Below are 256653 nucleotides of genomic sequence, written 5' to 3' on the forward strand. Positions count from 1 at the left end.
CCCTCCTCAGAATGTAGTCTCCAGGTTTTCTCATGCCCATTGCCAGATCCTCACCGTCACACCTCTTCCTAGTTCTTGTTTAATCGTGTCCCGTTCAGGTCTGGTTGTTCATCATTTTTTCTTTGATCAATTTTTGTTGTTTGGTTTTCCAGCTGAGCTGAGTTTTTCTGTAACAGTTTTTTGGAATAAATACAGTTTTACTTTCAGCCTGCATTTTAGGTCATCCTTCTCCACGCCACAACCATTATTTTGATACCGCATGTCTTTGAGACATGCTTGTGGTTTAACCAACTGATTAGTTTCATCTGGTTTCATAGATGAATACAGCTGAGTATCATCAGCATAGCGATGGAAATTTATGCCATGCTACCTGATAAGACTAATTATTACTGACAGATTATTTCTGAGTAAATGTTCACAAAGTTGACTTGCAACAATTTTTTTTTCAATCAATTTAGATATAAATGGGAGATTGGAAATAGGTCTATAATTACTTTACAGTTCTGGGTCAAGAGTAGGCTTTTTAAGCCAAGGTTTAATTACAGAAACCTTAAAAGTCTGCGGTACATAGCCTGTCAACAAAGATGTATTGATCAAAACCAATATGGAACTGTTGATCAAGGTGGAAATTTCCTTGAACAGTCTGGTTGGGATTTGGTCTAAAACACATGTTTATGGTGTAGTTGAAGCTATTGTTATTGTCAGCTCAAAGAGCTCAACTGGACACAAACAGTCTGAATACCAATCAGGTTCTAAAGACACTCCTAAAGATACTGTACCTGATGATACATCAGTGACATTGGTGGGAAGGATTCCATGAATTTTCTCACCGATCAATCTTACTGGTGAATAAGCTCATGAAGTCAATACTACTGAGAGTTAAAGGAATACATGGATCAACAGTGCCCAGACTCTTTGTCAGTCTGGCTACAGTGCTGAAAAGAAACCCGGGATTGTTGCAAATGGTTTTCCGATATGTTACTAAACTATCTTTTCTGACTAATTAAGATTCTTCTAAATTAATGCCATTTTCTATCCAGCTTTCTTGCAATCTGCTTTAAAGCACACATGTGATTTAAACTAAGGAGCCAGACACTTCTGACCGACTGCAACATTATCCAAAGTTGTACACATTGAAGCAGTAGCACTGTTAAGTCCCGCACTTGTTTATACTAATGAAAGAAAGGCACAAAAAGACAGAACTAAAGGTTACAAAAATGTTGACAGATAAGCCCAAGTGATGTTAGATCATGCTCTGCGGACAGAAGAAACTGAATTATAGCTACTGGGAATGCAGTTTGTTTAAAAGCATAAAAATGAAGCCTGTAATGAAAATAGATTAAAACATGCTTTAGGGCTTATTTGCTGCTTTTTCTAATGGATGCATTGCATCAAAGGAATGATGAAATTAGAAGATCACCAAACATTTAAGAGGAACCTAAAGAGTGGCTCTATGTGGAAACTTTATCTTTTTGTTATTATAGTTTTTTTAAGGTATCCTGATTATTGAAAATTATTTTAACAGGCCAGTAATTACTGGCCAAAACTATAGCTTTAGGCTAAAAGTAACATGACCCAGAGTAAACAAGACCAAAACTGAAATGCCGTAAACAGCACTTTAACAATCCCAATCTGCTACACTCAGACTGTATAGTTCTTTCATGTTGCAATAGCTTACCTCATTAGAATGCAATCCCATTGCTATTCATCTTTGTCCCTATGCTTACACTATAAATGTAAGTAGAATGAGGCCATCTCACATAAACAAGCAGCAATCTCTGACAAGAAACTCTGATTCTATTCACAATGCTGTGAATAGAGAACGAGAACAAAAAAAAGCCTCCAAAAACTTTTTTGTTTCCTTAACAAGGAAAAAAAAAGTCTAAAAAGATCATGGAAAACACAGTGAATCATGAAAACAATTGTTACTTGGAGGCTACTGAGAGATACAGCTTGAAATTTGTTGCAAACTGAGAAAAAAAAAAACATGACAACAGCCGACAGTCAACTCAACTGAGCACAACTGCAGTAACGTTCATATTCAAACAAACATGGAGAAAGCAAATTGAAAACTGGATAGAATTTGATGAGCTGTTACTTTAAGACAGTCAGCCTCCCTGAAGCTCTCTTCGTTAATTATTCCAGCTCCACAATAGGTGGATTTCTCTGAGCTGCAATCTGGAAAAAAAAAGAAAATATTAATTACATTTTTTATAAGCTGCAGTCTGGAGGGAACTTTACTTCCTCTACACGGAGCAGATGTTTTCGTAATTAAAGGCCCAATATCAAACACCAGACTAATCTGGAGTGTTAAGTGGGACCAGAGTGACAGAGTGTCATTTGTATTACTTATCACACTTATTAGCACGATGAGAAAGAAAAAAAAAATCTACAAAACATCTCAACTCCTCCGAAAATGGTGATTTAAATTGTTTGCTGAGGTTTGGCTTAAGATACACTTTATTTATCAGCTAATGTGAAATAAAAATTCATTATGATACATGTGCTTTGTTTGAATAATGGGCTTTTAATTCAGAGGATAGAGCAGCAAGCAAATAGGTTTTGAAAGCTAGTTAGTGTAGCATGTGAAAGGAATTGGGGAAATTTCTCTCTATCCCAAGGCAGTGTACAACAGCTTTATAAGAATAAATATACCACTCGAAATGCTTTCTATTAAAAAGAGGCTCTGTATTTTATCATTCCTTAGAATCTTTTCTGGATGTAAATTAGATTTATTTCATTACATATACTATCCACAAATACAAACTCAACACAACACCGGTCCTCTCCTCACTCTTGTTGCTACACTGAGCGCTATGTGTCGTTCTCTGAGCGTTAACATTACATTTTCTGCGTGTTTCTGAGAAAGATGTGGGTCTCAAAGTACAATTATTTGATAACGTTGATATATGAAAAAATATTTAAACACAGTTATTAAGAGTACACATGCATTACTATGATCGGAAAGCATTGTTTACTAGCATCTGCTGCTAACTTACAGCTACACTGCTAAACTATTTTCCTGTTGGATCAATGGAGTAACTTTATCTTCATTATGTTTGCGTTTACTGCATTAAATTGCACACGAGATGCCCTGGTTTTTGGTGGCAAAGTCTCCACCCCAAAAACTAGACTGATAAAAAGAGGGGTCAAAACAGGGCTGAGACAGACAGAAACTATGCTTAAACCAACATCTCAATAAGAGCTCAGAAAATTGTGTGAAATTGTTAAAGGTAAATTTCAAATTTCTCTCAGATGAGCCGAAAAGCCTTCCACAAAGGTACGTCCTCACTTATGGCTCATTCGGCAAGCCTCCTCTCTCCTCAGTCCTTTCACCTTCTGTTGCATTTTAAATGGAAGAAAAATTCCCTCAACAATATGTCGCTGTGAACTATCACTGGGCCACAGACAGGGGGATGGTGGAGGGAGGAGGTGAAGAGGTATGAATCAGAAAAATTAGATGAGCCTTTGCTTGAATACGCTGCACCCATATCGGGGGGAAGCGTGGGATTAAGTGTTTTGCCCAATCACACTGACATGTGGAGAGGCTGGAAATCAAACCACCTACTGATGGACAACTAAACCCTCAGACAGTATTTCATTCTCTTTGACAGATACATAACATCCAAGTTGTCATAGCAGGAACATCTTGGAAGGTATCTGTAATGTAATATCACTTTTTTGTTATGGAGTAGGCTGCTTTTTTTTTTATAAATCATGAGTTTACTGCAGACTATGTGACAGTTAAACACCATCATCAGAAAGAACAGCCACTGTATATCGGATGAAGCTGATACATGTTAAACGATGTGATAATGTGTCTGATGCTGTCAGCAAGACACAGATGCAGCATTTCTAAGAATGGCACTTCATCCTGTTACCTTTGTTCAGCAGAACTGAAATTTTGCTATTGGCCCTGCTGAAAAACCATCGTAATCAAAGCTGTGGAAAGATATCAGACTGTTGATTGAAGCAACAAAGACTTGATAACCTGACATAAGGCAGTTGCATGTAAAGTCTGCAAACAATCTCTGTCTGCTCAAAATTAGGTTTAGAGGATGGGGTGGGGGGGTGTTTGTTTTGTAAACAGCACTGCAGTAATGTGACGGATGTGATGACAAAGAAGAAGAAGAGCCTCATTATCGGCCAACTGCTACAGAGCAGCAGAGTGTGCAAGCTGTTATAAAGATCAGGATGGATTTAGTCACAGACTTGAAATCAAAGGGCAGCAGCTAATCATCTGTTTACACCGTACAGCTCCAGAGGTACAGAGGGAAGGAAAGCAGGGTCAGAGCAGGTGGCAGTGTCAGAGGGAGAAAGGAACCAGTGAGATTTTTTGGTACACACATTCATTCAGCTGCTAGGCTGCCATCAGGCAGGAGGCAGCGAGAGGCAGAGCACACCTTGGAGAGGTCGCTGGTCCATCACAGAGACAAACAACCAGGCTCAGTCAGGCTCACAGCTGGGGTCAACTTGGAATCACCAATCAGCCTAACATGCACGTCTCTGGATGGTGGGAGGAGGCCAGACTGCCCAGAGAGAACTCTCACCTACACGGGGAGAACATGAAACTCCACACAGGAAGGGCCCTGCTGAGATTCTAAAATGGACCTTCTTTCTGTGAGACGATAGTAACCACCTCACTGCCGTGCAGTCTGACACTGATAGGTTGAAAGCTGAAGTTGGACTAAATTTCTCACAAAAAATTTCTCAATGTCTACTTAAACACGTTGAATAAATATTGAAAAAATTCTGTCTGTTCACTAGATGAAGCTGCTAAATGCCATTCCTTGTAGATACAGCATATACTCATTTCACAGCAAAAACGATATTTGCACATTGCAACGGCATGTCAATTTGTTATCTGACATATATATATATATATATTCAACTGCCCCCATTTCAATGTCCAGGAAGCATCTTGTTGGCAGCACACAGTCTGCATAGTTCCATATTTATAACATTTCATATGAACCATTGAATGTGTTTAAGTGACATCTTCATATGGACCACATTTTATCCACCAGGGATATAGTTTGGAAAAATATCTTCATATTAAACAGCAAATCCTTTTCAACTTAAAGTGATGGTGTGTTTTTAACACACCGACGTTACAATCGTCTTTATGGTCAACAGAAAAGGGGTGAAAAAGGTCCTAATAGGTCCAGACAGCAAATCTAGCAAAAAAATGTGTGTTGAAATCCCTGCTTGAGGTTCTCTGGGATTTTAGCATGATTTATAAATCTTTATTGTTGTTTGGGTGACCTATAAATTTTCTTAGGCAAAAGGTGACTGAAGATTTGTGGAAATTCATGGCTACATAAGGGTTGTGACAAGATGCAACGTTAAAAACAGGGAAACAGAGATGATGGTATAAAAAGGAGGGAGGGAGGTATAAAAAGAGTTGGGCTGGGATAGAAGGAAGAGAAAAGGAAATAAAATGTAAGAAGGGAGCAGCAACAGGAGCAAAAGAGAAAGAGAGAAACAAGAAGCAACAGAAGGAATGTGGTGATAGTGTCCAGACAGAAAAGTAATGGTATCGGGAATGAAAAGAAGGGAGAGAAAAATTAAGGAAGGGAATGAGGGAGGATGTAATGGGAGAAATCTGTTCACTTCATCCATTCCCCTTTCTTCATCCAGTAATTTAGAATGAACTAAAGGAAGGAAAGGGTTTAGAAGAGCAAGATGAAAGGAACAGAGGCATAATTGAAACCCACGAGTTGTTCACTGATACGGATCATCTATAACTATGCTGGAAGAATATCCGAACTCTAGGGGTCAGGAGAGCAACTGTGTGAGAATTTTGAAAAATGTGCCCCTGTAGGTAAAGCTCATGTGGGGAAAAAAACAACGTCTACGTAACATGCTGTGTTTATGTGAAGCCAAACCAGCAACATGGCGTTCATGAAGGTGATGGTTTTATTGAAAGAAAAAGGATTTCAGCCCCAAACATGTAAGTTTTGTCAAACTAACCAACCAAGACGTAACAAGTGTTTTAAGAAAGTGTTGAAGTGTTTTGAACTCAACGTAACTCACACGGTTGTCATATTGGGGTTGAACATGCATCTGGAACTCATGACTGATTGAACTCTCTGTGCGTACCTGTGACATCCAAACCACTCTCCTGCCTCCTTTTGAGGATTTTGTGGCTTTTTAAAGACTGAAGAATGATGTGTGCTCAGATGTGACAATATTCATATTAGACATACTTCTGCCGCTTGTAGGGGCGTTAATTTACATGATGCTATCATGGATCTCCTTGATGGAGGAAAGATTATGAAGTGAAACAAGGAGCGGGAGGATTGAAGAAGAAAAGAAGAGTTAAGAAATTGCATATATAAGAAAGTACATGATAAAACAGAGGAAAATAGGTAGGAAGGCAAGGAATAAAAATAACTAAAATAAAAAGAAGAGGCGACCCAAAATCCCTATTTAACAATTCTTTATCTCAACTCCTTCCCCTAGTCCAACTCATTTTTGTTATATATAGGGAGGTGCATAGGTGTCCCTCTTTTTTTGGGATCAAGGAGTGGTGGTCATCTAGCCATGAAAATGGCCCCTGATTGAAGGGCTAGATGGGATTAGGACTGGGCCAAAGCAGGTAAAAGGAAGTGATGTGAAAGAAAGATAAATTACAAATTGAGAGATGGGATGATGGAGTAGGAGATGGATTAATGGATGAGAAACAGCAAAGAGAAGCAAAAAAAAGAGTGCTGTCAAGAAAAAAATGTAATATTTGGAAAGACAGGAGCAGGGAAAAGAGAACGATGTGGAAAGAGGTGGGGGGTTGTCGGGTGAGGAGGGGATTTATAGGAGGGGAAGACACTTGTGAAGGAGGTGAAAAGTAACGAGAAAAAATTAGGACAGTGAGGGGAGACGGGTGAGACGGAGAGAAGAACAAGACAAAACAGGTGAGAAAAGAGGAAAGGAAGGAGAAAAGACAGACAGAACCTGAGAAAACATAGGAGAAGAAATGGGAGAAAGAGGAGGTGAAAGGAGAGCTGAGAAGTGAAAAAAACAGAACAGGAGTGAGAAGAGGGCGAAAGAGAGGAACAAAAGGAGACATGGAGTGAGCGAGAGGGAGGATGAGGTGTCAGAGAGATTAAAGGGAGAGAAAGAATAAAAGAGTGATGGAGGATGTCTGGTGATGAATAATTGCTGGTGAGAGCGCTGCAGCTCAGCGACGCTCTGCTTCTCCTGCCGCTGCGTTGCTGGAGGGCTCAGAAACATCAAGTGCAGCATTAAAAATAGCAGCAATCATTTGAAACCAGGCCCGAGGAGGCATGTATTTACAAATAATTATTCTCATCATTTGTTTCATCCCACTTGGAGCAGCGGACGTGTGGAGTGTGTCGCAATATGACAATCCAACACGGGAAGAACTTGGGCTTTCTTCTAATTCCCACAGAGACACTATGACACCTGCTGAGAGGACTGACATGAAACCATCATCTCCTCAGGATGTTTTCGAATGATTCGTGACCTCTGACTTTTTACAAAGTTCTGCTCCACTGACATTTTTCTCTTGATATAAACAATACCCAGAGATTAGATATTCACGGTTTCGACCTCAGTCTCCTCTGCTTCTAAGTGACTAAATATCTCCTTCTACACCAAATTTCACACCGATGTGCTCAGAATTTTGTATAAGTGGAAACAAAGACAAATTACAAATGATAATTTAGCGCTGCCCTGGAGTCAAGGCTGCAACCTTTCTGTTCCAACCTTTTATATTGTTCCGAAATGGATGCCCATCATCTTAGAATACTCCATGAATTATAATCTGGTGTTACAATTTGGATTAACTAGATCAAAATTTTCAGGCTTTTGTTCTGGGGAGCATGCACCCATCTTTAGACTCATAAGCCGCCATCCAGCACCGTCTTTGTGTCAAACATCAACAAGTCGCTCGGGTACTTCCATACGCTTTGAAAGTACTTGGGTAAAGTGAGGAAAATGTCAGTATTAGGCATTCGAATGCAGAATGAAAATGATTTCATTGTGGAAAGCTTTGCCAACATTTTCTCTGTTGCCATGGTGATGCATTATACCAGCTCAGAAAACCCAGCACGTCCAAATGTGATGCTTTGAGGTAAAAATCAGTTCAACGAAGCATCAAACTAAGCATCAGTTTCTAACAAGTTGGGAATGAGAATAGGTTTGAACATCACTTGATTAGGAAGTATTTGGTCATAAACCAGCGAAATGAACCGTTTGAATTTGTATATTGTGGAATTTGGAATCGATTTATGTATACCCATTAAATATATTATTACAATGAATTGAACTCTTATTGGCTTGAATTGGATAGTCTTTTAAGTGCCTTGAGATGGCATTTGTTGTAATTTGGCAGTATATAGATAAAATTAAACAGGTGAAATGGAGAAATTAAAGAGCAGCACAACAGTGGAAGGGACTTTCACAGTGACCTGGAGGAAAAAAAAACTGCGGTGGACATCTACAAGAGAAAAGAAATGGGAGTATCTCTGATTCTATATCGTGGGGAAGACATTCAACTTGCACTATAGTTGAGACCAGAAACAGCCAGTGAGCTGTCATTTTTATCTTTGCCAAGCCATAAAATTCTCAAGTGTTTCCATGCTCTTGAGTGCACATTGGGTCCATTCATCTCTTCTTATTCACATCTTGTAAATGCAAATCCAAAACTACAATGGAAACCCTGCTACTCGTCTCATTGAGTGTAACATTGTGAATATTCTGAAATGCCACCCCTCTGGCACAGGCAGATTCAAAAGAGCACCATGAGGTTTGAAATGAATGTAGTTACAAGAAAAACAGCAATGGGTGGATTTTCACATTTATTAATAGACAAATTGTTCTGTCATTCTTTTATGTACATCAGTAATTACAAGGTCGGTAAGCCATTATCCTCAAGTTTTACATGTAGTTTTCATCAGCTTCTAGTAATGCTTGTTCATCTTACACTGCTGTCTTACATACAAAATATGCTATTTACTGTAGTCACATTTTAAAAGCCTGGAGAGGTTTGCCATAAATGATTTTTAAAATCATCCAGTCATTCACAATACTTTCTCATTATTTACAAAAAAACAGCAATTGCTAAATTATACATATGAACAAACTACTTCCTCAATATATATAATGCCGCTATACAAATAGACAGAAAGAAAGGACAGAGTAATGCCAGGCTTTACAGTGACCTTATTCTGATGCTTTAACCTGTGTATCGAAGCCTTTTAAATACACAATAATGTTGCCAGTGTTTGACAAAATAATCTACTTGTACAGTGAAAATTAGGGACATTTCCAGAACTAATCACAATTTAGAAACAAGTATAAGCTGTACATTTAAGTTAATACAGAGATTAGCGAGCTAAAATAAGGCCAATGTAAAGTGTTACCCAGTAAAGTTTGAGGCTTGGAAAGCGGGGCGAGATACATTAGAGGAAGCTGCCCATCTCTTCGAATCCAAACAAACACGTACACAGGGAAGTGATGGTGTACGGGGCTCCTGCACATTTCCCTTTGCAAACTTCCACACACACTCGGAGATGTTTTGAGCCACTCAGGGACACTTTACACTCAGGCAGCTCCAAATGGTGGCGAGAGGTAATCATCTGGAAAATGTGAACTTTAAGACCCAGGAATCCTGCAATGCAACGTCAGTACCGTGCGCACAGTAAAGTTCACGTTCACCGAAAGGGCTGCGTTAGCCTGTGAGGGGGGGGGGGGGGGGGGGGGGGTCAAAACATTACACCTTAGTGTGTCCAAGGTTTATATTGTGCTCTTAAGTTTTGATTTGTCACATCTACGGCCTCTTTGTTACCATAGGGAGAGTAGGGCACAAAAGCAACTAAAATTGATATTTCAGGTGCATTATTACATTAGAATGGGTTTTTATACCCTTTCAATTTCTTAAGACTGCTTACTCAATATATAGTTTTCAAAAAAGCTGGGGATACCCACATCAAGCCAGCCTCAAAGCATCGGACACCTTTCTCTCTGTTCTGGCAGAATTGTCACAACACGTGATCACAAGGTTGGAGCTCCTGTGGATGTGGGATCTGTGTGACATTCCTCCATGCAACATTCAAAACCAAACCATCTGCAAAACACGGTGGTCTGTTCCCACATTTTGTTGTTTAAAGCAATGTGCATTTTTATTTGAACAGCTAACAAAGCTCAGCTAACTCGACAAGCGCATGCGGTATGTTGGAGCTGCCGTCCTGCTCGTGGAAATCTTTCCAAGTCAAGCCCCATCAGAAAGCGTTCTGTTTGTATTAGAAGCTGTGGAGGTTTTTTTATTTTATCAGCATGCCGTTTCACTTTTCTGCCAACATCTTCATATTTTGCATGTCAGTAATGGGCCAGTAAATGGAAGATGTCCGACTGACTTGGATCTGACACCGAAGTTGGGGTCAAACGGCTCATATGCAAGGAATGTGTAAATAGGCCAAATTCATACTCTTAATTGAGCAACACACAGAAGAAACTCATATGCACCAATGTTGCATGAAACAAAATTTACTAAGAACAAGATACATATGACAATGTTGTGGTTTAGAATCTGATCATGCTGACCAAACCTACCATATCCCCGACTAACAGGTGCAACAGGACACTCAATCACAGCCTGTCCACGCCCACATGGTGCTGAAAAGACGTTTAATCAGCAAAGAATAAATGAAAACGCCGGCGTGGGTGGAGCAGAGGTGAAATGTCCTGGATAAATGTTGAAACTGCAATATTTCTTCGACATTTTCCTAATCGCTCTCGCTGCTTTGAGACTTCGGTAGGAAACCGGTGAGAGGCTGCTGACAGACGGTCTGAGTCAAGCAGTGCTTACAAATATTTGTATTCAATATTTAATTTTTATGGGGAAAATAACATTTAGGTGATATGAGGTGTGCAAAACTAATTTCATCATGTTTATGAAAATGCTAAATAATCTTGGTGTAGACATCAGCAGACCCTGGATCTGATCTGAAGCACAACCAACTCACGGATGGAGGACGTCTGATCGATTCTCACTCCAGCTTCAACATGACAAAGCAGTGGTTTTATGTTCTGAGCCCACGGCTGTGTTGACCACAGCAGCGGCCCGTCACCCACAGCCTGAGGGGAAGCGATGATCGCTCTCACAAACTGCCCCACTGTCCTCCAGTTAACCGACTTACCCTGGCTGTGAGGATTTTTTCTTTTACATTCATTTACGAGTGAAAAGAATAAAATAAAACAAAAAGAATGAAACATACATACCAATCATCCCAAACAGAAATGTGTGAAAAAAGTCTCAGTAAAATGAGATGTTTGTTTGTTTTTTAAAGTAATATTTGCACAACTAAAAATGGAGTGTGGTCTGAACTTGAATCCGTGATTACTGGGACACTGCAGTGAAGCCTACATGACCAGCGAGGTTTTCTGTTGAATGGAATCAGATGACACTGTAAAATGGCTGGCTGATCTCAGAGTTTGTTGGGGTGAAAGTGCTGTTTAAGCTGCAGAGGACAGAGGTAGAACACATACAGCTGAGGCAGCACATCGCCCATCGGATGGTCAGTGGGACTGTGCACGCCTCCGCTTTCTAGCCTCCCACTCATCTCCATCCGCTCAGGGTCGGATTATTTGCTTTAGGTTTTACTAAAGTCTCTTTTAGGCTCAGTGTCATGAATGAAGCTTCGTAAGTTTGACATCAAGTTTGGTTGCTTTGATGACGGAATCTAACTTAAGTCAGTGGAAGTGGTAACTTTTGCATCACTTTCCCAAAGTCACAGAGCCCAGTTGGAGCTGAATCCATGTGTCACATTTTACTACCAAGTAAGATTTTTGTTGGTTATCTGATAAAGAGTGAAAGCATAAAAATAAAAGGACTCCTGCACCCCTGAGAATGAGCGACGGGAGGATCTTAAAAACTAAACAAAACACTTCAGTGTTTCCCCGTCGCTCTGCTTTCAGACTTAGGACACCAGTCTTAAGTGAAATGTGACTTTTCTGACTGACTTGACTTATTTTTCATCATCACAGTTCTGCAGGAGCAACATAATTAAATAATAATACCTAAACCATACATGATCAATAAAAGAAAGTTCGTAACTGTAGGAGAAAGGAAGTATTGCCAGGCAAACAAAGTGCTTTGAGTCCTCAGCACAAGCCTGAACAGAGTTGGCTTCTCAACGTCATTGAGTTGCGAGCGCATGCAGCACTCTATAATTACAGAATGTCAACTTTGTTCATGCTTTCTGCTCCGACCTTTTCCCAGTGCTAAAAGTGTGCCCTTTAACCAGACGGTGAGCAGTTCTAGTTTGCTGAGCACATGTGAGAGCTTGGAACTAAATGCGACGAGCTCTTTAGAGCAGAATGCAACTTATTAATATGTTCTATAACAGCACTTCTCAGAGGGCAGGAAATTAATAACCTCGTCAGGCAGAGGGACAGATGACGTATTCTGGATTATTTTTCTGTCTTCAGTCAAAGCCCTGCAGCAGGTGTTGTCATAACCAACTTACTATGCAAAGATGACCGGAATGTGGACTAATTCAGGACTGCTGTTGTGAGTGCTGAGAAAGAAAAGATGAAACGGAGATCTGACGCCCCAATTCCTTCCCAAACAGATAATTACCGAGACATTTCAAAGCAACAGTGTTGAGCTAACTTGCAGACTGAGTTTTCTTTTTTTGGTGTAGTGTTTTTCTTGTTTTCTTCAGTGTTTTCCCTCATCGTCCCTGTTGACAAAATAAAATGATGCTTCTTTCAAGCCGGAGCAGAGTTTCCAGATAAGGGCACAGAGCAGCTCGAGGAGACATAAAATAAAGAACGAGGGGGACAACTTCACACAAAAATTAAGAAGGCCCAGAAACCAGACAAGAATAATTATCTTAAAACATGATTTCTTTTTCGTTTTCCTGCAGAATCAACATCAAAAGTGGAATTTAACAAAGGTGCTAAAAAGGACGTCGAGGCTGCTCACTGACACTCCTCTGCCTGGTTGGCCCGCTACCATTTAAAAGGTTGGTGGTAGCAGCTCCACTGCAGCTGCACCGGTCTGAACACACACAGCACTGCTAACGTGGCAGCCGTGGGTAACTCAGAGATCGATCCCAACTACAATGTATTTGGGAACAAATGATCAGTAATTAGAGGTTAGGGATTTCTTAGGCACCAATTACGTCGCCGACCGGATTTTCCCAGATCAGTCTATTCATGTTGGTCAATCAGAGCCAGACCATCTATAAGAAGCCTGTTTAACGTGAGTTTGAGGCACCGCGCTGCCAAAGGGACAATGAGTAGAGGATTTTTTTCTGTGTGAGAGCCCAGTATGGACGCCTGTGTGCACGCAGCTGGTGGCTTTCTTTGTGACAGAAGGAGAAATTAGCTGGAAAAGTTTCAATTGCTCGTGCAATCCAGCGAATCGGTGTTGATGAAGTGTTGCTGTGGTCTAGGTTTATACTCCACTGCAGCGCCACAGAAGCTGGGAAGGTGGATGGCTCGGCAGCCAGATGGCCCCAGATACGGGTGGAAAAAAAGCTCCAGACAGCCCACACAGAAGGCAGCGGCAGAAGATGCAGAGGCCGATTAGAAATGTCAGACTCCTTAGACGGGCTTTGGCTGCACGGGCGACCTCCACCAGTGGATCCTCATTAAAAGGAAGAATGAACATGCTGCTAGCTCGCTCAAAGGCCAAACTCTACACGAGTCTGGTGAGCAGCCCTCAGCACGAACATGACAGTGGTGACAATGGGCTACAAATGAGTACAAGGGCCTGGAAAGTTGCATTTTGGAAGTGTGTGTGTGCAGTGGAGCATGTCCAGTTTGTTCTTTCCTTCAAAAAAAAAAAACAACAACATACAAAACAAAGAACAACAATAACTTAAATTAAACGTCAACACAGAGGGTTGCAAAGTCTCTGGATGTTTCAAAATCTGTGTGAAACGGATCTTTTCTAGCAGCAAGCCGTGGCCGCCTCGACTCCCAACGAGGCGATGTCGACAAAAGTGAAGTGTGTTCTGAGGGAGAAGGGAGGAGTCAGCGTCTCCTCTGTTCCTCCCTCCCTCCCTCCCTCCCCCGTCTCTGTCCAGATCAGTTCCAGGGGAACCAAAGTTCCTGTAGGAGGAGGTGGAGGCTGCTGAGGCTCCAGTCAGCCAGGCAACTCAGCCCCTCACCAAAACATTCCAGTCTCATGTCCCAGCATGCACCTCTCCCTGCCAGAATAGAGCTGGCAGAAGTCTTTTAAGGAGGGGCAAAGCGGGGGATCTCATTGGGTGCTGGGGTGGTAGAGGAGGGTAGCTCAGATACAGGTGGATGGTTGTGCAGTGGGCTGCTGTTTACGGTTCCTCAGACCTCCAGACTTCTCCTTGTAGCCAACACACATCTGCTGAGAGACATCGACCAGCGCGCTGGCCACCGCCAGACCTACACACACACACACGTACAGATACATGTAATTATCTAATATTTATTCATTTCAACAAAAAGCCTTAACATCAATCACTAGGGCTGAAAAGCAGAAAAAAGGGTGAAAATTGGCATAAATGTAACAGATCTAAGAGATAGTGACCCATCTTTACACTCAGGCTGCTGATACCATTTAGTCCTGATGCAGTCAAAAACATTTAGTCACAGTGGGAAAAGCTCTTCCTGATCAACACCGACTCCCAGTAACATTAAATAATGTAATACTGATGAGTTTTCTTACAGTAACATATCAAAATCTGAGCTGCTACAACGGCCGATGAGCTTATAGGAAGAACTAACTACTCAGTATATACACAGAGAGATGCCAGTCACTGACCATCACATAGTGTGCAGCCAAACAGGACTGTTGATTTTTTTACACTGTAAATCCCAGACAACCAGCAGTGGCGCCAAAATCTGATATAGAAAAGCAGGTAACATTCCAAAATATTTTCAAGTGGTCAACTGGTTTCACAATATAAATGATAAATTCCTCATTACTGTTAAATATACTATACGCGTAAGAGGCATCTTGTATAAAATAACAGATTCACAACTTTGTTTTTCCTTGCAATGTAACCTCACAAGACAAAAACAAGATGGTGGTGGTTAATTAATGTGCTCAATGTGATGTGAATGAGTAGGGATTAGTGACTGAACGAATTACATTAATGTTAGCAACAGATGCAAAGGTCCAGTATAACATTCATCTAAATATGAGGCATTAGCTGCACTCTGTGAGGCTGCTGATGTGAGTAAAGCACACAGATGCCCAACCTCACAACCTCGCACACAGGTGATGGCACCCCAGAGTCTCAGTGCAGGTAATCGTCAACTTAAACCACAGCTCATAAAACATTTACAGGTACTCTCTGAGCCATGAAATTCCCATAAAATCTATTTATTGCCAATAACTGATGGATTTAACCCCATCAAATACACATAGCTAAGGGCAAAATCTGAATTCACATCCTCTGGAATCATACAGTGTTCTGTGTAGCTGGCACAGAAGACTGTACGATGGTGCAAATCCCGCAAACGAGGCTCAGATATAAATGAAATGAATCCTCTCGATGGTTCGAAGAGTTAGAGGAGCAGCCATATTGGAACAAGCTAAAGTGAAAACAGATGTGCTGGGAGGCTGTGGCGCTGACAACAGAAGGCAGCTCGAGACTCTGAAACGGTCCCAGCCGGATGGAAAACGAGTTAAAAGTGTGATAACAGGAGATCCCCAAGGGTACGAGAAGATGGTGAAACACTGCTAACATGGTCTCGACAAATTCTGCCCGGGGGAGCGCTCTGCGGAGAGTCCCAGCACTGCTGTTATGACAAAAGGACTTTATGGTAATTAATAAAGGCCTCAGGCACCCCGGCGGTCTGGGGACTGTGGGAGGCAAAGAGGCTCCACAACATGGACGGGGGGAGAAAAGTCTTGATGAACATGAAGGCAAGTTGAGTTTTTGTTTTAGTCCTTGAAAGAGACAGTGGAAGAAACACAAAAATTTATAAGAAGAAGGTAACTAAAGCCGTCTTGTATTCCTATTCTATAAAGAAAAGAAATAAAGTTTAAATAAAGAGAATGAGAATGTAAAGAGCTGAGGCTGGAAGAACAGAAAGGAAATCATTCTTTGTGAAGGTTTGCACAAAAAAAGTGAAGAGGAAGAAGAAAGCAGCCCAGAGTAGATGCAGGAACATACAGTACATTATACTTTAAACATAGACCTCGCAGACGCACAGGAGAAGGGAAACGAGAGAGAAACCGAGAAGACAATTTGTGCATGAGAATAGCCTTAGGACAGAAACAGAGAGATGATGAAGGACACGAGCAGGTGGCAGCCTTCAGTCTGCAGTCTTAGGACAGAACCAGAGAGATGATGAAGGACACGAGCAGGTGGCAGCCTTCAGTCTGCAGTCTTAGGACAGAAACAGAGAGATGATGAAGGACACGAGCAGGTGGCAGCCTTCAGTCTGCAGTCTTAGGACAGAAACAGAGAGATGATGAAGGACATGAGCAGGTGGCAGCCTTCAGTCTGCAGTCTTAAGACAGAACCAGAGAGATGATGAAGGACACGAGCAGGTGGCAGCCTTCAGTCTGCAGTCTTAAGACAGAACCAGAGAGATGATGAAGGACACGAGCAGGTGGCAGCCTTCAGTCTGCAGTCTTAGGACAGAAACAGAGAGATGATGAAGGACACGAGCAGGTGGCAGCCTTCAGTCTGCAGTCTTAAGACAGAAACAGAGAGATGATGAAGGACACGAGCAGGCGGCAGCCTTCAGTCTGCAGTCTTAGGACAGAACCAGAGAGATGATGAAGGACACGAGCAGGTGGCAGCCTTCAGTCTGCAGTCTTAGGACAGAACCAGAGAGATGATGAAGGACACGAGCAGGCGGCAGCCTTCAGTCTGCAGTCTTAGGACAGAAACAGAGAGATGATGAAGGACACGAGCAGGTGGCAGCCTTCAGTCTGCAGTCTTAAGACAGAAACAGAGAGATGATGAAGGACACGAGCAGGTGGCAGCCTTCAGTCTGCAGTCTTAGGACAGAACCAGAGAGATGATGAAGGACACGAGCAGGTGGCAGCCTTCAGTCTGCAGTCTTAGGACAGAAACAGAGAGATGATGAAGGACACGAGCAGGTGGCAGCCTTCAGTCTGCAGTCTTAGGACAGAAACAGAGAGATGATGAAGGACACGAGCAGGTGGCAGCCTTCAGTCTGCAGTCTTAGGACAGAACCAGAGAGATGATGAAGGACACGAGCAGGTGGCAGCCTTCAGTCTGCAGTCTTAGGACAGAACCAGAGAGATGATGAAGGACATGAGCAGGCGGCAGCCTTCAGTCTGCAGTCTTAGGACAGAAACAGAGAGATGATGAAGGACACGAGCAGGTGGCAGCCTTCAGTCTGCAGTCTTAAGACAGAAACAGAGAGATGATGAAGGACACGAGCAGGTGGCAGCCTTCAGTCTGCAGTCTTAGGACAGAACCAGAGAGATGATGAAGGACACGAGCAGGTGGCAGCCTTCAGTCTGCAGTCTTAGGACAGAACCAGAGAGATGATGAAGGACACGAGCAGGTGGCAGCCTTCAGTCTGGAGTCTTAGGACAGAAACAGAGAGATGATGAAGGACACGAGCAGGCGGCAGCCTTCAGTCTGCAGTCTTAGGACAGAACCAGAGAGATGATGAAGGACACGAGCAGGTGGCAGCCTTCAGTCTGCAGTCTTAAGACAGAAACAGAGAGATGATGAAGGACATGAGCAGGTGGCAGCCTTCAGTCTGCAGTCTTAGGACAGAACCAGAAAGATGATGAAGGACACGATTAGGTGGCAGCCTTCAGTCTGCAGTCTTAGGACAGAAACAGAGAGATGATGAAGGACACGAGCAGGTGGCAGCCTTCAGTCTGCAGTCTTAAGACAGAACCAGAGAGATGATGAAGGACACGAGCAGGTGGCAGCCTTCAGTCTGCAGTCTTAAGACAGAAACAGAGAGATGATGAAGGACACGAGCAGACGGCAGCCTTCAGTCTGCAGTCTTAAGATAGAACCAGAGAGATGATGAAGGACACGAGCAGGTGGCAGCCTTCAGTCTGCAGTCTTAGGACAGAAACAGAGAGATGATGAAGGACACGAGCAGGTGGCAGCCTTCAGTCTGCAGTCTTAGGACAGAAACAGAGAGATGATGAAGGACACGAGCAGGTGGCAGCCTTCAGTCTGCAGTCTTTGGACAGAAACAGAGAGATGATGAAGGACACGAGCAGGTGGCAGCCTTCAGTCTGCAGTCTTAAGACAGAACCAGAGAGATGATGAAGGACACGAGCAGGCGGCAGCCTTCAGTCTGCAGTCTTAAGACAGAACCAGAGAGATGATGAAGGACACGAGCAGGCGCATTACTCATAGTTTTAATTCAACAGAAGTAGTAGCTGTTCTAACCAGAACGAAAACTCAGAGCAGCTGCAGTAGAAATCCATAAGAGGAAAATGGAGAGAACTCTTCATCAGAAAAAGACTTTCATCTCTGGATATAGCTGCCATATTATTCATATCTGGGAAGACGCCACTCGTGCGGGCGTGCAGTGTATCGGCTCAGAATGGAAACTAGTTAAACTATTTAAGTGTGCATTGGGCCAAAAGACAATGACTGGGCCCCACTTCACTCAACTGCAGCATCAAACTTGACTGAACTATGTGGAATGTGTCCTCACATCCGCACTTATGATTTCACAAACCATAAAACAGTTTTTTTCTCGAACAGAATGCACACGTTTGAAAATTCTGAACTTGAACTGTAATGTGACGGAGACTCTTTCCGACATCTTCTTGAGATTCTTGTTGAATGCAATCTCGGACCACAGGTGTTGGATGAATGCTCTTCATTGGCACCCTGTTCAACTCAGAATAGAATTTTAAATTCTTCTGCACACATAAAAAGCTATTAATGACTAATGACTAATGTTAGATATTTTCCAAACAGAGCACTTTGCTCTCAGGCTGCAGGTTTCCTTGTTGTTCCCAGAGTTTCTAAAAGTAGAATGGGAGGCAGAGCCTTCAGTTATCAGGCCCCTCTCTGTGGAACCAGCTGCCAGTAAACCCTCTCTACCTTTAAGATTAGGCTTAAAAGTTTCCTTTTTGATAAAGCTTATAGTTACACGCAGCTGGTCAAGGCAGATGGACTGCTGCAGTAAACTCCCTGATGCTGAGGAGTGACACTACCCAACCAAGAGGAAAAAAAGAAATCAGATCTGAGTATGCAGCTTTTGAATTGAAGTTATCTTTAAAACATTTATGCACGTCGGCTGCATTAACTTGCACCATCTTACAGTGTTTCTCCTGCGCCAAAACTAACATTTCCAAACCAAAGTCAGATTAGTAGAAACATGAGTCTGGATCATTGGGAGGTCAATGAGAGAGCGCACGAACAAAAAGGAAGTGAACCAAGTTAGAAGAAAGCAAAAGGCTTAAAACGGTCATGGTCCAACAAAACTAAACAGAACACAGAACAGAGGAAAGAAGTCAAATCAAAGAAAGATGGTGTAAAAGAAAAAAAAAGAAGACTTCAGCTGCTGCTTCTTACCGGACTGTCCTGGAGGAGGGATGCCGCCGGAACCCCTGGGTAACCGAACAAAGATGGAGAGCACAGCGGCTTTGTTGCCAAAGCAAGGCTCAAGGGCAATGGGTTTAGGGACAGACTGTAGAAAGACAGAAGGAGGGGGAGAAAAAGTATTACACATCACAAGCCTACCAAATCCTGGTGAACACATGCCTTTTTCAGAAGCGTGAATCAAAGAGGATTTGCAGTTACTGCTCTCGTTTGTGTCAGCGACATGCACGGCAAAATCAAAACTTTTTATTCTCTGCTGAGATACACATACTAATCTGCAGTCTCAAATTGGACCCCACATAAAATCCACCACTGTACACATTTTCATGACAACCCTGCATGTGTGCAGCAACTGGATATCAAGTGGAGAGGCTGGGAGAGGAGATTTGTGTCAGCGGTGCCCTCTTGCCGCCACAGGCTGTCTGACACACCCGACTCTCTGATACCAATATTCTCCTGTTTATCAGCAACTCATCCATATCTGGAGAGGACTTTCCACCCGTAAACACTGTCCGGATCTGCTGCTGCTCGCCTCGTACAATATTCATGGCTTCACCTTGACAGTGGATGTGGATAAAGAGAATACTGCCGTTGTGCCCGCATACAGATCGCTTCCTACATCTCTGTAGCTCTGCATTTTGAATTCCAAAGTTGGACAAGAAAATGGGCCATGACATGGTTTCACACACTGCTGACACTGCCTCTCAGAGCACTCACACACACGTACACCCCGGCAAACACACGAGTTCAGCCCCTTCCTGTGTTAGTCTTTATGCTCTGAAGAGCTGAGTTTATAATACACACAGCTTTCACACACACACACACACCCAATGGTACGGACACACTCTTTAAACATAAAATTCATCATAGCTCATCTCTTTCATGGAAACACGCACACAGAATACACATGGGTAGTGATGATATTCAGGATCTGACCCATTTTACACATTTATTCTCTGCTCTGTCTCTGAGGCATGCTTCTCATACCAGCAGGACATGCAGACTGTCATACAGGTAGCTGGGGAGGTGACATGAAGAACTGAACGCCTCAAGGTGTGTGCACACGTGTGTGTTGATTCAGTACAGCTGATGTAACAGAGGGAATGCTTTGTGTTCGTTTAAGCCTCTACATACGAGTAGCTGGATGTTTACACTGTCAATGCTTTAGGTTATTTATGTGTGTGTGCGCTGCATCTGCGTTCCGGTACGACTGGACAGAGAAGAGCATTTCATTCTGCTTAATCTGAACATGTACGCTGAACATGTGCTGATGGACACTATCATTTCAGACATTAGCCCTAACATCAGGTTCCACACAAGTCGTGTGGAATTTGACTGGGTTCTTAATCTCATCATTGCTATGTTAGCAAAACAACTAGCAGCTAACCACAGCTGTTCCAACCAGGGGAAACACTGAGCAAACTGCACAAAGCAGGTCAGCCTCTACAGGCAACGGCTCGACCCATCAAAACCCCAAGGAGGAGGTTAAAACTATTGTAAATATTTCAAAAACATGAAAAACAGCTTACAAGTGAAACAGAGACGTTGAAACTGCACAGTTTAACACCTTTATGCAAACGGCACTTTGTGTATGACTTTTCTCAAACTATTTCTGTTTAGGAAGAAATCTGCAGCACGCCCGCAGCACTGGTTTATACCAGTGACCTCGATTCACACGTGTCGGGCGTAAACGGTCTTGCTCCTCATTCACTTAAAACAGAGAGACTTGTTGCACTGCTGAATTGAAACCTGGATTAGTTGTTTCCTTTGCTGGTGTAGCAAACAGCAGCAGAGGTGCCAACCAATCCAACCGCCTGACTAATTGTGCGTTTCATCTTATTACTGTTTTTGGCTACAATTTTAAGCATCAGGCTTAAAATAGGCACCATCGAGCGTTCGTGTAATCCTGCCTTAACGGTGCAGTGATAATGTCACAATTTGCTGGCACATAGATCGATGCAGCAAGAATAATTGCAGCTTAGCTGCAGGGAAGTAGGCAAAAACTTTCACAGGCCTCCGTCAGTCAAAGTAAAATCTGTACAAGCCAGGATCTATCTCTATAACCTTGAAAAGCACAAGCATCCCATTTAATTGTGTTTTTTTTAAATCATAAAATAATATCTAGCGATGTGCCATCCAACAAGTCTAACTCCAGCCCTGACAGACACTGCAGAGCTGCGAGGCAACGATGTGAAGACTCACGGACACAGAGGGTAAAACAACTTAATAAACGACAGTCTGATACAAAAGTGGTGCAGTATGAGTATGATCTATACACAGCATTTGCTAAAACCGCTATGGCGTTTTTGATGCTTATTTAGATGTGACAATTTGCTCTTCTGCTCAGGAAAGCTTCTGATTTTTCGGAGCACACTGACCGCCGTCGGCTGCACGTAAGAACCGCCTCTCATGAATACTTCATATACAGTATCTCCACATAATAAAAACTGAAATATCCCATTTTCCTTGGGATTCATTAATCCCATTGAGATTGATCGCAGCACTTTCTCAAAAAGGAAAAAGAAGAAAAATGATCGCTCTACAATTCTATGTTAAGTTTTAGGTTCTTTCCACTTATGTCCATGAGTCAACAGCGTATGTCCAACTCTTTTCATGGAAACTGTTGAAAATTCTTGTTCTGACTCAAGTTAAATGCCTTAAAAAATGTTTTCAGCTCAGGAGAAATTAAAGACCTGCTAAATCAGAGCATTGATCGATAGGTTTATGGAATGTGGTGAAAAGAACGAACAGATAGAAATATTCAAAACCTGTATAAAACAAAAGAGAAGTGTCATATGAATTCAGCTGTCAAAGAGAATTTTCTCCTTTTTGTTTCCTCTCACCAGAAAAACAAAAAAAAGCTGACATCTGCAGGATGTAGAAATGCCCCACAGGCCTTATTTTCCCGGATAATAGGAGTCGTTACAGATTATTTGTGTCCATCCTGCATGTGTATAATTGCAACAGGATTTTTCTTTGCAGCCGAGAATGTTTGCAATCTCTCATCTTCGACCAAAAAAAGGTTATTAGGAGGTTGTGTTTGTTTGAGTTTGAAGCAATTTTCAGCTGTGTTGATCTAGCACTCACACATTCAGCCTTACAGCCCCTCAAGGAACTGACGGGGGGAATAGTTCAGATGCAGACAAATGGGCTCCTGGTGGGATGTGCTCGCCTGCTGGAGACGCAGTCACACCAACAGCAGCAGCACCAACAGGCAGAAAATACGCTTGGCTACTAAAACCGAGTGCTGCTTCTCATTTCTGATGAATTGAAATTTTTACTATAAATCATCGTAACAATGCTCCGATTTTGAGAAATGAGCCTGACTAATGTAAACAAATAAGTTAAATTAAAGAGGCAGGACACAGCTCTGTTTATTTTCTCTCAAACGTCAACTCCCTCCATGCACATATAATGTCAAGTTTATTTAAAGAGGCAACAACGAAGACAAGTTTGGGCTTCACAATCCACACAGCATACGACACGGTTTATCCTGTGGACCTTTGACTCAGACGGGGAAAAACTGAGAAGCGCCTCATCAAAGAGAAAACAGAACTCTGCTTCCATTTAATGTTTTCCATTAAAGAAAAACATTTTCTTTCATTCCTACCTTTCGTCCTTCCTAGAATGGCTCTTTGTGTGTTTTGGAGGCATCTCTGTGGCATTTTCAACATCAAATTAAAAAGAACTGTTCACAGGATTTAATTATACATGAAAAGTCTAAAACATTAACATTTAAACTAACTAGATGATAGCTTTTATCTTTTTGTATCTTTGCATGTAAATGAAGGGTTTCGTCATTTAATAATTTTACAAAGTTTGAATCTTTGTGGAAAACATGTTTATCTCAGGGTTTTAGTAATAATACTACAGATCAACATCCATCCATGACGTTGTTGAACCAGCGTCAATTGGTCACGCTGTGCCCAAATCGATCGGAGAGCTTGGTCGGGAATCGTTCCTACCACCAGGTCTTGGTGAAAAAAATAACATTGCCTTCCTGATCCTCACATTGTGTTCTTGTCAGACCTCCAAGCTTTCCCATTCGATCTGCCAGCGAGCTCACACTTTCCATTACGATCTATGAAAGAAATGGTTAAAACTTCCTCCTTCTTTTCTCTCCTGATCTGCACCTTAACATCTCCTCTTTAACTTATCTGGATTTTGAATGAATCCAGGTGTTACATAGGTGTTGGAAAGCTCAATAAACTACTCCTACATGACAACAACAACCTAATGGCATCATTACACATCATAACAGATGTAAAAAAAAATAAAAATCCCTGAAGCACAGCATCCACACCAGCATAGAAAAGAGTTTAAAAATTCACGAGGCACAGTGCAGTATGTCTAAAGCTACAGCAGCATTATCAAATGAATCTCATTAGTGAATTAAAACATCCATTTAGATGGAAAAAAAAATAACTCAGTAATGCATAGAATCAACTTTGCAAATATCTTTTTGAAACAGAAAATGTCAGCGTCTGAATGTGAATGGTGGGGAAATGCTTAATCTGATTCCAGGAGCAAATAGGATGAAGCCTTAAAGACATTTCTCTATATGACATATAGCCTGGGTTTAGACACTTATGTTGGCTATTTTTGCACAAAATAAAGTTGGAAAGTCAGACTTTTTAAAGGCGCCTAAGTGCTCAGTTTGCACACACAAACAAAGGTTTGTTTGAAATGAGAGGCTTAAAAACTTCGGCCAATAAACGTGACTTTAGTAAGAGATGCAACAGGGTGGCAACCTGTGCAACTGTTAACACTGCAGCCCAAAATCTGTTGGCACTGACACCGACAGTGTCCGCAACATGTTTTACGAGGGACTGAAGAAAATATCCAAAACGAGATTGGATACAAGAATGAACTTAAATGCCCACGTACTGTATTTATAATGTGTTGTTGTCGTGCTTTTGCACAGATTACAAGATAGAAGCTTGTCAAAATGTCAAACTTCAGACTGGATACTCTAATTAGGCAAGTTTTTTTACTTAATATGTAGCCAGTTACATTGCCAACAATACTGTGCATCCCAATCAAAAGGCTTCTATCCAACTCTTGAGGCACTTCAGGGAAGGACTTTAAAAACTCTTCATCAGTGTGGGGAGAACCTGACAAAAAGTATATTATTTTTCACTTGATTTCAGTAAAAAAAAAAAAAGAAATAAAGAAATAAATCCCTCATGGCAAAAACCTTAATATCCCTCACAGCCAAGTGTGATAAATGAGTGATGACTCGGTAACAAGATAAGACAACCAAACACTCACTACAAACATCATTTCATCCCATTTTCAAAATCATGGTGCAAGAACGGCATTTATATTCAGCTGATGTGGAGTGCGAGAGGAACAGGAATAAAAATACTGACAACTGTTCCAACACAGCATTAAGTGGTGCAGTGTCACACTTGGCTAATTTGGCTCTTCCATCCCTTGACATGAGAAAAAATGAAACTATTATTTTGGCCTTGCCAGAAGCAGGCAGCTAGGGTTGCTTTGCTGCCGTCCACAGGTCTGTTTTTGCCTTGGGCAAAATGTATTCCTCATCCAATGTCTTTACAATAGAAAAATGAGGCATCTGCATGATAATCTGAACACCTTTGTACCCTGTGTAAAAAGAAATAGAACAAAATAAAAAAGGGAACAGAAAGGAAGCTTTTCATTTCAAAGCTCTGGCCTGTGGTAAGACTTGTCTGCCAAGTTCAATTTCCACTGCAGCACCTGCAAGCTGCTCTTAGGATGTCTCTTGTTTATATGCTCCCATCTCATTTTCAAGCACCAGCGTCTCCTATTCAAATTGGAGAGGGAAAAGTACGACGAATACATTTGGTATTGGAGGAGACTTGAAGTCAGACTGAGGTGGACTGTGACATAGGGATCATATCATTCTGATTCCAGCAGACCTGATTCCAGCAGTTTCATTATCTATTGCGACAGCAGCATCATCCAGTGTACAAGCTCAATTTCAAACCAAAGGTTTGTGAAAGGTGCTTCATTTTACTTTTGTTCAAAAGACAAAAACAGCACCCCCTTAAAATAACACACATAAATTCATCTTCAACAGAAATGTCTCTTTATTGTGTCCTTCACAGAAATTAAGAGAGTGGAATCAAAACAAGACACCCTGAAAATTCAATTATCCTTCCTTTTAAATTCTCTGTGCGTGCAACTTTTTCTTTTTTTTTTTGTCTTTTCCTGTGGTCTTCTTCAGAGGCTGTGTGTTAATAACATTCTCCGGCAGATGCCTCCGTTTTACAGCCCCTCCCAGTTCAACCCCCCCCCCCCCCCCCCCTCTCCTCCACCTGTACCACTCTGGAGACTTATCTAGACTGGCCAGGCAGAGCAGCAAAACGTTTTGTTAAATTACCTCCAGTAATTAGCCCAGCACGTAGGATCGCTGCTGAGCCCACGCACGTTTGCACGCGCTGATGCGGGCATACAAAGCGGTTGCAGGCTGCTCCGCTTTCATCCGCTGCCTTCATCTGTACTTAAAGCAGCAGCCAGGATGTGCCGCCAGGCCTGACCAGGTACAACTATGATCAGTTATTATTCAGTTAGCTTCTCTCTAGAAAGAAAATATCTGTCAGACAGTGACAATAACTACAAGATATTTTACGCAAAGAATGCAGAAGACGAAGATGAATAGTTCTCAATCTTAGCGCAGAGCTCAGATTGTTCATTAGGTGCATCTACAGTAGTGCCTGCTGGATGCCAGTTCTGCTACACCCGACCTCCAACCTAATTAAAGCTGTTCATAGGTAAACAGCTAATTTCAGGGATAAGTATGCCACCTTTAAAAAGGATATTGAACTTCTGCTGAAATGGATACGTTCATGTCTTTCATTTTTTTCAACCTGCTGCTTCGCTGCGGACTGTATGAGAAAAGGTTCAAGACGATGTGCTGCTTCTCACTTTCTCTGAGGGAGATCATCAAACGTGAGGTTACAAGTTACTTGAATGGGGATTTTTTTTTTGTCCACTGAAGCTGAGGTTGTAACGTCGAGGAAATGCTCGAAATGACCCGAGCAGACAGTCTTAGTCTTAATAAGCTGATTTTCAGACACCATTTCTGATGCTTTTAGTCATCTCGCAAAAAAACCCCAGAAAAATATGGAATTGTGAGCAGTTTTTTGGGTGAATTTGGCTCAATTAATATACACAAATATGAGCTTTATGCACCAAGGTACATTTGACTCTGTAAGAGTTTAACATGCAAGAATGATTCAAACATGCATTTTCAAAAAGTTAAAGATGCTATAAAGATGCTTTTGGTACAATTTAAAACTCGTAACGTGTTACATGAAAAAGGCGTGTCAGGAAACAGCCCAAACTAGCCACCTTTCATTAAAATACCATAAAGACAAGTTTCCGTTTCTTTTTTGTCTTCTTAGTTCAAACAAACATATTTACTATCAATACATCTGGAAAAATAATTGAGCATTCCTCTGGTGTTTTGGCCTACGTCCTGCATGCTTGTTATGCCAGCCATTTAAAATGCTAAAAGTTATGGAACAGCTGGTAGAATAAAAACAAATCAAATTCAAATACCAACAGTTTAATAGAATACTTTAGGTTCAGGTGCTGACGGTGTACCAAAATCATGTTAGATAAAACTGAACCATCTCTGCTCCTCCACTTCCTTCCCACACATGGCCCAATTTTCTGTCCTCCCAGGGTATCTATGAATAAAAGCGGCACAAAAGTAATCATCTGCTTGTGATGCCGGTGCCGCAGGCCCCATTTAGCTGGAGCCAAGTGACTATATCTCATCGACGGAGCAAGTTTGGACTTCCCTTTGAGACTATAAACAACTTTAATGATTTTCAGCTCACTGTGTGGTGCCTGGCCTCTTATAAACTCCAATTGCAAGTCTTAATAGACTACTGTAGCATCCTGATAAAACAGCATGGAAACAAGGGGAAGAACCTGTGCCGAGCTGCTCAATCTGAGCTGGCAGGAGATAGGACAGTCTGCACTCAGAGTCTGAGCAGGTGAAGGCACACAGAGCTGAGGAGGAAGATCTAAATTGGATCTCTGCTCCTGCCCTGATGGAGAGGAGGAGAACAGGCCGAGAAGAATGGAAGAAAAGAAGACTGGAGCCAGGAGAAGAAAAGGCAATGCAAAGATGGAGGAGGCGAAGGTGGCGTGATTCAACGGCAAACTGCATCTTTTCTTACGATGACACAGAATAACGTGTGCGCACACGCCAACACCCACACGAAAAGAGCAGAAGTACACAGAATACACACACACACACACACACACACAACAGAACCAACAGACACGACCAACAAAAAAAATCCCCAATAGTTTATAAGATCGGTAAAGGGATTAGAGGAGGGGGTTAGACAGGAGACATGTAACAGTTAAAATGAAGGGAGGGGAAAAAAGGATGGAAACAAATGAGTAAAACAAAGAAAAAAGTGAACAACAAAAATGTAGAAGAAAGTCAAGGGAACATTTACTGAACACACAAAAAATTATGTACTTAGGAAAAAAACATGATAAACTAAAAATCCCATGAGAACAGAGGCTGGGAAAAGAGAGAGGGAAGAAGAACTCAACAAAGGGGCCGACATGATGAGAAGGAAACAAAACAGAGCTGTAAAACTGAGAAAAGAAGAAAGTCACGGAGAAGGGCAGAGTAGAGGACAAATGTAAGAAATGAAATAACCAACTCTAAGCTTTGTTGTTGTTGTTCTGCTGCATTATTGTGAGAAATCACAGAGAAACCAAAGGAGTGAGTGATATTCCTATAAGTCTGTTTGTGGTACAAAGTTGTGGCCGTGACATGAGATGACTTTGAATATGGGAAGGAAAAAAAAACGTCTTTAAACTGACACATTCTTCACAAGAACTCTTGAATAACTGAAGTTTCAGGGTGGGTCGTGATTGGTGGTAACAAATCAGTCTCTGAACAAATCTGAAATACGGTCACAATCTCCAGTTCCATCAGAAGGAGATTGGACAGACAACTGAAAAGAAGTCTGGTTCAATGAAAACCCAGACAGACAGAAAAGATTAAAACAGGACATGAACAAAGAGAAAAAGGAGAGAGGAAAACTAAATGGTTAACACGAGAAAACAAGATGAGAGAAAAGTCCAGAAGGAAAATAGAAAAGTCCAAAAAGACAGTAAAATATGACAAAGTGCGAACAACTCGGAGGGGAGGAAAAAAGAACACGACAGAAGCTGAAAAACAATGACAGAAAGAGAAAAAAAGAGAGATGAAGGATGATGGAATATTCACTGTAGAGAGAACAGACATGAAAAGGCAGCTTCTGTTCAAGCAAGGATCTGACTCACTGCTGATCTTCCCTGCAGCCTTTGCTCGGAGTAACCTTGTGCTCGTGAGCCGAGTCCCTGGAGATGCATGGACCCTGTCAGAGTCTGGGTCCCGGAGCCACGCTGCTGAAACAGCCCTATAATTCTGCACTATATCTGCATTCATAGGCCATTCATCACAAAGAGCACAGTCACAGTTACACCTGCATGCGGCCCACTGAATGCTCAACTGTAATTCCTTTAACTGCACGGCTCCCTCTTTTAAATGCTTTCTCCGGCTGCCTCGACGCTGCATATATGCATCTTAATCCGCTCCAACCTACTTCAACTTGGCTGCTACGACAAACGCTCCCCATAGTAAAGTCATCTCAGCCACCAGCCCAGACTCCGTTTGACCTTTTTTTTTAAAGTCTTAAGTCTCCTAAAAAAAAAACCTAAGTGCTTCCTGTCAGCTTTTGATAAATTTACCTGATCTCTTTACGCTGTTATTTTCCTAAGGCTGATGCTCTGGTAATACTTATTTTGCATGTCAAAGAAGGGAATACGGACATTGTTAACATTTTAATCTGGATTTTTTCCTCTGCAAATCTCACAAACGGTACACGACTCCCTCAACTATGACTGGTACAGCGCCAACCTCACGGCTAAGCAGCATGTGTGACGTCTTTACAAGGAAATGCAGGTTCTGAACTGCACTGTAGAGATGCCAGACTTCAGATATAACATGATAGATTCACTCTCAGGAGGGACCTGGTCATCATGAAAGTGAAGGAAGTGGCTTGGTGAAGTCCATCTATTCAGGGTTCAACCTGCATATGTCAGACAGAAACCGTCACAGACACACAGAAAAGCATTACTGTGTGGACACTGAATGTTGCTGCCGAGTGTGGCTGCTTTTGTGACTGTATCATTTGCAACTTGTTGGGAAGTTGGGTCATCAACAACAAACAGTCAAACAGCAGCAGAAAGACACCGAGTTGACTATTTTTGCCAGCATCTTGTAATATGCTGCTAAATGCAAATGTAGAAAAATCCTTAGCTTCACCCTGCAAGCCGACAGGATAGTTTGTGAAGCTCTGAATTTTTCAGACCCTCACTTTTCCACTACTGTTCCAATGTGGAAAGGTTTTAATATATTGCCAGCAGCTTGTTTAGCTCATGACCTCCATTCCAGCATATAAAAAAACCCTCCATATGTACATGCTCAAAAAGAACTGTCGCATCTGTCACAACTTCTCTATTAGTCATTCAAAAACACAGATGGTTGGATTTTCCAAAGCAACGCTGATAAGATCTGTAAGAACTATCATGACCTCATCTTTGTCCTGTATTATACATTTTCATGCCAGCAAACGAGCAATGTCTCAACACTGGAGTGAAACTTTTATTCTAGCTGTAAGTTTAGTCTTAAACTTCCCGACATGATGTTCGTGTCCACATGTATTAATTCTGGTGTTAACTGCATTCATCCCCATTAAAATTCACATGTTGCATGCCACTTGGTTCAAACTCTTACGTGCGTGTTACTCTTTTTGAGGCATACTGACGCATTTACACTCGGACACGCTTTACCTTACGCACATTCCTGTAACTGCCTCAGAGCGTCTGGGGCTCCCATCCCTGCACCACACTGTTTAACGTTACATTTCTGTGTTTTGTTTCTGTCCTGTTCACATTTGCTTAATGACGAGCACGAGCCACTTGCTGTACATTTAGCAATCCAGATCAAGAAATTAGCTCTCAACTGGCCCATAATCTTGCATAATGACATGCATGTAATGAAAAAAGCTGATTCTATTAATAAAGGGAGAAAAAGGTGAGAGACAATTACCATGCAACCCATATGAAACGCACTGATATCCCGATTTCTCTCGGTACAAAATATTGTTGGTAACACGTGGGATCATGTGACATTTCAGTGCAGATGTGTACCATAAAGTGCTTTCAAAGTCTTAAGGCTTACATAGAGCTGATGACTAGAGGAATATATCACTTACGCCTGACTGTTATCAAACTGCAGCCAGCCACAAGACTAAGTTTCCACTTGAGGGAAGATGAGCAACACTGGCAGTGATGGATGGGATTTGCTGCCTGTCGTCCTGTCAACCCAGACAAAAGGTACAGCTCTCTTGAGTTTAGCTGCGATTTCTTCAGGAGAAGGTTGGACTCACCTTGACGTTTCCTCCTATCAGGTCAGGCGGCTCCTCGTCCGTCTCCAAGGCCACGTTGATGGTGGCAAAAGGCCGGCTGGCCATCTGCTGCATCTCCCTCAACAGTTGCTGGGGAAAACAAAAGGAGACGAGCATGAAGGTCAGTGATCGGTAAATAAAGACTGAATACTGTCTATTCTCTTGTCAACCGCGCATCTTGACGCCACTGGCTTTCATCTACAGTTACGAAGTAGAATATGAGACCACGGTGCCTCTTAAGAGGGCGTTTCTGTTGGAGGAGTGTTTAATTACCTGATTAAACAAAAATGTTGGAGGGCAGGTTAATCATCCTCTAACAACTTGCAATATATCTCCAGCGGGATCATTTAGCATCCAACCAATCAATTCCACTGTAAATATAAAAGTCAATAAGTGAAGCTTGGAGTGTCAAAAGTATTCATTATCCAGAAAGGTACATAAACGGTTTACAAAAGTTATATGTGCTGATATCACTGGTTCACTGCAAGGCACAATTAAGAATGGCTTAAAACCATTTTACACGTAAAAAGTATTCACCCTTCACAACTTAGTCAGCATGTCATGTTCCATCTGTGACTCTATCCTGGGCGTGTCCACACTCGACTGTACTGCCTAATATACAGGCTACGTATTCATCTGCTGCAGATGAAGTGGAGCCCGCCGGTCGTCCACCTGTAGCCCTGAAACTGTGAGCCGATGGGCTTTTTTTGACCTCTCACTTGTAAAACAATATTTCCTTTTCGACCTCAGCAACCCCTCTTTGCTCCAAACGACACAGAGAAGATGGTCTGTGTTACCTTTTCTGTTCATCACTTTTTGTTCAGGTTGGGATTCCAGAACTAAGACCATCAAATGAAACTGATTTTCCTTTCTCTGCTACATTCGGTAAATTGTGCTGCTTCTTTGCCGTGGCTTTCATCATCATGGCCTTTGAAATGGGTTGGAAACAAACCCTGTTTTTATATGTCAATATGTTTCCATATGGATTCCATATGGAGTGTCCTCATGTCTTTCAAGACTGCATAAAACCTCTAAAATATTAAAGTAATAGGTACAAGCGCTTTCAAACTTTACTTGAGTAATTGTACTTCATCTTTTTCTACCACTGCACAGCAGAGGTACCCTTTCATTTTGCTCTGATTTATCACATGGACCTTGGCCAAAGGAAGAGGAGGAGGGAAGTGATTATGGATGGAGGGGGAGGGGGGGGAAGGAAGGGAAGCAAAAGAATGAGAGTGGACAAGGGAAGGAGGAGAAATTTGAGTCAGATGAGCTGGGCCAGAAGAAGATGGGGACTGTAATGATGGGAAAGACACTGTGTGTGAGCAGCGGAGAGTAGGAGTCAACAAGAAAAATACATGAGAGGAAAAGAGCTGCCAAAGGGAAAATGGCAAATAAAGGGCAGTGCTGTAATTCGACTTGAAAGTGTGCAGAAAGCAGAGATCACACGCAATGTTTGTGTGGCAGGAGGGCACTGGTCCCTCAGTCAACTCCGCTACGCCTTTCAATAAATCCCCCGTTAGGCTGTCACATGTGGTCACTGACACGGTAGCACGTTCTCCTAAATGCGATGCCTAATAATGATATCCTTAACAGGGGTTACAGATGTAGCTTGAGGCAAAGTTTTCCTCCCTGTGAACTAAAGTCTGAAGAAGATAAAAAAAAAAAAAAAGGGGGGGGGGGGGGGGGGCATACTAAATATCACAGATTCTGTTTGTAGAGCAAATCATCTCATTAAATTCTTGCATGTGTGCCTGTATCGAAATGTCTCAACACTCCTCTCTGTTGAAACAGCTGAGCCTCTTTTTTTCTTTGAGTCACAACTTTTCCAAAGGAACTGATAAATATTTATTGATAACACTGACGCTGTGGTCGCCCGTCAGTCAGAAATGGAAGCAAACAACTACCACCATCTCTGCAGTCCACTACATGTGAGACATCTTATGTCTTCTCGTCACAGTTTGGTTGACAGCCAGCAGAGATGAAGACAGCATGGTTCCCCGGTTTCCAACTGAGAAATTATGTAAGACGTAATCCCTCAGAAAACACAACCTTGTCATTTTTCCTCCTCACTTTCCAACTCAATCACAGTCGAGTGAGCTTTTATACATGGGAACTGGGATCCCAATATGTGGCATCAGGTGTTAAAAAGGTTAAATATCAAAATAAAAAAAAGAGTGGAGAGCAGATGCATGGTGAAAATGCACATAAGTGACCAAAGAAGCATCTATGTTTTCTATATCCCCACATGGCATATGCTGCATTAGTGCCCTACGGCCGATGTACTGTACTGTCACTTGGTGACCCAAAATATGCAGCTGTATTACTCACATAAGCAGCTGATGAGAAGAAGAGCAGTTACCTCGATCCTGCCCTTATAAATCACTCATTTTCACTTTTTAAGGCAAATCACCGTTTCTGCGTCCGCTTGGCTGTGAATGTGATGTAAAACTAATCATTCTCACCAGTCAGCAGGGTGCGCCAGGTCTCTCTGCAGCTGACTGCACGTGGCTCAAATATCTGTAACCACATGGACTGAGAACGCCTGCTATGGAAGCACCTAACCTTCCATTCACAATACCATGAGCAGAAGAACATGGGGGGTCATCCACACCTTTCCAATAAACTGTGCACTTCTTACATGCACCTTTGGCACAACTGAACACATTTTAGCCTGCAGAGGACTGAAAAAGCATCAGATCAGATTGCTTGTGTTTTGTGACCAACAAAATGACCATTCAAACCTCATTAAGCGAACAGAAACACTTTTATGCTTTTTTGACCCCGCTGCCATAAAAGGCTCCGTCATTGAATTTCTTTCATTATTTTTTCTAACAAGTTCTTAAGCAATTTTTCAAATTAATAAAGCATTTAACGGCTTAATGAAAGCCCTGATGAAACAGAATTGAAAGCCACTTACTGCGAGGGAAATACAATATTGGAGAGAGTTCACATCAAACAGAAAGACAAACAAACCAAATCCGGCACGATGAGCACAACTACAAGCAGAAGCTATAAATAGGAACAGCGGGATGCGTAATATTAGAACAATAATGCCCATAAAGTATGAATGAATTCAGCCACAATGGGAGAGGAGCCTCATTACCGTAAACACAAATAAAAGCAGGCTGGAGAAAATGTCTTGTCTGAGTGGTGACTGCAGAGGAGTGTGTAGCACTTCCACATCTCCCACTGATGTCAGATTGGGTTAGTCTTTGATTCATATTTCAATCTATTACACAGTACCCTAAATCATATTAAACGCTAATCCAAATCTGTTGCTTTCTGCCCAAGCAAAACTAAACGCAGTCTCTGAGCCAGATAATGAACTTAAGTCAAACTCATAACAAACTCAAAGAAGCTCTGTCTTGTGGCAGAATTAACCTCGGTCATACTGATGAAGCAGGCAGAAGCATCACAGTCTGGATCTGTGGTAAACAGCATGCAGAGGAGGTAGGAATCTGCATGCAGACAACATCTTTTTTCATAAGCACAGCTCCTTGAACAGCACAAAGCAGCAGAATTGATTTACTGGATAAAGAGCAGATGGAGCAGCATCTGAATGTTGTGGTAAACACATTTTATAGATTCAGTCTGCCTCCTTCGGCCCTCTGTAAACAGCTTGGTCTCTTGTCTAACATCCAGGTAACCTGTGTTTAAACTGCGACATTTGGCTGAAATCAGACTGATCATAACTAAGCTTTATGACTGCACAGCAGGGAACTGTCCACAATGGATGGGCTTGTGCAGCTGAACAATAATCCAGTAAAATCCAATAGTTTCAGCGTGACTGAGAGTGGTGGTATGGATAAAATGTCTTATTTAAGGACAGAGTTCTATGAGTTTTCTGTCTTACTTTCAATTCTCTGAGCTTCATCCGAATCACATTTACAATGCAAAGAGAAAAATATCAGCATGGAGTGCAAATCTAAGATCGTCTTTGTAAGCTGCAGATGTATCATTTTGGTGAGGCTGAGTGTGCTTTCAAACTCTGTTCCTTTGTTCTAACAGTCCACAATCTAAAATCAGTTTTCCCACAACTGCTGTGGTCACAACTCTTTTGGTCCTTGGCGCTTCTCTCCAACCTTTGGACCGCCACCTTCAGGTTTAAGGAGGCAGCAGAATTTGAGGAGTAACCATCCTGGATGGACTCCTACTGAGCATATTGTACATTTCCCACAAATCTCATTACGCCGTGCTGTGAGTAGGCAGCTGCAGTACAGCAAACACTCAGCACTCCAAAGATAACCAGACGCCAGAGGAGTTACAGTGCAAGACGCCTACATCTTAAATTGGCTCTTAGTTTTCCGCAGGGTAGTTGGTGCATGTGTCTGTGAGCGTGTGTGTAAGAGAATGCAAGCAATATTTGACTAAAGCAGAGCGAGCTGTATATATAAAGTTTGTAAGATACGTGCACAGACACAAACAGGCGCATGCAGTCATTCATCAAGCACAAGCCAACACATCCCATCGCACGTGGAAAAACCTGCAGTCATTTCAAACTGGCTTCACACCTCATTTCAATGATATTGATTCAACTTTCATGCTAAAATGTTCTCACACACTCAAGTTTAATTAGTTCGGCCTAAATTTGCATTCATAATGATTAAAGTTTACGGCCATCTGGTAACGGTACGCCTGAGCCCAACATTCGCTCCAGTTGTAGTCTCCTTATGAGGAGATACCAGGCTCTTCAGCTGCTAAAAACTCCAGTGTTCACCTTCTAAGTAGATTTTTTTTCTTGCTCGGTGCTGGTTGGTAGCACACAGTGAGTTACAGGAGCTTTTCCCTGATAACAGCTGCCTGCTATGGTCGGAAACGACGCTAATGAGAGCTGGGAGATGAAAGCAAAAGAGTTGCAAGCTTAAAAACGTCAGCAGCAGATTGAAAGAAACTGAAATGTCTTCAGGAAAATGCTGCAGACTCACATGGTTACGATTGTATCTGATCATGATGAGCAGGCAAACATGGTCACCTTATAGTGTGAAAACACTGTCGTCTGTAGGCTGATCAATGATGTTGACAGTCATTTACTGCGGCTTTAAAGCAAATCAGTGGATTCACTCGTGCTTGTATTCGCTGGCTCGCACACACACGCACGCACACACACAAACGCACGCACACACACACACACACACACACACACACACACACACACACGCACGCACACACACACTTGAACAATGTGAGGGAAGTGTGTTTGAACATTGTCACTGTGCCAAAAAGATTGAGTGCGTCAGCAGAGCATGCACAGCGAAGAGGGAGAGTGGGAAAGAAAAGAAAAAAGAACACGCAGGAGAGAAAGACTAAAGAGAGATAAGGAAGTTAGAGAGGGACAAATGATGTGAACATGGAGAAGAGGAGAAAAAACAAGGTCGGGAAAGCCAAGAGAAAGAAATGAAAGAGTGAGCGACAAAGGCGTTCAAAGCGTTCACCCCAAGCTGGGAACAGGGGATTGAGTCAAATCGCCTGGGTGCAGTGAACACACACACACACACACACACACACGCAGATAAACACAAACACACACCTCATGTGTCCTGTTACTGATGCACGTGGACAGACACGAGCAGTACCCGCGCTGCACGTCTCAGCACACTAAATCAAGCAGTTTATTTATTGATGCGTCGGTTCAAAAATGCTGTCGGTGGGAGAGCTCTCAATCATTCTTCAGAAGCACAGAAGGAAAACTGCAGAGTGAGAAGCACGAGGGGAGAGAGGGAATAAGGATGAACGTGTAGAAAGTGGTTATTTTGGGAGGAGGGGGGGCAGTTCTTTGTCTGTGAAGCAATATTAGCTTCTTGCTGCTTGTTCATCTTGCCATCTCTCCGTGAGGCAGCGAGGTGTGTGTGTGAGGGGGGGGGGGTGTTGTAGAGGTTTCATGCTGTGACTACTGACACAGGAGGAGACTTTGAATCCTTCCCCCCTGCTTCCCTCCATCTTTGTCTCTCCTCACTGATGGCCTCCTGCTGAGCATGCTCCCCTCTGTCCATCTCATCTATACTCGTGTTCTAAGTTCTTTTCTTCTGTACATACCATATGCACCGCTTCATGCACAACACTAATGAACACTCCATCAAAGCAGACAGAGAATGCTTAACAAAGACACTTCACCGAGATGAAATAAAATATTAAGTTACGGTGGTCAGAAACTGTAGCAACTGTCAAATCAATCAATTTACTGAAATTTGCTGAAAAACCGTTCAATCAAAGCAACACAGAATGCACAGAGGGTCTGTTTGAAGCAGCTCATTTAAACTCCATTTAAAATGGATCTGCTGGAATGGAGGATGGAATCTGAGTGAGAATGAACAACCCAGCTACAACAAAAACACAGGTTAGTGTGTGTAAAAGGAGGCCGAATTTTAATTCTGACAACCAAGACTCTTGATGTGTGAAGGTTACTGGCAGCCTCTCCTGTTATTTTTACTATATTTACAGCTTCGCAACACCAGTCAAACACAAGCCTGTTTCTCTTCTGTTTGTTGGTCATGTCTAACATGAACAAAAAGCTAAATCAGTTAAGCAAGCTGCACTGCTTGCTCCACCACGACTTTTCACCACAAGATTACACACACAAAAAAAACCTCACCTGTAATCACCATGCTTTAAATATCGCTGATCACTGTGTTTCAGCTCAGTACATAAACTACAATATGCTAACATTTACTGTGAGGATGTGCAGGCTGAATGCAAACCTGTAAGATTTCTTTATGTGGCAACTGAAGCAGATGGAAGTGACAACAAAGAGCCGTAGGACGTTAAAGAGTTATGTAAGTGCAAGAGCTGCAAGAAGTTGATTTATCTGTAACGGTAAAGTCTATACATTTAAGAATTTGCACTCAAAACAGCTGCAGATCAGATGACTCAGCTTCACTCAGACCTGCACAAAAGAGCTTTCATACATATGTAAGAGTCCTAATCACAAACACGACGTACAGGCAGAAAGAGACGCTAACAATACAGTAAACTGAGAAGTTGCAAAAGTTAAAGAGTGGATTAAGATAGAGAAGATGCTCCTGCAGGAAGAAGAAATGGATGAAAAGAAAGAAAGAAAAGAAAAGGAAGGAAAAGGAAAAAAAACAACTTGACACGAGATGAAACAGAATCAGAAAGTACAAGAGTTAAGCTTTGGCACCGATACGAGGCTCGTCAGAGGCTGGATGGATGGGTGGGAGCTGCTGAATGTTACAAGATCAAATGGGGTCACCCACAGTGCAAAGGGGTTGGGATGCCAAGAAAGCCTGTAAACTGTGAGCAATAACACATTGGCACTGATGCAAACTAATGATATGCACCCGCTCTGCAGAATTCAGATTAGCAGGCTTTAGATGTGTTTCGGGAACAAAAGGACATGTCCACACAAACTAAACTCTCACAAATACAGTTTTCAGTTTATCCAAGCAGGGTTTCACATAAACACAACAAAGTCACCAACATGTCCTGACTGCAGATTATGACACGATGAACCAAGGCAAGAGAACACGTAGCGGGAAAAAAATAGTTTTTGTGTGTACCGAGGCATCAACTCTGTCCTTCCTTCAAAGCTCTGGGAGTCCCCTGTAGATTCACCAGAGCATTGTTTTAAATTTGATGAGAGATGCTTTCCATCTCCTCCTCTCCTGAGGTCAACGTTTGCTGCACCACCGCACAGAACAAAAGGCCTTCTTCTGAGGTGATCAATCCTCCAGTGAGGGGTAAGGAGGGGGGAGCTCAGATGATGAGTGAGTAAAGAAGAGCAGCAGGCAGTACTGAAGGTCACTTACACAAGAAGCTGATAATACTCCGAAAGACATACATAGAATAGAATATCTTTATTTGTCATTGTCATGCCGTACAACGAAATTTAGGTGCCATCCTTTAGTCGAAGCCAAATGAAATAATAAATGAGACTCTAGAGTTTAAAGAGAAGCCCTTGTTAGTAGTGGCCTCGTTGGACAGCTACCTCTGTAACACTGTCAGGAGACGAGCTTTGTGCTAATCTCATAGCTTTCAGGCTACTTTAAAATATTAACAACTAACTAAGTGCTCCAGATTGACCCTGTACCAGAAAGATGGGTGCATCGGGGTCAGAGGAGAGGTGGATGGATGAAGAGCTGCTCACATCAAGCCTTCAAGCCAACTGTACCATCCTGTGGAGGGGGGGGCAGCCTTATGATCCACAGTCATAAAACATTCATTTTAAGGGGCTCGGATACATAAACTATTGTTCTAGAACTACCGTTCTGATTCGTGGTTCCATGACGGAGAAACAAAGCAGCAGCCTCCTTCTCCACCTGCAACAATCTTTTAAAGATTCATCTCTTCCAAGAAGTTCACCTCCCCTCAACATCTTCAACACAACTAACTCGCGCTTACTTTGCATTTCTTTACCTGCTCGTACTCTGTCCTTTAAATAGATTTACCACAAAATGCTCATTAACTTAGTGTTTCTTATTTGTTGTTCTTCTTGCGTAAGTCACTTTGGTTCATCAGCTAAATTACAACATTTTAATTACATGTAAAATGTTGGTTTCTCTTCTTCCTTTTTCTTCTTTTTATCTTAAAAACACACTCAACCCGACTCCAGCAGTGGTGGGAGGACTGGAGATTTTCGTTGCTTTTGTATTATTAATTGTTTTAACTTTCAGCAGGTCTAACTTTTACTTCAACACTTCTTTCTTAACAGTTTACAGATCTGATTGCACATGAAAAATGAGTCTGTTCGGGGTCCTAATTACCAAAGTGAAGCTGCTGTTTAAGATGCGTCTCTAACAGAGAGTGGAACACACCACACATCTTTTAATTCTAACACCCAATGCATCTTGTGTTAAAAACACCAGAAATAAACAATGCAGGTTTCAAACTTGTGATCTGAAACCAGCCGTCACCAGTTTCACAGGCTGTTTCAGACATTTTAAAACTTGTTTCAGTGAGGAGCTTATGAACCGAATTACATACTGTATATCCTATTAGCATTGGTTTCAAGGGGACTTTTAGTGCTCCAATCATCTGAGTGCTTGCACAAAATTACATTAGTTTTGCAGCTCTCAGTGTTATAAAGATAAGATTTTCACTTATTGTATACCAGGAAATGATAGCGTATTCACTGGTAATTAACTATAATTAGCACATATTACTAACACAGCTTTGACCCATTTTAAAAGGAGAATACTGACACTTATTTATGCCACTAAGAAAGCAGAGCCAGAGAACATGGGCACTCAACCACGAACCACTGATGCTTGCGGTGAAATTTGCTGTCTGGGTCACTGGCAGTATGCGAGACAAAAGAACAGAGTAAATAAGTATGAGGAATGATGGCATGAGGGCAGGGGGGCTGAACAGTCAAAGCGCCAGCCGAGGTCACCTTGAGCAATCCACCTCCCACCTCCATCTGGGAGAGACAACCATAGAAGGAGGAGACGCTTCCTCTTTCTTAATTGCACTCTGTAGAGAAGCAGACGGAGCGAGGGCTCTCCCTCGCTGAACTTGTTTGGTGTGGATATGCAACCACCGGATTGGTGGGAGGGGAGACGAGCAAACATCCCCGACAGCTGAGACAAACAACGGGCCCGTCAAAGCCGCAGCTGAAATGAGCTTTCACTCTAAAGAGGCGGAGGGTGACGTCCCGCCTTCTTTGTCTCGATTAGTCTGTTTTTGTTACATATAAAGACCAAGAAAAAAAGAAAAAAAACGCTTCTCATTTCTTCCGTTTGTAGTCAACTGTGAGGACACAATCAGAACAGAATAAGCTATTAAATAAAAAATAAGATCAATCATCTACATGCATCTGTTTCCTCCTAGCTCGTGTTTCTGTCTCAGAGGGAGGTTGAAGGGGTGCACACCAACAAGCAGAAAAACACATAATTAAGCCATAATTAACTATCAAAAAGTAGGTGAAGTGCTAGGGAACATCTAAAGTGATGCATTTCTGCATCACAAACCCAATATATTCCACCTTCCCAGCAAACAATATAACAATGACCATGGCCTCAAAAGTCTGCCTTCAAGGGCACAATTATTCTTACTGAGAGCAGGCACAGTTGAATCCCCTTTCAAGGGCAAACTGTGGCAACGCTGATCCACCTCGGTGTTCAAATTACATAGAAAAGAAGCTGACAATAGGTGAAGTGTAACATGTTTCTCGATTATTACAAGGAGACCTTTCACATTAGTATTTTAGTCACAAGGCTGATGCAGTTTCAGTATGACTGAATTCCAGACCCCCGCCTGCCCCAAACCGCTTGATGTTACCCTTACGTTTTTGGAAAGGTAAGCTGCCTCTTTTTCTCATCTTTTCTTATGGAATTTCAGTTTTCGTGGTAATCTAGTCCTTCAGGCATACAGTCAAGTAGTAGGACAAAGGGGGGGGGGGGCATGGAATGGGCCTAAGTGATCTCTCACAGGCAGAATTGTTTCATCTTTCTTTATGTTCCATACTTGACCTGAAAAGAAAACTCTAATGCCTATGAAGAAACAAAACAAATGAAGCTCTTTCTAGTGGCATGAGACGATCACAAGAACGACAAAAAGCCATATAGGTCGTACCCTTAAAGCAATCCCCTCAGCTTCTTTTTGACAGGCCTCATCTAATTTTACATAAGGAACCTTTAAGCTGCACAGACCTCCCTTACACTAACAGGAAGACATCGAAATGAGCAAAAATAAAAAAGAAGTTGCCGGATTCAGTCTGAAAGTACAAGTGTAATCTACTTCAACACTTCTACAATCCCTTAAACAATGTCACTGCCTGAGCCAACAGGATAATGTGGGTGAGGAAGATAATTCAGTCAGGGGGGATGTGATGGACAGACACTGTAAAGATATTTCAGAATGTGACAACCCACAGTATTAAAAAATGAATCTTGCTATCAAAGGTCCCTTAGAACTGCAAGATGAAAAACTTCTTTTTTTAATTCTACCTTCTGGTACATTTGTGAGTCACTGTGCTATTGTTCCATTTTTACTTGGTGTCTGGCTCATGATTAAAACGGTGTTGCTTATTAAAAATTACCGGATGTCCCCTGGCTGTGTTGCTCCTAAGCTAATAATATTTAGCTGGATCAAACTGCAGTTATGCTGAAACCAAGTAAGCTTGCCAGCCTGCCAGAAGAGGGGGAGCTTGGGAGCAAATTCTGTTCACAGATTTCAGATTCAGCATTAAAACTAACTTTGATATAGTCAGTCATCCCTGCATTCTATGCTGGAAGTTTCTGAAAAGACAACAGCCTTCAAAGTGAACAACCTTTCATCCCCAGTGTTTCTTTGCTGTGAATGAAATGTATGAAAAAACTGAGGCAGCATGGGAGATGTCGTCCACTCGGCCGATTCTGCTACGTTAGCTCGATGTGTGTTTCTTTACACAAGGACCCAATGAGGTGCAACTGATATGTACAAAGCGTTTAAGATACAGAGCCTACGTTACACTGAACTGCTTCTATATTGCAACCTTAAAGAAAATAATTTGAGCTCCACCTGTTTGAGAAAAATACAAGAAGAAACCTGGAGGTGAACCAGTAGGAGTATCATTTACAGTCTTGGTTTGAAATGCTGCTTCTATTATCAGACATATGCAGTTATTCTCTTATTGCAGCTTAGCTGCTTCCAACTTTGATAAAACATCTGAGGACAAACACTGCATACTGAGTGTTTCTGCCATCCTGTACAAAGTGTTCATCTTATTTCTGACTCATTTTAGCCACAGAATTTACCTTTTGACATGAAAGAAATTTGAATTTCCTCCTCACGGGTTTGCAGAATTAAGTAATTAAGAATTAAGTTTACAATGCTGCTCATTCGTCTAATCTTGAATACAGGAGCTAAACATTCTGTGGATTGAGTTGAGATTCTGTATTAAAGCACTACTGGGAGGAGGCATCCAGACGCTCGCTCACTTGACTGCGTTGTAAAACACTCCCTGAAAGACAGAGTGAAGAGACTCGACAGCGACGGGGCACTCCCTTGATTCTAAAAGTATAATATAAACAGAGCATCACTGCGAAGTGCTCTGTGAAGGGGCAACAGCTGCCCTGTAAAGGTGGATGGATTATTTTTTTCTTTCGTCCCTGGTCATGTGTGAACTTCCTTCACATCCAGCCATCTGCTTCTGGGACTGGTGTGCACAGGCTGCATGCAGTCGCACCGGTGAGAGGATCTTCTGTATCATTACAGATGATTTTGGGATCTAATGAGTTGTAGAGCCAATGTGCAACTTGATATCTTCATGGTATTCTAAGTCTCTGCTTATTTAGAGCGTACTTCTCTCCCACTCCCACTGCTGAACCATCTGCTGAGGACTTGATTTAACGCAGCAAATGTAGAAAGTCTGAGCGTGCGCACTCGTTTTTAAAAAACAGAACAACTGTATGACTGCTTATGATGATTTAATTTACAAACTTCTTGATAACATTGCGCAATACGGTGTTAACTGTTGATGTTACTGTTTTGATGTCAATGATTTGATCAAATCAAAAAGCTCCAGGAAATGCAAGATCAGCTGTGTGACTGACAGGGCAGCTCAGGTTTGCTCTTATATCCCAACTGCCCCACATGTTGGTTCTGTCAGATACGACTGGGGAACGCTAACGAGTAATGCTATAAGTTATCTATCACGCAAGACTGAAGCTCACGTGCCGTGTTCAATACTTTGAATTTTGTCAACTGTTGAGCACCAATTTTTTTAATAATTTGGTGCATCTCTTTTTTTTATTTTATATCTGGCTTTCAAGTAAACATTTAAGTGCTTCTGGCTAAAAACTCATTTATTTGAATACTAGAGTTTTTGGTGATGTACTTGACAAAGGTTTAAAGCAGAAAGCAGAGTTTCTGAAACGCTGGTCAAGGAGGTGCATCACCTTCCCTCTCTGGAACTCTCAAATCTGAGAGGAGCCCACGACAGCGGGCAGGATTTATTTCAGTTGAGGAAGGAGAGCCTGGTCATTGTTCAGTCTTTTGTGAGACATAAGCTGGCTAACCAGGCAGAAGTGTACTTGATTGCATGTAATGGAGCAGTGAACTGCAGCCGACTTCTCTCTTTAACCACTGTCTGAAGAAAGTATAATTCAGGGATTGTCAGGTAAAGTAACATTGTCTGGGGAGAGGTCCATGGAAACGGAGCATTACCAGTGGAGCCAAATTATGATGTGGCAAAAAAAACCACATAATATACCAAAAATAAAAGATGAAACAAGCTAACTGTAGTCTTGAAATAAGGCAACACTGAAGAACAATTAGTTCCTTTTAGTGTCTTAATTCTACAACTGTTAATTTGTCTTTTTTTTCACAGCCTTGTGGACTACTAAAAACTAAATGTGTTGCATCTGTCAAATATATTTCACAAAATGTTTTAATTAGTTTTAGGTCTCATTTACAGCTTATTCTAGCAGAGGTAATATATAATATAAGAGGGCAGAAGTATTTTTGGACACACCCTTTCTTGTTAGAAATATAAATGATATCAATAACAATATCAAATTCAATGCAAATTCCATTTCATATAGTTTGGACTTGGAAAATATAAATGTAAATAATAAGGTCAGAATAATCATTTGCCTAATATTTATGCTGGTAGTGTAGAATGAGTTTCATTGCAGCATTCATTTAGCATTTGTTACCATGTGTAGGGCTGGGTTCATGTCCTCTTCTCAGCATATAGTCCATCTATCTTTAGATTGGAAAACAGAACCTTAGCAGAGAGCTGCTGATATTTCATCACTTTTTTGTCCTATTGGTGCTTACGTTCAGTAAACACGACTTCAAAATCAAAACTAAGGCACATTCTGGGTGAATCATCACCCTTATGAAGAGTGGGTGGAGTTCAGCACATGCTTATACTACGGAGCAGGAGCAGCCAGGCGTGCTGAAAGCTGCAGACAGGGGCAGTGACGGCACAGGTCAGAGGTCACGCAGCGCTCTCCAGCAATCGGGGAAGGACTGGATGGTGGCAGGCAGGAGAGGAGGGGGCGGGATGAGATGAGAGGGCTTGGAGACACGGTCACCCGCAGAAAATAATGCGGGTCAGCAATTTGCAGTGGCTAAGGGCATGGTCACAAGGACACAGCTATGGAGCCATTTAACAACTTTATTGCCAGCTTTGATTCATTCCCACCGTGGGCAAGTGATGGCAAGAAAAGGTCATAGAGGAGGTTTGTGATCATCAAGCCACTAAATGTCTTTCATCATGTCAGCTGGGGTATCATTTATCCAGTTGGACTGGTAAGAATCAGCTCTAAGAACTGTAAAATATTACATTCACACCATCTTAACTGTAACGTGACAATGATTTCTCACATCTGACTGTACAGACAAGTGTTAATGGCTTGTTTACACGACTGCCGTTTCATTATGGCAACTATACGAATTCTGTTCTGCTCCTAATGACAGCTCCACATCTGGTATGTTACTCTAAAAGGTTGCAAGAAATATAGTGACCCGAGCTTTTTAATACCAATGATAAAACTGAAGCTAATGAAACATAGAACAAGAAAGTCTGTGAAGCTTGCCAATATTATTGTGTGCCAAGATGAATAAATGACTTAATTAGTTCATTTAAGAATATGTAGAGAGAAGCAAAAACAAAGAGTTAGAAGTGACGACTTATGGGGAGATTTCTACTTTCTAGAGTAGAAGAAAAATGTCTGAAAAGAATAATGGTAGCAGGAAGACTCTTTAGATGCTTAATGACCTAATTTAAACTGAGACTACCTTCCCCATGTAACACACAAAAGGTTTCAACCTTGGGAAATAAAAAGTGATCACAGCACAGTTACTGGGGGGAAAAAAACAGACACACTCATCGACTGAATGAGTGAACCGTCACTTGCTCACTTTTTGTCTGGTTTATGGCAAATTAACACGCAAACTAATGGTGTCACTCATACACACTGACCAGCAATCCCAGTTATTGACCGTCCACCATCAATATCAAAACAGGCTGCAATTAAAGTACAGCTGACAATCTTTATTACATGTAACAGTATCCATTATCAACCAGGATATAATTCTAATAATAGAGTTCATCACTGTCCATTCAATACTGGTCTTAAACTTCATTTAAAAGAATGTGTCTTTTTTTAGTGACTGTCTTCCTAAGTCCTTCCTATTTAAGTTGCTCTGGCAGACTTCCCACTCCTCATGTAGGACTCCTTGCTAGAAAGGTCAAGATGAAATAAGGAACAGAGTGTATTCTGAAAAAGTTTGTGAATAAGCGAGTTGGTGTGTGGAAAGACCAGCCGCGTTCAACCTCTCTTGATGACAAACCCGCATTTGGTGTGTTCACAGGCTAATTCACAGGTTAATATGCTCAAATAAAGCAAGTGACGGGCCTTACGTCAGAGAGCACAGCCATTTCACGGCAGCCTTTCTTGTTAAGCTCTTAGATCTTTCCTCTGATCTTCTTCCATTCTTCAGAAACTCAGATGTGTGGATGGTGCATGTTCCCTCACAGAATCATCAAAGGGAGAAGTGAAACGTAGGCCTACCTTTCTGGCAGGAGAATGTGTGTGTGTGTGTATGTACAGAAGATTTTTTTTTTTTTTTTTTTCAGGGATTCTTCTTCAGCACATCACTTTATTACCTCCCTGCAACTTTTGCTAGATAATGTTTGATTAGGGGAAAAAGCAAAGTTCAGTTTACACATCACAGGCCACTGTGCGGCTTTTTACTTACATTATGGTACAATAGTGTTTTAACAGGGAACAGAGCCTTGATGCTGCTGTTGCCTTTCATATTTACAGTGAAGGGAAGGCAGGGGTAGTGAGAGGGAGGCAGGGAGGGCAGCTTAATGGGGTAATAAATATGTGAAGTGTCAAGAGACATCCATGCATTTTCTCTCCCTCGTCCCTAATGTGAAGAATCTATAACACAGTTAATCATGCGGGCCCCATCAACAATCATCAGGGACATTATTACATTCTGTATTTCTGTCAATACCTCAGGGTGCAATACACGACTAATATATGTCACGTTATGTGTGAGTTATTTTTTGTGTTAGAGCTACAATGGATGTTGGATACATTAACATTCTGTCATTGTGAGGATATTTTCGTGAAATAACAGTGAGACGGGAGGGTCATCGGGGGAATGCCAGTTTGGGATGCCAGTGAGAAAGAAAAAGAGGAACACAGACCTGTTCCAAGGGGCGCCTTTAAGAAGCTGTACATATGACTCAACTCTTACAGGTACAGCATTGAAAATTCTGTCTTTTAAAAGCACATTCCTGCCTGAAATCTCTTCTACAGTCATATTAAATGAGACATATTGTCCCAAAGGCAAAGAAAGTAGATGTTAAAGTGCTACTATTGTTACAGTATTTTGCATCATGATGTAGAACCTCCATCCCCACCCTAAACACACACACACACACACACACACACACACACACACACATACACACACCAGTTGCTTCAGTTGGATCGCTGCTTTAATTAGCTTGGCTGCTCAAGTCAATTCAGAAAATGTGCCTTTATTGTGTGTGTGTGTTACAGGCGTCTGTGAGCTGTGCCTGAAACCCGTTCGTGTTCCTGCGACTGTTGGCTGCTGATAAGAGGAAACTCCGCCGCTCATTTTCAGACCTCGTCTCTCTGAAGGTAAACATAATGGAAATACTAACAGATCATATAAAAGTCAGTTCTCTCCACTCTAACCAATGGCCACCTGCTGTACAACAATTTTACCCCAGGAATAATGAACTTGCACCGACAGCGCTCGGCTCAAGCTGCCGAGGGGCTTATCCTGAGTAAAAGGCCAGAGTTTCCTACAGCATGAAATGGCTGCTGTGGTTGGGTCTGTCAAAAGCCATCTGGCAGCTCCAGCTTCCTTCAAAGGAACTGTCACATCTCAAAGGAAGGCTTTGATTAAGACTCGGGCGGTACAGAGAGGTGCGCGCACACATGTATGCCACCAGATGCACAGCAAACATGCATATGAGAAGAAAGACTGCATAAAAAGGGCTACGAAGACGTTAATAGGTCTTTGGTGTTAGCCTACATCTGCACAGAGAAAAATTAAACATTGTCATGAACTTCTTTATATTCAGGAGTTGAAATTTACATGTGAAAACCTGACAAATGTGGGTGAAAAAAAAGGATGAGTCAGTTGGTGGGTTTTATGATGCTCAAAAGGTATTCTTAATGGATGAAAATCCTAATAAACCGTGGACTTCAGCGTTACCACACTGTCAGTTACATAGCTGCTGGCTCCAGGCGGCTAATCGTGATGGTCCATGTTGACCGCTGAACAGCTTTGTGGCAGGATTTTTGCTGTTCAACAATTTGCACTGGACTAATTGGACTGCTGCACCAAAAAGGGGTGACACGCGGGCCATGTGGTGAACGAGTGGACAACTGCAACAGCTGTGAAGGAGGTCTGCTGCCTGCTCATAGCTGAGAAGAAAGGCTGTTCATCAAATCAACCGGAGGTGGAAGATGAGCCTTCTGGGTATGTAAGCAGTCTCTTGGGTTTAATCTTATCAGGGGAAAAAAAAAAAACAGCTAAAGGAGAAAAGACGAGTTTTGTTAATAATAATAATAATAATAATAAACCAATCAAGATATGCAAATACAGTCAGAGGCTCAAACTCTTTTAGAGCTTACAGTAACATCCAGGGCGTTAACTAGCAGTTATCCAGAGAAACTTGCAAAATCAGATCAGAAAACAAATCTCTTGAACTCCTTCTTAATAAGATGAGAAGCAGCCACTTATGAGAAGTACAGGACTCTGGGCCAAAGTGTAAATTCCTGTAACCCTGCAATGACCACATAGCACCGTTTCCTACTGAACAGGGGCCTGAGTGAGACGAATAAGGGCAGGAGTACATGCAAATCTGTGTCACTGTACATCTGACGCAAGCATCGTGCAACATGGAGGAATCAAAGATGAATGTGAGAAAGACGCCTGGAGGGACAGAGCTGGAAAGGAAGCAACAGTCTTGGGAGGCAAATGGCTGCAACAAAGACAGCCGACCTCACGGAAAAACATGATTAGCTTTCTCAGTTGGCATCGGTTATGTGTCGTGTGTTTACAGACTACATGCGCATACGTAGAGTCAAGTCTGCTACGCTGCTGTATGAGGTTCCTACATGGTTACAGATACAAATTCAAACCTACAGATAATATTCTTGACTGGAGAGGAAATTTGAGAGCTTTAAGGCCTCAAATGATAATTCATATCCTGACACTACATGGAGATTAAGTGGCAAATGTGAGTTAGAGGATGAGCATCTCCACACAGAAAGTGCATTTGTATTCAGTTAGATGCAGTAAAACAATGCCGCGCCTGCTAATATGGGGTAATTATGCAGCAGTGAAATGACAGCAACATTTTATGTACAGCTATAATTTTTTTTATGTGCAGACAAAAAAGAACAAACATCTTTCCCTCTGTTTTCGGAGTGGGTGTGGAGAGGTGGACAAAATCTACCTGTTAAGGACTCAAAGCCCTAATTCAACTCAACATCTGTGACAGTGGGTGCTTGTTATGCAACTAATGTTTTCAAAGATGGACTATGAAGCCAGCTGCCACCTGTTGTGTCACCGCTACATTTGCAATTCTGAATGGCAGAAATGACTCTCTTAATTAACTGGCTTGTCTCCGGCTCAGGACTCTGCACAGAAAGTACCCATTGTAGCGAGGAGATGCATGAGTCAGGGCACAGTCCTAATGTGCTGCAACACCTCTGCAGTTCTAAGGCTGTACACAGCGTGATCACAGTCTTGGCTTTGAAAAACGTGTTTCTAACATCACCTCGTTGAAAGCTGCAGTGTGTCGGTTCTGTCTGAGAAATTACTTTTAATGATTAAACCCAGATTAATCTTTAATCTGGTATTATCTGTATGTAAAACGATACGTTCATTTCGTACCGAAGAGGCAACAACTGCACGGTGTTCCTCCATTGCTTTAATGAATAGTGGTTGATAAATTGTCCGTTTTATTTGTTCAGTTGAAACAGGAAAAAAAAGGCCCCTCTGAGGCCAGTGCCTCTGCACCAAGTTTCACGAAATTCAGTAGAACAGTTTCTGGGTAATCTTGCTGTCAGACACTGATGATGAGAACAAACCTCTACGAAGGGAGTGATTCTATAAAGCTTCCTAAAGGCTTTTAGTCCTACTGAAACCTCTGAGGTGATACATCACGAGAAGATAATTGAGTGATCGTGTCTGCACATCAGTCATTGCGATATCATTTCCCAAGCTCTACACTTATCAAAAAGGCAAGCCTTTGAGTTCAACATTTAATAAACAAAGAAAATATTCCCCCTCCATAATTTTTAGAGCATGCTAATGCTAATTTCACAAACCGCATCACAGTAAACTCCACCGAAGCGTGTCCAGGTGTTAGAGGAGGTTTGGGTGTGCATTCCGTCAGACACTAGTATCAAGACTTCTAGAGGCTGATATAATATGGACTTTATTCATGGCTCTATTCTAATTATTTCACTGCTGTCGTGCTTGACTCAAACGTTACACCTGGAAAAACCTACTGCTCTGAATATGCTTTATGCTTTAGCTGCATGGAAAGGAACAGGTTGTCTGAAATATGTTGAAAAAATAATGCTTTAAGAAGAAAAAAAAAAGGTAGTCTTTTTTTTTTTTCTAAATGAGACTTGAAAAGATGAGCTTTAAAGGCTCAAACATCAAACAAACGTGAAGAACCAGCAGCAACCAACGCCCCCCCTTGCTGCATCTCCTCACGGGCTAAATATGTAGTGCTTAAACGCACCTCTGCGACGACATCCAACTAAAAACAAGGAAGTTGAATGTCGACGACATAACTCTGCAGCGCAGAGGCATATGCAGCACGCCACACATATCTGAAGAGGTAAACACTGTAATCAAAGCAATGTTTGCATTAAGTCACGTCATAACTTTTATTACAGAGTCTTGAATATGTTATTGGGATTAAAGGAACTGCATTAGGCTGGTTTAAGTCATATTTATCTGAGATTTCAGTTTGTTCTTGTAAATGAAGAATCTTCCTCACACACCAGAGTAAGTCATGGAGTTCCTCAGGGTTCTGTGCTTGGACCAATTCTTTTTACTTTATACATGCTTCCATTATATAACATTAACATATAACATTAGACAGCATGGCATAAATTTCCATTGTTATGCTGATGGTACTCAGCTGTACTTATCTAAGTACAAGTACAAATATCATTTGAGTTTAATTTCTCAAATGATATTTAACTTGTGTTTCCCTGTTCCAACAGGTATCCTTTGAATGGTGTTATGGTGTTTTTCCCCCCTCTTTTCCCTCTTTTCTGTCTTCTCAAACCCCAGCTGGTCGAGGCGGATGGCCACCCTTCCTGAGTCTGGTTCTGCCAGAGGTTTCTTTCTGTTAAAAGGGAGTCGTTCCTTTCCACAGTCGCTACGGAGGGGGGACGGGACGGGAGATTGGGCTGAAGAGAAGTTTCGGTGCAATCTTTTTTAAGGAAATTGTTTTTTAATTGGCTCTATATGAATTCATTGAATTATTATGAAAATAATTAATTAGATTTCATTGGATTATGATTACAAAGAATTGAACTTCAATTGGATTGAATTGGACTGTATTATTTAAGTGCTTTGAGATGACAATTGTTGTAATTTGGCACTATATAGATATAACTGAATTGAATTTAATTGAATTGAATAACTTCAGCTTTTAAAACCAAACATAGTTTTTCTACATTCTGGCTTTGGTTTAAAATGTAAGCTTCATGCATTGATAGATAACTTAGTTTTACAATACCGCAGGTCGTTCGCAACGCCTATAAGGGGTCCAACAGAACAGACTGTGTTACTCAAAACACAAGAATGACTGATGTCCAATGACGGTCCAGATATTGACAGAAGATTGTCGGCTTGGTGTTAAGACCAAGCATTAAGACAGTTTAGGCCCTGCTCCTGTGCTGGTCAGTCTCTGTATGCGGAATGACCTGCAGATTATGTCACTTCAGGCGTGCCAAGCACAGTTTAGAAGGCAGAGGAGTTCACCAAAGTCTGTCAGAGTTTGATTTTGTTTTTTATACTTCAAAACGCAGTCTCTCAGCTTAATCCCGTTAAACTACACTGACCACAAACATCGAGCCTGAACAGCACTTTCACAGCATCAAAAATAAATAGAACTGGAAACGGGTGTATGTGCTCGTAGAAACCAAAAATCAATATTTGCTGTGACTTACTTCTCGTCGCCTTGACGCCCAGCAGCTCTGTTTGATTTTCCAAACCACGGCAGCCACCAGCAGCAGGGACAGGAAACAGCTGTGGATGGATGGAGAGAGGAACAGATGAGTGTAAAATGAGTTTCATACACAAACAAATTGATAAACACTGATTTTCTTCTCCATCAGTGGGCACGTTCACGTGTGCTCTGTTCTGTTCTGACAGGGCTCGACAGAGGAGGGGAGTCCAGCCCACATACATACTTATTTGAGGTTTAAATCCAGTTGACAGGTGTCTTATTATTGCCTGTTGATGAAGACGAGAGCGCAGAACTTGCAGCTGAGTGCTGCTGTTTTTAAACTGCTAAAGAACTCCCTTTTACAAGAAGAACAATCCTTTGAAAACAGCAAGCTGGGTTTTAGATTTGATTCACAACTAGTCACAACTAGAAATATCTTCACGGGTACAGTAGACACAATGACTGAGGAAGATGTCACTGCATCACAATAATAGGTGGAAATGTTTAATGTCAGAGGAAGCAGCTGTTAGGTGGAGATGCAATAATAAAATATGCCATCTACCATTGGATCTTTCCCTCAGACTACCGTGAGGAGGAGGTGAGTCAGACACACGACTGTTTCCTGTTTAAGCACCTCCATCCACGAACCAAGTTTTACTGCAGCCACAGCTATTCCTCTTTAAAGCTTGAAGATTACTCTATGCTGTGTCCCATAGCTATTTCTGGGCGGTTCTCCAGAGTTTTGATTTGTGGGTTCATGTTTGTCATCCTGCTGCGTGTATGTTCTTCTTTTGGATGGATGCAGTTCTTCAGCACTGTGGGATTTATATTTTTGCCTAAGCGGTTAATTTGTGCACCCCACCACAGCTCTATTTCCAGTGTTTGCCCACATTTGAACAAACCTGTGCACTCTTTGTACTCCATACGAAAACGCCTTCAGATGATGAAAGTAGGGGGGCCGTGTCTCAGAGACTGTGTGCGCGTGTCACTTTCCCTGGCTGCTCTTAGTCATGTGCTTCAACAAGACGGAGAGTGAGTAAGTATGTCTGTGTGTGTGTGTGTGTGTGTAAAAACACAGCAGATAATATCTAACCTCTGTCCTAGAATGTCTCAGCTCTGGCTGATGTTCTGTCAGCTGTCCTGTTGCTTTCTGACCTGAACTTTCCACGTTTCCACTCACGTCTTTGTTGCAATGAGCTAAGTCTCTGTGGCATGAAGTGATTAAAACACTTGCTCGCAGAAAAAAAAAAAAAAAAAAAAAGGAAATCTGACACTGACACAAAAATTCAGTTTTACGTAATCTTAGTTTGTTTCCTTCATCTGTCCCAACAACCCAGCAAGCACACAGTGTTCATCTCTGCATGATGCAAGTCAACAGGCTCGCTACAGGTGATGTCTGCAATTCAGTTCTTTGCCAAGCATTGCTAATGAGCTGGAAGAAGAACACATAATTTGGTGTTCAGACAAGGCCAGAAGCTGCTTGTGATAACAGAAACACTGCTGGTTGACTTTGTGAAACGATTCATCAATTTGAATCAAAAAGTCATGTTTCAGCTATGCTATGCCTCATCGTCCTCCATAAAGCTGCTGAAGAACTACCTGGATTTGTTGAAGAAAAACTTTTTAACTGGATGGGAACAAATACTGTTCTAAACTCTGCTGTTGAAGCTTGAAATTTCAATACTCGTATGGAAGCTAAAGGGCTAAATTTAACTAAACAAAAGCAGGATAACTCAAACTGCTGCATGGCCCATCCCGGTCAGTTAATATCCATTTAGTAATCTCTGGGGTTTCAGTTCCTGGACAAACACTGCAGATTATTTTCCTTCCGGGTGATCCTATCTAAGATTATCAAGGGCATCAAGACATTTAGTTCCCACTGGTGCACGCTGCCGTCTGCCCTGTATGAACAAAAGTGCTCGTATAACATGTTTGTATTGCTTTGGCAACAACTTTCTTTGAGTTTCATGGCTGGCTTTTGGTTTTGTTGTCTAAAGTCTTTATGTTTCTTAATGTGAACTGTCTGGCCGGGGCCTCGTGGGTTTATTTGACTGAAAACTCCCACGTTGAAACAAAACGTGCTCAGATGTGTGGGCTTGGTGGATTTTTCCACCAAGTTTCACAACCTTTCCAATCTCAATGCTTTTTTCCATTTTAATACTTGCTGTGATGCGTTCAGATCTTTATTCATCGCTCCCACACCCCCCCATGCCCAACCTGTGCGACTCTTTAAAGAGCCATCCATTTAAAAAATCCTCTTATCTCCCCAGACTGAGGAGGACTCTTAAGATATCCATCCGTTCAGCCATCTTATTGATCTGGCTTTCTGCTCGCTGCTTTAAGAGCGACACAGCGCTGATGAATGACTCGCGTGAATAGAAATCAGCCTCACATCAAAGGCCTCCCTTCCCAGCATAGAGGGAGGCAAAAGGAAAAAGAAACAAAGGAGGAGAAAATGAGGACTAAAACATGAGCAAAATGGACTAATGGTGAAAGAAGGAGATACAAACTGACAGATTAGAGAATGCAGGATAAATTCAGAACAATTGACAATGTAAGGGGACAGAAAGAAATAAAGAAACAGAGACCAAAGGACAAACAACGTGAGAGAAACATCAAAGAGACAACCAAAGAGGACACAAACCGAGACAGACAAAGCAGCGCACCTCATTAAAACTCAAGCTCCACAAAGAAAAGCGGTGTAGTTTGTGAGGCTTCAGCACTCAAACTGTTCCATCACACTAAGATCTCCAGCTTTCCCACCAGAACCACCTAAAATGTAAATAATATTATGTACGTTATTGCCACATGAATGACCCAGAGTTGAAGGATGACTATGCTGCAGTGATCTGGGTTTTATGTGTTAGCTAGTGTTAGTTCTCGGGCGAGGTACTGAGGGACATACCACAGTAGTTGTAAAGTAGTTTAGTAAGAGATTACTAATACTATACAACACTAAAAACAGTGGGCCTGATCTTAATTTTTTTTCACTCTAAAATGTAAATAATATTATGTACGTTATTGCCATATGAATGACCCACAGTCGAAGGATGACTATTCTCCAGCTTTCCCACCTGTCCCACCAGAACCACCTGTGAATATCACACCTCACTTCTTCAGGCAAAATAGTGAACACAGTTTTCGGTCCACAGAATCAAAGAAACTGGTCATTACTGTGCAGCGTCTTGCAGTCGCATTCAAGACCCCAACAACACCATGATAAATGAACAGAAGATGCTCACCACTATCCCACGTGTGTGATAGCTCACATGACTGCAATGTAAATATTCTACATTACTTTTTTTCCTGCCGAATTCATTGCAGAGCATGCCAAATATTCATCTACGTTCTCAACTGCCATGACTTAATGGGTAGGAAAACATCTGTCATATTAAGGCTCATTGCCCATTTGTTGCAAAACATCAGATAATAGTGTGAAAGAAGTAGGGAACATAGAAGCTCATCTCACCGCATGTGAGCCTGGAAGACGGCACACGCCCACGACTCACTGCAAAGATCCGGCTCAATTGCGGCGTTTTCAGGCTCTTTATAAAACCAGCGCTGAGGTGGCCAAAAAGAGAACTGGAAGCACTCCAAGATTCAAATGAATAAATTAAAAAAAATACCAACAGCACAGATAAAATATAAGGTGCCAAATTCAACTTTCTGAGATGAACTACCTCAGCTCAAACTTCAGTGACTGCTCGTGAAAAACGGCAGGGTCTGGCTGCGGCACACTGAAGGATCTTGGGTGCCATATTGCTTTCTCTCTGCAGCAGTTTCAGTTGATCGCTGCCCTGAATTTCCTTTTTTTTTTCTTTTTGGAAACCATAAGGCTGCCTAGATCATGGTTGAGTACATTTAAAATTTGTTTAGCCACAGGGTAAACCATATTTATATTTCTCCCTGAATAGAACTTATAATCAGAAATTCTGTCTGTTTGTCCAGCAAACTTAAAGGTAATGAGCCCCAACATTCCAGATAACCAGTACACAACAAATGCTATGTACAGGAACACTTTCATTAGCATGGTGTTTGTAAAGGCCACATCTAAAAGATCAATGAAACCAGCCGTTTTGTTCCATTATAAGCAGGGAGATGGCTGGATACTAATCAGAAAATGTAAGTGTGGCTGCTGCAAAACAAAAACATTTGCCATTTAGAATCAGTTAACTAATAATTTGGAAAGCACTTCATCTGCTACACTGATTAGAAAATTAAAAACAAGGTTTGTGAACGTTAATCTGACACAATTTGTGTGAGAACATACATTTGGGTTCAACCTCCTTTGCTCTTGCTTTTTGTTTTGCAGTAACATCAATCGTTATGAGCAGTTACAGTTATTGAAATGTGCTAATATTACTCTAGAAGTACTTTGAATGTTCTATATTCAAACTGTAAAGTCAGACTTATAATTAGCGTTGCCTATATTCCCAGTTTGAAGTTGAATATTCTGATTACCAGTTTGTCGACTTCATCAATCCCAAACGTTGGTTAATGAAGCCTGTATGAGATGGAGGAAGTCTGTTCTTATTTTTCCAAGAGAGTACAGGAGACTGCAGCCTCCCTCTCCCTGTACTGATTAAGATTAAGATCAATTCATCATCATTGAAATACACTAAATTAATCTTCCGCATTTAACCCATCCAGGTGAACACACACATGCATATGCACAGGGTCACACACTCATAGAGACTGATGCCATATACACTGGAGAGCTTGCTCAAGGGTACCTCGGCCACCGCTCCAGCTGTCAGTCCACCAATCTTTTTGAGCAGAACCGAACCGCCAGCCTTCCAGTTATTGGACGACTCACTCTAACCACTGAGCCACAGCCGCCCACAATGTCTCGAGATCCTGGGTCACCACACGTGATTCACGACAACATTGTGCCTGAAACAGGGATCAGTATGAGCTGTTCGAAGTCGAACTGCAGATGAGGGTTAGGGTTTTGAGAATAAAACGGACAGTTTTTTGGTGTGTGCTACAGTGATCTGGGTTTTATGTGTTGGCTAGTGTTAGTTCTCGGGCGAGGTACTGAGGGACATACCACAGTAGTTGTAAAGTAGTTTAGTAAGAGATTACTAATACTATACAACACTAAAAACAGTGGGCCTGATCTTAATTTTTTTTACTCTAAAATGTAAATAATATTATGTACGTTATTGCCATATGAATGACCCACAGTCGAAGGATGACTATTCAACCCACTGAGCCACAGCTGCACAGGAGGCGACTAAGTAAGTAAAAGAACCAAACACGCAGCCAAAAAGGTCACATTTTCAAACCTTTCTTTATCAAATCCAGTTAAATATGATGAATGCTGTCCCATTTAGAGGCTGAGAGTTGAAACGGAGCCAGGGGAAGTGTATTATAGCCACAGGCTGCCGAGGCCAGAGAGGTGAGCTCTGAGGTGTCATTGGCCAACCTAACAGCAAGACAACAGCCACAGGGCAAAGACCAACACACAGCTCATGTTGTCTAAAGCCAGGTGAATACTAATCCTGCCTGCTGCTGGCCTCCACTCCAGGGTGGGAAATGAAACCTGCTCAGCAGCCAAACAGCATTTCATTATCACTGTGGCTGACAAGTCCTGACCACTGAAACACAATCCAACAAACACAATCCAACAACTGTTGCTCAGAGGTCCGACTCTGTCCTGCTCTCATCATCAATAAATCTTATCACCTGTAGGAAGGTCTTTCACCAAACTAAATTCCTGAAACAGAATAAAAGGATGGACAGCAGCAGAATACAAACCTCTTTATAATCTTTGCAGCTTTGAATGCTTCATTTACTCACCACTCTTGCATTTTGAGACAGAGAAAATGGAAGTTTTCTCACTGGATGAGGAAGAGGGAGCAAAATCACATTTAGCTTGTTCTAAAAGGTGGGATGGTGCTGCAGTGTGCTTGCTGGCATCCAGCTGAACTTGTTGTTTTTGGTTTTAGTCTTATTAACCTCCTCAAATGCAAATTACTTATGTTAATTAGATACTGATAATTAAATATCCCACCAAACATCGAATTAAAACTGCTGCTTTTTCTCCTTAGAGAACAGTTCAATAAAAGAAGGGTTCATCATTTTGTGGCAACACAAAACCAGATTACGTCAAACATGCATTCAGTGGGGCTGTGACGTGCACTGACGTTTACCTGTGACAAACTATTCTGACCAGGAATGAGATATCAGGTTTGATCTTTTCAAAAGCCCGTTCTAAGGGTGCTGAGACCCGTCTTACAGAAATGTAGAGATGAGTGGGAGAATAACCTGCGCCTCCACGTCCGGTCAGTCTGTGTGCAACAGAATGTCCAATGACAATCCAAATATTTCTGATGCAGTCAGCTCGAAAGTGAGTGAGCCCATCATCACAGCAGAGGTGTTTCTATGTGGTGGAGTGGAAATGTAGGGGTCAAACGCTCACAATTTCATCGATGAGTATGTGTCAACATCGGTAAAACGATATTTCTTCCCTCTCGTAGCCTGCTAATGTGCCGAGTAAAGAAGCCTGTACAGTGCCAACAGACCGTTTCCCATCTGAGAATTCTGCACCATCTCCAAAACAGCCTGCTGGTGGACAACTCGAGTACTCAGAACTAGAGTTACATCATGCAACTTATTCATTTATTTAGACAATTATGGGTTAATAGGTCAGATGACAAACAAGTAAATAACATCAATGGAAATTTTTTTTTTAAAAATGTTGCCCTGCCCATAAAGTCAGCAACACAGGCAGCAGTTTACTGCACTGCAACGATAGCTCTTTTTAGGCTTGTCTGTAACATATTCAACCTGAATCTTTAATATGCCACACTGTGGCATGTTAAAGTCTAAGGGCGAGGACTCCTGGCCAACAAAACAAAAGGACAAAAATGAGCCCAAACGGAACAAAGGGAAACGCTTTACGGCTTATTGCCTCCAAATTATTGAACTTGTGAACGGGTCACAACCAAAAAAAGTCACAGACCATAAATAAATATTGAAAATCGAAATTTTCACGTCTTTTTCCGATTCAGAGTTTTCATCTTGAAACATGTCGGAAAACGAATAACGGCTCGTTTTTTGTTTTCACCTTTTTCATTTTGAAAATAAAAAACGGGTTTTCTCCTTTTATTATTGCTCATTTTGGGTTTTTTTCAATATCAAAAGGAAAATCGGACCCAGTTCACCTTACAAAAACCTTTTAAACAGATCTGACCGAAAACAAAAAGAGTCCTATTCTATTTCAAACAATTCTTTACTGGGGTCTTGTTGGTGAAAAGCATCATGCCACTTTTTTTTTTTACCCCAAAGTTTTTGTTCCGTTTCACAATCCTGCCTAAATCGGCTTTCCACACACCATGGCCCTGCAAAGCGTGCTCAGATGAGGAGAAAAGACTTTGCCTTCCTCTGGGACTCCCTGTGAGTGAGTGAGTGAGTGAGTGCGTTTCAGCCCTGTTAACGTTCCTCCTCACTCAGGTGAGACTAAAGGCTCTGAGTCAAAACGAATCATTAGTTATTAATCAGACGCAGAGCAGCTTTCAGCTCAGTGGACACATCAGGAGGAAGGTTTAGCTGTAAGGTGCTTCATGCGCTCCATCTGCTCCATCTTCAACCCGACAACGAGGTCAGCTACAGGGAGTGTGGTAAAGAATGCAGGAGATTGTAAAAAGAGATGAAGAGAGGGCTAGAAATGTGGAGGGAATAATAACAGAAGGCAAGAAGGAAAAAGCAAACGGAGGCGGCTTGGGGAAAGAACACTATAGCAGCGAGGTAAACAGACAGGCAGCTCTCCAGCAGCAAAAGGAGGTTCACAGACTGAAGGAAACAGAAGACAAAAAAGCTTGGAGAGGAGGAGACAGCAGGGATCATGGCAGCAGAGCCTGCTGAGCACCTGGAGAAGCCCCTCAGGACACTCGGGCAGGGTTTTAATGTGTGTTCAGAGTCTCACTGACTCTTTCTCTCTGAGGTGTCTCATGGGGATGAAAGAGTGAGTCTGTCAGTCTGCAGCACAAAGAAGAAGCTAAAGGGCAAACACAACAGTGGGTGAGTGGAAGTCTTAAGTGTTTGAAAAAAAAAAAACATGAGACAGCAGCTGGGTTCCCAGAATATAGAACTGTACAATTATTGTTTGCACACGTCTTATTTACAGCAGTGCTTGAAAAGCGAAGAGGACCGACTGCTAACAACTGGATGCTTTTTTTGATCCCAAAAAACTATTTCCAACTTAATATGTTTTACAGGCCAAAGATGAAGTAATAAAGGCTGCAATCATGATTCTGTTTGTATATGGACAGGTTTGTATGGGTAAAGTTTTACTTTATTAAACCTTTTGAAATGAAAACATTGTTAACATGGATGAAGGACATAGTACAGAATCCACTGTGCAGCCCATGTTGTGTACGAGCGCAGTAACTCATGTGACCATTAATGTGTTTTAGGGGCACATACCGTTTTTTTTCCCACTTCATCGTGGCCTTTTACTCAGAAATCTAATACAAGTCCCTTTAGCTCTCTTCCCTTTACTTTTTCTTATTCTGGACAGAAAACCCGACTTCTTTCTGAATCTGTTGGTACATTCCATTGCACAGCTCTTCACCATTTTTCAAGCCAGTCAAACAGTTGGCGGCCATTAAGCCAGCTGTCTTTTTGCCACTCAGTGGGTGCAACAGTCACATGTCTGATGACATCACCTGCATTCCCTGTACAGAGCTCACCAGTTCCAGGACATTTACTTGACAGGTGAATGGAATCACGGCCATGTTTTGCTTTTGTGCTGCAGAGTCTTTCACATTCCGCCTTGCTGTCAGTCATCCGTCTTCCAGCCCGTCACTGATGCTGGTGACACTAATCCAAACTGACGCTTGTGTACAAAAGCAAGCATGTGTTCGAAAAAGCAGCGAGCCCACTCACCGTGCAGCACATATCACAGTTAGGGTCAATGTCACTTCCCTCCAGCCAAATGATATCATTGATCTCTTTTAAAATTCGAGGACAGAAAAGCTTTCAGCTCCATAATGATCCAGTGAAAACAAATACCGCGGGGAAATAATAGAGAATGATTTGTCATTAGTTAATAGATTGTAGTTTAAATTGACATGTGGAATTGATTGTATTGAGCCAACCCCAACAAGTGCAGTCATGCACACAGCAGCCCAAAGCTTTAAAGGATGCAGTGGTAAAAAAGGGACCCAGTCAGTGTCTTGTGTTTGCTAGAAGGACATTCATAGAGCTTGGAGGACACGCAGCCCTGCTGAATAGCCAGCTGCCTCCCATGTAAAAGTGACAAATATGAGTACATGTGGTTGTGTGAGCAAATGATTGAGTGCTTGTGTCGGAGAGATGTAGGTGTGCACGTGTTTGAGCGGATGATCACAAAAACAGAAGAATTTATGTTCCGTTGATGGCTGCTTCAAGCAAATTGTCTGGGACCAATGCAGTTTTTATTTGGGACTTTACAGACGGATGTGCATCCACAGTTTCTATGAAGGCTGTGTCCCCCCAGTTTTTTCCCCCCTCTTTTTCAATACCAGTATTATTATGTGTCAGGGGGGGTGTCTGAGAAATGGAATGGTAATTTCTTCCTGTTCCACTTCACTGATTTGCAACAGAAAACAATCACGATTTAGTCCCAAGCTGAGCACCACACAGTTCTCAAGTGAGTTGTCAAACCTTCTACCTCTCCTGAAAACTGTGTGGTCTCGACTGTGTGGAACACAACGTCAAATATTTCTCACACGTCTGCACCAAAGCACTGAAGAACTGAGCCATAGGTTAGCTCGATGCTGGTCTAAGCAGCTGAACCTTTGCCAGGTGAATGAATGTCAGTCATTCCACAGCAGCAGCAGGACACAGCTGAGACTGCTGCAGCGGCAGCTCAGCCAGAGGAGCCCTACGTGGCTACAGCTCGTCAGGATTAACGCAGTCGGTTTATCAGCCTGTGACCTGAGCAGCATCATAAAATGCAGCCGTCGTCAGTGCAAAGCAGACCCGCGACAGCAGTTATGGTAACTTGCAATGCATGGAGAAGGAAAAAGATGATTTAATAATACAGTGGGTGGCGCTATGAGCTGGATCAGGGCAAATAACTGACTGAGACAGTTCTGGATGGGAGCCAGTTCTCCATGATCCAAAAGTCATCAGTCCTCACAGCTGTTGACCTTAAGATTTTGGCTCAATGCACAAAACAATCAAACTCCCATGAATTTGTAAAGTTAAAATAAGATTATGTGCTGGAGATGTTTCACTCATCACGGTGAGCCAAGACTGGCCTTCAATATGTCGCTCCTGAGGATGCCGATGATTCATCTGACAAAATGTCTTCTACTATAGGCCATTTAGGCCTATTAAGGTGTGATAAGGGTACACAGGCGCCCTGGCATTTTGTCTTATGGCTGAAGCATTAACTAGTATAATCGGCTCTTTATTGCTAGCTTATGAGAAATGACGTCTTTTACAGAGAGGAGATGTTGTGTCCCGTCATGTCCGTAAGCTGCTGCTCTTAACCACAAGGTGGTGGTTCTGGAAGAGGTAAAGAGCAGAATAGCGCAGTTGAGATTCAAGATGGCTCAAGTAACAGTTGGAAACATGCAACATGCAAGACCAGGATGCTGAAAAAACAAAAGAAACGGTAAAAAGACGATAATCGGTTTTCTGCTTTCACAAGGTAAACGGCAGAGGACCAGTAAGTCAAGTTTGTTCAATTCAGGATCTCACTGTGATTGGGAATCATTACGAGCAGACTTTGCTGATAGTACTTTGATACACTGGAAAGTAAAGACAGACGCTGAAGAAACAGTCAACCGATGACTGGAAAAGTGTAAAACTGTGAGGAGGAAGCAGCCTCAAGTAAAAGCTCATCTTCACACTGATGTAGATTTCAGTCAAACGTGTCTCTCAGGAGAGGATTTAAGCCTTCTTGATGTCAGCGGGATGATTCATTAATATCACGGAGTCCTGCCACGCACGCATGAACCCCCGCCTTGGTGAAGGGTGGGCAACCTGTTAGTACTCTGTCTTCTCATGCCTTCGCCCCAACCAAATCCCATCTCTCCCTGTGAAGCAACATGATTCACCAGTCATTTTCCACAGCAGCGACAGCTTTCAATAAAGTGAGGCAAATGCATTTTGGATTTTAATTATTAGTCTCACTATACAAGGATGATTGAGACAGTGTGTCTTCATGCACATTTATGTTGTCAATATTTGAAAACAGAAACTGTCACGAGACACCGTTTCACCGTATTTTATCGATTCAAAGAGTTAACCAGCAGTACTCTAACCTGTCAATACTTTCCAGAGCAAACTCAAACTGGAGTGCAGCATGTCTTTGTGAGAAAGCTGTAGACCAACATGTTGGCTTTCAGTTTGCAGAGAAAAATGGAAGGCCTAAGAGTAAAATGTCAAGCTGTAGCTGCACAACATCTCCTTTTGTGTCAAAATACTGTGGTTTTCAGAACAAAAGGCTTGAAAATCAGAGGTGGGCCGTCTAAGGTCAGCAGCTCCCTCTCCACTAGCCTGGAGATGCTCGGAATTAAAAAAGAAAACTAAATGTACATAATTCACATACGTTTTCGTTCAAATATTTAGGCATTTTTCCCAAGTGTGTTCCAATCCGTTTGTTAATGGCGTTTCATTGCTGTTCTCCTGGTAGATCCGCTGCATCCAGCACAGCAAAAACAAATTGGAGCTTTTGTCCAATCATCAGATTTGGAGTCTGTCGTGTTCGGCGTATTCTTTGACACGCCGGAGCCTTTTTAGCTGGCCTTGCTGCTTCCATTGTTATCGTGTAGCAGGTCAGTGAAGCAAAGCTGCGAGTATACTACAGCGAGTATTTGTTTTTAGCTTCAACTTTTTTTTTTTTTTTTTTTCTTAACGCACAGCAGCTGAAAGGGGGAGAAGGAGTAGATGATTTACTGGCCAAGTCCAGTTTCAAGAAGGATTCATTGGCACACATTCATCCAGAATACATACCATCATTTGTCGGTTGTGCCGTTTGTTGCACTATAACACTGGAGGAGACTAACGGACAGACTTCATCTTGTTGCAAAGTGTGTTAATGTATATCATCATGGTTTGGTTTGGATCGTTGCTACTGTTGTAAATAATGCTGAAATCCAGAAACTTTGCTGCGTGTATGGTGCCACGCTTTATAAGCCCAGCAGGCTCGCTGGAATCTACAGGGAAGCCTGTGGATTCCTGATTGTGTTGATTGTATTTTGTAGCAGCTTTGACTGCTTAGTGGTTGCACTTGCTGCGAATGTGTTACCAGACATGGCTCTACTTGTTTTGCAGCCTCCTCAAAATGTAATGTACGTTTTTTTGTTTTTTTTTTCCAGAACAGACAGTTCTGACAGTGTGTGAAAGAATGAATTTTGCATGAATATTTTGCAGAGCACAATGCTGGCAGCACAAGGACTTTGCTTTTACATTAGGGGTGGTCATGCAACCAAAATACATCCAAGAACTTTTGAGGAATGGAAGTGCACGCCAGAAAGCACGAGCTATTCTAATATTGGTCATCAAGCAGCAGGGATGTGTCGTTATACTCTCAGGGGAAGAGAATTTTCTGGGGCAACCGGCTTCAGCGCTGCACTCACCATTACAAGGTTAACTCATATTTTGTAAGACGTAAACACCACACCGGATCGACATGTGGCCAGTGTTCTAGAACAATAGTTCAGAAACAATAATGTCCTGTTGCTTTTGTGCCTCCGCCAGAAATAAAATACAAGCAGGTCCGAGATGAGAGGAGGTGTGCTACTATCGTAGGTTACAAAAAGCTGGATGTTGTGAGGAAGATTTGATGGCTTGGTCATCGTGCCGACCTTGTTCTTTTCATCAGATTACAGCTGCATCCACACATGGTTGCCTCTACTCTGAATGGCGTTAAAAAGTGTTCATAGACATTTGTTTTTAATATATATGCATATGTTATTACCACTTAATTGCCAAGACATGCAAAGATGGAATTTCCTTATGCCGTCTTATTTTCCTTTGCACCTTTGCTGAGCCACTGCAGCATATCTGATTCATAAGCAGAAAGAAAAAAATAATTTAATTCCTTATGAAGAAGTAAGAAATGAAGGATGAATGACGAATAAAGTCGTAGCAATTATGCAGCGTTAGAATACTGAATTTGTTTGAACTTATGTTGCCAAGGAATTTGTCATTCAGGTCACCACTTCTTCAAAGTGTGCTTACATTAGTTGTCATGTTTTGATTTTAGAGTTGACTGTTTCTGAGTCTTCCAGCTGTTTCAGCCTTGGAAGAAACCACTGGATTTGCATGGCAACGTTCCATTTTAATCACTAAAAGTTTGTCATATATGTTGGGAGTTCACATTGGAAAAAGGCACGATTTAGAGCGGCAAGTCTGACGTGTGAAGCTGTTGGACAGCTGGACGCGAATATGTTTGTTTTTTTTTCTTCATCAACGGCTTATTTATTTTTGTTGCAATACTTAACATGTAATATGACGTGAATATGTGAATGCATCTGTGTTCCGTTAACACTGATGATTAATGCATCTGTTGTGTGGCTGGAGGATGCTTGTGGGGGTAACTGTGCTGGTACTGACGATAACAGGATGGCACCACCTTCATCTGTCCCCACAGGGAATGTGGCACGGGGAAAGTGAGATTAAGAAACAGAAAGACGGAGGGAAGATGAGCAAACAATTTTCACGTTAATTAGCATCCCTCTTCTCCCCTGCAACACAAACAACACAGCATCCAAAGAAACAGAAGCAAAATGGGGACAAGGCCTGCTAACTTTAGTCCTCCACTCATCGGTGCTGAATCAGTGGCAGGCAGAACACTTCAAAAACCAGACAGCGCTGTGGGATTAAGACAGAGTCTGAGGGAGTGATGGTTGGGAGTTGAGGATGGAGGGTGGGTTGAGTGAGACCGTGAGGGACAGAAGAGGAGGAAGTGGGAGAAATGAAGAGGGAAAACAGAAGGGGGAGCTGGAGAGCCAGAGATTAAAGAAGATAGAAAGGGGAGTAAAATGGACTTGTACTTGTATAGCGCTTTTCTAGTCTAACTGACCACTCAAAGCGCTTCACTACATGCCGCATTCACCCCACTCACACACACTCATACAGCACGTCTTAAGATACAAATAACTACGTGCTTTCTAATCATTCACACACATTCATACCCCCAATGATACACTGGGAGGGCAACGTGGGGTTCAGTGTCTTGCCCAAGGACGCTTCGACATGTATCCTGGGACAGACAGGCAAGTAAAAGAAAAATGGATCCACCTTGGTTCACCCTAAATTTAGTGGCACTGAATGTTTGAAAGTTTCTGGTTCTGTCGGATTCTTGCTGCACCACTCCTTTGAGTCGAGGTGTTCAAACCTTTGTACGCCACAGTAAGCCTCAACAAACAGGGCGATTCATTCATTTTAAGCACAAACAGGTTGCTACAGACCATCACTGTGTTTGAAAATAGCTGGTTCCAAATATAAAAAGTACAGAAGTCCTTCACATCAGCTGGATCAAATCTTGTGTCGCTTACATCGCTGCCAATCAATAAAAGTCAACAACGACTCAGAGCAGCTGGCAGTTTTTTCAGGTCAACGTGTAGCGCAAACAAACTAAAAAAAAAAAAACTGCAATTCACTCAAGTTCCCTCTGGGTTTCAGGCGGGATACTCCAAAGAAATAGGATGCACGCGGCCAACCACACTGGGGATGCCCTTGTGTACTTTTGATCTAGTTCTTTTTTTAAATCAATAAGACATTACAGCAGTTCCTGAAAAAGTCCGGAGTTTGAAGTGTGCATTTTCCGACCTCACAGCAAAACCAGCGCCGCTGTCATTACAAAGAACGCCACGGCTCAACAATCCTGAAGAAATTCATTTTACATTCTGGAGGTGATTCACTCTAATATGTCGCAGGTGCACACAGCGATGAGCAAGACTGCAAAATGGTTCCATCAGCATGCATCATATAGCATGAGGTATCTGAACATTTGACTCCAAGTGTATATTACACAGCTGCAGCAGACTGCTGAGGGAAGCAGATGCAGAGGCTGTGTACTGTATACGAGAGGTAAATGAAAATTAACATCAGGCTTTAAACTTAATAAGCCATGTGATCAGAAAAAAGGCAACACTGGGTACACCTGCAAAACCCCAGAGTGTGAAAACACTTTCAAATGGTCTATTAAATAATTCACTCTCACTATGCTTAAAGCACACCTACATTTAAGGAACTACAATAAAACTGTATTACATCTGCTCTAACAAACATTTAACGTTGAGTTCAAATCTAACCCCTTCATTTTAAAGCTCTCCTCTGTAGCTGTAAAGCAAGACTTCGGACTCGCCTCGTGTTCAACAAAGAGGAGCCCAACTTCACTGCTTTACAGTTACATGTGCAGCCGAGACGAGCCACGGTCAAAGAGAGGCCTGCGCGCTCAACTGGACCCGGTATACAAGCATGGGAAGGGAAGTGACTCATGACACTGCAAGACTTTTGGTATGTATGAAAAGACCTTGAAGACATTCCGCTGCTTCCAACTTTCTCTGTGGGAGCTCATCGTACATGTAAGTGTAGCTGAATTCACAGCACAGGTGATGTCTTTGAGGTTACCCGTTTCAAGCTAAGAAGCCCTGTTGAACCCAACATACACAGCCTGCCAGCCAATTTGATGAACAAGGTGGGGTGATTAAATCCAAAAAAAAGCAAGAACAAAGCCGAGTGTCACATTTCCATTAACCAGGCTGCCTGCCAGAGCACAATTCTACATAAATAGCTTGCTCCATTACCACTGGATGTGTAAAGAAACAACCGTTTATCAGCCATTTATCATCAACTTTTAAGGCTGACATTGTGTGAATATTCAATAAATCAAAAAATAATGCTTGTGAGGTGAAGAAGGAGATGAAGCATCAGGAGTTTGCCTGTGTGTGCTGATGGTTAACCAGCTGTGACAAACCAGCCAGCTGCGGCGCTCCCTCACAGCGAAGACTGATGTACCGGCCGAGCATCTTTGGTGATCCATCAGCACACTCCGCCGCTGCCACTTATACACCAACATATCTGATGTGGAGTAAGTGATCAGACAGAGGAGAAGGGGGGAGGCTACTCATGTGTCATGCTCACCATTTCATGACTTGTTTAGCACGTGTTGAGTGGGACACCGCTCTCTATATGAAGAAAAATTACAGAACACACCAACAAGCCTTCACAGTGCTGAGTTCAGTGGTTTCTTTGTGGTTATACAAACATCACCCTGACCCACGCTTTGTCTGCCAGCAGCTAATAAAACTCAAGCATAAAGAGTTGGTTTTTCATGGCATCCGTGCAAAGGTTAAAAGACCAAAGAAAGTTGACAGATGATGCCAGAAAGAGAAAAGAGAGCGAGAGGAAAGACCAAAGAAAGTTGACAGATGATGCCAGAAAGAGAAAAGAGAGCGAGAGGAAAGACCGAACAAGAGTAAACTTCAGACCCGCTTTTATTTCTTGGCAAGAGCTTCGAGAAATAAAAGGTGGAAAGATGGATGCTGAGCAGGCATTCCTGCTGCTGGACCTGTTAGCCATGTCTTGTGTTGTTGTTCTGATGCAGTGATGCTCGACTTTGTTAGCAATTTTGTTTTCCACTTTTTGATCAGAAGCCCACTTAGCTCATGTCCACAGCTGAAACCTTCCACAGCGAGCAAACCTGCTATACAACATGCTGACATCAGCGCTTTGTTTGGAGGAGTTATCCCGGAAAGCTACCAGAATCCCGGCTCAGGGTAGGATATAAAATAATGTTTGGTCAACATTAGTTTGTCTAGTTAAACAATCTTTGAACGATTTCAACAAACTACACTGCTGAATGTGATGTGTGAAATCCTGCTCATATGTGTGAAAACACGCTCGTTTTCTACATGCAATACTTTAGCACACTGAATGGTAGTGAGAAAAACTTTTATTTTTTGTTCATCTACATTGAATAACAACCAATAAAAATATCCAGACAATTTGGGGAAAATGTTACTTCACTTTATCTCGTCATTTTGGCCAGTGTCACAACTGTTGGGGAAAGGCGCCATTTCACCACAGAACGGACTCAACCGTCTCCTTAAAACCTGGTCCGGTTGAATAATCCTAATCAATCTGTCTTAGAAAGGTTCCCAAGTGAGTGACATGACCCCACAATTATCTGAGAGGCAGCCGTGATAAGAGCTGGTCAAATTCTCTCAATAACAAGGAAGGAGCTTCAATGCTTCCTTCATCATCTCCTTCGGCCAAGAAAACACTGGACCATCCTTTCATGAAAGGAAAGGAGATAAGTCCATCCCACAATTCCTTGCGGCTGCAGCAATCAAAGTGCTGCTCGACTATCTTTATTCAGTTGTAGGAACTGGCAACCATGTAAATAAAAATGAGGACAGGGGAGTGAGTGTTAGCAGCCAGTGACAACATCTTTCATTTCTCTGGCTTTTCTTTACATATGTGAATGATCAACCCTGATAATGGACTACTATCTCATATCTTATTGTACAATTCAATAAAAGTAAGGCCTCTGGAAAAAGATAAGAATACATTGACTGAAGTACTTCATGCATTCTGAAGTTTCGCTCCTGCAGCTTATCGTTGGTTGGATTCTTGCTGAGCGAGGCCGTCTCTCCCTGAGCGCTCACAAATCTCTGGACTGATAGTCATGTTGTGTTGGGTTGGTCCTATGCAAGTTTGGTAAATAAGGCATTCAGGGTTTACCTCTTGGTGTTACAGCAGGATACAGCAGATAAAGTCTGCAGGCATAAAACTGACCTGTGGCCTTTTGAAATTGGTAGCGTCTCCCTTCTCATACAAAGAAGTCTCTGAAATTCCTGTCTGACATAAAGGACATCGCATCTGGATTTTTAATCCAAGTGGTCTCGCCACACTCACCTGAAGAACGTGACAAAGAACTGCACCAGATCCATGAAGTTACTGTGCTGGGAGAAGGCAATCTGTGAAAAGGGGAAAGAGGACAGCGGATGGTCAGAAATCCGCTTCATAAGGAGGATTTTAAAACAACAGGTCAGCAGAATTCACTAAAACACACAGGCATTAGACTTTCTGGAGACCTTGTAGACCTGACATAAGCAGGCAGAAAATGCTCACACAATTAATGGGTGTGTGTCGTGCATCGTGACTCATAGATGGGATTTATGGTGTAATGTTGCCAGGGTACGTTTGCAGTGGTTCACAACAAGCAGTCGCTGTCAGTTTCTGCTTCCTTATGACACCAAAACGCCATCATCACAACTACTGGGAAGTTCCCAGTGAGTCTGCTCGTCTGTCCTCCAGACCTGACATCTGTCAAAGTGAACGAGCCGCCAGCCGGGCCTCTCAGCTGCCCACGGTCTGCCTACCAAACCCTTCACTCCTGCACACGTGGGCAGAAAATGTGCTCTTTGAAATCACCACAAGTGCCACTGTTCCAGCAACATCCTGTCTTAATCAGGGTTGCCAGGGGTAACACCGTCAGCAGTGTTCTACCCCCCCTGTCCCAAACTCACCCCAGAATGTGTCATTATGAAAATATTCCAGCGGCAACACAATACTGCCCCTCACTGGCAGAACACAGGTAGTGTAGCCCTGCTGATAACGTTCAACACACACTATAAAAAAATACATAAATAATAATAATAAAAAATATATATATATATATAAAATATGGAAAAGCCAGTTGGTTCATATTAAATTAGTGTTACACCAGTTAATATTTCTAATAATATCTTTTAATCTGTATATTTTTGAACAGTCACATTATATGCATAAGAAAACAAATTGAGACAACATAAACTGACCAACTTTAGACGACATCAACACTGGCCAACACGGTGTGTGTCTGTGTGTTTGTTTTCAGAAGGGTCCGGGGGTCTCATTTTCTTGTGTGGTCAGCACCATCTGGATCACTAATGTGTTGTTGTTGATTACTGCCGAGCATCGAATCCTCAGTGTGATCATTGAGCTCCAGACTGTTGAACACTGAAGATAAGTTCAGGGTGGCAATATGCCCCAAATAAAAGTTCCAAAAAGATGTCGTCAGCATGGACCGGGTCAGGTAAACACTGCAACAGTTTGGTTTCTAATCCAAAAAAACTGAAACGAACAGGATTTCAAGAAAAAAATGTATTGTCTAATTTTATTTGCATTTAGTAGAAAACCATTTAGAGAAAATATTTCATGCTAATGAATGTAAATGGGAGGTACAGATGAGAGGATTAAAGAAAAACTCCCAGAAACTGTGCAGACGTGATTGGCAGAGATTCTATTAAGACCAAAGCTTTGAATGATCAAAGAAACCTTGTCGACTGGTGCACTGGAACCCCTCTAAGCTCAGCGACAACGGCCTAAAAGAGCCATCAACTCCTTCAGGTGAACAGATCTCCTGCAACTTTTCCTTCTGATGACAATATCCCTCTTCAAGGAAAGCAAATACCTTTCGTACAAGAGAAAAAAAAAAAACCATGAACGGTGATTCTGGGTCATGTCATCGCTGCCTAACTCCATTCTGAGAAGTGTTAACGGGCTGCCACACTGAGAACATGCACGATAACGGTTATTGTAGCAGCTAATCTCAAGTGTCAGCTATGCGCAGTGTTTTGTCACCAAAAGGAAGGCTGGCAGCAGCGGCAGGAAGTCCAGGTGACAATCTTGTTACACACCCAGCAGAGGTTGGTTAGGGTCCGAAAAAGGATCTCACAGCAGGTCTGCTGCTGGGCATTAAGACAGGAAATATTAAGTCTTTAACTGCTCCTGACAGCTGCTCCAACAGCACCGAAGCTATGAAACCCAGCGGTGCCATCAGTGGGTAGCTGCTGCTCAACAGGTTTAGCAGAATAACCCCCCCTCATATTTTGTCACATAACAGTGAAGACATGCAGAGGGAGGAATTCTTCCAGTCCAACCATCTCTTGAAGGGCTGGTGGTGGTTATGTTTTCATTCATTAGAAATGTTTCGTGAATGATTTCAGCATTATTAGCGGTGGGGTTGCTGCTGTAGAATCCAGCCGTTCATCCTCTTTGAACACACCAAATGGACTTCACAAGCAACCGTTTTCATGGTTTCTTTGTGACGTATACTGCCGATGCCCTGACTTTCACTCGTGCAGTTCCAAAACACTCTCAGGGGGAATGGTGATACATTTTTCAGTCGGTGACAGAGAGATTAAAATTGAATAACGTTTTTTTTTTTTTTATGGTCACACATCTGCACAAGTAATGATATATCACCTGCTAACTCAGCTGGACGTAACAAAGCCTATGCTAAAGGACAGCTTCTAAGAGCACGATCATGGCCGCAGACACATTTTAACCCTGCGTACAGTCCTGTCACTTTAAATCATACATGCTGGTTTTTGCCAAAGAATACAACTTTGCTTTGTCTGATGCAAGGCTGCAGAACAAATGCAATGCATCGCAGCACATACAACTTCCACGTTTTCAAAAAGGTAAAACCTTTGGAAACAACTTGTTCATTTTAATCCAAAGAACACCCCCCTCCCCTCCCAAATGAATGATTTCAGTTTGCACTGCTTCTGTTGTAAGATGCAACAACAACAACAACAACATAAAATTCTACCTATGATCACTATCGGGACCCACCATCCAGGCAGCCGTGCACGGCCCTGATAAACACTGATAGGTGGAGCCACCAGAGAGCTACAGCTGCTGATGCTCCACAGCAGGGTGTTAAATTAGAGGCTGTTCTAATCTCCACCATATCATGACATGTTCACTAAGGCACGGAGCAGGAGATCACAGCTCTTTAATGTAATTAGTCTGGGATTTGCGTTTGATTAAAAACATAATTAAATTCCGATCTATTCTTCATCAGGACAGAAAAAAACTGAGCAAAGTAGAAGCATTAGGAACTCCTGACTGACTGATTTCATGGCTTTGATGATCCGAGCTGCACAACGCTGATGAAACCTTGGCAGAATTCCATTTGACCGCTGTAAACGATTTTTGCGTTTTTCCATAAGAGTGACTTTCAGACCTTCTCACTTCTGTGCGATAAGCACGAGGTGGAAGTCCTCCCAAAACTGGGGCTGAGGAACTGCTGAATTATGCAAGAGACTGGCTGTTCAGTGCAAAGGAGTGACGGCAAAGCTACAATAACAAGTGGTATGCATGCCGTTCTAACACCACTTCCGACCACGTGAAAGCAAACAGAAGCTACCTTCAGGTGGTGTGTGAGACAGTGAGCCAGGAAAAGAGCGAGCTCTGTACAGCTGCCCACTAAAGCCTGGAGAGAGGGCTTAGCTTGCACACAGTCCACTTTGAATGCAGCATGTGTTTCAACTTAACATTCCACTTTGCCATTGCTCTTTCCCCAATTGCTGCTTACGAACCGGTTTCCAGCTCTCCGATCTCTGCCTGCCAACACTGGAGGACCCGCCGCCTACGCTTGCACATGCATACACAATCCTGCGCCACACTGCAGCAGACCGCTGAACGCAAGGAGAGTAAGAAACGGCAGAAAAGGGCTGTTAGTAGGAAGGAATGGTAAAAAAAATGTTTTAAAATTACATGTTTTGAGGCGAGGAGGGAGGCAGGATAAGAAAGTTGGAAGATGTTACCTCGCTGACGAAGATAAAACTCCTTGAGTGCAAGGGAGGAAAATGACCTGCACGCTTTAGTTTCAAGAACAGGGGTGATCTTCTACATGATCCCGCCCCGCAGGACAGAAGATGAGGTGGATCAGAGGAGGATGAGAGGGAAAAGCTCTCTCAAACCAGCTCAGTTCAGCTCTGTTGTGCTGTGGAGCTGTGCAGGAGACCTCCTGAGGCCGTCTGGCAGCAGCTGGAGTTCTGAAACTCTAACTAAAATCCCTCACAAGGCAGGACATGGAAGATGGAGGCAGGGTTTCTCCCCCACAGGAGGAGGGCAGGGGAAGGCGTTTGTATGGGGCAACCAGTCAAATCCCTTCCAGAACTGTTTAGGGTGACATACTGTCAGCGCAGACTGCATGGTGTGTGCACAAAGCCAGATCCAGAGCGCCTCGCTCCCCCACAGCACCCTCATTGTCTGCATGATGCAGGAGTTTAGCCATCCCTTTGTCATGCTGCAAAAACCCACACCTGCATAACTTTTCCTGAAACATAATTGGGACTCAAGAAATCCAAATGAGAAAAACAGAAGTCACTAATCATTTCCAAATTGGAATTTGGAATTATGCTCTGCCCTTTAAGTGCTGGCAGTAATGCATTTTAATATGATAGCCGTTTAATAACAGTAAGTCACATCTGTCTTGGAATGTTCAATTATTTCTAATGACAAAGGGTACAGCGGTAGAAAGTGTTGTATTACTTCTACAATCTCACTTATTGCATTAGAAATAAATCAAAGCAAACTTTTAGTGTCACCTCACAGCAAACAGCCACCGGGCTCGTTCCCATTAGCTGTGTCGGAGTAAAACGAAGGCAGGCTCCATGAATTGCTTTCAGATGGGTATGTTGCGTTTCTTCTTTTGGTTGAAAACTTCAGATACCCATGGCGGATTCGAGCAGAGTGACAAAGTTCGGAAGTTTGGAATCCCAGAAACGGTGGCAGCTGGAAGCGTGGAGCTTTCCTTAAAGTGAACACGGATTTTATGCGTTTTGAGAGCAGGTCTTCACCCAAGTGATATTAATTCTCTCCAAGCAGGCACGGCTGAGAAGCAACACGTACACTTCATCAGAGTTGCATTTAGTGCTTCTTTCTGCCCTTCATCTATTCATTTGTAAATCGCTGACCTTTTTGTACACTTTCTCTTTTGTGAAACTTCAAAACATGCATCAAAAACTGTCGATGGAAACATTTCAAAAGATGCAGTTTTTAAACAGCCCTTATAAGATGACAGATGATGATCCCTCACACACTGAATTCTGCCTTTACAACAAAAGCTTTTTGTTCAAACATTTCAGAGAGCAGTTGGGTTTCACTTACTTATTTAGATTCTACAGCTCATCGTTCAGCATCATGTATTCATATACTATAAGTTGCTTTGGAGCAGTGACTGCCAAATGAATATCAATTTATGTATGTAAATATATTCTCCATAAGCATGCCATCAGCTTAGTTCACACATCATGAGGATAAAAGCATTAGGGGCATTTCTATGGTTAGCATATGAACCATATCCACTTATTACATGTTTTTATGTGCTTTTCATTCTGTGTAGGCAATTAATGACTAAAACAAGTTAAATTTAATCCTGCAGCAAATACAGGAGCTCAACAACATTAAATCAGCTTAACTTTCCAACCAACATAAAGCTATGGCGCTGCTGAGAGACGGCTTCCTTTCTACTATCAACATAGCAGCGGTTCACTGCGCCTGCTTCCTTCACATTAAGCTCATTTATTATCTTTCACTGGGTCACAGTTAATTCCATCCTTTAAAAAGCATCACCTCAACCTTCACACGTCATCGAGCAGCAACCCTCGTTTTCGGAGTCCCATCGAGACTGCAAAGGTGTCCTTTGGTGTTGAACAAACCGGTGAATTAACTGTCAATGAGTCATGTTTGGAAAGAGCTAAAATGCATCGCTGTTTATCATGAATTTCAAACCAAACGAGTCCATTTGTAACATTTTCTGAACAACTCTCGCTTTCACACTTCCTGCAGCAAATCCAGAAGTTTTTTCTGAGTGAGTCATTGAGCCGCTTACTTGAATCTTGATGGGCCACGTGAAGTTGCTGACGTAGACAAAGAACGTTATGTTGGGGCTGTTGCGGAAATCGAAGTTCTCGTTGGAGAAGCTGTCTTTGAACTCTTTGATGTTGCTCCGAGAGATGATAGGAATCTCCTCTCCAGACTGGGTGCCGGCTAAATGAAGAAAATAAGAACAGGAAGGGAGGGATGGATGGATGTGGAAAGAGGAACGCAGAAAATCAGACAAATAGATTGATAAAGAAAGGGAACAGCAAGAGGGGAAAACGGGACCCCAAAACTGCTCTTTATGCTGCTGTCACCCGTTTAACCCGTCGGCTATTCATGATACAGGCGACATATGTTTGCCTGTAACAAGCTGGAACCAATATGTGGCATTTTGTTGAAACAATGGCATCAGAGGTTCAAAATTTCATTTGAGAGAGTTGTTAATCGACTACTTGATCATACAAAGTGAATGCGAGGTATGGATTGAGATTTACCAGTGAAACTAGTCGCCCAGGTTATGTTCAGGTTGAAGTTCTTGGAGGCATTTATGAACATGTCTAGATCCCGGCTTGGCTGAGGAGAGAATGAAGAAACAGAAAACATGCAGAAAATCTTCAGCAGCAGAACAACTGATATTTCTTTCTTTCTTTTCTTTGTTGTTATGAACCCAAAACTGAGGGGCGAGTTCATGAGTTTCATCTGATTAAATATGCGCAGTTTGTTGGTGAAAACCAAACTCGAGCAACAACTTAAAAAGCTGAGCTTTTATTCACAGCTGCGAAGTCACTTATTGTATCACAGATGAGTAAATTTCCACCGGTAATGGAAGATGAATTATAACATCAAATGTGCGAACTACAATGAGTGATGAAAAGCAAATGTATTAAGTAAAATGGATAAAAATTAAGATCTAATTAATGTTCACTGCCCATCTGGAGAACAATGTTGAGAAACAAATGAGGACTGTAACAAACCAGATAAACGGCTCCAGCAGAGAGGGTGTGAGCTGAATGGTTACAAGGAGCTGATGGTAACCTCATTTCGCTGTCACCAATGTGCCGTTACGCAGCAGATCTCCTGCTTTTGGTGTTAAATGGAAAACTTCCCGCTCCAGAATCTATGATTGGGATAAAGTTAATCTAAAGCAGCTTTTAGTGTTTGTTTTCACTGGGGCCGGGGGGAATTTTTTACTGACTATACACGAAACGGCGTGTCAGTTACCGTTTAAAAAACACATTTCTTTCTGCTCTTCCTCAGCTGACAAACAAATCGCATGTCCACATGTTACAGATGACAAATACCATCTGGAACACTTAATCAGATGTGTTTAGCACTAGATGCTCAACGCGGAATAAACACGACAGAACATTTTTTCTTTGCTGGAAAACATCTTTACAAGTGCAGTTCATGCTATGACATCATCTTCTCAGCCTCGTGTCATTCAGGTTTCAATATGTAGAAAATAGAAATGAGTGAAGCACAAACATAACTGAAATGAGAGAAAGAAAAAAAAACACCACCACTGTCATCTGGTGACGGCTTTAAAGTCTTTCATCCAGCTGCTTTGGCAGCGGGGCCTGTGCTGTCAGAGACATACCTCTTCAGGTGTGGCCACAAAGTTGATGGCGGTGTAGTAGCGGTCGTCCTCCTGCGACAGGCTGAAGGTGAACTGGTAGTCGATGAGGAGCGTGTCTGAAGTGATCGAGCGGCAGGTGTGGGAGGGAATGATGGAAGAACAAAGAGAAGAAAAACTCGGTTTAGTTTGAAGGTCGCAGCACAGACAGCGCTCCAGGCAGGAAGTGGCTATTCTCCATTTCAAAATTCTGGTTCTTGTTTGGGGTGGACCTATGATGAAGGTCATAAAACCGTCACTACAGCACAACAAACATGCACAGTGTCAGTGAGTTATACAGGTACGTTCAATTCGCACTTCTCTTCCATGATCTGGAAACTAAATTCCATTTCCCAGTCGCTTTCAGCCTTTATCGACCTCGCAGAAGGAAACTCATTTACTTTGTCACTTACTGGCCATGAATAAAAGAACTGTTCAAACTTTTCTCCTCCATGGTTTCACCTACAGAAAAGAGTTGTTTTGTTTTTTCAGACAAATTAACAAATACAGGCTGCTCTCTGTCTGACCATAAAACCAACTTCTCTGATCCACCGGTGTTTTGTTTAGACAAAGTCGCACGTCTGCCATCAGGATATTTTTATGGCCTATAACTGTCCAAATGAAGCCTCAGAATGTTAATGCAAAAATGACCAAAGTCTGCATTACTGAATGCCATCTATTTAACAGACTGATGAAGTCATCAATGTTGTTATCTCATGTGAAAGATTGAAAATGAAAAGATTGTCCTTCCAAGGCTCCCCTAGGGCTCATCAGCAGTTCACCTTCATCTAATTTCAAATCTCTTCACCTGCTACTCATTTACACAAGAGGTTTTATTCAAACCATCAAACTCCTTGGATTAAAGAGCCACGCAGCAGTCTTTGCATTATCCTGAACAAGGAAGAGCAGTCAGACTTCACTGTGTCGACCGCTCCTCCCCATACCTTGACTGACGTTAGTAATTGGAATTCCACTTACAATAGCAAGTCCCTTTGAGAGGGTTGCCTTGGTAACGACTCTCGACTTCACACCTAAAAGAGACGGGTAGAGAATAGATGAGCAGAAGTCAGGCAAAATGAGGGGGAAAAAAAGAGAAGAACAGGGAGAAGCGTCAGCTAGAGTAACATCCCAATGTAGAGAAAACACAAACGTGGACGACGGAGAAGTGAACCTGAGAGAAATTAACAGCTCTGTCAATAAAAAGCCCCCAAAAAAGCTTCATTTTCATACAAAAAGACCATTCATTTGTGAAACTTTATCTCAAGTTTTTAGTGAATTTCTCAAAGTTCTAATTATAAGGAAGGCTAGGGAGACGATAAGTGCTAAAAATACTGCTGCAAGCACGACTGAACAGCTGCTACCAACTAAACTGTGCCAAAGACTCCAGAACATGGGCCTTTTTGCTTTTTTTATTTTTTATTTTTAAATTAAACATGAATATACGGATGGGTTTCCAGGTCTTTTTTTTTTTCAATACATTAAAAGCCTTAAAAAAAAACATTTATTTGCATGTAGTTTAAAGGTTCTGCACATGAATAGAGTCACGACACAACTTTTCTTCTAAGGAGGCGACATTCAGCAGACTCTTAAAAAGGTTTTCATTGGCAAGTAGTACACGAACACACTGTATCGACTGTCAAACTTTCACATAAACCGTCTGTTTTAAACTCAAAACACATTCCAAGGAGTATTTCAGGGCCATCTACAGGAAAAAAAAAAACAGAGCAATATCAAATTCTAAGGAAGTGGTTATGTGCTTATAAAAGGGAAAAAGATATCATGGGAAAAAAAATGGAAAAGAAAATATAGGAGAAGGAGCAGAAAGATAAAACGTGAAACTCACAGGTGGCATCTATCTCCTTTGATGCCCTTGGTGGTGCAGAAGCACTTGCCGTTGTTGGGGTTGCACATGCTGGCATGGCCATTACACTTGCAGGCTGAACAAAACACATGAACCATGAAAAGACCACAGCTATGATCCTCAACACCAAGTGCTACGGAGTATTTAATCTACAGACACACTGATACCAATTAGTATGAACTCCTGAAACCGAACCGTTTGACCCAGAGTGGTTTTAGAGCAGGTACAGTCATGGGAAGTAGACCCTCTATCAATCCTTGGGTTTTACATATCGGAACGTGAGAAATAATCTGGTCCTGATCCAGTCTTATAATCAGTGAAATACGACCTCAGATGAACACCACCCACATGACACTTTACACAGCGACTTAATTCACTCAACAAAAACTAAACCAAAATGCAGAAGCGGCGTGTCAAAGTCCATCCTTACTGCTCCTGTAGGAATTAAACTGCGAGTGCCTTTACAAAAGCAGAGGTTTTAGCAGTTTGCTGGTCTGCAGAATTCCAAGAAGACAGACATCAGCAACGATCTTAGAGAAACAACTGCTGCTGCCCAGCAGTCTTAAAGGGTTGTAAAAGGCCATTTCCAAACTATCTGGAGTCCATCATTCTACAGAGAGAAAGATTATTCACAAGTGGAAAACATTAATACAACCTTCCCAGGAACAGGCGTCCCAGCAAGTTCACTCCAAGGTCAGACTGCTCAAAGCTCAGAAACTGAGAGCTACATCTCAGACTCTACGGGCCTCAGTTAGCATGTTAAATGTTAAAGGTCGTGACAGTACTGTTAGAAAATATTGAACAAGTGTGGCTCGTTTGGGGTTTCAGGTGAAAAACTACTTCCCCTGAACATACGAGACCAAAGTTGACATGTTTGGTCATAACGCACAGCGCAGTGCATGATACTGTACATGAGTCATGGAGTGTACTTGGTTTTTCACACACTGCTTCTGCATTTGGGACTTAGTTTTTTGACCGTGTCTCGTGGTGTCGTTGCTCTACCTTCATTTACCTCCTTTTAAGACCAGGTAAGGGTCATATGACTGCTGCCTTATATGGAAGGTCTTTTACTCTGACTTTTATGCACTCAAAAGGAAATGTAAAGAATGCTTAGCACTAAGAAAATAACTAAATATCGTATGTTGACTGGTCAGTTTATCTAGTAAAAAAAATTAAATAAAATGTATATTCCAGAGGGAAACATATTCCATCACATACATTGTGGCGGTAAGCTAAATTAAGCTGTCAGAAGAATAGACGATTGATTTGTTATCCGACTGACTGCCTGCCAGCACTGGCAGTAAAGAAAGTACATTTTTCAATATCCCGGGGGAAGGCTTCACGGCGCATTCCAGGGATCGTGAAGCTAGCAGACATAAAAATGAACAGTAAAATACAGACGAGTTAAATGAAGATGTGTGCAGAAAAACTGAGTGGTTGATTTAGTGCCAGACTGAACGGCTCGCTGATACTCACGCTGGCAGCTGCCCCCGTTGGTCGGATCGCCGTAGAAGCCGGAGATGCAGCTCTCGCAGTGTCGGCCGGTTGTCAGATCCTCGCACTTCTCGCAGACGCTTTCGTTGACACACTGACTGTGACCATTACACTGACAAGCTGCCAAAGGGTAAACAAAGCAGAGGTGCATGAGCCACACACACACACACACACACACACCCCGTTCGTTCGGGGATCTGCTCGAGTCTGACGCCAACAGTTAGTGCTGCGTGTGTTTCATGTAACAAATCATCTTAAATATTCTCTTTGCCTGCCAGGTCTATTTGCCAAGCATCCACCACTCAGGTCTTAAACCGAGAGTGGTCACAATGAGCAGCTGCAGTTCACCGAGAAGCATTCCTGCTCAGTTTAGTTTAAAAATAAAAATTCTGTTGCTCTTCCCAAAAGGCCTCATAATCTTGCTGTCTGGTAAAGCTCTGTGTCTGTCAAACATCAACTGCTGACATAAAGTCGGGAGTAAATCTTGCTGACACCTACTTTCTCATCTGCCGGCTCCTATGGAACACGAACAGTCCGACTTACCGGGGCAGTGAATGAAGGACCAGTTGTATTTGGTCTCGCTGGGGCACATGCTGGCGTTGAGAGCAGGCTGGGGACTGGCGGGCAAACCGGGCAGGGTGGACGGAGCCGGGACTGAGGTCTGGAAGGGCCCGCGGTAGGACCCCTCAATACACTGGCCTCTGCCCGTGTTACTGGGTTCGGTGCACCAGCCGCAACCTGGCTGGTCCAAACACTGCCCACATGTTCTGTACCCAGAACAGTTTTCCGCTGCATCAAAACAAACCACAGCAGCAGTTACAAAAAGTTCATGGTATACTCACGGCCTTTTGTTTAAATATATATATTCATATATACACCCAGAACCAGCAGCGCTTGAAAAAAATAAAACTAAATAAAAATTGCATTAACACACCATAACTAAAATAATGGTTCCATCTTCTTCCCTTCAGAACTATTTGCCTACAATTTAATTCACATTTCTCAGCCCTTAAGGGTGTTCTCTGCCTATGGCTCCAAGCAGTGCGAGGTAAAATAAATTAAATCAGCTCTCTGCTGCACTGACAAAAAAAAACAAAAAAAAAACTAAGAAGCAGCAAGAGTTATCAAACTATTACAGCAGATTATTAATCTCCATGTGATCTGCTGGAGGGCTGGAGTTTAATTTGCTCACCTTAATGAAGGTTAAGAAAAGCCAGAGGTTTAAGACTTAGATGATGCTACAAGGCAACATTTTAGCTCAGTCTGATTCTTTTAGAGCACTAAGACGTCTGGAGCTAGATATGGAACGTACACAATCCCTCTAAAAGCATGAGGGGATGAGTTGGATGAGCGTTTGTATATTTCACAGCCTTGCATTTATTTTCATGGCGTTTTCAGGGTTTCTTAATGAGGGGACGCCAGCTGTACGCGAGACCAATGCAACAGTTTCACGTGTCACACTAACTCTTTCTGCAATGTGAATGAGATGGGAGAGAGCTGGAAAACCAACTGAAAGAATGCTTTGAGAGATCTAAGCCTTTTATGTTTAATCAGAGTGTTTCAGCAAAGGAGATGCTGATGTGGGGGTTGCAGGGCCAACGCAGAGAGACTATTTCGGGTATGACAAAAAGAATGATGCACCGAAGCTTCATTTTAGGCGTCATTTAAGATTTTCTCTGAAATTACCCTGTAATTTGGCTCTAAATAAAAGTACCAGCAATGTTTGAAAAACCAAAAGCTCAGTTTTAACACAAGTCAAGAAAATCCAACCATGACACCATGAAAAGGCCACACGTATTCAAGCTAATTACTACACAGAAGCACGCTTGCCTGTTAGCACATTTCTCACCTGTGAATGTACAAACAAGTGACCAAGAAATGTTTTCTAAATTATGAGAACCTTTAGAAAAGCAAAAATGTTAAAAACTACCGTAGTTATTTTCAATTTATTCTAAACTCTGTATATTCACAAAGACACACTTTAACACCTCCACCTGCTGCAGGAAAACACCAAATTAAGCAGCGAATGAGCGGTTATGTGCTGCTTCTGTTTAGTCTCGTGTCAGAAGGGAGTTTAAGGAAGGCTTTCCAAGTGACAGTCATGCGGTCCATGTGGCTGTGGCATGCCTTGACAATGTAAAAAATACACAGACGGGCCTATTAAAACAGGAAATCAACAGCAAAAAAGAAAGGACTGAAATGGATTTCTTACGTGGACAAGTGCTCAGGGTGTACCACTCCATACACTGGCCGAAGGGGAAGGAGGCCACGTAGGCGTTGGAGTCGACACACTGCTTCATGTTGCTGCACCACATACACTCCGAGTTGCTGTTGGTGCATTCGCTGCAGGTGGCGCGCATGGCGCACGGAGAGCGGCACTGCTTGGCGCTGTGGTTGGCTGAGGAGAAATAAGAATGCTCAGACTTTTAGCAAGTCAACACAAAGTAAGTGATATCTGCTGATGACGGCAGCTGTTTTACATAAGTTTTTATCTACGTTTGGCACACTGAAAGTAGCACTCCATCCATCAACATGCTTCGCTGAAAAACTCCAAATCTCCACAGAGTTTGCTCACCTGGCCGCTCACACAAGCTGCCATTCACAGGGCTGATGCAGGTTTGCGCCTTCAGTCCACTGTGAGTCGGCTCGGCCAGGTAGCCGCAAAAACCGGCGTCGCTCGGCTCGCCTGGCAGCCACTGCAGCGTGGTGTTGGTGAAGGGCGACATGTCCTCCCAGCACCAATATGAAACGTTGATCTTCCTCAGCCCCACCCAGGGTGTCACTGTGGCCTTGTACTGATGAATAAAGCCAAAACAGGGATTTTACTTAGAATTTGTGAAAACAGCCTTATGAACGTCTCCCAGGAGAAAAAGTCAGAGCAGTTGTTGTTGGGATGGTTTTTTTTTTTGTCAACCGTCTGTCAAGATGCTCACAGAGAAAGGTGTTAACAGCCACATCTTGAGCTCCACTTACTCCCCACACAACATTAAGCTGCTTGTTAACGACTGAACATTTTAAAAAGCGAGCGCACCGATTCATCTGAACTACAATAAAAGCTGGGTTGTTTCAGTCAACAGCTTGGCTGTTGCAGTGGTAATCAAAGAAAGCTCAGTCTCTCAGAACCAGACAAATTACTGTGCCACTGACTTTTATTCAATTTCGTTGATCGTTTGATTGATCGTGTTGGGAAAGTTTGGAACTGACCCAAATTTACGTGAATACAACATTTAACTTCTGGAACATGTCTCAGTCTCCTGGTTACTGAGACATGTTCCAGGAACCTGTCTCAGTAGGTTATCATCAATCACAAATGGTGCCTGTATAATTTATCACCACATTTAGGCTTCAATAGCGGTTATTATCACCATCATCATTCTATTATCAATCTAATAAATTCTACACTCTGGTGGCAAAGATTCAAAGTGATAAAGCAGCTAAATTAGAACCAGTTTATTTTTTCAGAACAGTTCAACCCATACTGCCTTCAAGTTAAAATTAGGCTGAAAGAACTAGGAAGACTTGATATCCAAGTGAGTTTTCCTGAATACAGCGGGACTGCGTGCACAGCACCTTGCACCATCCATCTTTGACGCTTATCTGTAGATATTTGGCTAGTAACTGATGATATAACCAGCCCTGCAATGATTAGTCAATTGTTGGGATAGATTCCTGGGCACTTGCTCTAATGGAGCAGGAAAAGATGTGTTAATGGGAAATGTTTCATGCTTACTGGTTAAAAAAAATCAAGACAAAAGCCTACAAGAGCTAATCTGAATATGAGGAGAAAGAAAGAAAAAAATTCAAAAGCTAGAACAAAGACACCCAAGGGCAAAGAAAAAAAGACGCACAGCAGTCAAGTGTAGTTAGAAATGAGAAAAAAGAAGAGGAACAAAAATGGTTCCGTTTTCTTTTATGGCCCTGTGTGCCTTTTTTTTGTTTCAACATGACAATCAAAGAGGGCTTTCTTTCTACGCTACTGCTCATTCAACTATCGCTCCTCCGTCTTTGCTGCAATTATCCATTTTATCTGCGCCCCTCTCTGTGCACCACAAGTGGTATCAGTGTCTCATTCACTGCCAGTCTGATGACACGGTTTCTCGAATGAGAACATAAACTTCCACTGATCCGAAAGTCTCATCCTTACCACCACGCTCATGATCTGCAGCTCGTTCAGGACAAAGTCCACCTTCTTCTGTGTGGTGAGCGAGGCCAGGACGGCACTGTGGCTCCTGCAGGCCAGCTTGGCGTTATCGTACGAGTCCTTCGCCGTGATGAACTTCAGACAAGAGTTCCCCACCAGGTGCCAGCTTTCACCACACACGTTCTCTGCAACAGAGTAAACGGACGAAGGTGTTAAAAGGACAGGACAAGCTGACGGCCCCGAGGCCAACTTGAATCACAATCACCATCTGCATGTCACTAAAACCACAGGAGGGGCATCACTCCCCAAATGAACCTGGAGAACTATAAAATGGAAACCACACAACGTACGGCACGTCATGAACTCCCTCATTAGCCTGAGCTTTCTCAAACATGGATAAATAAGTAAAAACAACATTCTTCTGCCTGTGTGTGTCAGCTCCGTGATGCTTATTTCTTCTTTTCAGCTACCTGGCAGGGAGATGCACTCTTGGTTGCGAGTGTCCCACTGACAGTTTTGGTCCACGGCGCAGCTCTTGCAACTAGTTTTCTTGTTGCACACGTATGACGGGTTGTCCTTGGGACAAACTTCATACTCAGCTATGGTCCCCTGAGGAGAGAAAGCAGAGAAAAATAAATAAATTAAAAACAATGTGTCAACATCCTGAAATTGCCAATTTGTTCAAATTTTATCCAATTAAACCCATTTGTCTAAAACCACATGAAACATTAATTAGTTTTAACGTTTTAGACATACTGAGAAAAATAGGTTCACAAGTCGGCTGTGCGAACAGGCATGTTAAATTATCTAAGAACTGGGGACAGGAGCACTGACCCTCTTTTATTAAATATTAAAGAGACAGTACAGATAAAGAGAGCTGGGGAAAACACATGAGTTGCCTGACAGCATCTAAATGAGGAGGGATTTGATCACCGACTGTCAAATCAGATCCAGAGCTGGAAACAAGATGGTGCATCATCAGTAGTTGATTTAATCATTATTTTAGTCTAACATGTCCCCTATTTACTGTATAAGGTGAACCAACACACAGGAGGTAAACAGTAGGGCTGTAGCGATACACTAATCTCACGATACGATATGATACACGGCATTCAGCCAACGATGCGTTACGATTCCATTCCATACGATTTAATACACATTATTTTCTGAAAAATTTTAAAAGGGACAGTGTGATTTGGCATGAATCGTCGCTGATTGGACTGGTGGTCCATCCTTCGAACCGGAAGGACAACACCGCCAGACAAACAGAAACAAACAAACATGTCATAAACGTGTCTGCAGACTCATGTTTATGTTGTGAATATTAGATCATCAACCTGCTCGTTTTACTTGTTAAATACCGTATACACAAATCCAAATTCTCTAATCACAAACCATCTTTTTTCATTTTTGAGAAGGAGCTCAAACAAAACATTACAACAATCCTACATTCTATAAACAGAAAAGCCATCAAAACCACTGAGCTATGCACTTTATATAACATTTTTATGAACTAATTTATCACTGTTTTGTATAATGTGTCCCCACTGGCATGGTTTTTTATTATGTTAATGTTCTGTGTTTTCACTAATTGTAACGTCTGACTTTTCAATAAAGTTTGCTAAAAAAAAAAAAAAAAAATTAAAAATTTTTTTTTTTTTAAAATTTAAAAATTTAAAAAATTTTTTTAAAAAAAATCGATACTTCATCCGGAAACAAAAATATATATATATGTATCGCGTTGTCGATAAAATTGCTCAGCCCTAGTAAACAGGAGACTTTACCTGTCCATCATAGGATAGACTTTAAAGTTCTGATGCTGGTCTATAAAGCTCTGAATAGTCTAGGACCAAAATACATCAGTGACCTCCTGACCCACTATGAACCTTCCAGACCCATCAGGTCATCTGGATCCAGTTTTAAAAAAATAAATAAATAAATAAATAAAAATCAGTTCCCAGAGTCAGAACCAGACACGGAGAAGCTGCATTCAGCTTCTATGCTCCGCATGTCTGGAACAAACTCCCAGAAAGCCTCAGATCAGCTGAAACCCTCAGTGTATTTAAGTCCAGGTTGAACACATCTATTTTCAGCTGCATTTGAATAGAGCTCCAAATAAGCTTGAGTTTCAAAACGGAATCATATTTTAATTACCGATTTGATAACCCTAACCCTTTCATATATATCATTTTATTCCATCTCATCTTTGTTGTTCTGATTTGATCTATTGTTCTTCTTTCTTTCTTTTTGTTTAAATTTTAAATCGTGCTTTTTATTTCTGCTGTTTTAATGTCTCTGTAAAGCACTTTGAATCACCTTGTCGTTGAAGTGTGCTGTATAAATCAACTTGCCTTGCCTAGTGTATTCCAAATTGTATAAACTGTCCAAGTTGGTCGAGTCATCCTGTAACAGCTCCTGGGAAGGACTGTGTCAGCATGACTATGAAAGATTACCAGAATGCTTAAGCAGGACTCGGTCTTAAAAATCACATTTTAGTTTGTACTGCAATAGAATGTCACAGAAGTGAAGATGGACACGTTAACATAAAGTTGTTCAAATAATCTGTCCGATTCTTTTCATTTTCACACTCATTTGCGTCGGTTGGGATTATTTCAGAAAGCCAAAAGCTTCAGATGCAGTGCGGTCCGCTTTGGGACGTTGCTGCTGTGGAACAATGTTGGCACTCCCTCTTCTGACAACTCTGCAGGCAGACATCAGTGGGTGCTGTGTCACCAGGAGTCGTGTCCTACTACAACTACAACTTCAGAGCATCCGTCCACCAACCCAAGCGTTTCCTGTAAAAGCGGAAACTGGCTTTCCTTTCGGGCAGCTCAGGGACCGTAAGGAGACGGCTGGCTTTGGATGTTTTCAAACTTCATTCTGGGATTTTGTTTCTTCGACAACAGTTCAGCCATCAAAAGGAATTGAGACACAGCGTAATCTTTTTTTTTACTTAAATATCTGCACTTCTTGACTGTGCGATGTCTTTATTTCTACAATTCCATCTTATCCACTTAGTTAACTGTTATAGGCGAATGATGCAGCTTATAGACACCTGCTGTCCCCGTGTGTGTTTGGACAGAGTAATAGGGAGGAAAGATGGAACAGTAATAACAGCCTGTTGAACAGTTATCGGCATCTTCAGCTGAATGCTGCTTTCTCACTTTTCAACCTGCACAAACTTGTTACTTTATATTAAATTTACATCACACCAAACTGTCCTGCACATCAGAACCAGCTGCTTAACAGAATCCAGAAACATTTTGGCCGCCTTATCTTTATCCGCTCCAGAACAGGAAGAATGGCTTCCAGAGTCAACTTTCTTACCGTGGTACAGTTGCTTCCCAGAGACACACACTGGCCTGAACACCACTGGCAGCCGTTGGTGTTGGCAGTACAGCTGTAACAGTCCGAGTACTGGTCACATCTTTCATTCTCAGCATCTGCGAGGTTTGCAAGTACATAGCATACCATTACCCATGTTCTAAAAAGTGAAAAGCACGACTGTGTTACGATACAGACAGAAATGGCAGTGAAAATAAATAAAAGCAGAAAAATGGAGCAAAGGAAAGGTTTTCACAGGTCTGTCTCAAGCTGTTTCTTGTTGTCATTTAAATGACATTTACCGTACACAATGACAAAATATCTGCATCAATAATCCAGCAGCTGAGTAACTGGATGAGTTGGCAGCTCAGTTTCATTCATACAAATTAATGTTATTAAAAATACAAGCCATCTCATGCATATCAGACAGGAGCAGCACAAAATCATTACTCCTCATTATCTATGTTTTTTTGTTTGTTTTTTTTAAAATATAGAATTAATGTATTATTTATTCACTTTATTTAATCAGGAATAAAAGCATGTGCACGGTTTTGTTTTTCGACATTCTTACACCTGACAAGACAAACACGCGGTTTCTGGAAGTCTGCGTATCAACTCAGACGAATATCTGGATTATTTTCACCCAACTCATGCCAGTTCACGTCAATGCGATGTCACCTACATGATCTCGTGTTGCAGGAGGCTGGGAGCTGCTGTTCAGAACCAGCAGTGTTGATTTCCCAAGGCAGGCAGGTCCCTTGGGTGCCGTTCCAGACGCAGGTGATCCCGGGCCAGGCCTGGCTGCAGGCCGCAGGGCTGGTGAAGGCCGAGCAGCTGGGCGACGTGTACATCAGGACGTCGCTTAGCAGCAGGCTGTTAAAGCCGCCAAAGACGTACATTGCACTGCGAGACAAAGCAGAATAAAGATGTTGGGGAAGATGAGGACCACGTGAAAAAGAGGGAAGGGATTCAGAAAGACACAATTCTGCCCAGTTCAGCAGAGCACCAGCAAGTGAAGTTCATTAGTGATCCTCCTCTGCTCCTGGCTTCAACCTCTACCTTATAATTCATCTTAATCTCCAACAAACACCCCCCTCCTGTGCAGACAGACCTGTCAGACAACCCTGCTGTTTGTGTTTGGGTGGCCGGTCCAGTGTGTTTGTGAACATCTCTCCTCACTGGCCTTTGTTCAGCTGCTGGGTGTGTATGTGCGTGCTGGTGAGGACCGCTGGGCGGGGTGTGGGGTAATTTGCACACGTCTGATCAACAGTTCTTCGGACCACAGAGGTCACACTTCAAACCGTTTGCTGTGGGCGTCTTGCTGAGCACACAGATCAGACAGAGGAGAGTGTGGTAGTCTTGGAGGGGACTACATCTCTTTGCTTCCCTAACAATCTCAAGTTTTAAATGAAAAAGAGAAAGTAGCCGAAGAGCCCAGTGAAAGGGGTGTAATAGGAGGAATATGATGAAGGTTTATCAAAGAAGCTTTACAGACTGGGGAAGAAAGGGACATTTCAAAGGCATGGCTGTTCCACAGTTTGAGGGTCCAGACAGCAAATGCATCTCCGTTACTTTCAGGTTTAGATACAAGGATTGCTAATAGTGTTAAAATAGCAGCTAGATAGAGCTGTGTGGGTATGCCCCAGTGCCCTGGGGGTGCCCGCTGCTGCCCCCCCCCTTCAAAGGTGTTCGCCATTATCTCTAAACCATAACGCCACCTGGTGATCCATGTCCATCCGTCATTATCGGTTTAGATTAGTTTCACCAGGGTGAAATGTGCCCTCTCAGAGAATACTAGACAGCTAAAACATGGGCTCATGAAGGTCACAGGCAAAGCAAACTAAAAGGTGGAGGGCTAATGATGCGTCAGAAGAATATGAGGTGACAGCTGGCCCAGTCTACAGCTGCGTATGCGTCAGCTATTTCTTGCAACGTGGAAAAAAATGAATGACGTTTTCCTTCTGAAGCAAAAGTGGTAAAAATAAAACTCAGCATCTCCACTGTAAACATAACCTTGCACTGAATGTGATCCGTTAATGAAGGCATGAACAAACTCTTTCATTTCTCCTGAGGAGAACCGACTCAGACGCAGCATTTCATGCGAATATCTGATGCGTTCGCTCCAGGATTTATAATTTAAGGTGGATCAACGTCTCTCGCTCTGCTGACAGTGCAGATGCTACCTACAGATGAGTCATCACTTCTGCTCTCAGAACCATGCTCATCACAATCTATTCATATTACTGAATGATAATGAGGCATCGCACATGAACGAACAAAGAAAGAAAAAAAAAGAAAGAAAAAAAAGGTTTTTTTCCCCCCACCCCTGGTTAATCCTGGTCTGTCACTTTTACCTGATGCCGTGCCACTTTGCTACTGTGTACTACACAAACTCCAGTTCAGAGTCATGTTTGAAATGAGCAATCATTGCTTTATAGTTTTAAACCCCACGAAAAAAAAGCAGCTGATTTGTAGTTTCCATCTGGTGAGAATGTACAGTTTAGCAAAGACCGAGGAAATTTATCAAAGGGTAATGAGTATATTCGTGTTTGGGCCATAAACCTGCAAAAAGGTTGTAGCTGTGAAATTGGAAGTGGTTCAGATATCTATATTTAAAGCCCTGTCCACTAGCTCCGCATCTACATAAAATTAAAAAAAATTGGCTTCTATTTTGATGCCGTCTCATGTCTTACCTCTCGCTGAAGACGGCAGCGTGTCCGAAGCGGTTGACGTCATGGTGGAGGTCCGGGCGAGGCAACACCGTCCACTCATCACAAGCTGGAATGAGAAGCCAGAGAGGGTCAGACCGTTGACCTGTTTTCACACATTAGATCACACACGTCTAAAGCAGTGACAAAACTCAGCCGACTCGCCTCGGGTGGTTGGCAGGACCTCTAACAAGTCTCTGCGAATCGATAAAAGAAAAAGAAAAGTCGTCCAAGTGTCCTTGAGCAAGACATCAAGAGTCTGACCGTTTTCACAGGAGCGGTCTCAACAGAAAGTGGCAATCTGGTGTGTGCAGCGTGTACAAATAACCGAATCTATCTCAGACGATGACTGAAAGCGGTACTGACATGATGAAGAGAGCTCAAAAGGGAACTGACCCCTACCCCGCAGTCACAAAGTCGTTGTAACACCAAAGTCAGTCAGTAAATGTGTACAGATCAACTCATACGAGCTGATCCTCCTTTACGGAGTTGAGTGGTATCCATCATGGATGAAATTAATCAGGCTGAAGATGCACCATCAGACACAGTCTTTCAGTGCTAAGAGCCAAACAGACCACAGGTACATCTGGTCATTTTCATCTCTTGACTCAGTATTTTTCATGCTTCCATCTTAGTTTCTTCCTAATGATTTAAAAGCAAAATGATACGACTGGATTACCTAATGCACTCGTTTCACTACTGCAAACATAAATCACAGCTTAATGAACGACATGTGTGGTTGGACTGTTGGGGCAGCACAGATGTCCTTTCTGAAGTTCTTATGAGTTCCATCAGTCCTTGAGCTCATTGCCTTTACTTGGATGGAAAACATGTTCAGAAAAATACATCAGAGCTCATTATGGATATTTAACCGTGCCTATGGTGTGCCTTTACCTCCAGCCTGACAGCGTTGGGACCGACAGGAAGTAGAGGATTCTTAAACTAAAGGTCTGTAGTTAGCCACAGGGGAGAGATTTTGTTGATCCGCTGATCAAACATATGCAAACTGCAACATTGTACGGTTTCAAATTTAAACTTGTACCGGACCCATTTGTCTCATACTCTTAAAATAAAACAAGATTTGTGACGTCAAAGACAAAAAGAGTAAAAGCCCACCAAGTTAGGATTTTGTGAAGCAGAAACACACCTTAGAAAAATACGACTGTTTTATCCTGAGACTGGGACCAGCTGGTTTTCACATTTAGGTGACACACTTACTCTGTAACTATATACATTAATATATAAATGTGAGTGAACACGATCAGTTCAGTCAACGAAATGCAGCTGATACAGTTAACTTTTCAAAATCACTGCATCAGTGTTTAAAGGGAAAACAAATTACTATGAATAGGCTGATAGAATCCTTCAGGTTGGTTGCTACACAAAGCAGCATTAGATCTGACAAAGATAGCAGAATACAGCAAATCAAAGTCTCAGGATAACACAACAGCCGCTGCAGTCAATGGACTGCATTCACCGAGCACAATGCAGTGCAAGTCATCATGGTCTCCCTGACGAGAGAGGGGTGGCTGCATGAGGTCCACATTCATGGGTAGGCAGTGCCCTCTAGTGTCTCAAGATATTATTGCAAGTGGTGTGGTACATAGTCCCTCAGAATGGAGATTTATTACAACACCATCAACCAATGTCAGGACAGCGATGGCCTGTAAATTCAGCCCTCTAATTGAGTTCAGCTTGTTAAGAAGAAGCAATTAGTTCTCAATACATGACCCATCTCAACTGTAATTATCTACCAATCACCAGAGGTGCTGCTTGTAGGCATCAACACAGCAGCTGGCTAAAGTGGGGATGGGGGGCTAGTATGTAGTCAGCTTCCTCCTCTTACAAAAATCAGACAGCAGATGAGAAGTGGCAGGGCGAGTGAGAGGTCAGAGCTGGGAGGGTGGAGACAAAAACGACGTTTTTAATTACAAAGGTTTAGCTCCAACTAAAACTAAAGTGAAGGACAGCAAAAATACAAACATTTATGGGGCACAGTATTGAAACAACCCCTCTCCCTGCATCGTTACACCATTCGTCACCTGTTCCTCCCAACACAAAAGGATCCAGAGCTGTTTTAGAGCCAACAGGCAACCCTCATGAAGAAAAGGGAGATGGGAGAGGGCGTGTTCCCCTGAGATTCTAATTGTGTTGCTTGTCAATCATCTCTCTAATGACACAGAAAAGTGAAAACTCACGGGGCCATTCTGCAGCCTCCAGGGAATCGCTCCACCCGACCACACACAGAAGCCTCAGACTAATGAGCAACTTATGACAGCACGGCAGAAGGAGGCCAACTCACCCACTTTACAACTGTCTTTATACAAAATCCCAGGGTTCTTTCTAACAAAGATGTGCTAAGGTCTATCAGGGCAAACGAGAACATTAGCTGACCTTTATATTTAACTAACAAATGGAGAAGAAAGCTCATTTTCTCTGCCACACTCTTATTGCTCGTGTATGGAATCCGTGTGTTTCACCTTCAGCAGCTGCATGAAACATCCTTAATTTGTCTCAAATATGAGCACCTTAGCAGTGGAAGAAAAGAATAAAACAAAAAGAAAAATGAGACGCGAGATCAGCTCCCCGGAGCCACTGATCACTTTGTGTTTGACTTCACAGAGTGAAGTGTCACCAGCAGCTGGAGGGGATGTTTTATGAAGTCAGACCTGCCAAAAAAATCCACTTTACATTACGAAAACAACACACATCAGAGATACAGGGATGAAATTCATGCTGCAGCTGAAGAGTGCAGAGTCCAACGTGAAGAGGCCACTCAAAAGGCTTTTACAAGGCCACCAAATATTCAGGCTTCTGGCAAATCTTGCTGTCTAATGCTGACGTGTGGTGATAAGACCTGATTCCCTGTCCGCCTTCCAAAGGGATGAGAGAATACCATTCGGGTCAGATATGTGGTCATGCTTAGAACATGCAACATTAGACTTAGGGGGCTTTACCTAAATAATGAAAAAAAAAAAAAAAAGAAACCCCAACAGAAACCCCAAACCCCCGATTACCTTTGGTCATTTCGTGTAGGAGTGACAGTTCAACTCAATCATGTATGTGGTCAAATATCTAGTAATAATTAGAAAACCTGGGCTAACATTTAAAGTCAAAGCGTTAGCTCTACAACAGTGGAGGCTAAAGCTAAAAGAAGCCTTTTGCATGAACAGTGCGTAGTCTGGTAGCAAAATGTGATGTGGCGATTAAACTTTCTCCAAACCAGCAGTACAGTACGGCTCTGTAAACAAAATAAGTGTGCCTGGAAGACATGTCAGGTCAGGAGAAAACGGGTGAAATGAGATGGAATTATTCAAAGGGTGCCAACTTCAGTCAGTCTGTTAGTTCTGTAATGAGGGAATGATGTGGAAATCTGACATTTCCGACCGTTTCATCCAACAGTTAAGTAAACTGCTCCCGATTATCTAGAACATTTTTTTTTAAAAATACATATATAATTATTCGATTATGCAATAACTTTGAGCAGCCTCCTAATGTGCTCGAGGGTAATCTCCCTGAACTGAAGTGAAGACATACGACTCTCGATCCAGAGTCGGTCAGTGAGGTGCTTCAGCTTCAGATAAGGAAGTCATAGACATCGAGCGATAACTTTTTGTCTGTGGCTATTTTTAGTTGCACAGAATTCTCTGTTGTGAATATCTGAGTTGGATTTCATTCATCAGTATCATGACACATGTTCACATCCATCTACACATGCTTATAAACAGTTCAGACTTTACTGAACAGAGACTTTACACGTGACCAACATGCGTGGGTCATTTGAACACAACTGTACCTTTTTGTTTATTCTGAGAATGCTTTCCTGGTTTTTTGTTGGGTTTTTTTGGTGATGGGAAATAACATCTGTATTTGACTGGTAGTTTATGTGAAAAGCAGCACGTTTTGTTACGGTGATGTGATCACACATACTGTATATTACTGTTACTCTGACCAGTTCTGCATGTGCACATTTTTTGCAGTTTTTTACTGCTGCTGTACACTGTGTGTAGAGTGCACACTCTGTTTTCAGGAAGGTTGGGTAACGTCCACAGTGACGCATTACACTGTGGGCATGTTTTAGGTCATTTTTATTTATTTTTTTTTTAAGAGTCAGCAGCCTCGCAATTGAGTTTTCGGCTCAGAGCTTAAAGCCCCGGGTGACAAGCACAAAGACTTCTCTGGCTCTCAGTGGCCATGTAGTGCAACTGCAGCTAATGAGTTGTAACATTTGACCCCCCGTTTCTCCAAAGAAGCTTCTCAATGTCAGTAACCCACACATCGGTTGTCCCGAGCGGCTGCCTGAGCACATGCAAATGTATGAATGCGAGGAGGCTCAGTGAAGAGAACAAAAAAAAGATGATGCACACTCGGCAGGGCAGAGGCTGGTAAAGCTGACTGCAGGAGCACCTGTGTGCATTACTAACCCAAGCTGTAGGCCAAGAAGTCAGAGGAGAAGCACTTGGCGCCGTGACTCATGGATGTGTCGTTGTGAGTGTTTCCTCCAAACACCAGCATCGTCCCACTCACTATCACCGCTGTATGAAGATAGCGGAAGAAGCCACTGTCTCTCAGAATGGTCCTGCACAGAAACACAGTGACGCTCATTACACATGCCATAGAGCTTGTATACGAGATGTTTAAGCGCTCAAATGTCTCCTCAGTTTAATATCATACTGCAATATACAGTTATTGGGAAGAGGAATGTTTTTTTAAGACTGGACATTTAATTTCCAGTACGTTTACCATCAGGACGTTAACACAGCAAGGTTAATGTGCCATTCATGCGTTCTAAAACACCAATGCAGTGACAGAAATATCAAAAACTTTTCATTTGGAAATGAAAAATGCGGCCTATACAGAACAGAAAAGGTAGAGGTCCCAGTCACGTGCAGTCAGAGTTTTTTTTTAGGAAGAAACACCTTCACATCACGCTACAGTGTCACATTGCAGCGTGCATCAATTCTGCAGCAACTGTCATCATTAAAAGAAGAAAAAAAAAAAAAAAAAACTCTAAATCTCACCATTTCCTCTTGTCCACATCAAACTTGTACAGGTCTCCTGCTAGGCCATACTTGTTGGCACTGAAAGCCTTATAGCCTCCGTGGATGTAGATGGCTCTGGTGCTGGGGTCAAAAACACTGCTGTGGCCATAGCCACCTTGGACCAGTGCTCCAACTGTACTCACAATGCTCCAGGTGTTTTTGGCTAAAGGGTCACACAGAAGGTTTTTTAGTGAGAAATGGAAAAACAAACTCAATTTGCAGATTGTAAAGAAATACCACAAAGAGAGACAGAGGGAATAAAAAGGTACATCAAGGTTGGTTGTAGCGCTTTAGGTTCAGCCTGCACAGGGGTGGAGTGGAGATCATTACTGCAGCACGCAGCTTAGTAGTTTGAAAGTAGGATGAGACGGCATTTGATTGATGATTTCATCCAACAATCCAAATTACTCCCAGAAATAGGAGACAATCTCTTGTGTTGGGGCCACCATGCCGGACTAACTCATTTTCTCAGGCAGATTGGCTTTTAGAAAACAAAGGCCTCATGGTGAGGTCTTTGTTTGATACCAGCAATGTTGGATAATTACACGAACAACTCAAAGAATTTGGTGGAGTCGCCTTTTTTCCCCTCCATCACAGTTCTTCTACAGTCATCATCTTACCAATGTTGTACTCCTGCACCTGGCTGATGTAACCGTACAGAGGACAGTGTCCAAACAGGACGAGCATTACAGGACCGTCGTCATCCTCAGTGGGGGGCACGATGTGGGCCGAGTGTCCCACCACAGCATACTGGTCCTTGGCACGGGGGCTCAGGAGAACCCAGGTTTGGTTCTGGATGTGGAAAACCCACAGTTGGCTGGATACATTTCCTGTGGAGTCGATCTTTCCTCCATACATGTAGATCTTCCCCTGAGAGAAACAAAGACAAACTCCTCTGTTTGAGGGAGCAGCAAACCAAAACCCAGCAGGAGCAGGCTGCCACAGCACAGCTGAGGATCGGTGCCGATGGAGCCGACAGACACAAATCAGGCCTAATCAAAGAAATCCATGGAATATTTTTGACTCTCACACCCAGGTTTTCTGCCAAAGCAGCAGCCCTTCTGGCTTCCTGGTACCAGTCTCCTCTTCAAGGACAGCCCACAGCCAGCCAAGCCCAAAAGGCTCCTTTCAACTCCACAGCTTGCTTCTTTCACCAGTGTCCTCAGACTCCCTCGTTCCAACAGGGGCCTGCAAGTATCCACACACATACCAAACACCTTTCTGCCTGGAAAAATCCAGGAAAAGCCCAATTCCTTTTCAGTAGTTTGGTCCCAGAACCCATACTATGTAATATTCAAATGTTAAAAGACTGTATGCTATTATGACTGAACCGAAGTGTGACATAACCACACAACAATCATTATGACCATTATTCTAATGGAGCAATACGTAGCCTTAACACAGCAAGCATCACCAGGGAGGGTGTTGAATAATAACACAAGCTAACAACACTCCTCTGAACGAGCTGATGAGGTGAAGCAGAAGTAGGTCTCATGAAATCAAAAGTTTGGCTATTTACTGTTTTTGGATTACACAATAGAATTAAACGTTCACATTTCATTGAAACTTTCTCAGATCATCGTACGCCATTTTTTAAACCAAAAGAATGACGTCCATTACCATTAAAGTCACAGATGCCAACTAGAGATAAAACAAATTCTCAACCATGTTCAGTTTTTATTCATCTGAGAGTCTCTGTGTGGGGACTGATCCATCACCTGTGGTAGCAAAACTCTGATCATTTCATCTGTTATGCATTAACAGTGATCTCATTTTAGATTTGCTTCCCCACATCAACTCACCAGGCACACTCCCACACTAGGATGCGATTTGTTGATGAGAGATACTGCAGCTCAGTTGTGGTCCTTTCAAACCACAGAGCAGACGGACGCATCTTCCTCTGAATCTAAGCCCTCAGTTTATTATTCCATCAGCAGCTCCCAACAATCTGCAGCTGCCTCAGAAACTGCTTCATCACTTCACTGCAGTGCATCAAACCCGGAGATTTACATAACAAATCCTGGAGGAAGATAAAACTGGAAGCCTAAATAAAAGGACAGTAAAGGATAGCAATGTTTCTTAGTGCCTCCGTTCGATATAGTTGTCAAAGACTCTTTTAGAAACCATCTTTGCATCATATTGAGGATAAGTTGGCAAAAACAACAGATGTTTGCATAATGTCCTAATGTAGGAATGAAATGTAATGACTGTGTGTTGTTTTGATGTACAGCACCCCCCCATCCCTTCACGTACCTCATGCAGAGCTAGTGAGTGGCCATATCGTGGTGTCACAGTGTTGACAGAGGGGTCAAGGGTCAACCAGGTCTTACTGGTGAGGTTGTACCTACAGAAAAAGAAAGAACAAAAAGGTGCGCTCAGCATGACAGAAAAGCCTCTCAAGGTGGACTTTTGCCCACTTTAAAAGTATAACAGCTTCCTATTTCTCCATTTTGTGCCTCCTCATCTCCTCCGTTCTCCTGACAGAAACCTCAGACATTGATCTCGTGAAAATAACTTGAAGAATGTGTCCATTTCTAAAATGCTCCTTGAGTAGAGAGGAGGCTTGCTATCAGAGCTAAAAGGGAGTCTACACATCTTGACGTATAACATACATATTACAGCATTAACAGCACTTTATGGCTGTCTAAGAAGACAACGCTGCAGACAGGGTGCTTTGTTTTGTTAAATGCCGGATACCCAAACTCTCTTTCCTCATCATTATTATATGAGGTACAGAAATATGAGGAGGAGATCCTGTATGTTGCACTGACAGGGCCTTTATGGGTGCTTTTGGACATCAGGAGAGTTCTTGTAACCATTAGAGGAAGTTACCTTTAATAGTATCTTCACTGCAGGAAATGCACTCTATTGCAGTTCGTAGAACTGATTATATTGAATCTATTTTAGCCTATACTCAGTAGGAGCTTTACTAGCATCAAAGGAACCATCTGTGGTGACTGGATCAGACAATGCAAGTGAACGGATACTGACTGAACGCACCAGTACAACACCAGACAAACCAGTGAAAAGCTGCTCAACAAGCAGAGGTTCTTATTGTAAGCCTCTAAAGACATGAACCTCGGCCTTCACTGTTCGTCCGTTCCTCTCTTTGTTTATGAGTCGCTGCAATGTTATTTACACGCCACTTCAGCTGTCCCACTCACGCCTGGTCGGGATCAGACTTGCTTTTCAGACTCATAGATGTGCTTCAGAGTGATCATCACTCTGCACCGCTTCATGTTCCTTGAACCAATCCTTAGGTTTTGTGTTGCGAATTGTTCTACTAAAAGAGGTCAATGTCATAAGGGAACACTGCTGCCACAGAGAGGTAGGTCAAGACTAGAAGTGTCCCAGCAGAACACGGCTGTGCCATCTTACTGCCTGCGCCAGCTTGCCCTCTTCCTGTGGTGCATCCTGCTGCTGTCTTGAGGGTAAAAAACACCAGGAAGTCCAAAGTGTTGTAAAAGAAAACAAACAATATTTTCCATTACAATAAGGTCACTTTCGAACAAGTTAATGTAGGTGCTTTTGGGTGTCGATAACCCCCCCTTCACCCCATCTGGGCTTCCTTGGATAACCTCTCCGCAAACCTGCAGCACCATGTGGTTCTGAAGATGCTTAACCAAACTGTTATCTTTAAGTGTAACAGAAAGAAAATGTTGCATCTAAAATACTTAGAACACTGACTACATTCAAATAAGGTGAAACTTTACACTGAAAATTATGCATTTATGTATCAATCCAACTATATCAAGGTAGCAGTTTTAAGTTTACAGAACACTTCTTTACAGTCTCACATGACTGCCGATGGGTAGAAATAAAGAGCTCACAGCCTGCTGGCAAACCCATAAAATCACAATTCTGAGCCAAGAGAGTAAGTGTAATGTTCCTGGGTGGAGTACAGGGTGAGGAGCATCAGCCTATCCTGTAATTTCATGGGTTTAACAACATACTTCACTCTGTGCTCTTCACTCAGACACACTACAGCTCGCACATTTTTAACAGACAGGAAGTCCTGTGGTTTCTCTCGGTCAGCCAAGTACTACTTTAGAACTCAGTACAACACATGTACATTAAAAATATTCAGGGTTTCTCAAGAACAGTTACTGCATTTCATACCCTGCAGTCGCATAGCAACAAGAGGACCAACATCTCTCTGCTGGCATGGATGGGAGCTGCAGCGAAATGCCTACAATCAGACGGAGGATGTTCACAGGAGAGCGAACTTACGCTTTCACCATGTGGTAATCTGACGTGTTGAAGACATAGCCTCCAACGACCCACATGATGCCCTGCTCCACTGCAGCCTTGTGGGAAGCCCTGGCCAGCCCGGCGTCAAGATAGTCCTCCCGGTTCCAAAAGGAGGAATTGGCAGGAACTGAGATGGAGCAGTCTGGACCTGAGAGAGGAGGGAGGGGGGTCCACAGAGTCAAGGCTCCACAGCAGGTGAAATGAACGCGGAGGCTTGACTAATTCTTTTTTTCTTTTTTTTCTTTTTTAAATTTATTTATTTTTATTTTGGAGGACATAAAACAGACAGATAAAACAGAGAGAAACAAAAACCTTTCAATGATTCTGCAGCCTAACCGAAGTCTGCATTCTGTGGAAAAGTCCCAGCATTGAGAGGAGGAGTAAACTTCCAACAGACTCCATCAGTTTACTTTGATGACAGCTGGCGTTAACCATTTAATGTCTGCGGGACATTAAAGCAAACTGATGAAGCCCAAACGCAAAAGGATGACTCTGTACAAACACTAAAAAGGGGAATGTGAAATCAAAACAGCCATTGATATTCATAATATAAGTGTGTGTGTGTGTGTGTGTGTGTGTAATGGTAGGTAAGAGAGGCAAAAAGGGGCTTTGGTGGTCATGGCAATGAAAAAGTATCAAAACAAGGACTCAATCATCCAAAATTAAGTTCTTTTGTTTGCTTTTTTAAAATACACAGAAATCAGCAATAAGGAGAAAACCTTTGTTTAAACTTGATGTTCCAGATAATTTACTTTTTGAACATTCTTTCCTAACTGTTGGGAGTGGGATAATATAAACAGATGTCTCTGGCCCAGAGCCGCCTTCCTTTGTTTATGAACAAGAACAATAATGGCAGCATAAACCGGACACACTCCTGAATTAGGGGAAAAGATTCTGTGAAGACTTCTGGCAAACAACTTCCAAGTCGGGAATCAACGATTGGCTGTTTCCTGTTGATTTTTTTGATACCACAGAGGTTGTGGTGGGGTCAGCCGATCCTAGGGAAATCAATCCCTGCGCTTCGTTGTGAGATGGAGTGAGGGCACTTATTGGTTGCGAGGTTTCTTCATTCCAGGCCGAAACGTATAGATCATCATCGCAAACAACGCACAGCTGGCTATGAACCAGGAAAGGAAATGATTCTCTGAAACAATCAAGGTCATGCCACCCATTCTGCTGTTCTGTTCAGCAGCTGGAAAAAGAAAAGTGGTGGTTAAAACACCTCAGCTTGACTGCATCTCTGTGGCTTTCCCTTCACACAAACACTGGTTTACACGCCTATACCAAAAAGAAAAGGTTGAATTTTTCATGGCTGTGCATCTATAAAAAGGACAATTAAATGAAAGGCTAACTCCACTAAACAGACATCTTTCTGCTTTTGTGCTTGTTGGTGTAGAAAATTAGTTCACTCTGAGGCTGGCAGCAAAAAAAGCACACCAAGAGCGACATTCCTCTGTAAGAAACAACACGACAAGGTAATAAAGGGTGAGGAAAAAAGTCTGTTTCTAAACTCCCTCAGCTTTGGTAATTAGATGATGAGCACACCGAGCTGCCAATATATAACTGCAGTTAAATCAAGCAGTCGTCTCTTCTCGTGCAGAGCAATGCAGCGGAGTCGTCAAAGAGCTAATGGAGCGGTCGGAACGTCCAGATGGTCGGATTCAAAAAGGACACAGAAGTGTCAGGACATGACCAAGAAGGAGGAGAAGAAAAAAAAAAGAAAAGTTAATTTGAAGTCCCCTGGGTGACAGCAGATGGATGTTATGGGGGCAGCAAAAGGCTTAAAGCTGAAGAGGCCCTGGTTTGAGTCACCAACTAAACAGCAGAAATCTGCACGGATAAAAGAGAACGCGCTCTTCCCTAAACCTCCAGCTGCTTCACTGGAGCTGCCCGGTGCTTTACTGGGGTTGTTTTTTTGTTTTGTTTTTTTTATTAAAAAAAAAAAAAGAAGCTTTAATTTATATAATAATTAAAAACAATGAAAAATACACTGGACGGCAGGTTGACAGGCAGCAGAAGGCAGAGTCCATTAATCTCCCTGTAACTTGTTTATTAAAACCTAAACATAGTTCTTATTTCTACAAATTAAATTCTTACCAAATCATATGAGCCATATTCCAAAACACCTTTGTCTGAGCCTATGCAATCGCTTTTAATGCCCAAAAGATAAGATTTTACGGCTTACCTACAATGGACATTCCTAGCGCCCAACCCTGGCCTTCTTTCTAACCCTAACAACTTAGTTGAATGCTCAACGCCTTTTTCTTGACCCTAAAAAAAAACAAAAAAAAAACAATTGGCTTGGGGACACAGTCCGGGACTTGATGAACCCCAGCAGAGCCTTCCTTCCTTATACAAAAGCACAAATCTCTATTTTCACTTTCCCCTTTTCAAAGAATCGAGTTGCAGCTCTTTGTGGCCATTCAGACTGTTCAGAACCAAGCTCGTTGTCAAATGAGCTGGAGTCTGTTCTGAGATCTAATCACTTACTCTCGCAGTGATCCAACAGCTCCAGATCAAACAGACAGAAAAGCAAAAGTGAGTCCAAGTTTCTGATCTTCAGATTCTTCACTTCTAAAAGCAGAATACTGCTTTATAAAAGAGATCTGAAAACAGGGTTGAGGCATACTTCAATGAAGAGCTTGATATCAGCTATTAATAATTCTGGCTGATAAAGTTGAACTGCGGCAGCTAAATGTATGATTGATGTATGATGAGAGCCACTGTTCAGTCTAAGCACAAAATGGAGACTCAGTCGAACGCTTACTTCAGAAAAAGGTTTCGGATGTTTTCCTACACCGACTCGATGACTTTGCGGTTACTCATTTGTGAACATGCAGTCACTTGGAGATAGCCAAAGCAAAGCTGCTGTGATCCCAGCTCACCTTGCCATCCGGCTTTACAGACGCATGCCTTGTCCTGGCAGTGACCTCTGTCTGGGGAGCCACAGCCAGCCAGGCAGTATGGGACATCACAGGCCTCCCCCTTCCAGTTGGCTTCACAGTCACAGTAAACTGAAGAGGTGGAGTTCCCCACACGACACTCGCCTCGGCCGGAGCAGTTGTTGGGACACGCATTTACCCTTTGAATGAGAAAAGAAGAGAAAAATCAATGAGAGTGAGAAAAGAGGATTCAAAACAAAACGTTGGGAACACCTTTTGACAGACAACACATCTGCTTGTGTGCGAGGGCCGCCTGCAGCGTGCCCAGACTTAAGCTCAAATGAGCCCCGTTCCCCTTCAGCCTGCAGATGTTGTTTGTTATCATCATCCTCCTTAGTTAATCAAGCACCTGCCTCAAAATGAGTCGGTCATCCCAGGGAGGGCTTACATCACTGATGCAGCACTGAGCTGGAGGCTGAGAGAACTGTCAGACACCAAGCCACCACACACACGGAGCCCCCCCAAACACAGACATAATGTGAAACTGCATCATGCATGTCCAAGTGTTATATGTTACATATAAGCACCTAAAATAGGTCTAATAACTTTAAACTGAGCTTAGAACCGTCTTATAATCATTAAAGACTTCGTCACTGAAGTCATAAAAATGAATAAAACACATTCTAACTTGCGAGCAGTTAGGACACAAAGGGAATATTACAGAGCAAAGGGAATATTACAGAGCAACATCTGAACGGAAGGACGACTGTTCAGAGGAGCGTTTGTCAGCACTGTGAGAGAATACATTTTCTGAAATCATTTGAGTGTGACCACTGATGTCTGATCAACAGCTGTCGTATGTGTCCATGAAAGCAAAAGCAAAAGCAAAAGAAAAGAACCCTCTGAAACACAGCGAGTCATGGCACTACTCACAGTGAAACGCTCCAAAGGGCATCTTCATGTTGTGGGCACACAAAAAAAAAGAAAAAAGCATATCCTGAAAAAAAAAAAAACGAAATGTGCCAGGAGACTAATCTAAAAATAGCAGTGTTGAGATGCCAAGCTAAAGTCAACAATGTGGTAAATAAAACAGGGAAAGGAAGGAAACCACCAAATGTGTGAAGACATTTGGTAAAAACGTTTTATATGAAGAAGTCACTGTCAAACATGTCGCTATAAACCAAGAAAAAGAAGAAACCTTCTAACCCGTCAAAGCTAAATGGATTGCTAAATTCTCTCATCCTAAAGACAAACACACTGGAAGCGAGATGGAGGCACAAAGGCCTCTCGTCGTTCTTTCAAGTTCCTTTCGGTGCCCGATGGTTTGATGTTTCCGCTCCTCCACCTCTCCCAGACACCAAAGACTGGGGCCCAGGGGCACTTTGCTTTCATCCAGCTGTGTGGTTCTCAGCCATCGCCATGGCGATGGTACCAATGAACATGGGATGAGCACAGGGACCCGGCGCAGTGATCCGCTGTGCCCTTTGCAGATGTTTTTTCTAAAATATCTTCTCCTCGTTACGCCTCTTTCTTATGTATTAAGTTCAGTTTTGTTTTGGAGGAGTAACGTTTTTTTCCTACTGGTTCCTACTGGTCTGTGTCAGGTGAGGATGAAATAAGAAAGAAAAAAAAGAAAGCCAAATACAACAACAAAGCACGAGAGAGCTCACCAGCCTGTTAGTGGTACGCATCGGTCACAAACGGTTTACATTTGAGGACTTAAAGATCAGAGATACTTCAGATTGTCCTGACAAAAATCCCACATGTACACATCTATACTGGTCCCACAAAGTGGAGCCATCAGTGGCAGAAAAGTGTGCAGTGACACTAGAATACACGCTTCAGAACCAAGCTCGTTGTCAAATGAAAAGCAACACAATTCAACCAAAACTGATTAAAGACTGCAAACCTAGAGAATGCTGCACGGCAACACAAACTTAAGATGCTGCTTGATTATCTGAACTAAACAACAGTGGGTGGGAGGTCAGACGTTTTTTTTTTCCACTTTCAAAAAACGTACATTTCCAAACTAAGGTCCCAGACTTAGTTGTTTCTTGTTTTATTGTGCGACTGAAAAAGTGAGCTAAAGACACAATTGGAAAGCTGGAGTGGGAAATTAAACCACTTAAAAAGGTGCTGTTAGTAGAAGAAATTATTTTTTAAAAAAAGCATAAAAACTTTAACAACAGATTATCAGCAGAACTGGAGAAAGCAACATCTATCTTTGTAAAGCAGAAAACCAAATTAAAATCCTTAAAAGAAACTTCTGCTGTGTTACTTACTGAAATCTAATCATCTTGACCCTTCTATGCTTCCAAAAACTGTCCCTCAAACGTCGGTAGGTACCAAATATTTCTTGTACATTAAAAGAAATCTTGTGATTTGTACCTTATGGTGTGTTAATGCAACAACAACATCCTGCAGAAAATGGCGTCAACCCACTGTGCCAGCATTGACTGAATCGTGCACAAAGTGGTAGGTTTCAATGAGTCATCATGTGTTAGGGATGGGGTGAAGTGGACCCATCCCCCAAATTAAATATCAACCGTGGCAGAGATATTATTTTCTCTAAGGATCTCATGGCGTGGGTCAGCACAGGACGCCGTACATTTTGTTTTCCTTCTGGCTTTTAAAGCACATCGAACGGGGATATTGAAGGATGCAGTCACGGTTAAACATGTTTCATGCAGTACTTCTCTCACCTGTAAGAAATGTTGAAGCCAGTCAGGTTGTAGGCAGCATCACTGAAGAAGTGCAGCAGGGCGTAGCCGGACTGAGACACGACCTCAGGAACCGTCTCATTCCCATATTGCTCGGGAACGATCAGGCCGCTGCAGTGATGACAAAACAGTGGCATTTCAAATATTTTTATTCCTGTTTGCAAATCTGTCACACCAAACAAAGCTTGCAATTTCATATTTGCTTATTTTACTATAAAAGCGATGTACTGCTATGGGCGTACATTGGAAGTATTTTTTCTTTTGTGGCATCGTTACCAAAAACCACATTTCATAAAAAACTGAAGGTGAAGCATGACTTCACAGACATTGTGTGTTGCCTGACTGGACTGGACTGCCTGCGGTTCAGACTATTAAAAAAAGGTTTGTAGCGTCATTAGGACAGAACCGCAGACTGTCGAGCAGCTAAATTTAGAAAAAGTGGACACAGATTCCTCCTGTAAAACTGCAACAATCAGTATCCTCAGCTCCCAAATGATTAAAATGTGGCGTTATAAGGAAGGTTGCTGCAACACAGTGGGAAACACGCCTGTTGTGCACTGAAAAAAAGTTCCTTTGTGTCTGTTAAAGAAAAGCTTCAAACAAATAAACTAACAGATTTCACTTTAGAAAACTGCCCCTGCAAGAGTTTTTTTTTTCTACAGAACTAATGGAAAGGGAAAGTTTTTGAGAAAACAAACTGAAAACTGGGACAAAGAGGCCACCGACACAAACGGTTATCAGACAAACCTATAGGAGACCCACCTGAAAGCAGCCAGAAGAGGAGCGTAAATGGAGTCCCCGTCGTACACGTAGAGGTGGTCCCAGCTGCATTCAGTGGCAAAGTGGTTGAACCTTAATCGCAGAATGGTGTTGGGTCTGTAAAACGCACACGAGGGCCGTCATAATGTCTCTCAACACTGATGAGCTTACAGGATGACAGCAGTTTGGATTTCAAACAAGTGTGGAAAAACCTCACAAAAGTAATTACTGCGTGTTTTAAATCTTTCGAACCTGATTTGTATTTAGAGAGCTTCTGTCCAGTTGATTTCTCTGAGCTAACTACAGCAATAGTTTCTTCTAAACCATCAACTTGTCTGTTAGACCCAATCCCAACCAGACTGTTCAAGGAGGTTTTCCCCTTAATTGACACTTCCATATTGGATTTGATCAATCGGTCTTTGTTGACAGGATATGTACCTCAGACTTTTAAGGTTGCTGTAATTAAACCTTCACTTGGTTTAAGTCATATTTATCTGATAGATTCCAGTTTGTTCTTGTAAATGAAGAATCTTCCTCACAAATTGGAGTAAGTCATGGAGTTCCTCAGGGTTCTGTACTTGGACCAATTCTTTTTACTTTGTACATGCTTCCATTAGGTAACATTATCAGACAGCATGGCATAAATTTCCATTGTTATGCTGATGATACTCAGCTGTACTTATCTATGAAACCAGATGAAACCAACAGGTTGGTCAGGCTACAAGCCTGTCTTAAAGACATAAAGACCTGGATGACTCAGAACTGTCTGCTTTTAAATTCAGAAAAAACTGAAATTGTCTAGTTATATAGTTACTCTAGATGGTATTTCCTTGGCTTCTAGTTCTACAGTGAGGAACCTTGGAGTTATTTTTCACCAGAATTTATCATTTGACGCACATATAAAACTGGTTTCTAGGACTGCCTTCTTTCACCTTCGTAATATTGCTAAAATCAGGAACATCCTTTCTCAGAGTGATGCAGAGAAACTAGTTCATGCATTTGTTACTTCAAGATTGGACTACTGTAATTCCTTATTATTGGGCTGTCCCACATATTCTCTGAAAAGCCTCCAGCTGATCCAAAATGCTGCAGCCAGAGTTCTGATGAGAACTAACAGGAGAGATCATGTTTCTCCAGTTTTAGCTTCTCTTCATTGGCTCCCTGTTAAATTCTGAATAAAATTTAAGATTCTTCTCCTCACATATAAAGCTCTTAATGACAGAGCTCCATCATATCTTAAAGATCTCATTGCAAGATGTTTTCCTAACGGAGCACTTCGCTCCCAAACTGCAGGTTTACTTGTTGTTCCCAGAGTTTCTAAAAGTAGAATGGGAGGTAGAGCCTTCGGTTATCAGGCCCCTCTCTTGTGGAATAAGCTGCCAGTAAATGTCTGGGAAGCAGACACCCTTTCCACTTTTAAGATTAGGCTTAAAACTTTCCTTTTTGATAAAGCTTATAGTTAGGGATGGCTCAGGTGATCCTGAAACATCCTACAGATAAGCTGCTGTAGGCTTCTATAGGCTACTATATAGGTTAATTTCTCAAATGAATTATGTACATGTGACATTATTGTGGTTATTAACTTGTGTTTCCCTGTTCCAACAGATATCCTTTGAATGGTGTTATGGTGTTTTTCCCCCCTCTTTTCTGTCTTCTCAAACCCCAGCTGGTCGAGGCGGATGGCCACCCTTCCTGAGTCTGGTTCTGCCAGAGGTTTCTTCCTGTTAAAAGGGAGTCGTTCCTTTCCACAGTCGCCACAGGCACGCTCAGGACGGGAGATTGGACTGAAGACAAGTTTCGGTGCAAATCTGTTGGTTTCCTTAGCTAGGATATTAATTTTTTGAATTGGCTCTATATGAATTAATTGGATTATGATTACAATTAATTGAATTCCAATTGGACTATATTATTTAAGTGCCTTGAGATGACAATTGTTGTAATTTGGCGTTATATAAATAAAATTGAATTGAATTTAAATCACATATGCGGTGTATACAGGACCACTGTGCGGCTGTAGCTCAGGAGGAAGAGCAGTCGCCCACCAATCGGAAGGTCGGTGACTCTGGCTTCCCCGGGCTACATGTCGAAGAGTCCTTGGGCAAGACACTGAACCCCACGTTGCCTCCCAGTGTATCACTTGTGTATGAATGATTAGAAAAAAAAAAACCACGTAGTTAAGTAGTTAAGACGTGCTGTATGAGTGTGTGTGAGTGGGGTGAATGCGGCATGTAGTGAAGCGCTTTGAGTGGTCAGTTAGACTAGAAAAGCGCTATACAAGTACAAGTCCATTTACCATTTACTTGCCTAACTGAAAATGCCTGTTCACAAATAAAACATGAGCATCACCCCCCCCTTCTATAAACATTTCTAATATTCATACAATCTATAGCTCATATCTTTGATCATTAAGGCATGTTCCGTCTGAGCCGCGCCGTTTTAAAAATGACCAATTGCAAAACATAACTACTACTTTCACTACCTAAGCACAACAGCACAAACAAATGGTGGATAATTAACTAAACGATAAGATGGAAATCATTTACCACCTCCAGCAAAATTTCACACAGATTTGTGGTGGCGGCAGGTGCCGCCTACTGGCTATATCTGCCTCAATACAAGAAAAAGACTCCCACCTGATAACAACACAGTGATATAGAGAGGTCGTTCTGCTGTTGCAAAATGAATAAACCAACTGTCACTGAGAGGCTGCTGACGGCCAATCAGCTTCTAATTGAAAGCATTCTTGAAATTTTTAAATCAGTCTCAGCTCTAAATGTGGTTACCTCTGCTAAATGAAATCATTCAAAGGCGTAGGAAAGAACACAAAGGCCCATTAAGCGCATCTATGATGAGCGCACAAGATGAGCAGGAAATGTTTTGAATGGCCACATTTTTCTCCCCCAAAATTTGATTTATTCAAAGGGGGAAGTTGTGGCTTTTTCTTTTCCTCTCACGCAAACAAATAAACTCAGGAATGACAGCCGGCCCAAGATCCGATTAGAAGACTGCACTCGTGACCAGTAAATGATTCATCAGCAGTCAGGGCTGACTGAGGGGGACCTGACAAAGAAGCGCCACATCCTGCTGTAGTCGCCACCAGTGTGGTCCCTTTGAGCAAGGCAGCGTATAGACCCCACCCTGCCCATGTTTACTCTGAATGTGAAGCCTGTTAGTAAATTAAGTCACTTTAAGCCATTTCAACACGCAGAGAATGCGTGTCTGACGCTTATAAAACCTCTTTAAGATTGTTAATACATTCCTGTCAGTTTGATGCAGACTGTGCAGGTCACTGCACTACTCTTCCATTAAGAATGTGCTGAGGTCTCAAGACAGTGAAGAAATGTCCCATTAGTATGCAATGGAACCAACGAATAACAGGTTTTCATCCAGGAACATTGAAGGAGGTGTGATCTCCTGACTGACCCCAACTCCTCTGCCCGAAAAAGTAAGCTGGCTTAATGCCTGAAATGTTAATGAAATCAACAAGTTTATGGTTTGGAAAAGCTTGCAGCTAAAGAAGTCTGGACTCATCTCTTTGAATCACCCCGGTGTGTGGAATGGATGCGCTGACTAAAACAAGAGAGGCGGTATTGGATTTCTTACTGTTGCTACCAGTTTTCATCCATCAGCTACTGCTCGGCAGAAGCTGACTGGACGACATAAGGAGCCTTAGCTCTCCAGATGTGTAACGTTTTGGCTGGGACGGTAGATGAGGCCAGTTATGAAAATCATTTGATTTGTTTGCATCATAAAAGATTTGCTGAACCTGTTTCCAAAGAACTTAGTCGCATCTAATTTTATTAGTATACTTAAAGTTTTCATCCTGATACCTTATCAAAGGAAGCTAGTTCGTGCTATTTCTTTTTTTAAGACAAGGTTAAAGTCACTTTAACGCCGTTTTCCATTAATCTGACAGCAACTCGGTGTCACGTCTAAATTACCCTCGGTAACTTTTGCACGGCTGTCAACATGGCAGAAGTGTGAACTGCTGCAGTGACATCGACACGCACAGCAGCGGTGGGTTAAGCCGACTTATGATCAGCTGTTCAGTGGAATCTGGCAGATCACGTTATTCAAATAAACTCTTAAAAGTGCCACCCAAACACTCCCTCACCACGTTTCACCTTTGATATTTAGCTGCAGCACCGAAACAGGTTTTCTGCTCAGCACCGAGCCAAACGAGCAGGAGAAAAGTGTTTGAGCTAAAACCTCTCCTCTCTTTAACTGCTCCCATCCACCCCCGCGTTGTCACACAATGCTGAATGCTTGTTAGGTTGATAGCAATTTTTCCTCACAGAACAACATGTTTTTATGAGAAAACTGCAACTCTGGAAGGCCACAGCTTTGAGCGTTGCTGCAGCTTCTCTCATGGCAAACAGCAGTGACTGTGTGGAGAGGTCCTGAACATTGGCTCTTTTTTGTCCCTTTCACATGCATGTCTGAATGAAACCTGCAGAATGTTAACAGAACGGGTTTTGAATGACAGAACACAATCCCTTTAAGCGGGCCCTTAATATTACAACATCTTATGTGTGAAGAGTTTAAACAAGTCATTCAGTCCACGCCAGAGAGATGTTCAGCTCTTGTGTTCCGAGTGTGCCATAATTGATGGAAAGTCTTGTCCAAAGCTGGGATTGGTCACACCCCAGTAGCCCTGTTCTGTACTTACTGTCCCTCAATAAGCCAGGTGCATTTGGTCTTGTACTTGTAGTTTCCGGGACCGTCAGTCAGATAACCGGAGGGCCCCGTCAGCCTGAGGAGAGATGGGGAAAGAAAACTTCCAGGTTATAGACTGAGATAGAAGTGACGCAGTAGAGTACAGAAATGATACCAATAACTTAGCAAAAAGAAGCTTTTAATTAAACAAGTTTCAAATGGGTATAGTGACGTGTTTTGCTGCTTAAAGTGAAAAAGCATGCAGCGTTGCTACCCAAGAGTCATTCAGCAGTCCAGGTAAAGTGCAAGTAAACAGCAACTGCTGTTGCGTCACGTTTCAGTTCGTGCACCGTGGCGGTTGTCCAAATAACAAAGCTGCTGAAAATGATTAAACCGCGCCTCAAATGATCATGCGAGGCCAACAGCGTGACGAGCGGACCAACATTCATAAGAGTGCAGAGCAGCGCTCAGCCTGTTATTGAGCCATCAATTCCAGCTTGATGACACAGCAGCAGAGAGAAGCTCAGTTACACAGGGGACACTTAGACGCAGACAGATTACGGAGTTAGGTCTCAGGGTGCAGCGAGTCTGCCAACACACCTACTTTGTCTTGTTCCAAAACAGTCTCAACACGGTTTCACCCTTGAGTCTGCCGAGAGCCGAGCAGAATGCACTCCTCCCCTGTCCAAGGCCATCATCAACAACTCAAACGCATTGCTTTAAGCTACATTTCACACACGACTGCTTTTTAAGTCGAGTTATTTTTTTTAAATTCTTATTCTCCCACTCAAAACAAACAGGATGTCACATCAATTTCACACAACTTGTAAATTGTACTTTTGGAAGTTCTTCCACCGCACTTCTGGTGAGAATCCCTGTTGCATATTGCACAACAATGTTTTATCTGTATCCCGGCAACAAGGGTGCTGCAACCTCTGTTTATGAGAACTTCCTTCCATAGCTGCTGAGGCACAGGCCGACAGTCCCAGGCAGCTGTGTGGCCTGGGAGGCTCAAAGTGCAAGGCAAAGGCTGTTAACGCAAACAACACAGGGCGGGCTGAAAACTGCAGGTTTACAGATTTACTTTATTATGTGAGAGAGCATCTGAAGCTCTGATCAGATATCAGGACGCAGCAGTTAGCTAACGAGTACACCGCCTCTGTAATCACAGCCAGGGCCTGCAGGGACCCGCAGCTAGCAGACAAACAGAGCTGCTCCTCTGCCTTTACCGTCACTACTGCTTCACCTGTCCACCTGAAACATCGACATGAATGATCCCATTTCTTTCTTTTCTTAACTCGAACAGACCTGTAGAAAACAGAGCTGATACGGTCACTCTGAGTCGTTGCAAAACAGCAACACTTTTGCTTGAATTAATCTCATAGTCAGGGGAGGCTTACGTAGAAAAGAGTGGACATACCTCCTGAAAATAAGAGGTTGCTGCACCGTTTTATAGAGGTAACCTGATTTAATCATTTTCTACTTGCAGGTTTGTCAGAACTCAGAGTGAACTGATAAAACTTCATTCCTTTCAAACCTCAGAATTTAGGAGTAAAACATGTTGTTTGAACAGGTTGTACTGGGTTAAGCAAGAGTAAAAGTTTCTTTCCCTCATCTTTTAATAGGTCAGTCCGATAGCTGCTGCATACAGTAAGGATGCAAAATGGGAATTTGGGAAAAAGGCTTGCCACTAACGGAGGCCCGTTACTCTAAGCTGTTGAAGTGAATAAAGGCCTCAGCTTCTGTTTGAGGAACCAGGAAGCATGTTATTCACTGGATTTATCTTCCCTTTTCATGTAAAAAATTATATCAATAGTGGGCAATATGTCACAGTGAATAACAGTTGCCTTTAATTGATGTCAAAGGCGATGTGAATGTGTCAGAATTGAACAAGGATGGGCTAAAGACACCCACAAACATAAATCACTAAACTGGAAAACATAACGCTGGTGGAGTAAACATCAGATTACTGATTTAGAAGTACCGATTTATTTCCCCGACAAATGCAAAACTGTCATCTTAAACAGTGGATGTCAAATATGTTGGCTGTTAAATAACGTAGCACACGCCTGAATTTCCTGCAAGGCCCACAGATGGCTCCAAGCAAAGCTTTGCATTCAGACAACAGCCCATTCTGATGCAAACAGTAGCCCTGCAGCAGAGCCAAGTGGTCTACCAATGACAAAGTGGTGCAAGCATGAGAGCAGAGCAAACACGATGCCTCACTGAAAGGCGACAACGGCCCCTTCAGCGGCACAGCCTGGAGGGGAAAAGAGCATGCTCAGACAGAGAGGCAAAAATGGTTTTCCCCTCAGATCGCCTGCGTCGACAAATTAAAGCTGCCGATGGGAGATTTCAAATTGATTGCCAGAAACGGGGGAGAAGTCCACTTTCCCACTATTATTATAACAATATTAATAAATTAAAAAAGTTCAATCATTCTTGCAGATATGGATGCTTGTAATATATTACTCAGGGCGGTAGAAGTTGCAGAGAGTAAAAATCGAGTGTGATACAGTACAAAGTATTCAGGAGAGCGAAAGCGCCGATGTCCTGATAGAGAATCCACCGGTGGCTGTAATCAATCAATAAGCCACGTTCCATAACTAATGCTGCAGTGCAAACACACGACCTGAACACGCTCATGAAGCTGCACCTTTGTTGTATCGTGTGATGAGAATGACGGGAATTATCAGCATTGGCTATTCTCCCAGCACATTTGCATCTCAATGAGATGCTTTTTCAACATGTAGCCTTGAAGTGTGCATCACAGCCCTGCCGCATAGATTCATCACTTTCAGATAGTCATCATCACACAGAGAGTTTACTTATGCCACCGTACACCATTTTAGCATTATTACCCCCCCCCCCACACACCTTTTTCAATTGTGAACTCACTGCCATATCAGAGGCAGTGCCCCCTTTACCTAAAACTAAGTCCAACCAGCATTTGCAAAAGAACTTCCAAAACTTTGTCTGTGAATGAAATGCAATAAAACCTGCCTGAACAGCAGCATCAGTAGGCTGGGAAAGAACAAAAAAAGAATAAATCAGTCGAAGAGCATTAGTCTCTGCAGAGAACTGTCAGGCTGGGTGCTCAGGGGGCTCGTCTATGAAGTGAGGTCAGCCATCAAACGAGTTCTAATGGACTTGTAAACAGGAAACACAAAAAAACAGAAATCACACTGCAAAACAGTTAGCTGTCAGACTGTGGAAGTCAAATTACCAGCGAGAGAAGTGTTCGACTACAGCCGACGTCACATCAGACACCAGCAGTGCATCACCAGGAGAGACACTTTAGCTTAATAACTTGTTAATAACTTATTAACTAAGTTGAAACCGTCATAGAGCTACAACTAGCTGTGGGCCATTTTAAATATGAACGATGGACAGACAATTCATCCCATAATGCTGTTATAAACAGTACAGTTTTCAGCTCAAAAAGGCTCGGTTGCATCTCAACAACCTACTGAAGGAAATAAATGTGCAACACGCACTCCTGCCAGCGTTGGAAGCAAATCTTTCATGCCGAGTCTACAGTCCAAAAGGAAGTTTGATGCTGCGCCTCACCGTTCTGTCTGGAAGGAACACGAGCAGAACAGAGACTATGGAGGCTCGTTTAGGTTGTGCTGCAAGCTGGGACAGGAGCACTATCTCGTAAGGAATGCTCGCCCGTTACCTGTGCCTGCTAACGCTGTCGCCAGGTTTCCTTTTGTTTTGTTTCAATTAAAAAAAATATGATGGAGAGGGAAAGGGATGGACTGAGGAAACTGGAGAGAAGACGGATCTTAATGAGAATCACTGAACGAATGGCCAAGATAAACTATATGATCTGAGATCCAGTCAGAGGTGAAACATACAAGAGTTATTCCACGTTTTGTTCACAGCAAATTCCAAAGTTGAAACATGAGCAGGACTCCAGGGTTATGGCAGGACACCTGAAACAAAAATGTGAAAGCAGACACAGAACTTCCATCCAGTCCAAATTAAATTAAAGATAAGCAGGAAGGTCAGCCCTCTCATTTGCTGAGACGGAGTAGAAACATAAACTGCGTTACAAGGTGGAGGAGTTGGGGTTGGTGTGAGGACACGAACACGCGTCAGAGGCCGACACGGCTCTGTGTTGCCCCGTCCTGACCCGCTGCAAAAGGACCTGAAACCTACTCTCAGAAAGAAAAAAAATTCTGAAAAAACTTCCCTCTCACGCTGTTGTGTGTCTTTGCACCAAGAAAAAATAAAGCTGGCTTTTGTGGTGATAATCTGTTGCGAGCATGAGCAGCTGAAAGTTCGGCCTTGTGGCTAAACTTAACATTTATGGCAACAACTTATAGTAAAACAAAAAGTTTTAGGACAAGCACAGGAGTCTCACGAGTGCCGGTTAACTGCTGTTGGCTCCCTGAGCTTCAACAACATGAGCCCACTGACAGTGCAGTTCCACACATCCAAGGACACCTCCTCTGCTTTAAAGGTTTACTCATCTGGGTTTAAGCCCCCCACCCACCTCATTTGTGTTGATTTTGGCCCTCAAGGCCAGCTGAGAGTCCACTTTGGCACAATCTTACAAGAAAAAAAAAGAAAAAAAGGCTGCTTCTACCAGCATTCACCGAGCCTTGTATGGTGCCATTGTGTGTATGCTAAAGACGGCCTCAGACCACAGGCTCTCTGAGAAACTAGCAGCCATTTGACCGGGTTAAAATAACACCGATGATTCCACACAAAGTGAGTTTACCATTACAGTTGGAGAAGATTAACCTGTCAGGGGGAGACACGTGCTGGAACACTGATAAAACTGCAAACTTTGTCACTGGGGTGTGGATGATAGGTCTGATAAATATTATATTGCGAGCGAGTCAGTGCCCTGCTGTGTTATTAGTGAAGTTTGGGTCGGACCATCACTCCGCCAGCACACAAGCAGAACCCTCAACCTGCCCGACGGAGCAGAAGAAGAGCATCTTTCCTTCTTTCCACACACACCACAAAAGGATTTCAGAATAAAAAAAACAATGTTAGTTCTCAAAGCCACAGAGAAAATCTTAGGCTGTGTTCTACCCAAAGGGGTGTTTACCCATGTGCGTGGCCAACTGAGCAGTGCGGACCAGTGTCCACAAAGAAACTAACGCTTTAAGCAATAGGTCAAGCACAGCAGTAGTAGTAGGTTTTATATCTAATATACCGAGCAGGCCAGGAATGTTCAGCCAACAGTGATATAAACAAAGCTGCGTATTTTAATCAAGACTTTTTTTTTTTCCTACCGACAGTTAGTCGTCTACATTATTCTAAAGAACACCAATTATGGTGTGTGAAAAATGAGAGGTTGAGATTCACCTCGAATTAAGTAGAACATCCAACACGAACATTTACAGTGTTCCTCCAACACGTGTTGTTAGAAAAAACACTTCCATCAGGTTCTGCATGTATTTTAGACAAATGAGCAGCTTGTGATGGTCTTTAGTCAATGATCTGACAATAAAGTCACTTTAAATCAATCCAAAAATAATTGATAGAGGACTCTGTGATGAAGATGAGTGGCAGGTCCTGCTCCAATCCTCTCAAACTTAGAACCGATGCTCCTGGAAGCAGCTGGTGGCCTCTGAAAACTCAAAGCGGTGGACCGTTATGACTGACACGTGTGAGCAGAGGCCCTTTTTAACCACATGCATCATAAACCATTTCATCCAGAGAGCACTTAGCCACGAGTTCTGAAACTTTAGAGGCTCAGCAGCAAATTCAGCGTCCGCTTCACCTGTTCAGATGGGCTCAGTAAAGAGCTGAGCTCCAACTTTCCTTTCCTTGACCATGACCACCTGCTGAATATGCATAAAACCAAAGGCCTGGCACAGAGCGGAGCTGAGACAGAACAGCACAATGCATCACATCTAAAAGTACCAAAAGCTCTGGTTTTTCTGAAAAAAACAGAACAAAAAAAATTGACTCAAAGGAGCCAACAGAGCACAGCACGATGGCATCTTCTAGCTGGACAGACAACATAATTAAGCTCACTGCTTCTTTATCTCATCTAGGCAGGAAGTGCAGATGGGCATTATCCTAGAAAAAAAAGAAAGAAAGTGGTGATTACATTATTGCCCACTTTGTATAAGTGAGGCTGTCATCAAGTGCTGCAAGTTCCCTTTTGACAACAGAATATAAACCGCAGCAATGCAAAGTGACACTTTAGGATGGCAGATACGCACGCTACATACATACTAGCCATCCATACATCTCTGCCACTTGCTGTTCGAAGACCTCTAATTGCATCCTGCGTTGTGCATTAAACAATGAAGTGTCACTACAATTCAGATTGAAAGAGAGGCCACATAAGTATAGGCAGAAAAGTGGTGACACATCAAGTGGTTCCTTTCAACCGCCTCTCAGTCATTTCCACCTGCTCAGCATTTAAAGGAGCTTCCAGTGAGTGAGCGTGCACATTTCTCAGAAAGCCATGCAGTTCGAAGGCTGTATGCACCAGAAAATCTGGTCCTCACCTCAGATCTTAAAATGAGATCATTTCAGCCTCGGATAAACATCATGTGACATCACAATATTGATGCCGGGGCATCATTTAGCTAAAAGTAAGCCAAAATGCTGAAGAAGAAGCATGTGCTGCTTCCATATGAAAAGATGTGAGCACCTCTAGAAAAGCAGAGGCTTCGTCAGTTTGCTGCTCTGCAGCGTTCAGGTGTGTGTTAACACAACGCCAAGGAGGAAACACATCAGCAATGATCTTAGAGAAGCAACTGTTGCTGCTCAGCATTCAGGGAGGGGTTATAAGGCCATTTCCAAAGCAGCTGGAGTCCATCATTCTACAGAGAGAAAGATCATTCACGAGGGGAAAACAGCCAAGACAGCTGCTAGTCCTCCCAGGAGTGGACGTCCCAGAGAGTCACCCAAAGATCATACAGCTCAATGCTCAGAAAAAGAGAGAGAGAAAAAAAGCTACATCTCAGACCCTCCCGGCCTCAGTTAGCATGTAAAGCGTTAGAGTTCGGGAGTTAGAGTTAGAGTTAGAAGAAGACTGAACACGTACGGATGGTTTGGTGGTGGATAGGTGATGATCTGGGCTTGTTTGACAGCCTCGGGAGCTGGGAACCTCACAGTCCACCATGAGCTCTTCTGTATATCAAAGTATTCTAGAGTCAAATGTGAGGCTATCTGTTGAGCAGATAAAGCTAGGCTGAGAGTGGGTTGAGCAACAGGACAATGATGCCAAACACAGCAGCAAATCTACAACAGAATGTGTGAAAAAGAACAGAGTCAAGGTGTTGAGAAGTCCAGACCTCGGCCTGACTGAGATGCTGCGGTGGGACCTTCAGAGCTGTGCAGCAATGAATGCCAGGAAACCTCCGTGAACCGAAGGAACAGGAAAGTTGGGCCAAAATTCCTCCCAAACACTGCAAGACTGATAACGTCATACAGAAAATGATCACTTCAAGCTGTTAAAGATGGCTCCACGAGCCATTTATCTATTCTATTGTGAAAGAACTTTGATCAACTTCGGTTGTTTTTAAATGTGCTCCGTCAATAAATCTGACTCTTTGAATGACGGGATGAACAGAGGTTCTTACATGCTCGCCTTACAAACAATGACACCACAGAACATGTCATTACAGAGTTTAAATGCATGGTAAGGACCAGATGATTTCTTTAAAAATTATGCTCCAATATGTAAAGTATAGAATTTAAAGTGGTTGTGCTTTTAAACCTACTTACTACCTTACCTACTTATTTAGGATGGCTTTTAATACCCAGCAGTATGATGTCACACTTATCTTATTCGATTTTGTTGCAAAATTTGCTGTTCTTTTATCGTTTTTACTTATTATTTTCTTTACTTATTATCTGATGTAAAGAACTTTGGTACACCGAAAGGATTGTTGTAAAGGGCTGTATAAATAAAGTACATTTACATTTAAACACATGACTGTACTTTGAGCCTGATCCATTTTCAATGATTAAAAGCAGGTTATATTGAAAGTTACATTGTCCAAGTGCAGCAGCCGCCTCTAATCACGAGATTACAGCCTTTAACTTTTGGGGTACAACTTATCGTGTTTATGGAGCTGTATATATATGGACTCTTTAGTTGTATAACCACATCAAACTTTTGTTAATAAGTCACCTTCATCAGGCCACGCTTTAAAGATGCCTTTATGGATATAAATAAGGGTGACTGACTGACAAGATGGCACCAGTTTTGATTAACAGGCATTGAGGCACACCGACTCCCACGATCATCCAAATGACACACTTGCACCCTCACTGTGTTCGCGAACCGCATCTAAGAAGTGTATCCTCATGCAACGTCAGAGGCTGTGGTAGAGGTATTAGTAGTAGACAGATATTTCATTTCTCAGGTGTGCACTGCCCGACAACAGCCGACTATAAATCTAGACTCAGCAACAGCAAACATTTGACCTAAGGCATAGGAGAAGAAGGCGCTATGCATAGCCAACCTCACTGATAAAAGCAGCTTTATTCCAGCCGTGTTCGGTGTACCTGAATCGCCCTCCGCAGTGCTGGCATTGGTCCCCAACCCAGCCGGGGAAACACACACAGTTGCCTGTGGCGGCGTTACACTGTCCGTTCATACATGGTTTGTCGCATTCCTTCGCCTCTGTGAAGCCGGGCAGCCCAGACAGGAGCACGACAGCCGAGAGCAGGAGCGCACTTGTGAGCATCAGCAAGCTCCGGCCCCGATCAGAGCCCGAGCAGGCCCACCGCGTCGCCCCGTACATTCTCTCACAAAAGATGGCTGCGTAAGGCAAGCGCTCCGCCGCTTCGGGGACAACCACCCAACAAGCTGTCTGTTAGTGTGGTTCCGTTTATCGGCACAAAGGTACCGTTTCCCAGGAGGTAGCGTCCGACGTCTTTGTTGAAGGTGGTCTCCGCTGGTGACTTGGTTTACATCTTTACAGTGGTTCCGTTTCCCAGCGCCGCACCAAGCCGCATATTGACATCCAGAAGTGACGTTATGGCAACGGAAATGCGCAACGGAAGCTGAGGAGGCGCGCAGGTCTTTAAACCTTTATTTTGAAAACAGAGAGGCTGAAGCCCGCCCCTCAAGAAGGTAACTTGTTAGCTTAATTTTGTTCATTTAAATTTGTTCGTTTCCGATATTGTTTTTTTTTGTGGGACTTTGTATCCATGTTCTAAGTTAAATCCGGTTTGCAAAAACTTTGGACCGAATAAATTTATGTTTACGTTTATGTATTTATCAGACGTTTTTATCCAAAGCGACTTACAAATGAAGATATAACAAGCTATATAAAAAGCTCACAATAAACTACATAGAAGGAACCCACTAGTCCGACTGTGTTTAAAAATGTACTTTTTCTTTATAGTGAGTCACAGAAATAGTCCAATTATTTGAAATTTGACACAAAAAAATCATAAACAAAATTAAGAAATAAAACAAATATTATTGTCTCATATTACTGAGTCATATCGATTTGTTAACATTTGTTAACCTTATGGTTTCCCATCAGGATCTTTATCTTTTTCTTTCACCATCTACATGAACAGTAGTCTATTTGACTCATGCTAACTGTTCAGAAGAAGTTTTCCCTATTTGGACCACCTTGCATTGTCACCAACGGACACCTCTTATTTTACCGTCGCTGCTGTTGTAATTTTAGCGCCTAAAGCTAATGCTAACTCTTATTCTCAAGGCTAAGCAAGCCAAACCGATGTTAGCTTGGCTTGCTAATGCTAGTTTTAATGTAAAATAGCTTGTTTTCCTAAAGATATTTTTTATATATATATATAAATTAATGAGGAAATGTTTAGTCTTTTCTAAAAAAAAAAAAAAAACCAGTAACTTAACCTACTAAATAGTATCAATAATAATAACTTTACCAATTTTTTTAAAATTACTATTAAAATATAGTACATATTTAAACTTCATATCAAGCTCTTTCTTCATCATCTTTTTAGTTTGGAACTTACTGGCGCTAATCTTGATATTCAATTTAACCCTAAATTGTGAGTTCAGTTTCTTTTGATATTCTGGTCCCTGTGGTCTGGAATCTGGCTGAATATACTGTGCTGGAGCTGAAGTTAACCAACACAATGGTGTGGTTACTAATTTTCACATTGAAGTGTTTCTTTAAAAAATCTACACTGACACCATTCAAAATATGTGCAGAGGTATAAAGGAATAATAAAAAAAACATCTACTGTACTAATGTAAATGTAAAGTCTTGTATTTTACTTTAATACTATGATACATTTAATATATAAGTACCCATTTTAAAACGCACTGTACTACTCATACTGTGGTTGTTGTCTAAAGGTATATTTCTGTTTTTCAAAAGGGTAAAATCAGAATTTTCTGCGGCCCGATTGTCAGGACAATGAAAAACACAACAGTACAAATTGTATAGAACAGTTTATTAAATTTAGACTTGTAAGAAGTCATCATTGTCAGACGCACTCCATCTCATGAAGCGCATTCATTATAACACCAACCCAAAAAAGGATTGATCAGGGCATTGAAACATAAATAAAGCAAATAAACATATTTACAATTCAACGTGGACAGAGAAATGGGAGTTGTGCACAAGGACACGCGACTACGTATTTAGCCAGAGGTGTCACACACTGAGAAAGAGAGTCTTTTCAATCGAAGTATCCTCTGGGAAAGCTACCTGGGGGTCAAAAGGTGGAAGGAGGATAAACACATTTAACAAAGCATGTTAAACCTACAGTGGAATCACATTTTATCTTGGTTTGACTGAAAAGAAGAAAGTCGGTAGAACCACCAATGAAACACTTATCAATAATGCTGTAGTCAGTAGACAATTATTTACTACTGCGGGTGACTTGAAGTTGGAAAAGTTTTATTCTTCATCCACCAACATTCCCTGAGGAATTGATTTCTGAGGAAAGAAGTTTCCAATTCTCCAGGCTCATTTGTTGAGGACTTCGTCAGAACGAAACATTAATTCTACAAAAAGGTATAACGTTGTCAAGACTTAAGTAAAAGTATCTTCATAAAGTCCTTAACAAAGGTAATTCAGTCTTAATCTGTGGCGTGAGCTTTCACATCCCCCACAAACTGCGAGGACACATTATATCAAACCCTCCAATATCCACTTTTTTTTTATTGTGGTGGGAGTTCGCTCTTTTTAAATATGTGAGGAGAGAATTGACCTTTTCACAACAAATGTGACTCATCTTCAGTAGGCTGAGAGTGCGGATGAACGAACATCAGTTTGACTTCCTGCATCAGACACAGTCAAGACTACAGTAATCCAAAAACCCTGCAGAATAATAATAAAAAAACCTCTTTTTTCTTTAAAAAAAGAGAAGATCTTTAGAAAAGTACAATCATAGAAAGCACAATTACAATTAACAGTTTGTGTGTAGTTACCAACAGGTCATGTGACTCTCCCAGCACTTCAAATGCACATGAAACAATGCTTATGTGGATCACATAACCATCATCAGGTCCAGGTCCCCTGCAGACAGTGTGTAGGGGGTAAAAGCAGTATTGACTATTCAACTAAATGCTCTTTTCTTGCACTGTGGGAGAGCTGCAGACCTCAGGATTTGGGGTTTTTCGCGTTTCACCGGGAACACCAGGAGGATGGGGTTGCATCATAACAGCAAAATTCCAAAATGTGAGGTGAGTTATCGGTTACAGAAAAGTACACTTGACTGACTTTCAAATGGCACTCTGGTTCCTGCAGGCTTTCCTCTGGTGTTCAAAGCGGGGCAAAGCCCTCCACTTGGCTCCCCACATGTGAAAACGAACACTGAGAAGAATTTCAAAGAGGTGACCACCATCATCAGTCTCTGGAGGTCACACAGTAACATTCAGCTATCCATTAATGGCAGAGATCGTCTCCCGTTTGTTCCCACTCTCACAGTATAATCACATTATCTTACAGTTGCCTCATGAAAATGCCTTTTACAAGCAACGGCGCCTTACAATATTTACAACATTGATCGATCTTTTAAATGGACAAAGATAGGGGTATAAACAAGGTTCTGCCTACAGTTCTGTACAGAGAGGAAAGAGGAGGTGTTGGAAAGAAATTGAGCACCTCAGAGTCATTCTGAAAAATGTACAGACAGAAAAACTGCGTCCATGTACTGGATCTAATATAGGCTCACATTCACCCCTTCACTTTCCTATCATGCAAAAAGACTTGAGCCAAAGGCTCGGCATACACTCGGAGGGGGGCAACAGGCCCCTTTCTAAAGGCAAGTCACTTCTGATGGACTGGACTCAAAGCTCCTTTCTATGCAATACATCACCATCTCTCATTAAAATAAAGGAAAAAAAAGATGGTCTCTTTTTTTTTTTGGTCTTCCAAATCAGGCATACTGGGTGTCAGAACACCAGTTAGTGCTTATACAAGTGACTACATCACTGGTAGAAACAGCTAATGAAGCATCAAAGGCCCCCTTGGAGTGTCCTCTCGGTTCTGATACCTGAGGTGTGGCGTGGTTGAGTGAACACTGGCTCAATGTTGGGAGCAAGCAGCATGTTGTGAACAGGCTGGGATCAGATCAGATGTCTAATTGTTCTTCAAGTGTCTGTCTATAGTCTGAATGCTATAGATGATAAAGTTTGCCATGTTGGAGTGAAGAGAGTGGCAGCTGTTAAAGATAATCACAGATAAACAATGCTATAAATCACTGGCTGAGAATACACAGAAGTGTAGTAAACTATCTGGTACTCACAGTTATTTAAAATATTCGCTAAGAATCCTATACCAGTACCACTGAGCCAAGCCTGGTTGCAAATTTATGGAACGCCTTCCACTTTGAAAACATCTTTTCCCTTTTAGGTGTAATAAAAATGGGAACTTGGGCAGCATCGTGATGTGTGGACAATTACCAAGACAGAGTCCTGCACAGTTGTTTTTCTTGGTTAGAAGTGATGATGGAGGGATGGCTGAGGTGTTTCTCTTGGGTGGGTGGCTGACCAGCAGGGGAACGACCGGAAAGAGAGAGCGTGGAAAGATTTTCAGGTAGCCGATGTCTGGCGCGAAGGCCGGCCCATCGAAGAAGCGCTGTAGGTGCGGGAGCGCTGCCTTACGGCCAGCCGGCAGGGCAGCTCCAGCTCCTGGAACAGGGGCGTCCCTGTGATGTCAGCAGCCTCAGGACGCTCGCTGGGGCTCAGCGACAGCATGCTGCGGACCATATTCAGCTGGAGGAGAGGGGAAACCGGACAGAACAGGGAGCCCTTCACAAATATGTCCATGCAGTCGTGTTTTTATCTGAACCACATGCCCCACAAGCATCGTCATTCAAACAGTACGGCCAGAGTTCCAAAAATGTAAACAATGCAATGAGCGGCAAATCTAAACCAATATTTCATTTAGGATGGACCATAGAGAACATTTTAATATCTCATGAAAAACCTTGAGATGGGGGCAATAAACGGCTGAAAGTAAGTGGTGCTAAGAAGAAACAGAAAGGAACACGTTGTAACTAATTAGGTTGATTGGCAACAGGTCAGAAACCTTCAATTGATGGGCAGAGGTTCAACAACCGACAAAATCTATATTTCCAAATTATGGATCAATTTCAGAGTAGTATATGTCAATGAAAACATTGTGAAGACCTTTAATGTCCCATCATCTACGGTACATAATATCATCCAGATTCTGAGAATTTGGAGCTCGGGAGCTTCTAGAAATCACTGCCAGTGAACACAGTTTGCGGTGCCCTCCACAAACGCAGGGTGTTTGTAGTATTTGTTTCTGGGATTCTGTGATGGACCGCCAACCTGTCCAGGGTGTATCCAGCTTCTTGCTCAATGGCAGCTGGGGAAGGCAGCTGGGATAGCTACCTCCCCCAGAGCTTTCGACAACTGAAAACATTTGGCGCATCATGAAACGCCCGGTACAAAAAAGACCCAGGACTGTTGAGCCACTAGAATCGTATATCAGACGAGGATGGAACAACATTCCTCTCCTAAAGGTCCAGCAGCTGGTCCCAGACCTTCCCAGACTGTTGTTAGAAGAAGGGGGGGATGCTTCACAGAGGTAAACATGGCGCTCAGATGTCTTGCTGCCATCAAAGCCAAAATGAGCTGATGTTTTTCATGAAAAGGTAAATCTGTTTCCTACGTTCTGCTGTGAATTGAACATCGGTTTATGAGATTTGCAGATCATTGCATTCTCGTTTTATTCACATCTTATAAAAACACAACTTGTAAAGTGCTACAGTAAGGTAAGAGGTTGAGAGTATTTCAAGTGGCGGAGAATCACAGATTGCATTGCAGGATTATGTTAATCTTATTACTTAGTAAACAGGATTAAGGAAATAAGCACACTATAATATAGGTTAGATTTGATCAATGCTTCTTATAGTACAAAACCATTTTCAAGTAATTTAAAAGTCATTTAAATCTGTTACTGACTGAAGTGTGCCTCACTTTGTATTTTATCAGCTGTTCTTTGCATGACACACAGGCACACCTTTCCTCTTTTGCTCACATGCTGTTTGCATTTGAAGCCACTAGGTGGCAGCAGATGACCACTTACCTCCTGTACATTGTTTATGGAGAAAACCTCTGGGAAGCGCAGTGCTCTCACCTCTGTGAGCGTCTGGAAAGAAGGATGTAAACACCTGTGAGTGGAACGGCCCTAATGGCTGATCAGGTCCTTTGTTACTAAGACAAAGGCTTCGTGCTCGATCGCTACAGTGAAAGCAGCTGTATCAGTGGGCCGCATGACAGCTCTTTCTGCTTGCTCAACGCAGAATAGAATAATTAGGAGAATAAAAGAACTGACAGATTAATTGCCTTAACAGCTGCACCTACTGTAAATGTTAGCACTCATATCATTTAAGTTTAGACAATTTTTCAACTGGGTTTTTTTTTTCAATTCGGCTCTAACACCTCGGTATGGTAACAATGTTGAAAGTGAACAGTTTAACGGGCCAACTGGTACTCTGGGCATATTAGAACAAGAAAAAACACATTTACCTATTTAAAAAGGCTAGTTATAGTTATTTATTGCTGTTTTATGATATCTTCAGACAGAAAATAATGCAGTAAAATTAGGAATATCGAGCCATGTGGTGACTCACCCTCACTCTCTCCATCTGGGTCCTGAAAGGATACAGCAGCTCGAACAGGATCAATCCCAGAGAGTAGATGTCCACTTTATGAGAGTACGAGTTTCCAGAGAGCTGTGAAAGCAAAAGGGCACATGATGGAAGCGCTCTTAACTTTTTCCAACATGAGCACTCTGGTGTAGCGCTTCCCACCTGCTCTGGGCTCATGTACAGCTTGGTGCCGACCTGGCCCGTGTGCCGGGTAAGAAGCGGGGCGGGCGTCAGAGCGCTTGGCTCGTCCTCATCTTCCTCCTGGTCCATAGCCGTCACCAGACCGAAGTCGCCCACTTTCACCACATCGTCCATGGTGAAGAAGATGTTGGAAGGCTGGAGGGACCAAAGGTTCACGTGCCGTTCAACACATGTGCGCTTAAGCTGCTTGGATCATCCATCTCTCTACATTTTGTCCAACCAGATTAACTCAAAATGGCTAACTAAAGCAGCGATCAAAGTCAGCTTCTGAAGTGTTTTTCTTCTGCTTCATCTTTACTCTCTCAGCGTGAGATGCGTTCAGACATTTAATCTACACTCGTTACATCCGGCTGAGCCTTTCGTTTGTGTGCGTTTACCTTGAGGTCCCTGTGCATGAGCCCCTTGCTGTGCAGGAAGTCGACAGCCTCCGCGATCTGCAGGAAGATGTCCAGGCACTGGTTGTGCTCCCTCTGCTCCGTTAGGCAGCGCTGAGCCATCCAGTCCTTCAGATTCTCCTTCCGACAGAGCTGCATCTGGATGTACAGGTACACCTGGAGGCAGGGGGAGAGGTTTCAATGCATTCACACCGCAGACGTGATATAGTGTTTGGATTATTTTTGATGTGTGAAAACACAAAGCTCTGGTTTTCTTTCAAGGATCAGATCGAGTGCGTTTTAATTAAATCTCTGCAGGAGACTGGGTTTCATAAATCTTTAAAGTAAGCTTGAAACTGTTTCTAAGAAGTAGTAAAGTTTTAAAAGCAGTGTTGTGCTGCATCTTTACAAGACAACACGAGTTAAACTTATGGAGTTGAAGTTAAAATTCACCCTTAATGCATTTATATGTTAACAAGAGAACCGATGCAACAAAAAGTGCAGATCAGGAAATAACCTTTGGGGACGGCTGGACCCGCTGGGTTGGAGGAGATGTGGGCAGAGCCAGGGTGAGCGAGGTTGGCCGAGGAGGAGTGGAAGACGAGTTCGGGACAGATTCCTGTCGTCTCGTGTGTGAGGAAGACGAACTGTTTCTCTCTGTCAGCGTGCACGGACCGGCAGCGCTGGAGCCCGAGTCTGTGTCTGCGTCAGCGTCTCGGTCGCAACCGGAGTCCTCGAACACGATGTCAAAGGAAGAGGACGTGCAGTCGCTGGGGCCCCGTGGAGGGCACAGCTCGAAGGAGTGGGGGTTGTCTGAGGCGTCGGGGTCGGCCTGGCTGTCTCTCTCAGACATCAGGCTGTCGTGGCCGAGCAGCGGCTGGAAGGACAGTTCTCCGTCATCAACACCGAAGCCCACCATGCCGTTGGAGAGCAGAGCCCGTGCATCCACAGACGCCTCCAGAGCGTCTCCCTCGGGCCCAGAGGCAGGGGACAGGGAGCTGGACACAGGGACTTTGACTGACAGCGCCTCCATGTGGTCAAGGAAGCTCATTGGCCAGTCAGTGGTACTAAAAGAGATGAAGGAGACGCCTTTAAATGAGTTTCCACTCCAAAAGAACTCACATGGACTCAGTTGATTGGTGGACCTGCTGGGCTACAGAAGATGGTAAATGGACTTGTACTTGTATAGCGCTTTTCTAGTCTAGCTGACCACTCAATTCACCCCACTCACACACATTCATACAGCACGTCTTAAGATTCATAACTACGTGCTTTTCTAATCATTCATACACACATTCATACCCCCAATGATACACTGGGGGGGCAACATGGGGTTCAGTGTCTTGCCCAAGGACGCTTCGACATGTATCCTGGGGAAGCCACCTTCCGATTGGTGGGTGACTGCTCTTCCTCCTGAGCTACAGCCGGGATAACAACAGGTTTAAAACACCCTGCTAACCTGGCGTCTTTCAGCCACCTCTGGTCCATTTCCTCCTGCCAGCCCTCAGGGGGGCTCTCCTGCCAGGCATTGAAGTAGCGGATAATCCCCGGGTGCTCCAGCTTTGCCAGGGCCTTCACCTCTCGCATCACCTTTTCTCGGGCCAGCTCCCTGAAAGACAAGAGGTTTCAATTCAAATTAGAGCGAAATCTTATGGTCTAAACAAATCAAATGAATTCCAAATCAACTCTTTTTGGGGGTTTTTGTGGCGCATTTTCTACAAAAATATACAAAAAAACAGCAATGACATAAGATAAAGCTAGCTTTAAACAGCAAGGCTTTCATGAGCACTTCAATAAAGACACAGGGTGTGGAAATGTTCAAAAGACGACAGTGCTGAAACGTAAAAGAAGGCAAAACTGCTTCAGCGGAGCGATAAATTCCCAAGCTTATCAGTATGAATAACAATACAAAGCTAATATTTGTTTCAGAATGTGAGTTATGCTTCATTTGGGTTTAACAAGTAGGCCACTGCTTATGTAACTCAGTTTAAGAGCTTTAAAGGAAATGGAGATGATGGGAGAGCTAATGGCCTCCAGCAAGGAAGAGTGTTGTGGCCAGAGAGAGGCACTACCTGTTGGGCAGACGGATCCTTTTGATGGCGTAGTTGCAGTCATCCACTTTATTGCGGGCTTCAAACACAACACCAAACCCCCCTCGGCCAAGGCACTGCACTGGCTCAAAGTCTGTCAGGTACCTAAAGGGAGAGACACTTTGGTTACCGCCGTGCACAGAAGAAGAATAGCTCTTCTCCAAGAAGTAAAAAATACTTTATCACCTGGCAGTTTTAAAGAGCACAAGCACAGACTTCACTGTGCTCCGGGGAGCTTATTAAGTGGTAAAAAGGTGATTACCAGAGAAGGAATTACAACCAGCAAATTCCTTGCAGAGGCTCCTTGGATGCTCATTTGGCAGATTAAAAATGTGGGGCTGAACAATATCTACCATTCACACCGATAAAGAGAAACATTTCAACTGAGGTATCCATTTATTCTGCGACGGCGTGGTACTGAAATCCTATTCTGCAGCACAAGTTTGACATGTTGGAAAGTTGCAGTCTAAATAATCAAGAAGAGCTCAAAAGTCCATGTTAGAGAGAGAGAAACAGCCACACTCTGCTCCGCCCTGTCAAAGCATCCCTGCTCTGTTTCCGCAGTGGTTGAAGGTTGTCTCTATTAGGAAGTGTGAGGGCACGTGGGATTCAGGCATCGCTTCCTGATCTCCGTCTCCCTCCCAACAGCCCGGACTCTCGCTTGCCTCAGCTGCTGCAACAGCTGCAGGTTTTATTTCGGGACAGTTCTCCGGCAAAAGTAATTGGAATGGACTGCTGCAGCAGCTTTCAAAGAAGGGGACGGGTGGGGTGCTGATCGTTTTAATCCGGATCAAAAAAAAGAGAGAGAATGTGTTCAATCACACTGTTGCTTGGAGTTGAGGTGAGTAGAGATGCATTATTCAGGTAAACATGCCTCCTCCATCGACCAGACTGCGAAGTCTGTGCATTTAAATAGTGGGTGCTGATCATATTCTGGAGGTCCAAAGGAAAAAAAACTTGGGGCCATCGTCCTGTCAGTGATGCAAGGTGACACTCCAACCCTGTGGCAGATGCTACTGGGTGGGGCCGTCTCCACAAGGAGTGAACCCAGGTCATTTTCATTTGATGGCAAACAGCTGAGTTGCCCAATCACGCATTACTACGACTCCTATCTCCCATCTCTGTCTTGTCCTATCGTGGCAGGCTGGAAGATCACTGGTCACCATGGTAACAGTGCTCCATCTGTAGCTACACCTTGAACAAGTGAGACTCGCCTCTGACTTTTAAGTGTTAGGGTGGTAATTCCTGAAGCATTGGAAGTGTTGAGAAAAGTTACAAAACAACTTGCATGGGGAACATGCTGCTTTACGGCGTCTTAGTGAATTACCTGGACACATATTCACAGGAACGGATCTCCATGGCAACTGGCTCTTTGGATTCCACAACTTCAAGGTCAAACTTGCTGTCTGTCTGGCACTGTGTCTCCGACTCTTTGCGTTGCTTTGATGAACAGACGGAGGACAGTAAAGACATGTTAAAATCAGGTGGTACTGAGAATTTCATAAGGGAAAAAAAAGCTTTGGAGTAAACTGTGACATTATCCGCCAAGCAAGTCACTTTTAGGAAGTTACTTTTGCCTGTTGCTGCAGGCTGTTTTAGGTCTTACCCGCACATAGGCCACAGGAGCAGGAGGGTGGAAGAACTTGCGGACGATGTAAGTGGTGGCGGCGATGCAGAAAATGATGGTCCCAAGAATCTCCTTCCACCAGGGCAGCAGCAGCACGGGGTCCTTTCTCCTGCGACTGTCAGCGCTCGCCTCGTTTGGCTTTATCAGGCTGACGGCGCTCTCGCGTTTCTCCCGGTAACGCTTGCTGAAGGGGAAGTAGTAGCCGTTGTCTGCAGCAAGAAGAGGCAGAGATCAGTCAGTGGAGTTCAAATTAATTATGTCCTCGTTTCATTTTGTTTAGAAAACTGCGATTAGGTTCTCACCATATGGATACTGAAGGATGGACAGGGCTCCATTGCTGTATTCATCGTGGGAGTACTTGTCATTACTCAGACACTTATCAAATTCATCAGAGCCAACCAGAGCTGGAGTTCGAGAGGGGGAATCTGCAAGGACAAATGAAGAAGTTCCACAGAAATCATCTTTGGTAGTCGTACAGTACACTGTTCAGGAATAAAGGGCAAAGCTTCGGTTCATTTGGATACAGAGCATCCATATGACATCAGAGACTTCTTTCAACACTTTAGTTTACCTCTGGGTTTTAAACTACAAAGATTGAGACTGTCTTTGCTCACTTTTCCCCTCATACTAACACAAACGTAGTTCCTTTGGTGAGGAGACTCGGCAGCTAGTGAATATACATGTAAAGACTTACGTATGAGTGGCTTCCATTTGATGGTGGGTAAGGGAATGATATCTTTCTCCGAGCCAATGGCTTTGGAGGGGAACTTTTCAGAGATCCTCACTGATGACTGCAGGTACAGCTGCCCCTGGAACATCCCTGACAAAACAAAGGCAAAAGAGTTATCAGTGTGCTACATTCACATGTACCTCACAGATGTATCAGGACAGGACGGTGCTCGGAAATAATGCAGCGCGTTTAAAAAGTGTGTTTGTAGGCTTTTACCAAGATAGACACTGGACTCTGCAGCCCCCCGGTCCTTCTCAGCATCTTCTTCTTCCTCCTCGTCAGTTTCCGACTGGCTGCTGTAGGCAGTGTCGTCAAACAGGCTGATCGGTGTGACTTTCCCACCACCCACCAGCCAGGCAGAGGCGATGGGCGTGCAGAACTGCACAACAGCACGTGACACACAATGAGTTGAAATGTTGATCTTCCCAGTGAGACGCACCAAACTCAGCTCAGGGCTAACGTTGCTAAATAACTGCTGTTGTAAAGCGTCTTACCTGATGTTCCCAGACCAGCCGTCCGTTGGGCTCGGTGCTGAAGGCCATGACCTTCCAATCGGGAACAGACACTTTGATGACGAGGTCCAGGTGTTGGTTTTGGTTCTGCTTGTTCTCCGTCTGCTCTCTGTCCTTTGGTTCATCGGTGATGACTCGCTCACTCTCCTTCCAGGTGTCACCGTTCACTATATCTCCCTCCAAGAAGTTCATTCCAGGCTGTATCTCCGGAACAAGTTTCAGTTCAAAGTTCCCAACGCTGAAGTTCCACCTCGAGTAATAAAGGGTAAAACGCAGTTTGAGAAAAACACAAATACTGACAGCGAGGACCGACTGCTCACTTTCCATCCATCATCTCCCAAAGCCATGACACGTGGCATTGCTATGAGATAATCAGTGTCAGTCGCTTCAACTGTCAGGGCTGTGTTTTGGCTCAGCACTGCATGTAAACGTCTACTGGCTGAACAGTTAACTGACTTTACTATTGAATACAGCTGACAGGAAGTCAGTAGAGTGTCTGTGTACCTCTCTGACACACAAGACACAGTAGCTGCTCGATGACTCAGGTTGGCAGTGGCACTGACAGATTGGTGACTGAATAAAACTCACTTCTCCATTCCCGAGCGAGGCCTGATGGCTCGCACGGTCTTCTGAGTCCTCTGCAGCAGCAGCACATCTTCGCCTTCCACCTCGTCGTCCCCCCAGCGGCTGCAGCCCCCCGCAGAGCAGATGTAACGAATCTGAGGTCAGCAGATAACAAGTAGGGTCATTCTGTGGTCTTTACACTTATGTATAAACAAACTATCACGTTGGACTTCAAGCGGTTTCAAAGACCTTGCCACTGTAGGCCCCCAGGCCATAAGTAGTGAGGGATTTCCCCCCGACCAGGACTGTGTCCTCTCCGATGCGGTAGGACGACTCCAGCAGGGATTCAACACTGAAAGGCACTGCCTCCATACTCTCCCTGTCCCGGTTCCACTGGAACAAGGCACCATCCAGTGAGGGTATGACCATCTTATTGCCAAAGACCTGCAGGACACAAAAAGATTAAAAAAAGAATAAACATGAAATCAGGTTAGTTTTGTTGTCCTCTTACAGACACTTTTACTCAAAACTAGAGAAAGGAGTTGATGTAAATAAGGTGAAAAGGATAATTAATTAGGCTAAAAAGGGAAGATCTGCTTTATGAAAACATAATCAATACATTTATTGATTGATTTATCTTTTTTTTTTTTTCCAAGCCCTCACTACAGCACTGTCCCAAACAGACAACACTGGCCGACGCTCAACCGCCCACACGGCAGCCGCTTCCGCCCCCGCACTCTTGGACTCAGGCCACAGACTTGGGACCATTACACAACCAAGAGCTTAGCTAATTGACTTGGATCTTTGTAAAAGTGTGCAATCCTGGATAATGTGAGTGTATGAGGTGGGGGGGCAGCAAGGATGACATCATTGCAAAAACCTGATCCTAATCCTGATTTAACCTCCATAGCTTCAGCTTGTCAGAGGGTCAGTAAGGTTCTGCAAACACTGCAGACGTCATCGCACACAGGAGGTGACATGAAACTTAAAAATCACATCCTCTGGAGAGCCACGTTGTGACTTGCATCTTTCAACCGTTTAGAGACGTAACAGCAGCTTTGGGTCGGTATGCTGGCTTTTGGTCAGTTGTTGCTGGTTCAAAGCTGTAACCTGTCGATGGGTCTGGAAATCCTATCAGACTGTCTGAAGTCAGAGAAGCAGCTTCACGGTGCATTTTAAAAAAAATAAATAAATAAATGGGCTGAAGCAATGTGTGAAAGAATGACCAGGAGCAGCAGTGATGTCATCCTTTTGAAAAGGAAAGGGTGCTTTGGAGGGTGAATTTAGAAAAGGGAAAAGAAGGAGGGGGTTACCAATCTGACCATAACATCACACCACGCTGGTGTGGCTACGAGGCTGCAAAGAGCTTTACAGCAGAATGGGGAAATTCTCAGAGCTGTGGATGAGTCATGCTGCTCCTGACGCTTTAATCCATCCCTCTGATCTGGTTCAGTGCTCTGACACCAGTTAGCGTCCTCTGCTGCACAGTCTGACGTGAGAGATTCTCCCCCCCAAAAAAAAAAAAAAAAAAAAAAAAAAAACGCGCATCAGCAAGTAGCAAAGCTGAGGAAAATGAGGCACATGTGTCATTTGAAGTCAGTGTCGTCCTTAAACTGGAACAGTAGAAATGTTCAAATCCTTTAACCAGACTTTTTTTTTATTCTATTTTAAAAACAACAACATCCTCATAATCACTCTGACAAGGAGACAATAGCAGCGTCATGGGTGCTGCTGTTTCTTTTTTCTCTGACATCAGTCAGTTTTGTTTTTTGTTTTTCAAATCATGAACTCAACCACATCAAATAACTATCTGCACCACGAGCATATTCATACTCGGCCTTCTAAGTTTGCTCAGAGTATATATGTTTAATATGTTTATATATTTGGCAGACACTTTTATCCAGAGCAACTTACACTGGTAGGCGGTTAGGATAAGGGGGTCTCGCCTAAGGACACCTTTCATGCAGGGGATTTGGACCCAGGTCATCCACATGAAAGGTGGCATAATAATTTATGACATTTATTTCTCTGTAACCAGGTTTCATCAGGCCTTTAAATATCAATAGATAGAAGCTCAAAATGTTTTTTTGTCTACACGTTAAGGTTGGATGATTCACTTTGATGGCTCTCAAAACCTGAGACGGTCCATCTCTAGAAGGATGATAAAAAAAAACCTGAGACAGTCCATCTCTAGAAGGATGATAAAAAAAACCTGAGACAGTCCATCTCTAGAAGGATGATAAAAAAAACCTGAGACAGTCCATCTCTAGAAGGATGATAAAAAAAACCTGAGACAGTCCATCTCTAGAAGGATGATAAAAAAAACCTGAGACAGTCCATCTCTAGAAGGATGATAAAAAAAAAACCTGAGACAGTCCATCTCTAGAAGGATGATAAAAAAACCTGAGACAGTCCATCTCTAGAAGGATGATAAAAAAACCTGAGACAGTCCATCTCTAGAAGGATGATAAAAAAACCTGAGACAGTCCATCTCTAGAAGGATGATAAACCTTGTAAAGCATGGCACAACTTCATCTAAATCATCATTGTGCATCTTGAAAATATTGCAGCAGTGTCCCCAATTTCCATTTTTAATCAATTCTAACTGATCTGTAGAGCATTGTGTCAAATGTCATCGCTCACAGCACGCGACAGACAAATGTGGCCCGTCAGTTTTTAAAGGGCACGGAAAACAAAGCTAAAAGTCTCACAAGAGAACGTTCGTCTAAACACTTCAGAAAGAGGAAAAAGATACGATATGTCAGCCCTTAGCAGCCCTCCCTCTGCCGTTGGAAGCCAACGAAAAGGCATCCTTTGATGTTGATGAATTGTATTCGATCAGCACACCCACAATCTGTTTGTTGGCATGTCTTTTTCTGTCTGTTAAGATAAAACTACCTCAATCTCTGAAAGGGTTTAGTGATCTTTTATGCTTTTGTCACATCCTTAAAAAATGTATCAACAAGATTTTTGCATTTTTTTTTTAGTAAATGTTCAATTTATTCAAAGGACTTGAAAAATAAATTGACTTGTCAGCATAAACGCCTCCGTTCGCTGTGGCTTTATGAGCTTATTAATCTTTAAAGAGCTCTAACTCAGACTCAGTCAAGTCTTACCCTCCTCTTTTTTCTGAATGTGTGGGATGTTTGTTCACTCTGAGATCAGCCATTCATTCATCTGCAGATAATCATGATGGCTGCAGAAACCTTCAGTGAGCAGAGTTTCAGTTGAAAGCAGCAGACTTGTTTCAGCACATTGTAGCTTTAACACAATGTACTCTGTGAGCTTTATTAATACATGTCATTATTATTGTTTCATCAATGTATTCATTTTTCATACAGCCAATTTAATATGGAGGCATTCATGCAAATGAGCATGATGATTATTTGATGTTAGGAATCATGTCATCACACTCCACCCGTGGGAAAAAGGAGGAGCGGGGTAGCTTTAGAGCGGGGGTTTGTCAGACACTTAGCGAGGTGTACGAGTGTCGGTGTGTTGCTGCTGATCCTCCAGCGGCCTTGTCAAACAGCGTCACCTGTCATCCACAGCTAATGTGCCACTGTTAGCACATGAGGCTAACCTCAGTGCTCCGCTCTGAGGAGGACGACAGTGTAACGCTGGAGCAAAAACAGGAAAAGCAATGGAAACAAAATCAAAGGACCACGAGGAAAGATTGACTTTCTGACAAAAAAAATACTGCCTAACTGGCCATTTCCATTTCCCTGACTGAGCCAGAACAGTTACTGCCTGTCCCATTAAGCACAGAGAGGTAATTGAGCATTTGTCACTGAGTAACAATTCATCAAATTCTCCCTGCACTCACTCAGTCACACCGCATGCCAGCAGAGGCACACAAGTGTGTGCATCCTGGAGTGAGCATGGGTGGAGTGTCTATTATGTGATGACATCATCTCTGGTCTGAAGCATTACCTCACCTCTCTAATCACCCCCCCTCCATCACCACCGCCACCTTCATCCCTTTAGCTCCGCCCATACAACATGAGTCATCCACACTGGTACTGACTCCCCCTCATATGCCACCCCCACTCTCTCTCACACACACACACACACACAGATACCCTTCAACCCCCTCTAACACCCCGGAGCAACTTCTTCTTTTCTGACCTGATGGCTTTTTTTCTGCAGACAATGCTGTTTGTGACTCTCTTGTAACCCATTTATCTAACGAAAAAAAAAGAAGACGACATATTCCGGAGGATGCAGCAGGTGACTGGCTGCTTCCGCTCCGGCATGTTGAGACCAGCCAATAGCATGACAGCAGAACCCCCTTTGACTCTGATCACCGAGCAGACTGGTGTCTCAGGGACCCGGCGAGCACCAATAAAACCGTTGCTATGCGCTCAGTAGGAAGAGGAGGGTGGAGGCGGTGAGAGCCAGCGGGGAAATCTCTCCCACCACACACAGAGCATCCCGGGTTACAGAGGCCAAGGCAGGATTTAAGTTTATAATGCCAGTACATTTGCAAAAGACAAACGCACACGCCGTCACAGCGAGTCAACGGTGCGGGAGCCAACGGGCGTCTCCGCTCGTTCCGCTCTGTCAGCCAACAGGTGAAAACACCCAAACAAACGCACAGTCAGCATCCGTCACGTCGTGCGCACACAGGAGGATGCTACATGTGGAAATGTCTGAGCACTTCCTGTAAAGTCTCAGCGTCACAGTGCTATCGTCTTCTTCTGTTTTTCCTTCTCTTCTCCAAGTGGGCCTTTCCTGCTGCGAGTGTGCACGTTCTTACTGAATCAACAAAGTTATGTCATGCAACAAAATAAACTAAAACAAGATTTTAATGTGTAAGCAATAATCTTTTTAATCCAAGGAGAAAAAAACCTAAATCCGTAACAGAACTATAGAACATGCAGAACAAACCAATATAACTTCCCCCTTTGCCCCTCAAATCTAGCCCCTAATCCCTCCGTTTTATGTGTTCAAGCCAAGGGTAAAAGTGCGTCCTGATTCATTCTGAGACGGAATGAGGTAACACGGTCCTTGAAACAGAGATTTTTAGTCTTCTTGGCGTTTGTGTATTCTTAAACTTCTGTGATATACCGGAAACGTCTGCAGACAGATGCCAATAACCTGCACAGCCGTAAGGTTTCCTCATCCCGTTGAAGAAGTAGTTATTGAATGTAATTCGGTTTTGGCAAATCCGCACGTAAACATGTTACAAGTGGCAGCGAGAGAGGATTTAATCCTTCTGCCTTAGGGGGTGCACCTGCTAAAAATGGTTTAAGAGAGATCACAACACCCATTTATATTGCATCTGTTTATGTAAAAGGAATCTGCGACGACTGACAATGTATCCGATTCTGGAAGGGGTGTCGGTGGAATATCTTAACCATTTCCCCCAGTGGATTAGTTTCAAGGGGGAAGTGGACACATGAAATTAAGGGGATGGGATAACACTAAGGAATTAGATTGGACTGATGTCTTTTCTTTCTGACAACAGCAATGGAAGTCCGGCAGACTGTTTCTGATTTGCAGTTAAAATATGGAGGGATAATATGCCCGCTCAAGGTGATTTTTCCCTTTTTTGAAGACGACTTTTTGAGCAACTCAGTGAATCCCGTTTGACCCGGTAAAGTTTAATATGACACAATTTGCTCAACTATGTTCAGTCTGAGCCGGCAAACAATATCAGATGTGATATCTCAGATGTTCCCAGAGATTATGGGCTTTTGTGGATTTCCACCACAGTAAAACTCAAAGTTAGTTTCCCGGTTAGGGAAGCTACTTGTTCATCTGAAGACGACTACAGGGCCACACAACACAGACCCAGTCTATTCACTTCAAATCTATGGAAAAATGTCCAATTCACATTTCTTTTATGTGGCTTTTCGAAAGATCGATAAGATTGTTTTTGATCTAAATCAGCTTTACAGCAGCTGATTTTCAGATCCGATCCAAACAAAAACAGCCACTGCCTGTCAAATGTGTTTATATTCCAAGAATAAGTCTACAGTAGCCGGTTATATTGTGCGTGTGTGTTTCTCAGATCCAAACATGTCTTCTCACCAGCACCGGCAGACCAATATTAAACCAAACCCAGCAGCTACCCAGACCCTTGTTAGCATCGGGGGCTCTTTCCCTGAGGCAAAACTCTCACACAGCGCGAGTCCACATCAAAGGAAATCACGAGCGTGTCTCCAGCATGCATTTCAGAGAGCGGGCTCTCGCTCGGGGCTGCGCTTCGCTTTCTGCACGTCGGTGTGGGCGGTTTAAGCTTCTGTGTACATGTGCAGACCCAGTGTTTCACTGTGCTTGTATGTGTAAACCACTACAGTCAACAAAGAGGCTAATCCTCCAGGCGAAACAGCTACTCTTAGATTTATGCGGGGGGGAGAGTGTGTCTGGTGTATGTTGAATCTGAATGTGTGTACACGGAATGGCTGAGTCTTCAAAGTGCTGCGAGTTCAAATATTGGTCTTACAGTCGACAGGAGGAAAGTCGGAACAGATTGTTTGTATTCAGCGGACGGCACCAGAGACGCTGCCCCCTTAACCTTCAAATGACATGTTTTTAAATCTAGCTGGGATGGAGGAGATGTTTTTTGTTACCCGTGTAAGGGACTGTAGCTGATGTTTATGTTTCTACAACATAATTTAGAGCAGTACTCTACCATTTTTAACTTGTAAAATATTTCTCTAAAGACTGTTACAGCAGAGAGAAATGAAGTAGAATCTTTCAGGCATGTCCAAAATGACTCCGGACTTCCTTTATTTTTCTCCAATTGAATGGCTACAAACAAAAGAAATGAAAACACGTTTTGATCTACCTCAGGTTTGCTGAGGCTGGAGGACACCAAGCACCCTGAGCCAACATCTAGGTCCCACTGCTTCCGGCCCTGGTTGTGAGGATCCAGGGCGGAGATCCGCCCATCCAGGGTGCTGATGATCACAAGAGACCTATGAACAGAACACAGACACTTCAACATCTACTCCCAAAGTGAGTTTATGTACCCTAACTGCAGCTTAACAGAACAAGTAACACTCTCAGAAGCACTAGATCTCTGTAGGCGTTTTTTAGATTTCAAAGAAGGAGAAAAAAAAAGAAAAGGTAAAGCCTTAACGCCGCCATCCCAGAGGGGTTTTTGGTTTAATGCCATCACGGACAGGACGTAAGCAGTGGCGCAGGCCTTTCATCTCAAGTCCACTCTTGTTTAGCAACCAGAGCAACCTTCAGCAGAAGCCAACCGATTCGTGGCCGGGGGTTTGGGTGGCGTATTGCTTTTAGAGGATTTTCAGAATTTGTATGACGGAACATTGGGGAAACATTTGTTTTATTCTTTTTTTATTAGATTTTGAGAAAAGGTTAGGCAATACATATGAAATGTCACGTATAAAGTTGAAACTTTGAGAATAACGCCAGCTCACAGTTTAAAGAGAATACATCTGGCATCTAAAGATTAAAGTGGATTCTCTGAAATGACCTCAAACGAGTGGGAGCACACAGTCATCGACACAGCTGTGAGACACTGTACCCTAGAACAGGTTTTACTGACAACGACATTCTTTCTGCACATAAATGCAGAGTGGCGTGATGTTTAAGCCTTACAGAGCTCGTGCTGAGAATTACGTCTGTTTAGAAGGAGGAACCAAACAAACAGGAATGCATTCCTGCAACCTGAAGTGGCTGGTACAGAACAGACGGTTACACAAGCATGCGATACAGAGAAGCATACGCTGCATGACAAAACACAGTCAGGTGGATGATCAGACTGAGCTCGAGCAGGCAGGTATCTGACACGCAGGCATCATCACAACAAAGGTCCCAACGTTTGAGATACGCCGAAGCTTTGATGGTTTTAGTCACCATGTTGTTATGGAGGGCAGTTACAGCACCTCATGAAGGGACTTCTCTGTCCCACAGATGCATCCAAAAAGGTTCATTCTCAACATTTTGACTTGATACTCAATGTTTTAATTCTTGAAATGAGAAATAAAAAAAAAATTTTTAAAAACAAAACAAACTGTGACCCAAACACTCTTTAACACTCATTAAGTTCCTTTTTATTTTCACCAACTTTAACTGCACATTGAGAAAATAAGAAGATCCCTCAGGAAAATTCCCTTTCACTGATCACTGGGAGTTTTCAAAATTGTAATGACACCTCACACTTTGAGTGTGTTTGGTGCGTTCAAGGGCGTCTGGGAAAAGTTATTCTCAACACTTTGAAAAAAAATAAAAAAGTTTTTTAACGGACAAATAATACTCAATTAATCTGTTTTGCACATATTTCATTCAGAAGCCCTGCTGGCTGACAACGGGCAACTGCAGCTGAGACTGGGGGAAATAAGACGCAGGGGGTGCTAGTGTTTGCTTTGCATGATATATGATCCGAGGGCTACCGGCAGCACCAGCGCGCCTCACCCCTGAGAAGAGATTATAAAGTATCCCAGTGATGAATTTTTACCCCAATTAGGTGAATGAACTTAGTACTAAGAGGAAAATTCTAATAATGGATTTCATAGCTATGTATGTGCCCACACAGCAACATCTGTTCACAGCGATTCCTTTTTTTCCCTAACAGTCTTGACTTTAATGAATTGAGACATCCAGCCCCACCCGTCGCCTAACTGTTAGACTTACTGCCGCACTGCTTGTCAATCATGTGCGAGGCTCCGCTCGTGGCCACATCCCCACTATTGATTTGTATCTGTCTAGAGAAGGTGCTGTCAACCGGGCTTTTAGCTTCATTTAACCAGCGAGGGCCCATGCACGCCATCTCCCAGAACCCGCTGCTTCACAGCCATGCAGTGGGGACGACAGAAGTTTCCCTCTGTTGAGACACACGGGGGTTTAACTGCCTCCCTCAAGGGTAACTAGACAGAAGATGCTGAAGTAGAGCAAAGTGTCACACTTGTTCACTTTCCCCGGCAGACTCACAAAGCAGCAGTGAGAGAAAATGTGCACTGCGGTAACAAAAACGAAACAGTGTTTTTACCACATTGGACACCTTTTAAAGCAGGAGATGACTAATGACTCACTATAATATCTTATTGATTTTAACTATCGAACAATCTTCTGAGATGAAAGGGAACGAGAATGTTCTACTGAGATGTTAAAGGCTTTAAAGGATTACTTCAAAGGGTGTAAATCAATTTTTGCAACATTTCTCTTGTGTTTCACAAGAGTCACTCATTTACTGGGAGGTATGGTTTGCTGATCTGAAGGAGCAACTCAAAATGCAAATAGGATCGCGGAACAGCCAACGTGTCTCTCATTCCCATCAAAGCCCAGATTATCTTCCCAAATCTGCTCTGAGCATCACCAGCCTCGCCACTAGCGCTGAAGTGCAGGGTGCTAAGAAAAACATTGTTTTTTTTCCTAGCAGCCACCAATAAAAACACAGCGCTCAAGCCTGCTCTCACCCTCTCAATTGGCTGCCAGATCCTGCCAAAAATATTAGGCTGATTGGTTGTTGCTAAGCAGTCAGCTCTCTGAGAGGGTGGAAGATTTGGCGGCTTTCACTCGACCGGGCTCCGCCACCCCCACCCTCCCCGCGCTACTCCTCACAAGTCATACAGTGAATGCAAAAGTGAGGTAAAAGTCACAGAGAGCACTGAGTTCATCCTCAGAGATAGAAGGAGGGTAAAGCAGGAGATTTCATTCAGAGAGAACGATCAAAAGGCTGCTGTGGGCTCTTTGTACTCCAGATAAAGGATAAGAAGTAGTGGTGGTGGGGCGGGAGGGGAGGGGAGGTTGGGCTTCACTTTAAAAGTTAGGTATCATAATAGCAGTGGAGAAAACAAGAAATAAAGGAGGGAAAAGAGGGAGAGACTTCAAATATAGAACCGAACCTTTAATTAAAAAACAACTGAAACAAAACAAAGAGCCCTGCTGCATCATTTACAACTCGAGGCAATTTATTTACCACGTCTGAGCCCCGAGACACTGCGGCTCTGCTCGGCACCAAAGGGATAACATGTAGCCTGTGGGGCTGCTGCTGCTGCCGACCGTGACAGATGTGGAGACACTGAAGAAGACATTTGAAGGGAGAGCGAAAAAGGGAGAAAGAAGGAGTCAAGTGACGCTGCCAACAGTCTGTGGGCTGTTAGTGTCCTCGTCTGTAATGCTGTCAAAGTGTCATAATAGTGCTGAGTGTTTCTTAAATCACAAAGCATATGGTGGAGCAGGGAGCCAATTAGCCTCGCTCTCACCAGACTCCGCTCCTCAGAGACGCTCGGCCTCAGTCTGCGCACACCGACAAAACCAAGCTTCTGGTAAACACGCTCCATTGAAAGAAACGACCGGGATGTTTACACAGGCTGAGTCTCCAAGGAGCACCAGCTTCTCAGTCAGACCAATCCTGAAAGCCTGCCGCTTTCCCAGCAGCCAATGGAAACACCAGTTTCCTCCTCGCTTAGCCAATGGGTGGGCAGCTCTGCAAGCTCCGAGCCACTGGCAGGGCAGGACTGCCTGTAACCATGCAACAGCAAGCAGCCTGGGCGCACGCCGGAGTGTGGAGCTCTGCTGCCGCGCAGCTGCCACTCAGCCTACCGTGCAGTCGCTGCGAGGCAGAGCAAAAATACGAGAGCATGGGGAGCACGTGGGGCCAAAGTTATGGATGCGGCTCTGAGGCGGCCGCACCCAGCACCACCAGCTGCATCAAGGAAGCAGTGGCCATTTGGAAACATAAGGCCACAGCCAGAGCAGGGAAGGGTTTATACAGGTTACTGAAGATCGTAAAAAGCAGCCATTTATGTGCAATAATGCCTCAAATAAACACTCAGATGAGATTAACAAACACACAAAGGTGACATAAATGTACCACCAAGCCAGCGTGACATCAACAACCACATTATTACACAGATGACATAACATCAGTACTTAAGCACATTTTAATGTGATGGCAGGGTTTATATAACTGCCCTCTGAACTTGGGAAAATAAACAAGCGATCATTTTCAGGGCAGCTGAAGCCTCGTGTGGACTTAGGCAGCAGAATCCAACGTATCCATCAGCATCGATGCAGCAGAGAGCAAAGGGTGTGGTTCAAAAGGAAGAAAAAAAAGTACTAGCATGAAAAACACACACCATTTAAAAGTGTTGCCATCACCCTCTTTCCCCTCCTCACACGTGGTAAAATCCAAACTCTGTGGCGCCACGCTCCTGCCAGCTCATTGGCTGTTACGGAGCACCGATCTGGGGATCTGATTCGTTGTTGCTAAGCAGTGATGAGTCGGTGAGAGTGAAAACAAGACAGCGTGGTCCTACTGACTATCAGCCAACTCTGTTTTCATCCTACCCTCCTTACTTCTATCCCCCCTCCTTCTGTCTCTCTCAGAGAATCACACCTTTCTGCCTCTGCCCCACCCATACTGCAGTGCTGCCAGACGGGTCCTGCCGACTTACCAAAATAGCCACTGACCTAATAAATTCACTGCCACTGATAATCATGTTTGAAAACCGGCATTCTTTCGCAGGAACATTTGTGAAGACTTTTCACAAAGTGCTTTCATTAAACAAACCACACAAAATCCCAACAGCAATAAAAACATGGTTACATAAGAAAGAGACTCCAAAGAGATTAGATAAGGTTGTGCGAAGTGACAGAGTTTAGTAGCCAGAAATATGTCTTCAAACCTTGCTAATTTACAACAAACACTGACTGTAAAGAACTGAGTTTATAAGGCTCAATTAAAACTTCGCAGAAGGAGTTCAGTCATCTACATCCTGACCTGTTATTTTGGGGACTGTGTCTATTATTAAAACACGGAGCTGTAAAGGAAAAAAAAGTGTCTTCACTTCATCCTTTACCTTACTGTAACCAGACCCATGCGGCCAACTCCAATTCTGAGCACCGGCCCGTCTTTCCGACTGCAATTGGCCCACAAATCACCCGGCTTGGCCGATTGGCTGTTGCTAAGCAGTATGCTGGTAGAAGCTGGCCTGCAAACAAGGTGGCCCAGAAGAGCTGTTGCAGCTCCAAAGCCCGGGGGGGTGTGTGTGTGTGTGTTGGGGGGGGGGGTTTCAAACAAAGCTACTGTCCTCTCTGCTCTCACCTGCAAGTGGTCCCTGAGGTGCTGGAGAGCCCGGTGGAGCACTTGCTTGCTGAGGCGTCAAAGCTGGCAGCACCATCACATGTATGATTCACACACGAAAGGGTTCTAAACATATGCCCGTACACGTACATGCGCTGAGACAGGTGTAATATCAGGTCTCCAGAGCGGAGTTTCTGACATAAAGATGGCAGAGAAAGGCGACGCGACAGCTGTCAGACGACACGACGGCAGCACTCGTCGCAATCTGAGGGTCGGATCAAAGCAAACATCTAGAATATTTATAGATTACAGGATACAAAGGGGGGGGGGGGCAAAAACAAGTGCAAATGACAGAAACTTACAAATGTTGACATCTGAGCAGCAGAGAGCTGCTTTTGTGAAACTTGATTTAGAAATGCTCAACTGCTAAATGTAATTTGGAAGATAAATGCTTTTTTTCTTTTTTAAAAAGGGCCTCAATGGAGGTCTGGGCTGTTCAAGTTGTGATCGTGTCAACAAAGCACTGAGATTAAAGGGGATCTCCACCTGGAAAAAGTGGTACATGACAGTGAAGCCACTTTGGTGGTGTGAAAAAGAGCAACAAAGCAGCTGTGTCTGTGTTAAATGAGGGGTGTGTTGGTGTCACCGTCACAGGATCAGGAGTGTTTGACTTGGAAAGAAAGGCGCTGATAAAGCACAGAGAGGTCGGTCACAGAAAGAAGTGATGGAAGCTGCTCCAAAGGCTGACCTATGCAGTGCTGATGGCGATAACTGCAGCCAGGTCGCCTCTTTATTCTTTAAATTCACCATCATCCAATAACTATGACATGTAGAAACAACTCGCTCAAATTGTGTTCTCGAACAGCAACTGAATTTCTCCTGAAAGAGTTGTTTTGATTTAAACCCTAAGATCTGTTGTTATATTCTTACCCAATGGCCTATTTGAGCAGAAACTTAGAGAAATGTTTCATTTTATTGTGACATTTCTAAAGTACAGCAGCATCACTGTTACTGTATGGGGTATTATTATATATATATATATATATATATATATATTTATATATACGCACACATGCTCGAGAGGTGGCATTAAAAAGCAATGCGCAAGTGTGAGAACATCAGGGAGGCAGCAGCGGGGAGATGAGAGAGACTAAACTCATGAGTGAGGGACAAAGAGAATACATTCAACAGAAAAAGAGATAACTCTTTGGCACACCACCAGGGAGGGTGTGATCCGTCGTACGGCGCATTGACCCAAGAAAAGCAGAAAATGTGTTGTCTTTTCCGGCTAACTCGCTCACTAAATTTGTTGACTTGTGCCGTACATGCGCACGTTAGTATTAGAAGAAAAAACTATGCCCTCTGTGGAGGTCTACATGGAAGACTTCTCAAAGGCAAACAGTAAGCGAATGTGTGAGGAAGGCTAAGAGAGGAAAGAAAACACAGAGAGCAGGTGATGCAGAATGGGACAGGGCTGAGAAACGGAGGGATGTGTAGAGGAAGAGAAGGAGGCGCAGAGAGCCAGCAGCAGCAGGGTGTGACCAGCACCAGGACCAACACTCAGGAGTTTCCCTGCAGCAGCTGAGGTGACTGGCAGAGGAATAGCCTGCTTCTTTCGGAGCAAAACTGCTCTGTTGATCACTTTCAATTTGCTGTTTGATGGCGTACTGCAGGTGACAGGCAGGAAGGCGTGTTTCTATCACAACTTTTCACTTTGTCTGTGCTCCTGGTGAGGCACTGGCCGTAAACAGATAGTCACTTCTTTTTTGTACTGTGTGGAAAAAAAAAGTTACACATGTCTTTTTCCCTTCTTGTCTATTTCAAAGTTAGACGCATTAAAAACTAAAACTACACACTCCACCTGACTCCACCTTCATGGGACTGACTGCACAGTGCACTCAGAGGCTTCCTGCTGTGAGAAAACAGGCTCTATAAGGCAGCACAAGTCCAGAGCGAATATGCAACGCTTTGAGGGGGGTTCTAGAGAGCTGTAAAGTGAGCCTCAAGATAAAAAAATAAATTAAAAAAACCAAAATGTGGGAAACCGGCTGCATTTTTTAACCACCGTGTAGATGCAGCAGCAGCACGCTTCAACATTAGGTCAGAAACCCCAGCAGAATCTTCAAAAGGTTCGACTCCTTTTTTTTTTTTTTTTAATGACTTCAATCAAACTCCCTCTTGGAAAACAGACAAGATGTTTAGGTTACTACACAGAGAATAATTTAGCACGGGACATCCGATGCTTCCAACCAAGAAAATAACAAGGATTGGAGGAGGCTGTATCACAGGCAGGGGTGTCTGTAATGGACCTGGTAAAAGATAAATAAATAACAGGAGGAATACTCATGAAGAACACACTGCACCAAATATCTGAGGTGGGCGTCAAAACCTACTGTTTTCTAAGGAAGACTAAATCAATGCTGTACCAACTGCATCCCACTTTGGGCGGCAGCAGCAGCAGCTGCGGTTTGTGTGAGGCAGAAAACTTTGGAGCGACATGCCTTTTCACGATGATATGTCAACTGTTTTCATGTTAGAGTTGTATTTTAGGTTCGTGACTAAAGGGCAAGACGTTCACCTTTTGATTCTACCGCAAGTTTCCACTACTGTCGGCGAATCCCCCCCCTTAACAGAACTCCCATCAACCCAACTTCTATTCAAACAGCAACAGATCAGGGCCATCAGACCACATCCTTCAAAAGCATCCCTGCCACAGCTTTAAAACACCGCAGCCGACACCACTTTGTCTTAAGCTCCTGTTAAACTGCGGTTAATTCTGTAAACAAAACTCCTCTGTGCTAAGAAGCGGGCTCTGTGCTGAGTGGAGGATATAAGCAGCGCATCAAGAGGGGACGTTATCTCTGTTGTCAAGTGAGAAGGCAGGTTGCCGTACTGTACCGGAAACAGTGTGGTGTTTGCTATTTAAAAAAGAAAAAAGGAACTTAACGACCTCACGAGAAGTGAAAATATGATGGGCATGGCCGAAATAATCGCGCTCCTGACATTAGCACCTTTGTTATTTACCAAGCATGACTCAACCGCGGAGTCGACCGCAAAGCGCACGTGCTCGTGTGTGTCCAGAGAGCGGGTGCGAGTTACTGTATCGATGCAAGTTCCAACAAGCCCCAAAACAACAGCCATGACAGGTCAGTTCAGGACGTGTTCCAGGTTCCGGCTGAAAACGGCCTTTACAGTCCTGCTGATATTACGCAGGAGGAGCTTTAAATTGGGCCTCAGAAAACTTTCTGGGAAATGACATTGAGTGTTTTTCACCCATTTGCCAAGCTTTATTAACTGTTGTCTGTCTAAAGCACTTCTCTTTCCACAACACAATTAAGTTCGTTTGCATATATGCCAACACAATAATTTAAATCATATACATATATTGGTAAGTGTGTATGACAACTATGAAATTGTGTCAACTTTCCATGCGATTTTCCATTCAAACTTTAAAAGATCTACGCCCATTATCGGACACGACTACACGATGTTTGTCCTCTTTTCTGCAACGACAGCCCGCTGTCCTCACTTAAAATTAGTGCCACAACAATTATTCAAGATTATCAAAGGGTTGTTGTGGGAAAAATTACATGCCACGTGCAGTTTATGAGTTAATGGAGCACAAGTAAACGCAACCACAACTTTTGATATAAGCGCCATGGCGGAAGGATACGCTCAAATATAAGTAAAAGAACTGTGAAAGGGTCGTTTAAGCTAGCAAAATTCAAAAAGTAGCGCCGTTGTCGTGCTTCGTATTTACACACTTGTCACTTGGGAGGTCATACATATGGAAAGTGTCCGACAGTGGGTGTCTAGCTATAAACTATCCTTTTCCACACTTAAAAAAAAACAACATTTAATTACCTTGAAGGTCGGACGTTCCCGTTACTTTCTCCATACGATTCGTCGGCCTCACCTGCCGACCCGTTCTCGTCGTCCTCCACTGTAACGTCTGCTCCAGTGACCGGGGTGCCTACGTTCTCCAAGCCGCGCTCCATGACTCTTGCACCATTTTCTGCCGAGGTCGAACGTGAACCCCGGGTGGCAAATTGCGACTCCCTCCCGATGGTGGAGCCCTGAGCTTGCGAAGTCCCGAATCCTATGAGCGCTTTTAGCAACAGCAGGAGCACCAGGGAAATGCTCACGTTTCCAAAGTGAAGCCCCCTTTCCATTTGTAAGACTGGCACATTAGTGAAATATGAGATTTACATGCCACTGGCCGTGTAAATCTGAACATACAATTAAAGTTAAAGTACAAAAAACTTAAACGCCATAGAAAACTTCGTTGTGTCTACAAAAACGCCCCTTTGAATGTGTTCTTTAAGTAAACATAAACAGCCTCTGGGACACCATGTTATTCCCTTTATACTAGATTGAGACTTGCCTTGGTAACGCTAAATCCCGCCTTGTTTCTACACTACGGTTGGACAGTAAACTCCATAAATGCGTTTAACTTTACTGTGGTCGTTTCTTATTGCGCAGTTTGGTGTCATTCACACATCCTCGCATACTAAGCAGAATATGATTGCTTTACACATCCGTCACTCAAAGAGGTGGACTCAGCGCATGCCACCCCACCAAACAGTGAAGGCCATTGGCTAAACGCCTGTCTGTTCCAGCGACGCAAGCGCAATGGCAAAGATGACGCAAAAATATTCCCCGATGGTAATTCTTGTTGAGGGTCTATGATTGGTTGGAAGTGTCGCCGTCCGTCCAATAAGAGAGACATTGCCGGGAAGTAGCATCGCTATTGGTTGACTTAAGCCCAGGTTGGCTAAATGGAAGCGCTATATTGGATAATTCAAGAGTCATTCAAGCGCAGTTGTCAAGTCTAGCCGACGTGAAAGCATCAACGTGGCTTCAGTATATATTGGGTATACAGTTCCTGTTCCTGGTCACGAGTTGGTCTCTTACTTTCGCATATACAAACAAAGGAGTATGACATGTCTCTATAATGGTATGGATATCAAGCCACTACCTTAAATGTATGAAGTACATCTTTTATACATTTAGATGTGTACCTGAGGTCAGAGTGTGTAAGTTTATTGTACTTGCAGCAAGTCTAAAGGACTAAAATTCGCTGTATTTCTGGCGCCTCCTTGTGGCCAAAGAGGAGTACATCAGGTTTTTACATTTGGTAGCATTTGGTAACTTATTTTAATTTTGTTTAATCATGGATTTGTAGATCAGTCATAGGGTAAGTGAAAAGTGAAAAGATGTTCACAATTCTCCAGAGCCTCAGTGGTGTCGTACATATACTCCAACACCCAATGTTAAGGACAGAATGACAAGAATAACTTGCACTAAATAATCAGAAATAAAACAAGGAGGCGTGTTATCATTTTTGGTCCTGTATTTATTGACAAAGAAAAAAAGTACCTTCACAGAAAAACAGCATTCACAGTCAACTGGTTAATATAATAACTTAAATGCTGGTGCAATCCATCTCAGTTTTGCGTCGTCTCTGGGCCACTGACACAGAGAGAACATGCCAATTCGGCCTCTTTCCTTTGATTTATGAGGCTATGATGAAATCCTGGCCGTCTTTACCCAACAGTGGCTTAAAAATGACAAACTAACCGCCTTGGCTTGTTTGTTTGAACTCCGAGCCGTAATGCTCCAAGGCTCTCACAGATGTGCATACAGAAACATACATTTCTGCAGTTATCCCAAAGTGTAAGGCTTCGTGAGCTGACACATTTCAAACAGATGCCGCACTATGCAGTTTTTAAGACTTGGAACATTTCCTCTGTCCACGGTGACGCTCTAATGCCATTTTAAAACTCTGATTTCTGCTAGTGCAAGAAAGGTGACAAGGTGTCACAGTGCTAGCCAGCTCCAAAATCTGAATCAAAAGGGATCTTTTTCTTAATTTAACCTTCAAGGCACACAAAATCTAGTAGATTATATTTGACATTACTTCCCTGGTAAATGCGACAACTGTCATACATCACAGCTATATACATATATATATGTTTTTTTGTAAATTAAAAAAAAATGGCACAAGACTTTCTGAGAGCAAACAGCTTGTGTTAGTAAATAACCGTCATGCAAGTGACATCCAGGCACAAAAAAAAGAACCGGGGGGGGGGGGGGGGGAGCATGCATTAAAGTACACACATTCAATGTGCTTGTCCCCCCTAATTTTTTTTCCCCATTTCACCACAACGAGTGAGGTTGTAGACTGTGAAACTCGGAGGTAACCACAAAGCCTGTCTTCTTCCATCACGGCTGAATGACAGAGCACAACATTTTTTTTTCCCTTAATCTTTCCAAACCACATCATCTCTGCTGTATCAGCAGGACAGCAGATACATTACAGCCCACCTCTGTGCTATACGTCTACGTGGGACAGGCCTTGTCATGCGTTTTCTTAACACAATAACCAATTAACAGACTCATACTTGCATATAAGTTTATATTTTAACCTTTCATTCTTTATGTCACAGCATCAGTTCATGGCATCGGTTAAAGTGAATCTAATGAACAAAAACTGATTCTTTCTTCCTGCTTTAAGGGATTTGGTTCATTTGGGTATTTTCTTTTCCATCAGCCTAGCAGATAATACTGTAACATCTGCATGTGAAGTTTTAAAGTTAAGTTTAAGAGTATGAGGACCAAAAATAGAATTTTAAGGCACACTTTATTTTCATTCAGCAGCTTTTCACCACCCGAGAATCACAGTTCTGCAGTCAAACCCGTCAATTACAGCAACGTTCCCAGTGACTTGAGTTTCCTCATCAGGCACTTTAAAACTCTGACAATCAGAAGCACCACCTGCTGGATGAGAAAAATCAAGTGGGCCTCGGTATCTTGCGACTTATTTTGTGATGATTCAAATCTTCCCTGCTTCAGTTGTGTTTGAGACCGAGAGTAGATTGTGAGTACGGCACTTGTGGGAGCAGTGAGGTTTTCCAGAGGAGGACGGACAGCAGGGATTGTGGCAGACTCATCAGTTGACTGGAGCATCCCGAACCTGCACACTTCCATCCTCCATCCCAAAGTACGCCCGTTCAGCCATGCTAACAAAAAGCCCCGTCTCCACCACACCTAAACGCAACATAACAGCGGTTAAATACCGCTAATCTAAAATGTTGGATTAAATCTGTTTTCTAGACAAAAGACTAGAATAAACTTTTGAAAGTTTATTAATGTTGGTAAGTGTATGAGTCTCCTGCCAATGTTTACCATTTCTGGGAGACTTGATGCGATCACACGTCAGCGCCAGGTTTAACATCACTATACAAGAGCAGACCAACGTCACATCCTCCAAAAACAAAAGGCTCACCTGGGATCATCTTGATTGCAGTGTTGACTTCCTTCCAGTTCTGAGCACGCTCAAACTTCCAATCCAGGATGAAGTTGCTGTTGTCAGTGACGACGGGACCCTGAGAGCCAAAATGCACAAACTGGTTCATTGGGAGTTAATCACAACACTGAATCAGCACATATTACCCAAGAACCAGCTGACAATCGATTAGTTTCCACAACCAGAGAGCCACGACACTGAGTCACTTTTCACGTTTCTTCTGATGCGTGCGAAGCTCCATCTGATGTACTTGGGATTTCTTTAGATGATCCCAGTGCAGGGAGACAGTTCACCCACACAGATGCAAAGTGATCTGACAGACCGAGTTTATAAACTTTTTTTTTTTTTAAAACAGTCAGGGTTTGTGGATGCTCTCTGCAGCAGGGAGCAGCTCTTCAAAAATGGTGCCACGGCGCTTCAATACCAGCTGGTGATAATAAAGCAACACTAGAGAAGTTTATAAACCTTTAAACTATGTGCTTCCAACTCATTTTCAAGTATGCTGACTTTTCTCTTCCATACTCCCGGGCCTGAAAACAGAGCCTTGAATTCACAGTCCTCGGTTTTTTATTGGTCTCTCCTGAATTAAACAAATTAAAGCTCATTTAAAAGAATTGAGTGGGAGGCCAGTCGTTACAGTTCTGCTCTGCAGACTTTTAATGAGGCAGTTACATTGTGTGTGTGTGTGTTTTGTGAAGCCCACACAGTCGGACATATCAATAGTGGAAGTTGTTACCTTGTATTAATTTCCCTCAAATTTGACAAAGTGAGTTGTGAGAGGAATGGATCTGCTTTGCTGCAGGCAAATGTGATGCTAACTTACTGAAGAATTCATGTAAAACACAGGCTCACTTAAAGGATTTCAGTTATCCTGATCTGTGCTGGGTGGGTGTCTGTTACTGCCACCAAGGAACAGCTATTACAAAAAAAAATTGCAACACTGAAACAGACCCTTAGAGATCCAGCACTCATTTATGAGGACACAAATTCAGCAAAACACCCCGCAGCGCCACAAAGCAAAGCTGTGAGGTGAAAACGACTGCGAAACTGCTCCTGTAACAAACATGTGCGGTGTCATGAGGACGGCAAAAGAAAAGCGTCAGATACAGACAATAGAGTCAAACACTCACTGCTTTGCTGACGGCCATCCTTAAGTTGGCCTCCCCTCCAAAGCGCTTGGCTATCATCCTGGAGATGGGGATGTACGCCATGGGGATAACTTCAATGGGAACTCCCTTCTTCCACTGTTGGCCCAGAGCCTTGGAGTCCTTTCTGGGAGATGAAAGGAGCAATCAGCTCTGATCACATCCACACTTCCCCCTTTTGGCACATCACTTAACTAACACACACCTGTAGTCGGCAATGACAACAAAATGCTTTGCACAGCCAGCTACGATCTTCTCTTGAGTCAGGCAGCCACTGAAAAACAAAAACGTGCTGAGCGAGAGAGAGAGAGAGAGAGACAGCTCCGCCTCAAATGGATCACCTGTGTTCAACTGTACTCACCCTCCACCTTTTATCAGCGTGAGCTCTGCATCCACCTCATCCGCGCCATCAATTGCCACATCCAGCTGAGCACAAGCACAATACAGCGCACAGACAAGTCAAATGACGTTTCCAACATCTACAAATTGCAGCAGTCAGCTTGTTGCAGCTGCACACGCTCAATTCTCACAATGCTCCGATTTAATCAGACAGGGTTCGAGCGGCAGCATATTGCAGCCCCGCCTCATCGCCACGGCTTTCAGATTCATCTGTAACCAGCTCGTCATACCTCTGGGTGCCTGTCCAGATCTGACAGCGTGAGGCCATGCTGCAGGATCAGCTGTCGAGCCTGTGGGAGGAAGAGGACAGAGACGAGGAAGCAAGGGAGGTGATACGGAGCACCAAGGGAAATCTGTCATTCCATTTTATAGGCTTACATTTTGATATTCAGACTACCCCTTATGACCTTTAAACACACCTACTCATTTAAAATGAATGAATAGATCTAAAACATGTTATTTTTTTGCTTAAGTTAAATTTTTGTAGTTTGTATTCTATCGACACACAAACAACATGTTATTTAGCAATAACTCAACCGGCCTGAAGCAACTTCCTCAGAAAAGTCTGTTCTTGCTCCACTAAAGGTGTCATGTTCACGTTTCCACAAAAGTTGGGGGAAATGGGTCTTAGGCAATAAACTGAAAAGCACAAAGCGCACACACTAACTGTGAAAACAAGAACAGTGCTGGTCTTCAAACCAACCTGGAAGGAGGTGGGCACACACACGATGTTGAGTTTTTCCTGGCGCACTCTCTCAGCTGCAACAATTGACACACACAAAGTTAAAAACAGGAGGATTGTGAGTAAAAGAGTATTCTGCTCCATAAATTCACGTGTTGTAATCACAGAAGAATGTGCACTACACTACAGTTTCTTAGCTGGAGCAACTGATTATCACCTGTACTCGAATCTGTGCAACCATCCATGAAGATATCAGAAAGAAACACACTGAAACTGAACTAAGACGCCACATGATGGGCGGTTAGCTTCTCTCTGCTTCCTGTGGTGATGTTTCTGTCCAAACACAGCACCGTGGTTAAGTCTTAAGTCGCCCATCACGTCTTTATATTTTGCTTTCAAGCAGCAAGACTTTTATTGTAATCATTAAAGTGAAATCTCTAAAATTTATAACAATAAAGGCGCAGAATTTGTATGATATCTTACTGAATTGGATAGATAAATTCCCCCTAATAGAAGCTGTTTATTTTCTTTTACACAAGGTTAATTACTTATTTATATCATTTATTTTTCTTCTTTTCATTGTGTCAAATTATTATTAATTTTATTAAATCTGCTCTTGCACTTTATGTTGAAGCATTTGATATGTTGCTTTAATAAACTTTTTTTTTTTTTAAATGATTAAAGTGGTCTTGAGCAATAGTTCTCCGGGCTTTCTGAGGGTCTTTTTTCTTTGGACATTGGAGGAAAGTGGAGTAGCACAAGGCATTTAACTTCTCAGACACTCAGCAACCCTGTGAGTTACATTAAACATTAAAGCTTAAATTGGTCTTACTCACCTAATCTGTCCACAGCGTATACAATAGTTGACCCGCTGCCCACTCCAACCACCTGGTTGTTCTGCAATAGACAGAAAAAAAACCTTTAGAAGACGATAGAACCCCTCTAATTCCGGACACTACGTTGGCTAATTCATTTCCGTTTGACCAGCAGTGAGAACTATGTTGGCACTTCGCACATGCTGCTGTATATTTAGTCCTTAATGCAGAGCAAAGTTAGCTCACTATCGGGGTGAAAGTAGAACGCCGAGTTAAGTCGGTTTAAAATCGTGGAAGTTAGATAACTAGTCCAGTAAATTTATGCCAGGCTTACAACTGCACCAATTAGCTAACTTTGCTAGCACTTAGCTTTGACTATATGTCGCTGTTTAAATGCTGACAAATTGCGCGTGACAAAGAACGCAGGCGGCAAACATAATTACATGTTAGCTAACAGTGACAATGGGTCGGGTCCACCGTACCTGGACGTGGTTGTCCACGGCGGCGCAAGCGGCCAGTTTCTTCGCCTCTTCTGCCATGTTTGCAACAGACTGGCTGAACAGATGCACGTGCTGCTGATTGCAGAGAGCGACCAGCCTCCAAGAGGATGGAGCTGAGAGAGATCCAGCTGCGACTTTACTGAAAGAAGCCCAGCTCTGGAGTCTCATGACCAGGACACCCCGATCCCTAAAACAACCAAACAGGCGCGGCACGGAGGATTCCACTCTGCTCCAGGAGGCCACGAGCGATGGGAGTGGGTTAAACGTAGGTTAAAGTTGCGTTAAGCGCGTCGTGGCCCAGTCTGGTATTGATCGTTTATTGTAACAGTTGACGAGTCCCGTCAGGTCTTGTAAGACTCTTGTAAGATCTGCGGTTATGTGCGCAGGTGCGGTGCAGCAGCGGCACCACGTGGACACAGGGCGCGTGGATGCTCACCTAAGGACTGTTTAGCAAATTTGAAGGGTTTATCCTCTTAGAAGCATGCATGCTAGGAGCTATCCATTTCCACTGCAGTCCTGGTATATGACGACATTTTTTGCGTTTAAAGTTGACTTTTAGCTCAAGAGAGGCGCAGGAGGACGGTGTCAAAACGATTCACAAAGAAATTAAATTTCCTGGACAGGACCATAGGCGCGATCCCAACCCTCTATTTAAATTCCTTTTATTGTGTGTTCAAATCTGGGTGAACTTTGGGATGAACCGGCAGCCAAGTATTTGGACAGTGACCCAACATGTGGAATCATACACAATACCAGAGAGATGTGCTGTGCTGGTGTGATTGTTCTCATTTTTCATCCCAAGTGCTGAATTTTTACATCTGATTGCTGTTGAGGAAAGAATACGATCCACAGATGCTCCACAGCATAGTGAAGAGGGCCATCTTTACAGGCTGAAAAAAAAAAGAAATGGATCTCTCAAGAGACAGGAGAAGATTTCTGGAGTGGCAAACTCAAACGATTTGGTAAATTCTTAAAACAAGAGAGAAGCACATCAAAAGGCCTGGAAGACTGGTCAGTCCAATGCTGTGCTCCTTTCCATGGAAGCTTTGGACAGTGAAGACAAGGACACAAACTTTTACATCATCACTACAACTTTTATTTGGCAAACAGCTTGAGATAGTTCCTCTTTTTCAGTGTACAGTACATATATATCTATATATCTATATATAGATGTATATATACACTATAGTAAACCAACACATTCTGTTTGATAACCATTTTTTCCCATTTTTTTTTTTACATATTACAGCTTACAAATATAGCTGATCTTTTTGACAAAAATGACAGATTCTGTTTCGACACCTAAATTAGTATGCTATATAAAAACCCACACGTCATACATTCATGATTAGAAAAAGGAGGTTATATGAAATCAGGAAAAGAAACAAACTGAACGAAACATCACAGTACGCAATTTCAAACAGGAAGGTGGGAGGAGGACGGGTAAGAGGTTTTCACAGAGTAGTATGTCTCTGACGCTAAATCCAATATCAAGTCCTCTGAGAGAAGTTCGCTGCTATTCCAAAATCATCAGTACAGTGAGGATATCAAGGAACAACAACAGTACTGTCACATAAGCAGAAGAAGAAGAAGAAGAAGAAGAATCATTAAGTCTCTGCTCTCAGTCCAAAGTTAGAAACTAATATCTTGCCGTGGATTATAACGGATGTTTGATAAAAACTAAACTTTGCATTGCAAACTGTACATATTACTTTATACCTCACAATCTCCTCTTTCACCAGTGCTGTCTTAAGGCTTAGTCCAAGGATTATGCAAATGCTTCCGAGCTTTCCCTTTTATGCCTCGCTATCTCAGCGTGAGACATCTGCTTAAATTGGACATCAATCTCACATCTGTAGGACAAAGTTGAAACGGAATCGCATGAGGGAGCTGCCATTTGAATACTGGGAAAGCAACAGAAAGCGTAATAAATCTGGGCGCCATTGATGCCTCTTTTACAGGCAAACATTTTTTGTTTTCACTCCTCGACGTGTAAAATAAGCGAATCTGCGGAGCGGTCTCTGTTCCGAGAGGACGGACTGAGAAGTCGCTGTCTGAAAAATACAGCTGACCTGTCATTGCTTCAGTGAAGAGCACCACTTTCAGCGGGGAACCCAAATCTCAACAGTGAAGTTCTGTTTTGTACACGGTATTGCTGAATATTAAGCACTGCATTCATTTTAATGAGAAGTTACTGTTTGACTTGCTACTTTTTTGTGTGTGTGTGTGTGTGTGTGTGTTTGTAGGATACATGTCTACTGGCATCACACTGTATCAAAAACCCAGATGAGACATGCTTTAAGCAAACCAGTGCTTTGAATTCTTTTTTTTATTTTTATTTTTATTTTTAACTATAGATTACAAGACAAATCTCGCCCATACTCCTGCGTTATTACATGATGACATTTGCAAGCACTGATCTAATCATAACATCTAAATAGAAAACAAGACCGAGTTGTTCTGAATATCATCTTTGAGCACTTGTTCGCTGAATCCGAATTTCTTTGATGCGTTAAGTTTCGTTTTGATCCATCCACCTTTAACCTGACTTGCGTGTCTCTCTACCGGCAGTGTGCCACAACTGTGTTTGACTACGACAGGGAGCTGGACGGGACTTTGATGTGTAAACACAAAGCGACGTGTAAGACAAACACCCCAAAGTACAAGAGAGTGGGAATGTGAAAGGAAAGCAAACACAGGATTACGCAACATCTCTGCAGTTTAAGGGTAAACACACAAATTTATAAAATAAACTGTGATAAATAAATATTCTATTTCAATTTGACCAATAATATTTATTTTTTTGTATATTGCCATATTCATAAGATAAAGATATCACTATATGTTTTTGGTTTGTGCTGTCTCTCTAAATAATTACATATATACCTGTGGAATGTGTTTTGTTCTCCTTTTCTTTTTTTTTTTTTTTTACTTTAATTCATCTGAAGACTTATTCCACCTCTAAAAATAAACTTTCTAAAAAGCTGGCGGAAGGCTAGATGAAGGACATATTAGCACTGTGTCTACGACACACTCGCACACACGTACACAGATATATTTTTCCTCTCTTTGTTGAACATTGACGTCGGTCGGAATGGTTTCGAAAACTAAAGATTGCAACACTGCACAGTGACAGATGTACAAAAGGTAAAAGGCTGACTTTACAGTGGCCAAAATGCAGTGCTTAAAACTGACCCACTCAAAGAGTATTTAGGTACTTATAAACACAGTGTAAGTATGTCAAACTTACCCATATAACTGTGTAAAAACACAATGTGAGTGCAAAGTGTCAGAAAATGATAAAGTTCATACTTACATTGTGCCATTACACCTCTCTTAGTACAATGCAATGTACACTGGCAGCATTCTTCTTTTTTTTCTGTTACTTAGAGCATCAGGGAGTGCTCGAAGTACTTGCCCACAGGTAAAAACACACACGTATACACTGCAGTAAGGATATTGTAAAGTGTCACCATAAAAGGTGACGGTGTGAGAAGAGAACATGGAGGTATACATGGCACTGAACAATCTGACGGGGTCAAACAGAGGTGAAACATGGAGTTCTGGACGGTCCTGGGTTTTTTTTTGCCCCCCCCCCGTAGAACTTTCCCACCAAGAGATGTTATCAGTCCACGTTTTGGAAAATATTTACCATCTCTCTTCCTCACACGACTTCCCACGTTTCCAGTGCTTCTTCACCTGTAAGAATGTACTTATCAGATACAAAAATCCAAACAGTCTGTTTTTCCTTTTTACTTCCATACAGTTTTGCATTGAAAAATATGTTGTTGTTTTTTTTTTCAATTTCAGACATCTTTTTCTTTTTTTTTTAGGATCCAGAGCTCGAGTCTTTCGTGTAGCTACATGTGTTGCGCGTCCATTATGTCCAAGTATTTGGCCTCAATGATACGAGGAAGCACGTTGTTCCTAAACACAGAGCAGAAAGAATTTATGTCAGGTTTTACCAGTTAAACAGAAAAGTGAGAAAAAGGCATAAGATAAAAGAAAAAAATTCAAACTCCAAGCTATCTACATGCCAGATCTCATCAGATTAGATGAATTTCTTCTTCGTAGTACCAGTTAACAAGGCAAACTGACAGGGCTCCATCGGCTGATGCATTCTAAAACATTATCTTTCAAATTGCTGATCTTAACTACACCAAAAGCTTTCTGAAGAAATAAATCCTTTAACTGTGTTCACTCAGTTTGTGTGGGAATGTGATGGGTTCATTGAAAGAAGCTGGTCTGGCAAGTTCTGCCTGCTGGGGGACCTTCGGTAACAGGCGACCATGGGGGTGAAAGGCAGACTGCATACTTTTCAGTAACATTAGCACAACTTCATTGAATACTCGTGCCGCACACTTTCTGCTAGAGGCGCACATACCGACGGCAACTCTGCAAAAATGTGAGTCGAAATAAGTCACTAATATGTTAATGTTGTGTTTAAGGCTTTTGGAACAACCCAAAGTTCACCCAAAATTCCATCAATGCAGCTGTAACTTCTTACTGACACACCAAATCTACAACAACGGCAGCGACCCCCCCTCTGTCAACGCTGTGATTCAATCACTGAATTGACGTATTTAATCAGCCTTGTGCACGGCTCTCTATTGGGCCAGCAGTACTGGAACTGAAAGAAGTGAGTGGGTACTGAACAAGCCAAACCTCGATGTAACTGGTCAATGATTGACTACAAAAAGCCACTTGCGTGTCAAGAGACGTGAACAAGAATCGAATCAACTCTCTCACACACACAAAGACACACAAAGACACACAAACAAAAGGATGTGCACTACATCCATCTGCTGTAAGTACGACAACCACTGAACAGATGATGTGTATATCAACGGAGCTGAAGCCAAATTAACCTTTATATTATATTTAGATTGTCTTATTTATTCCCCAGCAGAGTGGCGTTTAGAGTGATGTGTAGTTTCACATAACACAGAAATATGTCGCCCAACTTCACTGTAACTGAAACCATCGATTCGCAGATTCAGGAAACTGCGTTGGTGTCTGAATACACATACACTTTTCTGCACTACTGAATGTTTCTCTGGTTTAATGCGCTTGAGGAATTCATTTTCTGGGACAAAGTGACCACAGTCCTACCTGATTGGGATTAGTAGGATCATAACCAGAGGGAAGATCATTTTCATGTAGGGGATCGGATACATGCCAAATGTGCACAGCACCAGCAGCTGCATCATCTGCAAGAAGGTGAAGTAGTGGATCTTCCTCTGGGGCACTTTACGGATGTAGTGGGTGGGTGGGTAGGACGTCTGCAGGAGGTGAGAGGATCAAAGCAGATTAACATACAATCTCCCCTGTGGCTCTTCTTCCTCTCTGCCCTCAACTCTCCTGCAGTCTTAAAGAAATGACGAAAGGAAGTGGACGGCCCACACACCTCGAAGAGCTGCACAGTGAATTTCAGATCATAACTAACACTAACTTTCAGTAGCATAAGCCCTTCAAACAAAAGCGGATACATAAAAAATTACAAAACATCTGCAAAAAAACACACGGCTGTGATATTTGGTAACTACCTGCGGCCATTTTGGAAATGCAACCCATCTGCAGTGAATTAAAAAAGCATAGCAAATCACAAACACCTCAGGTCTGAAAATCTCTGATTTCAAGAAAATCTCAGAGGCCCACGTCAACAAATGAAATATTAAGTATAAACATCATAAACTGAATCAAATATCATTAATAACTAAGACTGTAAAGGTACATGAGATATCAAACAGATATTACCTTATGGCGCTCACATGTTGCCTTTCAATTAAGTTCTTAAGCTTTGGTATTTACACTTTGAAACACTGGATTCTTGGTATTACATCACTTCTGAGTAGACTTCTTTTTTTTTAAATATGCTTTGAAGTTTGAACAAAGATGTGAGGTGATCTGCATCAGGCTGTTCCTTCACAGTTGCTCAGTTTTTAAGAGAGAGAATTCTTAGTAAGACTTGATAACATGGAGCCCAGTCACAGTGTCTGCCTGTTGCCGTCACTTCACTGAAGGTCTCCAGGATGGTGAGGTCAAATTGTTTTGAAGCATTTCCTCTTTTCACCATTTGGAGGCGCCAGTGTGTGAAGGTAAACGGGAGCGCAGCAAGTGTCGCTTTACCCCCTCACTGTGACAGGGGAAGGTTAAATCGGACACCCGGAATAAGAGACACGAGAAGAGAGATTTCTGTAGGTTTTTCTCATTTTCAGTCGATACTTCATCATTTAATCTGACTGACATTGTTAAAAGATTCAGCAGTTGCTTTCTTCTGCCTTATGTGGCTGATGAGCGTCATCGGAATGATGACGTTATCATCGTTTTAAAAATCAGATCTGTTATGATTTTTTAAATCCCTTCCATGTAGTATTGTTAAAAGACTGAAGGAACAAACAAAAAATGACATTTACAAATGTTCACTCAGATGTGGTCCTCCTGTACGAGGCGCACCGTCATGTTAGAGCTCATGAGCCCCGCATTCGACACACGCACACACACACACACGTAAAAAGTGTTTTACGCGTTCACCCTCTTACACCACACACTTTCTCACCTGCTCCTTCAGGAGGAGAGCCATGCGGTCACACATCTGGTTTCCGTCGATGGAGGTGAGGGCGATGTAGAGGAAGAGGCCATACAGGACAGGTTTGGGGATCCATTGCAGGGGGACAGGCAACAGCAGAACAGAAACACCGATGAAGATGTTGGCAGCCAGAGATGTCAGGCGCGTCTCCTTTACCTGGACAATACTGAGGACACGCACACAGCAGGCAAACACACGCAACAGCACATGCACAGATGAATGGTTACTGGCAACCTCACCATTGTGGAATTATCTTATCAGCACTGTTTCACATTTTCCGTCTAAAAAAAATCTGAAATTTTCAGACAATTCCCTGAATTCAGGGGAACAGTGAAAAAGTGCATTTTATTTATGGGGTAAAAGATTAAAATGACTGGGAGGAACTGCTTCAAATTACTGACAGATTCCCATTAACAGACAGAATGGGTCATTAGAAATATTAATTTCCACACACAGACACACCTTTACCACCAAAAACACAAAACAGCCTACAATTCCAAAACTAAATTCCTCTATTAGATCTCTCGTTCTTACAGAAGATTGTCCACTAAGCTCCATTTACCACACTTGACTACTTTAGTAATCCTGATACCCATATAATTCATCATGTCTGTGGCTAAAGTGATGAGCTAAAAACTCCCCCAACTCTTCCAGCCTCGGAGAAAATGGTTAGTTACATGATGATCATGCAATCAAGGAAGAGCAAGATACAGTAGCCTGCGACTTAATATTATAGTCAGCACACGCTCCGAAGACGACCTTTAATTGAGCATTTGATTAGCGGTGCTGGTGAGAAGGGTGGGTAACTCACGTCTCGTAGAGGTGCCCCCCCTCCACGCGTTGCTCCACAAAAGCCAGCTGGCGCACGTGGAGGGTGGAGTGGGGGAAGGCGGCATGCATCCAGGGCAACCCCAGCACCGACATCAGTATGTTAATGAGCCCAGAAAGCATCAGGTCCCAGTGATACGCCTTACCCTTCAGCAACCTGAGGAGCAACACAACCATTACACACAGTCAGCAGCAGAATGCAGGACACGAGGACGCCGCAGCCCACCCAAAAGCACACGCAGCAGGAAAAGTAAGAATTGCACACAGGGATTTTGAGAAGAGAGAACACGCAACAGAAGAGCATTGTTCTGCTAAGGTCAGCGGTGACCTGAATAAACACATTAACATTGTTCTCATTCAGCAAATACATGAACATGTTTTACATTCTTTCATGCTGTCATACAAAGTAAAACATATGTCAATACGTCCACAAGGATGACATCAGAAGCTGAGCGTGACCTTACTGTCACTTCGTCCAAAAACCAGTCTGCAACCTCTCTGAAGACAAAGACTTTATTTGATCTTATTTTTTGCTCATATTAGTAAAGGATCACTGCTGTGTGTCCTCACCAATTTTGCTGAGATGAGAGGGCAGTGTGACCACAAGTAAGCAAGTAAGTTTCTGTTTCTGTATTTATCAGACGCTTTTATCCAAAGCGACTTACAAATGAAGATTTAACAAGCTATATAAAGCTAACAATAAACTACATAGAAGGAACCCACTAGTCTGACTCTGTCAGAGGTGACAGAGTAGAGATAGGGTGCAGGCATAGAAAGAAGTGCAGAAAGATAAAGTGCAGAGATAGAGGGGGTAGGGAAGTAAGTGTGAGCCTGTTGGGGACTTTCAAGCTACAACTGCAAATCTGCCGTTCAGTATGTGGTTAGACGAGCGTCTATGGAAGTCGTTCCGTTAAGAAACACGAACATTCTGGATCACTCGCCCTGCATCCTGCTGACATGCCCTTGGATGTAACTTTGGCACAACTGGATACTGTAAATCACACTGGAAAGGAGCTTCAGGGGATTTCTATTTGTGAAATGATGACAGATGTTTTCAATAAATATGTGATGATGACATGTGACAAGTGAGCGAACGCACTGGAAAAAGAAGCAGTTTCTGGAAGTTTTTGACTTGTTCATGTTCCCTTCCTAACAGACCAGCAAACAGGCGAGTGAAGGATATCTAAAAGCTCAGCGACAGCTTTCTTTATCTCAGTTCATGGTTTTGTAACTTTGTAACTAAAATGAAGCACAGTGAAAAATGAGTGTTTTGTAAATGTGTGTAAACGAGCTCAACACATGACACCCTCCCACACCCCTACCTGTTCTCCGGTGCGTTGGTCAGAGAGACGACAATATTTTGGTCGATGAAGATGAGGAGAGCCAAAAGGAAGCCGAGTCCCATGGCGCTGAGAATGTTCATGGCCGACAGGCGCTCAAACGGAGCCACGTTGAAGATGGGCCGGTCATGAACCTTAAACACGGGAACTGCTCCAAAGGGAAGACCAGAAAGCTATGTTAAGATTTGGAAAATTTCAGGCCCACAGTGACATAACACGAGCAAATTGATATGCTATCATACAGGTGTTGATGTTCACAAACACGACAAAGTTGTCACACCAATAATCATTTTCTAAGATTGACTTGACTTTTTTTTTTATACCCAATTTCAGCCCTTTCTAAATCAAGAAGCGTCGGTTGAGTTTAGGGAATGACAATACAGAAATGGATCTTTTGTCCTATCACTTATTATCCCCGAAGGTAAAGGAACTGAAAATTATATTCAGATTCACTTGAGGTTTGGTATTCATGCCTGTGTCAACCCCTGGAAAGCAGCTGCTGCCTTGGCAACACTGAATGGAGACTCAAAATGATGTTACACAAAAGGGCGTAAAAACAGAAAATCTTCCATATAAGGCCTGTGCCTTGATTAAAAAAAAACAAACATAAAAAAACAACAAGGTTTTGCCCTTCAGTAGGTTTGGATGAATCCAAGCAGCATTGTACTGTATCACAAAATGAGGGATGAGTAGCAATTACAGTATGTCAATAATGAAAAAAATATTAAGGACACTCATAGTCCTTTAAGTTCTGTTCCTCATCTCCGTTAACAATGTTGTTAACATGAATTTGTCCTTTATGGTTCATAAAAACTGAAAGAGAGAAAATAACTAAAACTCCCAATTAATTTTGATCATTTAAAAAAAAACAACACAGATGTAATGAGGAAAAACCAAAGATTGTACGACAGAGTTTATGGTTTAGCTTTGGATCAAGGCCAGCACCTTGCATATGGTCTCTGCTGCCATTAGCATGTGTGTGCAAACACAGACATGTCGCTTTGGTGCTCACAAAAATGATGCCAGACTGGTGTCAGACTGGCTCCTTTCATCTTGAACAACCAACTAAAACTATACTCGCCACCTCCTGTGACGGAGTGTACGATGAGAAAACATGCTTATGCTCACCTCTGTGAAAAATCCAGAGGAAAAAAGTTCAAAGCGCAAGACTGTGGTTCTGTGGTCTGACAAGTCAAAACTTCAAATTCTTATTCCTATAATTCTTATCCTTATTTTTGAAAATCATGGAAGCAATGCCCTCAGGGCAAAAAGCAGGAGTCGCCTTCTGACTTGTTAACTGCACAGAGTTCAAAGACCAGCACCTGTGATGGTTTGAGGGTGCATAGATGGACATACCACGGACATCCTGCATATCGGTGTGGGAACCATAACAACGATGAAAACAGGTTTTGGAGCAACATATGCTGTCATCCAGATGGAACATCCTACATCAAGCAAAAATGGTAATGCAGTCCCATACATCTTAGCAACTCGACACTTACCAAAAGCTTTTATGTTGGGTTCAGTTAAGAGAGAAAAGTAGGCCATGAACTAACTCACTTTTTTTTTTAAGAACAGATTATCTTGTTTAACATGCTTCCTGTGACAACATTTGATATGTATGTCACTGCATTCTATTTTTCATCAACATTTCAAAGGCATTTTCTTCATATGGGGTTTCAGATACACTCTGATTAGATTACAGTCCACCGTGGCTCAGTGGTTGGCTGTCCAATACCCGGAAGGTTTGGCGGTTAGATTCCCACTCTCACCGCTCAAAGATTGGCGAACTGGAGGGGTGGCAGTCCACCTCCTTACCATGGCCGAGGTTCCCTTGAGCAAGGCACCCTACCCCCGTGCTCCCCGGGTGCTGTGAATGGCTGCTCACCGCTCCAGTGTATGTTGCATCTGTCCATAAGTGTGTGACCCTGTGCAGTGCATGTGTGTGTTCAACAGGTGCCAACCTGGATGGGTTAAATGCGGAGGAGTAATTTGGTGTATTTCCTGTATCTACATGACAATAAAAGTCTTAATCTTAAATCTCAGTTTTATCCAGCATGAGGCTTGAATTCACTCTGCTGTCCAGCGAGGTAACAAAAGATACTAACGCTCAATGTCGCTAAAAATGTAGGAGCCGATGAAGGAGAACAGGAGCACTGAGATCGGAAGGGCACAGTCCGACAGCACCTCTCTGACTTTGGCATGCAGGAACGGACTAAGAGACAGAGACAGAAGAGAGAAGAGAAGGGAGTGAGCAGGGAGAGACAAATAATGGAGAAATACAATTACTGTGGACAAGACAAGGACAATGGCTGCAATCCTGACACTGCTTAAGTACCTTACTCCGCCTCTTGCTTACACAATTGAATCCAGCTTTGAGGTTGATTTGATTACTGAGAGCAATCAGAAGTAGAATAGTAATGCTTATTAAATCACTGGCTGGGGCAGAAGCTTCGACAGAAAAGTGAGCTTTGCAAGAGCTGTCTGGAAAGTTGCTGTAAGCTCTGCCACTCCAGACTCGCCTTAGAGTCATGGCCCTACTCAGCAGTATTCAGCCTAGCAGGCAGCGCTCTCATCCAAACAAGATTTAAACTTTCTCCAGTGATTTATCTTTCAATTGCACGTACCTCCGTTTGAATTGGTAGAGGGTGTAGCCCATCCATAATGTCCCGAGCATCAGCAGGAGGCAGAGGACAGGTCTCTCTCGAGTGCACTGGATGAGAGATTCAGGGAGGGCATTGAGCGCTAGACTGGCCACCACCTCACTCTTGTTTCCACCCAAAAGGGCTCCACCCTGAGGAAAGTCCTCTATGCTTCTGTTTTCCAGCATTGGATGGTAATACCTGTGAAAGACTGAAATCACATCCACAGAGTTGGAACCTTTGAGAGTAAGTCTGAAGAAATTGTACTTTTGTTGACACCAAAATATCCATATCAAAGTGATAACCAACAATGAACTGATCCTAGTTACGAGACGTGATTGTGTGGCAAAAGTCTGTTATGGTGCATCACTCACAAAAGGTATAGATTTAACTCTTCGGTATGAAGACAGTCAGTTCTTTGTGAGATTATAGCATTCAAGTTTTCTAAAATCTGAAATTTACACACTAATTTCCCTGAAATCTGCCTAACCAGCAGCAACACTGCATTGCAATTAGTGCTGTGATACTGAGATAAGAAGAACATTTCTGTAAGTGGGTCAAAGGAACAGGTCTGCATTCAATTCATGCTCTGTGGGAGGTAGAATAACAGTTTTGTATTTTACCTACAAGGCCCTCTAACAGAACTCTTGATCAGCTGGGGTAAATATTTTGGTATGTCTAAAATCAGATGACACCGGATTGGTCAATTAATCTTGGATTTTTCCGGTTACGTGTCGGCCTGAAAAATGAAACCAATGATGTAGGGCCAAACTGTTTCTAAAGGCAAGTAGAGGAGGACTCCTCTGGTAGCAAACTTATGACTGACAAGTCGTTACACAATGGGCGCGTCCTCAGGTCAGATCCATCCCTCGCTTGACACACCCACTTTCAAACAAGCAGAATTTTAATCTAAAACAATCTCTCTCTCAGAGGGATGGGCTGGGTGTAGATCGGATTTCCAATAAGTAGCGACACCACATCCTGGACTGTCAGCACGAGCTGTATCTGTGTACTGTCACGGTCTGCGGTTTCAGTTTTGCTCTTTGCTCTTCTTCTAGTTTGTACTTTGTTTTTTGTCGTGCTCATTTATTTTGAAGTTAACCAATATCTTCCTGAAGTTACCCAGTCGATCTTCTCTCTGCTCCGCATTCTTAATTAGCTTGCATGCTTCTATTCCCCTTCATCCCAGAATTTACAATCCTTGGTCCTAGCGGCTCTACTTATCTTCCATCTATCTACCATTCTCCATAACAACTGGTCTTACTGAGGAGTTTCCAGTCTTGTTACCAGTTTTGATTCACTGATTTTACTACTGTTTCAAAAAGAAGAAGTGCATCATTTGTCTTATAGAGGTGAAAATAACTTGTGTTGTCACTTTTGATTAAAACTATGTGACATGACTTTCATACAGCTGCCTATTGAGTCCTTTTCAATAAGGAGACAGTGAAGTTGCTGCCACATCAGGACGTGAAAATGCATCCATTAGTGTCACTGGACAATATTTTGGATGAAAAGTGTCAACCAGATGGCACGGGTTAATGTTATGGTAATGGCATATGAGCTCAGAGCATACTGTAGCAATGGTCTCTGAAAATTTAACTACTGCGCAGGTCATCTCCAAAACAGGACAAAGTCATGCATTCTGCTCTCATCATGTTATTTCCAACTCCCCATCACAATTGTCACTCGTGGCCAGAAAAAGAACATCCCATTAATACAAATGCATTGCTGGGTAAACCCTAAAAAAAAAAGGAACGTTCATATTAAATTAGATAATTAATCAGTCATTTGGCATGTGACTGTCCAGGATCCTTTCTTCTTCTTCTTACTCTTTTGTCAGGGAATTAACTGTAACTAATTAGTCATGGACGCTAAGAAACAAAAAAGCAAGGTCTGTTCATTATTAAGGACAACATTTTTAGAGAAGCCTTTTTAGATGGCTACAAAGCAAGAGAAATATATTACAGAGAATAGTGCTTTTTCACAGTTTGTATTCAAAATGACTAAATGCTTAGTTATAAAGATCTTGTGACTCTTTGTCAACATAATTTTTCAGGTCAGGACAGCTATAATTAGCAGGTGGCTCACTTAAATCATAAATAAATTTTAAAAAAAATCACATATAGGCTTAATTGTATTTGGTAATTTCCTGTCTAATGGAAAGTGAGTCAGACTTTTGCCTCTGATGGATGTGACAGCCAGTGTGTGTTTGTCTGGTTCTTATAAGTCAGAGCTGGGTATAAGTGTTTGATTTCCAGAGTCAAAATTTTGCAGGACGCTGCATTAAAGGCAACAAGGGAACCGAAGGCTTTACTCGAGCCTCAAATTGAGTTGGACGGAAACGGGAAAAAAGTTTGTGTCCCGTACTTACTTTTCACGGTTCCTTTTACAGCATCAACCACGAATGCAATGGATATGAACAGGGCAATGACCTCCTCTGTTGACCTACAAACACAATGCAGAAGTGACAGTCAAACTGTGTTGTTGAGTGACTGAAAGAAAAACAAAACAAAAAATATCTGCCAAATCTTGATGGAAAGAAGTACGTTTGTGCTTTATGGACTTGACATAAAACATCAGTGGGAAGAGAACATTTTCTTGGGAAAATAGTGGGTTAATAAAGTTACTAAATTACACAAAAAACCCTGTAGATATACTTATTAAAAGAGAAATAGAAATGTCTGTTTTTATTACAGTCTGAGGCACAAACCTTCAAAAACTGTACCTATGACAGGGAGTTCTTCCAGTAGCCGTCTTCAGAGGGTGTGCTCTCTATCTACAACTACTCAATTCTTTGTGTGTTCGAGCAACATGCTCCTTTCCGTGCACGCTGATCTCTCTGAATGCTCAGCTCCATGCTGACACGTTAATAGGAACAAGTGTTTTAACCACCCGTGGGTGGCCAAAGTTAATCGTGTGCATGTCCGCAGCCATGTGTAATCAGTGCGTTGGATATTATTTAATCCGTAACGATCACAGAACTATTTTTTTTTTTTTAAGTGTTTTGTCAAGTTCTTGAAAAACTTGACAAAACACAGAAGTTGTTCAAAAATCTTGAACTATTTAGAACTTGATTGGAATCCAACTGTGCCCAATGGGAATTATTGGACCTATTTAAGTACAACACACACGTGTCCACATTGGTCTCGCAGATGATGGCCCGCAGCCTTCAAGAAGCCATCAGCACAGCACCACTCCATACAGATCCAATCCTTATGGCAGAGAGTGCCATATATGTCCCCATTTGGTCTATGTTTGTATCCAAATGACAGAATACTGTTCTGGTTCTGCAACTCTTTATTTTACAGCATTTTCAACTTGTATCTGACACTGTCGACGCATTCTAATGTATCCTTAGATTGATCAAGTGGTTATCAGAGGATCCGGATCTGTGGCAGGCGAGCCGGCAGCGTGTACAGGGGTTTGAATGGAGTCTAATTTTCTCTCTTAAAACCGCTACATATTATTTCACACAGTCAATTTGTTTTCATCCTAGAATTTGCGGGAAGTTTACTGTACGCTGTTGCAGATTCTGGAGTTCGGCATGGATGATGGAGTCGGTTGCATCTTCAGCCCTTTTCTTTGTTGCAGTGCTTGATTCACTATATTTGTACATATGTGTTTTTACAGAGCTGTTGCTGCTGTCTTGGCCTTGACTCTCTCGCAGACAAGATTGCTGATTTAAGTGAGACGCTTCCTTAAATAAAGGTTATAATAGTAACACAGTGTGCAGCACAGAATGACGGCCGTGTTATGACCTGAGTTCTGAGACAGGCCTTTTTGTCATGGCATCCTTGGTATAATTCCCAGCTGCGTGCGTTAAAGCAGACTGCAAGAAAGCTGGAGAGACAGTGGCGTTCCTCTAATTTAGAAGAGTCTCAATTAGTCTGGAAAGATAGTTTACTAACGTATAAGAAAGCACTTCGTAAAGCTAGAACTGCTTATTATTCATCATTGATAGAAGAGAATAAGAATAATCCCAGGTTTTCAGCACTGTTGCCAGGCTGACAAAGAGTCCGAGCTCCGTTGAGCCATGTATTCCTTTAACTCTCAGCAGTGATGATTTCATGAGATTCTTCATCAATAAAATTGTTTCTATCAGAGAGAAGATTAATGGAATCCTTCCCATTATTATCACTGATGTATCATCAAGTAGAGCAGCTTTAGAAGTATCTTTAGAACCTGAATTGTATTTAGACGGCTTCTGCCCAGTTGATCTTTCTGAGCTAACAACAGCAATAGTCTCTTCTAAACCATCAACTTGTATGTTAGACCCAATCCCAACCAGACTGTTCAAGGAGGTTTTCCCCTTAATTGACACTTCCATATTGGATTTGATCAATCGGTCTTTGTTGATAGGATATGTACCTCAGACTTTTAAGGTTGCTGTAATTAAACCTTTACTTAAAAAACCTACTCTTGATTCAGAAGTGTTGGCTAATTATCGACCTATATCCAATCTCTTTTTTGTCTAAAGTTCTTGAAAAAAATAGTTGCAGCTCAACTTTGTGATCATTTACATAGAAATAAACTGTTTGAAGAGTTTCAGTCAGGATTCAGAGTGCATCATAGCACAGAAACAGCACTGGTGAAAGTTACCAATGATCTCCTGTTAGCTTCTGATAGCGGACTTGTTTCTGTGCTTGTCCTGTTGGATCTCAGTGCTGCATTTGATACGATCGATCACAGCATTCTGTTACAGAGACTTGAACATGTTATTGGGATTAAAGGAACTGCATTAGGCTGGTTTAAGTCATATTTATCTGATAGATTCCAGTTTGTTCTTGTAAATGAAGAATCTTCCGCACACATTGGAGTAAGTCATGTAGGTTCCTCAGGGTTCTGTGCTTGGACCAATTCTTTTTACTTTATACATGCTTCCATTAGGTAACATTATCAGACAGCATGGCATAAATTTCCATTGTTATGCTGATGATACTCAGCTGTACTTATCTATGAAACCAGATGAAACCAATAGGTTGGTCAGACTACAAGCCTGTCTTAAAGACATAAAGACCTGGATGACTCAGAACTGTCTGCTTTTAAATTCAGACAAAACTGAAGTTGTTCTCTTTGGACCTGAGCACTTCATAAGCTGCCAGTAAATGTCCGGGAAGCAGACACCCTTTCCACTTTTAAGATTAGGCTTAAAACTTTCCTTTTCGATAAAGCTTATAGTTAGGGATGGCTCAGGTAATCCTGAAACATCCCATAGTTAAGCTGCTATAGGCTTAGACTGCTGGGGGACCTCATCTGTCACACCTTTCCTCACTTTGCTCTCTTTTTCCCCCTTTTTAATTTCACAATTGATTTTATGTACATGTGACATTATTGTGATTATTAACCTATGTTTCCCTGTTCCAACAGATATCCTTTGAATGGCGTTATGGTGTTTTTCCCCCCTCTTTTCCCTCTTTTCTGTCTTCTCAAACCCCAGCTGGTGGAGGCGGATGGCCACCCTTCCTGAGTCTGGTTCTGCCAGAGGTTTCTTCCTGTTAAAAGGGAGTCGTTCCTTTCCACAGTCGCCACAGGCACGCTCAGGACGGGAGATTGGACTGAAGACAAGTTTCGGTGCAATCTGTTGGTTTCCTTAGCTAGGATATTCATTTTTTTGAATTGGCTCTATATGAATTAATTGGATTATGATTACAATGAATTGAATTCCAATTGGCTTGAATTGGACTATATTACTTAAGTGCCTTGAGATGACAATTGTTGTAATCTGGCGCTATATAAATAAAATTGAATTGAATTTAATTGAATTATTGTTTTTCTTCTCTTTGTTATAGTATTACACTTCTTTTCAAGTCTAATTTACTGAACAATGCCAAAGGCAAGAAATTCAAAATGAGCACATATTTTTTTTGAAGAAGATATAAAATGTCTCAATTTGAAATTGCAATCTTGTCTTTGTACTATTTACAATTAAATTAAAAGACTTAAATGATTTGCGTGCAGCTGCGTTTCAGTGTCACAGCTTTTTTGGAAACATTTTTTTGGGGGAAAACGAATAAATGTATACATTTCACGAAACACAGAGATCCCCATTACTGAGTTTCTAGCTCTCATTGGTTTGACTAAATATACTCAAGTAAGGGAACCAGAAGGCAACATCGGCAACTCTGTATGCTGAAAAGCTGTCAGACAGAAGTAACCTTCATTTTGGGTACACTTTTCTGTTAAGTACCAGTGATTTTTTTTTCTGCAGTCACAGTTGGAGACATACAACCTAAACCAGCTTTTTGCTTTACAGAGAAAGAACCGAGCCAGCACATAAAGAAAACGTTAGGACTGATGTGATCAATGTGACATCAGAAAATAAACACCTTTTGAAGAGCTTCATCAGCAGGCTGACGTTGAATATCCCTCCCAGTATGAGGAAGAGGCAGTTCCACAAACCAATGCAGGCATAGAAAGCTGGGAAATCCAAGTTGTAGTCATCGCAGATTCCTCTGATCACTGTGATCCAGGTTGCAAATAAACAAATAAAACACACGGGCAGATGTAGAACATAAGTACAAATGAAATTTAAAAACACACTTAATGGTTGCTGTACTGACAATAATAACAAATTAATTATTAATGGGCACAGTGGCACGAGTGGACTACATCACTAGGATTTTAGATTACAGAAATAAGTTGAATAAATGATTTCAAGTCACCACGATTTAACCAGTTCTGTCTGAGAAACTGTATGTGAGGATCCAACTAAGAATGAAATGAAATGAAAGGAGGAGAACAATGGTGAATTAGTCAATCGACACACAAACAGACCGATGAAGAACAGTATTGATCATCTCTGTACTCATACATGCTTTTAGAAAGTAGCTTTGCCAGCACTCGAAAAACTGAGGAAAAACTTCATTACAGATTTTTCTGTCAGCTTTTGCAGAGATTGATTTTGGATACACACCTACACATAGAAAGGGAAAATGCATTTTATTCTAAGGACTAAAGAATTGTAAAGGATTTGTTAAAACCAAAACTATTTAGTTGTAATCTTGAGCAGATTTCTTCGCAGATGAGTTATAAATTGACAAACAAGCCATTGTTCTGCTCAGACAGGATGCTGGAAATGTTCTACAATTATCGCCACAAGAATGCGCCTAGCACAGTTCTAACCTATTTACTTCAAAGATCATCACACCACAAAACCCAGCAAACAGCTTTGGTATTAAAACTACAACTTGGCATCAGAGTCACTGCTTTTCTTCGTCCCTGCGTGATTCTGCAGCTTCCAGCCTTCGAGATCATTTAAATTCCAAGTAACAAACCCCTGCTGTTGGGCAAGAGCTATACAGCAGCTTATGTGCTGTGTCACTCTGAACCGAATAAAAAGCTCACATGTCCCTGTATGGAAGTCACCTGACCTGTGAGCTTGCTATACCACCTGTTGCATAACATCAGTAAAAAAGTGAGAAAAAAAATCTCAGCGATATACTTTTTGCTTGACTGCACTAGAAACACTTACTCACGGACACAGGTCTGTGCAAAGACCTTTTTTACTCAAACAATTCTGTTTTCTGACTAAAGGCAGAGCAGACGAGGATGTGAGAGTTTTTAGCTGCTGTTCCACACTGTTGCATGCTTCTGTCTATTGATCTTACTACCCCCACCCACCCCTGCAGACTCCAATTTAAATTGGCTGTCAACAGAAACTGTGAAAGATAAGCGCATTGTGGTTGAGATTAGTTGAACGGCAGAGGGAAAGCCTACCACTGATGAAGATGGCAAGAGGAGCTGTGGTGAGAGGAATTACTAAAGGTGAGCCGGCGAACAATGAGTAGATGACCCCACCGATGCTCTGGCCGATGATAGTTTTCCGCACATCTGGAGCAGAGAAGACACACACACACAGAAAACACAAGCAGAGGCCTGGATTAATATGCATAAATGCATCTTAGATTGATTTGCAGAGCTGAACAGAAGTAAGTAAGTTTTTAATTCACCGTCTAGACAGTGATGTCCTTATTAGGAAATGATCTGTTTCTTTTTCTGCATTATCAGCTTATTAAAGTACGTCTTATCCCCCCCAACCCTTTAAATGAAAAGTCCACAGTCTTTGAATATGCAAATGTAGAAGAAAAATTTAACTAAACTGTGAGACGCAAGCTATGTTTACCCTAAAGTCCTTTCTCAGTGCACACTTTCTGGAGTATTTGGGTTTCTGCATGAAAATAGTTTTTTTCCCCAACATGAAAAAAAAAAGAAAAATTGATCAAAGTGAAGAGGTAAGTGATAGATTTTTGGGTGGCAGCATTGACAATGTAAAAAAAGGAATTATCAATTTAAAACAGCACACACAGGTAGTGCTGAATAAGAATCATCAGCCAGCTGTGAAACTTTAACATCTTTTAGCTAGTTGTTTTGACCTTTCAGTGTCTGCTCATACTACGTACCAACGGGGGAAGAAAATAGTTAAATATATTTCTGATGTTGCTTTGGGATTCAAGCCACAACTGAAAACTGGAACTGGATTCACAGTATATCTATAAGATGGACAGACCAGCAGTTTAAAAGGTGTGTATGCCAGCTTGTTGCAAAATGATTCAGTGTGTTGTCAAAAAAACAACAAAAAAGGATTTTTATATTGTCAAACATCCACAGTAAGACTGCTCAGAGTAGGAAGGCATAACGACAATAAGATCCTTGATTTTGTCAGAAAGTGCTGACAAATCAGTAATTTAATCCGCAATCAATATGCTCGTCATCAATTAACAAGCAACACTGAGGAAAAAAAAATGACAGCGCTCGGAATTTGATACGAGCTAAGCTGCTTAGGGACTGTGCAATAAACAAAGGATTTCTGTGTCAATAATTATTCTTTAGGTCAGCCGTTTTAAAACGTTGCTGTGTACCGAACTGCTCACACTAGAACAAACAAAAGAAGAGGGGAAAAAGTTTACCTCCTCAACCCAAGTTTGGAGAAAAGTGTTCATGTGTCTACATTTAAGTGCACGCTCATACCGATCTCGCCACGGGTGCTCTCATCATTGAGGGAACCGAAAGCAATTGCAGGGAGGAGGATGGCAATGTAGAGGAAGATAGCTGTGGTCATGTACTTCAGCAGGGTTTTATTACTGCCAACTACACCTGAGGGGAGACAAACACAAACACATGAGTCATATGCAGCTAATAATGAAGCGGAGGAGGTTCAGCGCTTTAATTTGAAAATGACAAAAACATTAGCAGAATTCATCGTTCAGTAACCAGGGAGCACCCGGTGCACAGGGTGAAATCATTCTAGTGTGGCTTAGACTACGGACTGGCCCTTTAAAAATATGAGTCATTTGTTTTGCTTCTATATAATCCATCATTTTGTAAGAGCAGTTACCCGAATGATGGATAACTCATTTTGGAATAAAACACTGTAATTGGACTCTAATGTGATCATAATGATTTTGGTCCTGTGACCTTCATAAGATGATCGTTATCTGATGAAGCTCACATGTCAGAAATATCTGGATTTTGTTACAGCTCAGCGAATGCATGTGGGGATTATGAAAAGAGAAAAGGCCGAAAGAGAGGCCGAGAAGCAAAATTCAGCTTGAAACTCTCCACCTTGCTGTTCATGACTCTGCTCTTTTGTCTTTGGTCATTTCATAATCGAACAGTCCCACTGAATCCATAAACATGTCTGCCATAAACAGCAACTAAAAATATTGAGTATTTTTCTCTTGCAGGAAAAAAACCCAATAAAGGTCAAGTAAATGTGCTCATTTATTTGACTGGACACAGAAAACCTTTCACTCATACGAAGAGGGAACATGATTTGATGACTCAATAAAACCATGAGCCTACTGCGGCTAAAACAGAAACGTATAGCGCAATGGCTGTGGTCGATGACATGGGAAATTACAATAATAGTGCACATAAGGAAACATATGGGAGCAGTGAGACATTTAAGACAGTCATTTTAGCAAGATATGGGACCCTGGACGCAGCGCAGATACATGTGAGGCACAGGGTGAAAGATAAACGAGGAGCTGCCAGCGGCACCCCAGTGAGGCATAACAGGGGAGATGATTCACTTTCTCTACAAGTCCATGTCCAGCCTACCATCTGTGAAGTCAGAGGGGTAGAAGGGCAGTCTGCGGCACAAGTCCTCATAAATCCCCCGGCCAGCTTTGAAGAAATCTTTACACTGTGGTGAGAAGGGAAAAGGTTAGACACTCTACGAGGCCTCTACTCATTAGCCCAAACTAATGGAAAGGTAAGTTTTTCTTTATTTTTACAATTTTTTACACTGTGGAACCAAAATGAAGACATTACAGTCCCGATATAGACTATAAATGCTTCCAGAGTAAACAAAAAATGAAACCTCCTGGTATGCTCACTTTAGATGGGAGTATTATACACCCAGATATTTCATGGAGTTACAGATGGTGTAGAAGCAGAATGCGTCTCCATCGGCACCTCGTTGCATACCAAGCCATGGGACCAACAAAGATGAAGCAATGAAATACAATTCAAAAGATGGGAACTGTGCACTATGTGTCCTATTTTCTTATTTCATCATTTGTCTTTCACTTCTCTCTTGATTTACACTCTATCTTCTGCCTCGACATCTGTGGCAGGCACCGTAAAATGTTAACTTCTCTCCTTTTTACAGTGTGTAATATGACTAATAACCCACCAGCTGATCCTGGGACAATGAGCTCTGCTTTCCCTCCTGTCTAATTACTAGTTACTCCACTTCCATTTTTGTTATACTCTGATATGCGATGGCGAACTTTACACTGCTTTGGACACAACATTAGAAATCACTGGCTATATGCCACTAACTCAGTTCTCCTCACACCAAAAGATCATTTCTCTCTGATGGATGGTATTTCTCATCGTCCTTGTTGTATCTTAATCACTTTGATGCCTATCGGGATAATTATTTCAAGGCTCTTGGTTATTGTTTGTGTATACATAGTTCTCATGTACTCATTCTTGCTTTGCTGCTCTTGCTTATGCTATGTCACTGCTGAAAAAATTTGTTATTCTAGGACATGCAAAAATTTATTTTTACATCTAGTTTTTGGTACATGTTGAACTTAAAGTCAATAGGGTTGTTAACCTGCAAGTTGCACTTTAAAGTAGCCTTTAGGTTTAGCTTTGCACAGTGTTAGCAACATCCTGACCAGCTCCAAGAAGACTTACACCTGTTGAGAGAGATGCTGAGGTGGTGTTGTCTCCACTAAATGGCTTGGTTCCACCACTGCAGTTATTCGTATTATGGCACTTTCTCAACGTAGCAAAGAGAATCAGTTTGTTTTGCTTTAGGACATCAAGGTCAGTTAGAATAATAAGAACTCAGAAAGTTTTTAAATTATTTTTTTTAAAGTGCAGTAAAACTAAAAAAAAAACATCAAACACCGTGATAAAAGTATCTCTCACGAGGTCTGCCCAAGGAAAGGAAGTTCCCTCTGCTGCAGTACAGAGGTTCATTAGAGTTACCAGCCTCAGAAATGACCAATTAAGAGCTCCTCTGATTAGAGCCAACACACTTCAAATGGCTGACATATTCAAACATCAGCTCAAAGACTTAATTAACCGTGTGAATCGAGCCTTCGTGGTGAGACTGCTGCACAGAAACCTGCTCGGGGCCAAGAAACAGAGAGTTAAGGACATCCATTCCCCTCATCTTTGTGAGACGCAGATTTGGTCAACAGTTCTGGTGTTACCGCCTTAAAGAATGGAGGAGTAGTGAGGCAAGGAGCTGTGTGTGGTGGATGTGGGTGGGGGAGTGGGAAAGATCGTTATTAAATGTATAGGTGGGATTATTTACCGTGTGTGGATCTAAGTTGATGCCTTCTAAATAAACCAAAATAAATTAATGGTGTCTGTATCGATGAAGGCTGTTTTTCTAAAGTTTCTATTTCTATTTGGCTCTTTGGCATTTTGCTTATTCAGTCTGTCTTTATCCTTGGCAACTCCAAAATATGCATAAGCATGAAAAGCCTGAGGCTGCATCCAACTCCGATTGCTCGTATATTTTGTGCTCTGCTGTAGACAGTGACACAGTTAGATTAAAAACTACCCTATTGATGACTCAGCTAAGGCAGTGGTGATTCCACATGGGGCTCTCTGAAAGATTACTTGAATCATCAGCGTTAATGAGGTAGCCCTCAAAAGTTGTGTAATCCAAAACAAAGTAAGTGGAGCAGCGTAGTTGGATTTAGGTATTCATTTACTGAAGATCTTTGTGTCCTCTGAATAACATAGACTGACAGAGAGATGACAGCAACAGTAAGAGACAGAAGATTTAGTGTATTTTTAGAGAGCTAAGGAGGGGGACAGTTAGAGAAGAACTATGGGATTCAAAGGGAGACATAAAGTGCTTCTTAACAACATGAGCTTTCAGGTTAGACCAGACAGAGACTAAATGTGAATCCTGATTAAGCTTATTAAATGATCCAATTACCCTGTGTCTAATTTCCTTGTAGAATATAGCTTTACACAGTTAAATGCTACGGGTCGAGGTGCATGTAGGAAAATCTGTGAAAACCATCCCAGACTCATCTGTCATCTTAAATTGTTTTTTTTTTTGCAGAACAAAGCAATTTAGGTCAATATAAACAACATGAAAAGCAAACGACAGCATCAGCGTTTCTTCACTGGCTAATTTTATGAGGCCACACACGCTTGTTCAACAGAAAGTGTTCAACCATTAAATCCCTATACATCATGGAATCATTTATTATTACAAGGAAGTGTTTGTGTGTGTGTGTGTGTGTGTGTGTGTGTGTGTGTGTGTGTGTGAGGCCTGGTCACCAGCTTTTTTGGCTCAGGTTTGATAAACAAAAGTTTCAGAGAGGAATTACTGTCCACCTGTTTACCATTCATTCTGAAGGGTCAATGGAGTGAGGCAATGGAAAGGAAAAACATAACAACACACACACACAGTAACAATTTTTTTCTTTACGTACAAGAGAGGGGATTGTTGTTACGGGTGGTCTGATGTCAGTTTAGGAGGAAGCAGACAAACACTCTTCCTGCATCTTTTCTGCACTGCCGGTGATTTAACCTGCTCTAACTAACCCGCTTTCAAAATCCTCCTCCCTTATTTTCTCGAATTGTCTTTCTCTAAATATTCCTGCCAGTCTCCTTCACTGAGTGGCACTGAGCCTTCCAAGCCCTGGGATAAACACCTAACAAAATCCTCAGCCATAAAAAAAAAAAAAACACAGGCGGAAATGTTTAGAAGCCATGTCCTGTCAAGGCAACATTAGGAGGTGATGGTGGTCCGTGGCACTGAGTAAAGCTGCTTCGGAGGTGTGCTCTTTATAATGTGTGTGTGCATGTGTACGCGTGCACGCATGTGTAGCTAAGGGGTGGGAGGATTCTGACAGGACTGTGAGAGATGTAAGGTCATTTACCCACTGAGGAGGCCTGGCAGAAGTTGATGCTGATTGATTAGGGGGAGAAAAAGATGGAAGAGTGAAGCCAGTCGAGCAAGAAGGAGAGAGGAGGAGATGAGGAGTGGTGGTGGAAGAGAGGGAGGGGGTGACATGGGTTTAAGGGAGGACAGAAAGAAATGGAAAAGTTGAATAATATATTTTATGTGCATAGTCTCAGTTCTTAACAGAGCCCTGCAAAGCAATAAGAAGAGGAAAAAAAACAAGTGAAAAATTGATAAGGGATGTGAGGATGAAAGGGCCATGGAAAATACCTCAACTCTTACAGCTAGAAAAGACTGCCACCAATACTGACCAATTCTCTCACACTTCAAATTGTGTGGAAATAGGCCACCCGAAAAAAAGTGAGGAAGTCTAGCTGCTGACAAAATATCATATGAGATCTACTGTTGGTGTGAGTGGTGCCTTGATCGCACAACTGTAATTGGACCTTGGAAATCTTACCGAAATGCACAAAATTTCAATTTTGCTTCAAAGCAGTTAATGGAAAATTGTTTGATTCAAATTCGCTCTCTGCAGCTTTTCAAAAGGTTGCTTATGAATCTCTGCTAGTACGATGCAGCCTCTAAATAAGGCATTATCTATAATTTATTTCACCAATACTTTAAGAAGAATGAATGAACAAACGTGTACTATAGCTCTGTTAGCCCATAGCTGCTATTATGTGGCTACTTGCAGCTATAGGAGAGCTAACGGAGGGAATTCTACACACACCTCTACTGGGACCACTTCATCCACACGCATGGCTGCAGCACAGCTCATCCGGTAAGAACGTCCATCTTACTCAAAGTCGTCATTCACATTGTCAAAATTTGATAAATATCCTGCCATGTTGCACAAAACTAGTAATATCAAACTCTGTGTGAAGTTAGCTGACTGTCACAGAGCAAGGAGTAAATAAACTGTGCTCCAGGGGGGCGTGTGGATGAAGTGGTCCCAGTAGAGTGCCTGTGGAGAAATCCCCCCGTTAGCTCTCCTATAGCCGCAAGGAGTCACATAACAGCACCTATGAGCTAACAGAGCTATAGCACACGTTCGTACATTCATTCTTATTAAAGTATTGGTGAAATACAGACAGATAATGCCTTATTTAGAGGCTGCATTATCTTTGTTTATGCATTTGGCAGACGCTTTTATCCAAAGTGACTTACAAGTAGGCAGATAGGGTAAGAGGGTCTTGTCTAAAGAGGTAGCACCTTTCGTGCAGGGGATTTGAACCCAGGTCTCCCACACAGAAGGTGGCAATCATACTACTACACTATCCAGTCTTTGCCCCTTTCACTCCGATATATGGATCGCGAGTTATCTAAATAGCTTCCAAAGGACGCCGACTTTCGCCAAACTGTTCTCGGTGAGTAGATAAACGTATTTCATGCCAGAAATAAGGTCTAGGTTTAAAAATACCGGAGTTCCCCTTTAAGCAGTGGTCTTCTGCAGCAGAAGTGTTGTCTGTGTGACGTGTCTCTGGCTCATACGTGACCATGCATACATGGTCACGTATGAGCCAGAGACAGCATAGAAGGATAGCATAGAATAGACAGCATAGAAGGAAACAGAGAAGGAATTGCAGCTTTACATGAAGTAACTAGCACACCTGTGAGTACATTAATACGCAACTGGAAATAAGCCAGTCATTTTGCAGGCTCATAAAACTAAAACTAAAGAATCTGTTGCTGTTTATAGACGCAGCCTAATGCGATTTGGCAGATATCATCATCCCACAGTCTGCACACATTAAACACGATGCCGTAGCCAAGATCATCAAATGCTTGTGGCGCAGTGTAGCTTGCAGTAACTGTGTGTGTAAATGCCTTAAAGCACGCAAGTCAATCAACAAAAGAAAAGTGCAAATAAAATAAACTTTGTCTTTTGAAATGACTAAATCAGAGTGCTGATCTTAACTCCCCTGAGGTTCTACGGCATAAGTTGAGGATATTATGATCTGTGGGTTTTTGTTATGTTTTTGCTGTTCTGTTTTCCAGATTTTCTATGTCAGGCTTTGTTAAGTTAATCTTTCTGTTTCACTGTCTTTTGTTTCATGTTGTCAGTTTGTTCCCTTGCTTTACTCAGTTCACTTCTTCCCCAAACCCTAGTTTTATTAATCACCACACCTGCCTTCTGCCCATCATCAATAACTCTCAGCTGGTTTCCCTGCAGTGACAGCGCCTGAAGAATCTTTAAATTCTTTTTTGCAATAAAGTTTTTTCAAGTCTACCTCCAGGCTGCTTTGTCCTGCGCTTTGGTCCTCCTACAACACACCCACAGGGCAACAGGAGAAGGCTGTTCAATAAAAATTTCCATGAAACATTTAAGAAGTGAATTCCAAAATTCCTTCTTCTTGCTGGGCAAGTCTTGAAGTCTCGTTTGCTGCTGTAAACGACTGATAGAAGTTGTTGCTGCCATGGAACAATCAGAAGTGAAAATCTGACCTCATTTTCAGAGTGAACACACATACAAAAAACATCTTTCTCCCACCTTGAGAGGTTTGTGACTGCGAGGGTCGGTCTCCTCCTTTCCCAGAGCAGTGGGCTGCTGGTTGGTTGCTGTAAGCTGATGCCTCTGGAACACCAAAGCCTCCTTAAACTCCTCCTGTGTCTTTGTCTCCAGCAGCTTCTGTCTGAAGGAAATGTCAGAAAACAGGGTGGCAAACGTCCGGCCCAGCTCCATTGCTGTCTTGGTGCTTTTCTATGAAAGAAACAGACGTGTAAAACCTTCAAAAATTAAGTGTCACACCTTGTTTGATGTGGTAACACAGCCTGCAGGCCATGGAACATAAAATATGTTATTTCATAACTTTTTCAATTGGTATTAAATGACATCTCAACCATTTCTTTAAAAAAAAAAGTATCTTTTTTTTTTATTATTACCTCAAAGAAATGAAAAAATGCATAGAAACATCTTTCTATTGCTTTTTCCTCAGTGCTGACATTAAAGTGTCAATCAATATATTAAAACAACTGTATTTATTAGTAATCTAATGGAATATCCAGCATACACTGTCTACTGGACAATTATTGTATGAATTGCTTCCCAAAGTCATAGAAAAGAAAAAAAGATTTAGAGCTACAAGACGTTATTACTTCTTGTTAGGTTTGGGAACAGATTTTGTGTATTGGGGGTGTCAATAAATCCCACATTGGTCACAGGGCACAAAGTGCAGCACAGTGATGATAATGTCGTCCTGGCAGACTCTGAGGCAGCACAGTGCCAGGGAAGCCTTGTCAGCCAGGTGGTGATGATACCAACATAGTCAGGCTTGGTGCGCAGCAGCAGCTGCAGTAAACAGTAAAACTAAAGCCTTTAAGCTTTTCGGCAGTAGTAGCCGAATTTAAACCGGAGCTGAAAGAGATGAGAGATATGATCCTGATGAATCTGGAGGCTCTTCCTCTATAAAGGAACGTGATACAATACATTCAGTCAGGTTTAAGAGGAAGTCTTAAAGGAATAAGATACCAGAAGCATCACTCCCAAGGATCAAATGCACATCCACGACATTCTCTGAACAGTTTGTAGCTTGAGTCACACAGACAACAGCTGTAGACTGTGTATTACAGCACACACGGTGGATTTACAAAGTAGACACTGTGCAATGGAGGTGTTTAACAGGAGACTTCTAAAAATATCAAGCAGCTCTGTGAAACTCAACGAAATGAAGCAAATGCTAAATATCACCATGTGCTGCCGTTCAGCTACGTGCTGATATTTGACAATTAGTAATATAGCTAATTACTTCAGCCTTAACCAGTGTTGGACAAACTAACTTGCTAACAAACGGTGCCTTTCCTCGGGCTACACAGCACCCATCGACACTGTATAAAGCTATTTTTCTGCTATAATGCTATGCTTCTACAACATATATGATAAGCTACCAAAAGTTACTGGTAATGTAAATATTTAAGCAAGGAAATGACAATATTATTTCCAAATGACATAGTGTTCAAAATCCCACTTTTCTATGGTTTAAGCCTTGATTTTTTTATTCTTTTTATTTCCATCTCTGCACATGCAGCAGCTGGCTTCTCACCTCCTTTTTGCTACATTTCTGGTTTATTGAGCTTTTTTTTTCTTCAGCTTTTTGACTGGAGGAAGCACTACTTGTAATCATTTAAAGCAGATATACTCTCATCAGTGTTGGAAAGGTTGTGCATGAATGGAATCAAAATCAGACCATCTCTACATCTGCTCCAGTTAGCCAGCCAGGTCGGCCAAACACCACCTCACGTGCAGATATTGTCCCAGAAAACAGAGAAGCCGGGATGCCAGTTCAGCAAAGTCAGGTTGTACTGGGAGCTTTTATTCTATCCAGACACCTTCTGGCAGATGTTCTGCTGGTGGAGAAAGGGTGGATGGGTTGAGACTCAGAGATCATCTGTGCAGAGACCTGGCCTCATCACAACTCAATGGGTGTATCATGTTCTGTGCTGCCAACACGGGACTCCGAGGATGAATGGAGGACTCAGTGATGGCATCTGTGATGTTTGGTGCTCAATGGCAGTCAAGGTTGATGGAAAAATCTTGCCAGACGTTAAGCTTTTTGATATCGGAATGTCAACAGATTTCGTCACAGTCTTTGCTGCTGCGGTTATTGCTATGCATTACATTTAGCTAGATGTAAAACAAAGTTAAACATTTTTCTAAAAGAGCTCCCTGTTCACATTGAATGATGCCATCAGCCATCACGTGTCCAAACAGTATGACAGTTGTTGTATCTGGTGACTTCCCAACCAGACCCAGCCGACGTACTGTCATGCTGTTTTTTTATTGAAATAGTTTCAGCCTTGACACGAGTGATGTTATCTTTGGGTTAATAATTCAATCTTGACTAATAAACTGAACTGTAGAAAAACAAATGTCTCCCAAGGCATTACTATTTGTGCATTATAGATCGCGGCACTGCATTCTTAATAACTTAATAACCCTTTCCATTCCTCACTCCTGGGACCTCTCACATTTATTTTCTTGCTCTTGACTCCTCTCCCACCCAAACTTCCTAAGTTGAACTTGAATTTGAACCAGTTAACATTTTCAAAACACATGACCAACTAAAGCTGCTAATGTCTTCTTAACCTTCTTTATCTGGGTGCCATTCATCATCACAACTCATCACTTGACTCAGGCCTTTCTGTGCACTTGACTTGAAAAATGGAGAGATGCTAACTGACATGTAAATACTGGATCATACGTGCCAGCGTTCTACAAGGTATATTCTAGAAACAATCACTAGTTTTAAATGGCACAAAGTACTTTTACTAAAAAAAAAAGCATCACTGATGACTTGAATTGTTGTACAAATATAACCAGCAACACATGAAGTCCCGTTGAGTGGACAGAACATTGATCATTATTTCTGCCCAGAATAAAATAAATATTTGGAAACTTAAACAAGGACCTTGGATTCTCTATGATTCCTGAGCCGTGTGGCATATCTGGCATCACATCGACCATCTTGGTTGAAAGAAATTTGTAGTGCACTTACACTGATGGATCAGTAGGTGGTAATGCATGGGATGACTCACTAATGTCCACTGAAGTGGCAACTATACCTTCAGGGCCTTGTACTTCAGGACCAATGCATATGCATGGGCTGTCCACAGTGATGAGGCAATGGCTGCAGGGTATTTATAAAGCTCTAAAGGTTGCGTCAACTGACCTCTTCTCATGACATATCAACACGCTATACACCATATGAATCTCATAAATTCTACAAATATTTATTAAAATATTAAACACAGAACTACAGAATACTAAGTATTCATATTTGCATTCTGCCTCCTGTCACCTCTTTGTTTCTCTTTTACCATCTCTGCTCTCATGTACCTTTTTTGATGTTGTTTGTGTGTGTGTGTGTGTGTGTGTGCGCGTGTGTGAGTTTGTCTTCTTTAACTTTATGTCTTTTGGAGATCTCCTTCAATACAATATTCACACTTAAGATGCTTTTGGAGATGCACTGCAGCCCTGAAATTTTTGAAAGATTTCGCAGCGGGATGGGATGTGAGAGTGCAAACGTCCGCAGCATTTGCTTCCAGTGCTTCCAAAGATTTAGTCCAAGTGTGCGAGCCGACAAAAGATGCAGCCATACGCTCTTCAGCTGACTTGTATGTTTCTTCCCACTCTCTTGGTTATCATAGATACATTCCTTTAATCTGGTTTTGAAAATGTCTTCTGGATGTGCTCAAAAAAAAAAAAAAACAAGGATTTCCACTGCAAACTTTTTGGATAATTTCCAGCGTACTCTTGACAGATGCAACCCTGAACCCTCTCCCTTTTTCTGGCAGTGAGAGGGCACCTCCAGCACAGAATCTCCCACTGTGAAGTGTGCGTGTGAACAGAAACTTTTCAATCTTTATGTGCTAAAATGGCTAAAGAGAATTTTGACAAGGGGTGTCCAATGTTGGATACGACTATGTGGTGTGAGCCACAGTGTATTGAGCTCGGTCTTTGTAAAAATGCCTTTGCAAAATACTCATATATATCATATTCACTAATTCACTAAGCGAGTCACGCTGCAGAGGACTTTTTTTTTCCTGTGACCCCAGTATTTCATTAGAAACCAATCAAAACTCCAGTGAATCTTGAATAAGTGAAGCTGCCATCGTCCTCACAGGGTGAAACTGATAAAAAATGTGAAATGAGTGAAAGATGAGTGAAATTTCATGAAGTTATTAATGTCACTGTTTGAGTGACAGGGAACTGGGAAAATGTGGATGTAGAGAGTAAGTATGACTGTCATTCAAACAAACACAGAGGGCAGCAACTTAAACTGACTCTGGGTACAGACAAGAAGAAAAAAAAGCCACAATTGCTCTAAAGTCACCAAGTCACATGCTGGATTACATACATCTGCCAACCAAAGGAATTCCTATCATCATGATCATCATGCGACTTCGAAGATTTTCTTTTGCAGAAGCAGTCACCATCCACAATAACTGAGACAAAATAATGCTTTTTGTTTACTTGGGGCTCAGATTAATGTCTTTGGAAATGCCATTAGTGGTTTTGATTGTTGCCTGCTACGCTAGAAAAAGAGGGCTGCAGGAACTAAAAGAAAGAACAAAAATAAATGAGGGTTTGTGGGAGAAAATGAGATAGAGACCAGCCAAACAAACAGAAAACATAACGCAGTTTGCTGAGGCATCCCTGACTGCCAGGGTTTCTACAGCCCCTACCACCACACCACTGGTGAAATTAGTGTGCTTGGGGAATACAACACTAAAAGTGTAGCCAACATGAAGAAGTGCCTGTTTTTCAGTGAAAGGGGATTGAGGATGGGAGGGGGTCTTCCATTTGGAGCAGGGCAATGATCAGAGCCATCTGAACACCCGATAGTGATGTGTCTGTGCATGCATGTGCGCAGGTGTGTGTTGAGCTGAAGGCTTAAGATGGGGCATCGGGGGATAGAAAGGTTGAGTGGTTCAATAGGAGGTAGAAAAAGTTAACGTACTGATGGGAGGGGGGGATACTGCTGTAGCCGATGGCCGACTCCATCAGCTACAGCAAGCTCTTCAAAGGAAAACAGAAGTCATACACACACTTTGATCCCAAAGGTCCTACCAACAGGATGCACGTGCTCGCACAAAAATATCAAGAGGCCACCACCACTGAGTGTTAGTTCCAACATTTGGCAGCTTAGCAGCACTAGCATTGTAAGTGAAGGTATAGTCAATATAGAAATGTAGGAAAAAAAAAAGTTTTACGCTGACAGAGCATCAGATGGTTTTCAGACCTCTCAAAATAGATGAAATACAGTTTTCTATCATTTCTATTTATCAATCTATACACAATTGCCCACAATAACGAAGCAAAAACAAGTTTTCAGATGGTTTTGTCAAACTGTTAAATTAATTGCTTTGAGTTAGCCAATTCACATCGCTCTTCACAGCCTTTGTTGTAATGCTCTTTTCCAGAGTGCTCTTAATCTGAGGCTGGGCTAAAAGTGTACACTTCACACAGAGTGTGCAACCAAGAAAACATAAGAATGGTTTTCAGGAAAGCTCCATGAAAGTCCTGAGGAAATCTGAAAATGGCACAAACACTCTCCATCCAGCCTGGTTAAGCTTGGACAATTCTGCCAAGAAAAATGGGAGGAACTTCCAGAGGATAGGTGCAAAAAGCTTGTAAGATCTTTCAACAGAAAACCTGAGGCTGCCATTGCTGCCAAAGATGCTATAACCAAGTAATAAGTGAGGGGTCTGCATAATTTTGAGCGATACATGGTGTACTTTTGTAATTCATTAAAAAAAAAATCAATGGGATCTAATTTAAGATGAAACATGTGGAGAACCTCAATGTTTCTCACGCACTGTACATTTTGGAATCGATTTTTGAGGAGAATATGTTTTCACATCACAGTTTGCAACAAGTGAGGACGAAAGCAGTTAACAAGATAGAAGATAAATAATAAACAGATAAACAGACATGAAACTGTAAACTTTGTGGTTGGCTGTTACCATTTTGGACGGGGCCAGTATCAGGATGACATAGCGGACTTCGCAGCAGTTCTCCCCCCAGTTTTGCGGCCTCTCCAAGCGGGAGATGCACACGTGACGTCTCTGGAGATGCTTCACGTTGCAGCTGGAGGGGAGAGGAAAGAGGAGAAGGTTTTACAAATGTCAGCGCGTCACCTCCCCTGCAGTGCCCTTCATATCCATAGATTAACCTCTTTCTCTGCAGCAACAGTTAGAATTGAAATGGGTTAGCGGAGCTTTTATTCACTTGCACACAATCACACACACATGCTCACAAATCCACAACACAACACAAATATACTGCAGAGGCATTCACACAAAAATCACTAAATCTATTCATCGTCTATTCCTGCTATTCCATATAAGAGTGTTTTCTGAGCTGAGGTCCTGATAACACGTCAGAACCATCCATCAGAACCATTCAACAAGCAGCAGTCATTATCTAAGTCAGATGTTTTGGTGATCCGTTCATCCATGTCGAGCCTCTCCCTGTGTGGACTAAGCATCACCTGACTTCCTTCTTTGCTCTCATCATAATTACTCTGGCAGAGAGAGAAAGCCTTGTGACTTGAATCTAAATGTGTGGTCTCAGGACACTTGTTGAAATAATTGACGCTGTCTGTCTCATAATGACACTCTCTTTATTACATATGCTTCTCATTCATAAATCCATTAGACTGATTAAACTCACTGAAACTCATTTTTTAAAAATATTTTTATGACTACTTTCTCATCTAATGCATTGCCTGTATTTAGAATTACAGCAAGAAATTCCGTTCACTGTTACAAAAATTGTAGTTTGGGTTAAATGATGAATTCACAAACAAATAAACAGCTAAAGAATTATCTAAAATAATTTCAACTAAAACCTTGCATGTTCTCACACACACACACACACACACACACAGAGAGTTCTGCTCACAGAATGCAGAGCCAGGACTGCTGGTACTGGATCCCAGTGGCTGTGGCTGTCACTCCCTGGATCGTCTCAGACAGCAGGTGAACTGTAGGTGGAAGGTCAAACACAAGTTAGCTGAAGTCGACTTCATATTCAGTTTGATCCTCACACACTCTTATTTCCTGCTCCAAATTTGCATCTTATTTTTTCTGTGTTGACCTAAATGGCACCAGCAATGTCTGTCATCCGTTCATAGCCTCTCTGCAACTAAGATATACAGATGCATGTTAATTTCCACATTCATGCAGTCAGAGTATTTTGGAGCATTAAAGTGTCTAAAAATAAAACCGGGCTCTGACTTTTTCGACTAGGCGAATGATGCCAGTCAAATGCACAGAATGTTCAATAGAAATCTAGCAACTCATCTGCCCTGCCAAGCCTCTCAATATGATGTCTACATCAGACGTATCTAATGAGCTCGCCTTCTGATTTAGACATTGATGCCAGGCTGCACTGTGTGCAAAAAGCCAAACCTTGACAAGCTAATAAGGGTGTCCATTCCACCTCAGAAAACACCAGCGTTCATGTTCACAGATTTAAAAACACATTTCATTGTGCTGACATGTTTACAGAGTACAAATAACTAAACATGGGCAAGTAGCAGCACAGCTGAGGCCAGCGCATTGCTTCCTAATAAGAGGAATCTCCCTTTTGACTTCACACACTGAGAATGATGGTTTTTTTGTTTAGAATTTTTTTAGTAGGATAAACTCTCCTAAACCTCTCAATAAGATTCAGCCTGCTTTGTCTCACAACAGCCTTTTCAACTCATTGGTAGTGAAAAAATGATGGGGTGGAAATGTTTTGTATCGTAAGCAGAAGGGACGATCATTTCCATATCATTCTGTTTTTTCCTGCCAGTGATTTCTTTCTTTCTGTGTCTTTGTCTTTCTCTCCATCACTCTTCTTTTCTCTCCCACTGCCATGCCGTCTCATCAATAAAGTATCCTCCATTCATGCCAGAAAATGATGGGCGTCACCATGACAACAGTATCACAGTGCTCAAGGAGTGAGAGAGCTAGGAGAGGAGAATGAGTGAGGTGCGGGGGGGGTTACACGAGAAAGCGGGAGAAAAATAAGAGAGGAGGAGAATGCAGATAAAAAGTAAGGAGGGAAGAGAGTATGAAAAGAAGTCAGCAAAGACATAGAATGACAAGAAGGAAAAAAGCTGTGAAAGAGTGAGGTGGGAAGAAAAAGAAAATAGATAAATACAAGGAAATAGGCAGGAGAAGAGAACAAGAGGAAGGGAGCATGCAGAGAGAATGAAACTCGGGGAAAAACGTAAGCAAGAAAAACAGGGGCACAGTCGGTACGAGGGAATGAGGGGGAAAAAATCATTACAAAAAATGTATGTGACAATCAAAAAGGAAAACAAAAATGAGACAGGATGAAAAGAAGAGCCAGAGACAGAAGGAGGAAAAGGGACAGAGAGATAGGGGAGATGGACTGGGATTCAATTCAATTAATAGCAGTAAGCCTGACAGCCATGTAATAATCAAAACCATCCAATTTCTCATTGACGTCAGGGATGAGGAGAGGGGAGACGGGAGGAAGAAAGACAGAAAAATGCTAACAGAACAAAAGAAGGAGTAAACGATAAAGAGGGGATGGACAGAAAGAGATACAGGTTACAGATGAGCGGCAGAAAAATGCAGAAATGTTGTGCTTTGCTAGGTCATCTGTATGTCTCGAAAAAACAAAGTAGGTGGCCGATGTTAAACCAAAAAAAGGGAAGCAACTATGAGGGATTTCTAGTCAGTGCTATTAAAAACTGAACAAGTATGCAATATAATTAGTCCAAGCTGGATAATTTTGTATATTACAAGTAGAATACTGTATGATGGAGAACAAATTTACTTAGAAAAGAGCACTGGGGGTGCTTTTTATGCATCTGCTACTACTAAAATGATTAATCATCAAAGCTGCTCGTCTACTAGCTAGTAAGTAATTTACAATCACATTTCTGGAGGCTTACAGGGCTCTATTTTTTTTCTGAAAGTTGTGTTAAAGTGAATTGCTAACTTATTATGTATACTTGTGGGGCGGCTGTAGCTCAGGAGGAAGAGCAGTCGCCCACCAATCAGAAGGTCAGTGGTTCGACTCTGGCTTCCCCAGGATACATGTCGAAGCATCCTTGGGCAAGACACTGAACCCCACGTTGCCCCCCCATGTGTGTATCTTAAGACGTGCTGTATGAGTGTGTGTGAATGGGGTGAATGCGGCATGTAGTGAAGCGCTTTGAGTGGTCAGTTAGACTAGAAAAGTGCTATACAACTACAAGTGCATTTACCATTTACTTCCATAAAAAGCAAAGGATTGTAATGTTCAGTTTTTGTTGTAATTGTTTAAAAGACGTTATATAACCACAGTAATGGAACAATACATCGGAGTTTTATTTATACTGAACTTTACATATATACAAACTGAGTGGATGAAATAATAGAGATCCTCGCCAGTATAATGCAGGATAGTTCAACAGCCCCATAAACTGCATACTTGAAAACTACAACACTGACTCCACTCTGTTCCAGAACATTTGGATGAAAACTGAACCGTATCACCTTCATCAAAAAGGCTTTATTGTATAACGGTTGTGCTCATTAGCTTTGGCAAGGTGTAGCTAAAAAAACTGGCAGCTGAATGTACTTTGCAAAAAACAAAATATATACAAAATTAGGTCAGATTACAACCCCCCCCATCACATAAGATAAATGGAAAGCACAATCCAGTGTTGCGCTGCCTTCAGTTTGCTCTCAACCTCATGCAAACATTGCTTTATCAACCTAACTATAAACTAATTAGTAAATAGTTATAAATAAATAAAAATAAATAAAAGTGGGAATTCACTAATAAACAGGCATGATCTAAGGTATGGGAATGTTTTGCTGCTGTGCTCAGCTAACAAGTCCAAACCTGACATGAATGTCAGGAGAAGATGTATTTGTGACTGATTGCTACTGTGATCAAGTTTGAGACTAATTAAGAAGTATTCATTCTGAACTTGTCATTTAAGTGAAGATTTCTGCATAGTTTCATCAGCTTTCTGTTACACTGCGGTTTTTACGCAGAAAAGAAAAGAATATCTATGTATAAACACATATATATATATATATATACATATATATATATATATATATATATACATATATACATATATATATATATATATATACACACACACACACACACATATGCTCACACAATGCATACCAAATGTGACAAACTTCAATAGAAAATGATGAAAAAAAAAATGTGAGGAAGGCAAGATCGGATGGAAGGACAGCTCTCTTTGATGTTTCTGGATTCTTGGTAGTTTCTTAAACTGTGTTATCCACATGGTTTGGTTGGAGGGGGAAAACAGACATCTGCAATGTCTGCAAATCACATGAGATACTGTCTGTCACAAATATGCAAGAGATGAATCCATAAACATGCTAAACCAGTCAAATAGTGGAGTGTTAACATTTCTCTCGGTTCCTGTGCCAGTTCATTATCAAACGCAGCAGAAAAACTGGCGGGGATGTGCAACTCCAAAAACACAGATTAGGAGTTTCTGTCAATGTGTAAAAAAAGGCTTCAAGCCCTTTAGGCAAGGACGCTCCTTCAATTATGCCCAGACGTGTCAATAATAAAGCATCCCAATCCTATGCTGCATGAAAGATTGACTGTGGTCTCACCCATGGGTAGATGTGTCAGTAAACACACATGCACACACTCGTGAATGCACACAAAGCAAGATGATTGGTTTCCTGTCGACGTGGAGGGCACTTTGAAGGAGGTGATTAAAACACGGGAGTGCTCCACACAGAAGTGGCAGATGAAACACTTACTGAAGGAATCATCACACAGCACACAAATGCTATGATGTCACACGGCGATGAGAGGGCCACCAGGACTGGGTCAATGGTGACACCTTGTTATCTAGTGAGGTTTTCAGTTTTAATCTTCTAATTGCTTGAGTTAAAACATGGATATAGTGCTATAGAGTCAAGCTGGGCGGTATATCAACCTGCTTCTCTCTGTACGCAGCCTCTGCCCCATCTTTCCCCATGTGTTTGTCAGCAACAAGCTGACAAGCGTTTAAATACAGATATATATACTATCCTAACTGTATATTTCTGTGGAAGGGTGGCAATTAATTAAATTCCACTCTTTAAATAAAAGTGCTTTTGACAACATATGTGTGGCATTGAGTTCAAGCTGAATATTTAGTCTAATACAAAGTACTGATATATATCATGTATCTCCATTCAGCCTCGAAATATCGGGATATGAGTTTTGGTTCATATCGTCCAGCCCGATCAATGGGTCAAATAAAAAATGAAAAACCTTTATCATTTGAATTTTGTGCCTTTACTTTCAATCAAATAGATTGATTATGTTTCTGCACTCAAATCCTCAATCAGAACCAGTCCTTTACAAAAAAAATTAATAAATACATTAAAAAAAAATAAATCAGATAACATCATTGGACAATGACTCTGCTGGACATGTCGTTGATTTGAGGGGGAGATGAAGAGGCATTGATATCTGTGGCACTGGAAAGTTAGCTAGTGTCTGTAATCATCTGATGACTCAATGAATCGACCCAGTCCTGAGCGTGGAGAGGAACACAATTGGTATACTGATGGTGATTGCTACAGAAGCGAACTACTGATTGCAGCCTCACTGGAGCTGATGCTGACATTTTCATCCAATTAGCACATCTTACCGTCATCAAAGAAAACGAAACTTTGTGACTTGTCTGCATGTGGAGAGGGAGGAAGAAAACCAAGAGGAGAGACAAGAGAATCAGTTCAGTCACCTTCTCTGATCAACAGGCAAGCAGTTTCTCAGATTTTTTTTTTTTTTTTTTTTTACAAACACTCAAGAAAATGACATTCAAATACACACTGTGCCAATGCACACACTTTCTGGTTAACAGGCACAAACATAAATATCTTGGCTGAACAGAAGTTTCATTTCCTGCCCTTCTTTACCTCATGTATATTAAATATCATTTTCCAGAGAAAATCCCTCTAAGTCTTGTCTTTGTTGGGCACGGAGAGATATTATCTTGATTACTGTCCACAGGCTATTACCAAAAATGGGATCTTATCACTGTTAGCAGTTATGCATGTCCAAAGGAACCCAAAGATGTCAGTAAAGGGATCAAGATGAGAAAAATGGCATGTATGGCCAAAATTTTTCATGTGATACAGATCTACATTTAATGGTCTCAATTTAAAAATTTAAATCTGCAGAGAAAACTCACAAACCTTACAGTTGGGAGAAATATGATAAATGTAAAATAAGGAGTCATGGCTGGCTGATTCAAAAACTGGCTGTGTCACGCGAGTGTGGTACAAATTTCTATTACTGTGATAGGTGGTAGAAGATTACCTGATTCCAATGAGGTGTACAGTTAGCTTAGATTAGTTAGATTCCCAGTTTAAGTAAAATCGGTGTAATATTTCTGTTTTGTACAATTCTGGAATCAAATGAGAAAAGAAGGAGCATACAGAAGGTTGGGTATCCATATGGTATGTAAGCACAGTGGTCATTTAGTACCTGAAAGGAGAGAACACGGTAATCTACATTATATTAGAACATTCGTACATCTATTTGGAATACCAGACATTTTGAGAACAAATGCCAAGCCATACTTTTCTTCATTAACAGAAAGAAATATAAAACAACCCGGTATATCTTAACGAGAAGAAGTTATGCAACAAACCACTATACCAAAACCTTCTGCAGCTGGTGTTTTGTTCTTCGCTTTGTCAAAGTTTTTTTGTTGTTTATGGACAGACCATAACATCTGTTGTTGAATGCATTGAACATTAACAATTGGCAAGGACACTGGACACACCAGCAGGTTTGTCTTCATTGTCTTCATTTTCTCTAATTAAAAGTTGTCATCAGTTTAGTCCAAAAGATTGTTCTTATTTTTGTTATCTGGTAACATGTAATGGTCCAGTTATATCTTAGAACATCATGCCAGCACTTGGGGTCAGTCTCAGAAAAACGTGAGGTTTAGGCTGCTCTTGGTTGCGTCGATGCTGTTGTTGGTCCTTTTGCTTTGCTCTGCTGTGGAAAAGATACTTGCAACTAATCATCGTTAGAAAAGGCAAGGGGATTTTTAGATTTACTAATATGAGTTCTGCAAATGCTCAGAGTTTTCAAATCTTGTCACAATCAGCAGCCATGAGCTCCTATTATACCGTTTTTCCATTGCAATTTATAAAATTCAATCAAGGAACTCAAATGAACTCTTTTCTATTTTGCACCGCAGATACATTCTCAGAATGGATGGGATCAGCAGTTTATCAATGTGGCAGGGGCGAAGCTGCAGTGACACAGAGACAGAAACCTTCTTTATGTGTGTGCAGTATTCATAACACCGTGACTTTGTTCATTCAAAAGACTTATCAGAAACAAAAGAACTGCCTTCTTTCTTTCACAGCCAGTCTGTTTTACCAAGATACCAAGTACAAAATAACCTTCAAATGTCAGTGATCTGACATGCATGCATGTAAATGTTTTTGGCAGACAGCTTGTGAGCCTGAATCTGAAAGCACTAATTTGCAAAACTGCAGAATCAAATATTTCTGTTCAGATTTACTAACCTATAAACATACAGCAACAATTCCAAAAAGGTTGGGACACTGTGTAAAATGCTGCGAATAACTAGGCTGACTGGCAACAGATTACTAAAATTATTGGATATAAAAAGAACCTCATTATCCCAAACTTTGAGAAAAATAGCCAAACCCTTTCATTTCATATTCAGATTTATTAACACACGACAGTTTTTCAGTTTATTTGAGAGGGCAAAACCAACTAAGAACACAGAAGGATAATGCAAACCGAATTAAAATTGAGACTGCGAGATTGATCAAAGGTGACGGCAATAAAGGCCAGAAATTATAGTACAGCCATCATAAACAGGGCTCACAATCATCAGCGCTCATAGCGCATGGAGCTTTAGCTAAAAGCATCATAGAGGATGAGAGGATAATAATATTTAACAAGACAGTGCTTAAAATTGACAATAAGTCATTCAGTGGCTTAAGTACTACTGCATGGTCTGTCATATTCAGCATCCAAATCATTTATTGATGCTGTATGCTAAAGGGTGTTGGTATTTTCTCTTTGACAGTAGTTTATATCATAAAAGGCGAAGTAAAATTATTATGCATGAGTTGCATCATCACCAGCAGCCCTGGTTGTTATTTCTCTGCACAATGCGTGGACTAATCTCCAATGCGGAATCCCAAGACAAAAGTGAACCAAAAAAACAGCACGTTGGCCTCTAAAAACCGACTCCTCTGTACAAGTTGGAGCAGGACTAATTGTCTCTGTAGGCTTTCATCTTTTTCATTTCTGTAATTTCTCTCCTCTCTCAGTGCCTGTTTTAATCTCTGCCTGTTCTCTTTATCTCTTAGCTGTACAGTATTACACTCCAAATGAGCCGGTCCATTCACCATCTGTAATACTCCGCTGTGGTAGAGTGAACGTAGATATGGCAGAAATGAATACCTAAAGTGATAAGTCACGTTGATAACATACTTGAGTGTAATATGTATTCCCCCAGGAACAGTCTTTGTTCCTTCCCCAGAGATATTTTTCCCCCTCAGCACTGACATGAGTGTTTCACATTTGAATCTGGGGACCTCACCAGCAATATGCAAATTCTGGAAGTGACTGAGGGGAATAGACTGGAAAACAGGATACTAAAGAGCAGGATTTCAAAATGAAAAAGGCTTCCTTATTAAATAATTACTAAGACCAAATTAAATCAAATAGCACTGAAATCCTCTGACTACTAGGAAAACAGATGTTGTGATGCTGATTTCATGCAAATTTTTTCACTATTTTTTCTGCACGTACTGTAAACACCACAGTAAATACAATTTACCGGCCAGCTTATTCGTTCTGCTAATGCAGTTCCCCAGAAAAGTTTAATTCAAACAGTTTTGGTGTTACAACAGGTGATGCCTCATAAGGTTGCACACTTGACAACTAATACTCAACACATCCCACTTTGTGTGAGGTATTACTCAAAGCGCAGTATTTTGTGATTCGTTAGATGTTTTCATGGAAAGGCTACTTTCGAGACGCTTTTAAAGTTTTAGATCATTTTTCAGAATTAAGCGACATTGTTACAACACAAAATAATTTATTTACAGAATCTCAAAAATGAAAGGAGCCTCTTTTAGGTTCAGTTTTTAGACATGGAGCCCATACCTGTCTACAAATCTTTTTTGTGAGGATGGTATCCACAAAAACACACACAAAATACACAAAAAAAAGCCCATTCCTTTGCCTCCTTGTGGGCTATTCTGGGAGAGAACAGTCAAGCGGCAGCTGCCAACACAGCTTGAGAGTCTCAGAGAGCCATTTGAAAACGATGTGAGTGATCGATGACAGAAGTCAATTATCACCTTGCGGATCTGTCAGGGGGCGACTGTGCAGGGTGAGCTTCACACACCAGCCACCTCGGACTAACCAATAAACAACTGTGGGCACCAGCCCAGCCAGACAGGATAACACTGGACACAAAGTACATTACAGATAGCTCTTACACTGCCATTATCTTCACATGCTCTTAAAGTGTTAAGAAACATCCCTCTAACTATGTTGGTTTTTTGTATCTGCACTGCTGTACATGTTGGGAAAATAATTATAGGTAGGTAACCTTACTGTAATAAAAGGTTAAAGCTTTCCTCAATTCTATGTGACATTAAGTAGAAGGAAAGCATCACATCATTTGCCAAACATTTACTCAGTGCACAGTTGTGGCAGAAAGCAAGGCATCAACAATGGCTCCAGACTGTTAGGTAAGAGGATGGATTTCTCCTGCTCTGAGGACTGAGAGTCACCTTAGCCTTGACTTCACTACTCAGCCTAAAGCAGGGCTTCTCAACTGCTCTCAGCCCGGGACCCACTACAAACCAAACAAATTCATTTTTGAAAAATAGCCTTTAAAAAAACATTTAAACATACATATGCATGCAAAGTGAATTTAAGAGCATTTTTGCTCATGAACATGACAACTACATGTATTAAAGTTACTACGATAAAATTAAAAACCAAAACCGGGTTATATTTGCGTTTCGCCATCTTGCCTCCGAACATCATCACAAATTTCACATCACAAAAAAAAAAAAAAAGGTAACCGGTAAACGAATGGTGGTTACCATGGCAACGAGAATGCTGCATGTGTCTGACGCCTACCTCTCTCTGTCTCTTTGTCTTTCAAGAGAGAAGACGAGTAAAAGATCGGATGAGCATTTATTATTCTTGAATTTTAATTTTTTAAAAATGTATTTATTTTTTTACAAGCTGTCTGCGACCCGCCCAGAACGTGTCCCCAAACAAGACCCACCAGGTGAGAATCGCTGGCCTAAAGGACGTGAGCTGAGGGGACTGAACTAATGTGGCAGGGATCAAGAAGCCAAGTAGGCACCAAACTTGGAGAAACTATATCATATTTTACAAATGAATATGCAAAAGTAAAACACAAAGAGTACCTAAAATTTTAGGGATACATTACTTTCGCTTTTGGCAACATTTTAAACTCAGTAAATTCTTCTTCCATTTGCTCTAAAGTATTAAATCACACTGTTTAACTGACATGTATTTTTCTATTCAAGACAAGTGGCAGCCTGCTGTAAATGGCACTGGGGTGAAAGGTTAAATCAAAACATCTCAACAACATTTACAATCATCTGAAAAATACTTTGCTCCACAACCCAACAATGAATGGAAAAGGCATACATACAAAATGACATATGGCTGGGCATTAATGTGTATGACATCTGACGCCCAGCCCAGTGACATCTAGTCATTTCTGATTAAAAAGGCAGAGAAAAAAAAATTGGGAGTCCCAAATTCAAATGTGTACACTTTTCATTTTGGGTATCAAAAGCCCTCTGGGCCGCTCAGTTTATCTGGTAATTCTGCCCTTGGGCTTAGCTAATGTTGACCAGTGCTGACATCAGATGGTTAAAGTGTTGAATACTGCCCATGATCTGATTGTGGGAAGACACGGTTAGTTCAAGCTCTCCATCTGAAAATATTTTGTGTGTCCTTGACTGTTTAACTATATGTACTTTCCACATACTTTAAATGCATGTAAACGCAGTTCTTGCTTACCATTGACCTCCTGAGCTCCTGCATCTGTGAAAAGCATGCTCATCACCTCTTCAAAGTTGCAGCTGGGCTCAGATGCATGGCTGTCCTGGCCCACGTGGTGCAACATTCTCTTGAGAACATCGTCCAGTGAGGCTGCGGTCTCATCCAACAGAATGCTGGCTCTCGCTAGGAAGCCATCCAGGTCCCGGTGTGCCCGGACCTCCTCTTCAAAGTTCATCAGCTTCACATACTGTTGAAAAGATTGAACTGTTTCAGATAATTGAAATTGTTTTGTTTTCTAAAAACTCATTGAAGATGAGTCAACAGCAAGGCAGAGGACTTTTAAAAAACACAGTATTGCAAATTCCATTAATGATCCTTCGGCAGGTTCACCTAAGGAAACCTTGTCATGGCTTTTACGACCTCCAGATAGTTAAGTTCAATCATCTCCTTGGTTGAAACTGACAGTTACATATGTAACAAACCTAAGGAACTATATCCCCAAAGTGGGACTTTTTCATTGCTGGCATCCTGAAACTGATCCTGAAACATCCCATAGTTAAGCTGCTATAGGCTGCTGGTGGGCTTCATCTGTCACACCTTTCCTCACTTTGCTCTCTTTTTCCCCCTGTTTAATTTCTCAAATGATTTTATGTACAGGTGACATTATTGTGATTATCAACTTGTGTTTCCAACAGATATCCTTTGAATGGTGTTATGGTGTTTTTCCCCCCTCTTTTCCCTCTTTTCTGTCTTCTCAAACCCCAGCTGGTCGAGGCGGATGGCCACCCTTCCTGAGTCTGGTTCTGCCAGAGGTTTCTTCCTGTTAAAAGGGAGTCGTTCCTTTCCACAGTCGCCACAGGCACGCTCAGGACGGGAGATTGGACTGAAGACAAGTTTCGGTGCAATCTGTTGGTTTCCTTAGCTAGGATATTGTTTTTGAATTGACTCTATATGAATGAATTGAATTATTTTGAAATTCATTCATTGGATTTCATTGGATTATGATTACAATGAATTGAAGGTATTTTTAAACCTAGACCTTATTTCTGGCATGAAATACGTTTATCTACTCACTGAGAACAGTTTGGCGAAAGTTGGCGTCCTTTGGAAGATATTTTAGAAAACTTGCGATCCATATAAAATGGGCATTATCTGTCTTTATTTCACCAATACTTTAAGACGAATGAATGAACGAACGCGTACTTCATCCACACGCATGGCTGCAGCACAGCTCACTCACTCCAGTAAGAACGTCCATCTTACTCAAAGATGTTGTCGTTCACATTGTCAAAATTTGATAAATATCCTGCCATGTTGCACAAAACTAGCAGTATTTGCTACTGCTAGTAGCTCCATGTGAAGTTAGCCGACTGTCACAGAGCACGGAGTAAATAAGCTGTGCTCCAGGGGGGCGTGTGGATGAAGTGGTCCCAGTAGAGTGCCTGTGGAGAAATCCCCCCCGTTAGCTCTCCTAAAGCCGCAAGTAGCCACATAATAGCAGCTATGAGCTAACAGAGCTATAGCACACGTTCATTCATTCATTCGTCTTAAAGTATTGGTGAAATAAAGACAGATAATGCCTTATTTAGAGGCTGCATCATCATTGCCCCGTTCAGTCCGTTGTATGGATATACTCTGATCGCGAGTTACCTAAATACCTTCCGAAGGACGCCGACTTTCGCCAAACTGTTCTCGGTGAGTAGATGAACGTATTTCATGCCAGAAATAATGTCTAGGTTTAAAAATACCTAATAGAGTTCCCCTTTAATAAGCAGGGTAATATGACAGAAGAAAAAGCAAATGATTGTGTTTGTCTGACTTTTAGAATGCACATAAACATGTTAGAAATCCCACAGAACTGAGCTTCCATGGCAAAGCTGAGTTGTAACTAATAGGTCAATGTGTAAAAACACCCTAAAGGTTTGAGGTTACCATATCTTCCACACCACCACTTCTGAACTTAACAATATCATTTTTGAAATCATACAATACTGAAAATGTAATTCCCTTTTTTCAAAAGTTTATCCCAGTCTGAGTGGTGTCTGAGAGTCACCTTTAAACAGAAGGATGAACACAGCTCGATTAAGAGCCCAGACACTCACCAGTCCTTGATTTCATTGATTTTGTGACTGACAGAAATTCTGAAGATGAGTGGATTTCCTGCTGTTCTTTTTGAAATCCAATAAGCACCAAGAAGAGAGTCCTTGTATGAAGGCTTTGGGTTATTTCAGCAAATAGCTGAAATTTGATGTTTAAATGTATGAACGTATAAGGAATTGGGGCTGGGTGTCGTGTGCACCACAAGTCAAGTGAATAAAAGGTTAAGAGTAAAATCAACTCATCTGACATAGGTTATATTTTTAGTCAAGTTTGTTTTGGTTTTTCTTGTTTGGATGTCTATTGATCATTGAGCAAACAGCCGTGAGCCAGTGAGGATCCAGTTAGAAGTTGGTGGGAATCTAGATCACTTCCTTTAAAATTGAGAGACGAGAAAGTTGATGAGGAGCTGCTCTCACCAAGTGCCTTTTGTAGTTCCTATATATTCCTAATATCCGTCTTGTATTGCACGAAATGCACTGTTTGTTAGTCTATGTATAAAGAGTTAAGCATTGTATGAAATTTTAATTCATAATTAAGGAATGATTGTAATTTAGAGGGGGGGGGGTAAAGCATTTATATCTATATATCTGTCAATATAAAAATATATATTCTTTATTTAAACATATGGACCACAATTAATAAGCAGATGCACTGCACAGCTCTGGAGGGTCACAATGGATGTTACCATGCAAATGCATTATTCAAGGAAAAAAAAAACAGAAGGACAGTGCAAACAAACACGAGTGTGGTACAGAACGGGGAGATTACAGAGAGGAACCAGGCAAGCTTTTGGCAGGAGCTGAAATCACTGACAGGCTCGTACCAGGGAAGAGTCCTGACAGCCTTGTTTACCAGATTAAGCTCATTCCCTGCGGATTTGCTTGAAACACCTTGACCTATGACTTTCTGATATATCCAGTGCAAGTAAAGGAAATAAGTGACATGTTACATACCAAGATATCTCTGATATGATCCATAATCGTAAAAAAGAGGCAGATGGCTAAAAAAAATAATTTTGTGTTGCTTTGCCCCAAACTTGACACCACACTGCATGAATTCATTCTGGATTCAGCATGGGGTGTTTATCTATAGACAAACACATATGATCCCAGGATAACCAAAACTTTATGTTCTCACTTCTAGGATTTCATCACTGATATTTCATTTCTTTTTCGTACATGAATAATGGTGCTTACCCTTCTTGATGTGTTCAGTAACACACAACCTGAGTCATCAGCATCTGAGGGCAAAGAAAGAGACGCTCATTAGAAAAATGGAAACAGCTAATTCATTTAGCCATCGATCGTACAGCCAACAGGTGAAGTTGTTTATTATAAAGGGAAACATAAAACCTTGCTTGTTTTAGAAAGGTGCTGCAGTAGCTGTAGACATATTGTTTCTCTTTTTTTTGTATCTAAGCAGCATTTTTCTGTGAAACCACTGCATTTTAAACATTTTCCTATGCTAGTTTGTGTGCAATGGTCCTGGAATGATTTCTGTTAGTAATTCTGGCACACGTTTCCCTCTCTTATGATACATACATGCCGGTGGGAAGGTTATTTGCACGTGGGGGCAGCTGACTGAACTTTTCAAAACCCAAGTAATGCCTGAAATAAGACCCCAAATCCAGATTAGTTATAGAAAAGATGTCTAAGATACAGAGCAGGAGCTAAACTGAGAGAAAGGAGAAGGAAGTTTAAATCATTTCTTCCTCTGACTTTCTTGGGAAATGTGGGAACGCTGACAATGGACGAGCTTGGAGCACAGATAAGGACACTGTGGGAATATCAAAGGGCAATATTATCTGTTTCGCTAAAGAGTGGCAGCAGGAACACCTCTCCACCGGTTTCAAGGCTATTCAGCAGACAAAGTGAAGAAGGATGGACCGCAGTGGTTGTTAACCCCAGATTGTGGCACTGAGAATGAACATCTCTGCACCCCCGATTTTGAACTGTTGTCTGTGAGTTTCAGTCCTTATTGTCTACTGTGAGATTTCACCTGTGATACCTGCTGACTCTGCATGTGACATCATCAGCTAAGTTGCTGCAAGTTACAAAAACAAGATCCCAAGAATCAACCTCTCCTCTCTCTGATAAACTTCCACTTTTCAAAAGTTCGTCAACTCACTTTTATCCTGTTTCTACTTCATTTAGTTAGACATCTATAACAATAATTCATACTGCAACAACATACAACAACACTGATTGAGCTAAAAAGAATTATGTGATCATAGGAGTTCATACTGTATATACTTTGATTGAATGATCTTTTGTTGTGTTTTTATGAGTAATGTTAGAATGGTTTTAGAACTAAAGCCCCCTGCTTCTTTGTTGTTTTCTTCTGAGGAGATAAATGAACATGCATATCCTGCGTCCATCTCAACCACACCTACGCTCTCAGCTAAGCTCACACACATGCACACACGTTAATATGTGGACTGGACTGACACCGCATAGATACTTTGCTTAATCTTGAGTAAAGGGATGACAGAAAATGAGGGAGAGTGAGAGATGGAGAATAACAAGACCTGAAAGCTGACTTGAGCCATGTGAGTCCTTAAACCCCTCAGCGACCAACGCATCCAATAAGTTCAGCTTTTCCAGCTTTTGTTGAAGTTAACGTCTTATGCAAATTTGGTCACTATAATGACCTGTTTTTAGATTTAAAAGCATTTTGAGCAAACCGAACAGTTTGTAATGATGGTAAAAATTCTGAAATTACAAGTAACAACCATTCAGCTCATAAAAGGAAAGTAGCCTGAGACCTTTTTTCTAATGCTGATGAAAATGTCAAGAGGCACATCTCTAAATGCTCTCATTGAAGAGGGATTGGCCTTTCACTGCTGATAAGGCTTTTAATACACACGTCTGTGGAGCTGAGGCAAGTGCTCTGATAGATTACAAAGGTTCGGATTTTCCCAGTGCTGAAAAGAAAAAAAAAAGCTTTTTATGTCAGAAAACAATACGGGGACAGACCGAGGGAATGAGGTTTTCGGTCTCTTAACTAGCAATCCGTCAGCAGCCCACTGGCTCTCATAAAACAGACCGCTGCCACCATTACATAACTGCTACTGTGGAGGGGGCACATTACAGAGGTACCATGGGCTTTCCTCCTCTCGTCCGCGTGATGATCTCTGGACTCTACGTAGAAATCAATCATTGCACAACTCCTCCCTCAAGCAACGAAAGGCAAGAAAACCCCTTTTTAACAGGCCAATAACCCTTAGGAAAGCCCAAGGATATCATAATATCAATAATGCAGTTACAACTGAAAATGTTTTGAGAGTGAGTCTGCAGAAAGGGATGGTGGCTTTGATCGCCACTCCAAACACCTTGCCATCGTGACACTGCAGGCAGTGGAGGAAAAAAAAATAAAGAGCCCCAACTCCTGCCTTTCTGTGATGAGACTAAGGCGGGGGGCACGTGCAGTGTGCAGTGGATTTTGTTCATCAAAGCCTCACAATCAAAAAGCACACGGCTGGGCTGATCCCTTCCCACAGGGGGGAGGATGCTGCAGCTCTAATTGCCGTCAGGCTGCACTCATAAGGAGATATTCATATATTCATATAAGATTACCTCATCCCCAATGATCACCTCCTTCTAATGGTCTCTGTATGTCTGAATGTACTGAGAGGCTTAAAGTAATCCAGGAGAATTTCTGGGTTTAGGGATCAGAGAGAAGAAGTGTTAAAATGCGACACAGGCGTGTTTTCCTTATTTGATCAACGAGGCACTAAAACTCTTCCGTGACAACGGTTTGTAATCTCACAGAGGAGTGTTGTATTATTTTACAGTACAGTGACTGATACAATTCATGTGTGACCTTTCAATAAAACTAAAAAAAAATAAAAAATATTTGGGTCTGGCCAATAAGCTATAACAGTGCGTAGATTCTTCAACCATTCAATATTTTGTAGTTTTTAGCCCCTTAAACAGCTGGACAGTGTATAAACAAGCTGCACGTAAGTGGTTCCACGTCGACATACCACGGGAAAGCTAAGATTATTGAGAAGCAAAGCTTTTTAAAAGACTGAAACATGCTTTTTTTCATGTCATTTCGTGATACTGTGACAAACATGAATCAACCCTTACAACCATCAAAAGAAAATTAACACTGAAGCAACTCATCTTTGTTTTTGCAGAAATGTATATGACCGATGGATTAAAGCTCTGTGTAAAGCCAAATTGGCCACAGTGAGTCTTCTTTGCAAGGACTCACATGCGCTCATGCAGAAGAACTTAGACATTCTGTGACATACTGAGGACAAGAGAGCAATGTTTTTGTGGACTCCACTGCTTTTTGCCTGACCGTGTCTTTAGAAAAAGCTGTAAAACGTTCCAAATTTTTGTGCTACTGTTATCAAATCTGGACCGGAACTTGTTAAGGTATCAGGATGTAGTCTGATCCAGCTAATAGCTGACAACTGTGGTCACACATCTCATATAACACATGTATGTAACAAGCCCCACTGTGGGTTATCAAGATCAAGTAATGACAAGTAACAAGTTTTCCACTTCAGTATTCAGCAAAAGTGACTGAACTGAAATGGAACTGAGCACCGAGCTTGCAGAAAAGCAATCATTAAATCACATCAACTTCTAAAGAGCTTTCTCTGAACGTAGAAGAATGGACACGATCATATCAATGTAAAATAAAATAGAAAACAACACGCATAATGTATTAGCAGAATGTATTTACAGCACTTTCAGTAAGCTGCAACATTTCTCTCTCTCTCTGCCACTGGACAGAATTTATAGATTCTTCTGCTACTGAGTAAGAACAGAAATTATATTAGCAGCACTCTGCGTGATCTGGAGCAAATTCATGTATATTTTCAAGCACCAGGAGATCAGGTCAGTCATCTTTCAAGCATAAGGACAGATTCAAACATCAGCTCATGCATCAAGTAAGATGCAGGAGAAAAATTCCACTTCAAGAAGCACAGCTAGCTGCCAGCTGTCTCTGAGCTAGACAGTCGATTCACTTTCTTTTTCTTTTCTAGTTTAAATGTTTACTACGATGAAAAGGCAGCAAAGTATTTTCCTTTCTCTTGAGCATCCAGAGAGTAAACAGCTCATGAACACCATGGGTTTTGATTTCTCCTTCTTTTATGACTTTTAAGCAACTGATCAGAATTTACATTTAACTGGGCTTCAACAGACCGACCCATCATCTCCTAGTTTTTTAGTTCCAGGTGAATTTTCCTCAGTTAATCTAATCTACTTGGCTTTGGTTTACTATTTCAAACGAGCCAATTGTAAACTTACACTGTTTAACTCATCCCTTGATGTCACTTGACACAAAGATCCCAAAAATTTGTAGGATGTATTTGTTGAAGGCTATGAACACAATGACCAGTCCCTCTTCGTTTTACTCTCTCTCAAAACCCAGAAATATTCATACCACAAAGCAGACAAAAACAGTAATCTGGCAAAATGGTTCAGCAAACAACTAAAGCCTCACATATAAGCTTCAGCTGAACTTTGGATAAACTTTAGCGTCGTTTTTCTGTGAAAGAGCCCTGCATCTGGGGTCCCTCTGCTAAAATAATATGCATGACTAAATCATGGACTCTGTTGATAATTATTACTTTTGTAGGGGGTTGTTGTCACAGCCTATTCAAGCAGTCACATATTTGCCTTTATTTCATCATACAATCCATGTGTCATCTTTTGTGACATGTTTGCTGTTGTTAATGAGTCGTGTTCCAAGCTTTCATAATCCATTTCATTCATCTGAATGATAGAAGGAAACACAAAATATATACAATACTGTCCGAGAAGCCAATGTAGACATATATATATTTCTGATTTTAAATTAAGGCAGGAGCTGCTCTCTTTTGGTCTGACATAGTCACTGAGCTGTTTTTTCTTTTTAACCAAAAGTACTTTTTATTTAGCCAGAGAAGATGGGATTCAGTGCAGTTTCACACTGAATTGTTGTGGATGGCATGTTCCATTAGTGGTCTGCTTATGTGGAATATGACAAGAATAAATAGACTTAACACAGAATTGGGGGTACTTGATGAAACAAAAACAGTCCAGGATGTTAGTTAGTTAGTTAGTTGTGACAGTTTGCATTATGGCAAGTAGTTTACAATTTGATTTTAGACCTGACATTCAAACAGAAGATGTTTCACTGTTGTTTTCTTCTTCTAACTTGTTTCCAGCTTGCACCACTCCAGCTCTCCTGTCAGATCTGTTAAGTGTTACTATGTAAGGAAAATCAGACTGAGTGACACGGTCACCTGTCACATTTAAAGGGATTGGGCACTACGCTCTCTCTTTCCTAGTCTCCTGGTCCTGCACCTGGGACTGTTACCATGGTAACAGCAACCTGTTGACCTATGGAGTTTTAGTTTGGGGGTCAAAATCAACTGCACCTGCAGCTGACGAGCTGCCTGTCAACACCTGATATCAGGCTCCGGATGGACTCCAGATTTGGATGCGTTGGGGCTGGAGACGATCCAGGCTATCAATGGATGAAAGACTGAGTCAACGATGTACAGGGTGCCAATCCATCAAAGGCTTAACACACTGACAAATGAGACAAAACTATGGATGCTCATACTAGATTTAGAATCACTGATTTTCTAACGAGCATGTTTCGAACTGTGCCAAAAAAAGAGTTGAGGTCATTTTTCATGAGAGGCTCTGTGTGATTTCAGGTGGCTTCAGTCTCACTCTGATGCTTCACATGGGTACAGTTCAGAGATATAGCTTCAGATGGACGTATACAGACGCTAATTTTGCACAAAAATGTTCTAACAATATTGGGCTTTTTTTTTTTTTTTTTTTAAATCAGTGCCCATGTGCAATCAAAATCTTTGAAAATAATTAATATAAATAAAGAAATAACATAATCCCCAAAACATTCAGATAGTTTTCTTAACTGAAAAACTCCTTAACTAGGCTTCTTAACTGGCTCTAAGTGATTATGATCGAATGCAGCTGGGAGCTTCTCTGTGCCAATATAAAAAAAAAGGATTGTTTGACTGCACTCACTGGACTGCTCAGTAAATATCAGTAGGGAGGTGTAGCTATAAGAGGGAAGAAACCTTCTTGATTCAGAGATACATCACAATGCAGATGTGCAAGACTCTGCATTGATGCAGTGACAGAACACACTCAAGGCTTTGCAGCCTACAGTAAATTCAAATCTATGGTGATTTTTATGGTGATGCTGGTGATTTTCAAGCCTCTGTGGAGGAATGAAGTTTCATAGTCATGTTGTTAATTGACATTCAACTGCCGTAAAACACCAAAGAAGAAGTTACTGACTGTGGTTGTTGGGAAATATGGCTGGTGGGGGATGGCTACCATCAGCAGTGAGTGATTAAAAAAACACATCAAGTGTTTTGAAAGCAGACCACAGGGCACGAGACGGAGTTTTTAACTTGCCAGAAAGCACAAACAAGGTAAACTCGTTGGCAATAAAACTAATATGAGGACCCATGTAGTCATTTTCTCCCTGAAATTTAACTGAATGACAGTTGAAACTGAACTGTGAACTGAACCAGTAAAATGTTTCTTTCCCAGCTACCTCCCCTTGTGTTTTTGCCTCCCTCCTTATCCACACGACACAGTCTAACCTCTGATGCCCCCTCAGTCTCCGTCTCCCTCTCTTTCTTTGTGTTCTGACCTGGCCCAGGGCTGATCTGGTTGTCATAAAGGTGGATGTCATCTCCGCAGGCGATTGGCGAGTCCTGTCCCTCCTCTCGGCCCTCGCTGCCCTCCTCTTGCTCCACCTCCCGCTGCTCTGGGGACACAACAGCACAGGGTCATCTAATGAACCTCACTAGTTATCAGGCCAGGCACGAAACTCACTTTAATTATCACTGTTAACCCCAGGAAAAATAAAATAAGAAGAAGACAGAACAATGGATTACAAGAGATGAGTCCCATTTCTGAAAGAGGTTTGAATCACATAAACACCAATTTGAAAATTTTTGGGATGTCGTGTAAGGTGTAAATAACGACAAAATGTAATGATCTGCAAATCTCATTAACCAATAGTTCCCTCACAACAGATTGTAGAAAAAATATAAAATTTTGAAAAATAAATATTTAGTATTTCCTGATAAGGAATGAGCTCGTGTTGAATTAGATGGCAGCAACATGTCTCTAAACAGTTCGACCAGGGTCATGTTTGCCATGTAGTCTCTTCTTTAAAGAACACTTTGTTAAAGACATAAAGACCTGGATGACTCAGAACTGTCTGCTTTTAAATTCAGACAAAACTGAAGTTGTTCTCTTTGGACCTGAGCGCTTCAGGGAGAAATTGTCTAGTTATATAGTTACTCTAGATGGTATTTCCTTGGCTTCTAGTTCTACAGTGAGGAACCTTGGAGTTATTTTTCACCAGAATTTATCATTTGAGGCACATATAAAACTGGTTTCTAGGACTGCCTTCTTTCACCTTCGTAATATTGCTAAAATCAGGAACATCCTGTCTCAGGGTGATGCAGAGAAACTAGTTCATGCATTTGTTACTTCAAGATTGGACTACTGTAATTCCTTATTATTGGGCTGTCCCACATATTCTCTGAAAAGCCTCCAGCTGATCCAAAATGCTGCAGCCAGAGTTCTGATGAGAACTAACAGGAGAGATCATGTTTCTCCAGTTTTAGCTTCTCTTCATTGCCTCCCTGTTAAATTCAGAATAGAATTTAAGATTCTTCTTCTCACATATAAAGCTCTTAATGACCGAGCTCCATCATATCTTAAAGATCTCATTGCAAGATGTTTTCCTAACAGAGCACTTCGCTCCCAAACTGCAGGTTTACTTATTGTTTCCAGAGTTTCTAAAAGTAGAATAGGAGGCAGAGCCTTCAGTTATCAGGCCCCTCTCTTGTGGAATAAGCTGCCAGTAAATGTCTGGGAAGCAGACACCCTTTCCACTTTTAAGATTAGGCTTAAAACTTTCCTTTCTGATAAAGCTTATAGTTAGGGATGGCTCAGGTGATCCTGAAACATCCTACAGATAAGCTGCTGTAGGCTTCTATAGGCTGCTATAGAGTTTAATTTCTCAAATGATATTATGTACATGTGACATTATTGTGGTTATTAACCCTTCCTGAGTCTGGTTCTGCCAGAGGTTTATTCCTGTTAAAAGGGAATCGTGAGATTGGACTGAAGAAGGTTTCGGTGCAATCTGTTGGTTTCCTTAGCTAGGATATTGTTTTTGAATTGACTCTATATGAATGAATTGGATTATTTTGAAATTAATTAATTGGATTTCATTGGATTATGATTACAATGAATTGAATTCCAATTGGCTTGAATTGGACTGTATTATTTCAGTGCCTTGAGATGACAATTGTTGTAATTTGGCGCTATATAAATAAAACTTAATTGAATTGTTAACTGTCAACAGTCGCATGACTGGGAACTGAGACCAGCGGATGGACCTTTGGGAGAGGAATGTGATCTAGGATTCTGGCTGCTCAACAGTCCTGAGTCTTCTTAGTAATACTTTGTGTCATGAGTCAGTCCAGCATGCAGACTGTGGTTACCACTATGTGGTTTAGCATCGCCTTTCTGAAATATGCAAGGCCTTCCCTGAGAAAGATACCTGGATGGGAGCAATGTTGCTGTGTATACCTTTCTGCACTGATGGTGCCTTTCCAGATATACAAGTTTTTCAGTTCTGATAACACAAATGTACCCCCATTATGGGCGGGCGTGGCTCAGTGGTTAGAGTGGGTTGTCCAATAACTGGAAGGTTGGCAGTTTGATTCCCACTCTCGTCACTTGGTGATTGGTGAACTGACAGCTGGAGGGGTGTCACGGCCGAGGTGCCCTTGAGCAAGCTCCCCGAGCACTGTGAATGGCTGCCCACTACTCCAGTGTATATGGCATCTGTCTCCATAAGCCTGTGACCCTGTGCATGTGTGTGTTCAACAGGTAACAACCTGGATGGGTTAAATATGGAGGAGCAATGTCATGCATCTACAGGACAATAAAGTCTTCATCTTAAATCTTACAAAAAAATACCATCAGAGGTGCAGGCTTTTGAACTGAGCTCTGATGACAAGCTGCACGGTCCCTCTCCTCTTTACTCTGGGGAATGTGGAGTCCACGATTTCCAAGAAGAACTGAAGATGATGGAATATTCAAAGTCTGCATAATTGTACAATGAGGAACATTATTCTGAAACTGATCCGCAATTTGAAGGTGCATTATTTTGAAGATCGCTAACCTCTGCCCATCTTTAGTTCTGGGAGACTCTGCCTCGCTGCTTGTTTACACCCAATCACGTCACTGACCTGCTGCCAATCAACCTAATTAGTTGCAGCATGTTCCTCTAGAAGTTTCTCTTTATTACCACTTCCCTTTCCAGCCTTTTGCTGCCCCCTATACCAACTTTATTTGAGATGTGTTGCCGCCATCAAATCGAACATAAGCTAATGTTTCTCATGAAAGAGTAAAATGTCTCACCTTTAACATTTGATATTTTTGTATGTTCTACAGTGAATTTAATATTGGTTTGCAAGTCATTGCAAGTCACTGCATTCTGTGTTTATTTAAATTTTACACAACATCCAGACATGTTTGGAACTGAAGTTTGCTGCGGAAATGAAGCTTTTCTGTGACAACTTGTCTGCCAGTCAGAGGCCCACTGTGAATAAAATGAAACATATCCAAACATTTCAGTGTCACTATGTCATTCTGAAAATCATAAAATATGCACTCAGATTTCCCTTGAGCTTTCCTTTTAATCTCATTAAGACAGTCCAATATGATTAAATATATATTACTGGTATATTATAGTAAAACCAGAAGTAGAAAAGAAGCCTTACCTGAAAGGTTCTGCCTAAAAACTGTCACGTCTTACCAATAGCCCAAAACACAAAGACTTTTTCAACCACAAAAAAAGGCTTAAAAGAACCGCGTAAGACCTAAAGCTCCACTAATGATAACTGATGATAATGATGATGATTAAGTGTATTTATTCAAACTTTTTTCTTTCTAAGTTTGGCTCTCAGAACTTAATCTATTTGTGACGCTAATAGAGAATTAACCCAGTTGCAAACTGGAAGTTTACGACAAATCTCAACTCATTCCAGAGATAAATGTGTTCCTGGTCAGGCTGAGAACACACATATAAAGAAAATGCTAAATATGATGAAATTTAGCTCCGAAGGCCAAAAATTCATTATTGAGAATTGAGACTAAAAGGCCATCCACACAAAGAACGATAACCAGGATAACTATAAAGAGATGGTCGTAAAAACTATTCCGATTCAGCTGGACGGAAGCAAACCTTCCTCTGAAAATAAACATTTAATCAATAAAATTACACAAGAACCTGTCAAATTACTTTTCTTTGCCACTCATGGAGTCTCACAAGTTTGTTTTTCACCGATTCCCTTTTTGACAATTGCCAAAATATCACCAAACTGGCATTAATGCAGAAGTTTTCAAACTAAAAGCTTTGGTTGCTTTTCCAGAAGACCAAGAAAAGAGAACGATGAAGTTACTGTCCTCACATCCACACACTGTCTTTGGCTCATCGTCTAACCCAGTTGGTCCTAAGATATTATTGAGAGGGACGACTTTGGTGTCTAAATTTTTTTTGTTTGTCTGTTTTTAAGAAACATTCTGCTTAGTTTGCTTTCATCTTCTGAAAAGATCCATTTTACATTTTAGTTGAACTCATTTACACTTTACCTGTTCAAATGAATGAGCCAAATTTCTGTCAAAATAATCCCTAAATACATCTGAACGATGATGCCACATTAGCAGTTCACACTGAATGACCTGGAAGAGATCAATTACTATAATACATAGCTGTAAAATGGAAAAATGTGGCAAAATCTCAGAACACAGAATGAAGGTGTTAGACATGTCTGACAGGTCAATCGTGAATCAGCAAATAGTTGTTTGTTTTTGGTTGGGAATGCTCGGGTAATTGTGTCATATGGAGCAACAGAGGTCCCCTGCCAGAAGCCTACGAGTATGAGTCATCGTGTTCTCTCCTCCTGACACAGTAGACCCTAAAATTTAATTCTAGAGTAACTGTTGGATTCCCAAATATCATTGAGCAATCGCAGGGATGCAACGGGAACAATATCTCATACTTGTGCTCTTTATCTGCTGACCTTATCTGCGAGAAGGCCCCAATTTAGGTCCATTCAGTTTGTCTTCCATCTAGATCATCCCTCTGCACTTGACATTATTTGAACCTCTCTGTGTCATCGCTTTGCCTGCATTCCTCCGTGCCTCAGACTTACTGGCTGGACTCTGACTTTCAAATCACCTTGAGAGAGAGGGCTGCAGCGACTCAATGTGAAGAACCACACGATGGTTTTGCTTTGAAATGCAATGGCAGTATTTGATCAATTTATCATCATCTCTTTGCACTAAAACATTGTTTTAAATGTTTTAAAACACATGATGCCACTTTAAATAAGGAAGTCTGAAGTTAACTCCAAATGTGCCATTTATCATTCAGAGTCTGGGCTGATTATATAAAAAATCCCAATCTATTTTTCAAACATGATTAAAAAAAATAAAATCAATTAGTTATTCAATTCTGAATACAGAGCATGAAGCTAAGCTCTGCTTCATAACTGTGACCAGTGAATACAAGCATGCAATATTCAGCAGGAACAAGAGCTGTGGGATGAGGAATGTTTGATATGAAAACATTGAATGATTGATGTGCATCCTTCAAACGAAGTGCAGTGTTCTGCAGCTGCCTTTGAGGTGTGTGGGAGCCGTGACACACTGAAACAGAGCAAACTAACGCAGGAGCATGCTTGCATCATTAAAAAGTTTTAAAAAGCTGTTATGACAGCCATGCCGAAAAGATACACAACTGTCCAAAACCTGTCCAGGGCCAAATGGTCACATATGGTGATCAGCATACTGACTGCAAGGTATCTTCTCAAGGTAAGCTTGACATGTATGTTATGGTTATATCTCAGCTGCGTCTTTGTGACAAATCAGCTTTTAAGACCATACCAAGAAATCTAAAGGACAAGGTGACATCGGTACAACAGGAACACTTCTAGAGTGCAAGAGAGTACAATTCAGTAAAAAAAAATTCCCCTCACATTTACAGAACATCAAGCTTCCAGACTAACCTTTACTAATGAACCCACTATGATGACAATGTGGCATCATGCTTACATGCCAACAATAATGTAATTGCATTTATATTTTGATAAAAGGCTGCCTAATAAAGACAGTTATGCTCCGCCGCAGCAGGGGACCTTCAGTGAATCTGTTGAGAGAATTGGCGTATAACAGGAGGGGAATAATTGGCTGAGGGAGACAGGGAGATCCAGTGTAAGTATATTCCATCCTGGCTGCCTCTGCTGCACATACTAATTGGGAACCTCTCCTTAGCTTGAAGGTAATGAAACTGCCGTTATCATAACAGACGGAGCAAAGTTCATTATTTATATCCAAATGCAGTGGAGTGTGAGAGCTGGGAGGTTGTTTTTTTTTCCCGTCAGTGCTGCAGCGCCAATCTCCAGGCACATCTTTTATGGACATACTGTAAAATGCACTTTCCAGGTAGAGAGATGCTTCTAGAACAAAACCTTTGAGCTGTGGTTTTCTTCGCGGTGAGAATGGTGACTGTGCTCACATTGTAGCACAGACTCACAGGTTCCTTCCACTGTTGTCCATTTAAAATAAAAGCGTCTCAGACTCACCCATTTCTTGAAAGAAGTATCCATTCTTGGACATCCCAGACGGAGGCGCCTCTGCAAGAGCAAAACAGAGAAAGAAAGGAATCACTGAGGGGGATGCATACAACAGCAACAGTTTGCTACTACCAGTCAGTTACATTGGTGTGATAAATACAAACTGTCTCCATCGTCTGACCTTCGAACACTCATTTGGGGCTGGTGTATAAGGGAAAAGGACTTTTGCCTTTACACACAAAATGTCACATCTACCTATTATCACCTTCCGATTCTTCTTGGATGTGATCATAAAAACACTTGCCATCTTATGCCCATTAGGAGCAACAAAGCTACATCATGCAGGAGCGAGTCGTGCTGCTCACACTTAGTGTCTTCGTGTAAGTAAATGGCTGCCAATATCTTTCACCTTTTTAAGAAACTGACAGATGTGCATGTATCGTCTAAAGGCTAATAGGAGTACATCATTCCTCTGTACAACAGAGCTGCACAACTACCAAACACACATAAGTGTGACACGCTCTGGCGGCAGTTGACGTATCATTTCATTATCGTGAAAGCTCACTCCGCAGTTTACTGTCATCATACAGCTATGCTGCCACAAACAGTGGCATAACGTGTGTTCTCAGTTAAAGAAATATATTTGTTCAATTTTGAGTTCCAAGGTTTTAGTAGAACCTCGTAAGCTAAGTGATGGCTGTTCCAAATGGAGTGGAGAAGCCTCGAGAAACACAGTCACGTTGTTTGTTTTGCGGCTGGTTTCACAGATTTGCTGCCAGTTTTCCTTTAACTGAGACATTAAAGATAAAAAAGAGCAAAAATATTGTTTTTCTTTTCTTTTTTAAAGCAGCTTTGAGAAAATTTGGCTCTTCTTTCATTAAAATGTCATCTTTCAGCCAAGTGGATAAAAACTACCAATAACACAAAGCCTTATCTATGAGATACATACAACTAAGCACATGTTTAATTAAATATGCAAATGAGGCACTATCTAAACATATGACTGAAAAGTTGAGGGTTATCAGTGGGGGAGGGTTCATTTACTAATATCTTAAATAGTAATTAACTGTTTCCAATCAAACTGTTTTACGATCCATATCATTCTTTTCATAATGTTTTCCCCACGTATTTCTGAAGGTTCTCACTAAAAGGTTTGTTCAAATACCACTCGCAGCCTCATCATATAACATTAGAATCATTCGGGCTGTTAGCAGCATAAATCCTTTTTATGCTTCGTTAAAGTGTAACACGAAATTTTAGCCTGGTCTTATCTAATGTTAAGATTTCTGTCCTGGGACTTGAACAAAATCTTCATTATCTCATCTGCATATACTCTCATTTTACACTATTCATCAGCAGCCTTACTGTACGGGACTGACTAAAACATTTGATATCGATCTGGGTCTCATATCTGAAAACAGCAGGGACCATTAATGTACGCTAACAATTTGATGTATGTATGACTTGAGCAAAAGTCCAAGTTACAATCTATAAAAGCTTCGTTTGACGTGGAATCAGTTGCTCTGGAAGCAAAGTCTGGAGAAAATGTATCAAGCTGCTGGTAATGTAACAGTTTTGCAGTTTGGGAAGGATTCAGGTCCAAGCCTGTGGTGCACTTTGCATAATGTGATAGAAATCATCGATCAAATTAAAGGAGTGTGGAATTAATTGCCAGACCCAAGGTGTTATGAATGGCTATGAGATCTTTCCCTTGTAGTTCAGGGTCAGAACATCTCTATTTACTATCAGTGTCACACTCCCAAACCGCATGAATGAATTTATACACAATGAGGTAACATTTTCATTTTCAACCGTACCAGGATCAGGGATCACTGGAGACACCGTTGGTCAGATAAAAAGGCACAGCATGTCTTCCCCCAAACTAACAACCTCAACGATCCAAACGAGGAAGTATAAATCAATTCCATTATCTAAACACGCAATTATATGCAATGCACTCACACATTCTTTTCATCTGTAAAACATCTTGACTTCACTAATACAATCAATGATAACCCATCGTGAGCGTTGCTTCCGGGCAAGCAATCGTTTTGTAATGGTGGTATGCAGCACTTTTCAAAATGGTGGAAATCTCATTTTGGAATTAAACCTATAATCTGGTGGAGTGCTCGACTACAAATGCACAGAGGGGGAATTTAGAGTACAACATTTTGGAGTGTTTGTCACGCAGCCCTGTGGATGTGTGCAGCATGTGGATTTCACAGAAAGGCGAGGCAGACATGGAGCGGGGATACTTTGAAGGTTATTGAGACATTACGGGCTCATGCTGAGGGAAGGGAGTGGTGGGTGGGAGGCGGGGAGGTTGCAGACTTCAGTTAGGGTTTCCTTGAGCATTATGTCAATATGTTTACACGCCTATCTCAAACCCAAAGTACAGCATGTCTCACAGGTACTATCCCTCAACTGACTGCTGAAATCACAATGATGTATGACAAAGGGACATCTTAGTCACTAAATGAGCTGACTTGTTGATGCTGACAGGTCCCCTTGTCAAAACAACTCTCTGTACCTCTCCGATATGCTGCCACTGGGAGCATTCTCTGCTTTACCGCTATATTGTTACGGCCCTCGTGTAAGCAGACATTTTCCCATCATCTTCCCACACTACACATGCAGGTTGGTCACATCACTGCTATGCAACTTGTTCACAGCTCAACACTTTTAACTGCAGAGAAAGAGCATAATGGACACAGCATTCATTTTACCTCCATAATAACTAGTTCTGTCCTCAACTAAAGACCTTTTCTGTAATGCAGCAGTCCAAATTTACAGCAAATAGTACTTTTTTTAGCCCTTGCCTTTATACATATATTCAGGATTTCCCAAAAAATGCTCGCTTCTATTTATCCCCTTCTATTTTCACACATACAAACCAGAGTGTGTGGTCCTATGAACCGCACACTCTGGTTTCAATCACTTTGTACCCATGGGAAGAAAACTAAGGGTCCCTGTAAGATGGTGTCCAGTCAGGGTTTGGTCCCCACCATGACAGCAGAAACAAGACAAACAGGTTACACTGGCCTCTCCCCTATTAGTGAACACACTGACAGATGATCGCGCATGAGAGGAATGCTTGCTGGGCCAAACTGTTGCCATCTTGATGAAGCAACTTTTAGATTTCTGTCAGACCTTTTAAGCAGCAAAAAACACTTTTTTTTTTCATTCAAACTGATTACTTTCTGCAGAAGACGGTCCCTCTCTGCTTCTTTCGGTTTAATGGGGAAGACTCTGTATCAGTGCACAGCCGTAATGATCAAAATATGGGAGTGCTCCAAATCTGGTGGAAGCTAATTTGAGTAAATGTGGCGGCTGACTACTCAACCGCAGTGGAGTGGTGGAATTAACAAGGAGATGCATGACAACTGACAAGGGACAACACTGTGAACAGGGACGAGGAAAATTAAGGCGTTCTGTCACTTATAATGCCACAAGTAAAAAGAAGTAAATGCATATACAAATAAGGTATGGCTAAAGTACCAAGGACATAAAGTACTGACAGTGTTCTTGTCAAATCTCTCAAAGCTAAATTAAGGTAATTATGCTTTATCACTATTATTATCATTATTACAACTCATGTCTTATTTTCTAGGATCTACTAACATTTTCAAAACACTGTCACAATCAATATTGCAAGGTATGAGTTACCTTTACTGTGTTTTATTTGAGCAAATCAAATATTTCACATGGAACCACGAGTATCCAGCAACGCAGTTACACATACAGCATGTCAGCAGTCCCGGTTTATTGCATGCCTCAGAAGAGTCGGATAAGAACGGTAGAAATGACTTTAAGCGGCACAGCTTTTTGTAAATTACAATTCATTTTCTCCCCATTGTCAATGCCATTATTAGCAGCAACAAAAGCAGCAGCAGCAGCTGGAGGAGCACGACTGAGTCGCATCAAATGCCATGACTCTTGAAAGTGGAAAAAATAAGAAAAAGATTTTAAAAGAAATCCATTTGAGGAGACAGAGATGCCAAAAACAAAATCCCTTTTTTTCTGGATCATGGAAGGTTCCTCTGTTGGGGTGTTCATTTATTTACGTGGCACATTATGGCAGCTTCCTGTGGATGCTGTGTCTTACTCTGAGTGCTCTGATCATGAAGATTCATGTGCTCTGCTTGTATTGAGCTGTGTGGAAATGACAGATGCAGAAAGAGATTTGGAAGGATTTGAGGGGACTGCATGGTATCCATGTTACTGGCTTTGCTGGACAAAAAAGCAGAAACGTTTGTGCTGTTGTGTTGAGAAACTTCACATCAAGAACTTTAGTAACATTAACTCGCCACAAGGTCAGAGGGCACCATGACTACAATATATTATTATTACTATTATTATTATTGTGAGCAGATGGCCAGGCTAAAGCTAAACGAGCTGTACCTTAAACGGCATCATTTGTTTTATTCAGGAGTTAATGTCCGTCTATGTCTTCTATGATGTGCTGCTCGCTCTACATAGCTGTTACAGCTGATTAAGGGCTTTTGCATACTTCATGCTCTGATGGGCTTTCAGAAACAGCTTCATTAGCAGTCATGAAGGCTATACTGCTGTAAAACCAGAATCAGTTTCACTCAAATTGGAGGAAAACAACAGGAGACATGCAAACAGGGGCATGCAATTGTACACTGGCATGTTTATTCCTTGTCAATAAACAGGAGGAATTTGAGAATAAATCTGTTATCGTGTGTAACGTTGACAATGATGATGTAAGATAAAAGTGCAGCTTTTAACTGGTGAAGTTTAGAGATCAAAGTAAACTACTATGCTGAACAGAGTGGAATTTACTTCCAAAACTTTCATTAAAGTGTAGAATGATACTTTCACTCAACTTCAAGTTCAACTTAAATCATTTGTTTTTAACCAACTTATCCTTGAGAGTCTTGAAATGATATTCCAGTCAAAATGAACTATTATTATTATAGTTTCATAACTCAGCCATAATATATGATAAAAGGGAAAACAAAAATGGATTATATAGGCGTAGGAATAGGTAGGTGCTTGCTCTGACTGTTTCCTGTTATCCTGCACTGAGAGCAGTACTTCAAAGAAGATCAGTGCCAATAACTGACATACTCGTGTCTCAAATTCTTATGAAACATGAGTCACATTTATGCACAGGCTACTACACATCATTGCAGCAGCGTGTTGGGACAAACCTTCTGATGCATTTTGTCCTGTGATCAAACTCAAAACATTTGGATGTCCTGCTTTGTTTGAGGCCAAATGCAGAAATGATGAGTTTGCAACAAAATGTGCTTTTATTTCTCATGCATAAAGGGGTAAATATGTAAAAGAGAAGGAAAGAATCCGTCAACATAATCTGTCAAATCTCTTCTGTTATTCCTCAGACGGATGCGACAGAAGAGTCGTGATGTGATGTGATGTGCAGATAGACGATTACGGACATGTGACAAAACGTGTGCATGTCGTGCACCAGACATTTCAAACAAATGCTTAGCATCAACTTCTCAAACACAATTCATTTAATGCAATTTACTTCTGACACTGTCATGGTTAATAATCCTTTAATCAAACAATATTTCAGTGACCGCCAAAAAAACTCTTCCAGGAAGAGACGCACAAGACTAGTTTGTGCAAAATAAGATGCCTAAAAACGTTTTGAAAATAGAGGAAGCTGTCGATTTGCTAGCAGGAAGTCTGAGTTGGTTAGAGTTTTAGCGTCTTTCCTGATCGGCGAGGAGTACATGTGGGTGTTGCAAGTGTGTGTGTGTGTGTGTGTGTGTGTTAGAGTCGGCCCTTTCATCACTGCCCAACATATACAAAAGAAAAACATCTGTCAGTCAGTTAAGTTTAGATGATACAAATCCACAAGCAAGGCAACATCTGCTGTGCTCAACACTGGATGTTGTGTCAGTACATGCCGTATGACAAACTCTTCCCTCTGATAAACATAAACCTTCATCTTATATGAGCGGGAAAAAACAAAAGAGTCAAGGAGCTTCTTGTTAACTCTGCAGAACTGTGGTATTGCAGCAGTTTGACAAGTGACACAGCAAGCTGTCTGACAGAGACAGACAGAGGTTTTCAGGAGAAAAATGTTACTCAATATGTTCCAATGATCTCTATCAACAGAACCACAAATACTCGTGGGCTATAAATCAAATGCCTGTCGACCCTTCCTGCCACTCTGAATCCTAATTTTGATCCCGATTCATAAAAGAGAAATAAAGTGAGTGGACTGCGACTCCCGGCTGTCCTTAGAAAGAAAAAACATCAATTTGAAGCAAACCCCTAATTGACCACGGCAACTGCATCACAAAATATAACCCTGAAGGTGAATGCAGGCTCTCACACTTAATATGATTTACTACTTCTCTTAAGTCACAAAGTGGCATTACAGCTGAAGACTTTGGCACACCCGGCTGTTCACTAACTGTATAACTGTGTTATACAGAGAACAAAACTTGTTTTAGTTAACAATACCCACTGAGAATTACTCTTTTGGGCTGAAAAGGTTCTTCAATCATAATAATGAAGCAAATGGAAGAAAAAAATAGCTCGACCAAGTGGCATAGCTCTACAATTTCCCCAAAATACATTCAAACAAAAGCAAACTGATTATTGGTTATTTTCAGTTGGGGGAGATGTGATGTGAGAAGTTAGGGTTGAGTTTAAACAATGACTATCACCTCTAATACCCTTTTAAAAGCAGCAGGCAGTTTAATATTTTAGAGCGCAGCAGGGAACAAATTCTAATATGTAACACGCCTGGAAGCTGAACAGGCTGAAAAATTCATTTTAAGGGACTCCTGCTGCCAATTCTCTAAAAACAATGCTCAAAACATGCAAGTGGAAATAAGACAAAGGTTCTTAAGTTTTGTTAAAATCACCCGCTAAAAGAACATACATCCAGTTACCGTGTGATTGACCCTACAGTGGAGGAACACAACATCAGCAATGAACAGAACTCTACGGCGAAACACGATCTTGATTCTGGTACCAAATAACCTAACACCTGGCAAACCTTGTCCATCCATCTTGACTGTGTTCAAGCCCTCCCTTTGTTCTCCTTGTCTAATGCTGTGTCAGCATGGAACCATTGGATTTTGATGCAGCCAGTCTTGGTAGAGATGTGGAGTCTCACTGATTCTTCTGCCACAACCAGGCTGGGCGAGAATAACTCCAGGTCCAAGCTGACTTAGCTCAAACTGTATCCGAGCCATCTTACTTCCATTTCTAGCCACAACAACTTCTGTGAGTTAGCTAAAACAATAACACTTGTAATAGTCACTCAAAAAATGTGCTTGGTGAGAATGATTTTCAGCCATCAGACAACAGAAAAGTCTACTAATGATCACCAGAATGTAAAATTGTGCCAGAAAAATTGAAATGGCACATCACAGGCAGGCGATAACATTACAATGAACCAAAGGAGTCATGAATTTCAACACAAGCTTGCTCATTTTTTCAGGGTGTTGCCCACACGCTACAGATATATCTCATGTGGTGCTGAACTATAGCGGTTAACACTACATTTTTGTTTTGTTTGAGGAACAAACTTCAATTCGTCAAGAAATGTGTGGAAGATGCACACTTTTGAATCCAATAATAGACATAAGTCTGTGATATTCTGATGATACAAAAGTGTTTTCATTTATTTCTGAAAATAGTCTAAACTTTGCACTGTGCAAAAACAATTCAGGTTAAACCTGAAGTTCCCTTCTCACGTCGACTGATATATTGCAGGGTAGAGTGCTGCAGGTACATTCAAGACAGATGCCAGAACCCCTAGGAGGGATGGACCCTGGAATTTACGATAGAGGTGACACAGAGTTTTAAGTGAAGAGGGCAAGAGATTAAAAGGAGCCCCTGCTGTGTTTGTAGGGGAATCTACAAGGGCTGGGCCAGCACAGAGGAGAGAGGGCTGGGCCTTTTGTTGGCTAATTGTGCCTCCAGGCTGTCTTGGCACCCGTCCTCTGGAGCTCTGGTCGTTGAGAGAGCCCAGACAGAGAGGGAATTCCGACGTTCTGCTCCGGGCCAGTCTGTTTACTCATAGACGCATTTTAAAAAGCGGGTCCACATTTGGCCTTTATTTATGTTCTTTTCTTTAGCTTTTACCCCAAAGGAATTTTATACAACTTCAGTCAGCATGTTAATTACACACATTATAAGTGGCAATTTATGGTATGTGCTGGCACTGTATTTTTCAAGCTCAGTAGGGCCATACTTAAAGGCAAACCAACACTTTCTGTCTAAACCATCCTGACATTTACTTAGAAATATTTCAGAATGTCATTATGTCCACTGCAAATTCAAGGTTATATGTCGTCTTGCATGCTTATTAGAGGGAGAACTATTTGTAAACTCATTGGAACTCGAGGACTTGCTGAACCTGTAATCTGCTTTCACAAACCCAGAATAGTTGGGAAGTTTTCTAAAATGCCGAAAAAAACAACAAAAAACTTGCAATTTCTTCATTTATCTTAACTTTAATTTAAAAAAAATGTTAGTGCAAAGAGTACGTTTCTCACCAGCTTCATCGTATTTAGAAAATATGAACAAATCTATAAGTTGATGCCAGCAACACACTCAAAAAGTCTAGAAAGAGACAAAGAAAATGTACAATTTACACCATTCAGAAACCATTAGTATCCTCAGTTCCTAAATGCACAAAAAGAGTACCGTAAATATAAGTAGGAGTGATTGTACACGAACACGTCTATTTCTAAACTTTCGAATGGGTTGCTGTTATGACATTTTTTTTTAATGTTTTCCAAATCAATCTAATGAAGACGATTAGTGAAGACACTGAAAATCATTTCCCATGTATTTATGTTTTAAAATCAAGATTAAAACTAAATAACTAATGACAGATTTAAAGCATCGGGTGAGAACTTAGCTACATTTCGCTCTTTGGCTCCCCCTTAAGTTGTGGGATGTAATGCCACTGTTGTAAATACAAACCTCCATCTGAGCTCTGCATGTGCACAGGTGAACACATGAATTGGTTGTCATGCTTTAGAGGCTGACAAGACATCTCCAGAAGAATATGTAGAGATAGGTTCTGTGACATTTCCCCAACTTAACAGAAATAAGACTGATATATGTGATGAGCAAACATGCTCACAAGAGGACCAAACCAGAAAGAAAAAAAACATCTAGTTTATCTGTAATATATTTCCCTTTTTTGGATTTATGTTGGAGGTGTTGAGCGTATGCATGGAATCAACATATGTGCAACACAGTGCACGTTGTATAAATTCTACATATTGCAAACGAGCAGAGAACATTCTGAAAGGCAAACTTCAAGATTTAGAGGAGAATTAGCAAAGACTGAAAGAACTTAATTCCACGTCAGTCTGAAACAGGACTGAGGTGGCTAACTGAGACTTCATCTGTGGGCTATCGTACGATTTTGATAAGATTCTAACAGATTAACACGCTGCTCTTGTAATGTCTGGACCATATAACCATGTTTCATTAGTTCTATTACAGGAATCCATCACATTCCTCACTGATTTACAGCCTACACAGAGCAGAGGGAGAAATGATCACTATCGTATTCTCTTCATTTATTAACACCTGCAACTTCACAGACACAGCCAAGCAAAGCAAACGTGACAGCAAGTGAGCCAAGTTCTGACTTACAACAATTCACAATAATTAAGCCAATACTGCATCCGTCTTGCATCCTTTATTTTTCTCTCAGCTCTCCAGCATTTAAGTTAAATCTGATATTTATCTATATCCCGTGTCTTGCTCGTATATTTAATCTCCTCTTCCTCACTTCCTCCTATGGTGCTGTCTTCATTGCATCTACCACAGAGATTTTCTATTTATGTAATGGTGTCTTTTATCCTCCCAACTTTATTTGTAGTGTCTTTTTTTTAAACTGGTAATAGGGAGTTGTTATTTGGCTGCTGGTGCATACGTGGTAGCGTAAACCAAAATAATGTTGTGCCGGTCTGGAAAACAAAACCATTTCTCAGCCCTTTGGGTGTTCCAGGGCAGTTTCAGGGCAAAGCAAAGGTTGATGAACTTCAAGACGAGTTACAAGCACATAGTTTTAATGTTCACAAACTTTTCTAGAGTTTTTTGTTGGATTTTACAAACATGTTTACAATGACAAATTGTAAACATGTCTGGAAATTGGGTTTGCGTTCTCTCATTTTTCTACACACAAACGCAGAAAATGATCAGTAGTCACAGTCGTACAGTAACCATCCAGAGATGGAACATTAATCATGACTTTGCATGTAGCGAGCAGCCTGCATCTGATAAAGTGCTGCGATATAAACTTCATGCCACCTCCAATGGTGCTCATCAAACTGCAACCACATTTAATGTCGATCGTATCCTTCTTTTCACACAGTCAGGATAAAGTGACATCATACTGTCGTGGGAAAGGCTACGCAGCCACCAACAAGAGCCGTTGGTGCGGGGGCTAGTCTGTATAATAATTTCTCGGATAATCGGAAAAAGATTTGTTGACACTGACAGGCAGTATTTATGGGATAAATCTCAACTGAATGATGTAATATGACAAGAAATGTGGTTTAGTTTAAATCTTAAACTCCAATTCTTCACAATCCCACAAGGTCACAGTCACTTTCATCCCAACTCCATCAGATTCACACTCACACTTTGACAGCATTTTCATCGAGGCCCTTGATAAAATTCTTCTTTAGCATACTACTTGATGTTAAGGAGGAGCCACAAATAAATTTGCCAGTTTTATTAGCTGGCAAACTGCTTTGTGTATTGTTGGTCAAACGGAACAACAGATATAAGGACATACAAAACCAAATAAATGATCAATAGGTAGAGAAAAAAATTTGCAAACCCATCCACTTTTCAATACTGTCACATATTATCTGTGACTGTTCCCTAAAATACAGAAGTTCTTCATGGTTTTCAAAATAAACTTGTAGATGTACACGTCAGAAAGTATTTAGAAAACAGTAGAATGTGTCTTCAATGCTTTGTCATCCTTTCTCCAAATGTACAGTGTGCTGGACATGACATTTCACACATCCAAAGCAGGGTGCTGTGGGTGGTCCAGTACTGGACCTGCCCGTATGCCCCTTGATGTTCAAAGTGCCCGTTTCTCGCTTTTTCCTTTCTGCCCTTATCAATAAAAGTTACAACAAATGAGGTGTCAGTCACTCAGTCATATGTTGACTTCTCCCCTTAAGTCAGCGTGCAGCTGCAGATGCTCATTGGGAATAATAACAATTATTGGGAATTTATTTCCTTCAAAATGAGGAACTTTGTCAGCCACTAAGGGCTTTCTGAAGCAGTATAATGTGTGTGTGTGTTTTAAGTGTACTTTAGGTGACAAAAAATTATACTGCATCTACCTCAATGCTAATATAGATTCATCATTTCATTATTGACGTATTCATGTCATCGTAGTTTTATTGCGTAATTATCTTGACGAGCACTTTGGCTTTGGAGCAAACGTTTGGCAAAAGGAGCGAAATGTGACTCTGTGTGTGAACTGAATCAGCAAGCTGACCGTATATTTTGGCAGCTGAACCAAAGTGTCACCAAACTAAACGCTGTCCTGCGCTGTACTGTTTTGCAGTTAAGCACCCGAGGGAAAAAAAAAGTCTCATTGTCTGTCGAATGCTTTTTTTTTTTCCCAAAAGAACCTTGAATCACAATGAGTCACATCAGCAGAAAAACATCTACTTTTGTCCTTCCAGCAGATTGAAAAAAAAAAAAAAAAAAAATCCTTTCAAACTCATAGATACAATGACTCTATAACAAATATATGGTGTTTCCAGTGAGGGAGGCTTAAACTGTCAACATATACTTCATTTAGAACTCCACATTGACTGAACTGATGAGATATTACAGTATTAATAACAGTTTTATCAACATCCATAATTGCGATGCTGTGCTGGTTTGAACATTTTCACCAAGTGTCTGTCAACCTACATTTACATCGGAGCTATTGTTCGAAAATATTTCTTAGATATTACATGGAATGAAAATGATTTGGTTTGTAAAAACTGCCAGTTCTGCAGCCGGCAGCTGTGTCTCCTTGCTTATGTTTGACAGCGATGAAGTCACAATAAAGCCTTGACAACAAAACTTGCTAAAGCCAAGCTGTCTGGCAAACAGGTGGACTTGACTGGGCTGATCCTGGACAGCAGAGCGTGTGGATGTGACTGGGTGTTTATATCTGTCCAAACTGCCCTTTTTGTTTCCAAGTGTAAATTTGTGTGTCATTATGAGGAGATGACTTTTAAGCTGCGGGCTATTTCTACGTGTATGTTTACACAAATCTATAAAAGAGATGATAGAAATCAGTGTCGCTTCAGGCTTGGTGGCAGCAAAGCAAAGGGACAGAGACACAGGAAACTCTAACCAAGCAAGTTAGAACAAGATAAACAGCAGTTGAAGGAATGCAAAAACTAACAAATGTGAATATTCTTGCGACAGGCACTGGCTGCAACCAGAGAACAAAAATTCATATTCAAATGTCATGCTCACTGTATAATGCATCATGAATAACTGAGGTTTTTAATTGTAAATTTACATATGTGGGTATGTCCTGCAGTTTTTTGTTTTTTTTTCAATGATTTAAGATTTGCTTCTTGGTGTCAAGACTGTGAACTGAAAAGCTCTGCACGTAATCCTTTCACCTCAGAAGGATTTATAGTTAAACTGAGCTGGCTACCGTGAGTTCTCAGATGAATCTGGCCCCGTCTGTGGTGTGGCAAAGCATCGTGACTAAGGTTAGCGCAGTAACACGCTCCAATTCAAACCCCTCCACCCTCTGTTTTTCACCATTTCTTTTAAAGACCTTCCTCTTGTCTGCTCATCTGCCACATATTTGTATGTCTAATTGTCACATGTTCCCCTCTCATTCCATCTCTTTTCTGCTTTCCGATTCTGGTGACGGTGGCACACAGGTGTAGCATTACGCTCACTTGCTGCAGCGAGGATGCTCTGCTGTGTGTATCTGCGTGTTTGTATTTAGTGAGGCAGTGAAAGAGTGACAGAAAAACTGAAGGTTTTGTTCCGCTACACACACCAACTTACACACACGAGCCAACCACTCGCTGCAGAAATTGGCTACCTCAATCTTCATGGGAGGGGGGGCAGTGAAAGGAAAAAAAAAAAAACAGTGCTAGGGGATTCCTGCTAATTGCTTGCACATTCCCCTCTTCCTCTAGCTCGATTAAAGCCAGGCCACTATCTCCCTTTAAAGTCTGCTGTTCTCCACACAGCCATCTACTGTATGCTGTTCCAGCCTTCCTACCATCCGACAGCACATCTTACTGCTATTTCATTTGTGGTGCGCCCCCCCCCGAACTACACAGAGACAGTTTCTAGACTAAATCAGTGTGAGGCAGCAGGAGAGAAAATGCAATAACAACGTGTTCTGTAACACGCTCTATGTTTCTGCCTTATGTGAAAAACAAGGTGGAAATGAGGGATTTGGATACTGATGGTAGGGGGTGGGTGTTTGACTAAGGGGGGGTTCTGATGAGAACTGAACAACTAAACTTGATGGTGTCTGTGCCCTGATCTGCTCTGTTCAGTAGCTGTATCTTTACTTGCACCTAAAACCACACCAACTGAATTTGAATTAAGCAACCTTGGTTACCTTCTGTTCTCCACCTCATCGTGAAGTGTGTCTCACTACTAGCCAGCTTATTTGATCTTCCACCTGGCAGTGTGTAGACCAGTTTGTATAGTCTTCCATTTCATGTCCTCAGGTTCCTCCGTAGAGGACATCTTTCTGCTCTTGTCACTCAGTGTGAATGGTACTTTTTAGCCTTTATTCCAGTGGAAACTACCAAGTCACAGTCCTTTACGTTCATTCTTACAACACCAAACTGCTCAGACAGCCCCCATCTACAGATGTTAATACAACCGCACTAAACATGCCGGAATATGGAAGCAATTTCTCTGCTCCAGCAAATGGACATGTACTACCGCAAGGACAAAAAGGACATCACACACAGCGTAAAGGTAAAGTCTGACAGGCCTCTGAGTGTAAACACAGCTATCAACAGCTTAATGAAAACAGCAGCATGTCACTATTAATGTCAGTCTAAGTGGAAGCAACCGCGTTGGCTGCAGCATGCGCTGCACTCATTCGATGCAGCTTTTTTTTCTGCAGTTCTCAACGCAACTTGTTTAAGTCCTGTTGGTTATGAACGAAACCAGACATGTGCGTGCCTGCATGCTCATGCATGTGCCCCAATGAGGCGATCGTGTGCTTCTGTGCCAACACCTTTGCAAGCTTACATTGTACCCTGGTAGAAAAACTGCCACATTGTTTAGCACATTGATATTTCTACTCGAGCACATCAAAAAGGAAGCTTATCAAATCAAGGTTCAGGAATTCATCAAGACAGGCGTCCTCAGACATCTTGGAATGATTACATCAATAGAAAGGGGAGCAGCATAGCTCCATATCTACCAGTTGGGAGTGTTTTGTTTGTTGGTTTTAATATTGAATTGACTGCAAAGGAAAATGCACCCTGCACAGTACACATTTTTCTGTGTAAAAATTATTTGTGCACCTACACAAGCAATACTAAACAGGAACTGAAACAAATGCCGCACTTGTGCTCAGTACTGTTTCCTGTGCTATGATTTGTGGGGTAGGTGACAGTTTGCATTAAATGGGTGTGTACTAACAAGAGAGCTTTCGCAAACTGTAAGCCAAAACCAAAAATGTGATCATGCCAACATCATCGTGCATGTATTTATGAGCTCACATATGTCTTTATGTATGTCCATCAGTTTAATATATGTGTATGTTCATATACTGAGATAAAGACAACGTGACATGCTCATTATAGCCAGTGTGTATTTTTGCTTAAGTGAAGTAACAGAGCTTCTGCTTAAAATCAGGAAACAATGACAGCTGGTAATCTGTATTAAAAGCATTCACTGTATTTTAAATGAGACTGAGACATGGCCACTCAGAGGAGATGGCAGAAGGCGCTTCTGATGGAACCATTTTGTAGTTTAGTGTGCAAAAGATCGCTGGTTGGAGACTTGTCCTGCACAGTGTTAACGAGGCTGTGGCTTAGGGGGTCAATTGGTAGTCCTTAAACAGATTTGATCCCCAACTTCTGAAGTCTACGTGTCAAAATACCCATGGGCAAGATCCTGAAACCTCCCAGCATTTTTTAAAGTTTGCTTTGGATGAAAGTGTCAGCGGAAGAAATTCAGTGTAATATAAATAAAGTAATCCTTATGTCAAAATGGGATGAAACATGTACTAAAGAACCCCCTAATATGGATTTCTCTTCTGTAACCTTCATAATTTAAACCCTCATGGACCCAAAGATGTACTTTGTTGCTGCAAAGGCAACTGCTTTAAAACAAAGATGGAAAAGTAGAGCAATCCATCAACGCTTCCTTATAACTGTCCATCACTGTGAGAATCCCTTCTTTTATAATCAGGGTTACAAATAAACATAATTAGTATAAGTGGATTAGGCATAGCTTTATTCAGAATTATTGGTTGTACTTACATAATAGAACAAACCAACATTGACTGTAAACCCCATTTTATCCTAACAGTAATAGATCCTTTTCATTCACACTCACCTGGAGCTGCTATAAAGTAACAGTGACATAAGGAATTCAAAGGTTTGAAAGAGTAGCCCACCACATGTCATATTTCTTTGTAAATTGCTCATGAATTCCAGGGACAAATTCAGCATGAATCTAATATGTCCTGAAGTCTTTAATGCTGCATTTTGTGCGAAGCAAGACACAAATATAATGGAGACGTTACGGGACACGATCAAGATAATCAAGAGATCCCAAAATGCAGTGACAAGGCTGAAATCCAAAACTGAACGGCTGTGATCTTCAGGCCCCCAGGCAGCTCCCCTTCAGAAGCAGACACTTCTGTCACGTGAATCCCTGCATGCGCTGAGGTACATTTCTGAAAACCACTATGACTGAGTACAGTTTGCAACAACACTGACAAATACAAGCGAAAACACCACACCATGCAAAAACAATGCCACCACCAGCTCTGGGGTAGCATTTATTTACGATGGAGTGCGGCTAATCTGAAAACTATTCTGTGTTCCGATGTAAAAGACTTCCTACATTTTTGGGAAATCATGGACACCCGATCCTCTGGACAAAGAGGCGCGTCATCAGTTTAAAAGCCAGCATTCATGAAGGCTTGAGGGTCACACCACTATCCTGAACATATCTTATATTTAACAGACAAGAGTTTTCCTATAAAAGCTTTGGGTTTTTTAGACCAGATATACTGCATATATTACAACAGCATGAGAGTCCAGATACCATACATGGGTGGAATGCAAGCTAAGTCCAGAGGATGAATGTCTGGACACATTTTTAACTGAACTTTAAATGCGACTTGTTTCCTAAATGTTAATGGGATAAATCCCTATCAGGGATAGGGGATTGAATGTGACTAAAGTCATATATCTTTTATGTATCTTTTAAATTGAATTCATCCATTCAATATCTGCCAAACACACAGAGGTGAGCATCAATTGTCTTCTCACATAACGACCTGGACAATGAATTTTGAGTTTTTAGTTTTTATGAATTTGTGTCATGAAACGTATTCAACTGTTCCACGTCAACTTTTCCAGAAACATTTTTATCACCAAGAGCTGCCTCATCTGAAAAATCAAGTTAACCGCTTTTTTGGATAATGGTCTTTGATGATGGCGTGAAAAGGCTGAACCACCTCTTCAAAAGGGAAAAAAATCAATCTGAACTTGCAAATGCTGATGAATTAAAAGCAGTTCACCCTCAACTTTTCAAGCTATGAAAATATGAAACACCATTTAACTCTTGCTTTTCAAAAATGTAGCTTCATAATACCGAACGATACAGAACACATGTCCCAATTGTTACTGCTAAGGTCATTTTAGTTCTATTCACAATATCAGTGAAAAATGCCAGTAGTTTGTGTTGGTGACCCTAACTGATATCCCAGAGAGAAAGAAATGACTCCACAGCACAAACACGAGACACTGTTATACTGTGGCTGACATGCAGAACATCACTGAATGTCATTCTCACAAGCACCAACCAGTGTCCCTCCACAGACCACTGATAAGAGCTGTTCTTCATCCATGTCTTTTATTGAATACTTCTGATATAGGAAAAATATAAATCAATCTGACTCAGTTAAACTTTCTTTTCAAAATATTAAGAGTGCAAGAAACCAACTAAGCTAATTCTGAAAGAACAGAATATATCGGCCATTCCAGGGGACACGCATGGCTACAAAGAAGTCAAGAAACTACGAATAAAGTCGGGAGGATAAAAGACACCATCACAGAGATGCAGTGAAGACAGCACCATAGGAGGAAGTGAGCACAGGAGATCGACACAGTCACAGTTTCAAGGTGAACGTCCATGATGAGAGTCACTGAGGCAGAATCAGACGAAAAGTGTGGTCTCAGTCTGTCTGTCCGTTCCCTTTGTTTAGGGAATAAATAATAGTTTGTTAGCAGAATAGAAGACAGACAGAACAATGAATGAGATATTAAAAAATGAGGTTGAAAAGGACTGGTAAATAATAATATACAGCACTGGTAAATAAATGTGTGTGTGTGTGTGTCAGAAAGAGTTATTAAGATAAAACAACAGTGTGTGTGTGTGTTCATGCTTGCATGTATGTGTAGCTATAAGTGTTTAAGTAATTCGGATTGTAATGAATTTGTGGTCTTTCATTTTGGGTTCTTTGAACTGTGCATGATGAGTGTGTGTGTTGACACATCAACATAATTATTCTGTATGTGGAAACCAACAAATTATGTAGATAGAATGATTTGTGTATATAATTATGTGCAGTGTGTACGGACAATATCTGACACAACTGGTGTGTGCAGATGGGTTCGTGTGGATTGTGTGAATGTGTGAATGCACTTCTGTGTGTGTGGCGGACTTGTCATGTCTTGCATGAATGTGTTTCGGTGATATTTTAGTGCTGGAGTGGATTTGAGTGTGTGTGGCACTGTATGATAATTTGTATATGTGTGTTGATGTGCGTTCCTCCTCTGCCCAGATGGCTGTGCTGAGAGGCTGGAGCTTCTGAGATCTGCTGCCAGCGGTGAATACTGATCAGAGATCACTGTCACGTCTGTAGCACACACATGCACTCATCCATCTTCCTCTCCACACACCTCCACTTCCACATGGTCGAACTACTAATTCACACCGCCACTATATGTCCTCCATGCTGATATTTTCTGGCTCTGCAGGTCACGGATGCAACACAGATTATCCTGTCTTCTGTCACACCTGAAGTCTGACACCTTGCTCGCACCAGTCTAAGAGCTTTCACTTGTCTTTATGTTACTGCTGTTTTTTTTTTGTCATGAACCATCATCATTTGTTGCAAAATCAAAAAGCTTCATGAAACTGCATTGTGCACTGCACTGAAACCGACTGCAGTATTATGGCATTGTGTAATCGCATATAGAAGTTTTATCTTTCCAACTCTACAAAATGAATTCTGTATCTCCTGACCTGTCCCCCGCTGAGATAGCTGCTCCTTCACCCATCAGCATTTTGCCAGTAATAATCACACAATCTGTAGGTGTACTCGCAAAATGCAGCAGTGAGAGTTTGATAATGTGCCTTGGCAACAACATCAGTGAAACGTTTTCTGTATTTTCTGAGCAGCTTTTGCTGAACCTTTTATCGGACAACATGTTCCTGCTATGTATGCTGAGATTTGCCGCACAGAGCAGCTTGCTGTGCTTTATTTGAAAATCTAGAGGGCAACAAAGTGAGTGTGAAAACCAGAGAGCCTAATCCTCTGGATATTTAATTGTTGAGTCACTGGTGACGATCGATATTGCCATCAAATCCCTGCAGATATACAGTATCACGAGCACTTTGTTCTGGTAATACCTGCATTTAGAGTCAAGGTTAACCTAGACAACACACAAAAACATCATTCAATGGACAAGCTGCAACTCAACACAATATTTCTCCAATTCTTACTGATGTTTTTCAAACCTCCACCTTTCCTGTGTACCAGACCTTTCAGGGTTCAGAACCAAATTGTTCTGCTGCAAGGATCAAACCTGTCACCTCCGCCTCTAATCAGCTCCAAGGCAAACGAATGCAAATTGCACTTCAGAGGACGAGCCACAGCAGTGTCTATCACGCCTCGACACGCACTCTGGGATGTAGTTAGAGAGCACAATGCATCTCACGCAAAGACACACACACACAGCCCAAATTAACTCTGACAAATACCTATATACAAATGAGCACAAACACACTCTTTCACACACATATACCCTGTGTATATTATATTTTTCTGTACTCTCATCATTCCACATAACATCCTCTTTACAAACACGCACTGAGACGCAGTATTCTGCTCTGTTTTCCCAGACAAAATGAAAGTGCAGCCGCATCACACCTCCAAAAAACGAGCTCTGGGATCTCAGCGGACTTTCATAGAGGGGAGATCTCCCTGCTCTCTTGTATCTGTCAGCAACACTAATCTGTCTGTCTTCCTGTATCTCACGCACGCTTTAAGCAGGAAAAACATATTCGTTGATATGGGTGTCCCCGTACTTTTCTATTATCCTCTCATGGACACAGATGCGCACACACACACACACACACATATATACTGAACAAATAGATGCATAAACACATACACACACATATACCGTGTCTTGCCCTGTGTCGATCGCTTTCATTTATCGGGCACAAGCCCGCCAAAGCAACACATGAGAAAGTGCAATGTGAGCAAAGGCTTCCTCTGCATTCCAGCTGCCAGTTCTCGACAGGTACACTGGCTTTCTCTGGTTTGCAATGCAATGAATGCAATGCCATTGTTTCTCAAGGTTCCGTTCCTTAACTGATAAAATACGACAAAGAAACCTCTATTACTGCACACCAGACATAAACAAGAAAAAAAAACTCACACACACACAAATGCGTATTCATACAAAAGTGAAAAAAAAACATCTGCATTTCTACAACTGCAACGAGAACAAAACCAGATTCCTATCAAAACCAGAAAGTTGCCACATTCTTATGATTAAAAAAAGAGAATGCAAATGCAATCCGCCAAGCGGTACAGTAGAACATGTACGCAAAAACATCTGCCATCCTTCAGAGTGGAAGTGGAAGTGGGCTGCACATGTTTTGCACAGGGGGGTTCTCAGGTTTCACTAGGTAGGGAACCCCAAGGTTCTGCCGCTGAACGTTGCTGTGCGCAGCTGAGAAGCAGCACTTAGAGCTTTGATCCACTTACCAGAAGGCACGAAATGAAGAACTTTGTTGGTCTCCATAGCTGAGCAAGTGGTGGCAAATGCACACTTCCTCTCTCCAACCACCTCCCCCCTAAAATCAACCCATCATGGTTGTGTTATCCTGTGCTGATGAGTGTGAGATCACCTCTGCTCTCTTGCTCTGCTCTGTTTCTGACTGCCTCTCAGACACATGCAGTGACTCAGCCCCACTCTGCCTGCCAACTCACTTTCTCGTCACTGGGTCCTAGTGCCTCACTGTTCTTTCTCCATCTCTTTATTCCAGCCCACCAGTCAACAGCCTATGGCAGGACATTACGCAGAAGGGCAGACCTCACATCCAGACACGCCTCTTCCAACATACTTCTCTCAACGCAGCGTGCCAAAATGCAACATGTCATCTTGTCAGCCATACCAACTCCAAACTATGCTTTGTACTGACAAAACCAGTTTCATCAGTTCCATGAATACGAGTTGAACTATCTCTGCAATCACTGACAAACAACTACACCTGTATTCCTGTGCTAACTTGCCTTAATAACCTAAATCGACAGTGACAAAACAAGGCCATAATGCATCTTAGTTGCATGCACACAATGTGCCAACACTTAGTTTCAAGGTGTTCCCAAAAAGTTCATCGTATTTAGGAAAAGTTGGAACAGAAGCATGTTTAACATCGTGTTACGTCACCATTCCTTCAAATTAAATAAGATTTCAGCTGCTCAACAGTCTGTAGCTTTTGTTGTCTGATTCACCTCTTCATCATATATTTTCAATATAACACAGAACTGGAATGCAGGGAAGCCATTTGAGCATTTACACACTGTAAGCATGCTTGAATGACACTATAAAAAATAAAAGTATTATCATATCCAACCAAAACCAGGCTTTAAAAATGCATGTGAACATGTTAGTCTGACCAAACCCACTGAGTCTCAACTAGACTCAATTGGGCCAAAGCGTTTTGTACATGCTCCAAAGTTTTCATAAAAAAGTAAAGCTTTAGTGAATTCTCAATAAAGCTGCATCCATTCACATATTTTTCTGTTTTTTTTTTTTTAAATTAATCTAAAAATTAGCCCATTAAGACCACATGCCAATCTAGCCGTCACTGCGAGCATTTCCAGGCTGTCGCTCTGCTCTAATAAAATCCTGAGGACGAGGACCAGGCCAGGCCAGGTCGAGTTGTAATCGTAGCTCAACTCAACTGTGCATGTGTCTGTGAACCCGCACCAATATAAGATTTGTGGAATAGGGTCTGGCATTGTCCTGCTGAATAACTCACCTGGAAAATTCCAATATAAGTTTTTATTTCAAATAAAAAATTTTACTGGTCATAATACTTTATTTAGAAGTTTTCATTTCAAAGTTCATCAATAAAAATAAAAAAAAATAAAAAAACAATCTGTATAACAGTGATTTTGGGCCAACAATTTCAACATACTATGTTGAAAAACATAATTCATGCACTATCCCTCTCTTTCTCAGCATGTTTCGTCAACAAAATAAAATGCGAAGAAAAATCTCCTAAATGAGCTTGTTATCGGGCCCAGAAGACTTGATGGCAAAGATTTGCTGACAAACAATAAAATAACTTAGGAGTAAACCACAGTGGAAACACAGTGGAAACTTGTCAAAGTGACATGTTAACATGTAGCAGAGAATGAAAAAAAATACATAAATTAACATGGATGGGAACCAGATTTGAGCTGAAACTTTTTGCATGTAGTTGCTAAAATCTCCCGTCTTGCATCAGGACAAGTAATCTCAACTCTATATGGAAAACAAGCTGCAGCTGAGAGTATGTGACTCTAACTTTCAAATCCTAATCTAACTGTAGTTACTCTATACTCTCACACACAACACTAAAGTCAAGTCATGCAAACTACAAATGGGATATTCCATCAGAGGTCAAATCTGACCAAAAAACACATCTTCACACGCAACTCAGGGTTCCGAAGCTGTCCCACAAAGCAGCCATTTGCACACTGTAACACGAGGGCTTTTTTTAAAGTGTCATAACGTATGACAGATAACACACAGACTTAATAAATCAGCATCATTTTAAATGGAGGCATTGAGTAACTAAAAAAGAACAAGAGTAGTACTCAATAAATGTCAAGCTTTTGCCCAAAGAAACTATGAAAGAAAGAAAGAAAGAAAGAAAGAACTATGATCATAAATTATGAGACAACTCAAAGACACTGTGATACTTCATATCCTCAGAAATACATTCTTATTCTTCCCAGGAGTCCTTTCAAACATAAAATCTGCCCAACCATAGACTGTAGAAAAGGGATAGCTGTTGGAACTGGTTCTAAAATATGAAGAGCCTTAAACCTGAATTCTTTGCACCGACCATGAAGGGGGCTATCCCAGTGCTTATAAAAGCAAGAATGTGATCTCGTAGAAAATTATCCTACTTCTCACTACATTTGTAACCTCTTAAAACAGTTAATGCTTCTAAACTGATGGAAAAATGTATCTGTCATGAGAGAAAAAAAACAGTTAAACCAAGATATACTTCAGGTGAAACATCCAAAACAGATGTCAATCCTGTCAAAAACTGAGTGTAAGACAATCTTGTTATATTTGGTTGCATACTAAATATTTAGGCTGTCTTGTTGATAGCACCTTTGAATTCCACTTATTGACTTGCTCTTTGCTCGATGTGCTTTACTTGCTGCTGTGACCTCACACCTTTGTGTTGATGTGTTCCTACCATGTAAGGCCAGTGAATCAGACTTGTACCGGTTAAAAGACTGGCGCTGCAGTTGTTGACCCTGCATTCACACACCATTTATTTATGTGGTAAAAGGGATGACTACTGCGCTTTAAAGGTGTCTGAGATTCCCCCTGCCTTATATGATCTTTCTTTATCTCTTCCTTTTTATATAAACCCACATACACACACACTTCAGTATGTAAGGTATGGTGGAACAGCAACATGCCACCTCCCAAACCAAGAGGACATCATGTCAACGTAATTCAAACTTCATCAGTTCTGTAGTACCGACAAGAGAAAGTTGTTTGGGAGCATTTTGTGTGATAGTAGTGAAACTGCTGGTTGCAAAGTTCAGTGCTTTGATTCAAGCGTTCTTTGCTCCGTAAATGTTGTATCTGTCCTCAATTTTCTCATAATTCATACAACAAAACTATTTAATACTGATAATGGTTAGTTATTAGTTTGATATATCAGATTGAGCGCTGCAATTATTAATAATATTAATAATGTCTATCCTGAATCCTTATTGTTTAATAGATAATACTATGTCCATAATGGCATAGATGTAGTCTGTGGTATTACACATTAGCTCTTTAAACAAACAAAAATAACCAACGCATTATATTTGCTTTTGGTGAAACTACAAACCAAAAATCCAATGTTTTAAAGATGTTAAAAGCTAAAACTGTAACTGAACTTTATGCTCTTTAATCACAGACACCCAGGGCATCAGATCTAAAAGTTTATTTGTCACCTTGATGTAAGTGCTCTGTGAAAGGTCAGTCATTTGCATAAGCCTACAAATATAACATCACTGTGTGTGGTATGGCCAGTGGGTCTTTTTTTTTTTTGCATGAGAACTGTTGTGCACTGTGAGGGCAAATGCATCACTCTGTGAGCCAGAGGATAATTCAAGTATTCTCACCAACCCAACTTGTGCAGTTCAGGTGCAATTCTGAGCACACTCTCTTCAGCATGAAACTGCATGTCTCCATTGCAGAACATGCCTTGTTTAAACACAATAACCTGAATAAAAACATGGCTGAGGCAACTGTTGCCTAAAGGTGCCTGAAGTGATGCGCTGAAACCTTGAGTGCATTGGCTCCATCTTTGTCATTAATATGGTGGCTCCTGGGTGCACCTGAGGTAGTTTGAGTATGGTGTAATATTAAACTCGGAGTGGAAAAGAAAAAAACTGGAGATGAAAAAACAAACTTCTAATAAACCTACAACACCGTATTTGTCAGAAAATGTCAACAGATCCCTAATTTCTCTCAGTAATTACTTTTAGGGAAGGAACCTGTTTTATATAGATGATGGGCTGCCTGGCTTCCTATTACCTACAGGCATGTATGTGACATACAGAAGGTCAAGGGTCATGTCAAGCCTGTCCAACCAGTTCTCTACAAGACACGCGTGGTTTCTGCTTGCTTGAATTTTTGTCCCTAACACATTGTCGGTGCCTGATCTTGTTCCAGTTCCACAAATTTCTGGTCTCAAAGTTGGAGCTTATGATGTCAGTGGCTATGAGATGGGCAACCACAAGAAATCTGCTGCTATTTTGATGAAACTTAAGCGTGAAAAGCAGCAGCAATAGGTTTGTCCCTGACCTACTTCGGTTACGCACCATTTAGTTACTTATGATTCTCAAATATACAGATGCGTGCCCTATATACAACAGCAGAATGGTTTTGTACCAACAAGGGAAATGAAAGTAAGAGTAGCACTGGTACTGGCCCATTGTCTAGAATACGCCCTTGTTTCTCCATTGCAAATCAGTTTAGTGAGGAAACTGAACTCACAGCTCCCGAAGGTCACAACAACTTCTTTTTCTTCATGTGCAAAATAAAATATCGACGCATTTATCTGCCGGAATATGCAGATTAGTGCAGATAGCATATCATTCAACACAAACAAAAGACTGGTCGGCTAACATTGGTTTTGCAATGATCTGTATAAATTATTTTTGTAAAGATGATGGCAAGTAAACAATGCACTACTATCTTGTTTTTGTTTTTTTTTGGTTGCTTGCTTTTGCTTTTGATACAATATGAAAATAAAATAACTATAACAAATTAAAACACAAAAAAATCCAAGACTAGCAAACAATTAGCCCAAATCATCATGTACACATTTAAATGAACTGTTCTTAAAACAAACACCCTTTGAAGTTTGTAACAGCAAACTTTAGATTCTTCAGACATCTGTCGCAAATTTAATTCCTTTAAAAACTATCCCAGTCAAAAAAAATGGGAATTTCAAAGTTAGCTTCACTTTGAAAACTAGGTGGTGTATGAATGATTATAGATGTGTCATAGGTGGATAACAAAATCAAATGAAAGTAAAATAAAAATGATAAACTTTTGAAAAGTGAAAATGTAGCCGAGAGAGAGAGAGAGAGAGAGCTGTCCAATATTCACTTTGTTCAAGCTCTATCCTTGATCTCCATCAACTACTAAGGAAAACACTGAGCTCTTGTGCTGCTTAATGCTCCTCTATGCCTGTTTCGATTGCAAACTCTTGTTGCTTAACAAAATCAAAATAGTTAAAAAACAGAAAAGATGAGTTGCAGAAGGTACAATGAAGTGCCACTCACTGTAAAACTTTGTGAAGCCATGAAAGCAGCAGACTGAAGCGAGAGTTTGTTCGTCCCCACCAAAAATATCACATTGTTTTCAAAGAGTTTTTTGACCACCTCTTAATGAACTCAGCTTGCAGTTTGAGAGAACTGGACGGTATGACTACTATCACATAAGCTACAACATGTTTTGGTCATCTGTCTCTGCATCTGCAATACAACAAGGCAAATCTGAAATAATGAATGTACTGTGGGCGTTTCACATATGAACACTCCTGATGTTCAGAAGAATATGCGGACAATTCGATCGCACACGAATGTGACAGTGGGCGGCTTTTTGCAGGACATGAACTCTCCTGTCTGGAAATGTGAGGTTGGGGGTGTGGGTGAACAGCTCTCTGAGGAATGTGCAGGAGGCAGCATGTAACGCAGGTATTAGGCTTTGTTGTCTTCCCAACATGTTAAAAAATAGCAGATGTGGCTCCTTATTGTGTTGATAGAAACACTGCATTTATCTGTATGTATCCATAACAGCAGGGAGTCAGCGGAAAGCAGCTTACAGGTTTGCAGAAAGACAAACTTTCAGCAGCACACACACGCAGATCTAAAACACTGCTATATCAAATTAATAACAGCACTGTTCAAACTTTCCACATCCATGGTTTTACCCATAATACTTTGCTGCAGCACCAAGTAATATTTTTCACATCAACTGAGCCAAATGAAGGAGACAAAACTGTCTCAAAGTCTTTGAGTCTGTTACACGTGTAGTTTTCTGCTATTTTTGACCATATATTTATCATTTCAACTACTCCCTTCCACGACCATTTTGTTTAACAAAATGCAGCATGATTGCAACATGTTGACATGAGAAAGTTGTAACGGCAGGAGGACTGCCACAGTTGGCGTTTTCATGGTTGACAGACTGTGGTCATGTCAAGTAAAAGATCACATTTTTCATCAGTTGATAGCAACTATGGTGTTAAAATAATCTGAAAAGACGCCAGACTATTAGTTCAATATGCTTGAAATAATTGAAAAACTCATATCTTGAGCTTTAAATATCATATATATTATACCTCATTTGACTTAGTGTCCAATCTCATATGAATGGCAAATATCACACACAAACACTCCATCATTTTCACAGGCACGCCTAAAAGATGTATGAGGAATATTAAAAGAAAAGGGACGAGTGTCCGAATAACTGAACGTCATCGCCCTTGAAAAGATTCATGACACCATCAGTGGTTATATACACATGCACAGAAATATTAAGACTATTTACCTTTTTCTAAACAAAACAATATTTCAATTGAGTAAATAAATGATTTTCTTATGGAATATTCCATCCATAATGATGTATACATATTGCAGAGCAGTGAGATTAATGAGTCATACCCACATTACAAACACCTACGGCACTGCAATATTTACGCGCATCCAAAGCCTTAATTACATTCGTATCCCTCAAAACATGGAGTATTACTCTGGCCTCTCCCTCAGACCAGCAATCTGTCTTATCCACAGCAGTCTTGGTTTGCACTAACTGCTGCTGGAGTCAGTGTTGGGGGGTATTAAATATTGGCAGCTGCGCTTGGTAAAAAGTTGATTACATGTAAAGAGGACCAGGAATTCCACAGTTCCATGCAATTATGGCGTTCAACAGTGATTTAGACAGAGAGTTGCCTTAAATTTATTGCAAATATTAGAAGAAAAGAGTGTTAGTGTTGATAAAATACATATAGTTGATATTTCGTTTCATAATAGACCTTTAATTCTTTTGAGCCCTTCAAAGTTCACTTTGCCACATGCTTGCATCCATGTATACAGAATGTAAGGCAGAATAAGGTTCATTTACTTCAGTTCAGTTCAGTTGTGTGATTTGAGAGCTAGTTGTTGAAATAACCAGTCATTTAGATAAACTGGCCCTTAAATGGTGATTTAAGTGGTGGATTTTAAGTTGAAAAAAAAATTAACAAACAGTGGTTAAATGTAATGATAATGAGTATAAAAATGAGGTATAAGAGCAATAATATACATCCACATCATTCTGTTTCAGAGGAAAATGTTATTCCATTTCCATTTGCTTTACATATCTGGCACTTAAGTTAATATTGACACTTTGATTTGCATTTTATAAACAATAAATTGAGAATATTATCAGCAGAGTTGCACCTTTATCTACTGGTTGGGTTAGCCCAGTATATAAAGATGTGCTGGTTTGCAAAGAGAGGGAAACATGATCCTGATTAATTATTCAGAAGTTCCCTAATTATTACAGAATTACTTCACCATTACCAACTGTTTCTGTCACCTCAAATGAAAGATGATACGGATTAGTATACCGAGCAGTTCTTCACTATTCTTTTACATTATTTCCTTAACAGAAATTAGAGACTGCATGATTCTCAACAGATTTTCTAATGATCATTTTCATATGAATACTTTAGTTAAAAGGAACTCAAGACTAACTACTGCATTGGATCAAGTTCTAATATCAATTAATAATCATATATTAATAATTAATAACTCTAGGGTTGCATGGTGGTGTGGTGGTTTGCACCATCGCCTCACAGTGAGAGGGTTCCAGGTTCAACTCCCGGCTGGGGCCTTTCTGTGTGGAGTTTGCATGTTCTCCCCGTGTATGTGTGGTTTCTCTCCCAGTACTCCAGCTTCCTCCCACTGTCCAAAAACATGCATGTTAGGTGAATTGGTGACTCTAAAAAAATTGTTCTTAGGAGTGAGTGTGAGGTTGTGTGTCTTGTTTGTTTCTGGATGAAAATGGATGGATGGATTAATAATTCTGATGTTCTAATAAGCCTCTAAGAAAAAATATAGCGTTAAAACAACTATTTCAACGTTAGTTTACATACAACACAATCTGGTTTGATGCTCATGTAAAATGCTCAAGCTAAGTTACAGATTCAATAATGCTGCAATTTTTACTGGCCAGCAGGAGAGATATTAATAAAATACCACGTGGTGTTCCTTCTGGTTGTAGTTTATAATCAAAAGGCACCAAGGGAAGTTAAGCAAGTCTGAACAGCTTTCTTAGATAAAAGATGGATCAAAGACATCTTCCGAGCGCTCCCATCACGTCTCCCTGATCCATTTGATAATTGTGTCTACTACTGTGTTTCTTGATGTAACAAAGGACTATAATAAACTTTTGTGATATTATAATGTTCAACGTCATATCTCAGTACCATTCATGGAAATGAGCTCTATCACAGAAGTCAACACAAATGGCAGCTCTTAGTAAAGTGCCGCAGCAATTTAACCGTCATTTTGCTTGTGCTCTATGCACCATTACCCATATTGCATTATTACATTAACAGTTACCTAACATTTAGTACAAGTAAGCTACATTGAATCAGTGTAATCAAAAAAAAAAAAAAAACTGACGCCCTCTAGAGGTTGTTGGAGACATTATCTGTGAAGCTCTGTTATGAGAAGTCCAGAAAAATTCAAGCTGTCTTTACACTCCAAAAAAGGTTGACATAACAGCCACAGAAGATGCTGCAGCACTGTTAATGTCTGAAGAGAAATCTAGAGCTATATACATCACTGCACACCCAGAAGCTGGAAGACATTAGCAGTGACCTGTCTGACTCCAGAGGGCTGTGCACAGCTTAAACTCAAGGTGTGCTTAAACAAACAATGAGTGTTGTTTAAAAATTCAAAGGATAATGCAAGGGCTGCAAGCAAAGGCTACTCTGAACTGTCTATGCTTGGTCATTTTACTAAATATCTAAAGTATTTCATGGCAGTCTCGCGATACAAGTGTATAGCCAATGTGACAATGATATAGAGTAATCTAAATAAGTGATTTCTACTCTTTCACACACTAAATTGGTATCGTAAGTAAAATATCGCTGACTCATTTTGAATCTAATCAGGACTTTGAATTGGAATTAAAACAGTTCAAGACCACACAAGTGGTGGTCCGTCTACCAATTACAAAAACATGTTTCAGATTTCACTTGTTCACTGATTTTGGTAAAAGCTAACATTGCCTATTTTCCCTCGCAGTACATAGCAACCATGTAAGTAAAAGAGACATGCAACCTGAATCCAAATGAATTCTTTTTTAATTACTGCTTTGTTTGGTAAAATAGATAAGCTGCCTCTGTACATACTTCATGTATTGTTGTAGAATAAAAAAGGCTCCAGTAACTGTCACTCTTTCTGTAGAAAAAGAACACAAAAGACCAAAACAGCGGTGCTTCAGACTCCATTAAAGGGCTTGAAGTTAGGTCTGCTTCCAAATTCTGCTCAGAGCAACGCATCAATTGAAAATGGTGTCATGCTTTCACCAACTAATTGGCATCAAAAGATTGCTCTACCACACACGTGCTAGAAACAGAGGCAAAAATCTTTGTTTTAGATGGAAAGGAGTGCACAAGTTGGCATGTGGTATGAACCTGCGGCTACACTGGAGCTGCTCATCAGCAGGTGCTATGAGGTTGGAGGTGGGAATGGCCTCCAGTAAGCTCACAGCTTGGTATGTAAGTGTGTGTTAGTGAGTGATGAATCACCACTTGAGAACCGCCTTAACCACTAAAAAGCAAAAAGGTGCACAGGGAGAAGTTAGCAGCTTGGACCCCCATGTATTTTTCAACTAGCCGAGGATTGAATCCTGCCAGAATTGCTTATGATGTGGTATGTGTGCTTCTCCGATAACCTCTTGCTGTTACAGAAAGGACAGACATAAAGGACAGGAAAGGCATGAGAAATGGAACAAAATGGCTGTATGTAAAAGATTTAACCTACATTCAAGAGATTCACTTAAGCCATAAATGTAATCATTTATCACCAAGGCAAATCTCAAATAAGCCTGCCAACCAAAGCCTAAAAAAAACAAGTGACTATAAACCGAATCACAAGAATGTAGCAAAGGACACATGTTGTAAAGCCACAAGAACGATTCTTCCAGGATTTCACAGAGGATGTTCAGAACAGCACTATCTCAACTGTTTAATGTAGAAGAATTTGTAAAGAAACATAACTCACTTTAAGCCTCAGAAAAATCAACAATGATTAAGATGAAGCATGTGACTGCGGTGACACCCTCTCCAAACAACTGAGCCGGAGCCGACGGTCTGGAGGTTTAACAGAAAATCCCACAGTGCAAATAAAGCTGTGGAGTATGTTTCCTGCACTGACATAGAGCAAAGAGGAGTAAATAAACATCTTTAACCCAGTGTTGATTTTTATATTTCACCTTAAAAACCGTTTACCTTGCCTTGTTACTGTATTTAAACACTGCATCAAAAATCATACAAAAAACATCAAATCCAAGCAGAAAAAGTTCGATTTTTTTTACTGTGAAAACCACAGCGAGCACTTTCCTTAGAAAAAGCAGTTTTTGACGTTTTTTCCTGCAACAAACTAACAATATTCAGGAAAAAGCATGGTGTACATTTTTTATCATAAGTCTGATTTTACTTGGCCTATGAACACACCTAAAAAACTGGGACATAGTTTGGAGGTCCGCACCTTCGGAACAAGTTGAAACGGAGACTCAGCAAGGCTGCATACTGAGGTTACCTCATCTTAAATCAGTCATGTGATTTGGACGTGCCGGGATTCTCAGAGGCTTAAGCTCATCATTAGTATCTTATTACTGGTAATAATGTAAAAGCAGCATATTTAAGATTGACAGTCTCAAGCATTCTGTATTTTTGCTTTAATATTCAGTTAAATAGAAAATGATTTTGTATTAGTTTCTGTTTGATGGGTGTGAAAATTTCGACTCTATGATGCATCGTGATGCAGACGTTGACGCTACCAATACAGTGACTGAACTTAATCTAACTCATATATAGATGCAGCATTGGCTGCCTCGCCTCATTGCTTCAGTACGTCAATGCGTCCACCATATTGGCCATGACACGACAGGCCGTTAAACTAATACAAGCGAACAGGGAGTTGTGCTCATACAGAATTGGATCACTTTTACATTTCACAGCTAATTTAGGTTATATATATTAAAAGGTTTACAGTGTACAAAAACACTCTCGTCTTCTGAAGAAGTCCAAGAGAGGATTTATCAACGTGGTTTAAAGATCACTGTAATACGGAAGTGTAAAACCAGCCGTTAATACTTTCAGGAACGTCCCTTTTTAAAGTAATTCAGCTTAATCTAAAGTACATCCAATGTGTACGTGTTTTTTTTTTGTTGTCAAAGTGTTCATTTCTGCCTCTGCATGGTTTTATTCTCTCTTGTGCTCCAGGTCAGAACACATGACTCAATCATTTAGACGCAGTGAAAAAGACAAAGAAAAAAATTACCCAATTACCCAAGTACTTTTAATTCATTAGTACAAAAAAAAAATCCAAAAGAATAATACAAATAACAACAATGAGCAAATGTGTTGGTGCAGACAACGACCCAAATAACCCACAGGATGGGCAGGTGGGTCAGCCTGGAACTCCCCAGTCAGTTAGCACTAAAGAAGTCTTTTGGATCTACAAGAAGAAAATCAGTATAAAGCTCTTTAATTATTGATCAACTCATTTCTTTTTTTTTTTTTTACATTTTATAAAGTTTCTCTCGGGGTTGTATCTTTTAAGCAATGATATGCACTTTGTTTAGGTTATGCTCTTCTTCTACCAAACCAGTGGCTGGGAGTTAAAATCCTTGAGAGCTGCCACCCTGTAATTTAAGAGATGCAGCCTAAGTTTTTAAAAGACAGACACAACCAGGGACATCAGCAGGAAGTGATGATTTTCAGTTCCAAACTGTGTGTCCTGAATATTGCTCCCTCAGAGAGGAGACATCTTTTCTACCTACATCAGCCCGGAAAAACCTATTGAACAAGAACAAACTAACGGCTTTCCCAGCTGACACACGAATGAATCACTGATCTCACTACCTTTACTGTACCGTCAGAGGAAATCAATAGGCCTCTTGTGTTTTTCAGCATAAGCAAATAGTAGCTTTGATCGAATGATGCAGGTACAGCATGTGTAACTAAGCTAGAGCAGCACACATTGCAGGCCAGCTTTCTCAAAAGCTGTCGTACAACAAACCTTGAGATGTACAAGGCCCCCAAAGCATGTTGGTAAATAGCTGTGGTCACGCACAACTGCAGAGATGTTGGCAAACGGGGATGGAAGCTCTTCAATTTCTTTTGCTACTAGAGCAGAGGATATCTCAACTGAGGACATGAGCACATCTCATCCTGTGCTGCAACATTGCCTGGGGTGCTTGGAAAGACACCACATCTGACAATCAACCGACAGAGAATGCCCTGAGGCTGGCCTGCAGTGGGATTGTTATTCCACCCCTTCAAAAAAAGTGCAGATACTCAAAATAAAACTGGCAGGCTCAATAGAAATAGAATTTTCCTGAATTTCTACCCGATGCCCTGCTCTAAGTGGCCCTTGCTAAATCAGTGAGTGCAGATGCATCTCTGGAAGTTCAGGAATCGTCTGCATCAGGGTGTAAATGTTGATGACAAACCCGATGACGGACAGGTTCCTTCGAAAGAAAACACTTTGTCAGTATGATCGTGGCATACCAAGCTACCCAGAGAAGGGGGTCCATTTACAGTGAAAGTTAGAAATGGACAAAATAACCACTGTATGTAGATATTAACGACACAGTATAACAGCCAAGGATAGGATGAGGATAAAAACTCAGTTATAAACGCAGGCAATAAAATTGAGCTGCAGTTACTTACAAATGTAAAAATGTGAGTTTTTGCAAGATGACTTAATGCTCATTGAAAGAGTTCAGGTCCTAGAATACACAATTAACCTGCAAGACATTAAGGTAGTTAAGAATAACAGCGGAGCAGAAATCGACAGTGGTGGAACAAGTATGCATATCCGTTACTTGAGTCAATGCACCAAAACAAACAACCTAAATTCTTCAAAATGAACAGTATTTATCGCCGGTCAGGATGCTGATTCAGCATGATGTTGAGTGGAAGTAAACTAACTTACATTGCACCTCAAAAAAGTATGGAAGGATAATCATTACGTAAACATACTGGAACTGGAAAAGTCTGAAAACTTGAACATATTTCCACACTTACCATTTAGATATCTATATGAAATGGAACTGAACTTAGAAGAAACCCAACAACAACAGAAAGGCATCAAATTTAGCTGCTTAACACTACATATCTGGTGACAATTTCAAGATAACATATCCATAATTTTATTTTGACAAGTAGAAAATTCTTACTAATGTCAATTAAATTCTCAGTGCAAAAAACATGTTTTTGATCATTTATGTAATTGATATTCCCAGTAGTTTTAAAGGATAACTGGAACAAATACTCACATTGTTGAGAGAACATTCCACTGACAAACTTCGTTGCAGCTTTTTTTTTTTTCCCCTCATTGTACAGTGGCCCTGAAGTGCAAATCACAACGGCAAAAGAGAACTTCATACCAATATTGTTCCATATGTAGTATCTATGTGGGGAAAAATTATGTTTGTAGATCAATGACCAAGAAAGAAGCATCCGTTTATGAAAGTAGGATAGTTTTGAGAGGATATTTTAACATAATTACAAAGTGAAAACAAATTTAGGTCTCCTTCTTTAGAGAAAAGAAAATTTGGTATGAAACTCTAAATTGAAGATGGATTCTTGATAAATTTTAAGCCAATTTATTTTGAAAGTATTATTTAAAGTGTTAAAGTCTAAAAAGTTAAGGCCACCATTATCGTGAGTTTATTATTACTGATTTTTTAATATAGTGGTTTTTGTTCCCCCATATAAAGTTTAGTAACATCTTGTCAATATCTTTTGAAACCTTTTTGTTAACATCGAGAGATAAAGCAGCATGTAAGACGGGATATTTGTATCAAAATATTCTTTTATAGCAGTGCATACGTTGTCACTAGCAGCGCTCATATTCTAAAAACATGTAAACCAAAGTCCTTCCAGTTTAAAAGACGGACCACCACCAGTCCAATCATCGACGATTCATGGCGTCCGCGGGTACCTACCTTGTCTCAGAGCGGTGGTGAAGGTAGGACCCAGATGCAGTTCTTTCCAAATTCAAAGAAGGTTTATTCCAAAAAACACAAAAACAGGGAGCAAACAGAGGCAAAGCCGGATTCAAAAATACCAAACATTAACAAAAACAAGACTATGAGAAACAAAGCAAGACAAAAACAAGACTATGGATAAATAACATGACTATGGAAACCAGACTGCGAAACAAGAACAAGCCTTAACTGGTGACTATGGCATGAAGAGTAGGCGAAAGTGAGGATTCCGCCATGAATGAGAGGAAACCGGGAGACTAAATGCTGTGGAGGGAGTGATGACTGAATGAGTGCAGCTGATGATAATGAACGCAGGTGACGTGAGTGCAGCTGATGATAAGGGGAGAAACATGACAAGAACTGAATCTAAAAACATGACAAAGAACCTGAAAACAAGACTTAACACAACACGAGCTGTGACATACCTTTTCCGTTTTGATAAATGCCGTTGTGTTGTCTCTTTTGCCGTTGTGTTATTTTGATTTGCCGTTGTGTTTTCTCTGTTGCCGTTGTGTTGTCTCTTTTGCTGTTGTGTTTTCTCTTTTGCCATTGTGTTGTCTCTTTTGCCGTTGTGTTATTTTGATTTGCTGTTGTTTTCTCTTTTGCCGTTGTGTTATTTTGACTTGCCGTTGTGTTTTCTCTGTTGCCGTTGTGTTTTCTCTGTTGCCGTTGTGTTGTCTCTTTCTCCGTTGTGTTCTCTTTTGCCGTTGTGTTATTTTGATTTGCCGTTGTGTTTTCTCTTTTGCCGTTGTGTTGTCTCTTTTGCCGTTGTGTTATTTGGATTTGCCGTTGTTTTCTCTTTTGCCGTTGTGTTTTCTCTGTTGCCGTTGTGTTGTCTCTTTCTCCGTTGTGTTTTCTCTGTTGCCGTTGTGTTGTCTCTTTCTCCGTTGTGTTCTCTTTTGCCGTTGTGTTATTTTGATTTGCCGTTGTGTTGTCTCTTTTGCTGTTGTGTTTTCTCTTTTGCCGTTGTGTTGTCTCTTTTGCCGTTGTGTTATTTTGATTTGCTGTTGTGTTTTCTCTTTTGCCGTTGTGTTATTTTGATTTGCTGTTGTGTTTTCTCTTTTGCCGTTGTGTTGTCTCTTTTGCCGTTGTGTTATTTTGATTTGCTGTTGTGTTTTCTCTTTTGCCGTTGTGTTGTCTCTTTCTCCGTTGTGTTGTCTCTTTTGCCGTTGTGTTATTTTGATTTGCTGTTGTGTTTTCTCTTTTGCCGTTGTGTTATTTTGATTTGCTGTTGTGTTTTCTCTTTTGCCGTTGTGTTGTCTCTTTTGCCGTTGTGTTATTTTGATTTGCTGTTGTGTTTTCTCTTTTGCCGTTGTGTTGTCTCTTTCTCCGTTGTGTTGTCTCTTTTGCCGTTGTGTTATTTTGATTTGCTGTTGTCTTTTCTCATTTGCCGTTGTGTTATTTTGATTTGCTGTTGTGTTTTCTCTTTTGCCGTTGTGTTTTCTCTTTTGCCGTTGTGTTATTTTGATTTGCTGTTGTGTTTTCTCTTTTGCCGTTGTGTTTTCTCTTTTGCCGTTGTGTTATTTTGATTTGCTGTTGTGTTTTCTCTTTTGCCGTTGTGTTTTCTCTTTTGCCGTTGTGTTGTCTCTTTTGCCGTTGTGTTGTCTCTTTTGCCGTTGTGTTATTTTGATTTGCTGTTGTGTTTTCTCTTTTGCCGTTGTGTTGTCTCTTTTGCCGTTGTGTTGTCCCTTTTGCCGTTGTTTTCTCTTTTGCCGTTGTGTTTTCTCTGTTGCCGTTGTGTTGTCTCTTTCTCCGTTGTGTTCTCTTTTGCCGTTGTGTTATTTTGATTTGCCGTTGTGTTGTCTCTTTTGCTGTTGTGTTTTCTCTTTTGCCGTTGTGTTGTCTCTTTTGCCGTTGTGTTATTTTGATTTGCTGTTGTGTTTTCTCTTTTGCCGTTGTGTTATTTTGATTTGCTGTTGTGTTTTCTCTTTTGCCGTTGTGTTGTCTCTTTTGCCGTTGTGTTATTTTGATTTGCTGTTGTGTTTTCTCTTTTGCCGTTGTGTTGTCTCTTTCTCCGTTGTGTTGTCTCTTTTGCCGTTGTGTTATTTTGATTTGCTGTTGTCTTTTCTCATTTGCCGTTGTGTTATTTTGATTTGCTGTTGTGTTTTCTCTTTTGCCGTTGTGTTTTCTCTTTTGCCGTTGTGTTATTTTGATTTGCTGTTGTGTTTTCTCTTTTGCCGTTGTGTTTTCTCTTTTGCCGTTGTGTTATTTTGATTTGCTGTTGTGTTTTCTCTTTTGCCGTTGTGTTTTCTCTTTTGCCGTTGTGTTGTCTCTTTTGCCGTTGTGTTGTCTCTTTTGCCGTTGTGTTATTTTGATTTGCTGTTGTGTTTTCTCTTTTGCCGTTGTGTTGTCTCTTTTGCCGTTGTGTTGTCCCTTTTGCCGTTGTGCTTTCTCTTTTGCCGTTGTGTTGTCTCTTTTGCCGTTGTGTTATTTTGATTTGCCGTTGTGTTTTCTCTTTTGCCGTTGTGTTTTCTGATTTGCCGTTGTGTTTTTTGATTTGCCGTTGTTTTCTCTTTTGCCGTTGTGTTGTCTCTTTTGCCGTTGTGTTGTCTCTTTTGCCGTTGTGCTTTCTCTTTTGCCGTTGTGTTGTCTCTTTTGCCGTTGTGTTATTTTGATTTGCCGTTGTGTTTTCTCTTTTGCCGTTGTGTTTTCTGATTTGCCGTTGTGTTTTTTGATTTGCCGTTGTGTTTTCTCTTTTGCCGTTGTGTTTTCTGATTTGCCGTTGTGTTTTTTTATTTGCCGTTGTGTTTTCTTTTTTGCCGTTGTGTTTTCTGATTTGCCGTTGTGTTTTCTGATTTGCCGTTGTGTTTTTTGATTTGCCGTTGTGTTTTTTGATTTGCCGTTGTTTTCTCTTTTGCCGTTGTGTTTTCTCTTTGTCTTTTTTCTAGATACCGTCAGATTCACAAAATATCAGTCAATTAGCTCAGTGGTGCGAAGAAGTAGCTTGTCAAATATCACTGCTCGCTGCCACTAGCTTGACTTGTTTTAGGACAATGGTGGCCAACAAAAACACTGAACACAATATGTTAAAATGACCTAATACAACCAAAAACAGTTATTTATCCTTACTTGTGAAAAGTATTTCCTTGGGATCTGGTTTGAAGGGTGTTATGGTTCATACAACCCCAAGCTGCACGTGATCCTGGCAGTCAGTTAACAGAGTTCTAAACCCATCATTAAGACGGCTGCGTGTTGGTGCGCACTTTTTTGTTTTGTTTTGCACTTTTGCGCTTTTTTTGCGATGGTACACGGAGCTCATGAACATCAGGGTAACATCACCAGAGTATTTATCCCCTTTTCTTCTCCCTACACTGGAAATTTTGGACATACATGAAAGAGACGTCAACAAACTCTTCAGGAGACAGAGCCCCCGGAAAGCTGCTGGACCAGATTCTGTCTCTCCATCCTCCTTGAAGCACTGCGCTGATCAGCTGTCTCCAGTGTTCACAGACATTTTTAACACCTCCCTGGAGACCTGTCACGTGCCAACCTGCTTTAAGACCTCCATTATCATTCCTGTTCCCAAGAAGCCAACCTCCACAGGATTTAATGACTTCAGACCCGTCGCCCTGACCTCAGTGGTTATGAAGTCCTCTGAGCGCCTTGTGCTTTCACACCTGAAAGAGATCACTGACAGATACAGTTTGCCTACAGAGCCAACAGGTCAGTAGAAGATGTAGTCAACCTGGAACTTCACTACATCCTCCAGCACCTGGATTCCGCAGGTACCTACGCCAGGATCCTATTTGTAGATTTCAGCTCTACCTTCAACGCAATCATCCCGGCTCTGCTTCAGCAGAAGCTCTCCCAGCTGAGTGTGCCTGACTCCACTTGCAGGTGGATTACAGACTTCCTGTCTGACAGGAAGCAGCATGTGAAACAAACAGGTCTCCGACTCACAGCTCATCAGCACTGGTTCTTTCTCCTCAGCTCTTCTCCCTGTACACCAACAGCTCCACCTCCAGTCATCAGTCCGTCAAGCTCCTGAAGTTCGCGGACGACACCACTCTCATCAGACTTATCTCTGATGGTGACGAGTCCGCCTACAGGTGGGAGGCTGACCATCTGGCAACCTGGTGCAGGGAGAACAACCTGGAGCTCAACGCTCTAAAGACAGTGGAGATGGTTTTGGATGTCAGGAAGAACTCAGCCTCAGCTACCCCCATCACCCTCTGTGACTCCATAATTGACACTGTGGAGTCTTTCTGCTTCATGGTAACTATCACCTCCCAGGACCTAAAGTGGGAGCTGAACATCAGCTCCCTCATCAAGAAAGCCCAGAAGAGGATGCACTTCCTGCGGCAGCCGAAGAAATTCAACCTGCCCAGGACAATGATGGTGCACTTCTACTCCTCCATCACTGAGTCCATCCTCACCTCTTCCATCACCATCTAGTACGCTGCTGCCACTGCCAAGGACAAGGGCAGACTGCAGCTGTCCACCTCCAGGACTCTGAGGCGTACTCTGAGGATCCCTCGCACCCAGTCACAAACAATTTCAGACACTCCCCTCTGGCAGGAGACTGCGGTCCATCAGGACCAAAACCTTACGCCACAAGAACAGCTTCTTCCCAACTGCTACGAGCCTTATCAACAAGGCCCGAAGCCCCCCTTGACACTGACTCTCCCTCCCCCCTCCAGACCTTCTGTGTTACATTAACGCACGTCTATTGTATATATAGATCCAGATTCTGCATATATATATTGTCTGCACCAACTACACCAAGTCAAATTCCTTGTAAGTGCAAACCTACTTGGCAATAAACTTGTTTCTGATTCTGATTCAGTCCTCCTCAGAGTTCTGCTTAACTTGGTCAATGGTCAATATGGCGGTGCCATTGGTGTATAAACCAGCGGCCAAAGCGACATCTACATATATATGTCTAGGGTGATAAAGCTGATGTAAAACACCCAAAGAAGAAATAGCACAGTAGCTCATACACAGAGGAACAACTAATGGAAACACTGAAAAAGGTTTGAAAGAAAATTTGGATGCACATCAGATTTTATTAAGTTACCAGAAAGCACAAATTCAATTAAATGAACGTTGTGTGTGTAAAGTTTGCCTCTCAAAAATGCTACAGTTGGAAAATGCATCCTATTGGAGGAAGTACTGTAGCCTTTTTTTTTACCATAACTTATTATCTGCAACTTCAGCAAGAGAAACAAGGCCAACACAACTTATCAGCCAATAATTAATGAGGTTCTGTCAACCTTTCCCTCCACCTCTGAGAGAGGGGAAGCAAGATCAAAAATTCTGTGGCAGCTTTCAGAGCCAAGGATCAATGAAGTTATTCGGATGCAGAGAAGCTTAGGTTTCAGCAGCTGTTGAAAACCTTGGACCAGCATATGCTCCTATCACAAACTTCACAGAAACAGCTCTACCTGCACTGTGCAACACAAAAGGAGGTGAGTAAAGCTAGCTGAGCAGCCATTTCTTGTGATTTGTGGACATCTGACTTGTATTTAACACACAGTGTGCACTGTTGTGAGGTTGGTCACTCCGACACTAGTACTGAAAAGATGCAGTTTTTATATTGAAAGTATTTGTTTGATTTTTCAAAGTAACAAATCAAAAAAATAATTTAGACTGGTCTGTCTATATTTGTTTATGAATAGTAGGAGTGTGTGTGTTTCTATAGTAATTTGAGAACGACACAGTGATGCATCTTTTAAAGTAACAGTTGAGCATAGTGCAAATTGTTGTGCTAGTTAGTTCCCCCTACAGCTGTGGGAAGTAACACCACTGTTATTAAAACAAGCCTCCAATAAACACTGGGAATATACAGCCATACACATGAATTTGGTGTCATGTTGAAAGATGCTATCAAGAGCCCACAAAAATGTTGAGACCGTAGAGCAAAATGATGTGATGCAGGGCTGGAAACCAAATGTGAACTGCAGTATCTCAGCCCCTGGGTGCTCTGAGACAGAAATGTGCAGAGCAAAAATGAATGTACTTAAAGTCAGAGGCGCATGGATTTAAGTTCTCTAGTGTTGCTTTAATGCATCGAATCATTAACATAAATAGGACGGAGTTGTTTGGCTGAGCTCAGTAACTGATTAGAAGCACTAAAACTACCAGGTATTTTCTTATCATTAACTTGGAATTGATTTGTCATTCCTGGCCCTCATCACAGCAGCTTGTAGAAGCATGAAGTCTAAAAGACTTCCAAAAGTGTTGTGCTGATATCGGGCATCGTAATGTTAGCAGAGATCCATCTGTTGCTAGGTTGGATCAGAGCTCTTTCTCATGAGTTGTTTACTATTCTCTTAATTTGTTCACACAAACATACATCACTTACATTATTAGCATGCCGACCACCACTGTTGTACTTTCACCTTGGTGTTTTCTTCAGTTTGCTGGATATTTTCTCATAAATCTTTGTTTGAATACCACCATGTTGTTGGCCAGTGGAAATGACATCATAACTGATTTGTAGTCTGGTATTGTACAGGACCGTGCTGCTGCACTGTATTCGGTGTCCTTTTGTCCTTGTGCCAGGTGTTAGGATGTGGTACAGGACTCATTAAGATGCCAAAATGTCCCTGTGCCAGGTTATTACGGTTTAATTAGTTATTCAAAATCTATCCAATCGTGTTTTGAAAAGCCATGGTACTGCGAAAGTCACTGATCTGCAACAATTTAAGAAAAATGGTAATATTGCATAGAAAGTAATGGTGCACAAATGGCAACAGCGATTGCCACAGTGAGTCATCAATCATTGAGGGAATCCTGTTCTCTCATTTTGACTGGAAACAACCTTCATT

General features: G+C 41.7%; 4 protein-coding genes across 6 annotated transcripts; all 4 read right to left on the reverse strand.

Moving 5' to 3' along the window:
- Positions 1 to 8808: 8808 nt before the first annotated feature.
- On the reverse strand, positions 8809 to 120167 carry atrn (attractin). Its single transcript, XM_072366147.1, has 29 exons — positions 119699 to 120167; positions 111219 to 111302; positions 106553 to 106666; positions 105773 to 105901; positions 103074 to 103270; positions 100168 to 100336; positions 98191 to 98281; positions 96558 to 96807; positions 95917 to 96100; positions 95320 to 95474; positions 90881 to 90965; positions 88870 to 89090; positions 88191 to 88306; positions 85334 to 85472; positions 84867 to 85048; positions 83298 to 83517; positions 82935 to 83120; positions 81266 to 81511; positions 80705 to 80842; positions 79211 to 79304; positions 78346 to 78398; positions 77353 to 77447; positions 76250 to 76328; positions 75766 to 75923; positions 70011 to 70072; positions 52144 to 52222; positions 30983 to 31090; positions 19497 to 19611; positions 8809 to 14391 (listed from the first exon to the last, which is right to left on the reverse strand). Exons 1-29 carry the CDS (start codon positions 119935 to 119937, stop codon positions 14267 to 14269), a joined length of 4113 nt encoding a protein of 1370 aa, XP_072222248.1. The 5' UTR covers positions 119938 to 120167; the 3' UTR covers positions 8809 to 14266.
- Positions 120168 to 121576: 1409 nt separating this feature from the next.
- Positions 121577 to 148798, reverse strand: eif2ak3 (eukaryotic translation initiation factor 2-alpha kinase 3). The gene is made up of 18 exons (XM_072364709.1): positions 148235 to 148798; positions 139163 to 139292; positions 132616 to 132810; positions 132391 to 132521; positions 131785 to 132052; positions 131507 to 131669; positions 131255 to 131380; positions 130863 to 130985; positions 130540 to 130769; positions 130261 to 130373; positions 128916 to 129038; positions 128303 to 128452; positions 127361 to 127910; positions 126847 to 127020; positions 126431 to 126604; positions 126251 to 126352; positions 125704 to 125766; positions 121577 to 124361 (listed from the first exon to the last, which is right to left on the reverse strand). The coding sequence occupies exons 1-18, from the start codon at positions 148540 to 148542 to the stop codon at positions 124179 to 124181; spliced, it is 3306 nt and encodes a 1101-aa protein (XP_072220810.1). The 5' UTR covers positions 148543 to 148798; the 3' UTR covers positions 121577 to 124178.
- A 905-nt stretch (positions 148799 to 149703) lies between these two features.
- On the reverse strand, positions 149704 to 155601 carry rpia (ribose 5-phosphate isomerase A (ribose 5-phosphate epimerase)). Its single transcript, XM_072365448.1, has 9 exons — positions 155203 to 155601; positions 154742 to 154802; positions 153927 to 153982; positions 153454 to 153513; positions 153186 to 153250; positions 153030 to 153098; positions 152810 to 152951; positions 151659 to 151758; positions 149704 to 151420 (listed from the first exon to the last, which is right to left on the reverse strand). The coding sequence occupies exons 1-9, from the start codon at positions 155386 to 155388 to the stop codon at positions 151323 to 151325; spliced, it is 837 nt and encodes a 278-aa protein (XP_072221549.1). The 5' UTR covers positions 155389 to 155601; the 3' UTR covers positions 149704 to 151322.
- A 1850-nt stretch (positions 155602 to 157451) lies between these two features.
- Positions 157452 to 235782, reverse strand: slc4a11 (solute carrier family 4 member 11). 3 transcript variants are annotated; one of them, XM_072365018.1, is made up of 21 exons: positions 235573 to 235782; positions 215337 to 215387; positions 209312 to 209423; positions 202867 to 202910; positions 199589 to 199817; positions 194160 to 194192; positions 189413 to 189494; positions 188473 to 188596; positions 182501 to 182710; positions 176679 to 176763; positions 175587 to 175712; positions 174336 to 174449; positions 172946 to 173078; positions 168991 to 169064; positions 166605 to 166830; positions 166086 to 166192; positions 163960 to 164125; positions 162621 to 162794; positions 161780 to 161975; positions 160333 to 160502; positions 157452 to 159147 (listed from the first exon to the last, which is right to left on the reverse strand). In XM_072365018.1, the coding sequence occupies exons 2-21, from the start codon at positions 215358 to 215360 to the stop codon at positions 159081 to 159083; spliced, it is 2496 nt and encodes an 831-aa protein (XP_072221119.1). In that variant the 5' UTR covers positions 215361 to 215387; positions 235573 to 235782; the 3' UTR covers positions 157452 to 159080. The 3 variants fall into 3 exon arrangements, with proteins under 3 accessions (XP_072221119.1, XP_072221117.1, XP_072221118.1); XM_072365016.1 differs by having other exon boundaries at positions 209312 to 209428; XM_072365017.1 differs by lacking the exon at positions 194160 to 194192 and having other exon boundaries at positions 209312 to 209428.
- Between the last annotated feature and the right edge of the window lie 20871 nt (positions 235783 to 256653).

This window comes from Leuresthes tenuis, unplaced genomic scaffold (genome assembly GCF_036924035.1).
Source record: "Leuresthes tenuis unplaced genomic scaffold, fLeuTen1.0.hap1 SCAF_15, whole genome shotgun sequence".
NCBI lineage: Eukaryota > Metazoa > Chordata > Actinopteri > Atheriniformes > Atherinopsidae > Leuresthes > Leuresthes tenuis.

Excerpts from the sequence above, each read along its gene's own strand:
- atrn (XM_072366147.1), bottom strand. The coding sequence starts at position 119,937 with ATGTACGGGGCGACGCGGTGGGCCTGCTCGGGCTCTGATCGGGGCCGG. Across the intron at positions 85,049-85,333 it reads AGAGTGCATCTCCCTGCCAG|AGAACGTGTGTGGTGAAAGC; the intron begins GTAGCTGAAAAG and ends ACTCTGTTGCAG. Across the intron at positions 31,091-52,143 it reads GGGCGTCAAGGCGACGAGAA|CAACTGTTGAGGGAGATGCA; the intron begins GTAAGTCACAGC and ends TGTTTTCCCCAG.
- eif2ak3 (XM_072364709.1), bottom strand. The coding sequence starts at position 148,542 with ATGGAAAGGGGGCTTCACTTTGGAAACGTGAGCATTTCCCTGGTGCTC. Across the intron at positions 126,353-126,430 it reads TGTACATGAGCCCAGAGCAG|CTCTCTGGAAACTCGTACTC; the intron begins GTGGGAAGCGCT and ends TTGCTTTCACAG. Across the intron at positions 125,767-126,250 it reads CCCAGATGGAGAGAGTGAGG|ACGCTCACAGAGGTGAGAGC; the intron begins GTGAGTCACCAC and ends CCTTCTTTCCAG.
- rpia (XM_072365448.1), bottom strand. The coding sequence starts at position 155,388 with ATGAGACTCCAGAGCTGGGCTTCTTTCAGTAAAGTCGCAGCTGGATCT. Across the intron at positions 153,514-153,926 it reads GTGTGCCCACCTCCTTCCAG|GCTCGACAGCTGATCCTGCA; the intron begins GTTGGTTTGAAG and ends TTCCTCCCACAG. Across the intron at positions 151,759-152,809 it reads GGATGGCCGTCAGCAAAGCA|GGTCCCGTCGTCACTGACAA; the intron begins GTGAGTGTTTGA and ends TTTGGCTCTCAG.
- slc4a11 (XM_072365016.1), bottom strand. The coding sequence starts at position 235,609 with ATGGAGACCAACAAAGTTCTTCATTTCGTGCCTTCTG. Across the intron at positions 215,388-235,572 it reads TCTTCATTTCGTGCCTTCTG|AGGCGCCTCCGTCTGGGATG; the intron begins GTAAGTGGATCA and ends TTGCTCTTGCAG. Across the intron at positions 182,711-188,472 it reads TACTGGCCCCGTCCAAAATG|AAAAGCACCAAGACAGCAAT; the intron begins GTAACAGCCAAC and ends TTTCTTTCATAG.